Here is a 257,145-nt window from a genome sequence, read left to right as displayed (position 1 = left end):
GTTTTCTGTTTCTGCGTTAATTCTTTTAGGATCATGGCCTCCAGATGCATCCATGTTGCTGCAAAAGGCACGATAGAACACAACTGTATACAGCCACCACAACCGTTTTTACACACGCTGACAAGTGGCAAACATGAACACATCATTACTGTGACTCAGAGTTGTAGTCTCTGTAGCATATAAAAATAAGAAGCAAAACGATGTAAACATAAAATTATGCAAGAACATATCTAGGCATCCAAGAAGTATCCATTAATTAGCTCAATTTAATACGAAGTTTTAAGTTATCTACATATCATAGAAATTGTTAATAGTTTAAGGCACAAAGAAACAATTACTGTTAAATGTGAGAATGATTCAGTTTTGTTGAACAAATTGACATTTTTCAGGATCTTAAACATGTAATGTTAATATTAGCTTATCAATAGTAAACTTTTATAAATTTAGGAAGTTCAGATTAATTATTCTCTATAAGGAAACAAACTCAAGTAAAATGTACACATGTATAATACTTAACACTGAGAAAAGACATAGCTGGGATTTTTTTTAACCAAAAATTAAAATAATATTATTTGCCAAAGATTTGCCTTGATTATTTGAACCTGGATTCTTTCTGTACTAGCAATTTCTGTAAGAAGGACTGTTATAAGACCATCAGGTTCGATTGTCCATTGTGCGGTAACAGAAAGGAGTTGCAGCAGATAGAGTTCCATAATCAAGTGGCAGCCGAATGAGGAGACAAGAGGAATCCTCAAATCCACCTCCCCAAGAGATTAGAGATGGCATTTTTAAGAAGTCTAGAGGGGCAATGGGCTAAAGTGTGGGGATTTCTGATTGGTCAGGAAGTGAGAGGTGAAGTCATGGGACAGGGAGACGAAGACGCTTCATTCCAGTGTTGTTCCTTGGTGGAGGTCTTTATTTATTTATTTAAAAAAATTTTTTTTGTAAAGCCAGGTCTCACTTTGTTGCCCAGGCTAGTCTCAAACTCCTGGCTTCAGGCGATCCTCCCGCCTTGGCCTCCCAAAGTGCTAAGATTACAGGTGTGAGCCACTGTGCCCTTCCTGGTGGGGATCCCTAGACAGTTTGGCATCAGCTGTTTTGTGGGAATTCAGGATCTGAAAAATACGTTAAGCAATTCCTGGGTACAAAGAGCTAGTGTCAGAGATTCTGTGGATAGGAGCAATCAGGGAATAGGTGATCAGTGTGCTGCAAGGCTTTTGGTTAGTTAGCAGCTGCAGAGAAGTGAATTGAAGGGCACCAATGCACCCTGGTCAGTGCCTAACTAACTGCCTAAAGCCTGGCTTGTAATCTTGTTAACCCTGTGAGGATGGTTTCAGCATTTTTAAGAAATTTTGCCTGCATAAAGTTTAATTTACTTATTTTCTGGAATTTTAGAAATATTTGATTTACATGTGTTTATTTCCATAAATGAATTATAACAGAGCTCCTTTAAGACATGAAATAATCTAACTTATTAAAACTTTACAAAGGTAGTAAGATATTTTTTACTCCCACAACAAGAGGGGAAGGCCTTTGTTGATTACAGCCAGGAAAACACATAGACACATAGCATATAGCTTTGGTTCTACAACTTTGGCCACAGGTCAAAAGTAAATTCAGAAAACATAAAAATTCAGTGGACTAGATAACAAAAAGCTGTTCTCCTTCCCAGTGGGCATGGAAGTCTTAACTGATTTGAACTCATAAATAGACAAAAAGGCAAACAAACAAAAAGACTAACAAACCAGATTTTTCATCATCTCCTATCCAAAAGAGAATAGATCTCTAAAAACTATTAATTCACTTAAAGAGATCACCAAATGTTCAGAATGTAAAACCTAGTTCCTAATTTTTTTTTTTTTTTCTGAATGAGGCAATGTATTAACCCAGCATGGTTTGTTCCAATGCTTCTTGTTGGCAGCTGCCACCTGTCCGGCAATTCTGTCCAGATCTCTCTGTCCCTGTGGTGTCAGTTTGCGGCCCCCATCTTGGTCCTTTTCCACCATTTTCAGCCCCTCCAGGGCTTGGAGGACCCGGCGGAGGACACTCGTGAAGCCTCGGCTGAAGTGGCTGGGCATGACGCCGTTTCTCTGACGTCCCCATAGATCTTGGTCATGGAGCCAACCCCAGCGCCACCCCGGAGGTACAGGTGCGGCGCTGTGGAACCAGCTCGTGTGTAGAACCAGTTCTCAACGTAGGGAGCCAGCTCTTTGTGCTTGGCCAGCTTGACGGTGTCCACCCATTCGGGGACTTTCAGCTTCCCGGACTTTTTGAGAAAGGCTGCAAGAGCTCTGACGAAGTCCCGCTGGTTCACGTGGTTTACAGGAACTCCAGGCATCGTGCGGCTTCCGCGCTGCCAGCCAGGGGAAAGGGAGCGACGGGGATTCCCGCAAGTTCCTAATTGGTGTCGCCATTCATGGGGAAAAATCCGCCAGCTGTGGGCGAATCCGAAACAAAACCCAAAATCAGTAAGGAGGAGAAAGAAACCTAGGGAGAAAGTCAGCAACGCTGTAGTACTATTGCTACTTGGTATTCACTCCCGGAGCCAGGAAAAAATGTGCTTGGGCTTAGCCCCATGGGGTGTTCTTCAGTAATGTGGTTTACCTGGTTCTGTCAGGTGAATCCATTGGGATGTTGGTGAAAGCTTCAAAACTGTTAAAGTGTTTCAAAAGGTAAAATTATGGCCTTCATGCAAATATAAAATGAACATGTGCCAAAGATCTTACTTAATTCATTCATTGATTTTAATTAATCCCTACACCAGGAGGGATGTTCAAACTGGTTCTAAGAAGAATTTGATTTATAGTGACATATTCTCTATCACACAAAATTGATTTGCATTGCTGTGGACAGGAATAGTTTACATTGTTATGGGCAGGGAACATTTGCATTACTATCTTCTATAAATTAATTTCTATCTCTACAGAGTTGTAAAATAGCATACTCAAAGGCAGAGGTACATCCCTCCTACAGCAAATGACCCGGGGGATTTTTTGTTTTTGAAACAAAGTCTTGCTCTGTCGCCAGGCTGGAGTGCAGAGGCGGGATCTCAGTTCACTGCAACCTACACATCCCGGCTTCAAGCAATTCTCCTGCCTCAGCCTCCCGAGTAGCTGGGACTACAGGTGCATGCGACCATGCCTAGCTAATTTTTGTAACTTTAGTAGAGACGGGGTTTCACCACGTTGGCCAGAATGGTCTCGATCTCTTGACCTCGTGATCTGCCGCCTCGGCCTCCCAAAGTGCTGGGATTACAGGCGTGAGCCACCACTCCCCACCCCCAGAGAGTCTTAAAAATGCACAGCACTCCCTAGAAATTTCACCCAGTAACCTCTTTTGACTATTTCAAAATCTTTCATAATTTTTCTGACATATTATCATCATCTATAGCCTGAGTCTAAATTCTTTTATTTATTTTATTTTATTATTATTATTTTGAGATGGAGTCTCACTCTGTCACCCAGGCTGGAGTGCAGTGGTGCAATCTTGGCTCACTGCAACCTCTGCCCCTGGGTTCAAGCGATTCTCCTGCCTCAGTCTCATGAGTGGCTGGGATTACAGGTGCATGCCACCACACCTGGCTAATTTTTGTGTTTTTAGTAGGGTTTTCGCCATGTTGGCCAGGCTGGTGTCAAACTCCTGACCTCAGGTGATCTGCCCATCTCGGCCTCCCAAAGTGCTGGGATTACAGCTGTGAGCCACCACGCTCAGCCTAAATTCTGTATTTCTGGGTCAGACTTTTCTACCTAACATCGGATTCAAATATTCAGCAACCTGCTGGGTTCTTCAAAGCTTGTTTACTGTGCACTGGTTACCAATTCAGTTCACTGCATCTTGGGCTGTACTTCTACTACCTGCCCGAGTCTGGTGAGCCAGAACACTCACATACACAAGTTACATGAAGTGGATTTATTACTCACAGAGAAGCAGCAAGGGACAGCAGAAGCCTAGGATTCATGATGAGCTGGTCTCTCAAGACTCAGGAAAGCCACACGGTGCAGATCGAGTCTCGTCTGTGCATGCCCACTTGTACTCCAGCTGGGAAAAGCCGTAAAAGCATTGAAGGACATCTTGTTTTTAGCGGGGCTAGAACACAGCCTGGGCTGTTCTGGCTATTTCCTCCTTGTCTCAGAATATTATATTCCCAGCACATCAAAATTATTCTTCAGAACTAGGAGCAAGAAAGTAGGGAGAACTGGGCCAGTCCAAGGCCGTCTGGAGAAATGTCCTGCAGATATCACTGGGTATTCTTGCACATCTCGATCTTAATATGTCCTAAACTGAATCCATCATCCCCCTGGCTCCCAGTGAACCTTCTGCCTCTTGTACCTTGTTTCACTTGAAGATGCCATTCTTCTCCCAGTTACTGAGTCTATAAAGTAGGAAGTTATCCTTGGCTCCTCCTTATTTCTAACACTTCCACTTTGAAGGTGACACTGAATCACTTGGTCTTGTTAATTTGTTACTGTAAATATTTCTCAATTTCATCTACTTGCTTAGTTCAGGCACTCATCCTCTGGTTGGATTCCTTCAACAGTCTCTTGAATGATTGCTTTGCCCAAATTTTGCCCGATCCAAAAATCACATTGGTTGCTGAATAGATTTCTCTAAATCACATATCTGACCCTACTATTCTCTTGCTTAAAACCCTACATAATTTTCCCATCATTCACAGGATACAGTAGGGGCCCCTGTGCTACTCACGGGCCTCAATGATCTATAGACCTCAATCCTCCAGTAATGAACCACTGTCCTTCCCAGTCCACAGGTGCTGTTTGTTGTTTTGGTGCCCTTTTGCATGCCTTCCTCTCTGCCAAGAACAGCCTCTTCACCTCCCTTCCTTTCCCAGGAGCTGCCATGTGCGCTTCAAGACTTTGAAGAAGGCTTCCATTGACCTCCTTTCTCCTCAACGTGGCAAAACCAAAAATCAAACAAACAAGTAAACAAAAGCAGTGGCAGAAAGGAAAAGTAACCACAGAAGCGAGGAGAATAGGTTTAGACCATGAGTTTGAAGACTTAGAGACAAACTGCCCACAGAAAAGATCCTGACCTGAAAAGAAAAATCCAGGCAGAGGAAGATTATTCAGCAGGAGGGCCTCAGTGGAGGGTGGGTGATCCCTTTAGAAGGAGGGCCTCAGTGGAGGGTGGGTGATCCCTTTAGAAGGAGGGCCTCAGTGGAGGGTGGGTGATCCCTTTAGAAGGAGGGCCTCAGTGGAGGGTGGGTGATCCCTTTAGAAAGAGTCAAACTGTCTCAACAACTTCTTGCGAACAACTTCTTCAATATTAGCAAATGAGGTACCAAATATAAAGGTGCATTTTCCGATTTTTAAAAATTCACAAAAATGGCCAGGTGCAGTGGCTCACGCCTGTAATCCCAGCACTTTGGGAGGCTGAGACGGGTGGATCATGAGGTCAGGAGATTGAGACCATCCTGGCTAACACGGTGAAACTCCATCTCTACTAAAAAAAAAATACAAAAAAAAAAAATTAGCCGGGCATGGTGGTGGGCGCCTGTAGTCCCAGCTACTCGGGAGGCTGAGGCAGGAGAATGGCGTGAACCCGGGAGGCAGAGCTTGCAGTGAGCCAAGATCGCGCCACTGCACTCCAGCCTGGGTGACTGAGCGAGACTCCGTCTCAAAAAAACAAAAATTGACAAAAATGTTGGCTTTTAGCTTTGAAACCAAAACTATTTCTTGTGTGATAATGATAAGCTCAGAAATTGTTTGTACAAGAGATAAAAAGTAGAAAACAAAACGAATGTATGTAATTATAATCTCAATTATTATCGGGATAAACAACCTAAGATGAGAGTTAATGTCACTGCCTTTTTTCTCCTTCTAGAAGAATGAGCTAACTAAATCTTAAGAAAAGCTAGATTGCTAGATCCTTTTCAGCCCCCAGTTCCTGTTCAGGGAGTATCATTGCTTCTTGAACTAAAAACTACTAAGCAAACAACCAGTTGGTTATAGGAATGTCTCTACTTGTTTTATGTTGAAATTTTATTCCTTTTTTTTTTGAGACAGAGTCTCACTGTGTCACCCACGCTAGAGTGCAGTCGCATGATCATAGCTCACCGCAGTCTCCCATGCTCAAGCGATCATTCTACCTTAGCCTGCTGAGTACCTGGGACTACAGGTGTACACCACCATGCCTGGCTAATTTAAAAAATTTTTGAAGACATGGAGTCTTGCCATATTGCCCAGGCTAGTCTCAAACTCCTGGGCTCAAGCAAATCCTTCCGCTTTAGCCTCCCAAAATGCTGGGATTACTATTTTTAAATTTGAAAGAGCTATATTGAGGTATAATTGATGTACCTTAAGCTGCACATATTTAAAATGTACAATTTATTAAGTTTTGACACCCATCACCACAATCGAGATAATAAACATGTATCTCACCCCCAAAAGTTTCATGTCCCTTTGTTAATGGTGGAGGGTGTCCAGTTTCTTGGCGTCTTGAACAAACAATTAGACAAAATGCACAAAGAAAGGAAGGAATGAAGGGTTTCATTGAAAATGAAAGTACACTCTACATTATGGGAGCGGGCCTGAGCATAAGGGCTCAAAGTCCCCATTATAGAATTTTTGAGCATTTAAATACCCTCTACTTGGGGTACACCCTATGTAAATGAAGAGGATGAAGTAAAGTTACAAAGTCATTTAGTTGGCCTATGCCCTGTGGAGAGGTTATTTCGTCATAACTGAAGTGTGAATCGGCCTTCTGTTCCCTGCCTCCAGACCCTATTTTCCTGCCTCATCTCCCCGCTGAGAGATGTGATCCCCATAAATCTTTATGGGAGGCAGAGGGACTGATGGTCTTTTTTCTGTAACTGCATCATGCTGGCTTGGGGTGTAGTCCCTACCTACTGGTGATCATGGAACTCGCCCTGCTCTATCTAGTGGAGGCAGGGTAGTTTCTTGATGGCTAGGGGTGGTGTCTTCACCTGGAACTGGCTGGAACCTTTGTTGCATGATCATCTGAAGCTTGATGGTCTCTAGACGAGAGGAAATTAATTTGGTTAAAAGATTTAATGGGAACTTTAGGGGGTGGATACCTACGCTGTCAGAGATGTTTGTTATAGAGATCTGCAGAAAAAAAACACAAAACCTAGTATGTTCTAGAATCTATGGTTCCTTAAAGTCTTAGCACAAGCAACTCCATTTTGGTTTGGTTTGGTTTGTTGGGGCCTAATGCATGAGCTTAGTCCAAAACAATGGCCTCCCAAAATTTTGTGGAAAAAATTCTCCCTTTTTGGTCAGGTTCTCTCTTAGGTGAGAGTGTGACCAAAACTTAGGGCCTTAGTGCCACTCTCAGTTACCATCATTTTGGGTTTCGGTCTCAGCACATCGTTTATAGGTTTTGGTATTCTCATGGTTGCACATTTCTTTCAGCTTTTGTCATTCCAGTTGAAGAGAGAACATCTGACGTTCTAGAGATGACTGCGTGCAAACATTTAAAACCTTTGAGAGAATACAGCGCACCAGGGAGACTATTGTAACTATTGGGAGGATAACACCAAGAGTTTGGAGTATGCTCCTAAACCCAAGGCCCCGATAAATCAAACCTCCTAAAATCAAATAGATCAAAGAATAAGCTAGATAAAGAGTCTACTCACTTGACTAAGCAATTTCTTCATTATTAATCCTCTACCACTGAATTTCTTTTTTTTTTTTTTCCTTTTTTTTTTTTTTTTTTTGAGATGGAGTCTCGCTCTGTCACCCAGGTTGGAATGCAATGGCACAGTCTCGGTTCACTGCAACCTCTGCCTCCTGGGTTCAAGCAATTCTCCCGCCTCAGCTTCCTGAGTAACTGGGATTACAGGCACCTGCCACCACGCCCAGCTGATTTTTGTATTTTTAGTAGAGATGGGGTTTTGCCATGTTGGCCAGGCTGGTCTTGAACTCCTGACCTCAGGTGATCTGCCTGCCTCGGACTCCTAAAGTGCTGGGATTACAGGCGTGAGCCACCGCGGCCAGCCAATGAGGGATACATTTCTAATCATTGCTTCTTTTACTTCAAACCATGGTAAAAGGACCTAACAAATGATGCCTTTCTAGAAGAGTGAAGGCCTCCTGGCAATGTTTTCTTTAACCCATGATGTGGGTTAGCAGAGTGAACCAATGTTTTGTTTTTGACTGATTAGGAAGCAATGCATGTACCATTAAAGTTTCTTACCTACTTCGGGCCTTCATCTTTTATCTATCAAAGTATAAGGTTATCCATGTATAAGGCTGGCTGCAAACTCCTTCACAAATAAAAGTATGCCCCATAAGTGCACATAACAGACCCCTTTTCCACTTCTATTGTTTGTAGAGGCATAAGCAAGAAAAAGAAATATTGAAAGGTAAGAGTTTCATGATAGTAGAAGTCTTAATCTGTGAACTTGGGAAAAGCTGTTCACATCAAGGATGCCATTTTCTTCTTGGGAGAAATTTCCCAGAGTAGCTTTACCTCAAAACTTCCAATGGGTGCACAGTTCCAAAAGTGTGGAGGGACCCTTCTCAGTTGTGAGACCATGAACCCAAAGCCCAAGGTCCTGAAGTTTTGTTTTAGTGTGGATGACAAGGACAGTCTTCTCCAATGTTTCCAGAAAATTCAAACCATAAAAAGCTTTCTTTCCCGGGTGAAAATACACTGTAGCATAGTAATCTACTGTTATAACATCAGCCCTCTTGCATGGGAAAGCTTTTATACAACCAGAATGACAAATTGGAATTCAAATAACAATTGAATGAAATCCCCTTACAAAATGTTTAAACGGCCCACCGGGTGACCAAATGTACAAGAAGCTTTAATTGTCTTCCCAGGAATATGGGACTAAGCGTTGGTTATAAACTATTTTAAACAATTTCAGTATCAGCTGGTTTAATATGAAAATCTGACGAAGTATTTTCTTGGTATTTAATTAAATTTTTGTTTGTTTTACTTGGGTTAGTAGCTTTATGCAAGGAAATTTCATTCAAAGCAATGAAAAACAACAACCAGGGCTGATACTGACTACTAAAAATTGTTTTAAAATCAGAAGGAAAAATAATATGGATTTCAGGCGTTGCCAGATTATAAATGGGTTTTCTGCATGTTTGAAACCAAAAACAAACTTTCCTATAGAAATATCAGTAAATCTAGCAAAGAAATAACACACCCCAAGCATGTCATAGCCTGTCTTAAATAAGGGGAAAACATGAGAGCACTAGTAAGAGGCAAGTAAAGGGTGCTTTGCTTTACAATTGATGGAAGCTCGCAGGCTTTGTTCTTCGCTGCCCCACGCTGCCAGCGGCAGGCAGGCCAAGGAGGAAAGAGCCCGGCCTCCCCAGTCCCCGCAACTACAACTCCCAGGATGCCGCGGCGCAGGCTCCCTGCGGGTGCAGGCTGGGTTCAGCTCCGCTGGACCCGCGCTCGGGGACTCTGGCCTCGCTGCACTCATGGCTTCTCCTAGCAAGGCAGTGATTGTTCCCGGGAACGGAGGCGGGGATGTGACCACCCACGGCTGGTATGGCTGGGTGAAAAAGGAGCTGGAGAAGGTAAGCGCCCAACGCCTCGCTGCTCCGTGAAGTCAGCCTGGAGGGAGGGACGGCGGGCGAGGACTGAGGGCTGAAGTTTGAATATGCGTCTAATCCCCTCCAGCAAAGCCCTGTGTGTTTTCCTTCCTCTCCCCCTCTGCCTTCTCTTAAAGTCTGAGCTAGTGGTAGAATTTTGACTGGTAAAACTGCCTGGAAGACTTCTCTGAGGGCTCAGCCTTTAGAGTTAAAGGAACCCTTTTGAACTACCGAGGCTGAGCCCCCGAGCCCCGCCCCCCGTATCTGCTGCTGGTTCAGATTTGGGACTTCCCAGATAATTTTACATCTTCACTGCTCCCCGCTTCAGCTTTTAAAAAATTAAATATGCTACTTAATATATACAAAGGATATACGTAACATGCGTCTACATTATGAGGCATAATGTAATGAATTACCAAACTAAAATCTGGGACATTGCCTATACATCATCTTCCAAACGACCCGTATGTCTACCCATCTCAGTCCCGTGCCATCCTGAAATTTTTTCATCTGCTTCTCTTTTTAAAATTACTTTTCAACCTATGAATATACCTTTTAAACAATAGACTGTTCTATTTGGCTTCTTGGTGAGCTTTATAAAAATGGCATCTTACTGTAGGCTGCCCTGTGCCGTTTGATTTTTATTTTTTAACCCTCTTCTGTAACCAGGCGGTAAGTCGGCTCCCTGGGTTGCCGTCCTCTAGAGCGGGTCTCCAGAACAGATTGCAGGGCTGTGGCTGAAAACCCTGGTCAGAGTTACAACCCCAAAGGTCGGGGCTGGAGCTTCTGAGAGGATGCTATCTCCAAATTTCTGTATCACGTTCTTGTGCCACGTTTTACCTACTCCCTGGCACACCGTCTATTTGGCTCCAGGTCAGTCTGTCTAGAACACATTTGTTCATGCCTCTCTATAGATGCAGGCCTGTAGAGGCAAATATGGGTGTACGAATGCAGATACAGGTCTCTCTATAGAGATCAGCAGAGCTGCCTAGATACAGAACTACAGATGGAGTTAATGCGAAAGGATGGTCACTTAACCTACTTCATTTCATAACACAAGTTAATACTGAATTGGTAACAATCATATCAGGTGCCTCATTTCTTATTAGCAAAGTATTAGTTGTAATTAAGCTCTTTATTATAGCTTTTTCTCCCCCCTCATATCATAGATACCTGGTTTCCAGTGTTTGGCTAAAAACATGCCCGACCCAAGTAAGTTTTAAATTTGTTTTTAAACAGCCTCATCTTGTTGGGTTTTGATATTACCATTTTTGTGGTAGAGAACAAGAATATCGTAATGGAGAAACCAAAGATGCCTATATACCTAAGAAAGAATAAGGCAAGCAGCTTGGGGAGGAGGGTGTGAACCAAAAGCCATAGAAAATTCTAGTAAGGATCAGGAAAGCACCTGGGCATGGTAAAATTTAATTTTCAACTTTGCACCAACTAGATTTTTCCCTTCTATATGTCTACAAATATTTTCAGGCAGAATTTGTGGGTATTATACTTGAGGCATAGGTATAAAACTTTACAGCATCTATTTGAGATCCTAATGTTTAAAAATGTCATATTGCTACTTTTGTTCTGGGTATGCCTATGACTTGTCTCAGGAATCCCCTTTTTGGAAAGAATGAATAAATGTGTGTGAATTTTAGAATGTTGCAAGAGTTTTTTTGCTTTTTTTTTTTTTTTTGAGATGGAGTCTTGCTCTATCACCCAGGCCAGAGTGCTTTGGCGTGATCTCGGCTCACTGCAACCTCTGCCTCCTGGGTTCAAATGATTCTCCTGTGTCAGCCTCCCAAGTAGCTGGGATTACAGGCACGCGCCATCATGCCTGGCTAATTTTTTGTGTATTTTTAGCAGAGATGGGGTTTCACCATTTGGTCAGGCTGGTCTCGAACTCCTGACTTCAAATGATCTGTCCACCTCAGCCTCCCAAAGTGTTGGGATTACAGGTGTGAACCACTGCACCTGACCAATAGCTTTTTTTTTTCAAGTTTGAAAGTTTACATTAAAATTTCAGAGTTATATTTTATTATTTCCTTAGTAATTTCTTACAAGAACATGGTAAACAAAAAAAAAAAAGAGAGAGAAAAGAAAAACTATTTACCAAAACTGTGGACTTGGGTCTTTCAAGTAGTAATACATTAATCTTTGGCTCTGTTAACACAGTCTTGTCTCCTGCTGTGGTCCTGCAGTTTTAAAAGTTGTGAATTGCTGAATAGTTGCCTGTTTGAAAGGTGGGGCAGCATTGGATTCAGACTACCACTATCAAATGACAGACTTTTTCTTTACCCTGAACCTTAAGTTACAGCACGAGAGAGCATCTGGCTGCCCTTCATGGAGACAGAGCTGCACTGTGATGAGAAGACTATCATCATTGGCCACAGTTCTGGGGCCATCGCGGCCATGAGGTGCGATCTTTGTTAAACTGCTATCCCCTTTGTGGGCTCCAGTCATGCTTGCTTGAGAAATACCTTGTGTATATCTTAAATTTCTGTTGAAGAGGAAACAGTGCTGACCTCTAAAGTGGTAACATAATCTGTCCTAATTCCTTCCTGGTTTTGCTAGTGGATTGAAAAAAAGCAAAAAATCTGCTCTTATTGAGATGCAGTGATCGTTTTAAAGCATAAGTGGCTGCAAACCCCACTGGCTTCTCATCAGTCAGCTCTGATTCTGTCTCTACAGACTCTCTTTCTCTCCTCCCAGCCAGGTTTACTGACCTCATTGCAGTTCCTGGAACATGCCAAGTACACGCACATCTTAGCCTGCTCTCATCCTTCTACCTGGGATACTCTGGCCCTAGACATCTGCATGGCTTTCTATTCCCCTTGAAGTGTCTGCTCAAATGTCCCCTTTTGGTGAAGCCTTCTCTAATTACTCCATGTGAAACGGCTTCCTCACTCTACTGGCTCCTATCTCTTTTATATCTTATTATCTGCAGCACTTTTTACCATCTGACATCCTGTTTATTTCTTGTGTCTCCTGCCAATAGAATGTAGACTCCATGAAGGCAGGGCTTTGTTCACTCTGGCACTGAAACCCCATTGCCTAGAAGAGAGCCTGGCATATGGTAGATTGTGTCTGCAGTGTTACCCACCTGGGAATCCCCAGTCCTTAGGATTCATGGGCACATCCCTACTGCTCTCATTAGAATATTACATCTCCCCTTTTAGCCTTATAAGACCTAGCGGGTAGGGAATTAGCTAGCTGAATAAGCTAAGTTTACCCTGTAAGGGTTGAGTTTCTTTCATATTTGCTAGGCAAAATGACAAAGGATAATAGTTTTTATTTGTTCCAAGCAGTCACTTAGGATGTCACATGAATTGCATGTCAGGGAATCTTGCCAAATTTCATAACCTTTCAGCTACACTGATTAAAGTTACAAGAGTATTTCAGGATGGAGCTACAAAATTATTGTACACTCCTAGTGTAAGGATGTTTATATGCTGCCAGGCGTTGTCTGGAAAAGGAAGAGCTCCTTGTATTATTGAATTCTGTTCCAACTCAAGGCCAACTGCATTTTTCTCAAGCTATTGATTAATAAAGATGTGCCTGCTTTTAAAGATCCTTGAACTCACTGCAGGATTATTAGCAACCTTCTAAGAATTGACTTCTAAAGTTAAGGGAGGCAAGGAGAAAAATGGATGCCAAAATGATTGGGTTAAGGTTGTAGAATTTCCTATTGACAAAATCATGGAGGACTACCCTACAGATGACTCTAATCATGAAAGGGAAATCGTGCCTTTCCAATGGAGAGATCAGGTGGATATCACCTTAAGCAAATGATCAAACTTAATCTCACCAATAATAGACTGGCATCATGTGTCCCCTGATGTGGTGGCATGGGAAGGACACAGCATCACCTATGTAGTATCCTTGCCAGAAATGTTTACCTCAGTCTAGTTGGGAGGAAACAGACAATCCTATTTAGAGGATAATGTGCAAGACAACTGGCCTAAACTCTTAAACAATGTTAATGTCATTTAAAACAAAAAATTTTAAAGTGACTGAAGAGCCGTGAAAATAAAATGCAATGCATAATCCTTGACTAGATCTAGGATTGTAGAATGTTTTAAAGGACATTTTTGGTACAGTTGGGGAAAAATGAATACAAATAATATTGCAGTATCACTGTGAAATTTATTGAGTGTAATAGTGGTACCGTGGTTAAGGGAGTGGCCTTCTCAGGAGATACATGCTAAAGTATGGGTGAAATGTGACAAAATTAATGAATCTAGGTGCTTGTTCTTTTTTTTTTTTTGAGACAGAGCCTCGCTCTGTTGCCCGGGCTGGAGTGCAGTGGCACAATATCGGCTCACTGCAACCTCTGCCTCCCAGGTTCAAGCAATTCTCCTGTCTTAGCCTCCAGAGTAGCTGAGACTACAGGCGCCTGCCACCACACCTGGCTAATTTTTGTATTTTTAGTAGAGACGGGGCTTCACCATATTGGTCAGGCTGGTCTTGAACTCCTGACCTCAGGTGATCTGCCTGCTTTGGCCTCCCAAAGTGCTGGGATTACAGGTGTGAGCCACCATGCCGGGCCTAGGTGCTTGTTCTTTCAACGTTTCTGTAGGTTTGATATTTTTCAAAATAAATGGGGAAAAAAGTTTAGGCCCAAGAACAAAATACCAACCCTAACTCTTTCTTGGCACAAAGGCCTCTTGAAATTATTACTACTATGTGTCTTTCCTTATCCCAGTCTTTGCTGAGGGAGACTGCTGCCTGCAAATATAATTGTGGTTTTTGCCAATAAAGGAGCCTCCCTCTACTGGCTCCTATCCTCTTTATATCTTATTATCTGTAGTAGTTTTCACCTAGATCTAGTCAATTCTAGATCTAGTCAAGGATTATGCATTGCATCTGACATCCTGTTTATTTCTTGTCTGTCTCCTGCTTACTTTTAATGGCAAAAACTGCAATTACTTTTATACCAACCTAATAGTTAGCTGGGTGTCTACTTGCCAGGCACTGTAATGGGCACCAGGAACACAAAGATCAATAGGACTCATGCCTGCCCTTAAGGAGCTGACAATTTATTGAGAGAAATGTACATAAGACAACACAAATCAATAATATAAGGCAATGTGGAGTGTGTGGTAACAAAGGTACATTTCTGGTATTGTACAGTGTTTCTTAAAATACGGTTCACAGACCACTTGCATTAGAGTCATCTGGGTTGAAGGAGGGATCATACCTTAAAATGCAGATTCTAGGCCTTAATGCCAACTTTCTGAATCAGAGGCTCTGGGTCTGAGCCTGAGAATCTGCATGTTCACCAACCAAGTGACACTGATGCATACTAAACGTGGATGGATTACACATTTTTTGTTTATTGGGAAAGGTTTGCACAAGTTTCAACTACCTTGAAAAATGAGTAGTGGCTGGGCGTGGTGGCTCACGCCTGTAATCCCAGCACTTTAGGAGGCTGGGGTGGGTGGATTATTTGAGGTCAGGAGTTCAAGACCAGCCTGGGCAACATGGTAAAATCCCGTCTCTACTAAAAATACAAAATTAGCTGGGCGTGGTGGTGCATGTCTGTTATCCCAGCTACTCAGGAGGCTAAAACAGGAGAATTTTTTGAACCCAGGAGGTGGAGGTTGCAGTGAGCCAAGATTGTGCCACTGCACTCCAGCCTGGGTGACAGAGTGAGACTCTGTCTCAAAAAAAAAAAAAAAGAAAAATGAGTAGAAGCTCATCCAGTAGCCAGGGTTGGGCTTGTAGTTCTGCAGTTTCCTTGCCATTTTTCACATCAACCTCAACAGCAGGTAGCACGTGCTTTCTGTAGGCTACCTCAAATGAGTTTTTAAATAGTTTATTGACTTTTTGGTGATCAGAGGTAACATTATATATTAGCTGACATCATTTTTCTTTCTCCAGGTATGCAGAAACACATCGAGTATATGCTATTGTATTAGTGTCTGCGTACACATCAGACTTGGGGGATGAAAATGAGCGTGCAAGTGGTAAGTCCAAAGGTAGAAATCTGAGCAAAGCCCTTCTCTAGACATGGGGCTGTCTGCTCAGGTTGTAAAAACAGTGCTGTCTTTCAGATAGGCTAAAAAATTCTAATAGCATATGAGAAAGATTTACCACCTATCTTTGGATATAAGTTTGCACTTGGATTTCTTCCCAAGCTGTAAGTCTAGAATTGAACCCTAGAGGCCTTGTTTTAGTTGAACCATATACCACCTCTTCACGAGTAACTGTGGTATCAAGCCCTACAGATTTGAAAACAAAAGAAGTGCTTCTAACTCACACGGAGGCTCTGCTCCTTTGTGTCTCTATGTGGGTCGCCAGTAGGTATTTTAGAATATCTAGAAGGGAGATTATCCATGGGCACTGAAAGATCTTTTTTTTTTTCCCCATAGGATACTTCACCCGCCCCTGGCAGTGGGAGAAGATCAAGGCCAACTGCCCTTACATTGTGCAGTTTGGCTCTACCGACGACCTATTCCTTCCCTGGAAGGAACAACAAGAAGTGGCCGATAGGTTGGAAACCAAATTGCACAAATTCACTGACCGTGGCCACTTTCAGAACACAGAGTTTCATGAACTGATTACTGTGGTAAAGTCTTTGCTGAAAGTACCAGCATAGACTGTATGATTTCCGCTATTTTGCATCCCAATATAGGGGTAGAATAATATCTACTATCAGCTGATTACTAGACACATAGAACATCCAGTTAAGTTCCAAAAGTGCCTGAAAAACAAACACAAGTTTCAACATTCAATCTAAGTTACAAATAGCATTTCCATTTTCCATAGACTCTAAAACTCCCCAAATTACTATGAGCTACTGCAGTATTTTCCTCATTTGATAAGAAACATAAGGACAGCTTAACTACCCTTCTCTATCCAAAGTAAGTCAGAAACAGAACCCAGGTTTCCTGATTGCCACTCCTGAGTAAAATTAAATAGGTTTTATGTATGTTGCAGGTGTTGCACACTTTTCCTCTTTGAAATCAAACTTTTCTATTTCATTGGGGAAAGAAAACATGACTGAAAGTCCAGAGTGTTAGCTTAGAGCTCAAAATACTAGCTGCTGTTTCAAGCTGGCCCCGGACATTAAACTCAGACTAGGGCCTTCACCTCTGACACTTGCCCCTAAGTCCTTCAGACATGTTGAGAGAGACTGAGACAGGAGTCTTCCAGAGTCAGGCAGGAGGGAGAAGCAGAGCAATATACATACATAATATACGTACAACTGACTAGATTTGTTTGAGACAAGAGTGGTGGGATCAGAGCCATGTGGAGAGCCCATGACCTGTCTAAATTGTTGCCATGTGGAAATGGGGCAGAGTGTTGCCAATTTTCTGATTTTTTGTGTGGAAAAAAAAATCTCCAAATTGTAGTTTTTAAATTTGGGGAATGCATATATATACACACACACACACACACACACACACACACACATACAATCCATATACATGTGGAGTATGTAAGTTGGCAATAACAGTATACATCAAAAGATTTACAAACACTGCAAGACAAATAAAATCCAAGCCATCCATTTGTGACCACAGTCATAAGCATTCACTTAGCCAGGGGCTTTTAGATAATTATCTGTGAAGTCTGAGAAAAGACTAAGATAACCAAGATGAACATAATGTCAAAGGACGAAATCATGGGGACAATTTGGATTTTGTTCCAAAGACAAGTGTTTTTAAAGAGAACCTTTCCATACTTCATGTTCTGTTCTATAGAGTTCAGCCTTTTAACTTCCATGGCCCTTTAGATCTCTCTCAAGCACATTCCATTTTCTTCTGATCATACTTCCTCAGAAAACCTTTTTTTGGCTGGGTGTGGTGGCTCATGCCTGTAATCCCAGCACTGTGGGAGGCTGAGGTGGGTGTATTGCTTGAGGCCAGGTGTTTGAGGCCAGCCAGGGCAACATAGCAAGACCCCATCTCTACAGAATATTAAAAAATTAGCTAGGCATGGTGGTGCACACCTGTAGTCCTAGCTTCTTGGGAGGCTGAGGCAGGATTGCTTGAGCCCAGGAGTTTGAGCCTTCAGTGAGCTATGATCGTGCCACTGTACTCCATCCTGGGTGATGGAGCAAAGAACCTGTCTCTTAAAAGGAAAAAAAAAAAATTTAATTAAAAAAACCCACCCTTTTTCATTTCCCAACATTTTTTGGCTGTTATGATCGCTACATGTTACTTCAAATAATTTCCAGTGAATCCACACTTGATGTTGCAAAGCCTAAGTTTGCTGCAGAAATATAATTTCCTACACTTCATGCCTAAAGGAGATTCAGAGCTATTGCTTAAAACCAAAAGTCTTGGTTTTTAAATGTGCTTAGACAAAAAAAATCAGGAAAGGTACCCTAATCGTTCAACAGCAATCATCTTTGGGGAATGGGCATTTTGGTAGGTACAGTGTGGTGGATGTCCTTATTATTATTTTTGAGACAGTGTCTTGCTCTGTCTCCCAGGCTGGAGTTCAGTGGCACAAATCTCAGCTCACTCTAACCTCCGCCTCCCGGGTTCAAGTGATTCTCATCTCAGCCTCCCAAGTAGCATGAACTAAAGGCATGTGCCACCACGCCTGGCTAATTTTTGTATTTTTAGTAGAGACAGGGTTTCACCATGTTGGCCAGGCTGGTCTCGAACTCCTGGCCTCAAGTGATCCACCCACCTCAGCCGCCCAAAGTGTTGGGATTACAGGCATGAGCCACCATGCCCGGCCCCTTATTTTACTTTATCCTCCTGATTATTAGAATATGTTACACTAAACATGTATTTTATAATAAAAAATAGTTAAGATTTAAAACAATGTATTTGACTACTAAAAAACAAATTATATAAATCGGTTGAATAATAATGTTGTTGAAGAGGCTGTTTAGCACTAATTTGACCAAATCTATAGTCAAAGTTTGATTCTACTTGAATTTTTTGGAAATTTGCTGTTGTGTTACTTATTCTTTGCCTTGTTCTCTGTGAAGTCCTTTCCTAAAAAAACAAACTTATACAATTTAGTTCACAAAACTTTGTTGACCTCTTTCTCTGTAGAAATGAAAACTAAATGTATATAATTGAGAAATAATTCTGATACTCTTCATTCCTATAAAAGTAATTAAGATAGACCTATAGGATTGTTGGACTTTGCTGCCAAATATAGTAACCAGTAACCACAGCTAGCTGTAAAATTGAAAATTCAGTTCAGTCAAACTAGCCATATTTCAAGTGCTCAACAGCCACTGTTGGCTATTGGTTACCTTACTGACCAGCCAATATAGGCTATTTCCGTCATTATAGAAAGCTCTATTGGACAACATTGGTTTAGGACATACATTTTGTATTTTCCCCTCACCCACCATCCAATAATGAGTAATAGTTCAAAGTAAAAGTGACTTAATTTGAAATTACTTCTGTTTGGCTAGTTTGCTTAGCTGATCACCACCAACATCATAGGTCTATAAATTGCCCAACTAAGGGGTGTTTCATGGGAAAATCCACACAAACTATTCATTAAAAACCATAGAGCCATGGACTGTCATTTCTGATTTCTGTTTGATTGTTTGTGGTCATAATTGAATATACAGGGGCCTGTATACACTCTGGGGAGTATCTATTCTCAGGTGAGCAAAATACCAAATACTGAATGGAAATCAACTGTAAGTATTAGGACTTCATATGCAACTTGAATTTTTGGTGCTATCTGGAGTCTAGAGCCCCACAATCTGTTTTGGTTACAGTTTATCCCTGTAGGAGAAATGATCCATTTAACTATTCATCAGAGGTGCTGTATTTTTAAATTGTCTCTTGTCTCCTTCAGTTAATTTTCAGAATTAAAAACATGCCATGGGAAAAAAGCTTGAAGTTTCTCTTTATTGGTGAGGTAAGGAATACTTTTGTTTTAGCCATTGAATGTTAAGCTCTAAAAACCAATCTTTAGCTATAAAGATATAAGACAAAGTCTATATTTAAAACATATAAGCTGGTTTCTTCTCATTTCTAGCTGTCTTCCAAGTTCATATATATACATACATATATATTTTTTTACAGTCCAGAGATCTTTTATTAACACCTATTGTGCCGTGAATTCATAGCGAGTAAGTTCCAGCAGCTCAGGCTCCTTCCCATTGGTTCTCACAAAGTGTGCTTCTCTGGGTGGAGCAGGCTGGCACTTCAGTTGAACCCAGGTAACTTTCTCTGGAGACGGAATCTCGCTGTCACCAGGCTGAAGTGCAGTGGTGTGATCTCAGCTCACTGCAACCCCCGCCTCCCAGGTTCAAGTGATTCTCCTGCCTCAGCCTCCTGAATAGTTGGGACTACAGGTGTGTGCTACCACGCCCAGATAATTTTTGTATTTTTAGTAGAGACAGGGTTTCACCATGTTGGCCAGGATGGTCTCGATCTCTTCACCTCGTGATCCGCCCGCCTGAGCCTCCCAAAGTGCTGGGATTACAGGCGTGAGCCACCGTTCCTGGCAAACCCAAGTACGTTTCTCTTTGGCTTCTTTTTTTTTCTGATCGTTTTCCTCATGCATTTCAGGAAGCTATCTCGGCTCTTAGAGTGCTTAATGTGCTCAATATGCACATTAATTCTCTTGGCAAGAATCTTGCCCTTGTTTGTTTACAACAATGCCAACAGCATGCTGGGTAACATTGTAGACTCTTCCGGTTTTGCCATGGTAACACTTGTGGGGCATTCCTTTTTGAACAGTACCCATTCCCTTGATGTCTACAATATCACCTTTCTTATAGATTCGCATATACGTGAAGGAACAACTCCATGTTTTCTAAAAGTCCTAGAGAACATGTATCAGGTGCCTCTCCTCTTTCCCTTTGTGTTCATCATTTTGGCGAATTACTGGAAGATGGGGGTTCTGGCCAAAAGGCTGTATATCTTATATATGTATGTATATCCAATACTTGAAATAATTTTTGTTACAAACAGCTAGTGTCATCAAATGCTAATTCACAGAATGTGGCCTGAATTTTATTTTACTGATACCATTTATCTTAAAATAACTCTTCTGATATCCACTTAGAGCATCTCCAAACTGTATTAGAACCCAACCCTCAGTACTAGTGGAGCTTGAATTCCTTTCCATGGGTCCCATGTTTTTGGCTTGGATATAGAAACTTCTAAGTGGAGCTACAAAGTGAAAATATGAAGCTGAAATTCTAAAAAGCCCTACAGTCAACTTCTGTGCAACAATACATCAAATAACCTAGTGTTTTCTATGTGGCTGACGATAGGAACTGAAAGTGCTATTAGAACTGAGGACAATTATAATGGCTTTCTGCTTAGACACATCACACCATGATTTAGAACAGAATAAGGAAGGGAAATAAATCCAAAACAGAATAAGAAAAAAAGAATGTTATCCCCTCTCTCAAAACAAAGTGTGAATGGAGGGCATGGAGTATATTTAGTTTTAGTTAATGCTATAACAAAATACCGTAGACTGGTGGTTTATCAACAACAGAAATTTATTTCTCACAATTCTGGAGGCTGGGAAGTCCAAGATCAAGGTGCTTACAGATTTGTTTTCTGGTGAGGACCCACTTTCTGGTTCCTGGATGTTTGTCTTCTCCCTTTCACATGGCAGAAGGGGTGATGGAGTTCTCTGGGTCTCTTTATATAAGGGCACTAATCCCATTCATGAGGGCTGTTACTCTCCTGACCTATCACTTCCCAAAGGCCCCACCTCCAAATACCATCACATTGGAAATGAGATTTCAACATTAGAATTTTGGGGGCACACAAACATTCAGTCTACTGCAGACATTAAATAAGAATCTAGGGTAAATTCTAACAAAGAATACATTGGAGTTACAGAGTAAAACAGACTTTAAGAAAGAAGGAACAGTGAAAATATTCTTTAGGATGAAAATGATAATATTTATGTACTAAAAATATATCCTTGACAGTAGTCATTGGGTTTGAAGTAAGTATGGTAGCATAATCTCCTAAAAGAACATTTCTGATATAAAAAGGAATTAATATTGTGCGGAAAAGGCATGTTCCACTCTCCCCCAGTCATACCCCAAGTTTGCACTCCTTTGCTATTCCTGCCTTTAACCACTTCTAATTTCTTTTCAATGAAACCACTGAGAAAGTAGAAAACAGAAATGGTGGTAGTGAACCAGATATAAAAAAAACTTCCAATGAAGAACTTAATAAATAACTTTATAAAGAACATTTTTATACTCTAGCCATTATCATAGTACTTGGTAAATACGGGTTATGTTGGCATCTTTTTCCTTGACCCATCAGAAGTCTTGAAAGATGTGGTCCTCCGGAGTTTCAAAGTGTTTTATTTATTGAAGAGTGAATTTCACTACTAACCTTATTTCTTTCATATTCTACTGGCTGTTTTACCAATATAAATTTAGTCTTCATAAATAAAAAAATATGTTTTCATAGCAGCAAGTCTAAATCCATTATTGTGAAGTTTGCTTTCAAGGAGATTTGATGTTCCATCATGAATTAAATTATCTGCTCCCAAAGTAACTTCATTTGGAAAATGTCAATAAAGTTCATAGCTCTCTATTAAAATTCAAGCCACTCTGTCATGTAAATACAGTTAGATGGTGAAATCTCACCACCTTCATGGCAGTCATCAAAAACCTTTAAAAAAGAAAAAAAAATTATATTCAAATTAAAGTTTTAAAATATCTAAGACTCAACCACTTATTTAAAGCAAGATTAAAAACAAAACTTTCAAACTGAAAGGGACTGGGACTGTATTTAAGAACATACTATGGCTGGACACGGTGGCTCTCGCCTGTAATCCCAGCATTTTGGGAGGCCGAGGTGGGCGGATCACAAGGTCAAGAAATCAAGACCATCCTGGCTAACATGGTGAAACCCCGTCTCTACTAAGAATACAAAAATTAGCTGAGCGTGGTGGCAGGCGCCTGTAATCCCAGCTACTCGGGAGGCTGAGGCAAGAGAATTGCTTGAACCCGGGAGGCGGAGGTTGTAGTGAGCCGAGATGGCACCGCTGCACTCCAGCCTGGGCGACAGCAAGACTCCATCTCGAGGGGCGGGGAACACACTATAATAATAGGGCCTGCTTTGTGATCCTCAAGTTAGGAGTAGTAGAGAGGCTTTTTTTACTGTGGCATTAAGATGACCATGCTCACCTGTCCGCTGGGCAAAAGGCTATCACCAGGTAACACAGGAATACAGGCAGGGAGACCTATACATATGAATGACTTAATTTTGATTAACCGAATGTTTCATGTTTAGCTACGTTTTTGTGAAGGGTGCAAAATAGAATTCCTAATATGTTAGCCTTTTGTCTAGGGATTGAAACCACGGCATACAGAGCTTAGGCATACAGACAAAGGCTGGTATAATGAAATAAAACACACACAGGCTCATGACTATAAATGCCATGAGAACTGGGACAGTGTCTCTTGCTTTCTCTTGTATCCTTAGTGCCTAGAGCATAGAGTTGGCACTTACAATATTTGGGAACGAATGAAGGAGGAGTGCTGGGGCATGCTGCAGGGGAAAGACATGATCTCTGGGTTTGAATCCCGGTTACTTCTAAGCCGTATGCCCCTATGTCTTCCTAAGCCTAAGCTCCCTCACTTTTAAGGGGAAATAACACCACTAGCTTCAAGAACGTAAGGAGGATTAAATGAGACCACCTATGGAAATCATCAAGGACACATCTGGCCCAAGGTAGGTTCTCAACAAATCTCATTTTCTGCCCTATTTAGGTGAAATGATTAGCCCTCATCAAAAAGTGTCCATTTCAAGGCCAAGAGCAGAAAACGCAAATATCCTTAATGTGGTTGTTCCAAGAAAGAATGTAAAGCAGGGGGCCGGGTACAAGGGCACATGCCTGTAATCTCAGCACTTTGGGAGGCTGAGGGGATCACCTGAGGTCAGGAGTTCAAGACCAGCCTGGCCAACATGGTGAAACCCCGTCTCCACTAAAAATACAAAAAATTAGCTGGGCGTGGTGGCGGGCACCTATAATCTCAGGTACTCAAGAGGCTGAGGCAGGAGAGTTGCTTGAACCCGGGAGTTGGAGGCTGCAATGAATCAAGATCACGCCACTGCACTCCAGCCTGGGTGATAGAGTGAGACTCCGTCTCACCAAAAAAAAAAAAAAAAAAAAAAGTAAAGCAATGATGTGTTCATTAAAGGTCTGTTCATCAAGGTTTCATGGAGGTTTGAATAGCTCTTGTTCAACCCTAAGAGTCTGAGAAAACTGGGGTGTGCTTGCTCTGTTTCTTAATGTGGCACCTGCACCCGGGGTCAGTCAAGTGTAAAGTGAAGCCACTTTAACTCACCGGGCAGAGTCCACAGGGTGCCCGGACCAAACCCGTGGGAGGGATGATTGGATTGACTGCCCTGTACAGTTTCATGTGTCCATCTACACTGCCAACTGTGCCTTCTTTTGCAGCAATAATCGTCATCTCCACTTTTCCATCATAAATGAGCGTATTCAGGATGGTTTCAATGTCTTCCATGGATAACTCTACCTAAAAAAGGGATACATCAGAAAGGACACAAATAGGACAGGGAGACATCCACTTGGAGGGTGTTAAAAACAGTAAAGTGTTGCTGGGCGCGGTGGCTCACGCCTGTACTTTGGGAGGCCGAGGCGGGTGGATCACTTGAGGTCAGGAGTTCGAGACCAGCCTGGCCAACATGGCAAAACCCTGTCTCTACTAAAAATACAAAAATTAGCTGGGTATGGTGGCGGGCACTTGTAATACCACCTACTCGGGAGGCTGAGGCAGGAGAATGGCTTGAACCCGGGAGGCGGAGGTTGCAGTGAGCTGAGATCGCACTACTGTACTCCACCCTGGGCAACAAGAGCCAAACTCCATCTCAAATAAATAAATAAAACAGTAAAGGGTCATAATTCTGCTGTGAAATGGGAGAAACATTATGCTGGGGTGGAGAAATTTAAAGCACTAAGAGGAGGAACAATAGTCCAAGTTAGCACAAACCACTGAGATGCTAGGGACAGAACTCCAAGCTCATGCTGAGTTTGACACTTTCTGGTATCTTTACTTCCTAAGTAAAATCTAGAAATCATAAAAATAACATTTCTTTAGCAGGAATTTATTGGAGATTTATAAAATGCTTGAGCAGAAAGGCACTTTAGACATCAAATAGTCCAAGTTCCTAGTTTTTATGAGAAATCTGAGGCCCAGGAAATTAAAGTGATGTGTCCAAATGGTCACTTTGATTTCTTCACTGTGAAAAGCATCAGTGTCCTTAAAAAAAGAATTTCAAAAGGCTAGGTTACAGTGGCACTTTGGGAGGCCAACGCAGGAGGATCACTTGAGTCCAGTAGTTCAAAACCGGCCTGGGCAACAAAATGAGACCTATCTCCAAAAAAAAAAAAAAAAAAAAAAAAAGCACCAGTATCCCAAGCTGAGTATCAGTTCAGACAATGCCCAATGGCAGTGACTGCCTTTGCCTAAGATACAGGACAGTATTTTCCCAAAGTGGATTCTGCAGAATGTTCGTAGCTACCATCTCAAAAAAAAAACCAATCTGGGTCAAATACATGTTTGGAATACATTGTATATGACGAAGAATAAGTTTTAAAAATAAGATGAAATTCAGTTCTGACCTTACTGATTCCCAATTCACAGATATATTTCCACACTTCATGTGATGAGGCAAATGAACTATTTCTTTGTATCATTGGGTTCTGTTTGCTTTCTCGTGCTGTTTCTGCCTATAAGGATTGAAACATAAGAAATGTAAGTAAGAATATTGGTGTGTTTTCTGAATACACTTTATACTGAGTCAAACCAACAGCAGAACATATTTAGTTTAGTAAAAATTCCCAATTTCAGGTTTTTAATTCCTATAAAATATGAGAAATAGATTAAAATCCTTTGTGAAAAACTTTTTACAAGAGGGTTTGCAGTGATGTTTCCTCAATCATACCTCACCTTGGACTGTAGGAATTTAAAACACTGTTGGTTAAGCACCTCTACAAATTCAGATTCAAAATCCTGGTCACTGTACCAGGCTCCACCAGTCACAGACCGGTCTGGCTGCAGGTTATAGAGCATATACACCTTCTTTTTTGAGGCCTAGGAAAGAACATGCACAGTTCATGTGTTTATAAGATAACAATTTCCAAAAACAGAAAGAAAAACACCTATATTTTGGAACAGTTTAAGATGTACAAAATTATTGCAAAGATAGTACACAGAGCTCCTATATACTCCATGCTGTTTCCCCTATTTTTAACATCTTGGATTAGTGTGGTACACTTGTCACAATTAATGAACTAATATTGATAAATCATTACTAACTAAATGCCATACTTTATTCAGATTTCATTAGTCCTAATGTTCCTTTTCTGCTCCAGGATTCCATCCAGGACATCATACTACATTTAATCATCTCTCTCAGGCTTCTTTTAGTTGTGACAGTTTCTCAAACACCATATTTCTATCACTATGGACTCATGAGTATTTATTTTATACTTTGATTTACATTCAAATACTTCATTGTTATTCCCACACTGGAAGCTTTGGAATGCTTTGGGCATTGGAAGCTTTTCACTTGGTTCCTGTATCCCTTTGATATGCTCCCATCGTGTGTGTGTGTGTATTTTAGCACTTTTTTTTTTTTTCTTTTGGAGACAGGGTCTTGCTCTGTTGCCCAGGCTGGCGTGCAGTGGTGCAATCTTGGTTCACTGCAACCTCTGCCTCCTGGGTTCGAGTGATTCTCCTGCCTCAGCCTCCCGAGTAGCTGGGACTACAGGCACGCGCCACCATGCCCAGCTAATTTTTGTATTTTTAGTAGAGACGGGGGTGTCACCATGTTGGCCAGGATGGTCTCGATCTCTTGACCTCGTGATCCTCCCGCCTCGGCCTCTCAAAGTGCTGGGATTACAGGCATGAGTCCCCGTGTCCAGCTATTGTAGCACTTTCTTACTTTTTAGCACTACAAGATGTCAAGAGCATTTTCTTTTCTTTTTTTTTTTTTTTTTGAGACGGAGTTTCGCTCTTGTTGCCAGGCTGGAGTGCAATGGCACACGACCTCAGCTTACTGCAACCTCCACCTCCCAGGTTCAAGCGATTCTCCTGTCTCAGCCTCCCAAGTAACTGGGATTACAGGCGCCCGTCACCACGCCCAGCTAATTTTTTTGTATTTTTAGTAGAGATGGGGTTTCACCATGTTGGCCAAGCTGGTCTCTAATTGCTGATCTCAGGTGATCCACCCTCCTTGGCCTCCCATAGTGCTGGGATTACAGGCATGAGCCACCGGGCCCAGCCATCAGGAGCATTTTCTATGTGTTCATATTATTGCATGACAGCATTAGAAACCACGACTTGGGCACTAGATGTGTTCATTGCCATCGGGATGCCATCACTTCTAGGCCTTCTCAGTTGGCAGCATGAGATTTATGTGTGCATATTAACCCTTGTATATATACATAGCTATACTCAATATTTCTAAACATAACCATCTATATTATTTATATTAAATTACACAAGAGTCCATACTGATATTTTCAAGTTTAATCCATTACTACATGGATCATTCTAACTTTCCTTGTTTGTCTGTAACTGCTCACTCCAACACTGAGGAACCCAAATTTCACTGGGTTGTAAACATGAAGAATTTGGGCCAGGCATGGTGGCTTATGCCTATAATCCCAGCACTTTGGGAGGCTGAGGTGGGCAGATCTTTAAGTCTAGGAGTTCAAGACAGGCCTGGGCAACATAGTAAAACCCTGTCTCTACAAAAATACAAAAATTAGCTGAGCATGGTGGCATGTGCCTATAGTCCCAGCTACTTGGAAGGCTGTGATGGGAGGATGGCTTAAGCCCAGGAGGTTGATGCTGCAGTGAGCTGTGATCGTGCCACTGCACTCCAGTCTGGATGACAGAGCCAGACCATGTCTCAAAAAAAAAAAAAAAAAATTTGGCTAGACTTTGTCCCTTTTTCCTAGGAAGTAACTTCTACATCTTTGGAATTTCCCAATAGGCCTTGTTATTCATGGTGAATCCCTTAGACCACACCTGGGTTTATGCTAACAAGGTGACTCCTGATAGGACCCTAAATAGTTTCAGGATAGGAGCTGTCCATGCTGGAAAGACCAACCACATGATTAGAGGGTTGGGGCTGTGGGCCACGTGACATCAGTCCAATCTCTTGGGAGGAGAGAGGAGCTGGAGATTGAATTCACTCACATGACCAAGGATTCAATCAATCATGCCTGTATAATGAAACCCTAATAAAAACTTTGGACAGCAAAGCTTGGGTGGGCTTCCAAATTTGGTTAATGCTTCTGTCATACAAAATAATTTCACCACTCTAGGAATATTTCTCATGCTTCACCTATTCAACCTTCCCTACCATCCCTGCCCTCACCCCTGATCTTTTTAGTCTGTCTAATTTTGCCTTTTCCAATATGTCATATAGTTGTAATCATATAGTATGTAGCCTTTTCGGACTGGCTTCTTTTACTTAGCAATATGCATTTAAGATTTACTCATATCTTTTCATGATAGCTTATTTCTTTTTATAACTGAATACTATTCTGGTTTGTTTATCCATTCACCTATTGAAGGATACCTTGGTTGCTTCCAGTTTTTGATTATGAATAAAGCTGCTGATTACGAATAAAGCTGCTATAAATATTCATGTAGTTATGTGGACATAAGTTTTCAAATCAGTTGGGTAAATACTTAAGAGCTTGACCTTTGGATGATATGGTAAGACTCTGTTTAGTTTTGTAAAAAACTGCCCAGTTTTTTTTACCAAGGGACTGTACCATTTTGCATTCTTAGCAATGTATGAGTGTTCGTCTTGGTCTGTATCTTGTCAGCATACGGTATTACCAATTTTTAGATTTTAGCTATTCTAATAGGTGTGTAGTGGTCTCTCACTACACTAAATTTTATTTTAATTTGCAGTTCTCTAATGAAAAATAATGTAGAGCATCTTTTCATATGCTTATCTGCCATCTGTATGTCTTCTTTGGTGAGGTTCAGTCTTTTGCTCATTTTTAGTTGGATTATTTGTTTTCTTTGTTTTTTTTTTTTGAGAAGGAGTTTCGCTTTTGTTGCCCAGGCTGGAGTGCAATGGTGAATCTTGCTCACTGCAACCTCTGCCTCCCGGGTTCAAGCAATTCTCCTGCCTCAGCCTCCCAAGTAGCTGGGATTACAGACATGTGCCACCACGCCTGGATAATTTCGTATTTTTAGTAGAGACAGGGTTTCACCATGTTGGTGAGGCTGGTCTTGAACTCCTGACCTCAGGTGATCTACCCACCTTGGCCTCCCAAAGTGTTGTTTTCTTATTGCTGAATTTTAGGAGTTCTTTGTATATTTTGGAGACAAGTCCTTTATCAAATATGTGATTTGCAAATATCTTTTGGTTTGTAACTTGTCTTTTCATTCTCTTAACGTGTCTTGCAAAGCAGAGGTTTTCAAAAAATTTTGATAAACTCCAACTTATTACCATTTTCTTTCATAGACTACTATTGGAGTTGTAGTCCAAGAATTCATTAACAAAGCCAAGGTCATGTAGATTTTCTATGTTTTCTTCAAAAAGTTTTATAGTTTTGCACTTTACACCGAGATCTAAGATTATTTTAACCCTTAAAAGGACACAGAAGTTCACCAACGGATGAATGAACAAAAGATGATATACATCTATACAATGGAATTTTAATTGGCAATAAGAAGGAATGAAGCACAATATGGATAAATCTTGAAAACATCATGCTAAGTCAAAGTAGTCATACATAAAAGACTACATATTCTATTATTCCATTTATAGGAACTGTCCAGAATAGGCAAATCTATAATAAAGGCAGAAAATAAATTATTCGTTATTAGGGCCTGTGGAAAGAGAGGCTGGGAAACAAATACTAGTGGCCACATTTGGGGGTGATGAAAATGTTCTAAAATTAGGACAGCGGTGACGGTTGCACAACTCTTAGATTATAGTAAAAACCAGGGACTGTAAATCCAAAGATTTTACACTTTAAAAGGTTGAATGAATTCTCTGGTATGAATGATGAATTATATTTCAGCAAAGCTGTTATTAAACATAAAGATGTAGAAGGAAGACTGACAAAATGAGGCTACATGATAGGGATTTATTATATGATTTTTTCTACCTTTGTATATATTTGAAATTATCCATTAAACAATGTGGAAGGGAAATGCTATTCTGATAAATAAAATCACTAATAAGCATCAAATTCTTATAAGTGATGTTATAATTCTTATAATTCTTGTTTTATTCAAAAATATAAACTTGAAGCAACATATGTAAGTGGATATTTGAGGAAAGGTCTACTCACTGCCACAGACCTAACAGCTCTGAAATTATAAAATTTGAATTATAGCTGTAATTCTTATGAACTGTGTATTGAAGCAAACTTTATTCTAGGGGAATCTCAGTTCCTCTGATGTCTAAATCAGTGAGGTCAGGGGCAGATGTCCCTGAGGGAGCCAGCTCTGGAACAGGGGTGGGGCAGGATGAGGAGCAGGAAAAACACACGTGTACTAGAAGAGAAGCTCCACCAAGGCAGGGATCTTTCTACGACTTGTTCATTAATGTATCCCAAGCACTCAGAACAGTGTCTGGCACACAGCAAACACTCTTTGTTGAAGGAGAAAGCTAATATGTCAGGATAAAGTAAATTATCTTACACACCACAAAATCTAGGAAAAATGTTCACAGTTTCAAAGATTCTTCACTGAAGACAGTAAAGTAGTTTTAGATTTTTGAGTGGGTGACACACCAAGAACTAACTGTGCAGGGACAAGTCTAAGCAGTATCTCCAAACCAATCCAACATGAGCTAAAATTTTAAGTCTTTTTTGACCAGCTGTTCTAAATCATGACATAACTTCAAGAATAAAAACTTGAAGCAACATATGTAAGTGGGTATTTGAAGAAAGGACTACTCACTGCTACAGACTTAACAGCTTTGATAAGCTTTTTACTTTCCAGATTCTTCAGAATTTTGTTGATTTCTGTTAATGGCAAATTACTTTTATAGCGGATATCTCTGCTCCATATTCCTATGAGAAAGTAAAGTAAAATAAATTGAACTCTGGTTTTCATGGATTTTTAATGTTATTCCTCTAACTTGTATCTCATTCTAAAGCTAGCAGTATAAAGCTAACAGTAAAAATGAAATGACTTAGAGGTAAGAACGTTGGCTAAAGTAGCAAAAATATGCTAAACAATAAATAAGTGTAATGCTTTGTAAGACTTATTATAATGATTTGTAATTTCTAACTAGAAATTTCTTGGAATCCCAGTGTGGCAAACTTTTAAAAAATTTATGGAAAGGGCTGGGCATGGTGGCTCATGCCTGTAATCCCAGCACTTAGGGAGGCCGAGGCAGGTGGGTCACCTGAGCTCAGGAATTTGAGACCAGCCTGGCCAACATGGTGAAACTCTGTCCCTACTAAAAATACAAAAATAATTAGCCGGGCCTGGTGGCGTGCACCTGTAGTCCTAGCTACTCGGGAGGCTGAGGCATGAGATTCGTTTGAACCCAGGAGGCAGAGGTTGCACTGAGCCGAGATCACGCCACTGCACTCCAGCCTGGGCAATAGAGCAAGACTCCATCTCAAAAAAAAAGAAAAAAAAATTATGAAAAGGACGTTTTTATAATGGAAGGAAAAATCATGGATGCAATGGAATTTTATCATCTGTACCCTTATCTCTGTTTTCTGATATTTTCATTTTAGATTGTAAACGTGAAATACAAACTTAGATTTGGGTCAAGGTCAACTGCCATCCTCAAGTGGGACAAAAACACTAGATGAGTGTCTGCATGCATGTAATCCATTATTTATACAACATTGTATTTGTGAGATGGAAAAGGAAGCCTACGGTTCTTATGGCTGCTAAAAGCCTTGTGTGAGAAGCAATGATTTCTTTTTCAAAGAAGGAAATAAGTGTTATATATGGAAAGGGAATGTATGTAAATATTTTGCTTTATTTTCTTCCCAATGTAATGGCATATGAGATAGGAAGATTAAAAAAATATGCAGAATGGCTTTCTCATAGGACTATTTTTAAAAATGTTAATTTTAATAAATATAAGAATTAGTTATGTAATTTCAGATTACATCTCAATTTTTCCAGCTAATATCAATGACTCAAATAGATCCCAAATTATTTTAACTTAGGGTTGCAATTTAGATACAGTTCTTCAAGGGGGTAGAAGAGGAACTATAGCTGCTGAGGGACATCTGTTAAGACACTACTACACCACACCAGCTTTCCTTTTGGTCCTTGCAAAAACGAGAGGTGTCAGCATCCACAATTTATAGAAAAGATAAAGGAACTGAAGCTCACAAAGTTTAAGTAACTTGTCCATGGTCATATAGCTAGAAGGCACAGATTTAAAAAAAAAAGAAACTTAAATTTTATTTATTTTGAATAGATAATACATTCATGTGACTCAGAATTCAGAAGTCTTTTTCCATCCCTGGCCACAGCCCTCTAGTTCTTGTCTCTTTCAAGGCAACAATGGCCTTACTCTTGGGTGTCCTTCAAGCACATGCATGTTATATTTGTATGTTCTATTCCCTTCCTCAGTATACTCTGTCCACTGAGTTCTACCCTGGGAAGCTGAGATCTGGGTCCCTATATCTAGTTCCAAAGACAACGTTTTCTTCTGCTTCATCTTCCACATGCTTACCTTTATTTCCTGCATCCTCTATGATTTGATATACCAGTTTTTCTTGGTTATCGGATCCCTTCATTTTACTGTAGCGGAATAAAGTAAAATTAGTAAGGTAAAGACTATAGGATAATCTAATAATCTACATCACTACTTAAACAAAATTAGCAGACAAGGTCACCACAGTGACATATTTACCAAAAGAAAGGCTTACCTTAAAAAGAATGAGACAGAGCTGTGTGTACCAACATGAAAAGATGTCCAAGATACAGTAAGTGAAAAAAACAAGTTGCAAAACAGAATGGATAGCATGATTCCATTTTTGTTAAAAAAAAAAGAGAAAGATTATATATAAATATATAATCATCTATGTGTATTTATATATAGCTAGAAGAAAGGATATATACTAAATTATTAAGAGCAGTTACCTCTGGGAAATGGAATATATCATAGGAGGCAGGGATGATACACAGGACAGGTTTATGTAATTTTGTATTAGCTTTATTCCCAACACATGCTTTTGCAATAATAAACATTTTTTTAAAATTAAAAAAACAAGTACTTACCCAGCATTCTGAGAGTCCTTTATTCTATATAAAAGGCCCGTATTGCTCCTTAAGAGATCCAACTGACCCTAGTTTTTAAAACAGTAGAAAACAGGAGTCAGTTATTTTGGAGATATGTTAAATCAAATGACAAATGTTGATGCATTCTTTTAACATTCTTAATTTTTCAAAACCTGCTCTTTAATCTCAAAATTTTTCAAAATATCACTAACAACTTCCTGTAGGCTAGATCTTGGCTTGGTTATATGATCAATGCATAAAGAATTTTTAAAAAGCAGCTTGAGAATAACAATCTATATTAAAAATCAATATAAATCCAAATTACATATATAAAATAAAATATAATTTATATAAATAAAAAGTTGAAATAAAGACTAAATAGGCATATTCTCTTGCACAGTGAAAAATAAAATTTATAAAGTTAATGGCTGGGCGTGGTGGCTCACACCTGTAATCTCAGCACTTTGGGAGGACAAAGCATGTGGTCCATTTGAGGTCAAGAGTTTGAGACCAGCCTGGCTAACATGGCGAAACCCTGTCTCTACTAAAAATACAAAAATTAGCCAGGTGCAGTGGCATGCACCTGTAGTCCTGGCTACATGGGAGGCTGAGCTGAGATTGCATCACTGCACTCCAGCCTGGGTGACAGAGCAAGACTCCATCTTGAAAAGCAAAAAACAAACAAAACAAAAAACAAAAAAAGTTAATAGTGACATTTACTGAAGTCAGCCAATGAATAAAAGGACTAGAGTAGTATTGTTTTTATATAGCAAATCAAAAGTAAAATAAAGTATGTCTGTCATGCTCCTCAATTTCCTTGGGTCCGAACTTAACAGAACCCAGATAATTATACCACTAGGCTCTGGAAGTACTGGAAAGCCACAGTTGAGAGGAATGCTATTCCCTTGTTTATTTATTTATTTATTTATTTAGAGACAGAGTCTCACTCTGTCACCCAGGCTGGTGTGCTATGGCACAATCTCAGCTCACTGCAACCTCTGCCTCCCAGGTTCATGCGATTCTCGTGCCTCAGCCTCCCAAGTAGCTAGCATTACAGGTGTATGCCACCATGCCACACTGATTTTTGTATTTTAGTAGAGATAGGGTTATGCCATGTTGGCCAGGCTGATCTTGAACTCCTGGCCTCAAGTGATCCACCTACCTCGGCCTCCCAAAGTGCTGGGATTGCTAGCATGAGCCACTGTGCCCGGCCCATTCCCTTGTTTTAAAACAAGACACTCATGACTTGGAAATGGATTTACATACTGAATGAACAGTGACACACTCCTTCTGTTCCCTGACCCCACGAAGTGGCAAAGTAGGACTACAAGGCCCAATCCAGAGGCTCTGGGTCATTTATCCAGCTTATGAATATTTACTGAATACTTATACTGTGCCAGGTGTTATGATAGGTGTTTGGGGGAACAACATTAATTCTAAAAGGGAAACACACAGCTGACTTCAATACCCATCTGGTTGGCATTAAGATAGAGGTAAGTAAAGCCACCCTGAACTCCCAGATTGGGTACTCGGAGAACAGGCTGTGGCCCAACCTGGGGGGGTTCAGTGACTTTCTAGAGACAATGGCAGAGTTGAGTCCTAATGGGTTAGTCATCTGTAAAGAATAAGAAGAACCTTCTAAGCAGGGGAACAACATGAGTCCTGAGGCATGAAACAGCATGATGTGGCCGGAAACCAAAAACAATCTGCTCCTCCTGAAACCTAACTTTTGAAGTAGAGTGGTGGAGATGAGGCTGGTGAGCAATGCAGGGACTCAGTGTGGTAAACCCAGGAGTTTGAACTTGAATCTCCAGTATAAACAAATTGTAGGTGGTAGAGTGCCTTGGTCAGACCTGCATTTAAGACAGATCAGGGGCCAGGCGCAGTGGCTCATGACTGTAATCCCAAATCAGGCTGGCTTCTCTGAGACAGATGGAGTCATGGAAACCAGTTAAGATGCTACTGCAGCTGTCCAGGTAAAAGCCATGAGCCTGAACATGATGCAGTACCAGGGATAGAAATGGAGGGGGTGTGGACAGCAAATTTAAGAACTGTTTTTAAGAGCTAAAATCAGAAATATTACATGATTTATTAATAATCACTCCCTTTCTTAATATCCTTTGATAGCTCTACTACTGCCTACATACAACCTATAGCCATAGGACTCGCAGTGGGTGGGTGGTGGCAGAGGTGGTAAAAGAGAGGTGCTGAAGATGATTTTCAGTCAGAAGGAAAGAGCTGAGAGGGCGATCAGAGGAAAAAAAGAACTTTTTCCACTGCTACAACCTCCCAGAATCCCTTCCTCTGTCTTTCCTAGAGCTGAAGACCTTAACCACAGTGAAATAACCAGAAATCAGCAACATTCCTTTGTCCTTGGGCTAGAACAGGGGTGAGCAATCTGCTCCATAGCTTGTTTTTATAACCAAAGTTTTGTTGGAACATGGCTGTAGCCATTTGTTTATGTATCATCGTCCATGGCTGCTTCTTGCTAAAATGACAGAGTAGTTGTGACAGAAATCATATGGCTCACAAAGCCTAAAACATATACTGTCTGGCACTTTATAGAAAAAGTTTGCCAACTCCTGAGCTAGAAAATTGATGGGAAAGGTTTAAGAAAAGATTCATCGGACCCCAAATCTCCACATCCAGAGCCCTTGGAAATCCAACAAGGCTAGTAGACTTAAAAAACAAATCAGTCATTCAGATGAGGCCTTGGCGTAGAACTCTTTAACCTAACTGCTACTAAAGCCAAACTGAAATGCTCTTAGGAAAAGGATGTTTTGATGATGAGGGAAAGTAAGGGAGATTTAGAGCATCAGGCACCACTAGGTGGGTTTTTAGACAGTCTTGCTTGTTTGTTTCTGGACGGATGGAGAATGGCTTCACTGATAAATTCCATTGCAATGTCACTGGGGGCTAAGGCTGCACTTCCTCCACAAAGCCCAACATTCTTCATTCAACTGGACCCATTCTTGCTTCCTGAAATGCTCAGAGTGACAATGTGGAGAATGAAACCCTGATGACTGGGCTCTGTGACAACTCATAGGAAAATCAGGGGGTGGAGGGGGGTGGTATATTTTATAGGAAATGGCCCAACACCAGCAGTAGGAAGCAAACAGAAGGTGAGAACAGACTAGGCCTATGTATGGCAGTGGCAATTAATAAATACAACAGTTATACCATAATACATTTATTTCATTTGTCTTATAATGCATAATTATTTCTTCTTTTTTCAATTCAGGTAGTTTGAGCTGTTTCCTGGTTTAGAGTCTTATCAGTCAAACCTAACACACTTTCTCGTTTTATGACTGCTGTATTAGGGTTCTCCAGAGAAAAAAACCAATAGGATACATCTCCTTCTTGAAAGATTCATCAGAAGGTATTTGCTCTGTGATTATGGAGGCTGAGGAGTCCCATCATCTGCCCTCTGTAAGCTGGAGACCCAGGAAAGTTGGTTTTGGAGATCAAAGGGCTGAGAGCAGAGAGCTGATGGTGTAGATGCCAGTCCAAGTCTGAAGGTCTGAGAACCGGGAGTGCTGAGGGCACAAGATTCATAGCCCAGCTCAAGATTGAATTGAAAGAGTGAATTCAATCTTCCTCTGCCACTTTGTTCTATTTAGGCCCTGAATGGATTGGATGATGCTCACCCAACTGGACCCATATCTACTTTACTCTGTTCACCAATTCAAAATGCTAACTAACCTCTTTCAGAAACACCCACACAGACACTCCAATAAAATGTTTAACTAGATATCTAGGAATCCTGTATCTTAGTCAAGTTGACATGAAATTAACCATCACAACTACATAATAAAAACCAGTGATAATCAGCATATCAGTAATTATGCAAAATAGTTAGATTCACCTTACCATAGACAACAACCTATTGATGGCTACTGCCCGCTGCTGGGCTTCTATATGAGGCATTTCATTCTGAATTACTTGGTCTGTGATTCCATGAGGGAACTGGTGACATAATTCTATAATCCTAGAAACAAAGGTATTAATGTTATCCTTCATGGTTACCTGTTTCAAGAGACAGTGGGGGTAAAAATACAAGTAGAATAGTTTGAAATTGTGCCTTTTTCACATTTGGCAGACAATCTGGGTTTCTGTGATGGTTTTGGATCAAAGCATGTCAGGAATTGAAGAAGATGATTTCTAAATACATGTTTACAGTATTATTGTTATTTAAGAATATTTCTTTTCCTCACTAATAAGAACTTTAAATTAGAGCAAAAGTCTAATGAAATCACAGAAAAAATATTAAAGCTGAGACTTCAGTTTTCTCGGGTGTAATAAGCATGACAAGTTAAGCCATAAATCTGCAAGCAGGAGGCAAATGCAGATGTTTCTGGTGGGAAGCCAAAATTTATTATGACAATTCACCATAATGGGGCCTGTTTTTGGAATTATACCTACCAAACAAAAAAAGTCAAAATCTTCACCTAGTCAACATCAACAAATGTATTATTCCTAACAGTCTGAGAAAGTTGGGTCTTTTAAAACTACGTGATAATCTAAGAGTGGCAGTGCCTCGGTAAAGAATATAAAAGTGGGCCGGGCGCGGTGGCTCACGCCTGTGATCCCAGCACTTTGGGAGGCCGAGGCGGGCGGATCACGAGGTCAGGAGATCGAGACCATCCCAGACAACATGGTGAAACCCCGTCTCTACTAAAACACAAAAAATTAGCTGGGCGTGGTGGCGCGAGCCTGTAGTCCCAGCCACTCGGGAGGCTAAGGCAGGGGAATCGCTTGAACCCGGGAGGCGGAGATTGCAGTGAACCGAGATCGCCCACTGCACTCCAGCCTGGTGACAAAGCGAGACTCCGTCTCAAAAACAAACAAACAAACAAATAAAAATAAAAGTGGCAGAGGCTTTGGGTGTCCTAAAAGTCTTGAGTTCAATACTGCACTGAAACCACCTGGCTTAATGTTACTTCGTAATCACCAACTGCGCCCTAACTCCGCCTAAACGTTTTGTCATAGACGTTCCCTTAGTGACAAGAGCGATCCTGGATCAGAACATCCATTCACAAGTGTTCTACGGGGAAGGAAAGCCGAGGGCTCCTCTCAAAGTACTAGTGGATCGCGTCAAAGTAGGAAGGCAGCGCATCATCACAACTTCCTCAAAAGTATCAGGGCAAAGCCAGCCAGCTACACAAAGTTGCAAGCTGTCAAACCCATTTTGAACTTCTTGAGTTCTGCTCTCCCAGGATGGGAAGGAACAAGTGGGTCCAGAACCCCGCAATCGTTTTCCCGCGTGCTCACCTAACCCGCTCCGGCCACTCCCAAGGGATCCCGGAGAAGGGGTCCAGCTGCCCAAATGACTGGGCGCCTGATGGAGTGCCAAGCCGGAGCCTCACTGGTTTACCTGTTTTCTATTTCGACCGGATCCGCGTCGGGCGGCTGCACCTTCACCTTCACCTCCGCCATGAGGGCGCAGTTCCTGACGCCTGGGGGGAAAGATGCACGGAGCAGCCCGGTAGCAAGCCGGGGAACCCGGAAAACCAGTGGAAGATAGCGCTCTGCCGAGGGCGAGGGGCCTTCTTCCTCGTGTCGCAGCCGGTCCTTCCTTGCCTTTCGGCGGGAGGTGGCCAAGCCGCGCCTGCTCCAGCCCACTTACAGGCGCCGCTACAGCTTCTTATTCTTGTTTTCCAGAATGTCAATGCCCATCGGACGCACAAGCCCGGTTCCTTCATTCTGAGTTGGGAAACCAACTTTTAGCACTTGGCAACTCTGTGAAGGAATATTCTTAGATGCCTACGGGAAAGCACTGGGAAAGGAACTTCAGGCGGGTACCAGGCTCCCTGCGGAGCGGCAGGGGCCGGTCTAGTTGCTAAGAAGCTGAGTTTTCACCAATCATCTGCCCAGCTCCCAGTGGGCGGGGCGCGGCTCGTAGCGTCTGTGGTAACCCGGGCGGCTGCGAAGGAGGAGGCAAGAGGCGGTAAGAGGCCGGCGACTGGGTTGGGCGCGGCAGAGATGCATTAGGGGTCCCGATCCCGGGCCCCGCGGTTAGAGGAAGAGGAGGGCGGCTAGAGGAGGGGAAGAGCTTCCCTTACTCCAGCCGAAGGATGCAGGTGTCCTTGGCAGCCCCTGATGGGCGGGGACAACCAAACCGGGGTTCCGGATCCGGGCTGCGAGGGGGCGGTCCACGTTGGGAGAGTTGAGGGGTCTGGGGATCCTGTTGACTGCACGTTGCCATTTGGGCCTGGCGGATCTGCCTTTTTTCTTGATTCCCTTTGTGTGGGGCCCACTGGCCACCCCAGCTTCCTAAGGCCAGCTGCCAGTTGACGCTCGCGAATTACTTCCTCTCCTACATATTTTTTATTTAGAATTTTTCAACTATTTTTATTTTATCTGCCTTTCACTTGAATGGAAATGCGACTATGGGCAAGTCTCAAGTCCAGCACACTCCTGTAGGAGCTATTGTTGTGCTGTCAGTATCTGTAGTTTATATTCTTAGCCCTAGATCTGGAACTATCCAACAAGGCATTAAGTTCACCCCTTAAATTTAGGTACCCCATTTTTGAGAATACAGTCTGTGACAAAGCTCAAACTGCAGACATGTTCAGATCAGCATTATTAGAACTGCAACAGGCAAAACTAAAAAGAGACTAGAAATAGCCTAAATGCCCAGCCACAAATGGATAAATAAGTACATGGAGAACTAAATAATACAGTGAGAATGCAAGAAGTAGACTATAAAAATGGAATGAATATGTAGATTATAATTGGGCAAAATCTGTGGATTATTAATGAAATTTGAAAAGGCAATACAGAGATGTAAATGGTTGTTGTGTTAAGGTGAGCGTTTTTTCCCCCTGAAATCTTCTGTGCATTAAAAATTATGACAACCTTCTTCCCCACCCTCACCTCCAAAAAGACCAGTAAGGCTTTCATACTGTAGTTAATTATTAATACCAGGATTTATAAATACAGTAGATGGAACGGGAGGCTTGTGTTTATTGGTCACTGTTTATATTCTTGCAAACTTCCTTTCCACTGAGAAGTAGTACTCTGCAGTCCTTCTAAAGTGTCTTTGCAGCTTTCAAATACTAGAACTGCTCTGGTGATAATGGCAAGGCTGTGAACCCGGAGCTTTCCCAAAAAAGATAGCTCTAACTAACATTTTGTGGTACACACAGAATTACTTCTGTTCCCCTTATATGATGACGTGCCCTGAAGCCAAGAGAGCTGACACACACCAGAGGCAGGAAAAGGCAATAAATGATTTAGAGGGAACTCAAGTCAGAGCATTAGTGATAGTCTCTGTTTTGCCTTACTCGTTTAATTTGCCCTTTTAAAGTAACTTCTTTCCCCCATCTCATTCATTCATGCTCTTTTCGCAGAAGTGAGGTATTTAGATAATCGAAACCCCACGCAAGACCTCAACAGCAAATACAGCTGAAATGTAATTATTATTTCAATTAAAAAGGGAATAATATTTGTAGTGCCATGTTAACAGTATTCTCTCGTTTTAACTAGTTTTGCTGCATTTAAATTAAGTGCTTCTCTTCAGCTTTTGTGTACAGCTATAAGTGCACATTGGAATTCATATATATATATATATATATATGGAGAGAAAATGACTGCTGGTTCAGTGTGTGTCCCTCAGATCATACCACTACGAGTGCCTCAGCCTGGAAAAGCTAACCATGAAATTGATAACAATACGCTTTTGGAAATGAAATCAGGTAAGAATCACATATGTTTGAAATTGTTTAAAATAACATTGTCATATTTCTTGTGTTATCTGGTTGCTGGTTTATCTCTTTGCCTGCTTTCTCACTCTTTGCTCAGCTTTTTGGGAAATTTGTAAAACTTCTAAAATTTGAAACAGTGCTGTACATTGATGGTTTATAGAGTGGTATACATTTAGAATAAAATGGTTAGCTTTGACCAACCTTTCATTTGTATAGTTTCAGCAATGTCTTGACTTACCTTAGCCAAGGTAAGATGTCCCGGTGCTGGCCGGGCACGGTGGTTCACACCAGTAATCCCAGAACTTTGGCAGGCCGAGGCAGGTGGATCACTTGAGGTCAGGAGTTCAAGACCAGCCTGGCCAACATGGCAAAACTGTCTTACTAAAAATACAAAAATTAGCCAGACATGGTGGTGGGCACCTGTAATCCTAGCAACTCAGGAGGTTGAGGCAGGAGAATTGCTTGAACCCGGGCGGTGGAGGTTGCAGTGAGCCGAGATCGCGCCAGTGCACTCCAGCCTAGACAACAGAGCAAGACTCCGTCTCAAAAAAAAAAAAAAAAAAAGTCCTGGTGCTTCCCCAAACTTTTCCAATATGCTCATTATTTAGCTGGTATAATAAATTTGACCTACTAATACAGGCTTTCGAGTCAGACAGGTTGGAGACTTAATCCCTGCCTTGACAACTTCTAGTGACCTTGGGTACATTACTGAGCCTTTTTGAGTCTCAGTTTCCTCACTGTAAGACAGGGATAATAATATCTACTTCTTAGAGCCATTGTGAGGATAAATAGGTTCGTGTATGTATGAGGTGCACAGGGTTTGGCATATAGTAATGCCAAAATAAATCTCAACTGTAACTACAGAAATAAAGCAGTGAGGGCCAGGCCTGGTGGCTCATGCCTGTAATCCTAGCACTTTGGGAGGCCAAGGCAGGTGGATCACCTGAGGTCAGGAGCTCGAGACCAGCCTGACCAAAATGCTGAAACCCTGTCTCTACTAAAAATACAAGATTAGCTAGGCATGGTGGCCAATGCCTGTAATCCCAGCTACTTGGGAGGCTGAGGCAGGAGAATTGCTTGAACCCAGGAGGCAGAGGTTGCAGTGAGCCGAGATGGCGCCACTGTACTCCAGCCTGGGAGACAGAGCAAGACTCCATCTCAAAAAAAAAAAAAAAAAAAGAAAAAGAAAAAAGAAATAAAGCAGTGAATGTATATCCTGCCAATATTTATTCTTCAAAATCTTAAATATGTGTGTATATCTACACATACACATATATATACATACACAAATATAATTAACATAAGGAAGGAAAGTTTTACAGGTAAAACATATGAACAAATATATGTGTAAAAAAGACTTTGAAATTCCAATTTTTGCCTTTTTTTAACCAATTATATATTTTAATAACTGAAATGTGTACAAACTATCTGCATTTATAGTATGACCCCTGTGCTGCTTAGACCAAGAGTTCTAACTAAGCATATGTATTATTATCTGTGTTCTCCTTTAGCTTAAAAGCTGATACAATTTTTTAAACTGTCAAACCAAATTAAACATTTTAATATATGTGCCCGTAATTCTTAGGAGAAGTTGGGTGACTATTGACAAAAGATGATATGAATGGTAGGGTATCAAAATTCCCTAATATGTAAATATCAAATAAATAAATAGTTTTCACAATTCAGTAACAAAAAGAACAGTAACCCAAAAGAAAAATGGGCAAAGGATATGAAAAGATCTTTTTTTGTTTTTTCTTTTACAATTTTTATTTTAGGATCGGGGGTACCTGTGCAGGTTTCCTACCTGGGTATATTGTGTGATGCTGAGGTTTGGGGTATGATTGAGGCCATAACCCAGGTAGCGAGCATTGCTGTAGGTTTTCAGCCCTCCCCACCCTCTAGTAGTCCCCAGTGTCTATTGTTCTCATCTTTATGTCCATTTGTACCTAATGTTTAGCTCCCATTTATAAGTGAGAACACGTGGTATTTCGTTTTCTGTTCCTGTGTTAATTCGCTTACGATTATGACCTCCAACTGCATCCATTTGCTGCAAAGGACATGTTTTCATTCTTTTTTATCGCTGCATAGTATTCCATGGTGTGTAGGTACCACATTTTCTTTCTGCATTTCACCACTAGTGGGCACCTAGGTTGGTTTCATGTCTTTGCTATTGTGAATAGTGCTGTGAGGAACATATGGGTGCATGTGTCCTTTTGGTAGAACAATTTATTTTCCTTTGGGTACATACCCAGTAATGGGATTGCTAGCTTGAATGGTATTTCAACTCTTATTTCCTTTTTTTTTTTTTTTTTTTGAGACTGAGTCTTACTTTGTCACTCAGGCTGGAGTGTAGTGATGCAATCTTGGGTCACTGCAACCTCCGCCTCCCGGGTTCAAGTGATTTTCATGCCTCAGTCTTCGGAGTAGCTGGGATTACAGTTGTGTGCCACCATGCCCAGCTAATTTTTGTATTTTTAATCTGCCTGCCTGGGCCTCCCAAAGTGCTGGGATTACAGATGTGAACCACCGTGCCCGGCCTCAACTCTTGTTTCTTTGAGAAATTTCCAAGCTGCTTTCCACAGTGGCTGAATTAACTTACATTCCTGCCAGTAGTGTATAAGTGTCCCTTTTCTCTGCAACATCTGTTACTTTTTGACTTTTTAACAAAGGCCATTCTGACTGGTGTGAGATGGTGTCTCACTGTGGTTTTGATTTGCATCTCTTCGATGATTAGTGATGATGAGCATTTTTTCATGTGTGTGTTGGCCACTTGTATATCTTCTTTTGAGAAATGATGAAAAGACATTTTGTAGGAAAGGAAATATAAAGGTCTCTTAAACATATGAAAATATTTCTTCTCCTTATGCTTCTCCCTGCCCCTTCATCTACTTGCTGAGCAGAACTAATCCCTGCTTCACCTCCAAGCACTTAATCACCACCTGACAAACTACATTTCCTTGTTTGTTTACTGTTTCAGTGTCCTTCCTAAAACATAATCTCCACGAGAGCAGGGACCATTCTAGGTACAGGGGATATGCAAGGAGCCCCTCAGATATACTTTTGCATATCCCCTATACCTGGAATGATGTCTGGTACATAATAGGTATTCAGCAAACATTTGTTGTAATGAATTAGTGAGTTTTACTCAAAATGCAAGAAAGATGAATTGAAACTACAAGATAGTATTTTTTTAACCTAGGAAATTAGGAAAACTAAAAGAAAAATGGATAACACACTAGATGAGGAAGATTGTGGTCAAATAGGTGCTTTCATGCATTGCTGGTGGCAGTGTAAATTGCTTAACCATCCACGGAGGGCAGTTTGGAAATATTAATCAAGATTACAAATGCTGGCAGGGCACGGTGGCTCACAGCTGTAATCCCAGCACTTTGGGAGGCCGAGGTGGGCAGATCACCTGAGGTCAGGAGTTCGAGACCACGTTGGCCAACATGGCAAAACCCCATCTCTACTAAAAATACAAAAATTAGCTGGGCATGGTGGTGGGTGCTTGTAATCCTAGCTACTCAGGAGGTTCAGGCAGGAGAATTGCTTGAACTCGGGAGGCAGAGGTTGCAGTGAGCTGAGATCGCACCACTGCACTCCAGTCAGGACGACAAGAGTGAAACTCCGTCTCAAAAAAAAAAAAAAGATTACAAATGCATGTATCTTTTGACTCAGCAGTGACTAGTTCTACATATTTGTCTTGCCCATATATTTACAGAAATAATTCTTTACAAAATTATTTATTATAGTGCTTATAATTGCAAAAGAAACAAAGAAAAGGAAAAAAGAAGGCAGCCTAAAGATCTATGTGTAGGGAATTGGTTAAATTATTGTTCATCTATATAAGAGAATGTGGTGCAGCTACAACAAATAATGAGGAAGCTCTTTTTTTTAAAAAATTTAAATTTATTTCCTAGGAAGCTCTTTATGTACCAATATAAGACATACTGATAAATGAAAAAAGAAATGTGTGGAACAGGGTATAGTATGCCATCATTTGTGTCAAAAGAGAGGGGGAAATAAGAATATGTACATAAATGCTTGTATGGATATAAAATATTTTTGAAGGTTACTCAAGATACCATTGATAACCTCTGGGAAGCTGGTGTCATGGGTTGGGGGAGACTTTTCACTGTATACCCTTTTTGACCTTTTGAATCTTGAATCATGTTTGTATCAGTGCCCTGTTGGAGAGGCAAAAGAGCATAGTAGTTCAAGAGCAGGGGCTATGTATCCAACCTAGCAGAAGTCAAATCACAACTCCTCTATTATTTAGCAACTTTATTCATCTCTCTGGGACTCAGTTACCTCATCTATAAGATGGGTGTAAAATAGGACCTACCTCATAGGGTTGTACAGATGAAATGAGCTCATTCAGGTAAAGCACAGTGCTGGTGCAGAGAAAGAACTGCATTATTGCTATTACTATTCATTTCCATTATGTATATATAATAACCTGTAGATCAGTTATTTAAGGAGATTAACACAATCTTAAATCACAACTTTTTTTTTTTTTTTTGAGACAGAGTCTCGCTCTGTCGCCCAGGCTGGAGTGCAGTGGCGCGATCTCAGCTCACTGCAAGTTCTGCATCCCGGGTTCTGGCAATTTTCCTGCCTCAGCCTCCCGAGTAGCTGGGACTACAGGCGCCTGCCACCACCCCTGGCTAATTTTTTGTATTTTTAGTAGAGATGGGATTTCACCGTGTTAGCCAGGATGGTCTCGAACTCCTGACCTCGTGATCCGCCCGCCTCGGCCTCCCAAAGTGCTGGGATTACAGGCGTGAGCCACCGTGCCTGGCCTAAGTCACAACTTTAAATCTTAACTTAAATCACAACTTTAAATCTTAAATCACACACTTAGATCTTAAACTGACCTATAGGCATTATTCAGGGACTTGCTACTTTGGTGTTAATTATAGTTATCCTGTTTTGGATTTTTCAGACACTCCAGATGTCAACATATATTATACTCTGGATGGCAGCAAACCTGAATTTCTAAAGAGAATTGGTTATGGGGAAAATAACACATTTAAGTATATAAAACCTATTACTCTGCCTGATGGAAAAATACAAGTTAAAGCTATTGCTGTCTCTAAGTAAGTTAAGAGCATGGTGATTAATTTAATTTATGATATAATAACATTATGTTCTAATTTTATTCATTTTTTCCTATCAGAATCAGTGCTGCATTAGAAGGACACTACTGAAATGTTATTTTAATTTCAGCATACATACGTAACATTTGTATTTTACTTGCCTTTCATTGAGGCATACTGTAAGGTGCAGAAATCATAAGTATACAGCTCAGTGAAGTGTTATGTGTATTAATACTGTTTTTATTTTAAATTCCACATTGGGGTTTCAGGAAGGAAGATCCTTTCCAGGGCTGGGGGCCTCTAAAGAGCTCCATCTGGCTCTGAAGAAAATACTGTGTTCACGGAGTGGCTCTTTTATTCCCCAGGATGCAGCCTACAACCACCGCCATCATTCTCGATTTCGTTTTGTATCGACTTAATTGGCCTTCAAAGCTACTGTCATTTCAACTTGTTGGACATTAGCTACCATACTTTTTTCTTTATCCTTTTTTTTCTTAATGACTTTTTCCCGTTTTCAATATAGAAACACTATTTAATTTGGCAACCTTCACCATGTGTTGTAGGCAAAAAAAAAAAAAAAAAAAAAAAAACTCAAATCCTTGGCAATTCTGTGTGGCTGTGATATAGGAATTATTTTTCCAGCAATGCAGGTTTGGCCACATTTTGGGAACATTTAAAAGCCCCAAACCAAATACAGTACTTGGCTGGCCCAGGTACTTTAAAAGGACTCTAGCCCCACCCCCCACTGACTGAATTACTGCATGGCTTTTTGAGGAGAGCTACACATTCCACAGCAAACATGATTGCTTTGGCATCTGAAAATTATAACAAATAAAATGAAACAAAACAACCCCTTTATGCACATTATTATTGTTTTAAAGTGGGTTCTGCAAATGGAGTATATGCATGTTATTATTCTTTATAAAATGTTGTCTCACTTGCCAGGCCACTTCTATCAAGGTAAGTCATCTCAATTATTAAAAATTAAGAAGCTAAATGCTCTGGTGGCCAAATGCTGTAAAGCAGGCCTCCTTAGAAGCTGCAAGTAGTAGTAAAATGAAGAGGCAATTTAATGACTGACTATGCAGTTTGAAGGAGTTAATAAGGCTTTCAAGAGAGTAAAAAATAAGGTCATTCTTTATGCCTCTCACCGTTCTGCTCTGTGCCCACTAAGTGTCTATTCTGAAAGGTACTGTTAGTATTTCAGATGTACTCAGGTTAGGGACAATATTTATTTAAAAATGTTTGAGTTTTCAACTCAAAAGGTGAGTGCCTTAGCTGGTTCCCCAAGGAAGGGCCAGCTAGGGTGGGGGAAACAACCTGGATCTTAGGGGGTGGAATAGATGGATATGAGCCAGGCCTCTACTCATGTGACCTCATGTGGGGTTGTAAGTGTGCATTCTGGGAGCCTCATGACCATCCAGGATTCAGGTGATTCCTGGATGGAGAGGCTTGTGATGTCTGGGAAGTGTGTGTTAACAGGAAGGACAATTGGATCTTGGATGACAGGCCTGGGGCCAAAGGTGAACATGCAGACGAGATGGATGCTGAGGCGAATAAGTTAAGCAAGTGGTTCATCTAAAAGATCATCTATATCTGTAACAAGATTTATGAATCTGTTTAACATTAAACAACATAGAAGTTTTAAGCTAACTTTCTTGAAGATGGAGAAAAAAATTCTAAGAAATACACAATTCATCTAAATAGCCACTACCTATCTGTGAGTGACAGTATTTAGAAATAACATCTCAGCTTTCTGTGATCAGAAGGCACTCGCATGTTCACTGGCTGGAGTGACTCATAGGTGGCTAAATTCCCCGGTTTAAATCTCTTCTTTAAAAAAAAACAACAAAACCAGATTTACAGATTCATAAATCTTCCCCTCTAAGATCCAGGGATACTTATTTACTTAAAGGTTCAAAAATTTTAAGAAATATGAAAGTTGAGCATGTAAGAAATCTGAGCAGTTGCTGAAGAAATGCTAATGAACCAGACAATATGTATTAAAGATCATATGAAAATCAGTAAGGGCAAAGCAGACAAAGAACACTGAAGAAAGAAGATAATTGGAAATATAAAAAGTATTAAGAGTCTGGCCAGGTCAAATAGAAACACTGGCTGTGGTAACCAGTGAGCCATAATCACATGGAAAGGACAGCATAGGAAAGGTGAGCTTTCAATGCATATGAGGAGGGGTGAGAGTTAAACACATCAAATAAATTCGCCAAGTGTGGTCATGATGACGTGGCAGAGGCTGCTGGATGTCCCCCAATATCTGTTTTTCCCTTTAATAATAGGGCCCATGATTTTTAGCCAGGCACATGGTTGCCTAGAAGATATTTCCCGATCCCCATTGCAGCTAGTTAGAGATGTGTACCAGGCTGTGGCCAGTGGATACATGTAGAAGTGATGTGTTCAACTTTAAGATTGTACCTTTAAAGAGAAAGGGTGGGCTTTGCTTCCAATTGGCTGGAATGTAGATGTGGTTGGCCAGTCAGGCTGGGCCATGAGGATAAATGCAATGTCGTAGAAATGATGGAGTAACCAAGTAGAAACTTGCTATTGTGCTCCTGTCACCATGACACCCCTATACCTACCTCTAGACTGTTTGTGCCCTATTAATTCTGTCTTGTTTAAGCCTGTATTTGTTTGTTTATTTGCTTGCTTGTTCATTTGTTTTTTGAGACAGGGTGTCGCTGTGTCACCCAGACTGGAGTGTAGTGGTGTGATCTTGGGTCACTGCAACCTCCGCCTCCTGGGTTCAAGCAATTCTTGTGCCTCAGCCTCCTGAGTAGCTGGGATTACAGGTGTGCACCACCACAACCCAGCTAATTTTTTGTACTTTTGGTAGAGATGGGGTTTTGCTATGTTGGCTAGGCTGGTCCTGAACTCCTGGCCTCAAGTGATTCGCCTGCCTTGGCCTCCCAAAGTGCTGGGATTACAGGAGTGAGCCACCGTGCCCTGCCATAAAGCCACTATTGTTTTGATTCTGTGTTACAACAGCCTAGCCTATATCTTGATAGACAAGGGACAAGTATCAAGCAAATACCTACAGAGAACATGATCAAGAGTACAGGTCATCAACAAAGCTGACAATATGAAGTGTCAGCAAGTATGTGGAGAAGCTGGATCCCTCAGCTAATGCTGGTGGGAATGTAAAATGGAACAGCCACAGTTTGGCAGTTTCTGAAAATTAAACACATACCTGCCATATGACCCAACAATTCCACTCCTCAGTATCTATTGAAGAGAAATGAAAACGTGTCCACATAAAGACTTATACATGAATGTTCATAGCAGCATTATACATAATAGCCCAAACCCAGAAATAATCCAAATGACCATCAACTGGGGAATGGACATAAAAATTGTGGTATATCCATAAAATGGAATACTACTCAACAATAACAATGAACGAGTTACAACAACATAGATGAGTCTCAAAAAAAAAGAAATAAATAAAAAATCCAGACACGTAAGGTGACCACATATGTATAATTACATTTATCTTAAATTTCTAGAAAAGACAAAACTATAGAGATAGGAAACAGATCAGTGGTTGCCTAGGAGGTTGGATAGGAGTGAGTGAACACAGGCACGAGGGAATTATTTTGGGTGATGGAAATGTCCTAAACATTTCCACTGTGGTGATACTCACAAAATTGTGTACATTACATTGACTGAATTCCATTGAACCAGATACTTAAAATAGATGAATTTTATGTCATGTAAATTATACCTCAATAAAGCTGTTAAAAAATAGAGTATAGGTGAGCTACTGGTACTGAAATAAAATAACCACTAGTTTTTAGTCATGGGCACTGCTACATTGTCTTCTTATGAAACTCTTATTGTATCAGAGAACAAGATGAATTGTGAAATATTATGAATGAGTGGAAAACATGACAGTATTTGAGTTACAGAATCTACCAGAGCAGCATATATTACACTGTCTACAGCTGAGACAGGGAAAATGCTCTTGATTCATGTGGAATGACCTAGGTAACACATTTTTTGTTTTAAAATAGTTTGAGGCTTATGGTCTGATATCTTTATGATGAATGTGGTAGATAGTCTTCAAAAATGGCCCCCAATGAACTACGCCTCCCAGAATTTATGCCCTTTTGTAGCCTTTCTGCTGGTGTTGTGACTTACTTTTGACCAATAGAATGTTTCAGAAATGATGCCAAGGACTTCTGAGATCACAAGAAGTATTGTAGTTTCTGCTTTGGTTTCTTGGGACAAAAACACTGGCAGGGGGTTGGGGTAGTCAGATACTATGGAGGAAGTCTGACTACTTGAGGCTTCCATACTGTGAGGAAGCCCAAGCTAATCACATGAGAGAGAGAGGGAGGGACAGAGGGCTGGAGATTGAGTGAGAGTGATGAGTGGCGAGCCCCTAGCTGTTCCAGTTACCCCAGCACAGGCTTTGCATATTTGAGAGAAGTCATTTTGGACATCCAGCCCAGTTGAGCCTTCAGTTGACTCCAGCCCTTGCTGATGTTTGATGGCAGCCACATGGAAGAGCTCAAATGAGACCTACCCAGTGGGGACCGTGAATCCACAGATTCATATTTTAAGGTACTACCTTTGGGGTGGTTTGTTACATAGCAGTAAATAGCCCAAAAGGAAGGAGGTCAGGAAAGACTATAGAAATTACATTTGATTTCTTCAGTTTGAAATACAATAAATTTAGTAACTAGACTAAGGCACTTTAATAAAATCATCTTGTTAGCCACTTTTTAAAAAATCTTTGTGTAACACAGACTTTTTCCTTTTTTAATAATAATTTTCAGAGACTGCAGACAGAGTGGCATTGTGACAAAGGTGTTTCAGGTAGACTATGAACCACCAAATATAGTCTCTCCTGAAGACAATGTTGAAAATGTTCTCAAAGATTCTTCAAGGCAGGCAAGTAATGAAACTATAATCCATTCAGATTGTCACTGTATTTTGGTTCCTTCTTTCTCAGTGAGCAGATCTTGCCTTTTATTACCTTACCTCTGCTCACAGTCAGGTCCTTATAATTGAAGTCATTATCAACCATTGCAAAGCATCTTTACTGATTTCTCAGCCTTTCGTCAGTCTCCTATCCACCCTGAAGATGAGAATTCCTGCTGAGCATTGGGGTCCATGCTCCAGTGTCTTCAGTGGCTCTCTCTTACCTACTGAAAAAACCAGAAACCTTTAGCCTTCCATCCAAGTCATCAGTTTCTGCCCTTGGTCAGCTTTTCCTGGTCTGTGAACCCCCTACATATACTCCAACCAAACTGAACTGTGTTTTTTATGCCCTATTACTGCTATCCTGGCACCCAGGCCTTCTTTTATAAATTGCTTTGAGCATGTGATTACTTTGTTCCTTGTTTATCTTGCCTATGCATTATAAGCTCCAAGGTGGCATGGTTGCTATACTCATTGCCTTGCACAGGAGCAGGCAGGAGAGGGTGGTGAGTGTGTATTTGTTGAATAGATGCATTAAGTAGAAGTCCTCAGTAGGCATAGAATTCTTTTATGTTGAAATCTTTATTCCCAAATATCTGCAAAGCCTCCCCACTGTGAAGAGTTAATTAGATCCATCTGAGAAGGATGTGTGAAGCTTCAGGCACTGGGTGTGAGCATCGATAAGAAAGATTCAAGCAGCTAGGCCAGAGGATGGGCTAGCCTACAGTAAGGCGGCCAACCCAGAGGTCTTGGTCACAGGGATGTTGTTGGGATTGACAGAGGAAGTTTATAGGGGTTTCACTTAAGCTTGACCATGAACCTGATGCTAGAGAGGAGGTTGGTAGATGCAGGCATGGGTGGGATTCAAGTATGATCAAGGCAAGGATCTACACTGGGCAGGGGCTGCCTGCGGGGGCTAAGCCCACATATATCAGCAAGTGCTTAGGCTTGAATCAGGCGTGAGGGACCAAGTCCATGGAGAAAGTCCAGAGAGAAGAGTGTTTAAGGACTGTGTGTGGGCAGGTGGTGTGCAGAAGTCTGATTTTGGTCTGACCCTACCATGCCTTTGCCCTCTGGACTTGGTGGTCCCTCTGTTGTTACCCAGACTCCCACAGTTGTAACATCCTGCCTGCATGTGCTGCTCCCTGCCTCTTGCCTTGGCCGCTTCACCTGGTGAGGCCTACATCCAGATGTGCTGCCAGCTGAGCAGCCCAGTCCAGATACAAAGCTGCATGTTTCCAGAATAAAGTGAAACCTTGTAAAAATGACCGTTAACTCTTTCAAATAAGAAATGCACACCATGACACTTTCTCTGTCATGCAGCTTTAATTCTCACATGGGAATAACCAAGCGATTGATATGCAACTCTTCATTCCTAGGAATTCAAAAATGGATTTGTTGGATCAAAACTAAAGAAGAAATATAAGAACTCTGAAAATCGACGCAGCTGGAATGTTAACCTTAGAAAGTTTCCAGGTATGATGTGACAGAACAAAGACAAGGTTTTGTATTCTGAACCCACCGAAGAGGTTCATGGCATGTTCGTTGCATGTTTTCTTGTCTGGAGAAGTGTTGGAATAAGAAACTCTGGGGCAGGAAAGTATGCTGTACTTTGAATTTTAATGACATCCTTGCTAACAGCTTAAGATCATGAAGGAGGATCAAGCAGTCCAACCAAGTCAGATTTCTTGACCCACTGCCGGGAGCCATGGGGGCATCTCACCAAACAGAGGAAATGCTGGAGTTGTAGGGTTTGGGGGAAGGGTGGAGTTTGGGTGAAATATAAATGAAAGCAGAGTTTTGATAGTCTCAAAGCAAAGCTGGTCTGGGTGTGAAGGGATCAGCATCAGGTATGGACTGGGAAGGGGACCCAGGGTTCTGTTGCCTTGGAAACTACAAAGATACATGGGAAATACTGTGTTCAGAAACGATTATCTCTGCACCAGGGTTGGACATTGAAGCTGCTTCTCTATGTCAAAGTGGCCTAGATTCCCCAGGCAATAGTTGGATGTTTCATTCTTACTGAGAATTTCAAACAGCAAAGTTTCTGATAATCTGTGATTTTAGAGAACAGGGTTTCTCAGTGAGTAAGAAAGACTAGGCATGCAAAGAGGGGGCCGTTAACGACATTTTACAGCTGCAGTGTGTTCTTGGGAGATATAATATTTCCTGCTAACTTTGCAACTGGATTGATCTGTCTGTTTTCCCAGCCTAATGTGGAATATTGTAGAATGCAGCGGGGAAGATGATCTCAGTCTGGGCTTGTTTTTTCTTTCTCACTTCTAATGCATTGAGTGTGTGGCGGGAGCTCTTTATATAATTGTTACTTCTAGGGAAGCAATGTGGTGACAGTGGTTCTTTATTAAAAGGTCTCCCACTGTGAAGATATCTTTGTATGATTATGTATAATTACAGATGATCAAAGAATAATGTTTTTAATATCATTGTAGACCTCCAGGTAGGTGAAAGAACTGACCCTAAAACTTTGAAAGATCTTCGCTTTTCAGAGAGTCCACTGGAAATCCCAGCTTATGATGGAGGATCAGGTTCTAGACCACCCACCTGCCAGTCCCAGGTAACTTCTAAGGACAATCTTTAGGGTACTCAAATACCTCCTATATTTTTAATGCTTCCCATGAAATACTTTAAGACTGCACCTCCCCCACTTTTGACCATGTGCCAGGCACTGCTCTAGTGCTGGGAATACTGTGTTGGACAAGAAAATTCCCTGTATTCATGGAGCTTAGCTTTTATTGGGCTTGGGGGCAGACAGATAATTTTAAGTAAATAAACAGAAAATTTAAAATGGTGGTAAGTGTCATGAAGAAGATAAAATGGTAATGAGGTAGAGCAGTGGTTCTCAGAGGTGATCCCCAGACCTGCAGCATCAGCATCGCATGCTAACTTATTTAAAATGCACGTTCTCAGGCCTGATGAGCAAGGTGGGAGATGAGGCAGAAGGTGGTTGGGGCCAGAGTGTCTAGAGCTGTGGTTCTCAAACATGGTTGCACGTTAGAATCACCAGAAGAGCTTCAAACCAATCCCCAAGGTTTAGCGTCAGAAATTCTGATTTAATTGGTCTGATGAGGGGTTTGAGCATCGTTAAAAAAAAAAAAAAAAAAAAACCACCCCTAAATGATTCTAATGGTCAGGTATGGTTGAGAGTCATAGATACTAGTCTGACGGTAAGAAGTTTGAATTCTATTCTAATTGTAAAGGGTATCTGTTTGGCAGGCAAGACACAGTCCCATTTACATTTAAAAGTTTTCTGTTTGGCCACAGTATGGAGATTAGACCATGCAAGAGGAAAGGGAGAACATTATTTAGGAGGCTTTTGTTCCAGGTGAGAAATGATGGTGACTTGGACCAAGGTTGTAGAGGTGGTCAGGATGGGAGGTGGGCTTTGCTGAGGGATCCGACAGATGGGAGGGAAGGGGAGGAGCCAAGGCTGCCTCTCAGGGTTTGTCCTGAGTATCTGGAGATGATGGTGCCATTGACAAAGCTGGAAAAGATGAGAGAGGAGCAGGTGTCCAAGGGCACATTAGACATCCAAGTGGAGGTGTTGAGTAGACTGTTGGATGTGCAAGTTCACATATGGGAGAGGTCAGAGCTGGAGATATGTACTTAGAAATATGGAAATATTCAATATGTTGATGGTATTTGAAGCTTAGGTCTGAATGAGATCACTAGTCAAGGCTGAACAGAAAATGAAGAGAAGGAAAATGAAGAAAGTCCTCAACTTAGAGGTTGAGCAGGGGAGGAGGAGCCTGAAAGTAGAAAGAAAGCCAAAAGAATATGTTGCCATGGAAACCAAGAGATGGAAGAATTTCAAGGAGAAGATCATCTATGTCATGTGTTACTGAAGGTTCTAATTAGATAAAGACAGACAATTGGAAATTCACATTGGCTTTGACAAGATAGAGGTGACTTATGACCTTAATAAAAGGCATATTGTCTGGGCAAGGTGGCTCACGCCTGTAATCCCAACACTTTGGGAGGCTGAGGCAGGCAGATCACGAGGTCAGGAGTTCGAGACCAGCCGGGCCAATGTGGTGAAACCCCATCTCTACTAAAAATACAAAAATTAGCCAGGCATAGTGGCGCGCACCTGTAGTCCCAGCTACTCAGGAGGCTGAGGCAGAAGAATCGCTTGAACTGGGGAGGCGGAGGTTGCAGTGAGCCAAGATTGCGCCATTGCACTCTAGCCTTGGCAACAAAGTGAGACTCCATCTCAAAAATGAAAATAAAAATAAAAATAAAAACAAAAAAGGCATATCAGTGCATTCTTACTACTATAACACAAGAAAGATACTCTTACACTGGTTGCCTACTATACTATTATAGTGCTTTGATTTTTCAATGTTTATAAAATCCAATTTGGACTTTTGGCATCTAAGGGCAACCCAGGAGCCCTTGTTCTGTTCCTCCTATTTGAGTCCCAAGTTTAATGTACCTGGAGTCACATTTTCTGTGTAACCACAACTCCTTCTTGTGTGCCCATGATTCCATGGCTGCTCACACTTACCATCAAGTATAAAGGAGGAGAAAAGCATGGGTTCCAAACCCAGTTGCATATCAGAATCACCCAGGGACTGAAGGCTCAGTGTTGCTACATCCAGTGAGTTTGCATGAGAAGGCAGAAACCTACATCTTTATGTGTAATAACATAATTTAAAGTTTTGACTATTAGTTCAAATTTTGAAACACTATGGGAGCCAATGCCAAATAAAACTCAATGGCAGGCCAGATTTGGCTAATAGACCACCACTTTGAGACTTCTGGTCTAGGTCATGTTATGTTTTTATCTATTTGTTTTTCTTTTTGTAGAGATGGGGATTCACTATGTTGCCCAGACTATTTTTGAACTCCTGGCCTCAAGCAATCCTCCTGCCTCAGCCTCCCAAAGTATTGGGATTACAAATGTGAGCCACTACACCCAGCCTAGGCCATGTTAGATGTGGCACAAAAGCAATGAGAAACCTCTGACTGCTCCCTATTGCCTGCATGATAGAGCCTGAAGTCCTAAGTTCAGACCTTTGAGTTTCCTAGAGATACAGTTTTTGAGAAAAATAGATACTAAAGTTTATTTATTTATTTATTTATTTGAGACGGAGTTTCACTCTATTGCCCAGGCTGGAGTGCAATGGCATGATCTTGGCTCACCACAACCTCTGCCTCCCGGGTTCAAGCGATTCTCCTGCCTCAGCCTCCTGAGTAACTGGGATTATAGGCATGCACCACCATACCCTGCTAATTTTGTATTTTTAGTAGAAATGGGGTTTCTCTATGTTGGTCAGGCTGGTCTCGAACTCCCGACCTCAGGTGATCTGCTCACCTCTGCCTCCCAAAGTGCTGGGATTGCAGGCATGAGCCACTGTGCCCAGCCGAGTTTATTTATTTATTTTTACTATTTTTTTTTTTTTTTTTTTTGAGACAGAGTCTCACTCTCACCCAGGCTGGAGTGCAGTGGTGCAATCTCGGCTCGCCACAACTTCCGCCTCCTTGGTTCAAGCGATTCTCCTGCTTCAGCCTCCCGAGTAGCTGGGATTACAGACACCAGCTAATTTTTTTTTGTATTTTTAGTAGAGATGGGGCTTCGCCATGTTGGCCAGGCTGGGATACTAAAGTTTTTAAATCCTAAAATCTGGTCTGTCTCATGGTAGATTCAGGTATCTTTTATTGTAAACTCTCATTTTTAATGAAATATAGATATATGATTGTGAATAGCACTTTAAATAATTTAGAAATGTTAGATACTAGACTAATAATTACTTTACTCATAATGATTTTTTATTTTTATTATTTTTTATTTTTATGGGTTCGGGGGTGCAGGTTTGTTACATGTATTGTATAATGGTGAGGTTTGGGCTTCTAGGGTACCCTTCACCCAAATAATGAACACTGCACCCAATAGGTAGTTTTTCAGCCCTCACCTTTTCCCACCCTTCCCACTTTTAGAGTCTATAGTGTCTATTATTCCTCTTTGTGTGTCTATGTGTATTCACCCATAATGATTTTTAATGGAATTTTACTATATCATAGCCATTACCATGTTATTTTGACTATATGACTCTGTCTATATACCTATATTCTTAATTTTAGTCCCCCGGTTTTGCACACGTAAGCGGTCAGAAGTGTTTGACAAGCACGGAGATAATGAGAATTCAAAGGGAGACAGACTTTCTCAAGTAAGTATCACATTCTCTTTACTCTGTCTTAAATCCTACAAAGATACATCATGGTCAAAGAGAATTTAAAGATACGACATTTTTCCCCACCTCCAACTTTTTTTTTTTTTTTTTTGAGACAGAGTCTCGCTCTGTCACCCCGGCTGGAGTGCGGTGGTGCAGTCTCGGCTCACTGCAACCTCCGCCTCCCAGGTTCAAGCGATTCTCCTGCCTCAGCCTCCCAAGTAGCTGAGATTACAGGCATGCGCCACCACGCCCAGCTAATTTTTGTATTTTTAGTAGAGACGGGGTTTCACCATGTTGGCCAGGATGGTCTTGATCTCTTGACCTTGTGATCGGCATGCCCGCCTCAGCCTCCCAAAGTGCTGAGATTACAGGTGTGAGCTGCCACACCCAGCCCCAACTTTTTAAATTAAATATTTACAGCCTGTTAAAAAGTATAATTGACATACAGTAACTGCATATGTATTTAGAGTTCATTTGACTCTGTATGTATGTATGTATGTATGTAACCATGACACTGTCACAATCAAGAAAATGAGTAAGTTCATCCCTGCCAAAAATTTCCTACATTGTACCCTATTTGGTAACCCCTTCCTTTTACCCCCGCTCATCACAGGCAATTATTGATCTGTTTCTTGTCACTATAGTTTAACTTGCATGTGATTCAATATGTCAATGAAGTGACTTAGTGTGTACTCTTTTCTGCTGGACTTCTTTCACTCAGCATAACTATTTTGAGATTCATCCATGTTGTTCCTTGTAACAAACATCCATTTCTTTTTATTGCTGAATAACAGCCCATTGTATGGATATACCACAGTTTGTTTATCCATTCACTTATTGATGGGAATTTGTGTTATATCCAATTTTGGGCTATTACAGATAAAGTTGCTATGAACATTTGTACAAAAGTTACTGTATATACAAAAGTGATCCAGTCTCATACCTGGTCTCTAAATAAATAAATAAATTGATAAAAATTAACAGATACAATAAAATAATTTTTAAAACCCCAAAGTCATTATGTATACACGTTTTCATTTCCCTTGGGGCAAATACCTTGAAGAGGAATATGATAGGTATATATTTTTTTTAAGAAACTGCCAATCTGCTTTCCAAAGTGATTGTTCCATTTTACATTCTCACCAACAGTAGAGGAGAATTCTCTGTATCCTTACTAACTTTTATTTTTATTTTTTTGATCATTCTAATGAGATTGTAACAGTATCTCATTGTGGTTTTTATTTGCATTTCCCTAGTGACTAATGATATTGAGCCTCTTTTCATGTGCTTATTTCCATCCACACATCTTCTTTGGTAAAGTGTCCTTTCAAACTTTTTGCCTTTAAAAAAATGCATTATAGGCCGGGCGCAGTGGCTCACACCTGTAATCACAGCACTTTGGGAGGCTGAGGTGGGCGGATCACCTGAGGTCAGGAGTTCAAGACCAGCCTGGCCAACATGGTGAAACCCCGTCTCTACTAAAAATACAAAAAATTAGTTGTGCGTGGTGGTGGGCACCTGTAATCCCAGCTACTTGGGAGGCTGAGGCAGGAGAATCGCTTGAACCCGGGAGGCGGAGGTTGCAGTGAGCCAAGATCGTGCCACTGCACTCCAGCCTGGATGACAGAGGCATGCGCCACTACACCCAGCTAATTTTTGTATTTTTTAAAGTAGAGATGGGGTTTCACCATGTTGGCCAGGCTAGTCTCGAACTTCTGACCTCGGGTGATCTGCCCACCTCAGCCTCCCAAAGTGGTGGGATTATAGGCGTGAGCCACCACGCCCAGCCAAGTTGAGGAATTTTTTACCTGTTTCCAATTTGCTTAGAGTTTCTTTTTTAAAATCAGGAATAGATGTTGGATTTTGTCCAAAGCATTTTTTCTATTTATTGAGAGGATAATTTAGTTTTTCTTTTTCTGTTTATGTGGTGAATTACAATGATTGGTTTTCAAATGTTAAGTCAACCTTACATTCCTGAAATATATCTACCTGAAGTGTTATCTATTTTATATAATGTTGAATTTGATTTGCTAAAAGGTTTTAAAGAATTTTTTTTGCCAGCATTTGCATAAGGGATATTGGGGGATTTTCTTTTCTTGTTAATGTCTTTGTCTGGTTTTAGTATCGGTATAATTCTAGATTCATAGAATAAGTTAGGAAGTGTTTTCGCTCCTTCAACTTCTGAAAAAGTTTATGTAAAATTGGTGTTATTTCTTCCTTACATATTTGGTAGAAATTCACAAGTGAAATGATTAGATCTGGAATTTTCCTTCAGGAAGATTTTTTTTCAGGAAGATTTTTAACTACACGTTAGATTTCTTTAATATATGTAAGTACATTTATATTTATTAATATTTTGGAGTAAATTTTAGATTTCATTTGTTCTTTTTTTAGTTTCTTTAATGGGAATATGAAGTTACTGATTTGAAGCCTTTGTTCTTTTCTAGCATAGGCATTTAGAACTATACATTTCCCCTGAATACTGTTTTACTTGCAGTCTCTGAATTTTGATATGTTGTGTTTTCATCTTCATTCAGTTAAAACAGTTTCTAATTAACCTTGTTATTTTGTGGGGAGGACAATGGGTTAGTTAGAAGTGTTTTATTAAATTTCCAAATACTGGAGGATTTTCCTTGTATCTTTTGGGCCTGTCTGCCTTCTTTCTTTCCTTCCTTCCTGCCTTCCCACCCTCTCTCCCTTCCTTCTTTCCTTCCTTCCTTTCGTCCTTTCTTCTTTCTTTCTTAGGGTCTCACTCTGTCACCCAGGCCGAAGCACAGAGGCCCAATCATAGCTCACTGCAGCCTCAAACTTCTGGATTCAAGACATCCTCCTGCCTCAGCCTCCCAAGTATCTGGGACTATAGGCATGTGCCACTACACCCAGCTAATTAAAAAACTTTTCTTTTTTTTTTTTTTGGCTGGGCGTGGTGGCCCCTGCCTATAATCCCAGCACTTTGGGAAGCTGAGGTGGGAGGATCACTTGAGGCCAGGAGTTTGAGACCAGCCTGGCCAACATGGCAAAACCCCGTCTCTACTAAAAATATACACACACAAAAAAAATTAGGTATGGTGGTGCACGCCTGTAATCCCAGCTACTCGGGAGGCTGAGGCACAATAATCACTTGAAGCCAGGAGGTGGAGGCTGCAGTGAGCCGAGATCATGCCACTGCACTCCAGCCTGGGTGACAGAGCAAGACTATGTCTCAAAACAAAACAAAAAGCCTTATATCTGTATATTTTTTTTTTTTGTGGCGGGGGTGGTGTTCTCACAAAGTTGCCCAGGCTGGTCTTGAACTCCTGGCCTCAAGTGATCCTCCCACCTCAGTCTCCCAAATTGTTGGGATTATAGGTATGAGCCAGTACACCTGGCCTTGTGCTTATGTCAAATTTATTTACTTTTGGTCAGAAAAGATATGTGATTTGATTGGTAAATGTTCTATGTACACTTTAAAAGAATGTGTATTCTGCCAGAATCAATTAGGTTGAGTTAGTTGATGGTATTGTTTAAGTCTTCTCTATCTTTACTGATTTTCTGTGTATCATGTAATCAGTTATGGAAAAAGCAGTATTGAAATATATGACTGGAATTATGAATTTGCCTATTTATTCTTGCATTTCATTTCTATTGGTTTTTCTTCATGTACTTTGATACTCTGCTATTAAGTACATAAACATTTTGGATTCTTTTGTCCTCTTGCTGAGTTGACCCTTTTATCATTATGAAATAAACTTCTTTAACTCTGTTAATATTCTTTGCTCAAAAGCCTACTTGTTCTGATGTTAATGTTGTCACTCCTGCTTTCTTTTGATGTGTGTGTACCTCCCTTTATTGAATCTATTTATGTCTCTATTTAAAGTTGGTTTCTGGCCGGGCGCGGTGGCTCACGCCTGTAATCCCAGCACTTTGGGAGGCTGAGGCGGGCGGATCACGAGGTCAGGAGATCGAGATAATCCTGGCTAACACAGTGAAACCCCATCTCTACTAAAACTAAAAAAAAAAATTAGCCGGGCATGGTTGCAGGCACCTGTAGTCCCAGCTACTCTGGAGGCTGAGGCAGGAGAATGGCATGGACCCGGGAGGCGGAGCTTGCAGTGAGCCGAGATCATGCCACTGCACTCCAGCCTGGGCGACAGAGTGAGACTCCGTCTCAAAATAAATAAATAAATAAAAATAAATAAATAAATAAAAATAAAGTTGGTTTCTTTTGAGCAGCGTATAGTTAGGCCTAGCTTTTTAAAAAACCATACCTGACAACTCCTATGTTCTAATTGGAGTATTTAGAGTATATATAGAGTATTCTAACTGATACCTCAGTAAATATGAATTTTTTCCACTTTGGCTGGTGTAAGCATGAGCTTCCCAGCCCTGTGTGAATCCTGAAGATTGTTTCCCAGCCCTGTGTGAAACCCCTTTGGTATTTACTTTCTAACCTTGAGTGGTTTCTTCCATCACATGCACTCATCAGTAGTACCCAGGTGAAGACTTGAGGGTGACCCTCTGCAAAATTCTGAAGCTCTCCCTGCAGCTCTTCTCTGGTTTTCTTTCCTAAAAGCTCCAGTTACCTTGACCTTCTGAGACTCCCAGCTCTATGCCCTCAATTCAAATCAGAGGAATGAGATAGTCAGATTACACTTCATGAGCTTTGGGCATAGAAAAGAGGGAACTGTTGTTGCTCTGGCGGGTGGGCCCATGCCAGAGACATGGTGAAACCTTGGTGCCATGGTACAGTAATGAAGGACTAAATAGGATAAGATTGTGGGAATGAGCTCAGCTCCAACGTGGAGACTAGTGCGGGCAACCAGGCAATCCAGTGCACAGTATCCAAGCCTTCTAGTTGCTGAGGAGCTGTTCAGATCGATAGGTCACAGGATCAGGAGCCAACTTGTCTGGAAAGGCATGGCAGTAGCAGGAAAGGAATTAGGGCAGCCTAATTCCAAGAATGCTCTCACTTTGGCGGATAGCCAGAACCCATTTAGATGAGTGGGAGCTACACGATAGGTCCAGCTGCCTAAGAAATGGGGCCAGATGCTGCTGGGCAGGGCCTGAGGACTCTAAGCTAAAGTGGGCTAAGAGAAAGGATGGGTTTGAGGCACAGGCAAGAAGTCCTGTCCCTCAGACTGGCCTCAATGGCAGAAAGTCAGAAAAGCATAATGTAAAAATTCCTGGAATTCCCAGGGCTCACCCTCATAAACATCAAATCCAATGTGACAGGACAAGCCAGAGCTCGAGCAAGAAGTGGGGTCAAGGCTGCTGATCAACTTCTTGCCATGATCAAGAAGTGAAATGGACTTGGCTTACGCGGAAAGGGCACCAGAGGGTCCAGCTGCAAGGCCACTATTCCACTAAAATAACCTAGAGAAGTATTTCCTGTCTTGAACTTGTTCCATAGCCCTTGAGAGCAGTCTGCTTTTGTTTTGTGTTTAAAACTGTTTGAACGCTTTTAGATTTTGATCAGTCTTCTTAATGTGGACCCACCAGAACATGGCCAATCGGGAACCTGTTTTGTTGTAGGTGTGCCCACTGCCTTGCCCCCCGGCCATCAGATCCCTTTGCTCGCTTCTGTCAAGAATGTGGCTCTCCTGTCCCACCCATATTTGGCTGTCGTCTCCCACCCCCAGAAGGAGCTCAGGTGAGCAGCAGAGTTCTTAAAAACATCTTTCATTGGTTGATCTGATCTTTATTTGCAGCAGTAACACAGTGCTTGTTACACATGAACCGCACATATAAATACTTGTTGAAGAATTACTGGCTGATTGAACTCTTACACACTCCTACTTAAGCATGGAAAAACTTACTTGCAGTGCTGTGTCTTTTGTGTGGCCCGCCAGAAGCACGGGCTTAAAAAAGATCGAAATCTTATTGTTTTAATGGGGCATGCATGGATAAATAAATGTTTACTACTAATTTGATAGCTCTGTTCATATCCTGGGTATAATAAGGAAATATATTCTAGAAATAAAGAGAAGTACCAATTACTTTATGTCTCTGTATATCTATATATCCATAAGATGCATCATTCTGAACAAAGAATCTATAGATTGATCTGTGTATTTAAATTTAAAAGGTTTGGCTGATTTAGGATAGATAATAATTGATATCTCACTACTAATTTTGTAGATAGTTAAAAAACATATTTGGCTTGCTAAAAATTAAAACCTTCACCAAAATGTGTTCATCTTTTAATTCATCTTGATATTTTGGGGATTTTTTTTTGGACTGGGAATAAAGGGATGAAAATGAAATAAAGGGATCTGTGATATTGAGTGAAAAATTACAATTTTTAAGAAGATGGCTACTAAGAAAAAGTCACTAATTGAGTGAGTTCCAAGTCCAGAGTTTTAGATTCAAGTTATGCCTCAAGCAAGGGGTCGGGTATTAAATGGCTGTTTTAATATTTTTCTAATATATTGCTCAAGATTTTTGTAGAAGTTAATTTAATTTACTTCAATGATACATTTTAAACTCCTTAAACATTTTGCTAATATATAATGGCAGAATCTTAGGGAATAAGGGTGGGAGTCAATTTTAAATAAAAACAGACTATAACACCAAATTGGGCCAAATTCACTGATATGTGTGCAGCTTGTAGAGATTCTGGACTAAATGTGTTAGCAAAAGAAGACGATACAGAAAACAAAATATGAACAAGTCCCATTGGTTGATTTTTCTCTGTTTATACTAGTTGGTGCAATACCAAAATTATTTTCTACTTGCCTGGAAAGGGATTTTCACAACTAACTTCATTTTTACAGGGAGGAATGGTTATCAGCAATTATAAATATTTAACATTATGAACTTTAAAACACCTAGATTGCCCCCCAATTATATTTCTATTAGTGCAACAATAGACTATAATGTATAACAGCTTTGTAATTTAAGCTAACAACCATTTATCGAGTACTTCTGTGTCCTGCTCTGAGCTGGGCTTCTAGGATTCAAAGGGGGCAGGATCCTACTTAGACCCACGACTCTCGGAGAGTCTCAGTGAAGAGATGCAGAGGTGTGTGCTCTCCTGTCTCTTTGCTCTTGCCATGTGAGCTAACCTGTAGGACACCTGGTTGTGCTGAACCCTGTGAATTTCAGTGTTGTCCCGTGGACGCTTCTCAGTGAGTTCCACTGGCACCCCAGCCAGCTTCCCAGATAGTCTTTGGGGCATCCCAGTAGCAACTTTCCAGCAAGTTCCAGCCGCATCTCTGTATCTGACTTCCCAACATGTTCTGCCAGTTCCCTAGATGAGGAATTCCCAATGAGTTTCATTGGATCCCAGTGGGCGGCTTTTTCCTTGCCGGCTCTGATCTGTGTCACCTTAGTGAACTTCTCTGCCATCCAGTGGGTGACAACCACACTCAATTCAATGAAGTCTGATTTCAGCCTTGGGTGTGGGGCAAAGTAAGTGCCTCTTCCAAATTTGATCCTCCTTCGGCTCTCTGTCTCAGCCACAGAAGTAGGGGATCCTCCCTATGTTTGGAATTTCTGTATATGTAGAATCTGCTTTACCCATTAGTAGTTAATCCCTGGATACCAGTTAATAACTATTTATATGAACTTTTCCTGTTCAAATTACTTGTGGTTTCTATGTCCTGATTGGACTCTGACTGATACAGAATTGGTACTGGGATTGTTCCCAGGAAATAAACCTGCAAATGGGATTTTGGAAGTGGTTTGGTCTTGTCCTTTGCCTGGGAACAGTGCCGAGCTCCTTGCCAATGGGAAATGGGACACTGGTGATCTGTAGCATGAGGGGGCATCACAGTTAATCAGGCTGTCACCTGTGGCTGATTGTGATGAAGTGCCAATTGAAGCAAGTGTCTTGAGTGGCCAAGTAGCTGCTGCACTTGACTCTATGGCAGTGAAAATGACTACAAAAACTGTGGTGGAGGATGTATTCTCCTGAGTCCATAGGAGCATTCACAGAAAGAAAACGACAAGCTCAGGACCTTTAAGTCATGGTACAGGAACCAGAGAGCTCCTATGACAGCCCAAAATAATATATTTCTTGTAGCTCCAGGGTTATATTGATGAAAATCAAACAAAAATTATATTGTATACGTTGGGGACTTATAATGTCTGTTAACTTCACCTGATCACCAGATTTCATATGTGAAAGTTAGGCCATTAATTGAGAAAGGATGGGATCCTGAAACTCAGAGATGGCAGATGGGACCCAGATGAAACTGACAGTCTTGTACGCTTGTCACTCTGTGCCTCACGCCCAATGGATGTAGTTTGCCCTTATGTCTGAGGATGCCCTTCTGTCTGAGGATACCAGCCTTCATTTGCTTGAAATGTTTATGATAACCTCACCTGGGCAGATGGCTTGAAAGGGCATGTTTATTCTCCTCACAGGTGGTTGTGGGTGGTTTAAACCCATCACAACCACCTGTTGCATTCTAGGGACCCAACCCAGCATGCTACAGGAGGACAGGTGCATGCTGTGATCCAGGAGGAAATAACTTACACACACAAAGAAGAGGAAGATTTTACTAATATATAGTGGCAGAGTCTTGGGGAATAAGTGTGGGACTAGATTTTAAATGAAGACAATATGACTTGAAATTGGTACAAATTCATTGATATGTGCACACCTTATAGAGATTCTGGGTTTAGTGTGTTAGATAATGCAGCTGCAGTGGCTATAACAGCTTGCTTGGTTGGCTGCTTAAAGCTTGGCCTCAGTAGTGGCCTGTGTTTAATGAGATTGGGATACCAGAACTTTCCCAGGTATATTAGTTTGCTAAGGTTGCCACAGCAAAACCCCACAGACTGTGTGGCTTAAAGAACAGACATTTATTTTCTCATAGTTCTGCAGGCTGGAAGTTTAAGATCAAGGCGCCAGCAGGTTTGGTTTCTGGTGAGGCCTCTCTCCTCGGCTTTCAGACGGCTGCCTTCCTGATGTGTCCTTACTTGGCCTTTCCTCTGGGCACACATCCCTGATATCTCTTCCTCTTCTTATAAAGACATCAGTCATACTGGATCAAAGTCCCACTGTAATGACCTCATTTAACCTTAATTACCTCCCTAAAGGACCTATCTCCAAATACAATCACATTGGGAGCTGGGGCTTCAATATAATGAATTCTGGGGGGCACAGTTTAGTCCCTAACACCCAGCATCATGTGGAGCAGGGAATACAGAGACTTAGGCAAATAGGAAAGTTGGAGTGGGGTTGATACATGTGTCCTGCATCCCTAACTCTTACCTACATTTCACAAGAAGGCCCAGAAGACACTTCAATCACTAAGATATCAAGGAATACATTAGTGAGAGGAGCAGCTGCATCCTTAAAAAGTTCTGTGGCTGCTTTCCTTTGTAGGCCAGATATGATCGTGGGGGATGCTGCTATTTAGATGAGCTCCCTGATCTCATTGGAGCTAGTGAGATCCCAGAGTGGCAGAAGTCAAGTGGCAGCACTTAACTGCCAAAGACAAGGACAGTAATGATGTTTCAGTAAGAGGAATCTGACATGGCATTCCTAGGAATGATAGATGGGCAGCCTCCTAGTGCATCACCTGGTCTCTATAATTGAAAAATGCTAGGTCATGTAGCTAAAAACTGACTTGAGCCGCTGCTTTGGAGAACCAAGTTTCTTACCCAGTTTCCAGACATAAATCAGTTCACAAATTCAGTCTCTTGATTTAAGGGGAGACTGGATCTCCTTAGGGAAGGACCCTGGAGCTTTGCAAGTACATATCATAAGTCTTCCTTGAACACTTTCTCAAGGGGACTTGTTGCTTTCAATTGAGTGACTGTGCACTGGGGAAAAGGAAATGCCCAAATCTTTGGGGGATTTCTAGATACTGGCTCTAAATTCATGCTAATTCTTGGAGATTCAGAACACCACTGTGGTCCCCCAGTAAAGCTGGGACTTTAGGTGCTCAGGTGATAGATGGAGTCTTAACCTCAAATCTGACTTGTAGTTTTTGCTTCATGTATTTTGGGGGTTTGTTGTTATGTCCGTGCTATGGATTGAATCTTTGTGTCTTGGCCAAAATTCATATGTTGAAATCCCGACCCCCAAGGTGATGGTGTTAGAAGGTTGGGTCTTTGAGAGGTAATTAGGTCGTGATGATGAACCCCTTATGAATGGGATTAGTGCCCTTATAAGAGAGGCTCAAAGGAGCTTGTTTGCTTTCCACCATGTGAAGACACAGAAGGTAACATCTGTGAAGCAGAGGGCAAGCCCTCACCTGATACTGAATTTGCTGGCACCCTGATCTTGGACTTCTCAGGCTCCAAAACTCTGAGAAATAAATTTCTGTTGTTTACAAGCCACCCACTTTATGGTGTTTTGTTATCATAGCCTGAACAGACTAATACATTCATATACACTTATAATTGTTCTATCTTCCTGACTATTGACCTTCTTATCATCACAAAATGTCTCTTTGTCTATGCTAATATTTCTTGTCTTAAAGTCCTTTATTCTCTGATATTTATGTAGCTACTCTAGCTCTTTTATGGTTACTGTTTGCATTGTAAGGCCTTTTCTATGCTTTACTTTCAATCTATTTGTCTTTGAATTTAAGGTGTGTTTCTAGTAGACAGCATGTAGTTGGATCTTGCTTTTTTATCCATTCTGAATAACCTTGCCTTTTGAATGTGATATTTAGTCAATTCCTATTTAATGTCATTATTGATGTGGTTAAATTTACATATGCCATTTTGCTATTTGCTATTTGTATCATGGCTTTTTTGTTCCTTTTTCCTTCCTTTACTGCTTTCTTTTGTGGGTTTTTTTTTTGTTTTTTTTTTTTTTTTTTTTTTGAGACAGAGTCTTGCTCTGTCACCCAGGCTGGAGTGCAGTGACGCAATCTCAGCTCACTGCAAGCTCCACCTCCCAGGTTCACGCCATTCCCCTGCCTCAGCCTCCCGAGTAGCTGGGACTAGAAGCACCCGCCACCATGCCTGGCCAATTTTTTTGTATTTTTAGTAGAGACGGGGTTTCACCATGTTAGCCAGGATGGTCTCGATCTCCTGACCTCATGATCCACCCGCCTCAGCCTCCAAAAGTGCTGGGATTACAGGCGTGAGCCACAGCACCCAGCCTTTTGTGTTATTTCTTTTGTGTTACTTTTAGTGTGCCATTTTAATGCTTCTGTTAACTTTTTTATTATTTTTAAAGTTATCTTAAGCTCTAGAGATTACAATATAGACTTCAATTTATTACATTCTATTTTATTTAATTTTGATTTTTAATTTTTCTGGATACATAGTGTATATATTTGTGGGTACATGAGATGTTTTGATATAGGCATGTAATACATAATAACCACATCATGGAAGATGGGGTGTATCACAGTCCATTTTAGAATAATTTAACTCAATTCTACTAAAATATAGAAATTTCACTCCTTTCCTCTTTCTTTCTTTTTCTTTTCTTTCTTTTCTTTTCTTTGAGACACAGTCTCCCTCTGTCATCCAGGCTGGAGTGAGTGCAGTGGCACAATCTCAGCTCACTGCAACCTCTGTCTCCTGGGTTCAAGTGATTCTCCTGTCTCAGCCTCCTGAGTTGCTGGGATTACAGGTGTGCACCACCATGCCCAGCTAATTTTTGTATTTTTCATAGAGATGGGGCTTCACCATATTGGCCAGGCTGGTCTTGAACTCCTGACCTCAAGTGATCTGCCCGCCTTGGCCTCCCAAAGTGCTGGAATTACAAGTGTGAGCCATCGCACCCGGCCCCTTTCTTTCTTTTTCATAACACTGCTTAAGTATTGTCTTCCTTTCTTTATCTTTTATGTAATAACCATAAATATTGCATCTATATATGTTATAAACTGAAAAATGCAGTGTTATACAATCTTATGTCATTTAAAGAAGTTGAGATAAAAGTTCTATGGAGTCATTTGTATCTGCCCTCATATTTATTATATCTGGTCTTCTTACTTCTTCCTGTGAACTCAAGTGATCATCTAGTGTCATTTCCTTTCAGCCTGAAGAACTTCCTTCAGTTTTTCTTGTAAGGCATGTCTGATAGCCATTTCTCTCTGTCTTCGTGTATGTCAGAATGTTTATTTTGCTTTCATTTTTGAAGGATGGTTTGCTGCAGATGTAATTCTGGTTTAGCAATTATTTTCTCTTTCAGCCCTTTGAATTTGTCATTCTACTGCCTTCTGCTCTCCATTGTTTTTGATGCGTCGTTTTTTCTCTTGCTACTTTCAGTATTTTCTCTTTGTCTTGGACCTTCAACAGTCTGATTATAATGTGTTTAAGTGTGGGTCTCTTTGTGTTTGTCTTTCTTGGGATTGATTGAGCTTATTGGATCTGCTGAGTATTGGTTTTCCTCCAATGTGGGAAATATTGGCCATTGTTTCTTCCATTCTTTTTCTGTTCCTTTCTCTCTCTCCCGTACTTGTTGCTGTGCTTGATTTTGCCCCATAGGTTTTTGATGTTCTGCTTATTTTCTTCAGTCTTTTCTCTCTGTTCTTCAGAATAGATAATTTCTGTTGAGCTATTTGTTCAAGTTCACTGATTCTTTCTTCTGTTATCCGATCTGCTGTTGAGTCCCTCTGGCGTTTTTTGTTTGTTTGTTTGTTTGTTTGTTTGAGATGGAGTCTTATCTCGGCTCACTGCAAGCTCCGCCTCCTGGGTTCACGCCATTCTCCTGCCTCAGCCTCCCAAGTAGCTGGGACTACAGGCGCCCGCCTCTGGTGGTTTTTAAAATTTCAGTTACTTTACTTTTCAACTGCAGGCTTTGACTGAATTCTTTTTTTAAAAAAATAATTTCTGTTTCTCTACTGTCCTTCCCTACCAGTCAGATCATTGTCATCATACTTTAATTTTTATCAAATGTGGTTTCCTTTAGTTCTTTGAACATTTTTTAAAAATAGCTGCTTTGAAATCTTTGTCTACTAAATCCAGCATGTAAAGGCACTCAGAGATAATTTCTGTGGACTATTGACTATTTTTCCTCTGAGTGTAGGTCACTTTATTTTTCGCATGTCTCATAATTTTTTTCTTGACTGCGTCAGGTAGTATATTCTAGCAACGCTGGATTCTGACTTTTTTCCCCGAGGGTTGTTGTTTTGTGTTTTGTTTACTTGGATTAAATCTTTAATGTCTGCCTCCCCTGCAAGGCATGGCCACTAGTGTCAGGCTTTTTATTTTTTTTTAAATTTTTTTTCTTAATTAGAGAAGTAAGGAAACAAAAGAATGGCTACTCCATAGACAGAGCAGCAGCTTTTTTTTTTTTTTAATTATTCTTTTAAGTTCTGGGATACATGTGCAGAACATGCAGGTTTGTTACATAGGTGTACATGTGCCATGGCGGTTTGCTGCACCCATCAAGCCGTCATCTAGGTTTTAAGCCCCACATGCATTAGGTATTTGTCCTAATGCTTTTCCTCCTCTTGCCCCCCACCCCCCAACAGACCCCAGTGTGTGATGTTCCCCTCCCTGTGTCCATGTGTTCTCATTGTTCAGCTCCCACTTATGAGTGAGAACATGCAGTGTTTGGTTTTCTGTTCCTGTGTTAGTTTGCTGAGAACGATGCCTTCCAGCTTCATCCATGTCCCTGCAAAGGACATGAACTCGTTCTTTTTTGTGGCTGCACAGTATTCCATGGTGCATATGTGCCACATTTTCTTTATCCAGTCTATCATTGATGGGCATTTGGGTTGGTTCCAAGACTTTGCTATTGTAAATAGTAGAGCAGCAGCTTTTTCTTTCTCTTATATTTAAGCCTGACGTTACCTTTGCGTCAGCATATCTTAGTGTTCAGTTGGCCAGAGATTGTACACAGGCAGCTCCATCCAGGAAGGCCTCCACTCCCTGCTGATGGATCTGTGTGTTGGCTGGGTAACAGTCAAATTCAAGGCTGTTTTCCAGCCCCAGCTTTTACTCTATGACGAGCTCTCTTGCAGTTCTCTACGTGCAGTTCCCATCAGCCGGGGCTGTGTGGGTGGCTTGGGCCTACTCGGGTTTATATTGCTTATGTGCATAGCCTCCAGTCAACTAAGGCTATGTGGAGAGCTATCAAGCCCCTATCATTGAATTACCTTCTGGAACTCCATGTTAAATCCTTGGCCAGTTTGCCAGTCAGTGCATCGATTACCCCTAACAGGCTCATTATCTCAGACTAGGGGACCACTGGTCTTCCTTGTTTGCTTGCCACCAAAATTGTCACCTTAACAGTGCTCCAAATCAAGTGATCCCTGCCCATCAGCAGCCACAAAACTTCTAGTTTTCACAGCCTGCCCTGCCCTGGTGGAGCTACCAAACTGACAGAGTTAGGGGAGGAGGGGGCAGCCCAGGCAACAACCACCCAGAGCTTAGTGTTCTTTTCTGCAGTTCAGTCATTTTTAGGAACTTCTCAGTTTGTTATCTGCCTTTCAATGACTTTCAGGGTGCTGAAGTGGTTGCTTTTTGACAGCAGTATCTGACTGTATGATTGCTTTTTGTTTTTTTGAGCAGGAGTCTCGCTCTTGTCACCCAGGCTGGAGTGCAGTGACGCGGTCTCGGCTCACTGCAACCTCTGCCTCCTGGCTTCAAGTGATTCTCTTGCCTTAGCCTCCCAAGTAGCTGGGATTGTAGGTGCCCACCACTACGCCCAGCTAATGTTTGTATTTTTAGTAGAGCTGGGGTTTCACTATGTTGACCAGGCTGGTCTTGAACTCCTGACCTTAGATGATCCACCCACCTCAGCCTACCAAAGTGTTGGGATTACAGGCATGAGCCACTGCACCCGGCCTGTGATTCATTTTTGGGAAGAGGATTTATAGACCTCCTCATTCCATCATGCTACAATTTCCTATGGATATTTTTCTCTTTTTTTTGAACATCTGTCTTTTCTACAATGAACATGTTTTTACTCTTAATAGGAATAAAATAATAAATGTAATTATTGTTATTTTATTTTATATTATTTACTTTTTAATTGACACATAGTAATGGTACATATTTATGGGGTGCATAGTGTTATTTGATACAAATAATGTGTAGTGGTCAAATCAGAGTAATTAGCATATCCATCATAAAGGTAATTATTTTAAAAATTGTTTTACAAAAACAAATCAAACTTTACATTCTTCCACCAAGTACTAACCAAGCCCGACCTGCCTAGGTTTTGAGATCAGATGAGATCGGGAATGTTCAGGGTGGTATGGCCATAGACCAAACCTTACATTCTAAGATCTATTCATACCTTCAGTTTTTATGTGCAAGATAAACCAGACCTTTTCCTTGTGCAGATGGGCTTGTGTGCAGAATGCAGAAGCTTGGTACCCATGAACACTCCCATCTGCGTAGTGTGTGAGGCCCCTCTTGCTCTACAGCTGCAGCCACAGGCAAGCCTCCACTTGAAGGTAATGAAATGTGATTCTGTAAAAACATGAATGAAATACATAGTAATGTTTGAACAGGTGTGTGTCCTTTTTCAGCTGGTGGGATGGGGTAACAATTTTTTTTTTTTGAGACAGAATCTTGTTCTGTCACACAGGCTGGAGTGCAGTAGTGCGATCTCAGCTCACTGCAACCTCCACCTCCTCGGTTCAAGTGATTCTCCTGCCTCAGCCTCCCGAGTAGCTGGGACTACAGGCATGCACCACCACACATGGCTAATTTTTATATTTTTAGTAGACATGGGTTTTTATCATCTTGGCCAAGCTGGTCTCAAACTCATGACCTCAGGTGATCCGCCCACCTCAGCCTCCCAAAGTGCTGGATTATAGGCATAAGCCACCATGCCCGCCAGGATGGGGTAACAATTGATAAGCTAATATACATGAGCAAAATCCATTCTCATTTTTAGTAAGGTATGCTGTCCAAGAGTTTAATTTGCCAATAGGATCTATAATATTAAGAGGGATATGTAGGATTGTATTCCCTGAACATGGATTTGGAGGGCAAATTGCACTACAGCTGACGAAGACAATTTTACTTCATATATTTAAACTCCAACATTGCAATTAGTATTGATTTATAATTTTGTCCTTAAAGTAGCTTCATACTTTTGTTTGCCTTATTTGATTATAGGTTCTTATTATGGAGAAAAAGAATGACTAGAACTAGTCACATGGAAGAAAAAGTTGTGTATCATCACTTACATCCAAAAAACTTTGCTCAAAAAATATCATACTGTGAACATTTTTTTGATAGAATTTTTAAACATACAATTAAATATTTTCTCCATTCTTCAATTTACAGTCCCATTTACTTCCTCTTTAATCCCAAGTAAAGGTCACTAGAGGATAAAATAGATTTAATAGAGGGAATTTGGGGGATTAAAAAACCAAGAATTTTTAGCAATAAGGGAAATACATGGCATTATGTACAGGCCATAACACTCCTAAAATGGCCTTGTGGGTTGTATATGGGCAAAATATATTCAGAGAAAAGATAAATTCACTTTTTCTTTCACTTTCAAGCTCCCCTTAGCATGAAGAGTTCACAAGTGTACAAGGCTGTGTGAGCCTTCAGAAATGAGATTTTGAATAACTGGCCAGGCCAAAGTCAGGTAGAGGAAAATTTACTAATCTTTTTGTTCAATGACTATTTTAAATCTTAAGATGCTTAAAAAGCCACTGCAGGAAGCCACTATACAGTCCTGGAAGTCTGTCTCCAGACTTCTTATATATTGGAGAGAGAAATCTATTCTTCTCTTATTTAAGCCTGTGTTATTTTGGGTGCTCTGTCAATCACAGCGTATCTATTCTTATTAATACATTTATTCAGGATGTTTGAAGATAATATCACTGCAAACTCTTTGGACTATTCAGAACAGGAAGAATAGGGGTAAGTGTTAGTTGTGACCCAAACTCAATATATATAATATCATCTTCAGTATTTGAAATCTAGAGTTCTTCCCATTTTATGGGAAGGCAGAGAGACACAAGGGTACGTGTAAGTAATTTTTCCCTTCAATTTGTTGTAAATCCTATATTGAGAATAAACACAGGACTTCTACAGTGATAAGCAGCATTAAATCCAGGAATGGCCTCTTTCTTGCAGGGCAATTTTTATAAGAGACATTTTTATAACTTATAATAAGTTATAATAGGAATAATTTTATAACTTATTTCTACTCCATAGGTGAGACAAAGTTAGAACATATAATGAGGAAATCAATAATGAATTCAAAGATGAGATTTAGAAAATTTGCCTCAAAACTTTGCAAGGAGTTTGGTTTTGCTGGGCTGCAACAATGCTGGGGTGCTGTGGGTTATGGGAGATGGCACCTTCTCTACCAGACTTTGTAGCTCAGATTTTTCCCTGTGGGCCCTGAGGGTTGAATGTGGGGACAGGTTTTAACCAGACTTGATTTGTAGAGAGACTTTTATCATCATAACCTCTGATCCTGGAGAGAAGTGTGTGACTTTTTATGCCAGACAATCACTATTACTGCTTCTACTCACAGAAGGACATCTGTTTGGAAACCCTGGCCTGACGATCTTCATTCCAGTGCCTCTTCCAGATGTCATAAGGGTGACAGGTTTTGAGATAACATTCTCACCCAGCCACCTCTGAAGTTGGTGGGAATACTCATGTGAACTACTCAGGGAAGTCAGCAAGCTTTACCTCCCGGCAGGTGGCAGCATGCCACTGACAGCTCCCGTCCCCTTTCTGCGTTGGTCTCTAGCTCACTCCACCGAGTGCAAAAGCACCATCTGCGCTCTTCCTTCTATGATGAAGACAGATTCCATGGTAGTTGCAGTCTTGTGTGGATTTAAGGCACTGTTAATGCTGAGGAATTTTGCTCTATCAGATTTTTTTTTTTTCCTGCCGGAATTAGAAGATCCAGCAGAAGTTTCTGTATTTGACCTCTGGCAAAGATACCTATTTCAGAATAAGAGAGGATTTTACAACTTATTTATTTAAAATAATTAATACCCAATTTTTGGTAACAAATGAAATAATCCAAAGATATACCAAAAAGTGTATAATTTCTTCACTCTACCTCCATTTCTATTTCTCTGAAATAACCAGTGTTAGCAGCTTAGAGTGTCCTTTTATATATTTTTCTAGATTCACAGAAACATATTTATGTATATTCATACATTTAGATTTGGTTTGGTTTGGTTTTTTAAACAAAATGAAATCATGTTATATACTTTTCCTCGCAACTTATTTGTTTCACTTAACAAATGCATCTATTGGCCATTTCTTTTTTTATTTTTATTATTAATTTTTTTTGAGACAGGATCTCACTCTATCGCCTAGGCTGGAGTGCAGTGGCACGATCATGGCTCATTGCAGCCTGAACTCCCGGGATCAAGTGATCCTCCTACCTCAGGCCCCCAAGTAGCTGGGACCACAGGCATATGCCACCACGCCAGGCTAATTTTTCTGTTTTTTGTAGAGATGGGGTTTTACCTTGTTGCCTAGGCTGGTCTGGAACTCCTGGGCTCACATGATCCTCCCACCTTGGCCTCCCAAAGTTCTGGGATTACAGGCGTGAGCCACCGCACCTGGCCTCCATTGGCCATTTTCTAAAGTTGAAAACTAATTTTTAGCATCCCTGTTTACCAGAAGATGTTAACTCAACACATTTATCAAGAAGAGCTACTACAGTTTCCTTTGGGATTTTACGAGCAGCATGCAGTATACCTCCAGGACTTCAGTCATGTTTGTGGTTCTTAGAATTTGTGAGGCTTAGGTCTGGGATACTCCTGAAAAGAGCTGATAATTCCTGTGCCTGAGGCACAGGTGCCTTCAGTGAGTCCCAGCCTCTCACACCGTGATTTGGGGTTAAGGCCAGTGTAACCGTAACTGCACATCAAGCAGAACTTTATCTTAGTCAGTTTTGAGATTAAGTTTGCAATGACCTACTAGTTTGTTTTCAATGTTCTTCCTTTTTAATTGTGTCACTTAAAGCTTATCACTTGGGAGTTTGAAAATTGTTCTCCTCTTTCAACTATTTTAAAAGGAAAAGTTTCATCCCAGTGACTAAGTAGCTCTGTTAAATAGCTTAGAATCATTCAACTAGACAGTATGTTGCAAAGGCTGTGGATGAAATACCAAATGAGGATATTGACTTTTTAAAAGTTCTCATCATAGGTGTTTGCCATCCCCATTAAGGCCATCTGATGGTGGCCTCAATTCCAAATCACCTCCACAGACATCTGTGAATTTATGAGTGTAGTGGATTGTGATATAAAATGATTTCTAACTGTGGGTTGTGGTCACTGCTCTAGAAAGAAGTGAGCCACGGCATGGTGTCAAAAGTCTCCACAAATAAAAACATAGAAAAACCCGTCAACCAAGAAAACTATGTTTAATAGAACTGATGCAGTAAGGTAGACCATCACTTAGACAAGTTCATAGTAGTATCTCAGAAGAAGGAAGGCAGGGAAAGATATTTAAAGGGAGTTAGTGCTGGACTGTAATGTAAACCATGGGCTGTGGTGATCATGATGTGTCAGTGATGTTCATTGGTTGTGACAAATGTACCACTTGGGTGTGGGATGTCCATAGTGTGGGGGAGGCCGTGTCTGTGGCATGGGACAGGGTATATGAGAATCTTCTGTAATTTCCACTCAATTTTGCTGTGAACCTTAAACTGCTCTAAAAATAAAGTTTAAAGTTTATTAATTAAAATAAAAAAAAAACAGGGTTTTGTAAGGCAGGGCAGGTATTGGGCAGAGTATGCACTGGGCAAAGTTATGAGAAGTGGTTTTGGATTATGAGCCCTGCAAGGTGAGGTCTTGAAGGAAGCCGTTGGATTTGAGAAGTAAGCAATTTTAGTTGTTCTCCAGTTTTCTCTTCCTAGAGGAAGTATTTTCTGTGGCACCCAGCAAGATTACTTTTATTTGATCTCAGTATTTTTTAACATGGAGACAGGAAATTTGTCTCATTTCTCAGTGGGTTTCACCAGCTCTTTTCTGAGGCAACATCTTCAGGAAAGTCACGGCCCTAAATCTCATAGATAAATGCTGGCCAATTGCTGATTATGCTGTGGCAACTTTAAGTAACTTTGAAGAATGTTGGCCCCCAGGGAGTGTCAGGAACCATTGAGAGCAAGAGTGTGATTCTTTGCCATTTTTAATAGCTGTCAGTTAGCCTCTGCCCTTTAGGAGTTGTTTAGATTGGCAACTGTGATGCGTTGGCTCAGTGCCTAGGAAAACTTTGGAATCTTCCACTAAAATGGAGTTAACCAGACTTTGAAAGGCTGGGACTCCCTAGAGCTACCTGGTGGTGGTGGAAATAAAACCCTGGGAGTTGGGCTTTCTTTTTCATGATCATCCACTTTACCTGTACCAGCTTCTGAACACACTGTTTGATATATTAGTTTCAGGACACCTAGGGACCACAGTGCTGGACTAGAAAGGAACACTTGAGCACCACTGGTCATTATCAATGGGAAAAGATTGTATCCTGAGAGAATAGTGGTCAGTAACTAAACGTGTTAGAAAACCTCTGATAGCTGAACTCCAGACTATTTTTACCATCATTTCTTTGTCTTTTGTTTTTCTCTGTGTTGCAATGTAACCCCAGGGTCCTGACTTAGAAAGTTGTACTTACGTCCGGGCGCAGTGGCTTACGCCTATAATCCTAGCGCTTTGGGAGGCTGAGGTGGGCAGATCACGAGGCCAGGAGTTTGAGACCAGCCTGACCAATATGGTGAAACCTTGTCTCTACTAAAAATACAAAAATTAGCCAGGCATGGTGGCATGCGCCTCTAGTCCCAGCTACTCAGGAGGCTGAGGCAGAAGAATCGCTTGAACCCGGGAGGCAGAGGTTGCAGTGAGCTGAGATCTTGCCACTGCACGCCAGCCTGGGCGACAGAGGGAGATTCCATCTCAAAAAAAAAAAAAAAAAAAATTTAGTTGTACTTACCACTCTCTTTCTTTTTTTTTTTTTTTTTTTGAGATGGAGTCTTGCTCTGTCACCCAGGCTGGTATGCAGTGGCGCAATCTCGGCTAACTGCAAGCTCCGCCTCCCGGGTTCACGCCATTCTCCTACCTCAGCCTCCCCAGCAGCTGGGACTACAGGCGCCCGCCACCACGCCCGGCTAATTTTTTTGTATTTTTAGTGGAGACGGGGTTTCACCGTGTTAGCCAGAATGGTCTCAATCTCCTGACCTTGTGATCCGCCCGCCTCAGCCTCCCAAAGTGCTGGGATTATGGGCGTGAGCCACTGCACCTGGCCACCACTCTCTTTCTTTGCCAGTCTTTTCACTTCTTCTATTTCTAAGTAAAAACTACAGAGCAAACCTAAATTCATATTTAACATGAAGCCCCAGAGGGCAAACCCCAGTCCAAGAACCAGATTACTTGTAAACACACAGATAATCCCTTGCTGGTCTAGGGTCTTTCTGTTTACTGTTTAAGCCGTGAAATGGAACGTCTACTCAGTGTGATGGTTTTCACACTGGAGAAACACACACACACACAACCTTACACATAACCAGTGCAGAATTTCCAACTTACCTTTTGAAAACCAAACAAATACTCTTTTCAGTGGGTTTGTTTGTTTGTGGTTTTGTTTCTTTTAAAACTACATTCAGGCTGGGCATGGTGGCTCACACCTATAATTCCAACACTTTAGGGGGCTGAAGTGGGAGGATCACTTGAGGCCAGGAGCTGGACACCAGACTGGGCAACACAGTCGGATCCCATCTCTACAAAAACAAATGGAAAAAAAACAAACCAAAAAAACCTACAGATATTTGTCTGACACTATTTACAGTAACTCCTAAACCAATCCAGTCTTCAGAGCCTGGGTGCAATAATAGGGCCTGTAGCTGAATGACTGACAGAAAAGACTGGTTGATGATTTCTTTGCACAGTTGTTTGCTCAGAGGAACATGTATTTCTTATTTTTTGTTGTTAAGGAGAAGGTAATTTGCCGGGCCTGTGGTACAGGAAATCCTGCTCACCTGAGATACTGTGTCACCTGTGAGGGGGCCCTGCCTTCATCACAAGAGGTAGGTTGATTGCATGTGCCAATCCTATGTAGTGGCTACACTGTCAATGTTAATAGAGAAACAGAATCTGCCGAGGGGGTTGGGGAGAGAGACCAAAAAAAGCTTCTCGTGGTAAACTGAAAGCAAGATTTCCATATGTGGGGAGAACTTTATATCAATACAAATTGTTTTCAAAGTCTTAACTTCAAGAGGATTCAGTAAAATCAATAATTTCTTATGATTTTGTTTAATAACTTTGCATGGGAGGCTGGCATTAGCCTGTGGGGAAGTGAACTTGTTCACATTTCATTTACAGACAGGTATGTCTTTGTCGTCCCCTCCACCTTCCCACACCCCATAGTCCATTGTCTTCGTTGACTCTGTATGCACACTGCTTTTTGAAATTGAGAACATTGTAGCCACCTATTTCTTGGGTTTCCTGCCAGCCTATTTTGAATGTTGAAGTGAAGGATTAGGAGTATATGCACTTTAAATACAGTGATGATCTATTTTATGTTTATAAAACATTTCTGATGAAAATTAAAATTACTTCCAGGTGACTCTTGCTTTGTACCGGAAGAAGCTGGCACTTAACTAGCCAACTTGCTTCTTTTGGGTTGCTGTGTATGCTTCTGATTGTTTGTGGGGTTTGTTCTCATCTCAGACAGATTCCTCATGAAACTGGACAATGTGGTTAGTATGGTCTACAGCAGCGGTCCCCAGGCTTTTTGGCACAAGGGACCAGTTTTGTAGAAGACAATTTTTCCACGGACCTGGTTGGGGCATGGATTCAGGATGAAACTGCTCCTCCTCAGATCATCAAGTCATGAGTTAGATTCTTATAAGGAACGCGCAACCTAGATCCCTCACATGCACAGTTCACAATAGGGTTTGCGCTCCTATGAGAATCGAATGCTGCTGCTGATCTGATAGGAGGTGGAGCACTCACCTCCTGCTGTGCGGCCGACTTCCTAACAAGCCAGGGATGAGTACAGTCCATGGCCCAGGGGTTGGGGACCCCTGATCTACCTGATTGGTATCAAATGGGTATGTACTAGTTTCCTAAGCACCATCAACTAGGTGGCTAACAACGACAGAAATCTATTGTCTTACAGCTCTGGAGACTAGAAGTCTAAAATCAAGGTGTTGGCAGGGCCACACTCCCTCTGAAGGTGCTAGGGAATGAACTGTTTCATCTTCTCTCCCAGCTTCTGGTAGCCTCAAGCTTCCCTTGGCTTCTAGATGCAGCACTCCAGTCTCTGCCTTTGCCATTCCGTGGAGCTCTCCCTCTGTGTCTGCCTGTGTGTGTATGCCACTGTGTCCAGATTTCCCTTTTTCATAAGGACACCAGTCACACTGGATTAGGGCCCACCCTAATGACCACATTTTAACTTGATTACTTCTGTACAGACCTTTTTCCAAATAAGGTCCCATTCTGAGGTACTGGGAGTTAGGACTTCAATATATCTTTTTCTGGGTAGACAGAATTCAACCTATAGCCGTGGAGTTGGACAAGATACCTTTTTTTTTTTTTTTTTTTTGAGATGGAGTCTCACTCTGTCACCCAGGCTGGGGTGCAGTGGTGCAGTCTTGGTTCACTGCAACCTCCGCCTCCCTGGTTCAAGCGATTCAACTGCCTCAGCCTCCTGAGTAGCTGAGATTACAGGCACATGCCATCACGCCTGGCTAATTTTTGTATTTTTAGTAGAAACGGGGTTTCACCATGTTGGCCAGGCTAGTCTCAAACGCCTGACCTCGTGATCCGCCCAACTCGGCCCCCCAAAGTGCTGGGATTACAGGCTTGAGCCACTGCGCCCTCTGACAAGATACCTTTTAATGTCGTCTAATCATGGACAGTCTAAGAGTAGTTGATTTGAGGGAACTCCTTTTGTTTCCAGCTTTATTGAGATATAATTTATATGCAATAAAATTCACCTATTTTAATTGTACAGTTTGATGAATGTTGGTAATTATATACAGCCATTTTAACCACTACCACAATGAAGATATTTAACAGTTCTATTTACCCTGAAAAGTTTTCTCATTCTTCTTACTAGTTGAGCCACTTCCCTGGTTACCAGACCCAAAAAATACAGATCTGTTTTGACACTATGATTTTGTCTTTTATGGAAGTATGTAGTTTTTTGTGAGTGCTTCATTTCCTTCACTTAGCAGAATGTTTTTGAGGTTCGTTCATGTTGTTGCATGTATTGTTTTTTTTTTTTCATTTTGATTGTTGAGTACTATTCCTCAGTATGGATTTACTGGTTGATTCATCCACAGGTACTCATGCTGTTTCCAGTGCTGGCACACTATGAATAATGCTGCATTACATGCAAATCTCTGTGTGGGCATAGTTTTCATTTTCCTTAGGTAAATACCTAGGAGTAGGATTGCTGGGTCCTATTTAAGCACATGTTTAATTTTATAAGATACTGCCCTATATGAAACTGGAACCTTCATATATTGCTGATAGGAACACAAGTGGTATACATTCATATCTTGCTGGCATAGCACTTGTGTTTCTACTAGCAATATATAAAAGTTCCAGTTTCTCTACATTATCTGCAACACTTGATATCACCTGTCATTTTTTTCTTTTCTTTCTTTCTTTTTTTTTTTTTTTGGTTGTTGTTATTGAGACGGAGTCTTGCTCTGTCGCCCAGGCTGGAGTGCAGTGGCACAATCTCGGGTCACTGCAACCTTCACCTTCTGGGTTCAAGCCATTCTCCTGCTTCAGCTTCCCAAGTAGCTGGGACTACAGGCGCCTGCCACCATGCCTGGCTAATTTTTTTGTTGTATTTTTAGTAGAGATGGGGTTTCACCGTATTGGCCAGGCTGGTTTTGAACTCCTGACCTCAGGTGATCTGCCCGCCTTGGCCTCCCAAAGTGCTGGGATTACAGGCATGAGCCACCGCGCCCGGCCGGTATCACCAATCATTTTAATCATGATATTCCCTTTTTACCATTTTAATGTATGTAGGATCTATTCCCCTCTTTCATGCCTGATACTCGTAATATGTGTGTTCTTTCTTTGTCATTCCTTCTCTCTCTGTCTGGCTTGTAAATTTTACTGATCTTTTCAAAGAACTAGCTTCTGGTTCATTCATTTGCTCTATTTTTTTGAATCCTATTTTTTTTATTTTGCTCTTTATTACTGTATTCCCTTTTCTTTGGGTTTAATCTGATTTTCTTTTTCTAATTTTTAAGGTGAGAACTCAAATTATTCATTTCAAATTTTTCTTATTTTCTAACACAAACTATAAATTTCTAAGAACTTCTTTAGCAGCATCCCTATGTATTTTCGTTATAATTCAGTTTAAAACATTTTCTCATTTATCAATGATTTCTTCTTTGACCTATGACTTACTTATTTGATTCCAAAACATATGAGCTTTCTCTGTTTATTTTACTCTTATTGAGGTCAAATTTAATTCCATTAATGGTCAGAGAGCACACTCTGTATAATTTCAGTTATTTTAAATTAATGAGGTTTATTTTATGGCCCAGCATCTAACTTGGAAAACATACCAGGTGCATTTGAAAAGAATGTGTGTTCTGTCATTGTTGAGTTGAGTATTCTATAAATATCAATTAAATCAATGTGGAATGTTGCACAGATATTATATATCTTTGCTTATTTTTGTCTAGTTTTTCTAGCAAATAATGAAAACGGGGTATTGGAAAGCTCCAACTATAGGAAGTGAAAGACTTGTACATTAAAAACTATAAAACATTGATGAAGGAAATTGAAGAACACACAAATACAGTCATGCATCACTTAATGACAGGGAAACATTCTGAGAAATGCATTGTTAGGTTGTTTCATTGTTGTGTTAGCATCATGGCATGTACAGTACTTTCACAAACCTAGATGGTATAGCCTACTGCATACCTAGGCTATCTGGTGTAGCCTATTCCTCCTAGGTTGCAAACTTTACTCAGTGTTCTAGACACTTGTAATACAAATTACAAGGTGATAGAGGTTTTTGGCTTCTATAAAATATGATGGGGCCCACTGTCATATGTGGAGTTCATCATTGACCAAAATATCATTATGTGGTACATGACTATAAATGGAAAGATATCCCATGTTCATGGACTGGAGGAATTAATATTGTTAAAAAGTCCATAATACCTAAAGAGAGATCTACAGGTTGAATGCAATCCCTATCAAAATTTTGCTGACATTTTTCACAGAAATAGAAAAAAATCTTAAAATTTGTATGGAACCACAAAAGACCCTGAATAGCCAAAGCAATTTTGAGAAAAAAAAAAAAAAAAAGAACAAAGCCAGAGATATCACACTTCCTGAGCTACTATAAAGCTATTCGGGCTGAGTATCAGTTATCTGAAATGATTGGGACCAGAAGTATTTGGATTTTAGGTTTTCTGGACTTTGGAATATTTATGTATTTATAATAAGATATCTTGATGATGGGACCCAAGTCTAAACATGAAATTCTTTATGTTTCTTATACACGTTATACAAATGGCCTGAAGGTAATTTTATATAATATTTTAAATAATATATATAGTGCATGAAACAAAGTTTTGACTGCATTTCAACTGTGACCCATCACATAGGTCAGTTTGGATTTAGGAGCATTTTAGATTTTAGGTTTTAAGATTAGAGATGTTCAGCATATAGTAATCAGAACAGCATGGTACTAGCATAAAAACAGGCATGTAGATCAATGGACAAGAATAGAGAGCCCAGAAATAAATTCATGCATCTGCCATCAATTGATTTTCAACAAAGGTGCCAAGAACACACAATGGGGAAAGGATAGTCTCTTCAATAAGTGGTTTTGGGAAAACTGGATATTTACATGCAGAAGAATGAAATTAGATCCTTATCTCACACTATATACTAAAATCAATACAAAATGGATTAAACTGAAAAACTTCCATCAGAAAACATAGGGAAAAAGCTCATGACATTAGTCTGGGCAATGATTTTTTTTGGATATGAACCCCAAAGCACCGGCAACAACAGCAAAAAATAGACAAATAGAACTACATCAAACTAAAAAGCTTCTGCACAGCAAAGGAAACAATGAACAGAGTTAAGAGACAACCTACAGAATGGAAGAAAATATGTTCAAACCATACATCTGATAAGGGATTAATATCCAGTACGTATAAGGAACTCAAACAACTCAATAGTAAGTAAACAAATAACCTTATTTAAAAATGGGCAAAGGGAGCAGTCCTGCATGGTTTCTGCTAGCAGAAGCTGCATGGTAGGGCAACCTCCTGTGCTCTGGGGCCAGATGATGCTCCAGGGTGGACGAGGCACCTGCAAATTCAGCTGAGCATTGCAGGCCACCCAGGGAGAGATTTTTTCGAAAGCCTATGGGACATACCATTATTCCTGGATGCGTAGTACATTTAAGATGCCTGACAGCATGAAAAGTACTTGGAATAAGTGCAGGATGTCACCTGGAATCAGAGTCCTAAGTGATCTGGACTTTCCTTAATTCTAAATATGGCATTCTTCATTTCAAGATGCCTTTGCGCTTCTGATAAATGCAAACTGACAACCCTCAAGGCCACAATGGAGGGGAAATAGTTGGTACTTAAAGCCTAGAAGACTGCCCTTAACAAAGTAAAGTCCCTGATTGGCATTTGAAATGCTGAGACAGTTGCTGTGGAGGAGACATTTTTCTTATCCCACCAAATACCACTTTGTGGTTCTTATTTTTTCCCTAGTCACCTCTGTTTTAAGGATTCATCGAAAGCCCAAATCTGTAAGCGTCACATACGTGGAGCTTGTTGGAGAGAATCCTAGTAGTCATATTAATTGCACCAAAGTTTTACAGGGGGATGTAGATGAAATCCAAAAGGTAAAACTTGAGATGCTAACAGTGAAATTTACAAAGTGCCCTTGATGTATACCTGATGACTTTATAAACATGACCAGTTATGTACTTCTTCATGTACTTCTTTCAGCAAGAGATGCAGATATATTGTAGAACCCCTTAAGAAGGAAGAGGTGAGGTTTCCAATAGCATATTCTGTACTGGTTCATTATAAAATTGAAATGCTTGACAGGCTCCGGAGAGCCATCTACATGCCTCAGAATTTCTATTGCATTCATGTGGACAAAAAAATCAGCAGATTCCTTTTTAGCTGCAGTGATGGGCATTGTGTCATTTCAGTAACATCTCTGTGGCCTGTCAGTTGGAGAGTCTGGTTTATGCCTTGTGGAATCGGGTTCTGGCTGACCTCAGCTGCGTGAGGGACTTCTGCACAGTGAGTGCAGACTGGAAGTACTTAATACATGTTTGTAGTATGGATTTTCCTGTTAAAACCAACCTAAAATTGTCAGGAAGCTCAAGTTGTTAATGGGTGAAGACAATCTCAAAGCCAAGAGGATGCCATCCAATAAAGAAGAAAGGTGGAAAAAGTGGTATGCAGATATTAATGGAAAGCTGACACACATGGGGACTGTCAAAGGGCATCCTCCGCTGGAAGCACCCATTTTTTCAGGCAGTGCCTATTTTGTGGTCAGTAGGGAGTATGTGGGGCATGTGCTAGAGGATGAAAAAACCCAAAAGTTTATGGAGTGGGTGCGAGGCACAGACAGCCCAGATAAGTATCTCTAGGCCATCATCCAAAAGATCGCTGAAGTCCCTGGCTCATTCGCCGTAAACCATAAGTACAAGTTGTCTGGAATGCATGCTGTTGCTAGGTTTATCAAGTGGCAGTACTCTGAGGATGATGTTTTCAAGGGTGCTCCCTACCCACCGTGCAGTGGGGTCTCCATGCACTCAGCATGCATTTTCAGAGCCAGCAACTTGAACTGGATGCTGTGTAAACACCTATGGGTGCAAGCCCATACGTTTGACATGGATGTTGACCTCCTTGCCACCTAGTGTTTGGATGAGCATCTGAGGCATAAAGCTTTGGAAACTTTAAAACACTGACCGTTATTAGCAATTTTGGGAATAAGAAGAAGGATGCACAAAATGCCCGCTATCTCATTCCTCTTCCTTGTCAATAAGCATCAGAAAAGTTGTTTGGGGTCCTGTTTGGGGCAGGGACTTTAAGTCTTCATGTCAGAGAAGCTGCATGTTTTCTGCAGAGTACAATTGGCTAGAAAGGTGTTATAATTTATACTTTAAACAATTATAAGGGCTTGTAAGGGAATTAAGAGGAAAAAAACAAAAAGATAAAGCTGTTGTTTTTTTTTTGTATTTACACCAATGTTTATTTTTACCATTTCTGATGTTCTTTACTCTTCTCTGTGGACCTGAGTTTCTGTCTGGTATCATATCCCTTCACACAGAAGAACTCACTTTATCACTTCTTAGAGTGCAGTTCTGCTGGCAGTGATTTCTCTTGGTTCTCTTTTACCTGAAAATGTCTTTATTTCAACTTCATTCTCAAAGAGTATTTTTGATGGATGTATAATTCTGGGCTGACAGTTATTTTCTTTCCGAACTTTAAAGCTGTTCCACACTCTTCTGACCTCCATGCTTTCTGCTCAAAAGTCAAATGTAAATCAAGTTGACATTTTCACGTACGGGATGTGTCATTTTTCTCTTGCTGCTTTTAAGATTTGCTCTTTATTGTTGGTTTTCAGCAGTTTGGCTATAATGTGCTTTAGTGTGAAGTTATTCTGGTTGGTGTTCATTTAGAATCTTGTAGCTGTAAATTTCTGTCTTTCATCAGATTTGGGAATTGTTTGGCCATGATTTCTTTATTTTCCTACTCCACTCATTTTCTACTCTCCATCTGGAAGTCCATGTACACGCCTGTTGAATTGTTTGATATTATCTAATAAGTCTCTGAGGTTCTGTTCATTTTTTTTTTTTTGAGATGGAGTCTCGCTCTGTCATCCAGGCTGGAGTGCAGTGGCACAATCTCAGCTCACTGCAACCTCTGCCTCCCAGGTTCAAGCGATTCTCCTGCCTCAGCCTCCCGAGTAGCTGGAATTACAGGTGTGCACCACCAAGCCTGGCTAATTTTTGTATTTTCAGTAGAAACGAGGTTTTACCATGTTGGCCAGGCTGGTTTCATACTCCTGACCTCAAGCGATCCACCTGTCTTGGCCTCCCAAAGTGCTGAGATTACAGGCATGAGCCACCGTGCCAGGCCTGTTCATTTTTTAAAAATCTTTTTTTCTCTTCACATTATATGATTTCTGTTGATCTATCCTCCAGTTCACTTACACTTTCCTTTACCATCTCCTTTAGCTATTCAGTCCATCTAGTAAATATTTTATTTTAAATATTATCTTTTTCTATTCCAGAATTCTCACTTGTTTCTCTTTTTATTGTTTCTATTTCTTTGCTGAGATTTCCTCTTTTTATTCATTGTGGACAGAATATGTTTTAAATTTCTAGTTTGCTTCTTTCAACATCTGATTCATCTTAGGATCAATTTTGTGTGTGAAGCACTAGTTCTAGTTCGTTTCAGGTAACACATTCCCCAAAAGCAAGCATATGTATCATTGCCTACTGAAACAAAGCAAACAAACAACAACAAAATCCCCAGAGTAACAGAATCTAGAAAGTACCACAGCTGAACATTCATAATGCTAGGGTACAATTTAAAATTCCTCAACATACTGAATACCAAGAAAAAAATTTGAGGGGAGGAGGGACAGAAAGTTTGGTCTCCATTCAGATATTTTGTCTTTAGCTGAACTGCTTCAAGCCTATTCTGTACATATGTTGTTCAAGGATTGGTAAGAGATCTGAATACACAGAGAAGATCTCCTCTCTCTCTTGTTTCTTTCTGGGAGCTCCCTGCCTCTTCAGCAGCCAAATATTCCCCAGCTTCAGTTTTCTGGTTCTCTTGGCCAGAAATACTGCCTTGTGCCCACCACTCCACATGTGCTATGTAGACTACCCTTAGCTCCAGGCAGGCTGAAAACTGTGACGATGGGAACTGACTTTGTATAACTGCCCTCCTGCTTATATGTACTTGCTGCAACTCTACCTGCTTCTGTTCGTTCTCCACTGCCTTCATGTATTATCAGCAGATTTTTTTTTTTTTTTTTTTTTTTTTTGAGACAGAGTCATGCTCTGTCACCCAGGCTGGAGTACAGTGGCATGATCTCGGCTCACTGCAACCTCTGCCTCCTGGGTTCAAGTGATTCTCCTGCCTCAGCTTCCCAAGTAGCTGGGATTACAGGCGTGTGCCACCACGCCCGGCTAATGTTTGTATTTTTAGTAGAGATGGTGTTTCACCATGTTGGCCAGGCTGGTCTCGAACTCCTGACCTCCAGTGACCCACTCGCCTCGGCCTCCCAGAGTGCTGGGATTACAGGTGTGAGCCACCGCACCTGGCCTATTATCAGCAGATTTTATAGTTGTTTTTTGTGTGGGAGTCATTTATTATGGTCTTACGCTATCATTACCAAAAGGAAAAATCTGTAGTTTTTTTTTTAAAAAAAGATGATTTCTGTTACATACGATGTGTTTCTTTTTCAGAACTGAGACTAAAAACAAACTAATGAGGTGTTGAATTTCATCAGAAAACACATCTATTTCCACATCAAAGCTGATGTAATTTTAGGGTTGTCTTTTGTTGAGAGTTGTTTATTAATATGGTTTTAGACTTGATATCACTCTCTCATAAAATGACACTCTATAATTTTTTCCAAGGCACCAGAGAGAGTAATAGTGAGATTGGGAAAGCATAAAAATAGAAAACAGTGCAACTTCTGGAATTCTTGAAATATTCTTACAGATAGATTTCAGTAAATTGCCAGCAAAAGATTTTCTCAGACATCCTTTCCTCAGGCATTCAGGACTTCTTATGTAAATAATAAAACCATTTAAATTGATTTTATTAACTGTCAGTGATGTAACTGTTTCTGGGTCTCATCTATCAACAAAACTATTTTCAGAACAATCCTAAAATTGAATTTGTTCTAAAAATTGTATTTCTATCTGAATGGTATATCAGAGCTTAGATGCCACAAGATAATACTTATCTCTATAGTCCATAGAAGTAACAATGCATGTTCATTCTGATAGCTTTATGTCTTTTCTTTGTTTAGCAGCATTAATATGATGGGGTAAGATAACTTTTCTTTCTCTTCTTTTTTTTTTTTTGTTTTTTTATCAGTAAGACTACCAGAAAGATAACTTTTCTTTTTTAAAGCAATGTTATATTTAAAAGCCACTTGAACAGTCATTACATTTCAATGAAAAGTCTGAAGGCTTTGTATTTAGAAACCAAGGTCAGCAACCTTTATGCCAAAATCCTGTTTTAAGAATAGGATAATTGAAATGTAAGTTCTGAAGCAAAAGTTTGCAGAGAATTTCTCTTTGATTTACCTGAAGGAGTTTCCCTCTAATTGCACAGAAATGAAGGCAAGCGCACACAAAGAGGCCCTCTGTTCTCGGCTGTCTGTGAATGCTGGGGGCTGATGTGGCCTCTCTTGGGTAGGTTTCTATTCTAGATAACAGAGCAGTCCCTGAAGCAAAACAGGATAGAGCTGGGCAGATAGAGTGAACTAAAATGTGTGTCTTTAGGGAAAAGTGCCCTTAGCAAATGTTTTCCCTGGTGTGCGAGTTCTTAGTATTGTGCCTGACATATGTGGTAATACACATTCAGTTACCAATTGAATCAGTCATTCACTGACTCAGTAAAACCTTTTGAATGACTCCCATATGCCAAGGTACCAGGACTGTCCTAGTGGGGGGAATAAAAGTGAAATTATAGTCCTTTCTCCTGAAGAAATCAGGGTCTAGTGGAAAGCAAGGTGGGACCGGAAGGAAGCTGGCTGGTGGAGCTTGGCCCTGTGCTAAGCATTCCTATCCACTTAACTGTGATAATCGTCTGAAACCCCCTACAGACCTGGGAGGAAGCTATTGTATTGAAGGGGCTCTATGGAGTCAGGGAGAGAAGCCAGGCTTTAGAGTCAGATAGCTCTAATCGTGCGTCTCACCCTCTCTGTGTCCCCGTGCTCTCCCTCTGTAAGATGGGGACAGTGACGGCACCCACCTTCCAGGTCTGCAGTGGGACTGACACAAAGGTGCAGGGCAGTGTGGGACTGGAGCCTGCACATGGTGGGTAGTCAGGTCGCAGCCACTGTGCTGTCACTCTCATTTGGGAAGTGAGCAAGTCTCTTACCAGGCAATAGTGAGGAAGCAGCAGGAACAGATTCGAATCTAGATTTACCTAACATAATCCCAGGAATTCTCATGAAACAGTTCTGCCTCTGTCCCCAATATAAATAATTGTTCTCATGTGTCAAGAATGGGAAATAAAGTCACATTTTTCTATGGAAACCAGAACTCCAAAGGATAGAAGATAAGCCTCAATCATGACCCCTCGGGTAGCTTAGCTCTCTTCTTCCTTCATTAATATTGTTCTGTTAAATCAACAGTAGGGCTTGCTATCCCTGATATTAAAGATATTGAAAGATATTAAGATGTGCAAGGCACCAGTTTCATTGACTTTCTGTTATCTCCATGAAGGAATGTGTGCTGTATGTACTAATTTATTAATTGGTGAAACCCATCATAGCTGTACTCCTTTGGGCAAAAAAAAACCAAAACCAAAAACAAAAAAACCCCTGTATTTCCAGGGCTCATCTTGTCTGGGAATTTTTTATCTTTTTTGAATTGGGAGGGGGATTAGAGAATATAGTACTGATCCTGCCTTTAAATGCCATTTCATTCACCAGTCGATGTGCAGTGGGGATAAAGCCCCTCCTCCGCCCACTCAGAAAGGGGGGACCATTTCCTGCTCCAGATGTGGTCGCTGGAATCTCTGGGAGGCATCCTTCTGCGGCTGGTGTGGAGCCATGGTGGGTATTTTAAAACTGAGAATCTATATACTGAGCACCTCACCACTGGCCTGGAGAGAGCCAGGCACTTCTTCCATGGCCTTGCAGAAATTACTTCTTGTGATTTCGCTACTGGTACCTATAACCTAAGAATCTGGAGATAGAGATAATTAATTATCTTACACTGAGAACCATCTCTGATGACTGTTTTGATTTGCATTTCTTTGAGGTTAAACCTTTTCATTCATTTATTGACTACTGGCATTTTTTAAAATGAATTCCTTCTGCCTGCCTTTATAATAAAACACTCAAGACTATGTATTTATTTATTTAAGTATCGCATGCAAATAATAAAAATGTTTAGAGTGAAGGGTTAGTCTCCTTTCTCTCTAAGTCCCACAGTTCTCCTGTCAGAAGCAATTGCTCATATCCAGTTCTTGAGATGTTCTTTCAGCTATTCAATGCATGTATAAGTAAACTGGTGCCATGATCTCTGACCCAATTATTTTCACCTAGCAATTTGTCTTGTTAGTAACCTCCTCATTCTTTTCAGTGGCTTCATAATCCATTGTTTGTATGTATGTACTGTGTTATATTTAGACTATCCCTATTGCTGGACATGTGTGTTGTTTTCAGTGATTTCTTTTAAAACCACAGTGCTTTAGGGGTTGACCTGGAGTATACTTCTTTCTGTACTTGTCCATCTGTAGGATAAATTCTGGAAGGTAGAATGGCTGGGTCAGAGAGTCTGGGCATATATTAATTTGTATGGTATGGGAATAATTTACATGAGGAAATTATAACTCTAATATTCATCAAGATATTTTCTATCCTCTAGCTTGGCATTCCTGCTGGCTGCTCTGTTTGCCCTAAATGTGGGGCCAGCAATCACCTGTCTGCCCGATTCTGTGGCTCCTGTGGTATTTGTGTGAAGTCCCTGGTGAAACATAGCTTGGACAGAAGCCTGGCTCTAGCTGCTGAGGAAGCTCGCCCTTTTTCTGAGGTGAGGCCTCCCCCGTAGTAAGAACTGGTACCCAGGAAGAGGCTGTAACTCTGAATGTGTATGCTCCACCCTGTGAATCAACCCAGGGAAGAGACCCAAAACTTTTAGAACTTTCACATGGAATTTCAACTAGGTGTGTAAATAAATGCAGTCTTAGATTTTAAACACTCGAATGATTTCTTCAGAAATCAAAGATCTAAATGGGCGTATTTGTGTGTAGTAAATTGAGGTCTATGCCATTGCATTTGCAAGGCCGTAGACATAATGCCACTTTAGTGGCTTTAAAATACATGAGATGGAATGCACTTCTCTTGAATTTCTTATGTAGCATTCTGAGAACTTTTCCTTCCCCTTTTTTATATTTTAGAAAGCTTAGGGTATATAAGATTGCTTTTGTAATTTATAACAGCTGGGCATAGTTTGAGGACAATCTCACCGGGTTATTTTCAGAAGTACTTAAGCTCTAACAACTGGCTTTGTGTTAGATTTTTATAATTTTATAAATTTCTCTAAGCTGGATAAAGACTTCTCAGTTTCTTCTTATCTCTTTATTATACGAAGTTAAAGACTGATAATTATTAGAAGATGCACTCAGCACTTTGTATGCAGTTTTAGGGAGTTCATGACCTTTTTTTTTGAGATGGAGTCTCACTCTGTTGCTCAGGCTGGAGTGCAACGGTGCAATTTTGGCTCACTGCAACCTCTGCCTCAGTCTCCTGAGTAGCTAGGATTACAGGCATGTGCCACCATGCCCGGCTAATTTTTGTATTTTTAGTAGAGATGGGGTTTCACCATGTTGGTTGGGCTGATCTCGAACTCCTTACCTCGTGATCCACCCACCTTGGCCTTCCAAAGTGCTGAGATTACAGGCATGAGCCACCACGCCCAGCTGTTCATGGCTTTCTTAACCCAGTTTGAAAGATTTAAGTCCTAGACTGCCACTAGCCCGTATTCCTTTGTGCAAATGAAACAAAGGTGTTCTTTTCTCAAGACACTTGACTGCCATCTATTGGAAATTGCTTGTAATATGCTGGTTTCTCTACTAGAAAAATTACCCTAATACATATGCAAATATATGATGTTCACCATGTGAATGGTACTACTTCGAATGCAGTGATGTTGTGCAATGCACAACCTTTCATGGTGGTCCTCTCAGGTCACCAGGTTTAGATGCAGGAAAGTATGTTAGAGAAAATGTTGGTGACCAGTGGCTGAGTGTGGATGAGTAGTGAAGTCTATGCTCTATTGGATTATAGAGCTGAAAAGGATAGATATCTTCCAGGCATCAAGCAGGCTGGCAAACACCCCTTGATTTGCTGAATTTTAGATAATAAATGGCTAATCATGGATCGGGCTGGAAGTTGCTGGGAAAGACAGGAGCAAGGAAGATGAGGCAAAGGCTGGAAAACCCTATTAGTTCAAAGTATACTTTTCTTGAGATACTTTTTATTCTGATTAGAGTTGTTTTCTATAAGTAAAATGCAAGATTGATTAAATTATATTCTAATTTAAAAAATGTCTTCTGCCTCACTCATAGCACCGATGTGCCTGGCAGTCCCTGAATATTCCTTTGCCCAGGTCTGATGCTGGGACTAAGAGGGACATAGGAACACAGACTGTTGGCCTGTTCTACCCATCCGGCAAGCTGCTAGCAAAAAAGGAACTGGAAATAGCCTCTCAAAAGCAGAGGCAGGAGAAAATGAGTGACCATAAACCCCTCCTCACAGCCATCAGCCCAGGAAGAGGTAAGGGGGAGGATGCCCTTTCTTCTGATCGGGAGGGAATTCACTCTTTCTCTGAAAGAACATTTCATTTTCTCTTCCTTTTAGATTTATTTGTATGTGTAAGAAGTAAGTTTCTTTCTTTTCCTCTTTTTCAAGTAATTTTCTTTGTATTGGAAAAAGAAGCTCTTCCTGTAAGCTCTTCCTTAAACTTTCAGTATTCTGATGTTTTAGCTCATAGTCCTGTTGTCTAGTTCCTCAGTCACATGGCGCATGTGGGTTTCTTTGTCGTGATAGGCATGTTGTTAGTGCGCAGTGCTATTGCTATCTGCCATTATCCCTTTTTTTAATTGTAAAATTTAAATAACATAAAATTCACCATTTTGACTATTTTTAAGTCTATAATTTGGGCCAGTTGTGGTGACTCATGCCTGCAATCCCAGCACTTTGGGAGGCCAAGGCTGGAGGATCTCTTGAGTCTAGGAGTTTGAGACCAGTCTGGGCAACAAACTGAGACCCTGTCTCTACAATTTTTTTTTTTTAAAGCAGTCATTTGTGGTGGTGCATGCCTGTGGTCCCAGCTAGGTGCTTCAAATTTCATTTTGAAATTTAATCTCTATTGTGGTGGTATTAAGTGGCGGGACCTTTTGGAAATTGATCATGAGGATGGAGCCCTCATGAATAGATCAGTGCCTTATGAAAGGGCTGGAGGGAATGAGCTAAGGCCCCTTTTTGTCCTTTGGCCCTTCCTCCATGTGAGGACACAGCGTTCCCCTCTTTTGGAGGATGCAGCAACGAGGCACCATCTTGGAAGCAGAGAGACCAGGCCCTCCCCAGACACCTAACCTGCAGGGACCTTTATTTTGGACTTCTAGCTTCCAGAACTGTGAGAAATAAATTCCTGTTCTTTATAAATTACCCAGTCTCAAGTATTTTGTTTATAGCAGCACAAATGGGCTAAGACAGTTTGCTAGTATTTTCCTGAAGACTTTTGTGTCTATATTTATAAGAGATATTAGTCTGCAGTTTTCTTCTTTCCTCCTATTGTCTGTCTGATTTTGGTATCAGGATAATGGTAGCCTTATAGAAACACTTCTCTTTTTTGAAGTGGTTATGAAGAATTGGTATTAACTATTATTTAAATTTTGGTAAATTACCTGTGAAGCTATCTGGATCTGCTGTTTGTCTAGTGGGCAAATCTGATTACTCTTTACTTTTTATAGGTCTGTTCAGATTCTCTGTTTCTTGTTGAATCAGTTTTGGTAGTTTGTGTTTTTCTAGATATTTATCTATTTCATCTGATTAATTTATTAGCATACAGTTGTTTGTGATACTCTTTTATAATCTTTTTTATTTCAATAAAGTTGGTGATAACATCTCCTATTTCATTTCTAATTCTAGTAACTTGAGATTTCATTTTTTTTGGTCAATCTTACTAAAGGTTTGTCAATTTCATTGATCTTTTCCAAGAACCAACTTCTGGTTTTATTGATTTTCTGTTATTTTTATATTCTATATTTCATTAAATTCCACTCTAATCATGATTTCCTTCTTTCTTCTTACTTTAAGTTGACTTTGCTCTTCTTTTCCTGGTTTAAGGCCAAAGATTAGGGCGATGACTTCGAGATCTTTCTTCAGAATGTGAACATTTGCTGCTATAAATTTCTGTTTGAGCTTTGCTTTCACTGCGTCCCATAAGTTTGGTGTACCTTCGTTTTCTTTCTTTTTTTTTGAGATAGGGTCTCACTTTGTCGCCCAGGCTGGAGTGCAGTGGCACAGTCATGGCACACTGCAGCCTTGACCTCCTGGGCTCAAGTGATCCTCTTCCCTCAGTCTACTGAGTAGCTGGGAGCACAGGCACAAGCCACCACGCCTGGATAATTTTTAAACGTTTTTGTAGAGATGGGGTGTCACTGTGTTGCTGGTGTTGCTGGTCTCTTGGGGTCAAGGAAGCCTCCCACCTTAGCCTCCCAGAGTGCTAGGATTACAGGCATAAACCACTGTGTCTAGCACCATGAATCAGGGTTTTTTGTCCATTCTGACAATCCCCGTTTGTTTGTTTTTTTAATTGGATTGTTTCATCCATCTACATTTAATGTTATTATTGATAAAGTTGGACTTACCATTTTGCTTTTTGTTTTCCAAATGTTTCTAAATGCCTTTTTTGTTCCTCTATTGCTCCTTTACTGCTTTCTTTTGCATTGCATATTTTCCAGTGTAACATTTTGATTTATTTAATGACTTTTTCACTGTATACTTTGAGTTATTTCCTTAGTGGTTACTATAGGGTTTTCCTCATACATCTTAACAGACTATACTTCAGGTTTATACTAACTTAATTCCAATGAAATATAGAAATTCTACCCCTATAATTCAATTCCCTCTTCCCAACTTTTGTGGCATTATTTTCTAATATAACATTATGTTTATGTTTACATATATGTTATAAACTCTCAAAACACTGTTATAATTATTAGTTATAATGTGATGTCTTTTAAAAAAAGAACTATTATTTATGGCTTTTGTTATATTAGCCTTCTTTTCCCCCAGTTATAGTTCTCTTAATTTAGTCCTTTGGATTCATTTCCTAAGCCCAATGAAGCTTTGCTCTTACTCTTACTCACCTCCGTTTTTTGTTTTTTTTTTTTTTGTTTTTTTTTTTTGAGACAGAGTCTCACTCTGCCTCCTTGGCTGGAGTGCAGTGACGTGATCTCGGCTCACTGCAACCTCCGCCTCCTGGGTTCAAGTGATTCTCCTGCCTCAGCCTCTCGGATAATTTTTTGTGTTTTTAGTAGAGACGGGGTTTCACTGTGTTAGCCAGAATAGTCTTGATCTCCTGACCTCGTGATCCACCCGCTTTGGCCTCCCGAAGTGCTGGGATTACAGGCATGAGCCACCGCTCCTGGCCTCACCCACTTTCTTTGTGTTGTTATTGGTCAATGTATCTTATTTCTATATGTTATAGGCCAAACTTTATAATTATATTCATATTGTTTTACTAATCTCTTTTTGAATCTGTTGAGAAGAAGGGAAAAGAAATATGCATTTATAATGTCTTTTATAATTACATAATTACCTTTACTGGTGGTGGGGTGTGTGTGTGTGTGTGTGTGTGAGTGTGTATGTGTGTATGTATTCATATTACTCTCTAGGGTCATTTGCTTTCAGCCTAAAGAACTTCGTAAGTATTCTTATAAGGTGGATTTGCTAGCAATGAATTCTCTGTTTTTGTTAAACTCTACTAGCTATGAGATTCTTGCTTTACAGTTGTTTTCTTTGAACACTTTGAATACGTTGATCTACTGTCTTCTGGCCTCTGTTATTTCTGATGAGAGTTCTGCTGTTAATATATTGGGGATCCCTTGAACCTTAGGAACCACTTCTCTCTTGCTTCTTTCAAGATTCTCTTCTTGTCATATTCTTTCAACAGTTTGATAATGTGTCTCGCTGTGGATCTCTTTGAGTTTATCCTACTTGAAACTTGTTGAGCTTCTTTTTAAAAATTTTTAAATTTTTTTTCTAATTTTATTTAAAAAATTGTTGTGGGTACATAGTAGGTGTATATATTTATGGGGTACGTGAGATATTTTGGTAGAGCCATGCAATGCATAATAGTAACACTGATTGCATAAACAAACAAACTTGCAAAATGGAAACTAATAAAAACTCTAGATTTAATGCCCCCCTGCTTTTTAACTTTTTGTTTTTTCTCTTTAGTCTTATTGTACTGTCTTAAAAAGTTGTAGTTATTATTTTTGATTGGTTCATAATTTAGTCTTTCTATTTAAGTCAAGAGAAGTTCACACACCACAATGACAGTGTTATGCTATTCTGTGTTTCTCTGTGTGCTTACTATTACCCGTGAATTTTGTACCTTTGGATAATTTCTTCTTGCTCATTAACATCCTTTTCTTTCAGATTGAATAACTCCCTTTAGCATTTCTTGTAGGACAGTCTGGTATTGATGAAATTCCTTAGCTTTTATTTGGGAAGATCTTTGTTTCTCCTTCATGTTTAAAAGAGATTTTTGCCAGACATACTATTCTAGGGTAAAACTTTTTTTTTTTTTTAGCATTTTAAATATGTCATGCCACTCTCTCCTGGCCTATAGGATTTCTGCTGAAAAGCCTGCTGCTGAACTTATTGGAGCTCCATTGGATGTTATTTGTTTCTCTTCTCTTGCTGCTTTTAGGATACTTTCTTTATTCTTGACCTTTTAGAGTTTAATTATGAAATGTCTTGGGGTAGTCTTCTTTGGATTAAATCTGCTTGGTGTTCTATAACTTTATTGTACTTGAATGTTGATAGTTTTCTCTAGGTTGGGGAAGTTCTCTGATACTATCCATTTGGTTTTTTTGTTTGTTTGTTTGTTTAAGACGGAGTCTCACTCTGTCCCCCAGGTTGAAATGCAGTGGTGTGATCTCAGCTCACTGCAACCTCTACCTCCTGGGTTGAAGCGATTCTCCTGCCTCAGCCTCCCAAGTAGCTGGGATAGCAGGTGTAAGCCACTGTGCCTGGAAAATTTTTATATTTATAGTAGAGATGGGATTTCACCCTGTTGGCCAGGCTGGTCTCGAGCTCCTGACCTCAAATGATTCACCCACCTTGGCCTCCCAAAGTGCTGGGATTACAGGTGTGAGCCACCACATCCGGCCTGATAGTATCCCTTTGAAGAAACTTTCTACTCCTATTTCTTTCTCTACCTCCTCTTTAAGGCCAAATACTCTTAGATTTGCCCTTTTGAGGCTATTTTCTAGATCTTATAGGTGTGCTTTGTTGTTTTTTATTATGTTTTCTTTTGTCTCCTCTGAATGTGTATTTTTGAATAGCCTGTCATCAAGCTCACTTTAATTCTTTCTTTTGCTTAATCAGTTCTGCTATTTAGAGACTCTGATGCATATTTTAGCATGTCAGTTCTATTTTCCAACTCTAGAATTTCTACTTGATTCTTTTTAATTATTGCAAACTCTCTTAAATTTATCTGACAGAATTCTGAATTCCTTTTCTGTGTTATCTTGAATTTCTTTGAGTTTCCTTACAACAGCTATTTTGAACTTTCTGTCTGAAAGGTCATATATCTCTGTTTCTCCAGGATTGGTCTATGGTGTCCTATTTATTTCATTTGGTGAGGTCCATGTTCTCCTGGATGCTGATGATGCTTGTAGATGCTCTTCAGTGTCTGAGCCTTGAAAAGTTAGGTATTTATTGAGGTCTTCACAGTCTGGACTTGTTTGTGCCTATTGTTCTTGGGAAGGGTTTCCAGGTATTCGAAGGGACTTGGACCCCAAGCCCCATAACACTGTGATTTTTGCAGACTTGTAGAGGTACTGCTTTGGTGGTCTTAGATAAGATCCAGAAGAATTATCTGGACTACGAGGAAGAGATTCTTGTTCTTTTCCCTTCTTTTTCCCAGACAGACAAAGTCTCTCTTTCTGTGCTGAGCCACCTGGAACTAGTGGTATGGTGATGCAAGCACTCCTGTGGCCACCACTATTGGGACTGAGTTGGGTCATACCTGAAGCCAGTATAGCACTGGGCCTTGCCCAAGGTCCTTCCCTTCCAGGTGGTGAGTTCTACCAGGCCTTGAGCATGTCCAGAGATGCTGTCGGGAGCCAAGGGTTAGAGTAAAAAAACATAATTATTTACTTGATGTTCTATTATATTGCAGCTAAGCAATCAAATCATAATAGAAAGTCTTTCCTGCTCTTCCCTCCCCTTCCACAGGCAGAGGAACCTCTCCCTGTGGCCACCACCACTACTGGTCCACAGGTCCACAGGGGATTCTGCCAGGCCACTGCCAATGTTTGCTTGAAGCCCAAGGGCTCTTCTGTTAACTTGTGGTGAATGCTTCCAGGCCTGGGACTCACCCTTCAGGGCAGTGGACTCCCCTCTGTCCCAGGGCAGATCCAGAAATCCTGTCCAAGGCCCTAGGCCTAGACTCGGGGACCCCAAGAACCTGCTTGTTGCTCTACCCCACTGTGCTCAAGCTGGTACCTAGGGTGCAAGATGAAGTCCCCTTTACTTTTCCCTCTGCTTTTCTCAAACAGAATGAGTCTTGCACCATAGCCACTACAACTTGGAATGTGCTGGGTCTTCCCTGAAGTTAGCACGTATCAGAGCACAAGGCCCACAGCATACTCCCTGGGTATTGCTGATGGTTATTTGGGCCCAGGGGCCCTTTAGTCAAGCAGATGATGAATCCTGCCAGGACTGAGGCCTTCCATTCAAGGCAGTGAGTTCCCTTCTGGCCCAGGATGTGTCTAGAAATGTCAGCTGGGAGCTAGGGCCTAGAAGGGGGGCCATATGACTCTGCCTTGTGCCCTGTCCTACTGTGGCTGAGCTGGTATCCAAGATACAAGACAAAGTCCTCTTTACTCTGCTCTCCTCTCCTTAAGTAGAAAGGAGTCGCTTTTGTTGCCATGAGCTGCACTGTCTGGAGTTGGAGAAGGGATATTACAAGCCCTCCTTAAACCATACCAGCTGGTGTCTCCCTAGGTCACGTGCCACCCTAGTTTACTGCCTCTGAGCCTAGCCTAGCACTAGGAGTTGCCTAGGAATTTCAGTCATTGTGTCCTAGACTGCCTTTCAAGTTTACCTATGATCCCAGAGCACCTCGGCCACCAGTGGCGAGGCTTGCTGAGAAATTCAAGTTCAGACCACTAGGATGAGCAATTTCCCTCTGGCTAGGGTTGGTCCAAATGCTCCCTCCATGTGCGGGCACTGGCTGAGCCCAGCACAGCTTTATTCTCAGCTGTGACAGGGCAGTACTGAGTTCAGTGTAAAGTCCCCCAGTCACTGTGCTCTCCCTCCCCAAAGTGCACACATTCTCTTTCCATGCTGTATCGCTGCTGCTGGGGGATGTGGAAGGATGGTATCAGTGATTCAAGACTGTGTCTCCTGCCCTTCTCAATGCCTCTTTCCACAATATGAAGTTAAAACCAGGTATTGTGATTGCTCACCTGATTTTTGGTTCATGTAATGGTGCTTTTCTGAGTGCAGATAGTTGTTAAAATTTGGTGTTAACAACTGGATGTTAAAATACATCCAGCAGAGGGGATGAATGATGTAGGCTTTTTCTGCCATCTTGCTCCAACTCCAGCTTGTTGAGCTTCTTGGATGTATAAATTCATGTCTTTTATCAAATTTGGGAAGCGTTTGGCAATCATCTCTTCAAACATTTTTTCTGTCCCATTTCTCTGTTTACTCTCCTTCTGGGATTCTCATGTAGATGTTGGCATGCTTGATAGCTTCCCATGGGTCTCTTAGGCTCTGTTCATTTTTCTTCATTCCTTTTTCTCTCTTTTTTTACATTGTATAATATCTATTGACCTATTTTTCAGTTTGCTAATTCTTTTTTATCTTACTTCACATTTACTGTTGAGCACCTCTTGTGAATTATCTATTTTAGTTATTGTACTTTTCTGCTACATATTCTTATTTGGTTTTCCTTTCAAATGTTTATTTATATTCTCTTATTTCAAGAAGAATTCTTCCTTCTTTTTTTATTTTTATTTTTTATAGGCAGAGTCTTGCTCTGTTACCGAGGCTGGAGTGCAATGATACAAATCACAGCTCACTGCAATCTCAAACTCCTGGGCTTGAGCAATGCTCCTGCCTCAGTCTCCCAAGCAACTGGGACTAGTGGCGCACACCATCATGCTTGGCTAATTCAAAAAAAATTTTTGTAGAGATGGGGTCTCACTATGTTGCCCAGGCTGGTCTCAAACGCCTGGCCTCAAGCAATCCTCCCACCTCAGCCTCCTGGAATGCATCATAATTTCTTCTATTTTTTTTTTTTTCCTAAGAGTCGGGGTCTTGCTCTGTCACCCAGGCTGGAGTGCAGTGGTGCAATTATAGCTGACTGCAGCCTCCAGATCTTGGGCTCAAGAGATCTTTTCACCTCAGCCTCTCGAGTTGCAGGGACTACATGTACATTCCACTACTCCTGGCTCTTGTTTTACTGCTTTTAAGCATGATTTTCTTTCGTTCCTTGAGCGTATTTATAATGGCTGCATTGAAGTCTTCAATCTTCAGCATCTAGTTGCTATCACAGGCAGTTTCTGTTGCATATTTTTTCCCCTGTGTTTGGGTCAGAGTTTCCTGTTTCTTTGCATGTCTCATGATTTTTTTGTTGGAAACTGGACGTGTTAGATAATATATCGTATCAACTCTGGGTACTGACCTATCTTCCAGGCTTGTTATTGTTATTTGTTTGTCTGTCTGTCTCTTCATTTTAGTGAATTCTATTTCACCCCCGCAGTATGAAGCTTCTGATGTGACTCCACGGAGAGTGTAGCCTTGGCATGCACCCTGTCACCATAGGATGATGATGGTTTGGCAGGGCTCTCTTTGTCTCTTTCCTGACCACACCTAGCCATTAAGCTCTACTTACTGTTGGATGATTCCTCTATTGTTTTCAACCATGACCTGGGGCATAAATTGCTTCCCGGACTGGTTTAATTAAATTTGGCATCCTTTACAGCAGGGGTGTCCAATCTTTTGGTTTCCCTGGGCCACACTGGAAGAATTGTCTTGGGCCACACACAAAATACACTAATGCTAATGGTAGCTGATGAGCTAAAAAAAAAAAAAAATCTCATAATGTTCTAAGAAAGTTTACGAATCTGTGGCCCAGTGCGGTGGCTCACGCCTGTAATCCCAGCACTTTGGGAGGCTGAGGTGGGCGGATCACCTGAGGTCAGGAGTTTGAGACCAGCCTCGCCAACGTGGCAAAACCCCGCCTCTACTAAAAATACAAAAATTAGCTGGGCATGGTGGCAGGCATCTATAATCCCAGCTACTTGGGAGTCTGAGGCAAAAGAATCATTCGAACCCGGGAGGCAGAGGTTGCAGTGAGCCGAGATCATGCCACTGCACTCCTGCCTGGGCAACAGAGTGAGAATCCATCTCAAAAAAAAAAAAAGAAGAAAGTTAATTTATGAATCTGTGTTGGGTTCCATTCAAAGTCATCCTGGGCCACATGTGGCCCATGGGCTGTGGGCTGGACAACCTGGCTTTACAGGGATTGTTTTTTAGGTCAGTGTTTGAATATTTTTCTTACCTCAGGAGGGCTCTTCTTAGTTGTTTATTTCTCTGATCCTCTGAGGTAAACTGGCCGGCCTATTTAGCTCATATCTCTAGTGAATCTTCTAGTCTTTTAACTGCTTTTTAACACAACCTCCATTGTTTTGAAAGCAGCCTTAGGCTTGAACTTTCCCACACTTTGTTGCAAATGAAGTCTGTTTCTTTGGGGAGAGATTCTGAACTCTGTTTTTTGACCTGCCTCTTCCCCTGGGCAAAATCTCTGAGCCAATGCTCTGGATGGAGACAATGGCATGTTTTTTCAATGTGGTACCATTGCTTTAGGGGCTGGGTAAGCAGCAGAGCAGATGCAGCTGTAGCCTTTGTTCTTCATGACTTGCTTCTCCCAACATTGGACTTGTGCTGAATGAGCCAGGAATAGGTGGTCTGGACCCCAGTATTCCCAGTGTTCCAGATCAAAGGTAGAACATCCATCCCATGAGTGGTAACTGGGCAGAGAAAGGGAGCCCCCATCTCTTCACCACACTTGGCCAAAACTTAGCCTGTGCAAAGGGCAATTGGGACAGGATGAGAAATACTGAAGTCCCTGACCTTCCTCGGAAGATACTACACCCCTTTGGGAACTCTGAGGAGAGGGAGCCCTGTGTACTCAGCTGCACCTATGTGGAGTGGAGCTGAGAAGGAGTGGAAGGGAGTGGCCCATGGTTCAAACACCACAGATTCTCATGATTCTGAGTTTTGGTATTTTCATTAAATGTTTATTTTCTGTATGGCTTTAGAACCATTTCTAGATGGCTCTAAAATACTTGTGATGGATTTTGCTGTTTTTTAAAATAGTTTTGTTAGCAGTGGCGAATTCATACAGGTCTGCAGCAACCTCAGTTCTTGCTTCCAAGGAGGAAAGAATTTGGCCGAGAGGCATAAGGCAGAGTAAGAGACTGAGGCAAGTTTTAGAGCAGGAGTGAAAGTTTATTGAAAAGTTTTAGAGCAGGAATGAAAGGAAGTACACTTTGAAGAAGGCCAAGTGGGTGACTTGAGAGATTCATGTGTGCTGTTCAGCCCTTGATGTGGGGCTTATACATTGGCATAGTTCCAGAGTTTGTATTACTTCTCCCCTGATTCTTCTTGGTGGGCTGTCCCCACGTACAGTGGCCTGCCAGTACTTGGGAGGGACCACATGCACCATATGTTTACGGAAATTGTGTGCATGCTCACTTGAGACATTCCCTTATCCATTGAGTGTCCCTGGAGAAAGGTCATGTACCAGTTAAACTCTGCCATTTTTCTTCTTAGTGCACATGCCTGAGCCCACTCGTCCAACTCCTGAGATCTCATCAGGAAGCCGCTGATCACCAGCTTCAGGTGTCTTCTATCTATTGGGAGACTGCTGTCCCCTGGCACCAGCTGCAGCCAATTGTTATTTTAGAGAAAGTTTAACAACTGCCTGACCATCACCTGATGGTCACCTGACATTTCTGGGGGTGGGGAGAGCCTTTCCTGCCCTGCTCATGTCTCCCTAGCTACCTACTCTAATAATTTTACTGGGGAGTAGGTCCACTCAAATCCCCAGGCTTCCACACCAGAATTTGGTCATTCCCAGCTCTTCTTTGCCCTCTGGATGTCCTTAGTGGGAGTCAAAACCCAGCCCACAGTCTGACTGAAGTCTTCCAGATATAAATGTGGTATCAGACCTGTGGTAGATTGTCTGCAGAGATGACCAGAATCACTCCTCACATCCCTCCTGTCCTTAGGAGGAAGAGGCTGTTTCTCTTCCTTTGGAATCTGGACTGACCTTGTGACTTGCTTTGACATAGAGAGCGATAGAAGAGACACTGTGATAGTCTGGGCCTAGGCCTTGTGAGAGCTGAAAACTTCCACTTAACTCTCTAGGAAGTCAGTACTGTGTAAAGAAGTTCAGTATAGATTACTGAATTAGAAGAGATGCCACGTGAAGAAGAACAGAGCACCTGAGCCAGCACCCAACCCAAAGACTACAGACATTTGAATGAGTGCAGGTGAAGGCTGAGCCATCCCAAACAGCTCCCAGTAGTTTGTGCCATCTTTGCTGAGGCCTTAGCCTTGTGAATGAAATAATCTTGGATCCCATAGCCCTATTTGAGATGGCTCAACTGACACCATGTGGAGCAGAGATGAGCCATTCCTGCAGAGCACTGACCATATTCTTGACCCACAGAAGTATGGGCAGTAAAGTGGTTGATGTTTTAAACCACTAAGTTTTGGGGTGTTTTGTTTGGTAGCAGTGGATAATAGAAATAGGTTTTCAGTTTCCTGTAGTAGAAACTAGTCCCTTCGAATCCCCTCGTTCAGCCTGAGCTAGAAGGGAACAGACCTCACCTCTCCATGGGGACTCACAGTCTTACAATGACCCTTTCCAAAGGACTTCCTCACAACGTCCTTACTCAGTGCTTTTTTGAGAGTTGAGATTTCATTTTAGAAATATACATCTAAGCCAGGTGTGGTGGCTCATGCCTGTAATCAGAATGCTTTGGGAGGCTGAGGCAGGGAGATCACCTGAGGTCAGGAGTTCGAGACCAGTCTGGCCAACATAGCAAAACCCCGTCTCTACTAAAAGTACAAAAATTAGCCAGGCGTGGTGGGAGGTGCCTGTAATCCCAGCTACTCAGGAGGCTGAGGCAGGAGAATGGTTTGAACCCGGGAGGCGGAGATTGCAGTGAGCCGAGATCATGCCACTGCACTCCAGCCTGGGTGACAAGAGCAAGACTCCGTCTAAAAAAAAAAAAAAAAAAAAGTATAGATCTATTGTATTGTAGCTTCTCAGTCAGAACCTCATTTTTAACATACTCCTACATACGTATTTATTTATTTTCATATTATCTGTCCACTAAGAATATAAGATCCTTGAGGGCAAGAACTCTGTTCACTTCTGTATCCTAGCCCTAGAATAGTACATGACCAATAGTAGGTGCCCAGTAAATATTTGTGGGATAAATGGCTGCTTTGTGTCAAACAGTGCACTAGGCTTAGTATGATCTCTAGTGTTGTCTCGATTACTCATAGTGGGCTCTCCAGATGCCCCGAGCCAGATCTCAGCCTGCTTGTTTTCAGTGCAGCTGTGGTGGATGGTTTCACCCATCATTGCTACCATGCCTCATCAAATGTGCCCCATTCTCTCTCTTGCTGTTTTATTTAAATAATTTTATCTCTCTTAACTTTGCTGCCTCCAACTACAGAGCGGGAGAAGGCTGCCTATCCGTGCACAGGTGCAACCCTGAAGCACTGGGAGTTAATACTACTTGGGCTGCCCTCACTCATGGGCAAGGGAGCCGGGGAGCAGATCCCCTAGCTTCTCTGTCCTTCAGCAGACAACTGTGAGACATGTTCTCCATGGTCCCTCATATCCCCAGCAAGATTGGGCCCCAGTTGCCCAGGGTATTAACCAGTTTTTAACACATTCGTTCTTCCTTCCCTTCCTTGTCCTGCTCTTTATACTCCATCACTTGCATGTCCCACGGTCACCTTCCAAAGAAACCACCTGTCCAAAGTCTTTATCTCAGGTTCTGCTTTCAGGGGAACCCAACTAAGAACACTTAGGTTCTCTTGTTTAGTGTCACAGTAACACATGAGGTAGAGGATATTAGTCCCATTTTATTAGGTGAGAAAAGTAAGGCTTAGGGAGATGTAAGTGTCTGGCTCAACATCACTAAGCTAATAAATGCTAGATTTAGGATTTAAATGCAGGCTTGTCTGAACTCCAAATTATGTGCTCTTTCCACTGAACCATGCTGCATGACTTTGGAAAATCCCTCTGATTGCTTTCAGCTTAGTGTCTTCATTTGGTAGGTGGGATCCAATGTGGGTTTGCAGAGTCAAGTGGCCACAGGGCACAGCAGGGGCTGTGGCCGGCTGGAGAGCCTGTGCCCTGTCCAAAGCAGCCAGCTGCTCCTTGGCCTCAGATGGTCAGCCTGCGTGGGAAGGTGACCCCAGTGCCCCTGCATCTTCCGCCTGCATATGAGAAACCAGGCATCAGACTCACGTGAAATCTCTCAAGTTTTAAATGGTGGCAGCTAATTCAAATGTGTCTTAAACCCTATGCAGACTGGAAAGGGACCCAAGAGAACTTTTTAGAGTTATGGAAATGTTTTATATATTGATTGGGGTGTACACGTTTGGCAAGCCCCAAATGGTACATTTAAAATATTGTGTAAGGGCTGGGTGCGGTGGCTCACACCTATAATCCTAGCACTTTGGGAGGCTGAAGCAAGCAGATCACTTGAGCCCAGGAGTTTGTGACCAGCCTGGGCAGCATGGTGAAACTCCATCTCTATAAAAAATACAAACACTAGCCAGGCATTGTGATGCATGCTTGAATTCCCAGCTACGTGGGCGGCTGAGGTGGGAGGATCATCTGAGCCCAGGGAGGTCAAGGCTGTGGTAAGCCATGATCACACCACTGTACTCTAGCCTGGGCAACAGAGTGAGATTCCATCTCAAAATAAATAAAATAAAATATTAGGTAAGTTATTGTAGGTGGGATAGAATCATAGAAAAAGAAAAGACCCCATGTGTGGCAATCAAAATATGTTCTTTTGAGATTTTTTTTTTTGAGATGTAGTCTTGCTCTGTTGCCCAGGCTGGAGTGCAGTGGTGCAATCTGAGCTCATTGCAACCTCCGCCTCCCGTGTTCAAGCGATTCTCCTGCCCCAGCCTCCTGAGTAGCTGGGACTACAGGTGCATGCCGCCATGCTCGGCTAATTTTTGTATTATTAGTAGAAGCAGGGTTTCACCATGTTGGCCAGGCTGGTCTCGAACTTTTGACCTCAAGTGATCCACCTGCCTCGGCCTCCCAAAGTGTTGGATTACAGGCGTGAGCCACCACGCTTGGCCTCTTTTGAGATTCTATAATAGTCTGTGATTAATCACATATAACAAGCAGTTATGGAGGCAAATGGAACTTGTTCTAGAGCATAGTTGAGGTTCACTAAGGAAAGTCCATCACAAAGTTTGACAAAGGAAATTAACCTCTCTGAGAACATATGTTCCATGCTATCATTTTTCTTTCTTAGCCTCAGGAGAATCATCCAGATGACGGGGTTTCTTTTCTTTCTTAGGGTACTGGAGAAGACAGCTGGATCACATCTCTGCTCACCTCAGGTGTTATGCTCAGAACAACCCTGAATTCCGGGCCTTGATTGCAGAACCCAGGATGGGAAAGGTGGGTGAGATGAAATTTCCACTCCACAAGTGTCCACGGGATCAGGCTGAAGGAACCCTCCACGGACTTTGCCTGAAACTGCATCTTGCCTGGCTCCTTTCCCTTTCCTGCTCTGCTTTCTACACCTTCTTACTCTTCTGCCTTGTGAGCTCTGCTCTAATAAATCACTTGCACATGAAGATTGTCTCAGAGTCTGCTTCTGGGGCACCTGATATAAGACAATAAGATTCTGAACATCTCATGCTCAGATGTCACATTGGAAATTCTAACAGTCAGAATGAAAGGTCCCAGAACAATTTAATCCATCCAGATTGTGCACTTAAATCATACGCTGTTAATATATAGCAATAGTAACATAACGGCTGCCATTTTACAGTGCACCCAGCATCAGCATTGTATTCATCATTCTCACCTTCACAGCAAACCTGCAAGGGAGCTGTATTACCTTTGTGATCACTTTTAAAAAAAAAACCACAAATTCCTTGACTGTCTTCCCCTCAAATGGTAGAATCTGTGTCCCCTCACCTTGAATCTGGGTGGGTCTGTGACTGTTTGACTAACGGACTATGGTGGAAGTGATGCCATGAGACTTCCAGGGCTTGGCCACATAAGGTCATGTGGCTTTCTCTTGCTTGGCACACTCACCTCCAACACTTGTTGGAGCTCAGCCACCCTGCTATGAGAAGCCCAAGCTACATGGAGTGGCCGCATGTAGGTGCGCCAGCTGACCCAGTCCTCGAGTCACCTCTGCTTATGAGCCACATGAGTGACCAGACTCTAGATGATTCCAGCCCCCAGACATCCAACCACCTCTAGCCATTTGAGTCTTCCAGCTGAGGCCTCAGACATGTGGAGCAAAGACAAGCTATCTCTGCTATGCCCTCTCTGAATCCATAGCATAATAAAGTGGTGGTGGTTTAATGCCACTAAGTTTGGGGTGGTTTTTCACACCACAGTTGATAATCAGAAGAAGCCTTATTTGACACCCAGGAATTTTGAAGCTCAGAGAGGTTTGGTGACCTGCCCAAGACTACACTGCTGGGTCTCATGGGGTTCAAGATTTGAAGCAGATCTGTCAGACCCTGTCAGAGTCCCATGTCCTTTCTTTGATACTACATTGCCATTATAAAAAGACAGCTCTGTGAGAGGACCTTTCCTCTGTTTGTCGCAAGACTAGAAGGAACTTTATGAAATAGACTGTGTACTCTTCTGCTGCCAAATAGGCCAACATCGAGATGATCTCATTTTCAAGTATTGCCCAATTTCCTTTGATAATCTATTTTGGTAGTTTATGAATTCTTCAGCCTAATCCAGAGATCTGCAAACTGTGGCGGTTGAGACAAATCTGGCCCACTGCCCAGTTTTATAAATAAAATTTTATTGGATCACAGCTGCACCCATTCCTTTACTTATGTGGCTGCTTTGTGTTATGACAGTAAAGTATTCACAATACAGAACATACGGTCCACAAGACCTAAAATATTTACTATCTGACCCTTCATGAAAACATTTCTTGTCCCTTGGCTTAATCTAAATTCCTGTTGCTACTTACAGAGAAACCTGCTCAACTGTGATACTTGTCCCTTAATTACCAAGCCCTGTCCCCACCCCCACCAGGATACCTTTTCCAAGGTGATAACATCTAGTCATGTAGTTTGATTAGAGTGCATCTCTTGAAGAACGTATAGATTTGGATCTTGCCTTTTTATTCAATTTGGCAGTCTCTTCTCTTTAGAGTAGTTTATTTATAATTAGTAGAGTTTAGATATGGTTGGATTTGGATCTGCCATTTTGTTCTTTGTTTTCTATTTATCTCATCTAGTTTTTGTTGCTCTGTTTTTCTTTTCCTACTTTCTTCTGTGTTAATTAAATATTTGGTTAAATTTAGAGTTTAACATCTCAGAATTTGTACACTGTTACTTAAGGCAATGAGTCCCACACCCACAGTTATGAATTCTCTCTACAACTCTTTTAAAAGCTTATCTCTGCTACTGTCCATGAAGATGGTTGTGAAGTTAGCATCAGACTGAATTATAGTCAAGTCTCAAACAAGGTGAGTAAGCCTCCAGAAGTTATTCATTTGAGAACTGACTGATTAATAAATTGAGACAATTTATAGAAATGCTTCTGTGTAATCCATAGAAAGGAAAAGTTTCAAATATTATGAAATGCTACTAGAGGCAAGCAATTTCATAGAATTAGACAAACAAGTTAAACCTCAGACAGGCACATGAAGATATAGTGAGAACAGGAGTTGTTCTGTAGTTCTCAGGCTTATTCAGACTCACTGCAGTCCGATGGCATGTCTGTGATATAATTGATTTGGGGAAAGACTAACAAAAATATTTGCTGATATGCCCTTTGACATATTTTCTTCTATAAAATAAACCAAACTTTGTGGCCATGTGTCCTTGATCTTCCCTTTTATATGGTGATGGGGGCATTGCCACAGAGCCTGTGTGTTTCAAACATTGATTGACATTAGCAGCTTTAGTTTCATTGGACAAGAAGCCAGAATAATTAATCAATCAATTGAGAAGCCAGGGAAAAGGAGGGAAATTAACATTTATTAGGCCCTGGCAAGGTGCTAATGGTGTTGTTGAAATTGGGATAGAAACATGGGCCCTGTCTAACTCATGGGGAGGCTGGGAGTATTTAACGAGCTAATGCACGTGAATATGCTTTGAAACCAAATAAAGCACTAACTGCTCTTTTTAATTGTAGCTAGAGCAGAGCTTGGGTCAGAGAGGAACTTCAGGGGAAGGGAAGTGAGAGAAGCAGGTCAAGGAAGGGGATGGGACTGAATGAGCAGGTAGAAAAAAGCAAAGTTGAGCTTTAGCCTGATCCAAAGGGAACTCTGGAGAATGAATTAAACCACAAAGTTGTCCCCAGTTGAGGCAAGGAGGAGAGGGAGCATAACCTCTAGGGCAAAGCAGCATCCACCTACTGAGGGCACTTTGCTGGGGAAGGAGGTCCAGCAGTAAGCTCTTAGCAGCTACACAACAGCTGGGGTGAGTAACCTGGCCAGCTAGTGGGAATGGGGCGGGCCACCAGCAGCACCTCCAATGTGCTAGCTATCTCACAAGTAGAATTGGAGTAACTGTTCCCAGGTCATTGTTTTGTTTTGTTTTTGTTTTGTTTTGTTTTGTTTTGTTTTGAGGCAGATTCTTGCTCCGTCAACCAGGCTGGAGTGCAGTAGCACAATCTTGGCTCACTGCAACCTCCATCTCCTGGGTTCCAGCAATTCTCGTTCCTCAGCTGCCTGTGTAGCTGGGATTACAGTGTCACACCACCACACCCAGCTAAAGTTTTGTATTTTTAGTAGAGATGGAATTTCACCATGTTGGCCAGGCTGGTCTCGAACTCCTGGCCTCAAGTGATCCACCTGCCTCAGCCTCCCAAAGTGCTGGGAATACAGAAGTGAGCCACTGCACCTGGGCCCTAGGTTTAATAAATCTTTTCTTAGCCTGCATGTTCTAGTGTTCAGGAAGTAGCAGGCTCTTCCCTGGGACAGGAGCAGGCAGCCACGTGAGGGTGCAGGGGGATCAGTCCGGGTGCACACAGACTTCTGTGTCTGGCCTCATTATATAGACGCCCATTTTACTGCATTTTGCTTTCACGACATGCCATTGAGGTAGGTCATATTTATTTCCACTTTCCAGGTGAGGAAAGTGAGGCTCAGAGAAGTTAAGCAACCTGCTTCTTCTAAGGGCACTAAGTTAGTAAGTGGCAGACCCAGGATTCACACGTGGCAGCCTGAGACCTTCCCATCATGATACCCTAATTCCAAGACATTGAAGGACTTTAAGCAGAGAAATGACACAATCACTTATAAAGGATATAAAGGTGACTGGGACAGCCACACGCAGGGAGGCTGGCAGACCCCTGTTGAAGGGCTATTGTGATGGTCCCAATGTGAGACAAGGGGGCTGGGGCTTCAGGGAGGGAGAGGAGGAGGGGCCAGACTGAGTGGAGGGTAAGCGGCAGAATGGACAAAGAATCCTGGGGAGGTGAGGAGGAGTCAGGAAGGACATCCAGGTCTCAGGCTCCACTCTCTGGGTAGGTAGAGCTGTACTTAATAAGGAGGAGCAGGTTAGCAGGGAGATCCTTCTTTCTAGTGGGACAAAGCAGCCTCATCATTCATGGTGTTTGAATGTTTTCATTGGCCAGAACCTTTACCTGAACAAGGCAGTGAATTTCAGCGATCACCTTCTGAGCAGTGCTGCCGAGGGTGATGGGGGGATGTGCGGCAGCAGGTCCAGCTGGGGTGAGTTATTCCCTTCTGGCAATTTTAAAGCAACTGACCAGGACTTGGCAGGGATAGCAGAGAATTGCTAAGAGTTTGACAGCCCATTCACAGATCTTGCAGTTATGTTCCAGTCGTTTTATTTCTCTGGCTTCTCTGAAGTCAGAGGTGAGACTTTTGAAGTCCTTTACGGGGCTTGGGGAAATTCATTTGTGGGGTGCACTTTTGGACCTAAAAACTGAAGTCCCTCTTTTCCTCTCCTTCCCACCCTTCCTCTGGTTGCTGGACAGGGGAGTGGCTCCAGGAGTCTCTCCTGCCAGGTTTAATCAAATAGAAATTTCTATGAAAGCCATTTTATCCTCTGACTTTTGAGGGACATGGAAGTAAGAAATAACTTTGTGTGGGGAGTTGGGGGAGGGGCATCATTTTTTTCCCCAACTGTGTCATTTCAGTGAGTGACTACAGCCAGAGTACCTCAGATACTATTGAAAAAATCAAAAAGATAAGGAATTTCAAGACCAACACTTTTCAAGAAAAGAAGGAGCAGCTTATAGTAAGTGTCTTTTTTGGTCTTTGTGGATGTTGTCTTCAGCCTGTGATTTTCAGGTTTTATTTTGACTTTTTTAAAATGGAAGAATAATTTCTCATTTTCTGTTCCTTTTTTATAAGAGCTTTTAGTTTATAAAGGTAGACTTCTTTAAAATATCTCAAGATTATGAATTAGAGTTATTTCAAAGTTCCCATCAGTTTCCTGAATCATCTCTGTGTTTCCTCTAGGGTCAGTTCTGTCTGCCTATCTTTCTCTTTCTTGTCTTTGGTTTGCCTCAAATATGGAACCTTGGTTGTCTGGTCATTTGACAAATGAAGACTAGTTGGGTAGTGCAGATGCTGGCATGGTGCCCAGCATGAGGATGGGCCCTGAAGTCTCTGTGTGAGTGGATGGGCATGTTGTGGACAGACGTCCCTGGAGGGTGTGTGGGCAGGGAGCAGGAGAAAGCCTTCAGATCCCCGGTGTTGCTGGTGGAAAAGGTCTTCCTCTGGTGGTGAGGGTGTTGGTGGTGTGAAGCACTCTCACGGGTTTCAGCTTGGGATGAAGCTTTTTTCCTTTCCTTCTACACCCTCCCCTATGTCTGTCATGGAGATCTAGGCTCTGCCCTTCTTTCTTGGGCCCCAGTGCACCAAGTAGAAGCCTTTGCTGGGCAAATCTTACACTTTCTGCAAAATAGTTATCAGGGCAAAGAGCACAAGCCTCCTGCCCTTCTTACATGGGGAAGAAGGGGTAAGGCACTAGCGATCTCAGCTATTCAACACAGGGCCCTTAATAATCTACTCTTGCATTCAGGCTGCACCCAACACCTAACCTCCATATTGATTAGTTTAAGCTTCTGCAGGGCTCCCCTGGAAAGAAAACACTGCTACCTCTGGTGTCTTCAGCTGGATTTTTGTTTGTTTTGGTTTGGTTTCCCTGTCAGATTTCATCTACTTTCAGTCTTCTTGGAATTTCTCAAAATTACTAATTCACCGATGATCAGTACTGTTTCAGAGTTTCCCACATCTTTTAGAGTTTTGTGTTTTAAAAATATATGCCAAGAATAATTCTAAAAGGAGCTTTGGAGAAAAGAGCAGTGGATGCCACCTCCTCCATCCCCAACTTGGCTTTTAATTGGTCCTCTTTGGCTGCAATACAAAGAACAGATGTGATTAGCAGCAAGCCCCAAGGCCTGGGCCCAGGTTGTAGCTGGACACTTGCATGATGCTGTGTGCTTCCTCCATGTGTGGTTCCAAGGCCAGGCCCTCAATGCCGCCTTGTCAGTGCACCAGCTGCCCAGCTTGCACCCTGATTCCTCTGGAGGCAGGGACTCTGTTCTTTATCTTTTTTTTTTTCTTCCCACCACATGCTTTGTATGTAACAAACACCAGTACATTTGGAAAGAATATGTTAGAATTGTTTTAACTTCTATTGTTTAGGATTTCTTGTACTCACCACCTTCTCCCAGTTTGAAATATTGTTATTGAGTATAAAAGCATAGAGTTCCATAAACTGAACAGCTTACAATTTGGGAGACTCTACCTATTTACTCTGTGTATAACCTGAATCTTCCACTGTATATGGCTTTTTTTTTTTTCTCATTTGCACTTGGGGGATAAGTATCAGAAGCTGTAACATTTGTTCACTCATTCAGTGATTATTTTTGAGCACACATGTACCAGGCACTGTTCTACATGTTGAAAATAAAACCTGAACAAAAGACATAAAGGTCTCACACCTCCTGAAGCTGACATGCTACTGCATTCTAGTACACTTTTCCATGAGGAATGGAAATCAGTGTAAACAAGTTCTCCCCAAGACCCCTGCTGGGGGTTTACTGATTAGAGTACTTGGTTCCAAGCTATTCATCAGTAAGATGGGGACAGCGAGAAAGGAGGCGGCACCACCTGGACCAGGCATCATCTTCTGAAAGGCTCAGAGGCCTTGACCAGTGTCCTCATGGCCATGGCTTCACAGAAGCAAGGACAGGGAAGGTATTATTTCCACTTTACAAATGGAAATGGTGGTCCTGTGACCACCCCACAGCCATGCCCAGGATCCAGAGGCAGAAACATACTAAAAGCAATGTCTCTTGCTTTCTAAACAGCTTCCTTCAGTCTTTCAGCATTTGAAATTCTTTATATATAAAGACGAATGTATGGCATTTAAAAATATAAAAAGATAAGTTACTCAGCCGGGCCCAGTGACTCACGCCTGTAATCCCAGCACTTAGGGAGACCGAGGCAGGCGGATCATGAGGTCAGGAGATCGAGACCATCCTGGCTAACACGGTGAAACCCCATCTCTATTAAAAATACATAAAATTAGCCAGGCATGGTGGCATGTGCCTGTAGTCCCAGCTACTCGGGAGGCAGAGACAGGAGAATTGCTTAAACCTGTGAGACGGAGGTTGCAGTGAGCCAGGATCATGCCACTGCACTCCAGCCTGGGCGACAGAGCAAGATTCCATCTCAGAGAGAAAAAAAAAAAAAAAGATCTTGAAATTGCTGAGAGCTTTTCTTTCTTTGTTTTGTTTTGTTTTGTTTTGTTTTTTGAGACAGAGTCCCACTGTGTTGCCCAGGCTGGAGTGTAGTTGTATGATCTCTGCTCACTGCAACCTCTGCTTCCTGGGATTCTCCAGCCTTAGCCTCCCAAGTAGCTGGGATTATAGGCAGCTAATACGCCTGGCTAATTTTTATATTTTTAGTAGAGACATGGTTTCACCATGTTGGCCAGGCTGGTCTCGGACTCCTGACCTCAAATGATCTGCATGCTTTGGCCTCCCAAAGTGCTGGGATTACAGGTGTGAGCTACTATGCCCCACCTTTTTTCCTAAAGAAGAAGTCAATTTATTGGCTCATTCATTCCTCAGGGGAGTACATTTTCTGAACTGTCATACTTCGGCTGACCTTGAACACTTTATAAAGTATGCAAAATAAATTTTAGGATTCACTTGATTGCTTTTCCTAGAGCTAGTCATAATAAAACTAGTGTGGAGTTTCTGGGTTTTGTGAGGTTTCTCATGGCATCCTTGTCCTTAATATAAAACAGTGTCCATGCAGTAACCTTGCCTGAAGCAAGGTTTTGGAGCAGCAAGATTGATATTAGATGTGGATATTTGTGCTGTGGGCTATTAAAGACCACACACACTCACACATGCACACACTCATAGTCACCTGTCCTTGTGACTTAGAATTCAACGTTGGAAAGAAAGTGTTTGCCTTGAGTGAATATTTTGAAGCGGGGGAAGTGACCACATTCTGTAATCCTGCAGCCTGAAAACAGACTCCTGCTGAAGGAAGTCGGACCCACGGGGGAAGGAAGAGTCTCTGTGATTGAACAGCTGCTGGATGAGGTAAGTGTCGCCAAAGGAGCCAGTCTCTCTGAAGAGTTCAGCCTGGCATTCCACCTCTGTCTCCTTCAGATGAAAGTTTTGTTCAATACTGTGAAAATTACACTGCCCTTTGATTAAAAACCCGGGATGCAGTGAATGGCTAGTCAAAAGCTTTATATTAATTGTTCCCTGTTGCTAGTTTTTATATCAGAGAAAATAGGCAGAGAAGCACAGATGAGACCAAGGAACATGCATGAAGCTGGATAGAATCTCTGGCCCGTGACCCCATATTACCTTTATGCTGGGTTTCCTGAAGAAGCAACGTTGTCAGGGTGCCTGCCCTCCCCTCCCTGCCCTTGTGGGGAACAGAAGTTTTATCACCTGGGTAACTTTGTAGCTCTGTTCATTGTAGGTCAGGTCTTGAGGTTCCTGATTCTCCTCTCCTTTGATCTGAAAGCACTTTAGTTCCATCAGCTCTGTAAAGGACATCTGTTATACTTCATAGGATGGCGACTGGATGCTGTTGAGTGCAGGGTTTTTTGGCAAGTTTGTCCTTTTCCATTTGCTGCAGGGAGCAGACCCCAACTGCTGTGATGAAGACAATCGACCCGTCTTAACCGTGGCTGTTATGAATAAGCACCATGAAGCGATTCCGGTTCTCGTGCAGAGAGGAGCAGACATCGACCAGCAGTGGGGGCCGTAAGTGAAACGCATTGAAAGGAGAGCTAAGGTGGCAGCAGACTAACTGTTTGGAGCTCCACTGCGGCAGAAGCGGTCTACACACACACCCTGTTCAGTTTCAGCCACTTTAACCATTTTAACCTATTTCAGCTTTAATAAGAGGCTTAACGCCTTCTGTTTTCCATAGCTGGGTAAAGTGAAATTTTAAAAATGGACTATTGGGTTGCCTAATTTAGTGGCTTTTATAAATGATGATACATTTTGTTAATTCATAAACTTATACTGTGTGGGGCCAGTAAATCCTTAGCCCTTGGGATGTTAATCAATATTTTCATCATGAATCATGAAAACACCAAGGGAAGACAGACCTCAGTGTATTCCCCATGAAAATATCCCCATGAAGTTAATGCAGAAAGAAAATATCATACGGTTGTCTCCAGATCTCACACCACTGCAGAGGAGACTGGTACATCTGAGGTCACCACGTGGTCTCCTGCTCCCTTGCTTTCCCACCCGTGATACAAAACAGAAAGGTACCAAGTCCTGTTACTTACTGTCCCAGTCTTGGTCCACTCCTGTCCCATCACCTTCTCTTCTAGCCATATGCTTCTATTGTTCTCTCAAAAATTACTTTGAAAATGTGGGGTGAAAATTCCTTGAGCATGAGTCATTCATGTTAACTGCTCATATCTTGCCGACCACGTTGTTGAAATGAGTCTTCTAGGGACATCATAGGCATCTAACACTTCTGCCTCCTGAAGGCTTACTAAGGCAAGGTCAAGGTCTGTGTCAGTGGAACATTCTGCTGTGTACTTCATGCTACCGCGGAGGCCAAAATTTCAGTAGCTTTGCTTCTGTTATTCTCTGTTTCAAAATTGTCTCTAGTGTTAGTGTTCAAAATATAATCCTGTTAATTTTTCTATATGCATTTTACTAATGTCTGCATTTTAATAGTTTCTACCCCCCTTTTTTTAGTTTTATTTTTCAGCAGAATGTTTGGTGTGTTGGTGTAAAGCTTTGATGCTTGGAATTTATTTTCTCAAGTTTTCTTAGGGTTTACTGTATCAACTTCTTTATTTATCCCACACTGTTGTATTATTGTCATTATTAATAAAATGGTGCTACCTTGTTTTGTGTTAAGACATATTTTATATTTTTATAATTCAGAAAAGCTTTTTTAATAGCATTTAAGTATGTTTGTGGTTGATACAGAAATTACTTGAGCGCATTTTGAATTGAAGTGTAAGCAGCGTGAGTCCTGGCTTTATGAAGAGTCCAGCTAAGAGGAGGAAAGTGCCCTGAGCATTGAACACATTGCCTTTTTATTTTGCTCTGCCTCAGCTTCCATGTTTGCTTCATCACCATTCTACAAATTGGCATTTATCCACATGTGATCTCATTGCATGTCTGTAAAGTCTGACACTGCGGTTATACCTGTCTATCTGAATGGTGTGTAATAGCCTTTGTCACCCCCCTGCAGGATCATGGTGACTGTGGGCAGTATGTAGCTCACATGGTTGTGGGGAAGAAAGCTAGAGGGTTGACCCTTTCTCAAATAGAGCACAGGGATCTCTTCTTCCTTTCCAGTGCATGCCGGTAGAGGAAAGTAGCATTTCCCACTGAGAGCCACATTCTGCCAACTCTGGTTTATATCTGTTAGTTTCAAGAGTTTGGGCCTGGATCAGCCCAGCCTCTGCCCTGTAGCTGGACCTCTGTAGACCCAGGAACATGACCTCAAAGTTCCATCCATTCTATTGCTTTTAGGCATAAGTCATCCAGAGATCTGGTTTTACTGTAAAAGAGGCTCAAAGAGTTGTTCCTTAGCAAACAAGAATTAAAATGCTGTCTCCCATCTGAACATGTTTGGCTAGTGGAGCCTAGGTGATCTCTTCACCAGATAACTTCCATTAAGTAGCTTGGCAGGTGGCAGAAAGCTCTTTCCTAATTTCCTAGTTCCATGTTTGTATCATTCCTACCAGAATGAACTCATATTCAACAAAAGGGAATGGCTAGGAGAAATTCACATCCTCCACCAAAGCTCATTCCTCTTACTAGCAGATTTCAGAAACACAGATTCAGGATCTCACTAGGTGAGAGGCCCAGAGAAATGCTGTTTGTTTTTGGACAAGAGCTGCCCTTCCTCACTGCATTGGCGATTCCAAACATGCCATCCCCTGGCTCTGCCCCAGTAGCCAGGTGAGGAAGACGCAAGCATCCGTCTACTTCTTAGAGGTTCAGCTGTAGACATTTATTCCATTAGGTAATTTAAGGAGAGAATGTACATTAATCTACCACGATACTTAGATTTGAGTAAATAGTTTGAATTGTTTGTATATGAATAGTAGTTTCTTTAAAATACAAATTCCATGGCAGAGTCGCCATTCAGCATTTTCCAAAACTGAACTGTGGATACATAGGAAATAGCCAGCACAGAAAATCTAACCACCAGCAAACCCCCCATGCAATACATAGAATGAACCCTCTGCCCTCAATATGGGGAGAATTGTGAAGAAAGAAGATCGTAAGTCTACTTAGGAGATGTGGCAACCCTGTGAATATATCCCAGTTCAAATGGTGAATGCCTTATAAAGGCCCAAGGAACCATAGGGGTGAAGTGACAGACAGTTAAGCTCTATGCCACCAGTGAGGAAGAAAGGATGAAAGATAAGGAGGAAATGGAGTCTTTTCCAGACTAATTCCAGTTAAACCTCTTTCTTTTGTAAACTGCCCAATCTTGGGTATGTCTTTATCAGCAGTGTGAAAATGGACTAATACACTGGCACACAGCACAGCCCATGAACATTCTATGGCAAATTCATCATTTGTGACCTGTTTGTTCTTTCTGAAAGCATTTATCCTTGATGTTCTGAAATTCCACAAGGGTATTTTTAGATGTGCTGTTTTTGATTCACCCAGTTGGCCTTTTCATTTTAAAAGTCTTATCTTTCTTTAGGTTAGGAAAAGTTTGTTCTATTATCTCTTTGGCGTTTTCTCCCCTCCATTTTTCTATTCTCTTTCTAGAACTGTTAGTTGGACGGTGGACCGCTTGAATTGATTCCCTATGTCTGTCTGTCTTTTTTGTTTTTCCGTAGTTTCATCTATCTTTTTCTCTTCTATCTTTCGAGAGATTTTCCTAACTTTGTTGTCCATTCTTCCTATTGAATAATCGTTATTCTTTCTAGGAGCTGCTTTTGTTCTGATTGTTTCTTTTTCATAGTCTCATATTTTTGTGCAATATTGTCTTGAATCATTCTGCAGATACCAGTTAGATTTTTGTCTTGTTTTAAATTCCTTCTGTTTGTGTATCTTGGTTTTCTCTTTGATTCTTCAGTTTTTTCTCAGATGTCTGTGAGCCTTTGTTGTCCATTCACATTTGAGAATGGAGTTGGGGCTACATGACTGGTAACTCTGTGTATGAAAGAAGGGCTTTGTCAACCAAGAGGCTTTCTGGGTAGATGGAGCTACTCCCAGTCTGGGACCCCTGCGTGCCAGAAAGTGAAAGGCTTCCCTCTGATTCTCACCAGAGGTTCTCTTTATCTCCCTCAGAGAAGAAGCCACTCTCCTTTTTCTCCCTAGGGATAAATGCATGGCTGCAGGTACATCTGCAGGTGTGGGGGATGAGGGTGATGGCGTCAAAGGAAGGAGCAGGGGGCAGAGAGAGTTCAGACCATCAATGCTTATTTCATTTCTACTTCCAGTCATGACTCCTGCCCTCCTTCACTCCCACCATCTCTGCATAGGAGCCTTTCAGGAGTCCTGGCACCACCCCAGCCTCCATTTCAGTTGCTCACTCCTCCCTCACTAGGTCAAACCTGACCAGGAAATACAGAGAGAAACCCTGGCATTGCAGCAAAATATGCTGTGTCTGACCTCTCAGGCCTGCCCCCTGGTTTCTAAGATTGGTGTTTATTTTCATATCATGTAAGCCCAACTCACTGGAGCCAAGGTCATTTTCCCCACACAAAAATAGGAGCTTCAGCCCTGAGAAGCTACTATCGTGCCCAAGAGGTCCAAGCCAAAGTTAAGACTGTGTCCTCCTAGCACTTCAGGACGCCGAGGCAGGTGGATCACGAGGTTAGGAGATCGAGACCATCCTGGCTAACACAGTGAAACCCCGTCTCTATTAAAAATACAAAAAAATTAGCCAGGCATGGTGGCATGTGCCTGTAATCCCAGCTACTTGGGAGGCTGACGCAGGAGAATCGCTTGAACCCGGAAGTCAGAGGTTGCAGTGAGCCGAGATCGCACCACTGCACTCTACCCTGGGTGACAGAGCAAGACTCCGTCTCAAAAAAAAAAGACTATATCCAATATGTTGCATAAACTCCTGCAGGCAATTTAGAACAATGGTATTTATTAGCATTTATTAAATCAGCTACCAACCATATCCTTGTAGGTTTCTCGCATTAAAAAATGAATGTGTTTATAACCTTTTCACTATCTAGTATCAAAGCTTACCCTCCATCACAGTATTCCTCCAAGAGAAAGGCAGAGAGAGGAGACTCAAGAGATTTTCTTAGGTTAGTTAAGTAGGTCGGTGAGCAAAACCAGGACCTTGGGTCACATGCATCCTCTCCAGTTTCCTGATGATGCTAACTAAGGATTTATCCAGGATTTTTTCCCCCTCATTAGGCTCAGAAATACAGCTCTTCATGAAGCAACTCTGCTTGGCCTTGCAGGAAGAGAGAGCATCGCCACTTTACTGGGGTATGTCCCCTGGCCTCTGATGGATACTTCTGAGGGCCACAGGGATCTCCCTAATGGCCTGTGATGATTTTAAGAGGGGCCTTGGTTCCTGAACTGCTGTCCCTGTCCATGGGGACCACCATCCCACCATGGCTCCCCGGGCACTGAGGGCTTTTCAACCCTCATTGAAAGGGTTGAAAGGGTTTCAGCCCTCATTTCAAAGGGCTTTTCAACAATGAAAATGTTGCCCCTATTACACACACTCGGTTGTAGGACTTTAATGCAATGGGAACCAATGGCCAGGATTAGCAATTGGACATTTTGAAATCACAGAGCCTCTTTAAAGGTTTCAGGGTAGAGCCACCTCTGAGAACTGAAGTCACTGTGACCTCTTGGGGACAGATTTGGGGAGGTGGGACCAGGAGGGACCCAGCCTGGCCTCCATGGCAGGGAAGAGTCAAGCTCTTAGGGTCACATGCTCAAGTCCTTCAGTGCACCTCCATTTCTACATTTCCTTTGCAGATGCAATGCAAGCATCCGAAAGAAGAATGCAGGAGGCCAGACAGCATACGACCTGGCTCTGAACACTGGAGATGACCTCGTCACCTCACTCTTTGCTGCCAAGTTTGGCCAAGGGCTCAAGGACCAACTCGCTCAAACTAGGAGCCTCAGCCTGGATGACTGTTAGACCTGAGGCCTCCACGGGACTTCATTTAAGAATATGTGCAGTGGCTGGCACAGTGGCTCACGCCTGTAATCCCAGTGCTTTGGGAGGCTGAGGCTGGCGGATCACCTGAGGTCGGGAGTTCAAGACCAGCCTGACCAACATGGAGAAACCCCATCTCTACTAAAAATACGAAATTAGTCGGGTGTGGTGGCACATGCCTGTAATCCCAGCTACTCGGGAGGCTGAGGCAGGAGAATTGCTTGAACCCGGGAGGTGGCAGTTGCGGTGAGCCAAGATCACGCCATTGCACTCCAGCCTGGGCAACAAGAGCAAAACTCCGTCTCAAAAAAAAAAAAGAATATGTGCAGCTCTGGCTATTCTTTTATCATGTCTTTCTGAAATGTGTATTTGAGATTAGAAATTGAGGTTGAGAGGAACTCAGGAGATTTTTTTTTAAATCATATGACAGTATAAGCCATCAGTACTAAATAGACAGCTCCCAGTATACTGTGGACTGTGATAAACTGAATGTATGTTTTTTAATGATTTATTGCTGCAGGTTTTTTGTGTGTTTGATTTTTAGTTTTTAACTTATTTTTCAATAGATAATAATTGCAAATGGTTCAAAGCTAAAAGTTATGAAGTATTATGGAGGGATGTGTCCCTCCCATCCTGTCCCACAGCCACCACCTCTCTCCTCAGCCACCAATGACATCAGCGTCGACTTGCCTTTCCCGGGGTTGTGCAGAGTTAGATATGCACATACATGTGGTATAAGCACATGTACATAAGAGTACACATAGAATATAAACGTGTCTGTAGCACATATCTATTCTTTACCCTCTTAAAACAAATGGTAGCAAACCAACCACACAATGTTCTGCATCTTGCTCTGTTTGCTTGATACATCTTGTAGGTGGCTCCTAATTAGTATGTAAAGATTGACCTTATTTAAATTTTTTTATGTTGAAATCATCAATATTCCCATCATTATGGTTTGTTCTTTGATTGATAAATCAGCTCTCAATAAACCACTTACAAGAATGTGTAATTTTGACTCATTCCTTTCTTCACGTCATTATTTTAATCTTTGGGTGGTAATGCTGCAGATGTGAAGTCCCTAACTAGTTTGTGTTAACATAGGTAAATAGAATATTTATTAATTTGCTATAATTAATTCAGCACAATAAGTAATGGGCCTTGCTGAGGTGGTTACTGTTATCACCACCTGCTGGGTGGTGATACTACCCCAGACTGGGCAGCTGTCTGTGGGAGGACAGAGGGTGCAAAGTCGCGGGAACACAGGCCCCTGGGTAGGCGCCGGCACTGCTCCTACCCCTGTCAGCCCCTTAGCCACTCATGTAAGGGAGGCTGCTGCATGGTGGCCAGTGTCCAGGGAGACTGGGGAGTGTGATCATCTGGTTTGGGGCCTGTGGTGGTTTGCCCTGCGTCAGCTTGGCTGGGACTACTTTGCCCAGAATTCTCTTCCCTTACGGTTCTCTTCAGGGTTGGCCCCAAGAAAAACTGCATGAGATTCAGAAGATAGAAGAAAAGCAACAGCAGTCATGCTTGGATGGTGGCTATAGGGCACCAGGTGCCTCTGCCACTCACATCCTGTGTGAAGGAAGGGATGGAAGTGCTTGCCACCGCCGAGCAGCAAGCCCTGCCTTTGGGATGGAAGAGGATGGATGTTTATTGGGATCAACACTTGTGAAAAGATGTGCAGAGGGAGAAATCAAGTTGGGGGTAATGGGGTTCAAGGCCATTTTCCCCAGACCTCAGGGAGCAGAGAGGGCCTCATGGACCCATGGGTTCTAGAAACAATCACCTTGGGGTTCTTGGTGGGGAACTTTTGTGCCCTGAGTGCAAGAACCATGCTTTTAAGGCCTCTTAGGTTTTCCACACTCCCTCTTGGAGGATTCTACCTTCTGAAACCAAGAGGCCCTTCCAGTGCCGGCTGGCCAGACTCAGGGATCTGTAAATCACGCATCTGACGTCTCATGCTAGGGTCCTTTCCTTTCTCTAAAGCTCACAGAGTACATTCATCACCCTTGAATTTCACTCTTTCAGAATCAAACCTCAGTTAAAATAGGACTAAAAAGTGAAAAGGCAGCCTAATATTTAACACTTTCTGATGAAATCCTACAGGGTCACATAAAATGTTCTATTAATATTAAAGTATATATTTTCAGGAAAATTAAACACATTTTAAGGCAGAACATTTCCGATGTCAAAAATCATGTTGTTTTTTGTCCTTTCTAAAGCTCTCTTTTTCTTTTCCTAATGACAGGGCTTGTTGAGGGAACAGAGCCACTTTAAGTGAAAGGGAATGAGATTTTTTAAATTTTTTATTTTTTAGAGACACGGTATCTCTCTGTCACCCAGGCTGGAATGTAATGGTGTGATCATGGCTCACTGCAGCATCAAACTCCTGGGCTCACGCGATACTCTCACCTCAGCCTCTGGAGTATCTGGGAATTACAGGCACACACCACTGCCCTCAGCTAATTTATTTTATTAAAAACTTTTTTTTTTTTTTGGTAGAGACAGGGTCTCCCTATGTTGCCCAGGCTGGTCTCGAACTTCTGGGCTCAAGTGATCCTCCCACCTCAGCCTCCCAAAGTGCTTGGATTACAGGCGTGAGTCACCATGCCCAGCCTGGAACAAGGAATTTATTAAAGGAGTTAGACTCTTAAGTGCTTGAGCTGGTTAGTTTGATGGTGGGCCTGAAGTTGCTGTACCTCAGCAGGGCTACATTCAGGAAGTACAGGTGAGCGTGAAGGGGACGAGCAAGGACAAACTGGAACCCATGGGGACACATCTCCCTCCTCCATCCTCATGGTCACAGGCAACTTACAGGAGACGTGCCCTTTCCCATGAAACTTGCCCCAGGCTGGGCTCTCTAGAAGCAGATGCCAAGACAGTTTGGGATGGAAGAGGATGGGTGTTTATTGGGATTAACCCTTGTGAAAAGATGGTGGAGAGGGCAAAGTCAACTGCTATGTGGCCCAACAATGCCTCAGCCACCAGGTGGTGCTCCCATGAGCCAGAATTGCCCATCGTGGTGTCCACTGTGCTTTTGTAGCCCTCTGGCAGATGGGAGCTTCCCCAGAAGGGACGGGACCTCAGGCAAGGCAGTTCTCTGAAGTTGCTGATAGCTGGAGGCCACCTGCTGCTGCACTCACTACGGCCAGGGCAGCAAGCCCTGCCTGGAAAGGGGATGTGGGTGGTGCATCTCTGCCTGCCATAAAGCTGCCTAGGTGACCCGGGCTGCAGGACAGCTGAAGGCAGAGATCGGGGGGAGCTGGTGAAGCCACGGGCCTGGCTGTTTCCCACACCTGCCAGATGAGCCAGGGGTTAGTGACTGTGTCTTCCCTGGATCTGGTCCTAAGGCCATGTCCTCTCAAGGCCTGGTTGCTCTTCCTGGAGGGGCTGTCTCTGCTTTGTGGCCTTGTCCTGTGTCCCCAGTGGGCTTCAGTGGGCTGGTTTGCCATTCCCTCCTTTCCACTGAGGTGAGTGAGTTCCCATGCACTCATTGCCCATTTGGGTTTCTTCTATTTTTCTTTTTTTTTTTAATTAATTAATTAATTTATTATTATTATACTTTAGGTTTTAGGGTACATGTGCGCAATATGCAGGTTAGTTACATGTGTATACATGTGCCATGCTGGTGCGCTGCACCCACTAACTCGTCATCTAGCATTAGGTATATCTCCCAATGCGATCCCTCCCCCCTCCCCCTACCCCACAACAGTCCCCAGAGTGTGATGTTCCCCTTCCTGTGTCCGTGTGTTCTCATTGTTCAATTCCCACCTATGAGGGTTTCTTCTATTTTTCTTATTGGCTTAGAGAATTTCTTTACATCCTCTTGAATCAGAGCATCTTCTAGAGTCCAGACAGTGCTGTCCAATAGAAATACAATCTGAGCCACATAATCATAAATTTTCTAGTAGCCATACTTCCAAAAGTACAGAGAAACAAGCAAAATTAATTTTACTGGGATACATGGACAGACACTTTTCAAAAGAAGACATACATGTGAGCAGAAAGCATATGAAAAAAAGAAAAAGCTCAGTATCACTAATCATTAGAGAAATGCATATCAAAACCACAATGAGATACCATCTAACACCGATCAGAATGGCTATTTTTAAAAAGTCAAAAAATAACATACTGGCGAGATTGTGAAAAAAAGGGGATGATTATACACTGTTGGTGGGAGTGTAAATTAGTTTAACCGTTGTGGAAAACAGTATGGTGATTCCCGAAAGAGCTAAAAATAGGAATACCATTCAACCCAGCAATCTCATTATTAGGTATACACCCAAAGGAATATAAATCATTCTGCCATAAAGACCCATGCATGTATGTTCATTGCAGCACTAGTCACAACAGAAAAGACATGGAAACAACCTAAATGCCCATCAATGACAGATTGGATAAAGAAAATGTGGTACATATACACCATGAAATAGACTATGCAGCCATAAGAAAGAACGAGAACATGTCTGTTGTGGGAACATGGATGGAGCTAGAGGCCATTATCCTTAGCAAACTAACACAGGAACAGAAAACCAAATATCACATGTTCTCACTTATACGTGGGAGCTGGCCAGGCACGGTGGTTCACGCCTGTAATCTCAGCACTTTGGGAGACCAAGGTAGGCAGATCACCTGAGGTCAGGAGTTGGAGACTAGCCTGGCCAACATAGTGAAACTTTGTCTCTACTAAAAATACAAAAATTAGCCGGGCCTGGTGGTGGGTGCCTGTAGTCCCAGCTACTTGGGAGGCTGAGGCAGAATTGCTTGAACCCAGGAGGCAGAGGTTGCAGTGAGCCAAGATCTTGCCATTGCACTCCAGCCTGGGTGACAAGAGTGAAACTCCATGTCCAAAAAAAAAAAAAAAAAAAGTGGGAGCTAAATGATGAGAACAAATGGACACAAAAGACACAAAAAGAGGGACAACACCAGCCAGGCACGGTGGCTCACGCCTGTAATCCCAGCACTTTGGGAGGCCGAGGCGGGCAGATCATGAAGTCAGGAGATCGAGACCATCCTGGCTAACACGGTGAAACTCCGTGTCTACTAAAAAAAATACAAAAAATTAGCCAGGTGTGGTGGCGGGCACCTGTAGTCCCAGCTACTCGGGAGGCTGAGGCAGGAGAATGACGTGAACCTGGGAGGTGGAGCTTGCAGTGAGCTGAGATCGCCACTGCACTCCAGCCTGGGCGACAGAGTGAGACTCTGTCTCAAAAAAAAAAAAAAAAAAGGTGGGGGGACAACACCCACTGGGGCCTCTCAGAAGGTAGAGGCTGGGAGGAGGGAGAGGATCAGAAAAAATAACAATTGGGTACTAGGCTTAGTACCTGGGTAACAAAATAATCTGTACAATAAACCCCCATGATATGAGTTTACCTATATAACAAACTCTGAACTGAAAATAAAAGTTTTAAAAATGTTTTACTAGAATAAATATTATTTCAACTTATAATTCATCTAAATTGTTAGTGTAATATTCTTTATATTTTGTTATTTTTTCACACCAAGTCATTGAAATCTGGTGTGCATTTTACCCTTACAGCACATCTTAATTCAATTCACCACATTTTAAATGCCCCTACCTGCACATGGGGGTTGTCTACAGCATAGTTCTAGAACCTTCTACCTATGTAATAACACACATCAAGGTCATTGCATTCTGATTCCCACCCTGCTAGGATACTAGCAGCACAGATACACTCATTTGAAGCTTGCATCTCTGTGGTTGGTGGGTTTTCCACGTGTAATCCAGGAAGAGTTCCTCCCCATCACCTGTGCAAGGCCGCAGCTCCAGGTGCACTGGTCAAGGTGCCCAGTAGCGTAAAGAAAATTTACAGGGTCATTTATTTCTGTTGTCTACAAGACATCTCTTCGGAGGACCTCAAGAACGCACATCACTTGCTTCTTTTCCAACTTCTATTTCTGACTGCTTCGGAGCCAGGTTTTTGCTTTTTCCTGGCCAAACAGAAAATAAAGAGCATCTCTTGGATTCTCATCCACCTTCCCGTTCTTCAAGTAATTGCAAACCTAGCCTCCCTTTGTGGTTTTCTAAGGGTACGGCCTTGTGGGAACATAGAACAGACAAGGTAAAGTGACTCACTCTCTACTCTCCCCTCCTTTTCATTGTAGATCCCAAAAAGAGAGCTAAAAGGCCACATATACCTTTGTCCCTCAATGAACAGGAAATGAAGTGTGTTACCTTCTCAAACGCACACACGGATGCAGTTAACTGCTGTGTGTTTTTCTGAATGGAAGGAAGAGGGGCCTGGGCCCACAGAGCCATCTGGGAGCAGCTTCTGTGATGGAGAGGAGTGCCCAGGTGGCTGCTGCTTCTGCCTCTCCTCACTGCTGCTTCTGGTCCTGCTGCTGGAGGCCAGATCTGGGTGAACTGAGTGCTGGGAATTCAACCCGGAATCTAGATTTAGACTGCTAAGTATGTCCACAGAGTTCCCGAAATACATCAGCACCTGCTTCTGGAAGGCAGAGCATTTGGACATTCCGTGGGAACGCTCCTGAGATGTCTTGGTTCTTACTTGAATTGCCAACAAAAACACAGTTCCATCTCTCAACTCTTCCCTCTCCTTCCCCCATCTCCTTCTTCATCCCCTCTCCCTCAACTGGTTTTTCTACCCATTTCCCCCAAATCCTTACCTGACCCTCAAAACTCCCTCCACGTACAATCCCTTTCCTTCCGCCAGGCCCCTGCTTTCCTGTCCACATCGTCTCTTGGCCTTTCTTTCTCTCTTGGGAAGTGATGGAAATGCATGGTATTATTTACCTAAATTAATTGACTCAAAATTTCCCTTTCACTTTCAATGAACCCTACTCTTTTAATGAAATAGTGACATTTTCTGTTTACCTAGACTACATAAATTTTACTTGTTGTATTTCTGTTAGTAAGGATATAAATCCCCTCGCTTTAATAGAACGTTGTAATTATAAATAAAATACTAGTTATTTTTAAATCTTTATGCATAAAACTAGAATAAAATTTTTATAGTGAAAATTAAGAATAACCTTTTGAATATTATACAAAAAATGGAAGTCCTATTTCCGTGGCCGTCATAATCCCCAGCAGTAACCACTGTTAGTGGATGTGCTGGCCGGGCGCGGTGGCTCACGCCTGTAATCCTAGCACTTTGGGAGGCTGAGGCCGGCGGGTTGCATGAGCCCAGGAGTTCGAGACCAGCCTGGACAACATGTCGAAACCCCATCTCTAAAATAAAAATAAAAATAAAAAACAGCGTATGTGCAGGCTTTGGAAACCTTTATCTTTCTCTGCAATTTAACCCCATATAAAATATATAGTTTTCTTAAAGTTTGAATGCAATGTAATTATTCTGTAATTGGTTTTATTCATTTATACATCTTGGGGACCTTTCCATTATTTGTGAATGGACTAAATTCTTTTTAAGTGTTTTTTTAAAAAATATAAAACATATACACCATTATTATTTTAACAGATTAACAGAGCTAACCAACATTTCTAGTCATGTGTCAGTATTTTGTGAAGACAGAAGAAAGTAAAATCACTGGATTTAAGACTATGCATATTTTGTTTTGAAAGATATTGCCAAAATTTCCCTCATAAGAGTTGACAGTCCCACCAAAGTATGCGTTTCTCCACACCTCCCCAGTTTCGCAGATCAAACACACATCATTGACATTAGTTAGTTTATTTATTTATTTATTTTTTGCCTGTTCCTGATTTCTTATTAAGACTATCTCTTCCTGGATTAAGCATTGGTAGGTACTTCCATGACTCACTCATCCATGTGCTTCGCTATTTTTTACTGGATAATTTCTCACGGGATAATTTGTATTGGATAGTTTCTCATTGCTATAATGTCAGATTTCTTTACATATTCCTTACTTATTCTGGATAATACAGGTGTCTTGTCCTTCTCGCCTTTTCTTTATGTATATTGTATACCGTCTAATAAATGCTTTATAGATTTGTTTTGTCAAATATGTTAGTATTTTTTAGGACTTCTGAGCTCTTTGACTTGCTGAAGTTCTTCACTATTCCAAAATCAAAACATTTTCATCTTATATTTTCTTCTAATATGTAAATACTTGTCTGCTTTATTTGGCTTTTTAGTTTATTTCCATTTATATTTCTAAAGGGTACACGGACTGAAGTTTACTTTTCCCAAGTGAGCAACCATCCCTTGTGCCAATACAGTTTTGGGGTCACTCATCTTTTCCACACTGGTTGAAAGGCCATCTTTATTTAGCATACCCTGAATTTAGCATACCCTGAATTATCTTGTGTACAAAGGTCTGGCTTGATTATTGTAAAATGCTCTATAAATACCTTTAAAGTAGTCACTCCTATTGTCCTGCTTCAAAAAATTCTTTACTATTCATAGATTTTCTCCTCTCCACAAACTCGAATTAGTCTATTAAAACTCTTACAATTCTTCTTTAGATTTAATTGGGAATATCATGGAATTTAGACATATATTTGAGGGAGAATTGAGACTTTATTAATCAAAAACCATGGTAATCTTTCTATTTATTCTTGACTTCTTTAATATTCTCAGTAAAAATCTTAATTTTCTTCCTGTAAACACTATGTGTTTTTTTGTTCAGTTAACTTTTAGGCTCTTAATATTTTTGTTGTTTTAAATAGTATTTCCCTTAGTGATGTTTTCTTTTTTTTAATTTTTAATTTAGTTTTTTTAAATTTAACTTTTATTTTAAGGTCAGGGTACATGTGCAGGTTTGTTGTATAGGTACACTTGCGTCATGGAGGTTAGTGTACAGATTATTTCATCACCCAGGTATTAAGCCTAGTATTCAACAGTTATTTTTCCTGATCCTCTCCCTCCTTCCATCCTTCACCCTCCAATAGGCCCCAGTGGGTGTTGTTCCCATCTATGTGTCCATGTGTTCTCATCATTTAGCTCCCACTTATAAGTGAGAACATGTGGTATTTGGTTTTCTGTTCCTGCATTAGTCTGCTAAGGATAATGGCCTCCAGCTCCATCCATGTCCCTGCAAAGGACATGATCTCATTCTTTTTTATGGCTGTGTGGTATTCCATTGTGTGTATGTAGCACATTTTCTTTATCCAGTCTACCATTGATTGGCATTTAGGTTGATTCCATGTCTTTGCTATTGTGAATAGTGCTGCAATGAACATATGCATACATGTGTCTTTATAATAGAATGATTTATATTCCTTTGGGTATATGCCCAGTAATGGGATTGCTGGGTTGAATGGTTTTTTTTGTTTTGGAATCTTGCCTGGACTGGAGTGCCGTGGCACGATCTCAGCTAACTGCAACCTCCACCACCTGGGTTCAAGCGATTCTCCTGCCTTAGCCCCCAAGTAGCTGGAATTACAGGTGTGTGCTACCATGCCCGACTAATTTTTGTATTTTTAGTAGAGATGGAGTTTCACCACATTGGCCAGGCTGGCCTCGAATTCCTGGCCTCAGGTGATCCACCCGCCTTGGCCTGGGATTACAGACGTGAGCCACCGCGCCTGGCCTGGTAGTTCTGTTTTTAGGTCTTTGAGGAATTGTAACACTGTCTTCCACAACAGTTGAACTAATTTACACTAATTTACACTCCCACCAACAGGGTATAAGCATCATCTTTTTTCTGCAAACTTGCCAGCAGGTTTTTTTTTTTTTTTTGACTTTTTAAAAGTAGCCATTCTGATTGGTGTTAGATGGTATCTCATTGTGGTTTTGATTTGCATTTCTCTAATGATCATTGATGTTGAGCTTTTTTTCACAGGATTGTTGGCCACATGTATGAAAAGTGTCTGTTCATGCCCTTTGCCCACATGGGATTGTTTTTTCTTCTTGTAAATTTATTTAAGATCTTTATAGATGCTGGATTTTAGACTTTTGTCAGATGAGTAGTTTGCAAAAATTTACTCCCGTTCTGTAGGTTGTCTGTTCACTTTGTTGGTAGTTTTCTTTGCTGTGCAGAAGTGCTTTAGTTTAACTAGATCCCATTTGTCAACTTTTGCTTTTGTTGCAATTGCTTTTGGTGTCTTCATCATAAAATCTTTGCCTATTCTATGTCCAGAATGGTATTGCCTAGATTGTCTTCCAGGGTTTTTATAGTTTTGGGTTTTACATTTAAGTTTGTAATCCATCTTGAGTTCATTTTTGTATATGGTGTAAGGTAGGGATCCAGTTTCAATCTTCTGCATGTGGCTAGCCCATTAAGCACCATTTATTGACTAAGGAGTCCTTTCCCCATTGTTTGTTTTTGTTAGGTTTGTCAAACTCAAATACTATCAAGTTTTGACTCTATTTTCTCATCTGGCTTCTTGCTGAAAACTCTTTTTTGGTGCTAACAATTTTCTGAACTTTCATAATTACTGAGAAAGTAAAAATTAATTCAGGCTGAGAAAGTAAAAATCAGTCTGGACTTTTGTCAAGCTGGGATAACAGACACAGATAAAGTCAGCTGCAAATTTAGAGGAGACAACTTGTCTTCTGTGAACAAGCCACAGCTGTGAAATGCCATGAACAACCCTCTCTTTGAGTGACTACTGGTTTCTTACTATGGAGGAACTTTGTTCTCAAAAATTATAGACTGCCAGGAGCTTTGCTATTTGAAATTAAATCGGTATGAATGAAACATCCCACTCTTGCCTGGGGGATCGAAGTCACTTTGACACAGAGAAGCAGCCTCAATTTCCAACCCTGGTGCAGAGCTTCAGCACAGAGGTTTATAGACACAATTTTTACACCTGTTTTAACTTTGTAGTTTCCAAGAACATAAAACCCTGGGCCCACTTTCCAGTCCAAACGTGGTGATGACCTTTTACACATAGCTCTGCTTTATTCTGAGCCTATCAAAAACCTGGGTGTTTAAATTTTGACTAAATTTCATCATTCTTCAGAGTCCTAGAATTACTAAATCTTTTCCTTTGTTTTTCCTGTGAATGGACTCCTTGTTGCAATGAATCAAATAAACCTGACTTTGCGAGACTACTGGTTAGGCTGGGACACTGCTTTAACTTTGTTCATAAATCATCTGAAAAAATGAAAAAAAATGCATACATGTTGACTCTTGTCCATTTTAATATCATGCCTTTCATTTATCTGTAATCCTGGAAGCACTACAGCTTCTAGTACATCACTAAATAGAAATAATGGGCATCTTTTAACTAACTCTTAAATTGTATTATAAATATTTCTAAAGTTACTTTAATATTTAGTAGAATGTTATTCAAAAATTCTAGTAAATACTTTTTTTATTATTATTATTGAGACAGAGTCTTGCTCTGTTGCCCAGGCTGGAGTGCAGTGGAGTGATCTTGGCTCACTGCAACATCCACCGCCTGTATTCAAGCGATTCTCATGCCTCAGCCTCCCAAGTAGCTGGGACTACAGGCACATGCCACCACACCCAGCTAATGTTTTTGTATTTTTAGTAGAGATGGGGTTTCGCCATGTTGGCCAGGCTGGTCTTGAACTCCTGACCTCAGGTGATCCGCCTGCCTTGGCCTCCCAAAGTGCTGGGATTATACTTTCTATTAAATTTAATTTCCACTTATTCCAAACTACCTGTTGGGAATGAAAACCGTATGTTAAAAGTGATTTTCAGGATCTATTAAAATAATTTTTTTACCATTCGTGTGTTACACTGATAGTATATATGCTTTTGAATCAAGCTTCCATTGCCAGGATAAAAACAACTTGGTACAAAATATTCTTATTGAATTCTACTGCTACAATTTATTTGGTAACAATCCATTGAAGGTTATTATGTCTTTTTAATAAAATTGATCTATACTTATATATTTGATATTTTATGGAACTAGAGTAATGCCAGACCTGCAATGTTAGAAAGTTTTAGTTTTTCCAATATTCTGGAGTGCTTTAAAAACATAGGAAGTTAAACATTTTGTGCAGATTTGGTAGAAGGTTTTCATTATAACTCAAAGCTCAATGATTTTTAGGCATGTTGGCCTCTGTGTCAGTCAGGACTGCTGGGAGATGTCAAGAGATAAAATTGAAACAAATTTAGTTACACCTCCAGTGGCCTTTTATTCATGATTCATAAATCTCTCCCACTGGTGCAATGGCAGAATCCACAGGGGAATGGCCAGTGGGTTCTGTGAGGTGGGAACAAGGAAACAGAGCAATAGAAAAAGCGCTCTTTGTTTAACATTAGGTTACTTGTAAGTTAAAGCACAGGGAACCTCCTGATTACACTGACTGAGTTAGGCTGAACTCTTTCTGATGGGTTGTGTGAATCTTTTTTTCAGGAAAATCTGGTTGGCTTGGGGATCTATCTGCTTTCTTAAAGTTTCCATTTGATTATGTGACACTTAGCATGAATCACTCCATTTTGGTTTGGTCTGGTCTGTTGAGCAGGAGCTCAATCCTCCCATAGTTTTAGTTTAACAGATATATAGCAACAGATCTATTCCTAGGTGCAGGCTGGAACACCATAGGCACAGGCTGAAGCTGCTACTCATGTGTGAAATTTCTTCAGGGAAGTTTCAGTTCTACATTTAAGGCCTTTCAACTGATTGAATCAGGCCCACCCAAAATTACTTAAGATAATATGACTTACTTAAAGTCAGCTGTTCATGAACTGTAGTTATACTTACAAAATCCATTCAAAGCAACACCGGTAAGTGTTTGATGGAATAACAGGGGACTGTCACCTACTCAAGTAGGCACATCAAAATACCACCACAGTTTCTATTACAATATTACTGCTTGTTAATTTATTCCTTTTTCTATTAACACTTGAATAAAATTAGTACTGTGCACATATATACATTTTCCCCTGATTTCTATAAGGCTATAACATTTTTTCTGCATATAACTTTTGCCCAATGCATAGGTTTTTGGTTCATATGCTTCTCATTAACTTCCTTTCATTGGATGATTAGGTTAGAATTTGATTTTTTTTTTTTTTTTTTTTTTGAGACGGAGTTTACTCTTGTTGCCCAGGCTGGAGTGCAATGGCACGATCTTGGTTCACTGCAACCTCTGCCTACCAGGTTCAAGTGATTCTCCTGCCTCAACCTCCTGAGTAGCTGGGATTACAGGCGTGCACCACCATGCCCGACTAATTTTTGTATTTTTAGTAGAGATGGGGTTTCGCCATGTTGGCCAGGCAGGTCTCGAACTCCTGACCTCAGGGGATCCGCCTGCCTCAGCCTCCCAAAGTGCTGGGATTACAGGTGTGAGCCACCGTGCCCAACCAGAATTTGATTTTTAACCTCTCATGTGGCCACTACTTTTGATATGCTTGGAAGTGGAGCTGGAGGGTCGTAAGTCCCTCACCCCTGCAAATGCCAAAAGAATCTGGGTGGTAAAAAATTGTATTGTTCTCTCAGGCAAAGCTGAATTTCTTCCAAAACATGATATTTCCACCCAAAACATGTCCTGTGAGGGGGACCAGAGTGACCTAAAATTCATCTGTGTATCACTATCAGACTACTAACTCCCCAATAAGACCCCTCTCAGGGTAGGAAGTTACTTTAAGTTTTGTTTTATTTTTAATTAACAAATAATAGTTGTATATATTTATGGGACACAATGTAATGTATACATTGTGGAATGATCAAATCAGGTCAATTAACATTTATCACCTCAAGTACCTATCGCTTTGTTTGTTTGTTTTTGAGACAGAGTCTTGCTTTGTTGCCCAGGCTGGAGTGCAGTTGTGCCATCTCAGCAAACTGCAAGCTGATTTTTGTATTTTTAGTAGGGACGGGGTTTCATTATGTTGGCCAGGCTGGTCTTGAATTCCTAACGTCAGGTGATCCATCCACCTAGGCCTCCCAAAGTGCTGGGATTACAGGTGTGAGCCATCGCACCCAGCCTCAAGTACCTATAATTTTGTTGTGGTAGGAACATCTAAAGTCCACTCCTCTAGCAATTTTGAAATATACATGACTATTAACTATAGTTGCCATCTGTGCAATTAATCACCAGAACCTATTCCTCTTATCTACCTGAAACTCTGTAATCTTGATCCAAAGTCTCCCTTTTCCCCATTCACCTCTGCAACCTCATACCCTGGTAACCACCATTTTACTTTATTCTTCTATGAGTTCGACTTTTTTTTTTTTTTTTTGAGATGGAGTTTTGCTCTTGTTGCCAAGGCTGGAATGCAATGGTGCAATCTCAGCTCACTGCAACCTCTGCGACCTGGGTTCAAGCGATTCTCCTGTCTCAGCCTCCCGAGTAGCTGGGATTACAGGTGTGCGCCACCATGCCCTGCAAGTTCAACTTTTTAAGATTCTACATATAAGTGAAATCACGCAGTATTTGTCTTTCTGGGCCTTGCTTAAGGAAATTATTATTTTTTGTGTGTAAATTTAAGGGATACAAGTGCAGTCTTGTTACGTGGTTATATCATGTAGCAATGAAGTCTGGATTTTTAGTGTAACCATCACCCAGATATGAACATTATACCCACTAAGTAAGTTCTCATCTCTCATTCCTCTCCCATCCTCCCACCCTTCTAAGTCTCCAGTGTCTATTATTCCACTCTCTATGTCCACATGTACTCATTATTTAGTGTCCATTTAGAAGTGAGAACATGAGGTATTTGACTGTGTCTGAGTTGTTTCACTTAAGATAATGGCCTCCCATTCCATCCATGTTGTTGAAGAAAACATGATTTCATTCTTTTTTTATGGCTGAAGACTATTCCACCGTGTGTGTGTGTGTGTGTGTGTATGTGTATATATATATACACATACATATATATGTATATATATATACACATACATATATATGTATATATATATACACATACATATATATGTATATATATATACACATACATATATATATCTCACATTTTCCTTATCCAGTTATCCATTGAAGAACACTTAGATTGATTCCATATCTTTACAATTGTGAATAGTGCTATGATAAGCATATGAGTTCTGGTGTCTTTTTGATAACAATGATTTATTTTCTTTTGGGTAGATACCCAGTAGTGTGATCCCAGGATCAAGTGATAGCTGTATTTTTAATCATTTGAGAAATCTCCATACTATTTTCCATAGAGGTTGTACTAATTTATGTTCCCACCAACAATGTCTAAGAGTCCCTTTTTCTCTGCATCCTTGCCAACATTGGTTATTGTTTGACTTTAACCGATAGCCATTCTAAGTGGTGTAAGGTAATATCTTATTATGGTTTTAATTTGATGATTAGTGATCTTGAGCATTTGTCCATATACTTTTTGGCTATTTGGATGTCTTCTTTTGAAAAAATGTCTATTCATATTCTTTGCCCACTTTTTTTTTAATATTTGACACATGTGTACTTTATTTTACACCAATTCTACCTCAATAACACTGCTTTTTTTTTAAGATATGGGAGAACCTTAAATATATATTGCTAAATCAAAGAAGCCTATCTGAAATGGTTACATACTGTATAATTACAACTATAGGACATTTTGGAAAAGGCAAAACTATAAGGACAATTAAAAGATCAGTGATTAACAGGGGTTCAAGGGGAAGAAGAAAGGGAAGAATATGTGGATTACAGGGGATTTTTAGGGCAGTCAAATTAGTGTATGATATTGTCACAGTTGACACTTTTTTTCTATTATACTTTAAGTTTTAGGGTACATGTGCACAACGTGCAGGTTTGTTTCATATGTATACATGTGCCATGTTGGTGTGCTGCACCCATTAACTCGTCATTTAACATTAGGTGCATCTCCTCATGCTATCCCTCCCCCCTCCCCCCACCCCACAACAGGCCCTGGTGTGTGATGTTCCCCTTCCTGTGTCCATGTGTTCTCATTGTTCAGTTCCCACCTATGAGTGAGAACATGCGGTGTTTGTTTTTTTGTCCTTGCGATAGTTTGCTGAGAATGATGGTTTCCAGCTTCATCCATGTCCCTACAAAGGACATGAACTCATCATTTTTTATGGCTGCATAGTATTCCAAAACAATAGCAAAGACTTGGAACCAACCCAAATGTCCAATAATGATAGACTGGATTAAGAAAATGTGGCAAAATCTTTGCCCACTTTTTAATAGAGTTGTGAGGTTTTTGTTGAGTTGTTTGAGCCTCTTGTAAATTCTGGATATTACTCTCCTATTGGATGTATAGTGTGCAAATATTTTCTCTTGTTCTGCAGGTTGTTTGTTCACTCTGTTGATTATTTCTTTTGCTGTGCAAAAACTTCTTAGTTTAATTAAGTTTAATTTGTCAATTTTTGTTTTTGTTTCCTGTGCTTTTGATGTCTTAGTCAGGAATTCTTTGCCTTGACCAGAAAAGTTTTCCCTAGTAATTCTTATAATTTTTTTAGTTTCTGCTCTTATATTTAAGTCTTTAATCCACCTTGAGTTTTATTTTTTTATTTTTGAGGCAGGGTTTTGCTCTGTCATTCAAGCTGGAGTACGGTGGCAGGATCATGGCTCACTGCCTTCTCAACCTCCTGCCTCAGACTCCTGATTAGCTGGGACTATAGGCTTGAATTTATTTTTGTATATGGTGAGTATTAGGGAGTCCAGTTTCATTCTTCTGCATGTGACAATCCAGTTTTCCCAGCCCCATTTATTGAAAAGGGTGTCTTTCCCCCCAGTGTATGTTTTTGTCAGCTTTGTCAAAGGTCAGCTGGCTTTAGATATGTGGCTTTATTTCTTGGCTCCTATTCTATTCCATTGATCTGTATATCTATTTTTATACCAGACCATGCTGTTTTGGTTAGTGTAGCCTTGTAGTATAACTCAGGTAATGTGATGCCTCTAGCTTTGTTCTTTTTGCTTAGGTTTGCTTTGAATTCAGGCTCATTTTTGGTTCTATATGAATTTTTAAATTGTTTTTCTATGTTTGTGAAAAATGACATTGGCATTTTGATAGGGATTGCATTTAATCTATAGATTTCTTTGGGTAGTATGGTCATTTTAACAATATTAATTCTTTTGATCCATGAGTATAGGATGTTTTTCCATTTGTTTGTGTCATCTACAATTTCTTTCATCAGTATTTTGTAATTTTCCTTGTAGAGATCTTTCACCTCCTTGGTTAAATATATTCCTAGATATCTTTTATTTGTAGCTTTTGTAAATGGGATTGACTTCTTGATTTGATTCTCAACTTGTTAGTGGTGTGTAGAAATACTACTGATTTTTGTATTTGATTTTGTATCCTGAAACTTCACTGAATACATTTATAAAATCTAAGAGGCTTCTGGGGGGGAATTTTTAGGGTTTTCTAGGTATAAAATTATATCATCAGTGAACAGAGATAATTTGACTTCCTCTTTTCCAATTTGGATGCCTTTTATTTTTTTCTCTTGTCTGATTGCTCTGGCTAGGACTTTCAGTACTGTGTTGAATAGGAGTGATGAAAGTGGGCATCCTTGTCTTGTTCCCATGCTTGGGGGAATGCGTTAGACGTTTCCCATTCAGTATGATGTTGGCTGTGGGACTGTCATATATGGCCTTTATTATTTTGAGGTGTGTTCCTTCTATGCCTAGAACATACCTAGTTTGTTGAGGGTTTTTATCTTGATGGGATGCTGAATTTTGTTAAATGCTTTTTCTGCATCTATTGAGATGATTGTATGGTTTTTGCTTTTACTTCTATTTATGTGATAAATCACATTTGTTGATTTGTGTATCTTGAACCACCATTGCTTCCTGGAATACAGTTCACTTGATCATGGTTTATTATCTTTTTGATGTGATGTTGGATTTAGTTTGCTAGTATTTTGTTGAGTTTTGAATCTACATTTATTAGGGATATTGGTCTGTAGTTTTCTTTTATTATTGTATCCTTATCTGGCTTTGATATCAAGGTGACAGCAGCTTTATAGAATGAGTTAAGGAGGATTTCCTCCTCCTAGATTTGTTTGGAACAGTTTCTGGATGATTGGTACCAGTTCTTTTTTGTAGGTTTGGTAGAATTCTGCTGTGAATCCCTCCGGTCCTGGGATTTTGTTTTGTTTTGGGGAGATTTTTAATTACTGAGTCAATTTTACTGCTCATTATTGGTCTTTTCAGAATTTCTATTTCTTCTTGGTTCAAGGTTCTATGTTTTCAGAAAGTTTTCCATTTCCTCTAGGTTTTCTAGCTTGTGAGTGTAGAGTTGTTCATAGTAGTCTCTGATGATTCTTTGTTTTTCTGTGATATCAATTGTAACATCTTCTTTTTCGTTTCTGATTATGTTTATTTGGATCTTCTCTCTCCTTTGTTAGTCTAGCTAGTGATTTATCTATTTGGTTTATATTTTTAAGGAAACACAAAAATAAAAGTCAATATTTGCCATTATAAAAACACATTAAAGTATAAAACTCACAGGTCTTATAAAACAATTACACAAAGGAGGAAGAGAAAGAAATCAAATAGCAACATGACAGGACTCAACCAGTCCACAAAGACAAGCAGAGTAAGAAAAAAAAAACCCACAAAAAATACTAGATAACAGTTAACATTATGTCAGGAATGAAACCTCACATATCAATATTAATGTTGAATGTAAATGGGCCAAGTGCTCCACTTAAAAGATATAGATGGGTAAAATGGATAAGAAAAGCGTGCACCAACTATATGCTGCTTACAAGAAATTAACCTTACTGATAAAGATACTTATAAACTGAAGGTAAAGAGATGGAAAAAATATTCCAAGCAAATGGAAATCAGAGGTGAACAGGAGTAGCTATACTTGTGTCAGATGAAATGGACTTTAAATAAAAAACAGAATAAAAAAAGACAAAGAAGGTCTTATATAATGATAAAAGGATCACTTCAACAAGGGGATAACAATCCTAAATATATATGCATCTAACACTGGAGCACTCAGAATCATAAAACAAATATTACTAGACCTAAAGAAAGAGATAGACAGCAATAAATCATAAGTTGTGGGGAGGGGACTTCAATACCCCACTCACAACACTAGATGGATTATCAAAACAGAAAATTAACAAAGAAACACTGGACTTAAGTTGGACTTTAGATGGACCTAATAAACATTTACAGAACCTTCTACCTAATAATTGCAGAACATAAATTCTTCTCATCAGCACATGGTACATGCTCCAAGATAGACCATATGTTAGTTCATCAAACAAGTCTCAATAAATTTTTTAAAAAGAAATACCTAACGTAGATGATGGGTTGATGGGTGCAGCAAACCACCATGGCACATGTATGCCTATGTAGCAAACCTGCATATTCTGCACATGTATCCCAGAACTTAAAGTATAGTTTAAAAAATTGAAATCGTATCAAGTATCTTCTCAGACCATAGCAGAATATAACTGGAAATCAATACCAAGAGGAACTTGTGAAACTACACAAATACCTGAAAAGTAAACAATACATTTCTAAATGATCTTTGAATTAATAATTAAATTAAGATGGAAATTTTAAAATGTTTTGAAACAAAGGAAAATGGAGACACAACATAGTAAAACCTCTGGAATACAGCAAAAGCAGTGCTAAGAGGAAAATTTATAGCATTAAATTCCTACTTCAAAAAAATAGTTCACTCTGTAATCCCAGCATTTTGGGAGGCCAAGGCAGGGGGATTGCTTGAGCCCAGGAGTTTCAGATCAGCCTGGGCAACATAGCAAGACCCTGTCTCTAAAAAAAAAAAAAAAATCACGAATTAACAACCTAGTGTCACATCTCAAGGAACTAAAAAAGCACGAACAAAGCAATCCCAAAGCTAACAGAAGAAACAAAATAACAAAGATCAGAGCAGAACTAAATGAAATTGAAACCAAGGAAATTATTCAGAAGTAGAGAGGTCATTCATTAATTACCTTGATTTAAAAAAAGTTTAGCAGACATTAATTCAATATTTATTTAATTTTTATGAGTGTCAGTTCCCAGGCCCCTGATTTGATGGGTGGTGATAAATGGCTCAGTTCTTAAATTAATCCTTGCCAATGTAGTGAGAGCCTCAGAAATTTTACTACTGATCCAAACAATACTAGCAATTTTTTTCCTCTCCACCCTCAGCCTCCCCTTTCTCCCCTTTATCTTGCCTCTCCTCAGCAGAAACTTCCTCCCTGCAACCCCACCAAACAGAGAAGAGAAAAAGGGGAAATATGGGATTTGGGGAAACCGTTCCCAAACATGATTAAATCTCCAGCAGGGAGAGGCATTCTTGAACTTGATTTTATATAAATCAAGCTTGATTCACACTCAAGCTTGATCCACAATCCCACTGCCAGCTGTTGTGGTGCTTTAATTGTTTCTTTTTGCTAGTTCCACCCTCAAATGTTTCTTCCCTTTTTCTCAAAGCATGAAAAAAGAAACTGATGAAATCTGGGCACTTATTCTTTCCTTTTCTGAGTAATGCCAAAGACTCTCCTTGACTAAACTTTAGTTAGGCTCATCTAAGCCCTCCAGGCCTCAACCTTGGCTTTCGTCCTTCTTGGGCCTGCATTGCTGAGTTTTTTTTTTTTTCTTTTATTATTATTATTATTATTATACTTTAGGTTTTATGGTACATGTGCGCAATGTGCAAGTAAGTTACATATGTATACATGTGCCTTGCTGGTGCGCTGCACCCACCAACTCGTCATCTAGCATTAGGTATATCTCCCAATGCTATCCCTCCCCCCTCCCCCCACCCCACAACAGTCCCCGAAGTGTGATGTTCCCCTTCCTGTGTCCATGTGTTCTCATTGTTCAATTCCCATCTATGAGTGAGAATATGCGGTGTTTGGTTTTTTGTTCTTGCGATAGTTTACTGAGAATGATGATTTCCAATTTCATCCATGTCCCTACAAAGGACACGAACTCATCATTTTTTATGGCTGCATAATGGCAATCATTAAAAAGTCAGGAAACAACAGGTGCTGGAGAGGATGTGGAGAAATAGGAACACTTTTACACTGTTGGTGGGACTGTAAACTAGTTCAACCATTGTGGAAGTCAGTGTGGCGATTCCTCAGGGATCTAGAACTAGAAATTCCATTCGACCCAGCCATCCCATTACTGGGTATATACCCAAAGGACTATAAATCATGCTCCTATAAAGACACATGCACACGTATGTTTATTGCGGCATTATTCACAATAGCAAAGACTTGGAACCAACCCAAATGTCCAACAATGATAGACTGGATTAAGAAAATGTGGCACATATACACCATGGAATACTATGCATTGCTGAGTTTTAGTGAGAATCTTGCTAAGTCAGTTTAGAGAGATATTCCCCACCCCTCATACCTGATCACTCTCAATAGCCAATCAAATTCCTCACCCTCCAGCATCCCCCAAATAATATGTGATTATCCTGGCCTGCCTTCAGCAAGAATCCTGTTGAATCTGTTTAACCAGGAGGCCCCTTTCCTCTGATGTCTTCTTAGTAATTTCCCATCCACTAACCTCCACCCTGCTCCTGGCTTATTCCCACTTATCCTCACTGTGTTCAGAATTGAGCCCAGTTCTATAGTGCGATCTGTCTTTCCTTGTTGCAGTCCTGAAGAAAATCTGTTTTTACCGCTTTAACTACTGTCCAGCTTTGGTTTGCTTTGCCGGTATGTAGTTGTTAGGGAGGAGTCACCATTAGAGAGACATTCATGTAGTTTGTTTTAGCAAGTGTATTCCCTCCCTCAGTTGTTTTCCCTTAAAATTTGGGGAAGTATTAGAGATTTTTAGAATTTGGCCTTTCACATTCTTCCCCTAGGCTGCTTTGATGAGGGATGTGACGTGTTAGCCTCATGGAGTATGAGACATATAATTTCTAAAAATGTCTGTTTGCCTCTGAACACCTCCTGCTCTAACGTTTGAATAGAGTGGACTTTTTTTTTGAAATAAAATTGTATTAGATTTAGTGGGTGGGGGGGAGGGGTTGGTCTAAGCTGGTTTGATGCCACCGTCTTACCCCAGCAGCCCTATATACTCAGAACATCTAGACTCTTCTCTCACTGCTCCAGCTGACATTTCCACCACAGCCTCCACAGCTCACCCAAAGACACTCCACTTCAGAGACGCTATACCAGCAGGGAAGTTGCCATCTCTGTTCTTTCTCTATCCAGACCCAGGCCTGGCAAACAATAGAAGGTCAGTATATATTTAAGCATTTATTGCTGCCTAACAAATTACTCTAAAATTTAGTTGCCTAAATTATAAAAAACCATTATCTCAGTTTCTGTGAATGAGAAATTCAGAAGCTGCTGAATTGAGTTGTTCTGGTTTGGAGTCTTTCATAAGTTTCAGTCAAGATGTTGGCCAGGGCTTTGGTCATCTGAATGCTTGGCCAAGGCTAGAAGATACGTTTCCAAGAGGACTTGCTCACGTGGTGCTGGTTACTGTCAGGAGGGCTCAGTCCCTCCCAGTGTTGACCTCTGCATGGGCTACTTGAGTGGCGTCACAACATGGCGGCCTGCTTCCCCTCAAGTGAGCCATCCTAGAGAGAGCAAGACAGAAGCCTCTTGTGTTTTATCACTTTACCTTGGAAATCATCAACCATCGTTTCCACCACATCCTATTGTGGTCATCTCTATTCAGCTGAGAGGCAACCACGTGAGGGCACACATGCCAGGAAGTAAGGATCACAGGGAGCCATTTTGGAAGCTGGCTACCACGGTGAGCAAATAAATAGAATGAGTAAATTGGAGTCAATTAGTAGATTATCTAGAGAATAAAGGTTTTGCATCCCATGGTAATTATCAATAAGCTTCAGAAAACGTGGTTTTAACTTTTTCATAGTCGACTACCTGAAACAGAAAGTTATTATGTAGATAAATATAAAAATATAAAACACACATAACAATAAAATGTATAAGTCTGTGTCTCTCCCAGCACTGTCATACTTCACACATGGCAGAGAGAGTGGGGTAGGAATTAGATGAGATCTGAGAATATCGGCCAAGGCTCTACAGACATGCACAGAGAAATGAAGCTTCACATGCAGTTTCCTATTTTCCTCATCCTAGACCTTCCAGCACCTCACCCCAGGCACCACACCCCTCTTTTAAGAAGCTGCTTTAATTTCTTGTTTTTTCTTTGCTATTCCAGCCATATGTGCCCTCTCTTATTTTTCCTTCAAACTGGGTATACAAAGTGGTAAATCCCAGATACGGCTGGCAGAATTTGAAGATGCCTTTCAATGAGTCACACTCATACATATCCCTTCTCCCATTCCTTCTTTTCCATGAGGGGCCTGTGAATATGAGATGTCATACCTGTGAGTAGGTTATGTTATATGGCAAAGGAGAAGGGATTTGGGGTATAAAGTGAGTCCATAATCAATGTACTTTAAGTTAATCAAAAGCGAGATTTTCTTGGGTGGGCCTGACCTAATCAGGTGAGCCCTTTAAAAGGGCATCTAAGGATTGGAGACTCAAAATGCTGAGATTATCTTCTGTTCATCTTGAAGAAGCAAACTACCATGAGTGCAGAGGACTATGTTGCAGCAACTGCCATGCAGCCTCTAGGAGTTGGAGGCCTCCATTCTATAACCGCCAGGAACTGAATTCTGCCAACAACCTGGAAAAAAATCTCGAGCTCAAATGGGATCACAGCCCCAGCCAGCACCTTGATTGCAGCCTGGTCAAACCTTAAGCAGAGGACTCTGCTAAGCCATGCCCAGACTCCTGACCCGCAGAACCTATGAGATAATAAGTGTGGGTTGTTTTAAGCAGCTAAGTTTGTGGTAATATGTTATACAACAATAGGAAACCAATATACCATGGCTCTTCAAAAGGAGGTCTGTGTAATGTGTTTTGTCAATAAACTAGATTCCATGTCAAAAAGTTGAAAATCTTGCTTTAGAATGTGGAACAACCAAGTCACAAGCACATGCTTTAGTCTTGTTGACTTTGCAACAAAACTTTCATGATCAAGGAAGTAGAGAGAAGGTTCTGCCAAGAGCAAGAGGTCCATGTGGCCTCTCCTCTTGCAGGCCATGGTGGAGAGGGGGCTGTGGTTGGTGTATGTTCCCTTGGACCCCCTCCTGCCTGAGGGTAAAAAGTCCTGCTCAAACTGCCTCAACCAGTCACTAGTGTTCACTCCCTGCATGATGAGATAAGCATCTCTCTCTCTGCAGCATCATCCTGCACCTCCAGGCTCAGTCCTGCCAGAAATCCTTGCATGCTTTCAACCTAGCTGAGGAGCTGCTTCCTCTGCTGAAGTTATTCCTCCAGCCCTAAGTCCTGTCGCCTTCCCTGTGGCCAGGGTTGCAGCATGTGAGAGTTATTGGGTTAGATCATGGGTCCCCAATCCTTGGGCCATGGAGTGGTCTGTGGCCTGTTAAGAGCCAGGCTGCACAGCAGAAGGTGAGCAGTGGGCAAGTGAGTGAAGCTTCACCTGTATTTACAGCTGCTCTCCATTGCTTGCATTACTGCCAGAGCTCCGCCTCGTGTCAGATCAGTGGTGGCATTAGGTTCTCATAGAAGCGTGAATCCTATTGTGAACGGCGCACATGAGGGATCTAGGTTGTGCACTCCTTATTAAAATCTAATCCCTGATGATCTGTCACTGTCTCTTCTCACCCCCAGATGGGACCGTCTACTTGCAGGAAAACAAGCTCAGGTCTCCCATTGATTCAACATTAAGGTAAGTTGTATAATTATTTCATTATATATTGCAATGTAGTAATAATAGAAATAAAGTACACAATAAATGTACTGCACTTGAATCATCCCAAAACCATCTCCCCACAAGCCCCTACACCTGGTCAGTGGAAAAATGTCTTTCATGAAACCGATTCCTGGTGCCCAAAAAGTTGGGGACTGCTGGCTTAGATGGCTTCCACCTCTAGGCGTGGATCAACACTGCACAGTTCCTATCCTTAGGGTGAGTTAGTGTATAAATCAGTGAACTTATCACTTTTACTTCTTATGTTGTATTCTCTTGCCTAATAACTTTTGCTCCTACCTTGGTAGGCTTTCATTTAACTTTGCTCTACTCTCCACGAGCTCTGCTCTCATTCAGATGCTGGCCTCAGGGACATCCAGCCCTTCTCTCTTGTGCCTCCAGCTGCCCCAGTGGACTTCCCCACCATGCCCCAGCTGAATGCCTGAGCTCTAAGAACCTGACCACTATCTTTGTAACTCCTGACCCTGTACCTGCTCAGGCTCCCATCTGCCCTCACCGGTCTCAGCCGGGTCCTGCACTTGGTGGGCATGAGCCTCCTTCTTCATGTCCTCGTGCCCTGTGTTCTGCCCTTCTCTGGGTGGCCCGCGATGTCTTCCTGAGAAATCCAAACACCCTTCCCTACTTGGCTGGCGACTCCGTGGTCCCCCATGTCCCAGCCGTCACTCCCCATGGTGACTGTACCTGGGTACAAAAAAGTTCCCCAGGGATGTGCTCTTTACCCTGACTCATGTGAACATGGCTGCCTCTGCCTGTTTCTCTCCACCACCCTGCCCCGAAGACCAGGTGAGGGCTTTGCCTCTGTGTGCCCCAAACCACCTCTAGTTCTCCGTCCAGCAGAAACCATCAGTCCAGGTAGTTCTTGCCTGATCAGATGCCATCTTCCCAGAAGACTGAAAATATGTTGGTGTGGAGTCTTATGTCAAATTCCAGTTCCTGGCACAAAGTAGATTATCAGGAAATAATTATTGAGAAAATATACTGTGTTTTTGGTATGGGCAAAAGATTTTCTAGCCAAAAATCAGGCTTTGCAGCAGGGATGTCTTGGCTGTTAAGCATGAAAAAAACATGAAAACAAATCTGATAGTTCTGATGTAAGATTGTAGATAAAAATAAAAATACTTATGCCAGTTAAATTAGGAAATATTTGGGTATCAACTGTTTATAACTTAAATTTCAAAATAAATATTTAAAAATTCAAATCATATCCTGGTTATGTGGGCTTTTGTGTTGTAAGGTGAGTAACATTGCAGGATGTGTTGCCTCTTGGACACATTTGTAGTCACGAAAACATTTAGCCTTCATTAAATTTTGACTGACTAAATGATTTAATATTTCTCCTATTGAAATAATTTGTATAAAACATTACATGTTTATTGTAAGAAATTAAAACAATGCAGAAAATTCAAATCAAGAAAATTGCTGAAATATTGTCCATACATTATCAGTTTATTAAAGGTCTCTGCACAGATTATTTTACATAAAGACTTTACAGGAAATCTATTATTTAAAAAATCCTGATTTTAATCCATGTACCAAGAAACATGTTACCTGCTGTGAAAGTAGGAAGCTTATTTGACCTCCTTCTCCTACTCTCTTCTTAAATTCCTTAAAATCAGGAACAGCATTAAATGGAAATTATGCAATCTAAAGGTATTTAGTGTGTGTCTATTCCTTTGGAGGTAAAAGAATAAAATGTGACCTCTGTGCATGAGGATTTGCCGTGACATTGAGAGACAGAAGGAATTAAGTGCACACACCTGTCAATCAGTATTTGTCTTCTGCCTAGTGGATCGTGAATTGGATCATCCCTAGGGGAAGGATACCCAGATTAAAATTATAGCTAAGATCAGGTACCTTTGTCCTTTCAGGCTTTTGGTATTGCATGTGGTTTTGACCCTCCCTCCCTTTGTTTGAATCCTTAAAATATTCTTTCTTAGTCTGTTTTGGCTGCAAAATACTTTAGACTGCATAATTTACAAATAACATTATTGCTCACAGTTCTGGAGGCTAGGAAGTCCGAGATCAAGGAAATGGCAGATTTGGTGTCTGGTGAAGGCCCATTCCTCATAGTTGACATCTTCTACCTGTGTCCTCACCTGATGGAAGAGGCAAATAAGCTCCCTTAGGCCTCTTTTAGGAAAGCATTAATCCCATCCATGAGGGTGGAGTGTTATGATTTAATCACCTCCCAAGGGCCCCACCTCTTAATACCACCACATTAGGGATTAGGTTTCAACGTATGAATTTGGGGGGCTGTGATCACAAACGTTCAGGCCATAGTAAATATCTTTTTAAATATAAGACCTGGGCAAATAGGCACCCAAATGTAAGATTATTTGCACAATGGACAGCCCTCTCTGTGAGGTCTAACAAAAGCTGGAAATTCTTTCTCGAGTTTCTCCTTATGTGTCTTATATTTTACATTTAAAAGTTCTGCCTCTCCCTCTCCCTCTCCCTCTCCCTCTCCCTCTCCCTCTCCTCTTCGGTCTCCCTCTCCTTTTTTCGGTCTCCCTCTCCTTCTTTTTTCGGTCTCCCTCTCCTTCTTTTTTCGGTCTCCCTCTCCTTCTTTTTTCGGTCTCCCTCTCCTTCTTTTTTCGGTCTCCCTCTCCTTCTTTTTTCGGTCTCCCTCTCCTTTTTTCGGTCTCCCTCTCCTTCTTTTTTCGGTCTCCCTCTCCTTCTTTTTTCGGTCTCCCTCTCCTTCTTTTTTCGGTCTCCCTCTCCTTCTTTTTTCGGTCTCCCTCTCCTTCTTTTTTCGGTCTCCCTCTCCTTCTTTTTTCGGTCTCCCTCTCCTTCTTTTTTCAGTCTCCCTCTGTTGCCAAAGCTGGACTGTACTGCCGTGATCTCGGCTCACTGCAACCTCCCTGCCTCGGGCTCCTGTGATTCTCCTGCCTCGGCCTGCCGAGTGCCTGGGATTGCAGGCGCACGCCGCCACGCCTGACTGGTTTTTGTGTTTTTGGTGGAGACGGGGTTTGGCCGTGTTGACCGGGCTGGTCTCCAGCTCCCGGCCCCGAGTGATCTGCCCGCCTCGGCCTCCGGAGTTGCTGGGATTGCAGACGGAGTCCCGCTCACTCAGTGCTCAATGTTGCTCAGGCTGGAGTGCAGTGGCGTGATCTCGGCTCGCTACAACCTCCACCTCCCAGCCGCCTGCCTTGTCCTCCTAAAGTGCTAAGATTACAGCGTCTGCCCCGCCGCCACCCCGTCTAGGAAGTGAGGAGCGTCTCTGCCTGGCTGCCCACCGTCTGGGAGGTGAGGAGCGCCTCTGCCCGGCCGCCACCCCGTCTGGGAGGAAGTGAGGAGCGCCTCTGCCCGGCTGCCGTGTCTGGGAGGTGAGGAGCGCCTCTGCCTGGCAGCCCTATCTGGGAAGTGAGGAGCGCCTCTGCCCCGCCACCCCGTCTGGGAGGTGAGGAGCGCCTCTGCCCGGCCGCCCTGTCTGGGAGGTGAGGAGTGCCTCTGCCCGGCCGCCACCCCGTCTGGGAGGTGAGGAGCGCCTCTGCCTGGCTGCCACCCCGTCTGGGAGGAAGTGAGGAGCGCCTCTGCCTGGCTGCCACCCCATCTGGGAGGAAGTGAGGAGCGCCTCTGCCCGGCCGCCCTGTCTGGGGAGTGAGGAGCGCCTCTGCCCGGCCGCCCTCTCTGGGAGGTGAGGAGCACCTCTGCCTGGCTGCCACCCCGTCTGGGAGGAAGTGAGGAGCGCCTCTGCCGGGCCGCCCTGTCTGGGAGGTGAGGAGTGCCTCTGCCTGGCTGCCACCCCGTCTGGGAGGTGAGGAGCGCCTCTGCCTGGCTGCCACCCCGTCTGGGAGGAAGTGAGGAGCGCCTCTGCCTGGCTGCCACCCCATCTGGGAGGAAGTGAGGAGCGCCTCTGCCTGGCTGCCACCCCATCTGGGAGGAAGTGAGGAGCGCCTCTGCCCGGCCGCCCTGTCTGGGGAGTGAGGAGCGCCTCTGCCCGGCCGCCCTGTCTGGGAGGTGAGGAGCACCTCTGCCTGGCTGCCACCCCGTCTGGAGGAAGTGAGGAGCGCCTCTGCCGGGCCGCCCTGTCTGGGAGGTGAGGAGCGCCTCTGCCCGGCCGCCCCGTCTGGGAAGTGAGGAGCGCCTCTACCCGGCCACCCATCGTCTGGGATGTGAGGAGCGCCTCTGCCCGGACGCCCCATCTGGGAAGTGAGGAGCGCCTCTGCCCGGCAGCCCCGTCTGGGAGGTGAGGAGCGCCTCTGCCCGTCCGCCCCGTCGGGGAAGTGAGGAGCGCCTCTGCCCGGCCACCCCGTCTGGGAAGTGAGGAGCGCCTCTGCCCGGCCGCCCCGTCTGGGAAGTGAGGAGCGCCTCTGCCCGGCCGTCCTGTCTGGGAGGTGAGGAGCGCCTCTGCCCGGCCGCCCTGTCTGGGAGGTGTACCCAACAGCTCCAAAGAGACAGCGACCATCAGGAGCGGGCCATGAGGACGGTGGCGGTTTTGTTGAAAAGAAGGGGGGGAAGTGTGGGGAAAGGAAGGAGAGATCAGATTGTTGCTGTGTCTGTGTAGAAAGAGGTGGGCATAGGAGACTCCATTTTGTTCTGACTAGGAGAAATTCTTCTGCCTTGGGATGCTGTTGATCTATGGCCTTTCCCCCAGCCCCCTGCTCTCTGAAACATGTGCTGTGTCAACTCAGAGTAAAATGGATTAAGGGTGGTGCAAGATGTGCTTTGTTAAACAGATGCTTGAAGGCAACATGCTCTTTAAGAGTCATCACCACTCCCTAATCTCAAGTACCCAGGGACACAAACACTGCAGAAGGCCGCAGGGACCTCTGCCTAGGAAAACCAGAGACCTTTGTTCATGTGTTTATCTCCTGACTTTCTCTCCACTATTATCCTATGACCCTGCCATATCCCCCTCTCCGAGAAACACCCAAGAACGATCAATAAATACTTAATTAAAAAAAAAAATGTTCTGAAAGAGGAGCACACAATAACTTTGCATTTAATTGAAGTGTGCATTATGCCCAGTGGTGCTCGCCTTTGAGCCATGTTGCTGATCTGCTTAGGTGATAGCACATCCAACATTATTTTTCCATGCTTTTCCTTTCTCTAGGGAAGAGAGCAAGTAGCACCATGGAATTTTACTGTTTTGGTATTTATTATGCTCTGAAATCGTTGCAGCCTTGTATAAGCAAGTGTGTGACTTTTTCCTCCAGGGAGGTCACTCAGAGGCGATGGCAAAGGGAGGCTCTGGGGCCCAGCACACTTCCTGCCTGGCTGCCTGAGTTCATCCCCTCAGCGTCCTCTGCTATACTGTGTCAGCAGGTGAGCTCTAGTCCTGAGGCCCTGCCCTGTCACCTCTTCTCTGACTCAGCTGGTCTCACCCAACATGCCCAAGGATCCTCCCTGACAGTCAGCCCAGCTCTCCCTCCTCCTCCCATTCACATCCAGTGCCCAGCCCTGTGGGTTGCATCTCCTCGATTTTTCCTGGATCCTTTTCCTCTTCTTTATTCCTACAACGGCCACCTTAGACCAAGGTCATCTCTTGCAGGTTTGATAAAATCACCACCCTACAGATCTCCCCAACCCTGTCCTTGCATTCCTCAACACCATCCTTTCAGAGCTTCCAGAGTGGCCTGCACGGAGGAGACCATGACAGTGACGGCTTAGAAAGTTTCTGTGGCCTCCCTCCACTTGTCAAGAAAGACAAGCCCCTCCAAAGGCCTGCCTGGGCTTCACTCAGGCTTCTTGTCTTCCCTTTGCCCCAGGATCCTGTAGGGGCTCACACTCAGCAAAGCTGGAGACGTGTCTCCCCATAAATACCAAGCAGAAGCTGGAGGCCTGTGTGCAAGATGTGAGTTTACCCAACTCCAATCCAACAGCTGGTCACAAGCTAGTGAGAAGAGGAAAAGAAAGCAGATCTATGACAAATTCAAGGCTTCATTTCTCAGCTCTGTTAGAAATCATATTTATTTCCTGGTTTCCAGAAGCTGGGAGTCGCTATGTCAGTGGAGTCGTTTACTTACCTATCCAAGCCCTGGAGGAGAAGCCTGAGGCTGGGCAAGCTGGTGGCAGTGTGGCTGCAGCTCATCAGACAAGCCACCAGGTGCCATTCAAACAGAGTTGGGGTGGCTGAGGATGGAGGTCTTTATGTGTCAGATTTACTATAAATGTAAAAAAACCCACTAATGTAAAGTATTAACTTATTAGATGTTCCAAAAATATGCATGCTAAGCATTAGATTTTTTTGTGTGTGGAATGACTATTGGAGTTCCAGGTTTTCACAGTGGTTGGCACAGTATTCATTCTGGGAAGACAAGCTGCTAGCCCTGTTCTGCCTTTCTGTGCTTGTTCTTGGGATTTAGACATCCATTCACTTTTCAAAATAATAACACATTTATAGAGCACACGCTGAAAGTGATGTACCATATTAAGATATTTCCAAATAGTTTTATTGAGGATTTAGGGTGTTATGTGATGAATAATAAATGGAGAAAAGGTATTTTGACATTATGCTACAGTGACAGAAAACCAAGCTGCCTGGGTTAAGTTAGATCATCACTGGAGAGGCTTTTTCTCTAAAAACTGTTCTAGTGAGTTGCCAAAAATGGCATGAGGATATTAGGTAGAAAACATTGTTTAAGGACTTCTGCAAAGTAAGATGCTTCAAGTCATCTGTAACTGAGAACATTTTTACTTAAAATGGTGCTCACTGTGGTTGGTTTCCAGAACAGCCACAGATGTCTACTTCTCCCATGGGTCACCTGTGCTTATGTGTTCTAGAACCTCCTGTTTTAAGTCATAATATACCTAGAAGTCCCTGCATTCTGAGTTCCGTGCAACTAGGGTACTAGGAGCACAAATGCTCCAGTGTGAAATTGACTTCTTCTGGGGATGGTAGGGCTTCCTCTGTGGTCCAGTAATGGTGACGTCCCTAACTGGCAGCCTGGGCCCCAGCGTCAGGAGTTGGGCTCATGGTGACACAAAGGTAAGTCTCTCCCTTGCTGGAGTGCATCCTTGTCTCATCTTTCTCCAATTTACCACTGCAGGGAGTCCCAGGAACTCACCCCAGTTGCATTTTTCCATTGTCTATTTTTAAATGCCTGAGAACCAGGTTTCTGCTCTTCCTTGGCCATCTACAAAATTGAAGTTTTTTGGTTCTCCCCAACATGCCAGCACCTCAAAAACATTCATAACAACTTCCTGAAGGTTTCTTTTACATAAAAGACACGGACGAGCCATCCCTTCTCTGCTCATCTGTCTTCATTTAGCCTGAAGTGATAGACAAAAGCATACAGATATTTTCAGGCTTTCCTTAGACAAAGAATAGACAGTCTTCTGCCTTTCCAGGAAAGAATTCAACCCCAGAAACTGATGGTTGTTTTGTCCCAGGAAAGAACAGGTCTCTCGGGAGCGGTGCTGGGGCCACGGAGCAGCATCCCAAGGAGAGGAAGGAGGGACCATGTGCTCTCTCCCTCCACCTGTGCCCCATGCTTCTTTCCTCTTCCTCCTTTCCTCCTAGGTTGAAGACTGTTTCTTGGTGAATTGGGAACAGGGAATTTGCTGGTAGTGAGAGATGGTAGCTTGGGGGTGGCACAGGACTGTCGTTACCCATGGTTGGGCAGACTGTGTGTTTCTTCAAGGACAGCTCTGAAATACCTTGAGCATCTAAAGACAAAGGAAGCCTAGAATTGAACACATTTCTTAAAACATACATAAATTTATCAAGCTTTTTATTAGGATACACACCCAGACTGACATGCTTTGGCTAGGGCCTAATAAACATCTCCATGGAATTCACTAAATATTTCAGACTCTGCTTTGCCTCCATGTGCCCTAAATTTCCCTTTGCAATCTCCTACCCAACCCTCCTTCCTCTAGACTACCTTCATCCTCTTGTTCATCCTCTGGTCTCCGGTCTCCATGTCCTAACCTTCACTCCCTCTTCCTCCCCCAGCCATCACCTCCTTTTCCTCTCCTATACCCCTCCCTCACCCTCTTTTCCTCTCCATCTTTCTTTTTTAAGAAAAGAGCATTGCTATTTAATAAAGGGACTAATTGCCTTAATTTGTCCGTATCTCTTTTTAAGTAAAGACTTCATATCAATGTTTCATGGAAAGATCTCTTGTTTATTTAGGGAGTATGAATTTGAACTGGCATGCTCAGTTCATGTGGATATAAACTTGCTAGATTTAACAGAAAATATATGTAGATTATCCTATTTGTTATCTTCATTTCTATTTTCACACAATATAAAGATCCACAGTAATGAAATATATAAAAGTGTATGGTGCATAGTTTTATGCCTGGAACTCTCACTAATCTCCCCCATCCACTCCCCAAAGGTAACGACTGGAAAGTTTTTAATTTTCTTAAACCACATGGACATAATTAAATATATGCGTATGTGGCTGCCAGATGTGATGTGCTCACTAATATGTCTGTTATAGGTAATATGACTGATTTTGCTCAGTGGCTGGTGGGCCTTTGTGCATAATCAGTATTATTAGTAAGTCGATGGCTAGGAAGCAGGAGATTGTTAAGTACAGACACTTAATCCTTGGGTTAGGCTGTTCTTGTGTTGCTAAAAAGGAATACCTGAGGCTGTTTATAAGGAAGGAGGTTTAATTGGCTCACAGTTCTGCAAGCTGTGCAGGAAGCATGGCAGAGACATCTGCTCTCTTTCTGGTGAGGCCTCAGGAAGCTTTTACTCATGGCATAAGGCAAACGGGGAGCTGGTGTATCCTATGGCAAGAGCAGGAGTAAGAGATAGTGGGGAGGCACCACACAGTTTAAACAACCAGATCTCTGAGAACTCACTCACCCTCATGAGGACAGCACCAAGCCATTCATGAGAGATCCACCCCCATGATCCAAACACTTCCCACCAGGCCCCACCTTTACCACTGGGAATCACATTTCAACATAAGATTTGGACAGGACAAACATTCATACTATATCACCCCATTCTCAGTGACACTGCTTTGGCTAAGGGGACTTGGGGGTTATTTCTCAGGCTTTGTTCTAAGAAGGATGATATGGAGCAGGTGGGCAGGTTATTATTTCCCCATGCCTTGCAATGGAGTGGGTAAAGGAATTTACCCTATTTCCACTAGGGTGAAGCCAACTTCCTTACTGTTGTTCTGTCCACATACTTTGAGGTGGCCTAGAGTGTCTTGGTGTTTCCCTGTATGCCTCTGAAGCCCTTATATCCACACTAAACTTTTTAAAAAATCACTAATCAATCTCTTGTTATAGGTCTATTCATATTTTCCATTTCTTCTTTTTTCCAATTTGTAAAATTGTAGTAAAAGACATACAACATAAAAGTTACCACCTTAACCATTTTAAGTGTACAATTTAGTGGCATTAAATACATTTATAAAGTTGTGCAACCATTACTACTAGCAATCTCTAGAACTCTTTCATCTTGTAAAACTGAAACTATGCACCCATCGAACATTAACTTCCATTCTCCCAGCCCCCAGCAACCACCATTCTACTTTCTATAATTTTGACTACTCTAAATACTTCATATAAGTGAAATCATACAGTATTTGTCTTTTGTGATTGATTGACTTTTTAAATATAACCCTCATCTCACATACATATGTAATATATGTATGTATATATATGCATATGTGTATATGTATATATTATTGTTGTTTAATTCTTATTTGAAAAATAGAATTATGATACATATATACCTCCCAAATATAATATTTTACATAAAGAACAGAGACTTTGATAGAAAAGGGTAATTTCAATTTCTTTTTGTTTTTACTTTTATTTTAAGTTCAGGGTTACATGTGCAGGTTTGTTATATAGGTAAACTCGTGTCATGAGGGTTTGTCATACAGATTATTTTTTCACCCAGGTACTCAGCCTGGTATTCAATAGTTATTTTTTTCTGACCCTTTCCCTCTTTTCACCTGGCTTTTTTCACTTAGCATAGTGTCCTCAAGTTTAATCCACATTGTATCATATATCAGAATTTACTTCTTTTAAGCTGAATAATATCCCATTATATGTATATACTGCATTTTGCTTGTCAATTTTTTCTGGCAATGGACACTCGGGTTGCATTCATGTTTTAGCTATTGTGAATGATGCTGCTATGAACATACATGTACAAATATCTATGTGAGACTCTGCTTGAAATTCTTTAGGGTTTTATAGTGTTGTTCAGTTTCCTGTTTCCTTGATGATGTACTAATTGTTTTATCCACTATTAAAAGTGGAATATTGAAGTCTCTGATGACTATTGTTGAATTAGTTCTCCCTTTAATTCTATCAGTTTTTGCTTCATGTATTTTGAGACTCTATTGTTAGGTGCATACATGTTTACAATTGATATATCTTTCTGAATAATTGGCCATTTTATTATTACAAAATGTCCTTCTTTGTCTCTAATGACATTTTTTTTTCTTTTTTTATTATTATTATACTTTAGATTTTATAGTACATGTGCGCAATGTGCAGGTTAGTTACATATGTATACATGTGCCATGCTGGTGCGCTGCACCCACTAACTCGTCATCTAGCATTAGGTATATCTCCCAATGCTATCCCTCCCCCCTCCCCCCACCCCACAACAGTCCCCGAAGTGTGATGTTCCCCTTCCTGTGTCCATGTGTTCTCATTGTTCAGTTCCTACCTATGAGTGAGAATATGCAGTGTTTGGTTTTTTGTTCTTGCGATAGTTTACTGAGAATGATGATTTCCAATTTCATCCATGTCCCTACAAAGGACATGAACTCATCATTTTTTATGGCTGCATAGTATTCCATGGTGTATATGTGCCACATTTTCTTAATCCAGTCTATCATTGTTGGACATTTGGGTTGGTTCCAAGTCTTTGCTATTGTGAATAATGCCGCAATAAACATACGTGTGCATGTGTCTTTATAGCAGCATGATTTATAGTCCTTTGGGTATATACCCAGTAATGGGATGGCTGGGTCAAATGGAATTTCTAGTTCTAGATCCCTGAGGAATCGCCACACTGACTTCCACAAGGGTTGAACTAGTTTACAGTCCCACCAAGAGTGTAAAAGTGTTCCTATTTCTCCACATCCTCTCCAGCACCTGTTGTTTCCTGACTTTTTAATGATTGCCATTCTAATTGGTGTGAGATGATATCCCACTGTGGTTTTGATTTGCATTTCTCTGATGGCCAGTGATGGTGAGCATTTTTTCATGTGTTTTTTGGCTGCATAAATGTCTTCTTTTGAGAAGTGTCTGTTCATGTCCTTCGCCCACTTTTTGATGGGGTTGTTTGTTTTTTTCTTGTAAATTTGTTTGTGTTCATTGTAGATTCTGGATATTAGCCCTTTGTCAGATGAGTAGGTTGCGAAAATTTTCTCCCATTTTGTAGAAATGTAGAAATGTTTTGTAACTTAGTCCTTTTTTTTTTCTGATATTGGAATAGCCACTCTATCTTTCTTTTGGATACTGTTATAGTTATAAATAGTTTCTATACATTCTGCCAATCTCTAAAATTTAATTGGAGAGTAATCTATTTACATTTAATGTAGTTATTGATAAGGTAGGATCCATGTCTGCCATTTTAATATTTGTTTTCTGAATTTTTCATGTTCCTCTATTTCTCAGTTACTGTCTTTTATGTTAGACTTTTCCTAATGTATCACTTAATTCTCTTTTTGTTTCTTGTAGAGTCAGTCTATTAGCAATAAACTTATTTTTTGTTTATGTGGAAATATCTTACTTTCTCCTTCATTTTAAAAGAATAACTTTGTTGGATACATAATTCTTGGTTGACATGTTTTTTTCTTTCAGCATTTTGAATATGTCAACTCATTGCCTTCTGACTTCCATTGTTTCTGATGAGAAATCCATTGTTTTTCTTATTACAGATCCCTTGTATATGATGATTTGCTTCTCTGTCTGATTTCAAGATTCTCTCATAGTCTTTATCTTTTTGACAGTTTATTTTGTGTCTACATGTTGATCTCTTTGAATTTATCCTACTTGGAGTATTTTGAGCTTCTTGAATATATAGATTCATGCATTTCATCAAATTTGGGGAATTTTTGGCCATTACTTTTTCAACTATTCCTTCTATTCCTCTATTACTCCTTTTCTGGGACTCCTATTATGCATGTTGGTCCACCTGGTGGTGTTTCTTAGGCTCTGTTCACTCTTATTCATTCTTTTTTTGTTGTTGTTCCTCGTACTATGTAGTCTGAATCTGTATTCATGCCCATCAGTTCTTCTGCCTGCGCAAATCTACTATTTAACACCTCTAGTACATTTTTAATTTCAGTTATTATAATTCTTAACCAAATAATTTATTTGGGGTTCCACTTAATAGTTTTTATCTCATTAATATTTTCTATTTGGTGGGACATCATTCTCATCCTGTCTTTTAGATCCTTTTTATAAGCAGAAAAAAATTTGTTTCTACCAAATCAAAAAGTATGAATAAATCTTCAAGCAAGATAATCAAAATGATCAATAATACAATTAATAGGATAATATATACAGATCACACTGCAGGTTTAGATACTTTGCATTAAAGCACATATACCAAAATGAAGAGAACCAGCAACTGTTGCACTGAGGAAAAGTACTCTGCCTCATGGTACATGCATGACCTCTGGGAAACTTTAGCTGACATTTAACAGGACAGTAAACAAAGAGACAGGTCATCATTGGGTTATAGAGCTGATCTGAGCTTGACAGGGATCACAGTGAAATGCCATTGTAACTCAACAATTTCCCCAGAGATCCATTTATCTCAAAAACAGGAATATACAAAAATCAGTAGTACAAATTCTCATAAAACTAGAAAAGCCCTCTAAGCCCTACTATCCTTGGAGTTTACATAAAGACTGAGTATTCATTTTTCTTCCCTTTACTCTTCTCTAAATACAAAATAGTTTATTTTTATTTAGTACACTTTTAACTTTATAGCAAAGGCTTAAAATGAAGAATGGCTTAATAAAATTAATTATACACAGACCAAACCTAAGGAGAATCTCCAACATGGTCTGCTCCTTTGAAAAGTTTTAAACAGGAAATCTTTTATTTAAAGAATGACATTGTGCTTCCTGGAACAACCTAATTATTACCAGAGGAAGGAATTCATATCTATGCCATATAAGAATTTCCACTTTTTTTTTTTTTGAGATGCAGTTTTGCTCTTGTTGCCCAGGCTGGAGTGCAATGGCACGATCTTGGCTCACCGCAACCTCTGCTTCCCAGGTTCAAGCGATTCTCCTGTCTCAGCCCCCTGAGTAGTTGGGATTACAGGCATGCACCACCACGCCCAGCTGATTTTGTATTTTTAGTAGAGATGGGATTTCTCCATGTTGGTCAGGCTGGTCTCAAACTCCCGACCTCAGGTGATCTGCCCGCCTCAGCCTCCCAAAGTGCTGGGATTACAGGCGTGAGCCACTGCGCCCAGCCAAGAACTTTCACTTGTTGGGAAATGTTTTACTAAATCTTTTTCAAAACACACACACACACACACACACACACACACAAAATGATCAAACTGAGGTATACAGATAATGGCAAGGGTAATGGCATCGTGTGCTTCAGAGACACAACACAATGGACATCGAAAGGGAAGGCGAGGAACATGAGCTTGCCTCCTCCACAGATGAGCCTGGACCCAAGCCCAGCTGACTTTACAGCCTTTTATTTCTATTATAAATGGGGACTTAGGGAGGAGGATTAAGGGCTCAGACTCTCCACTAGTGCTTCCTTTGCTTAAGACAAGGAAAAAAACAACAACAGTGTCACACAGAGGTGAACATCACTTTGGTGAGCTCTGCTATTCTTCATGTGAGGTCACAAGCAGAACCAAGCTGACTGAGAACTCCGGGTTGTTTGGGACAGGACACAAGTAGTTAACATCCTCCTGGATGTTCAGTCTTCTGAGTTGGGAAAGCCTGGGCTGGAGTCCCAGCTCCACTGTTCACTGGCAGCAGAAGGCTAGCCAAGATGCTTCACATCCCCAAGCTTTCCTTCTTCGTTTATAAGTGTGGGATCATGCCTCTCTCATAGAATGCTAGGAAGATTAAATGAGATGTTTGTAAAGGTCCTAAAACTACACATTTTACTCATTTGGCCTTCAGTAATTGGTACCTATCATAAGTTTCTGTCAGTGTTGCAGGGTGTTAAATAGCATTTCCAGGTTCTAAATAAGTGGAAGCCTGTTAGGATAATGGAAGCAAACTGAATTAAGAGCTGGGTAGAATGGCAGAATGTGAGATCAGGTTGAAATTTTAGAGACTATCGAAACCACTCTCTTTGCTTAAAGGTGAAAGTACTGCACATGGGGCTGTAGAAGGAAAACCAAGAAAAGATGTCCCTTTAATTTTACTTTTTGTCAAAATATTTTTAAGATTACTAATTTTTACAAAAAATTAGTTTGTTGAAGAAAACCAGGAAGGGGATTTTTTTTAAGCCACTGACCATGAAATAAGCATCGTCTTTCAAAGACCATGGAAAAGGGCCAGGCGCAGTGGCTCACACCTGTAATCCCAGAACTTTGGGAGGCCTAGGCAGGTGGATCACCTGAGGTCAGGAGTTCAAGACCAGCTTGGCCAACATGGCGAAACCCCATCTCTACTAAAAATACAAAAGTTAGCAGGGTATGGTGGTGCATGCCTGTAATCCCAACTACTTGGGAGGCTGAGGCAGGAGAATTGCTTGAACCTGGGAGGTGGAGCTTGCAGTGAGCCGAGATCGTGCAACTGCACTCCAGTCTGGGTGACAGAGCGAGACTCTGTCTAAAAAAAAAAAAAAAAAGACCATGGAAAAGGTGTTTGTCTCCTATTGGTCTCACCTAGCAAAGGACCCTCAACTGCTGAGCAATCTCAGCAAAAGTAAATGCTGTTGAGACTTATTGAGTGACTCATTGATGGGTAGAATTGTCTATCTGGAAGGGAAGGATGGAGGGGGAATAAAGTACGGAATCAGGGATCAGGCCATTTCTTATACCTCACCCAAACTCCAAAGGCAAAGATCACATTGGAGGGTCTGCTAAACACAAAAGGAAGAAAGAAGTTTGAATATTTTTCTGCTTCTGAAAAAGTACACACTTTCCTCTTTTGAATTATCCACATAATAACTTCAGCTCTACTTTTCCTAGTTTGCAGAAATCACTTACATGGCAGTACTACTCTAAATTGTGCAATTTTCCTCATATCAGACTTGTTTTTCTCTATACCTGGTTCCCCAGGAAACCTGAACTTTATCTACCTGTCTGATATGCACCCTATCTCCATCAGCTGGCATTCAATGGCAGCTCTAAATTCTGAAGTGTTCAGAGTCAATGCAATGCACTGATGTTTCATTGACCTGAACTGGGCATTTTCATCCCATAAACGTAAAAAGTAAACAATCTTATTTTGTTGTAATTGAGAGGATAAGGAGGAGACAGATCTATAGTTCCACTAAGGTAGCCGAAGAACACTCACATGAAAGGACAAAGGGAGAGGAACCGGCAAGAGTCTGGGCAGTATTTATAAGGAAGACACACTCGTTATGGAACAGGATATATGTGGCAGTGAATTGATGGGGGACTCGCTGGGACATCTTCAGAAAGTAAAGCATGGGTTTCAGCACCACTAACAGGATGAAATAGGCTTCCTTTTTCTCACCAGTGTGAAGGATTAGAAGTCACTCCTAGGAATAGAAAAGGACATTCTCTGGGGATAGTCATGATGTATGATTTTTAAGGCAGGAATAAATTCCATTGTTCTTCCCAGAAGACAGCAAGAATTATTCAAGGTGGCCACCAAGTCAGGAAACCAGGCAAATCTTTTAAATGGTTTACTAATATTGCATTACAATGAATGACAAAACATTAGCATCTAATTCTAGACTTTATGGCCACCTCATAGAATGAATCTTTGGAATAGAAAATAATTTTGTTTTCCCTTAATCATGAAGCTGTTACACTCAGTCGAGAAACAGCTAGTGCAACATTTGTTCAACCTCAAAGGCTCCATTCCCTTTACCAATTATTTATAATATTCTTGGGTCACTCACAGGAGAAAAACACTATCAGCATTGAGAGATAGCAGCATTTTCAAAATGCGCTTTGTTGTCTTAAACAAAATGCTTAACTATGTTACTAGTCCAGTAATTCCATATGGTCTTATCACTTTTATTCATAAGATATAATCTGGCTGGGCGCAGTGGCTCACGCCTGTAATCCCAGCACTTTGAGAGGCCGAGGAGGGTGGATCGCCTGAGATCAGGAGTTCGAGACCAGCCTGGCCAACATAGTGAAACCCTGTCTCCACTAAAAATACAAAAAATTAGCTGGGCATGGTGGTGGGCACCTGTAATCTCAGCTACTAAGGAGGCTGAGGCGGGAGAATCGCTTGAACCCATGAGGCAGAGGTTGCTGTGAGCCAAGATCACGCCATTGCACTCCAGCCTGGGCAACAAGAGCAAAACTCTGTCTAAAAAAAAAAACAGATATAATCTTTCAACACTTATGTAGGTGAATACTTCTTATGTTTTTTGAGAAGTCCCAAAAGACTTTGAGAGTTCCCAAAAGACTTTTGGGAGTTTAATTTTTTCACAATAAAAGAAAGGAGCAATGTCAATCTATGAAAGTCAGACCAGCCGTTTAAAGAAGACCCTCTTCATAGCTGAGTTACCGGTGCATGAAGAGATTCAATACAATCAATACAGTCCCCTTGCTCTCAGTTATTAGAAAGAAGGATTTGAGAGGGATAGGAGCATTAACTATCCGCATTATTTGATAGCTTATATTTAATAGCCTAAGAAGAGAGAAAACAGATGTCAAAAAATACGATCTAAAAAAAGGGCCGGGAGCAGTGGCTCACACCTGTAATCCAAGCACTTTGGGAGGCCGAGTGGGTGGATCATCTGAGGTCAAGAGTTCAAGACCAGCCTGGCCAACATGGTCAGGCTCTACTAAAAATACAAAAATTAGCCAGGTGTGGTGGCAGACACCTGTAATCCTGGCTATTTGGGAGGCTGAGGCAGGAGAATCGCTTGAACCCAGGAGGCAGAGGTGGCAGTGAGCTGAGATCATGCCATTGCACTCCAGCCTGGGTAACAGAGTAAGACTCTGTCTTAAAATAAATAAATAAATAATAAATAAATTAAAATTAAAATTAAAAAAATAGAAGCCAAATCCTTTCATCCCAGGATGTCTGAAAAGGAGAGATTCTGTGAAGCACAGATGCAGAAAAGGAGTTATACCTATCAGAAAAAATGAATTGTGGACACAGTCACTCAAGACCAGGGAAACAATTGCCTGATTCCTCAAGGGTTACCTATTCACTTTATTCGTCATTGTTATTTTTGCCAATGTTTTCATATGTATTCAGTGACCTGGAAAACTTTTTGGTGAACTTTTATTTATTTTTAAAGAATAAGATTGTTAATTGATTAGTATAAATAAATGTTGTTTGTTTTCTCTGCAATCATTTAGACAAGGCTTATCCCAACCTCAGCTCTATTGACATTTTGGGCCCACAAATTCTTCACTTGAGGGGCCTTGTACTGTGCATTGTAGGGTGTTTAGCAGCATCTTGGGCCTCTACCATGACAATAGAAACCCCTTACCCTCCCCAAGTTTTGACAAAAAATGTCTCCACACTTTGCCAAAAGTCCGCTAAAGGCTGAAATTGCCCCTGGTTGAGAATCACTGGTGTAGACCTATTTCCCAAAAACCCTCTTCCCCAAGTAGGAGGGCTGACTGTGAGGCCTGTGTAAGTGGGTGGGGTGTGACAACCATCACACATCACTATTGAAAATGATTCCATGTCATTCCTCTGGGATGCCTCACTGTCCATTCAGTCATTTCCTTCCAAGTTTGATGGAGTACTTAAGTATTTTGTCCATTCACAATATTTTCCTCATAGTGCTCTCATAGGGTGGAAATGGCCTTGGAAGTAGGAGCCAAACAATTCCTGGAAACTTCTGTCCCTCTGTAACCGTTATTTACATATTTTAACTAAGATGTTTAAATGGTACTGATAAATATGTATACTTTTTCAATTTTGCTTAATTTTATTAGATGTAGAGAAAGAGGATTCGTAAATTCTGCCATCTTATCCTAGAAATACCCTTTATCCACAGAATAAAGTTGAAATTTCTTATTCTGATATGTAATACTCTGCATAGGTTGGTACTTGTTTTCTTTTTTCAAACTCAGTGTTCAGAACTTACCCACACATATCCAAAAAATGTCCATACTCTTTGAAGCATGCAATTTGTATTCATCAAAGACAGCTCATTCTATCCCCTAGAAGCATCCACTGCTGTTGACATCTCACTGTTTGGGTCTCTTGCCAGGAAATTTACTAGGAGGCACCAACATATACTGTTAGATAATAGCAATTATTATTATCTAATAGCAGTCTTATAGAAAGCTCTGTAATAGTAATCTTATAGAAAGCAGATGATATTCCAGTGAGCAACCAGGTGAAGGTAGCATAAGCAAGTGTTCCTTTGGAGCTGTAGGTGTCTTAATCTCTTAACATTTTAAGAAACAGAACAAATAGCTGTCATAATCATGACACTTCCAGGACATCCTTCATTATCAGATTTTAATTAATAATTAGTTCCAGAATATTTTGGTTCTCATATTTTCCTACAATTGTATTATTAGAGTAGTCATTCAAATAACTTCCCATCCTCTGGCTTTATTCCAGTAAATCCATTTTTCCATAGCCCCAGAGTGACCTCTCTAAAACATATCTACTATTTGAAGCTTTAAATGGTTTCCCAATGCCTATTAATTAAAAAGAAAACTAACATGGCTGGTAAGATCTCTCACCATCTGTCTTGTCACTTGGCACTCTAGCTGAATGTAACGTCACTATTATCTTATACAAGTCAGCAGCATAGCACTGCATGGTTTCCGTTACCCTTCAAGACAAACCTGCAGCAGGGAAGTGGCAAGAGGTGGCCTCAATTCTGATTGAGGACTGAATACAATTTCTATTCTAATAAGACTGATATTAATCATGGTCTCCCATTTTTACTTTTTTGTAGCTATTTTCTCTACATGATTTATTATAACTTTATTTCAACAAGTCCTACAGAACACATGGAGTTCACAAACTTGTATGGAAACTGGAGTCTTAAATGTTTGGGGGAATTCATAAAAAGAGCAAAGAAACTTCCTGCTATGCTGCATTTACAGAAAGAGCTGTCTGGGGCAAGTTCATTTAATTTTCTCGGAAAAGTTTCATTGAAAATGCCTATAATTATTGTATATCATTTATAGACAATGATATAAATTAAAAACTCAGGAATATTGGGTAGAAATAAATCTTCAAGGGTGCCAGTCCAGAATATTAACTATTAGTTATTAACTCGAATATTAGTTATTAACTTGAGTTAATATAGATCATTTGTAAGTGAGATTGTCTCTTAGGAATCATATTCATGGTGGTTGTTCTCCAGAGCAGCTCACAGTTGCCTCCTTACTGCCTTACTCATAGTGTTCCAGAATGTTCTTCCATGAGGTACATGTATTCTGTGTTCCAGGCTCCTTGGATGCAGGAGCACAAACACCTCAGTGTGAAGGTTTCCTCTGGAGAAGGAGGTAGGAGTTTTTTCAGCTGTGATCCGGTAGCAGTGACAAGGGTTCACTCAGGGTTCCTGACAGTAACTTGGGGCAAAGGTTCTGGCATCGTGTGTCCTGGCGGGCTTGTCCTTCCAGGGTAAACTTCTAGAGGCATAGCTCATTGACCTCTCAGACTTCCCTTTAGCAGAAATCTATTTACTACCTGTAGTAGCTGCTAAGAACCTACCCTTCCAGAATTGAAGTTAGGGAGTACTATAAAGTGGGCAACCTAACTTACCTTTTGCAAAGGATAAATATAGCTTGTAACAACACTTTAAAAGTCGTTCATTTTCACTCCCTCTTTGAAATGCAGTATTTGTCATTAACTCAAGGCCCATATGTATAGGAGTCTATCTTAATTATTATGGCTTACAGTACAACTCTGAAATCTTTTAAAGGAAGTCTCCTATTCTTTTTTCTTTTTATGTCTCTTTTTTTTTCAAGTTCATGTCGGAAGGGTAATGTGACGACATCATAACAAGGTTCAAGGGTGGCACATCTCACACATGCGTGTGAACACCCCATCGTCACATGAACTACAAAAGGATCTCCCATTGTTCTTTAACAAAATTTTATTTGCTCTTCTCAGAAATTTTATCTTGTAAATGAACTTTGGTATCCAAATCCACTAAAAATCTCAAGTTAAAAAAAGTTATTGCATTTATAGATCAATATGCATGTAAGAAAAAGGAGGAATTAACATCTTTAAAGTATTGAATCTTTTATAGAAATCATGTTTGCATTTTTTTAAATTATACATGCTTTTAGAAATATTCTCATTAAAGTTTTATAATTTTCTTCTTGTAAATCTTAGATATTTTTTCATAGGTTAGTTGCTAGGTACTTAAAGTGTTTCTTGATGTCTAAATGACGTATTTTTAATGATGTTGTGTCACTGGCATTTGCAGATATATAAGAATGTTTTCTTTCTTTCTTATATAGTTTTCTTACCCAAACTCTCTTTTTAAAAATGACTATTTTTAGAGCAATTTTTCAATTTACAGAAAATTTGGGCAAAAAAGGAATTCCTATAACCCCTTCTTCCTTCAGTACAGTTTCTCCTTTTATTAACATTTTATATTAATGTGAAACATTTGTTACAATTGATGAACCACTATTGAAACCTTATTAACTAAAGTTCATAGTTTACATTAGTGTTCTTTCTTTGTGTTGTAAAGTTCTGTTTTTTGTTTGTTTTGTTTTTGAGACAGAGTCTCACTTTGTCACCCAGGCTGGAGTGAAGGGATGCAATTACAGCTCACTGCAGCCTCAGCCTTCTGGGCTCAAGGGGTCCTTCCGCCTCAGCCTCCTGAGTAGTTGGGACTCCAGGCATGCACCACCACACCTGGCTAATTTTCATATTTTTTTGTAGAGTTGGGTTGCCCATGCTGGTCTCAAACTCCCAGGCTCAAGCAATACCACCCCTTGGCCTCCCAAAATGCTGGGATTACAGGAGTGAGCCATTACGCCGGGGAAAGATCCACGGGTTTTGACAAATGCATAATGTCATGTACCTGCCATTGCAGTACCATCCAGAAGAGTTCTGCTGCCTTGAAAATCCCATATGCTCCTCCTGTTCATCCTTCCCTTCCTCCTCCTGAGTCTCTGGCAACCACTGATCATTTTATTGTCTCTACAGTTTTGCCTTTCCCAGAACGCTGTATAGTTGGAATCATAATGTATGCACCCTTTTCAGATTGGCATCTTTCACTTAGGTTTTCAGTTTGTTTCATCACATATTTTGGAAGATAACATTTGCAATTGCTGAGGGTTTTGTTTTATTTATAACTTTATATAACTTCATTATAACATAATTGTAAACCTTATTTCTTTGTTCTAATGGTCTGAGTTGGGACCATAATAGTGGACATCTGAAGAATTTTTAATTTTCTCATTCATTCTAGCATTTTACTATCCAATAAAATGTTTATTCCAGGATTTTGGTTGATTTCGTTAATCAGGTAAATATCTTCTCTCTTCCAGTATTTCTTAAATTTCTCTGGTCAGGTATGGCATTATTTTGTAAGGGATAATTTTACACTATCTACTAAAATGTTATTTTCTTTTTAAAAGTCAATTCCTTTAGGAAACTACAGTGATAGGTTTTTCTAATGTTGAACTGTCCTTACACTTCTTGGTAAACCCTAATTGGCTGTGTCAGTCTTTTTACATTGCAGGATTTGTTTCTCTGCTATTTTAGTATATTTATCGTTATGCTAATAAGTAGGATTTAGTTGTTTAGTTGTTTTAGTTGTTCTTGTTGTTTTTAACTAAACAAATGCTTTGCTAACTTTCCACCTTTTCGTCTATTTCTGGACCCATTGACTAAACATTGGGATTACAGAGCAAATTAATTTTGGTAAAAATTTTAATAATACCTCAAAGGTATGGTGTCTTTGAGATAATTTTTTGTCTAACTTTTCAATTGTCGTGATTTTGGTTTCTTTTTATTTTTTAACTTGCTTTGTTTAAATTTTGATCAGCTATATTTTCCTAAACATCTATTTTATCTAGATTTTCAAATCTAGAAATATTTGTGTATTTGTGTTTGTGTATGTATATACAATTTTGTAAACATGGAACATATGTTTTTTAAATCTTTTGCAGTGTAATATTTATTTTTCCTGAAATTAATGACTTTTAACTTAATCTGAACTACAAATGATTGTCTGCCTCAGCAATATTGTGGATATTACTGATTAGGCCTACATTTTTATTATACCAATTTGTGTAACACTTTGTCTTTTTTCTTAGGTTTATTTGGCTGATTTTTTCCTAGGTTCTTGATTTGCACACATACTTTTAAAATTTTAGCCTTTCTTGTTCCCATTTAAGGCTAAGAATTATTTTTTGAGGACACTTTGGCTAAGAAGTATTTTCAATTTATAGTCTTACCAATATCTTTAATTTTGAAATCTAATTTCAGATGTGACTTATTATTAACCCAAGAGATCATGAGAAATTATTAAATTTGTGTGCAGGCAACAAAAACAAAAATAGACAAATGGAACTTAATTAAATTAAAAAGCTTCTGTACACCAAAAAAAAAAAAAAAAAAATCAACAGAGTAAAATGACAACCTGCAGAATGGGAGAAAATATGTGCAAACTATATATCCAACAGGGGATGAATATCCAAACTATATATCCAACAGGGGATGAATATCCAAACTATATATCCAACAGGGGATGAATATCCAGAATTTATAAGAAACTCAGACTACTAACAACAGCAAAAATCATCTCATCAAAAACTGGGCTAAGGATATCTATAGACATTTTTCCAAAGATGGCAAACAGGCCGGGCACAGTGGCTCAGGCCCATAATCCCAGCACTTTGGGGGGCTGAGGCAGGTGGATCACCTGAGGTCAGGAATTGGAGACCAGCTTGGCCAACATATAGTGAAACCTTGTCTCTACTAAAAAAATACAAAAATTAGCTGGGCATGGTGGCACAGGCCTGTAGTCCCAGCTACTTGGGAAACTGAGGCAGGAGAATAGCTTGAACCCGGGAGGTGGAGGTTGCAGTGAGCCAAGATCGCACCACTCTACTCCAGTCTGGGCAACAGAGCGAGACTCCATCTCTCAAAAAAGAAAAAAAAAATAGAGCTACCATATGATCCAGCTGGGTATCTACTCAAAGGAAAAATAATTAAATCAAAAAGATACCTGCACATAGATGTTTATTACAGCACTATTCACAATAGCAAAGATATGGAATCAACCTAAGTTTCCATCAACCCATGATTGGATAAGAATATGTGGTATATATATATGAATACTCTTCAGCCATAAAAAAGAATGAAATCATGTCTTTTGCAGCAACATAGATGAAACTGGAGGCTATTTTCTTAAGTGAAAGAATTCAGACACAGAAAGACAAATACCCCATGTTCTCACTTCTAAGTGGGTGTTAAATAATGTGTACACATGGAAGTAGAGTGTGGAATGATAGACAATGGAGACTTAGAAGAGTTGGTGGGGTGGTGAGAAGAGGGTTGGCTGAGGACGATGAGAAAGCACTTAATGGTACAATGTACATTACTCCAGTGATGGATATACTAAAAACACTGACTGCTCTATACAATTTATCTATAACCAAATTATACTTGTACCCCATACATTTATACAAATAAAAAATAAATTTAAAAATTTGTGTATGGATAGATTTTTTTCTTGATACTGATTTCCAATTTATTACAGTTTTCTCAGTGAATATGGCTGAAACCGTTTGTTTTAGAAAATCTGAAGCAGAAATGTGGATTTATAAATTTTCTTGAGTACAGAAGGCAGGAGAGCCTTGATATTTACACTAACTTAAATACAGGCAGCTTTACCACATACTGTTAAAATATCTAGACACTGCCAAGTGTGGTGGCTTACGCCTGTAATGCAGGTACTTTGGGAGGCCAAGGCAGGTGGATCACCTGAGGTCAGGAGTTTGAGACTAGCCTGGACAACATGGTGAAACCCTGTCTCTACTAAAAATACAAACATTAGCTGGGTGTGGTGGTGGGTGCCTGTAGTCCCAGCTACTTGGGAGGCTGAGAAAGGAGAGTTGCTTGAACCCGGGAGGTGGAGGTTGCAGTGAGTTGAGATCACGCCACTGTACTCCAGCTTCGTGACAGAGCAAGACTCCATCTAAAAAAAAAAAAAAGATGGGGTCTCTCCTTGTTACCCAGGCTAGTCTTCAACTCTAGGTCTCAAGGGATCCTCCTGCCTCAGCTTCCCAAAGTGCTGGGATTACAGGAGTGAGCCACTGCGCCTGGCTTGTGTATTATCTTTTTCTCTGTTGAAAACAATTGAAAGGCCATTGCTAACATTTTAGGATTTACCAAATGCGTGTAAGTTTTATTTTACATTGATAATTTTAGACCTCAAATATTTTTGTGGCACCAAAAAAAAGTAAACGCACAGCTCTAGATTGTTTTGTTTTGGTTCTGTTATTCGATCGCCCTATTTACAAGATTTAGATGGCTACATTTTTTTTAATTGAGGTAAAGTTAATATAGAATTTATCATTTTAAAGTATACAAGTCAGTGGCTTATATACTTTAAAGTGTACATGGCAGTGACAATCACAATGTTCTGCAGCCATCATTGCTATCCAGATCTAGAACATTTTTGCACCCCAAAAAGCGACCCTATACCCATTAAGCAGTCACTCCCTATTTCCCCTTTCCTCCTGGCCCCTGGCAACCACTAATCTGATGTCTGTCTCTGTGGATTATTCTATTCTGAATATTTCATATAAATGGAATGTAGTTTGTTCTCTTCATTCTAATAATGTGGTATACTACATTAATTTTCTTACATTGAATCAGGAACTCACTTGGCTGTGCTGTATAATCCTTTGTACTCCTGGGTTTGGTTTCCTAGTATTTTATTGAGGATTTTTTCATCTATATCCATAAGGGATATTGGCCTCTATTTTTCTTTCCTTGTGATATGTTTGCCAAAGTTTGCTCTCAGGGTAATTACCGGCCTCATAGAATGAGTTAGGTATTGTTCCCTCCTTTTCTATCTTTTGGAAGAGTTTAAGGAGGATTGCTGTTAATTTTTCTTTAAATGTTTGGTAGAATTCACCATTGAAGCCATGTGGTTTTGAGGTTTTCTTCTTTATTAGGAGATTTTTCATTACCGACTCAATCTCCTTGCTAGTTATAGCTCTGTTCAGATTTTCTATTTACTCCTGATTAAGTTTTGTTAGTTTGTACGTGTCTAGCAATTTGTCCATCTCATCTATGTTATCTAATTTCCTGACATACAATTATTCATAATATGCTCTTATAATCTTATTTCTGTAAGGTCTGCAGTAGTGGCCCCACTTTAATTTCTGATTTTCTGGCCCAGCACAGTGGCTCACGCCTGTAATCCCAGCGCTATGGGAGGCTGAGGCAGAAGGATCACCTCAGGTCAGGAGTTCAAGACCACCCTGGCCAACATGGTGAAACCCCGTCTCTACTAAAAAAAAAATACAAAAATTAGCTGGGTGTGGTCGTGGGTGCCTATCTCAGCTACTTGGGAGGCTGAGGCAGGAGAATCACTTGAACCCAGGAGAAGGAGGTTGCAGTGAGCCAAGATTGCACCACTACACTCCAGCCTGGGTGACAGAGTGACACTCTGTCTCAAAAAAAAAAAAAAAAAAAGAAAAAAAAGAAAAAATTCTGATTTTCATCTCCTCTCTTTTTAATCTTGGTCAATTGAGCTGAAGATTTGTCAACTTTGTTGATTTTTGCAAAGAAGGAATTTTGGTTTTATTGATTTCTCTATGGTTTTCTATTGTCTATTTCTATAATTTCCACTCTCATCTTTCTTCTTTCTTTCCTTCTTGCTCTAGGTGGAGTTTGCTTTTTCTTTTTCTAGTTTCCCAAGATCAAAGGTTAAATTATTAATTTGAACTCCTTCGTTTTCTTGTAGGCATTTATAGCTACAAATTTTTTGAGCATTGTTTTTGCTGCATCCCATAAGTTTTGGTATATTGTGTTTTTGTTTCATTCATCTCAAAGCATTTATTGTTCATTTTTATTTTTATTAAAGAATCATTCATTTGTAGCCAGGTGTGGTGGCTTACGCCTGTAATCCCAGTGTTTTGGGAGGCCAAGGCAGGCAGATCACTGGAGACCAGGAGTTTAAGACAAGCCTGGCTAACATGGTGAAACCCTGTCTCTACTAAAACTACAAAAATTAGCCAGGTGTGGTGGCCCATGCCTGTAATTCCAGCTACTCGTGAGGCTGATGTATGAATGAGAATGGCTTGAACCTGGGAGGTGGAGGTTGCAGTGAGCCGAGATTGTGCCACTGCACTCCAGCCCGGGCAACAGAGTGAGACCCTGTTTCCAAAAGAAAAAAATACAACCATTAATTTGCTTTTAATCTAAAATAGTTTTGATATTTATGCTTCTAAAGTAGAATCAACCAGAAGGCAAGGGCATGAGGGAAACCATTTTCCACTTCTAACATAAACTCAAATTTCAGATTCCTTTTTCTTTTTTGAGTAAAACCAGTTCTTTGCTGTTTATAAGGTTATTTCTGAGTTGCAAAAATTACCTGCCCTCTCCATGTTTGTGTAATTTCTATATTGCTGCATTCAGTCTTGGCTGTCATAATCAGACAGAAAGCATAAAGCTTTTTTCTTGCATCTGTAGTAGGGACCTTAGCAGCAGACAGTGACTCCAGTCAAAGCATTTTTAAATTTCCCTTGTTTTCTTCTTTTATCCACTGGTTGTTTATGAGTGTGTTAATTTCCACATATTTGTGAAATTTCCAGTTTTCCTTCTGTTATTGACTTCTGCTTTTATTTCATCGTGGCCAAAGAAGATGCTTTGTGTTATTTCAGCCTTTTTATACTTATTGAAGATTATTTTGCAGCCTAAGAATATTTGAAGAATATTTCATGTGCACTTGAGAAGCATGTGTAATCTGCTGTTGTTGGGTGAAGTGTTCTACATATGCCTGTTAGGTCTAGTTGGTTTACAGTGATACTTAACTCCTCTATTTCCTTATTAATCTTCTATCTAGTTGCTCTATAGCTCAGTAATCCATTAGTGAAAATGGGGTATTGAAGTCTTCAAGTATTATTATAAAATGGCCTGTTTCTCTTTTTAATTTTGTTAATTTTTGTTTCATATATATTATGGGGCTCACACTGTTATGTATCTATGTTTATAATTGTTCTAACTTCTTGATGGATTGACTTTTTCATAACATACAACATAACATAAACATATAATATCATTCTTTGTCCCTTGTAACAATTTTTGACTTAAATCTATTTTGTCAGATAGTAGGACAGTCACCCCAGCTCTGTCTTGGTTACTATTTCCATGTAATATATGTTTCCTGTCTATTCATTGTCTACCTCTTATGCCTTTGGATCTAAAGTGAGTCTCTTGTAGATAGTTCACAGTTGGTTCATATTTAAAAAATTCATTCTACTGATTTCTCCCTTTTAATTAAATAATTTAATACATTTACACTTAAAATAATTACTGATAAGGAAGCATTTACTTCTGCCATTTTAAGATTTGTTTTCTATATGGATTATATATCTTTCATTTTTCAATTCCTGCAATACTGCCTTCTTTTGTGTTTAATTGATGTTTTCAAGTGTATCATTTTGTATAAAAATTAGCCAAACATGGTGGCACATGCCTATAATCCCAGCTTCTTGGGAGGCTGAAGCAGGAGAATCGCTTGAACCTGGGAGGTGGAGTTTGCAGTGAGCTGAGATTGTGGCTACTGCACTCCAGCCTGGGCAACAGAGTCAGACTCTGTCTCAAAAAAAAAAAAATTGTATCAATTTGATTTCTTCTCTTTTCTTTTTCTCATTATCTTTTTAGTTATTTTCTTCATTGTTACTCTGGGAATTATAATTGTCATCTTAAATTTGTAGCACTCTAGTTTAAATTTATACCAACTTACTTTCAATAGTATATAAAAATTCTGCTCCTATACAGCTTTGTCCCCTCCTTATATTGTTACTGCCACAAATTACATCTTCATATATTGTGTGCCAATTAACATTGGTTTATAATGATTATTTATACATTTATCTTTTAAATCATATAGAAAAATACAGGAGTTACAAGCCAAAAATACAATAATACTTTATATTTACATATGTAGCCACCATGTCTGGCTAATTTTTCTATTTTTTGTAGAGATTAGGTCTTGCCATGTTGCCTGGGCTCAAGTGATCTGCCCACATCAGCCTCCCAAAGTGTTGGGATTACAGGCATGAGCCACCACATCCAGCTAGGTTTTTTTTTTTTTCTCTTTCAGCACCTTAAATATTTATTCTACTGTCTTTTTGGCATCCACAGTATCTGAAGAAAAACCAACTGCTAATCTTATTAAGAATCTCTTGTAAGTGATGAGCCTCTTCTCTCTTCTTGCTTTCAAGATTCTCTTTGTGACTTTTGACAATTTGAATACAATGCATCTCAGTGTGAATCTCTTTGCATTTACCCTACTCGTGTAAGGTTGGTGCAAAAGTAATTGTAGTTTTTGTTATTGAAAGTAATGGCAAAACTGCAATTACTTTTGCACCAGCCTATATCATTCACTTAGCTTCTTGAATGTGTAGATTCATGTCTTTCATCAAATTGGGAGAGTTTTTAACCATTATTTCTTCAAATATATGTTCTGGCCCTTTCTTTCTTCTCCTTCTGGGACTCCCATTCTATGTATGTTGGTATGCTTGATGCTGTCCCATAGTTCTCTGAGGATTGGTTCATTTTTTTTAAACAGCTTTATTGAGACATCATTGACATATAAAAATTATATATATTTAAAGTGTACAATTTGATGTCTTGATATGTGTACATTGTGAAATGATCACAACCAAACTAATAAACATATCCAGTACCTCTACATAGTTACCATTGTACGTGTGTGTAATTAGATTTAAAATTTATCCTCTTAACGAATTATCACTATACAATGTTGTTAACTGTCATTACCATGTTGTACATTGAATCTCCAGGAATTATTTATCTTTGTTAATTCTTCTTTATTCTTCTTTTTGCTTCATACAATAGATAATCTCAATTAACCTTCCTTAAAGTTTGCTTATTCTTTGTTCTGCTGTTGAACCACTCTAATTAATTTTCATTGCAGTAATTGTACTTTTCAGCTTCAGAATTTCTATTAGGTTGTTCCTTATATTTTCTATAGCTTTATTGATATTCTCTATATGGTGACACATCATTCTTCTGATTTCCTTTAGTTCTTTGTCCATGGTTCCCTTTTAACTCTTTGAACATATGTTAAGACAGTTGATTTAAAGTCTTTGTCTGGTAAGTCCAGTGTCTGGGCTTCTTCAGGGACTGTTTCTATACATTTCTTATTTTCCTGTGAGTGGGCCATAATTTCTTGCTTCTTTACATGTGTCATAACATTTTGTGGAGAAGCGGAGATTTTGAATAATAGGACAATTTTGGAAATCAGATTCTCCTCCTTCTCCAGAGTTTGTTGTTGCTGCTTGTTGTAGTTTGTTGTTGTTTAACACTTTAATGGTTTAGACACTTCTCTAAACCATTTTTGTTGAAGCTATATTCCTTATGGTTGGCCACCGAAGTTTTGTTATTTTAGCTTAGTGGTCAGCTAGTGATTTGAAGAGATTTCCTGAAATACTGAGAGCCAAAAGTATAAAATACTCTCCCAGTCTTTGCAGGTTGGCTTTGCATGGGGAACTCCTTCAATGCTTGGCCAGGTTGTTTAAAATTCTGCCTTAACCTTCACTCCCTCCTTCTGTGGAGCCTAAAAGTTAGATAGATGTTAAAGCTTAGAGTCTTTTCAGGTGTCTCTGGGCATATGTCCAGCCTAGGCATGTATGTGACCATCTGGATTTCTTCATATATACAGAAGCTTTTCAAAGTCATCATTTCTCCAAGTATCTCCATGTGTACTCTCTTTCTTCCCAGACTTTTCTTGCTGCTTGTTGCTTGCTCCAACTGTCATCCTTTGTTTCAGGTGGCTAAGGCTAATACATTTGCTTTTACACGCTTTCAACAAACACCACCTGGAAACTGCTTATGCCTTGGAGAAAGTTTGAGTCAGGTAAAAGAAAAGCAAGCCCTTGTGCCAACCCTTCAGGGAGCCCAGACAGATCAAAACACACCACCATGATTCCTTGAAAATAAGTCCATATTTCTCCCTCTGATGCCAGCAACCTGCATCTGGAATGTGAGCTGCTATCTTAGCTGCTACCAAGCTGATGATGGGGCATGGTAAGCAGGTAAGTTACAAAGCCACAGCACTTTTACCAAAATTCAGCAGTGTCTTTCTTCAGTAAGCATTCCCCTGCTTGTTATTGTTGTTTTTTAATAGATTCCCAGAGTTCCAAAAAATTTGATTCTGACAGTTTTTGTCAGATTGTTCATTGCTTTTGTGGAGAGACAGGATTTTAGAGTTCCCTACTCTGCTATTTTCAGTAAAATTACTCCTGGATGACTAAGTTTAACTTGTTTATAGCTATTAGAAGTGAATCATTTCCTTTAAAAAAAAATGTTGACTAGGTGCAGTGGCTCACGCCTGTAATCCCAGCACTTTGGGAGGCCAAGGCGGGTGGATTACCTGAGGTCAGGAATTCGAGACCAGCCTGGACAACATGGTGAAACCTTGTCTCTACTAAAAACACAAAAATTAGCTGGGCGTGGTGGCGCCTGTAATCTCAGCTACTTGGGAGGCTGAGGCAGAAGAAATGCTTGAACCTGGGTGGGGGAGGTTGCAGTTAGCTGAGATCGCACCACTGCACTCCAGCCGGGGCAACAAGAGCAAAAATCCATCCAAAAAGAAAAAAGTCATAAAAAAATAAAAAGCTCAGAACCAGAGACACTCTTAGGTAATTTTTAGTATATAAGTCCTTGCATAAACTAGGTGTTCAATACTGTCAAAGAAATTTAAGAATATAAGAAACAATACCATGTCCTAGAAAGAGCAAGTATGAACAAAAAAGTATCTGATAAAGATCTCAATCAATTTAGAAGTTTATTTTGCCAAGATGAATGATGTGCCTGGCAAACAAGTCTGTGCCTTTCTCCAAAGATGATTTTCAGGGCTTCAATATTTAAAGGAGAAAAGTGGGATAGAGAGGAAAGAGGGAGAGTATGGTAATCCACATATTGCAAGAGAAAAGGAGCAAGCAAGGGAATAGTCAATTATGTATTGGTCTCACACTCAGTAAATTGACACGTTACATAAGATAAGATGAAAATAAAGTAGCTACCTGTGGAAATATTTAACCTTTTATCTGTAGCTATCTACTTAGGAACAAAAGGAAAGGTAGTTGCTTGCATGACTCAGCTTTCAGCTTAATATTTTCCCTTTGGCATAGTAAATTTATTTTCTTTTCACAATTCTCACTGCCACTTTTTAAAAAGCCAGTCAAATTTAGCAGTGGGGGGGTCATATACCAACTTTAGTGACACTAGTGTTAATAAGTTCTGATAACCCACTACCATTGGACCAACCTCCCTATTTTTTCTTTTAAACTGTTTCAGAAAATGCATTTTAGAAGAAAATGAGTCTCTGATCTCAGGTTTTGTCTGATCTCTCACGACTGGGATGGCCTATTCCTAGAGGGGTAAGGTCCCACATTGTTAGGAAAACTCATTTTTAGCCAGTTATGAAGTCTTATATTCTACAAAGAAAAAATAGGTGAAGGACAGAGAAAGGAAGCAGAGGAAAGATGAGGAAATAACAAATATTTTTTAAAAAGGGAGAACAATCCTGGAAAACTGATATAGGCCATATTACTCCGAAGTCCATACATCAGTAGGTAGGTATAAAATTTGTTTATATATAGAGATATATAAGTTTATGTTGTCTAGCTTCAGTATTTAAAATCAGGAAAAATTGCAGAAAAAGGAAAGGAGAGAAGAAAAAAATGAAAACATTATTTTGGAAACTTGTAGTCAGGAAATATTTTAGAATTCAGTCCAAATTGTAGAATATAATAAAAGTTGAAAAACACTTGACAAGGTTAGAATCCAATAACACTGTACTAGAGTTTATTTTGAAACATGATTTTTCATGTAAAGACAAAATCATAGTAGGACCACTTTATTTGTAAAGTAAGTTTTAGTCTTATTATTGGCTTGATTATTTACACAAAGTGCAGCAAAAATAATCATTTGCCATATAGGCTCTCTTTTTTAAAAGTTTGGCTTTGCTGGAAGCTTTTCCATAAGGAATCTGAGATTAGGCCTTTTCTAAAGCCATGAGGCCAGTCAAGGATTTATCTGTGCCTGCAGATACCTGTGTAAATGGACTAAATTCCTCTCTTTTTGAGGTCTCCAAAAAACCTTGGGGTTCCTAGGTATGTCTGAAAGTGACATTCTTTATTCACCACAGGCCAGGACCCTGTAAATAACAAGGTATGAGGCCAATCTTTCCAAGGGGTTTTCAGTGGCTCTAAAAGTTAGCCTTATTTTCTCAGGGCAGTCTGAATATATGTCATTCCAGTCAAAGCGTTAGTAAACTAACCAGTATCTCCAATTACATCCTGTTATAAAAGAAAACAGATTCTTATTCAGCTTATATAAATAACTATATTGCCATAAATTAAGAATACTTACAAATAATTTCCAAATTTTGGGGAAATGAGGTAGAGAGAAATTATGTTTTAAATTTTGCTCACTAGAGTATAATTTACTCAATTGTTAAAAGCTGTACATAGCTTAAAAGAAGAGAAACTTTTCTTAAATCTGAAAAATAAGACAAAAAGAATTGGCAAATTTTTAAATAAAAAGCCATAAAGGATTATTGTAATTATTTCAATCTTCTATTAGTTCAGTCCATGCAATTAACTCCTGTTCTTCTCAATAGTCGATCAACAACCCTCATGAATACACCAACTTTCCATGAGAGTTCTGGAAGTTTTTCTCTTTATTCCAATTGCACAGTCTCTAATATTATCAGAAACTCATATTTAAGAGTAATCCTCAGAGTTCTATAGCTGATTATAAACCACTCTATAAACAGACCAAAGTAAAACCACAATTGTGGATAATGAAAGTCTTAGAATAGTCATGGTTAAAGACACAATTTACAAGGAAATTTGGTTACTCCTGTGGCATACAACAATTTGACATAATAATCATAATTACTACTGATAACATATACTAAGATATATCAGAACCACAGGAATCTCATATAATTTTGGAACACATACTAATAACACATTTATATAAATATAATCCAAAGAAGGTTAAACACCATATCATATTTGATGATGCTTCTTGTATGGTTTTATTATACCAAATAAGCAAAATATGTCTCTTTTGGACTTCAGGGGACCTAATATCAAAAAATTAAAAGGTCAAAAGGACTGAATTTACAACTTGATTTTGGAAAGTTTGTCAAATATAAAAAAAAGTTTAAAACACTTGATATCATAAATGGGATCACAGGAAATTGTAAAATAAGTCACTCATTCAGCCAAAGTGATAACTCAAATATTTTTTTAAAGGCAAAAGCCTTATTCTTTGAGAGAGGCGACTTAATTTCCCAAACAATAAGTACTAATAAAGACAGCATGAGGCCAATTAAATCTGCCTCAAGTCTTATAAACAAATCTATTAAATTTTAATCATCTTGACCATAAGATTTAATTTCTCTAAACCTTTTTATAACTTTTTCTAATTTTTTAAAGAGTAGGTTAATGCTCCAAGAAAAACCTTGTCAATCTGACACAGGGGCCCAGATGCTGGTCTTGCATGGGTGTTTCTTTGATTATTAATGTTTAATCTATAGAGAAACTCTGATATAATTTTCTCTCTCAAAATTGGCCTTTACAATCTCACACACTCACCTTTTCTTCAATAGTCCCTGGGCCTAGAGGGGTTGAATAGTTTTAATTTCTGGCTCTGTGTTTCATGAATGCAGTTTATTTTTATTGTTATCATCTCCTAAGTCTGAAGATGAGCCTTTAACTGCTGTCAGTGTTTAAGATTCAGCAGAACTTGGTCCTTTTTGCATCCAGGAGTCAAAATCCTGTAACTCAATAGCACAAGGATTTTAAAAGTAATACAGAAAGTTACATGGAGGTAATAGCCTTAATTAAAAACAAAATTAATCTCAGTTTTCCTAAGCAAATCAAAACTTAATAATGATGTAGGAATTATTTCAATAAAACATAAAATCTGTTTGTTAGTCCAGTTACCAAATGGTAAAAACCCCAAAAATAAACCCTTTTGCAGTGTGACTGCTGTTCCCTGTGGGGAGTCCATTTAGATAACCTGCAAGTCAAAACTAATGAAAAATGGGTATTTGAATTAATTAGACATAGGAAGAGTGTGTCCTAAGTGAAGGTTTTCTTTTTCTTTTTCTTTTTTTGAGATGGAGTCTCATTCTTTTGCTCAGGCTGGAGTGCAGAGGTGCAATCTCGGCTCATTGCAGCCTTCGCCTCCTGGGTTCAAGTGATTCTCCTGCCTCAGCCTCCCAAGTAGCTGGGATTATAGGTGCACACCACTATGACTGGCTAATTTTTTGTATTTTAACTAGAGATAGGGTTTTGCTATGTTGGCCAGGCTGGTCTAGAATCCCTGGCCTCAGGTGATCCGTCCACCTCGGCCTCCCAAAGTGCTGGGATTACAGGCATGAGCCACGGCACCCAGCCAGGTTTTCAATTTTGTAAACCAATTTAGACATATTAAGAAAAGCTAAGAGCACAGAATGTTATATTGGAAGAAAACATTTCCCTTAAACCTTTAAGATAAGACATTTTTAGCATTAGGTCACAACAGCATTTAGAAACTAAGGATAAAAAGTTAGAGGAGCCGATGAAAAAGTTGGAGTGAATTATTATCTCAGGCCTTCTCAAAAGGGAGAGAAAACTGAAAACAGCAAGACACAAAGTTAAATTTTGGGGTTAACAAAAATCTCTTGTAATTTTATTACGAGCAAATCAATACCTTAAGAAAATTTTGTTGTTCTAACCAATTCTTTAGAGTATTAGGGTATTTTAATATCAAAGCCTAATCTCTACAGAGACTTTTATAAATAATTTTCTTTTAAATATAGCCAACTTGATCACATAAAGTTTTTAATATAAATTCTCCTTTTACAAAGTTTATTATGACTTACACAAACCATTTATGATATATGCCTATGTTCCTAGACCAAACTGAGGGTCGGGCTGCTATTTCTCGTGGCCCAATAACAAGATGCAGATGAACTTGGGAGGAAGAGAGTTTTTATTTCTGTAACCGGTTACAGGGAGAAGACCTGGAAGACACTGCTAGACCAACTCAAAATTACAAAGTTTTCCAGAGCTTATATGTCTTCTAAGCCATATGTCTATGTGTAAGTATGCATTCATCTAAAGACATAAGTGATTAACTTCTTTTAATCTATAACTAAGATCTGAGTTCTGAAGACCTTCCTCTGGAGCCTGAGTAAATTTACTTAACCTAAATGGGTCCAGGTTCTGGGGTGATTACCCTTATCTTGTCTCCTGCTAAATCATGGAGGATTGGGAAGTTCCTTCAGACCCCAGTAAACTTGTTTGTGGAGGCCTGGGGAGTTTCTTCAGACCCCCAATAAAACTTGCTTAATCCTAAACATATCCTGTTAAGAATTTCTTCATTATCTTGTCATGTTTCAGGGCCAGGAAAGGCCTAGGCAAAACTCTTGGTGGGCTTTTGTTACAGCCCAGCCTTTGCATAAGGTCACTGGCCCTTTCAGCTTTTAATATTTAACTTAATCACTCAGTCAGTTTTGAAACAGTCGTTATGAAGGCCTGAATTAGTGAGACCTGGCCTGCCACACTTGGACTTCCTGTTTTATCTTAAATATCCCTCTTTCTTAAATAACCAGTCATTTTATTTTGGGACAAAAAATTTACCATACAAATTCTTTCTCATATAAAATTATTTTCCTTTTAACCTTTATTATCTTTTGCCTTGTTTCATAAATAACCTTTGAATTAAAAATTATTTCCCTTTAATAAGAACATTTTTTAAAGAAAAATGTTTGCGTGCTATAACATAATTTTAAAAAATCAGGTAACAATACAAAAGCAAGCAGTTTAAGATCAGAAAGGAACCTGTCTGTTTATATTCCTGGGGTTCCATATGGAAGAACAGAGATTTCTCCACAGAAAGGAGTCTGGTGCCTTCTCTCTTTTCTTTAAGGAATCCCAGGCTGTTAGAAATTATTTAGATCCTTCATGCAGCAGAGGGTGGCAAGAGGAAGGAGAGATAGGCCAAAGTAATTTGAGGAAACAGAACTCAGTCAACTGAGAAGCAAAAAACTTTTTCTCAAAAAACAAGATCCTAGGACAGAGAAAAAGCATAAAGGCCTTATATTCATACACACACATCTTGGACATTAGCTTTTAATTAAGCTGACTTTTAACCACTGAGCTCTTAAAAATCCTTTTAAATCTCTTTTAACCATATTTTAGCTGGGACAACCTACTGATATTTCAAAAGTATTAATAACACAAAATTTAAGCCAGAAAGGACCTGATTTAGGAACCAAACCCAGGCTGCTGTGGTGAAAACAGGCAGAACCTTAGCTACTGAACTACATTGTGGGGCAGCCACCATAGTTCTTTCAGTTTGGGCTTGGCTAGCAAAAGATGGCCTTGTTATGCAAATAAAGCCCCTCAGGTAGTCAAAATCTTTCTTTTCTTCCTTTTGCTGGCTTTTTTATTCTTTTTTCCAGCTGCAGGAATGTAGACAATTCAGAGGCTTTGTTCCCTATAATTTGGAACTTTCCTTCAGATTTGACCAAGTCGGGTAGAGATGATCAAACTTAATGGGAAAAAGACTGAAACAACAAAAACAGAAACAAACAAACAAACAAACAAAACCAGGTAAGCAAAACAAAAAAATGGTCACACAATTAATACAATTACTTAGTGCTCTAATGGTAAGAAGAAATTAAGACCAGCTGATTGTTAATCTTAACTTTTAGTCATTAAGGAGAATTTCCAAGATAAAACCCCAATTCAACTACAGTTCAAGACAGTTGTTTGCATGACCCAGCTTTCAGCTTCATTTTTTTCCTTTTGGCATAGTGAATTTATTTTCCTTTCACAAAAGAAACTCTAGCCCCAAACCATAACAAGACACTCATTGGAACAGAAGGTGTTCAGTCTCACACATATTTAGAAATATTAACTCCCTTAATAAAGCCATTTTCAGATACTGACAACTACTTATATTTGGGATATATGTGAGAACTAAACTCTGATTTTTTTTATCTTGCCCAAATTCTTATCTAATGCGTCTGGGGAGTCATGCCCTACAAATCATAAATTCTCATCAGATGGGTTTTATTTAACCCTGTATATCGTGACTTATTTTCCAACCCGACTCTGGCATAACATTATGAGACAAGGAAGAAAATAAAAATATTTTACCCCAAAACATGTTTCTTTGTCATATTTGAAATGGCCCTGCAAAGCTATTCTTTGTGGGGAAAAATGTGCATCTGTAAAGAATCTCTATTAACATAGCTAGATATTTTTCTTCCAGACCCCCTGAATCCTAAAGAGATTAACTAAGATCTGAATAGGAAACATTTGTCATCTATTGTCCCTAAGGGCAGCCACCATAAGACTTCCAGAGAACTTTGGTCTCCACATCTTTTATCTTAACCCGAACATTCCTTTTCTATCAATCCCAGGTCTTTAGGCAAACTCAACCAATTGTCAATCAGAAAATGTTTAAATTCACCTATAACCTGGAAGCACACCCCACCCTATCCCGTTTTTTAGTTGTCCCACCTTTCTGGACCAAACCAATGTATTTCTTAAATGTATTTGATTGATGTCTCATGCTTCTCTAGTATACAACCAAGCCGTGCCCCGACCACCTGGGGCACATGTTCTCAGGATCTCCTGAGGGCTGTGTCACAGGCCACAGTCACTCGGCTCAGAATAAATCTCTTCAAATATGTAAGAGTTCAACTCTTTTTGTCGACATATGGTATGGATTTGTGTGTATACTTCTTCCCCAGTAATTCACTAGTGACACAGTATCCTGATCTAAACAGTAATTCACTATGCCAGGACTTGAAAACAAGTGAACTACAACAGAAACAGCAGAAATCTATGATTTGGGTGAAAAAAAAAAACCATATTTCCAGGCCATTTTAGAATAATCTGGCATGGATTTATTTCCAAACTAACCTATAGTCTGAGCCAATTTGAATGAAAGATGTTTCTGGGCCATTCTAGGGGAGAAAAACTGCTTTAAGCCTTATGTTAAAAAAAAAAAACAAACAAACTAAAAAAACTCCACAATTTGAATGAATATGGATAAATAAGCTGCATGTCTGTGTCACACTGGGAAAAAATTATGGTGAGGACTTCATGTCTACTGCCTGCCCCAACCCAAGACTTAGCAGATTTGGATTAAATATTTTTTACACCATTTTAGAAGAAAAATATGGCATGCAATTATGTCCAAAATTACATTTCTGGCAAGTCTGAATGAAAAAAATCATCTTTCTGAATCATTTTGGAAAAACATTTTTTGCATCGGACTTATATCCAAAAACCTTCCACTTTTTGGAAGAAAAGCTGGCCTAGGGCTGATGTGCCAAAAAACTGGAGTAAATTTGGATTTTTTGAAAAAAACATGTTTGGGGCCATTTTGAAAGAAAGTCTGGGACAGGACTTATGTCTAATAAACCTCACAATGTTAGTAAATTTTAAGAAAAAATAATATTTCCCAGCCATTTACAAAGAACAATCTGGAATACAGCTTACCCCAAAAATCATAATTTAAGGAAATTTTGATAAAATATCACATTTTTAGGTTACTCTGGAAGAAAATTCTGTCATATAAATTATTTCCAAAAAACTTCATTATTTGAGCCAATTTGATTGAAAAATCACATTTCCAGGCCATTTAGAAGAAAAGTCTTAAACATGATTTAGATCCAAAGATCCTAAGACTTCAGTGAATTTGGATAAGAAATGACATTTTCTGCATATTTTAGAAGGAAAATCTGGTGTAGGACTTAAGTTCCAATAAGCCTCCAAATTTGAGCAGATTTGGATGAAAATATCACATTTCCAGGGGGATATGAGGAGAAATATCCAGCATATGACTTAATTCCCAAAAACCCACTATTTATATAAATTTGGATTTTTAAAACTCATGTTTCTTATTCATTTGGGGAGAAATTTGACAAAGAATTTGTGTACCCTAAAACCCATGATTTGAATGAATTTGAATGAAAAGTGTATTTATTTCTGGGCAACTTTGTAAAGTAATGTAGCATAGAATTTATGACCACATGTCCTAAAAACTTGAACAAATTTAGATGAAAAGTTACATTTCTGGGTCATTTTAGAAAAGCCTGGCATAAGAATTATTTCTAAAAACCCATAAGACTTAGTGAATTTGGATGAAAAATAATCCTGCTTTCAAGACCATTTTGGAAGAAAAATATAGTATGGTATTACATCTAGAAAACTCTACTTATGCAAATTTGAATGCAAATTGTCATTGTGGGCCATTTTAGAAGAAAATTCTGCTGGGGCTCCTATTTTAAAAAAAACTCTACTGGTTATTTGACTACTGGAGCTATATAGTAAGTTTTAAGTTCTCCAACTTTGTTCTTTTAAAAATATGTTTTTTGATTGCCTCTTTTTAACCTAAAACTTAGCACACTGGACACAGTGTTCTCAGACTGTTTGTCCCATCCCTCCTCCCACTGATTAATCTTGGTGATTCTTTCATATAAGTACATAGTGATGTTTCTCATTCTGTTATGACAGCATATTGTCCGTTTGTGCATGATTTATATTTAATCAGTTCTACTGAACATGTTTTTCTTTGCTAAAATTTGAAATTACTCATGACTGCATTGAATAACTTATCTAAATCATTTTGCACATAAACATACACAGCTATTGGATAAATTCATTAAATGAGATTTCGGGCTCAAAGGGAATATGAATTTTAAATTTTGAGAGATATTACCAAGTTGTCCACCAGAAGACTTGCGGCAATTTGTATTCCCAAGACTAATGTAGAAGTGTGCCTGTTTCCACCGTCTACAATACTATGTTCAAATTTTGTAGTCTTTGCTAATCTGGCAGGTGCACATATCTCTGTGTGGCTTTCATTTGTATCTTTACTGATGTCAAGGATATTTTCAAATGAAAGAAGACTTCTCTTCCTATGCTGTGATCTGTCCTTGTATTTTTTAGTATCTTCGACTGTGTTTTTGATTTTTAAAACTTCATTTCTAATGGTATTATGCAGATAGGAAGGACAGCATCTCTATCAAGTTTGTCTTTTGTTTTGGCCGTAAGTGTGAATTGCCTTGCAGAATTTATTTTTGTATAGACAAATCTGACCTTTTTCATTATGACTTCGAGATTTTGAATCAATTAGGAAGGAAGTCAGTCCAAGGTTATGTGTTCCAATGATCTATTCCTGTATAACAGACAATCCTAAAATTTGAGTCTTAAAACAACTACTATCATCATGCCTCAGTTCTATAGGTTGACTGAGCTCAGCTGAATGGTTCTCACTTGAGGTCGCTCACTTGGTTGCAGATGTCACCTAGGGTTTCAGTCATCTGAAAGGCCTGACAAGGCAGGCCTCCAAAATAGCTCTCCCATGTGACTGCAGTTGAGGCTCACTGTTGGCTAGCTCAGCTATGGCTTATTACCAGAGTACCTCTATTAGGCCTCTCCGTGTGACTAGAAGTTTTCACAGCATGGCAGCAGGGTTCAAAATGTAGAAGCTGTAAGGCTTCTTATGAACTAGTCTCAGAAGTCCCATAATATCATTTCTGCTACACCCTCTTGATGAAGCAAGTCACTAAGACCAGCCCAGATACATGGGGAAGGTAACAGGTCACTCCCCTTCACCCCATCTCATAATACAGATATAGAGAGGGACGAATTGATTACATCCATCTTGGAGATGATTTTCACACATCCATTCCATGTGAAATATATACTCATCCCTCCTAAGATGCCCCCAAAGTCTTATCCCACTGTGGCATTGGCTCAAAGATTGGGATCTCATTCTCTAAATCAGGTCAAGGTGTAGATGATGCTTTATCTGAGGACCTGGGAACCAAAGCAGCATATCTAACATCCAGTGTAGATTCAGGGATAACCATCCCTGAAAAAGTGCTTCCATCAAAAAATGGGGAAATAGCAGGTACTGGTTCATAGAAATTCAGCAGTTCAGCTGGGCACATGCCACCAGTTACCTTAGTAGCACAGTACTGCCCCTGAGAGTGATTCTCCATGATGTCTGCAGTCCAAGTTATTCCTCCTTTTCCATGAGAAATGGCCTGTGCTTGCAGCTTAGTAGGTTTCTCACCCTGCCTCCCTGCCCATAGAAAGAGATGGGGTCTTTTCTGTCCTTTTCAGAGCAAGCTGGTGTTCCTATTACAAATGTTAAGGGTATGCCTCTTATTGAAGCTCATTCCATTAGACAAAACCCATATCCACAAAGCTCTTCAGGACAAGCCCCTCATTTGGGTTGAGTGTCAAGGTGCTATGGGATGATTCCCTTAAAATTTAGAACGATTTTGTGTATAGTCAAGGAGCCACACACTTAAATTTCTGAAGTCTTAAAAAGAGGTCTTACAGTTGCACCCTTGAGATGACCTTTACCTTGAAGGACATTTATTTTGAGCAAAACCAGACACTGGAGGAGGTATAGTTAATAATATTTACATAGGGTTAAATACCTTAAGCCCTGAGGTAGGATAACTATTGAGACTGTGTGGCTTAAAGACCTTAGATCAGTTACCTGATAACTGACATGGGGACTGGGTCCTGGGATAGAGGAGCATGATTCAAAGTCCTAAACACTGGTATTACAGGACTGATTGGGGAATGTGGCTTCAAGGGTTTAATCTCTATTATTGGAGGGCTGAGGAAGACACATGGTTAAAGATTGTCATATACAGTCAAGTGTTGCTTAACAAGGATATGTTCTGAGAAATCATTAGGTAATTTAGTCATTTTGCAAACACTATAGACTGTACTTACCAAACCTAGATGGCATAGCCTACTATATACCTGGGCTATATGGTATAGCCTATTGCTCCTAGGCTACAAACCTGTGCAGCAGGTTACACTGAGTACTGTAGGCACTGAGTACTGTGGGCAACTGTAACACAATGGTAAGTTATTTGTGCATCTAAACATGGAAAAAGTAAGGTAAAATACAGCATAAAAGACCAAAAAAATGGTACACCTGTACAGGGCACTTACCATAAATGGTAAGTTGCAGAACTGGAAGTTGCTCTGGGTGAGTCTGTGCATCTAAACATAGAAAAAATAAGATAAAATACAACATAAAAGGCAAAAAAAAAAAAAAAATGGTACACCTGTATAGGACACTTACCATAAATGGCAAGTTGCAGAACTGGAAGTTGCTCTGGGCGAGTCAGTGAGTGGTGAGTGAGTGTGAAGGCCTGGGACATTACTATACACTACTACTGACATACATACTGTACCCTTAGGCTACACTCAATTTATTTTTAAATTTTTCTTTCTTCAATAATAAATTAGCCTTAGCTTACTGTAGCTTTTAACTTTGTAAGCTTTAAATTTTTTTACTTTTTGACTCTCTTATAACTTAGCTTAAAACAAAAACACACTGTACAGCTGTACAAAAATATTTTTTGTTTTACCTTTATCCTATATGCTTTTTTCTATTTTAAAAATTTTAAATTTTTGTTGTTGTTGTTGTTGTTAAAAACTAAGACACAAGCACACACATTAGCCTAGGTCTATACAGGGTCAGGATCCATATCACTGTCTTATCCATCTCTGTATCTTGTCCCACTGGGAGGTCTACAATGTCACTAGGTAACAGGAATTTTTCAGCTCCACTATAATCTTACCAGCACACCACTGTATATGCAGTCCGTCGCAGACAAACATTATGCAGTGCCTGACTGTAGTTATGGAGGTGCTGATGAGGTGGTATAGCTGGGGGTGGTTGGAGATTATCCATTTTCTTGGTGGTCTGATATGGGTGTAACTGAGATCCAAGGCTCTGCTTGGTCACAGCTGCAAGACCAGGCCCTGGGACTGGAGTGCTGGGGACAATGTATTGGTGAGAGGGCCCCCGATGGAAGGACCAGGGACTAAAAAAGTCTGAGAAACACAACAAAAGTAGTCAGGGGCAAAGGCAACAACAGAGATGTTTGAAAGCTGGGAGGAGAGAAGCAGGAAAGGGGGCTGTCAGAGCCAAGGGATGGGGGTAGCTGCAGATGGAGCCAGACTAGAGGAAGCTACATTTTCTGGAAGATCCCCTCCACTCCCGTGAAATCTCTTTATAAAGTTCCTAGATTCTCTCCCCATACAAAGGACCAGTCTTTCCAATAAATCTACAAATGATTTGGCTCTTGTTTTCCGAGGAAATGAATTCCTGTGGAATAGTGGACTTAAGGGTTTCAGATGTCTGTATCATTCCTTATCCCTGTTATAGATGAGTGAATGAGGGACACAGGCACAGTTACAGATGTATAAAGAAGCCAAGTTTATTACAACCGAAGGCCACAAAACATGGAGAAGACTTAGTGTGGAGAAAGTAAACAGTCAAATGTCCTTTGACCACTTACAGAATGCATTTCTCTACCCCATTTCATCAAAGTGTCAACATTCTGACTCTTAGTCCTTGTCCCTATCTTTGCCTTCAGAGACAGTATAAGGAATTGGAAGGGTGCCCCGCACACGGCTCAGGGTCGGGCTGCAGTGGCAGTCTGTGGTGGACAGACTTGGTCTTCCTGTGTCTGCTGAGGTGAGACTTGAGGCTGAAGCCCTGCCCACACGTCTTGCACACATACGGCTTCTCCCCCTTATGTGTCATTTGATGTAAGGTGAGGTGTGACTTTTGGAGAAAGCCTTGGCCACACTCTCTGCACACACAAGGCTTCTCTTCCGGGTGAGCCCGCTTGTGTGTGATTAGAGCTGACTTATTGCCAAAGCCCAGTCCACACTGCCTGCACATGTAGGGCTTCTCCCTCGAGTGCTTGCGCTTGTGCCTGATGAGACCGGCCTGGTGGCTAAAGCCTCGCCCACACTCCCGGCACACATACGGCCTCTCCCCTGAGTGCGTCCTCTGGTGTGCAACAAGGTTTGACTTCTGGCTGAAGCCTCGCCCGCACTCCCCACACACCATGGGCTTCTCCCCTGAGTGCGTCCTCTGGTGTCTGATGAGGTTGGATTGCTGGCTGAAGCCCCGGCCACAGTCCTTGCACACAATGGGCTTCTCCCCTGAGTGTATGTTCTGGTGTCTGTTGAGGTGTGACTTGAGACTAAAGCCTCGCCCACACACGCCACACACATACGGCTTCTCCCCAGTGTGCGTCCGCCTGTGAGAGATGAGGGTTGAATTCTGGCTGAAGCTGTGCCCACACACCCCGCACACATAGGGCTTCTCCTTTGAGTGTGTCCTCTGGTGGTTGACAAGGGTGGTCCTCTGCCTGAAGCATCGCCCACACTCCTTGCAGGCGTAGGGCTTCTCCCCAGAGTGTGTCCTCTGGTGGGAGATGAGGTTTGACCTGTCGCTGAAGCCCAGGCCACAGTCACTGCACACGATGGTCTTTTCCTCCAAGTGTGTCCTCTGGTGTCTCACGACAGCTGACTTCTGGCTGAAGCCTTTGCCGCATTCCCGGCACACATAAGGCTTTTCCCCCGAGTGTGTCCTCTGGTGTATGATGAGGTTTGACTTCTGGCTGAAGCCTCGCCCACACTCACTGCACATGTAAGGTTTCTCACCAGAGTGTGTCCGCTCGTGTATGATTAGCGTTGACTTCCGGTTAAAGCCTCGTCCACACTCCCTGCACACAATCGGCTTCTCCCCCGAGTGTGCCTTCTGGTGTCTGGCGAGGCTCTTCTTTAGGCTGAAGCCCTTCTCACATACTCCGCACACGTAGGGCTTCTCCCCTGAGTGTATCCGCTGGTGACTGAGCAGGTTTGTCATCTTGCTAAAGCTCAGTCCACACTCTCCACAGTTGACTGTTCCAAATCCTAAGACTTCTATCCTCTTCAACAATTTGTCCGTTTCCTCAGGGTTCCCTGTCTGAGCTGGGCTGGCTTCTAACTCCACCCCTCTGAGGCCATTCCGAGAGCTGACTGGCTGCCTCTGGGGTGGCCTGGAGAACGCTCCCAGAGTCCTTTTCTTTGTTCTTCCAAACAAAGGTATGGCACCTTCTCCCTCGGGACCTTCTGCTTGATCACTCCAGGGTCTCCCCTCAGAGGCTTGTGGCTGCTTCTCCTGGTCCCCTGGGCCCGGATCCCCAGGCTGGATGTTACCTTCTGCACACAAGCATGTGAAGATCCAGGGGGGATGATTACACAGCACATGCTGCATGGGGAATTTCTGACTGGAGAAACCCGGAGGGCAGAAAGGATCGAGGTAGAGCTCTGGCTCTGGATCTGCTGCAGAGAGAAAAGTGTGAGTCACAACTGAGTCCTCAGTGGGCAGCCTGAGCAATCAGCTTAGTCAGATCCCCTAGGCTTCAAAACACTTAGGCCTTCAGTGCCATCCAACCGGGACTTCCTTTACATGGCCTACTCTCCAGCCTACCACTACTTCTTTTTTTTCTGAGACAGAGTCTTGCTCTGTCACCCAGGCTGGAGTGCAGTGGTGCAATCTCGGCTCACTGCAACCTCCGCCTCCCAGGTTCAAGCAATTCTCCTGCCTCAGCCTCCTGAGTAACTGAGATTACAGGCGCCTGCCACCACGCCCAGCTAATTTTTTTGTATTTTTAGTAGAGACGGGGTTTCACCATGTTGGTCAGGCTGGTCTCGAACCCCTGACCTCGTGTTCCACCCGCCTCGGACTCCCAAAGTGCTGGGATTATAGGCGTGAGCCACCACGCCCGGCCATTATCACTACTTCTTATGTCTAGCATTACAATCTAGAAAACCCATTCGTTAAGACTTGCTCTACATATAAGACTATACAAGCATCCCTGGCATTTTTGGGTGTGTAAATAGGGCCAGTATGGAACAGTTCCCCCTCACCTTCAATATAATTAATTACCTTCTAACTCACAACCATGCACACTGAGATAAATCATGTCCACAAGTACTTTCTTCTTTGATGGAAAGATGTCTAACCCTAGGACTCATGTGGAAATGTCCTTCCTTATTTCCCTATGAGGACAAGGGGATGGATTGAGAAAGCAGTTATTTGGAGTGAACAGAGAAGCCCTGGTGTAGGGAGGAGCATGAGAGGGTAGTGAAACAGTATGTGACACACCTGAACTGCTGTCTCCCCACTCAACAAAGATTGTTAGATTACTCTATGCCAGAATTTCTAGGAGGCAGTAGGCTTTCAGCAATGGACAACATAGAGCCCAGGTCCCCAATGACTTTAAAGGATGCTCCCTCCTGGTACTCCCAACCTATTTCCATAATTAGTGTAAATAAAATTTTCCCCAAAAATCAGTGTAAAAGAAGAAATTTCTACTTATAGTGCCTCTTGTGTAGGAGATGTCAACATTGAGTATATTGTTTTATCACAACTGGGTCTAGTCAGCTGAAGGCAATCAATGACCAGGCAATATGAGTAACCAGGTAGAGATCTTGATGGATCTACCCGAATGCTCTTTTCTTGACCAATGAACAATCAAGCTTATTAAAAGTGTACACATCCACATTCCAGAATTATTCCATGCTACATGAAATGCTACTTTTTAATCCTAATTACAATGAGCAGAACCACTTTTCCTAACACTTAAAAATTCCTGACTCTTCCTACTCAGCAAACTGCCTAAGTGAATGTCTTCCCTTCTGTGTTTCATTGCCTGGCCAGTAAATAAGCTCAACTTTTCTCCTTTCAGTAGCTCTGGTGGCCTTTACCTCAGGCTTTGATGACAGACGGAGGAACCAACAATCTAACCTGATGCCGGCCTCTCCCCACGCCAGTGCTGAGGAGCTCCTGCAGAGAAAGCCTGCTCTTCCAGCCCTTGTACTCAGGACAGGTGCCTGGTGGTCCCTCAAGACCCTTTCTCAGCAGTAAATCCTAGCTGCTTTCACTGAGTTCTCACTAAGTTTATTTGGTTTAATCTAGGTTGTCTGAGGTTCCACAACTCATAACTGATTTTGTGTTCTATTTCTGGCCAGCAACTTCCTTGAGATTATGGAAACTTGAGTTGGGTGGAGTTGTCAGATTTGATTTATTGGCTATTTTGTTTCTCTTGAATATGACAGGAGAAGGGAAGCAACTGCTCATATCTCCTTGGCTTACCTTCATACATATTACGGCATAGTCATGTAAGTAGGTCTTTCAGCAGTAAGTAGGTCTTTCAGCAGTAAAAGGAACTCCTGTGTCTGTCCTGAGTTAAGTACAGTGACTATGATTTTGACACAGGTAATACCTCCCATCCACCCTTATAAGAACCAAGGCTTCTGATATGTAGGCATATTACAGCCCTAGCTGCTCTGCCTATATGTAAAGTGGCAGGCTTTTATTTACACTAAATGTATTTCAGAATTATAGAAGCGCCTTCAGAGAAATCTTAATTCAACATGGTTTTAACATTTATATGGAGTGACAGAAGAAAAACAAAACTTTAATTCTCCATTAGTCAATTTTTTCAGTTGGCCACCAAATCTGGCTTTCTGTGTATACACTAGGAATATTTAGTCTGAAAAGAAATTTTAACACAAAATATTACCAGGTTAATGAATTTATTTATAAAGTATTTTAAATCTAAGGTGCTCCTGCACTGATAGGTTTATAGAGACTAATGGGCACTGACACAAATTTAAAATTTAAAAACTCGAGAATAACAAAATTAAAAAAAAAATCAGGCCAGGCCTGGTGGCTCATGCCTGTAATCCCAGCACTTTGGGAGGTTGAGTTGAGTGGATCAGTTGAGGTCAGGAGTTTGAGACCAGCCTGGCCAACATGGTGAAACCCTGTCTCTACTAAAAATATAAAAACTAGCTGGGTGTGGTGGTGTGCAGCTGTAATTTCAGCTACCCAGGAGGCTGAGGCAGGTGCCTGAACCTGCGTGGCAGAGGTTGCAGTGAGCTGAGATTGCGCCACTGCATTCCTGCCTGGGCAACAGAGCAAGATTCTGTCTCAAAAAAATAAAAAAAAAAAAATTGAAAATTGAACTCCTAATGATTCAAATATGCCAGTTTCTGAAGGAAATCTTTCTTGCTGCAGCTGAAGCTCTGGCTCTGAAGAAAAAAATTTAGCTGTGAAATAAGCCAGGAGCCTTGCTTATTAGGTTGCACGATAAGAAAGAAATGTGAGGCACTCAGAGCTTATTTACTACAATATGTAAACCTTACTAGCTGGTATGTAATTAAAGGGTGGAATCAATATTTCAAAATAAGATAAAGCCTGCAAATAAGGCAGAAGCAATGTCTTTTCCCTTATTTTATCAGTGTAAATATAACATTAGCATAATATTCTAGTGATATAAAACTTGGTTCTGATATATAGGCTTTCTCAAAGAAAGTTTAACTAATCTAAACTCCCAAGACTAATATATAGGTTCAGCATCCCTAATCTGCAAAGTTCCAAAATCTGAAAATCTTTAAGCACCAACATGCAGCCACAAGCAGAAAATTCCACAGCTGATCTCATGTGACAGGTCACAGTCAAAACACAGGCACATAAAACTCAGTTTATTCAGCATCCTCAAAGGAAAAATATAATTACCTTCAGGCCAAGTGTACAAGGTGTACACAAAACATAAATGAAATTCCTGTTTAGACTAGGGTCCTATATCCAAGATATCTCATTATGTTTATGGTAATATTCCAAAATGCAAACCAACCAACCAGCCAACCAAACAAACCCAAAATCTGAAACACTTATGGTCCTAAGCATTTTGGATAAGGGATACTCAACCTATACTGATTTTAAAAATCAGATAGGCTAATATTGCATTCATAAATATGTAAGATTAGGCACACGTAGATATACATGTCCAACTAGTATCTTATAATTTACAGACAGTGCCAGAAATTATGTGAATCTACAATTATTTTACTCAAAGTAAATACCAGAAATGGCATATTTTTCAGGCAGTTTTTAACTTAAGACTGATTATGTTGTTTTTCAATTTCTAAGATCTCTGTTAGGAAATCATTATAAGAGTAAATATTTTTGTTAAAAAATTCAAAAACAAAACTATACAAAGTGTTCCCATGCAATAATTTTACTTGTATTTTTGCCTAAACTAATGAGATCAGCCTTATGTTAATTATTTGAGACTGAAACTTAAAACTTTAAATACCATCCATCAACACTATATATGCTTAAAAACATGTACAATTATTTAGCTTGCCAATAAACAGAAAAAAGCTTAAACTTGACAATAATACTGGTAACTAAAAAAGAATTATAACTTGGTGTATTTCTATCCTCCATATGAAAAATAACTCATTTTTGTCTTTTGTATACTCAACTTAGAAATAAAAGCTCTATTTTTACCTCACCAGATTTCCAATTTCTCATTCTTTATTTTTTAAATTTTTTACAGATAGGATCTCACTCTGCGGCCCAGGCTGAAGTGCAGTGGTACAATCATAGATCACGTAGCCCAAATTCCTGGGCTCAAGCAATCCTCCCTCCTCAGCTTCCTAAGTAGCTGGGACTACAGGCACACAACACCTCACCATGGCTAATTATAAAAAATTTTTTAGAGACAGAGTCTTGCTATGTTGCCCAGGCTGGTCTTGAATTCCTGGCCTCAAGTGATCCTCCTGCCTTGGTCTCCCTCAGCCTCCTGAGTAGCTAGGAATACAGGTGCAAGCTACAGCACCTGGCTTTAGTTCTCATTCTTATGCTTCTGTGTTACCTCTTACCAGGCTTCTTAGTCAATATAAATAACAAGGATTATTCACTTCAGGAGGGCATATAATTCTTCATAATTATGGTAACTCCTGTTACTTTTAAAAAACTGATTAATTTTTAAATTGACAAAAAATGTATATATTCATTGTGTACATTTTGAAATATATATACATTGTGACATGGCTAAATTGAGCTAATTAACATATTGCATCACCTCACATACCTATCATTTTTTGTGATGAGAACACCTAAAATCTACTCTTAGTGATTTTCAAGAATACAATATATTGTTATTAACTGTAGTCATCATGTTATACAATAGATCTCTTGAACTTATTCTTTCTATGTGAAAATCCTTTGACCAACATCTTCCCCAACCACCCCCATCCCCTAGTAACCACCATTCTATTCTCTGCCTGTATGAGTCCAACCTTTTTAGACTGCACATGTAAGTAAGATTGTGTGGTATTTGTCTTTCTGTGACTGGCTTATTTCACTTAACATAACATCCTCCAGGTTCATCTGTGTTGTTGCAAATGATTCTGTTACATTTATTGAATTAGCATTCTGATCAATGAAACAGCCAAGAAAATTAAATACTTTTCTTGTAACTAGGCTATTTTGAGGATTCTGATATTGCCCGTCTTAAATCCAAGTCCCAAATATAGAATAATGAAACTGTTAAGATGTATTTTATACCTAGAACAGTCTTCCTCCCGTTACACATATATTTTGGGTTTCCAAGACAGCTTCCTGGGCAACCACAATGACTTGCTCCTTGGATTGTACAGCATTCTTTTTAATGTGCTCAACATCATTGTGAGAGCTGCTGTTTTTCTTTAAATTAAAACAAGGATTAAAAACAAGAGACAAAAAAGATACGTTTCGCTTTAAGACAATGATAGGTAAGCTGCTTGTTATTAATATAAATGTTTTGATAATTCTATACTTTTCAGGTTGAGAAAACACGTATTTGTGTAAATGTACAAAGGTCAGGGTGTATAGCATTTTCCCAGCCTCCACCTGCCAATTCTAGAATGAACACACAGGTCAGATAATGCCCCTACATCCTCTCCTTCTCTGTCCAACACTCCTTCCATGTCCTTGGCTAGACCTACCTCTGTTGTTCCTTGAGAGGAAGATTTTTGTAAGATTCGCTCAAGTAGATAGACAGCTTCTTCCTTTCATATCGCAAGCATTACAGAGTGGGATGAATGTCCTTGTTTTGTAATGTGGCTTCCACACCATTACCTACCATACTTCTTTTAGGACCATCCACAGGCCTCCTGGTTTCACACACTGCCCTGATTATTTGATCACCTACCAGCCTCACATCCTCTCCACACCAATACCTGTCAGCACTCTCAGGGTGCTCCACAGGGCTGAGCCTCTGGCTAAGACTCCAGCTTCTCAGCAACACTGACCTCACCTGCACTGTGAACACTGTTCACAGACACTGCACAATCTTCACATTCTCTCCTGTGCACATTCCCTTCTCTGACACAGCCTTTTCTTCTACCTTCTGACTCACTTTGCTCAAGCACCATGGGCATATTGGTTCCTGACCTTATTTGAGGCTCCAATCCATGACCTTTCAGCTTATACACCAGTCCCTCATCTTTACTCCTTCATACAACTGAGATCCAATGGACTTATATATCCAACTGACCTTTTATGGAACTATATATTTGGCGGAGAGTCTATGAAACCACTATGGTGCTCTCACAACGATGCTGTTATGGACTGAGTTGTGCTCCCCCCAAATTCTTATGTTGAAGCTGTAACCCCTAATGTGACTGTATTTGGAGACAGGGCCATTAAAGAGGTAATTAAGGTTAAATGAGGTCGTAAGGGTGGGCCCTAATCCAATGGGGCTGGTGTCCTTTTAAGAGGAGGAAGAGACGACAAAGATGTGTGAGCATTGAGAAAGGGCCGTGTGAAAATACAGGGGGAAGGTGGCCATCTGTAAGTTCAAGAGTGAGGCCTCAGAGCAACCAAACCTGCTGACAACTTGATCTTGAACTTCTGGCTTATAGAACTATAACTAAATGAATTTCTGTTGTTTAAGCCAGCTAGTCCACAGTATTTTGTCATGGCGGCCCAACGTGACTAATACAGATGCTTTACTTCCTTTGCCCTGACCTTCCTTCTTTCCTATCGCTGTAGTAAAACACCTACTCATCTGCCTCAGTCAACCCCTGAGCAAGTCTCATGAAATTTATCAGTTATTAAGTAAACATGAAAGGTCAAAATCACTATTAAAAGTTAACACCACTTGGTTTGACGGCAAATGCAACACCAGCTACATGCTGCTGCTTAAAAGCAAAACACCCAAATGACATTGTTTTTATTTTAAAATAAAAGGATGAACAATAAAATACTGAAAAGATGAACAAGAACGTACGGTGCTAAGACTAAAAAGAAATAAAGAGGAAGTTAAAGGAAAGAACAGCTCATGGAACTAAGAGAATTTCAGTATTAAAAACTTCATTAATGAGTAAGATAAAAATATCCTGAATCTTTATATACCTAATAGAACAATAAAGTGAAATATAACACAAAAACTTAGAAATAAATGGAGAAGTTGATATAAATTACAATGACTGTGGAGAGCTTTAGGATTCCTTCTAACAGATGAACAGTAAGGTTATAAGCAAGTTGAAAAACAGCAACAATTTATATTATGTATGCTATGGTCCCTCAATTTGAAGACAGAATTAATCAATTTAATAAAAACAAGACAAGAAAATTTCTTACCCAGAAAAAGAAAATATATACTTCGGTGCAAACATTTATAAAATTGTCAAAAGAATTTTAAAAATTAAAGCACATATATAATTTCTGAAAGTTATCTATGCATCTGTGATTTAAAAATAATGCAAAGTAGGATGAAAAATTCTCAGCAGCCCCTTGTCCAACCCTCCCCAATTCTATTCCCACAGAGGTAACCACTAGTAATGGTAAATAACAACAGACTTCTATGTTCACATAAACATATGGATATATACTCTTTCATACACTTCTCTTTATTTAACAACAAACTCAACTGCATAATATACAAAATCCTATATATTTCACTTAATAAGTTATCCATTTAGTGTCTGATTTAAAGAAGATAAAGTAAAATTTAATTATAATTAGTGAACAGATAGGAAATCTCACCACAAAGAAAAGTGTAGTAAAAGTGAATGGAAATTGCAGAACTGAAAAATAAGTGAAATGAAGGATTCACTGGCCAGAGCTGAGCACATTGGAAATGACAAATGAGACAGTAAACTTGAAGACAGACCAACAGAAATCATCCAGTCTAAAGAATAGAGAGAAAAAAAAGATTTAAAAATATGGAAAGAATCTATAACCTGTGGGATTATATAAAAAGGACTAATATACATATGCCTATAGTCCCAAAAGGGGACAGAGAGAATCAGGCAGATAAAAACATGTAAAGGAAGAATGTACTTAAGGCAGTCATACCACAGTGAAACTGCTGAATACCAAAAGTACGGAGAAAAGTAGCCAAAGGAAATAAAGCTAAATTATGTTCATGGTGACTTCTCCATCAGAAACAATGGCAGGCAGAACAATGGAATGTTATTTTTAACGTGCTGAAAAAATAACCAATGTAGAATTCTACATCGAACGATGATACATTTCAAGAATGAAGGTAAAATAAAGACACTTTCAGAAGCAATAGAGAATACACTGCCACCTGTACCATAAGAAACGCCAAATGAAGTCCTTAAGATTCAAGAAAAATAATACCAAAGGTAAACTCAGATTTTCAAACAAACAAACAAAAAGAATAGAAAATGATAAATTATCTGGATGAGTTAAAGACTATTTTTTCTCTTAATTAAAAAAATACATGGTAGAAAACAAATCCAGATGCGTATTTAAAACAAACATTTTAACATTGTAATAAGGAGTGTATAACACAAATGACAACTATAGCACAAAGGATGTTGGGAGGAGGGGGTGACTGGAACTGTGTAATTGCAATGCTCTTACATTTTATATTTTACCCAGATTAAGTATTAATAGAATATAAAAAGTTAAGGCTATGTATTGTACTCCCTTAGAGCACGGGCCAGCAAACTTTTTCTTAAAGACAGTAAATAGTTCAGGCTTTGATGGTTAAGAGGCAAAATTAAAGATATTATATAGATATTTATATAACATTATAAAATGTAAAAGCCATTCTTGAATAGCTCACAGTTTTTTTAGAATTCCATTTCAAATTCTCTATTGGCTTTTTAAGATTTCTTCCTCCCACTGGGCTTGCCTTCTTTCTTTAGGTCACAGTTGTTTCCATATTCTTGATGATCTTTTTAAAAAACAGTAACAAGAGAAAGAAGCCCATAAATATGAAAGAGAATTGAGTGAGCTAGAGAGGAGAAACCCACTGAGAGGAAAAAAGGCTTCCTAGTGGAGGAAGGAGACGAGACACCAGGAAAGCCCCGTCCATACTCGAATGAAGATGGAGATCTGGAAGGGAGGCCGTGTCAGGCAATCTAAACAGCAGCCCAGGAGGTCAGGGGAACAGCTTCCCTCCCCAGCACCTGAGCAATGCCTCCTCTCCCCCAGTCCTCTGAGCTGCTGAGCTCATGTCTCATTTGCCCAGTGTTTTCCCACTCACCTGGACAGGTTGCCGGTGAACATTTTTTCTCCTCTCTCCAGGTCTCTTTCCCTTGCTCCAGCTGGGTGATGAGTTCTGGTTTAGAAAATGAAATTCCTGCTCACAGGAAAAGAAAATAAGTAACTAGGTTATGGGCTTGAGAGCCCATTCAAGAATTCAAAGCTAAACAGCCTAGGAAACTTCAAAGGTAGTACAAAGCCCTGAGTTGGAAGGGGTGAGTGGGGCTCTCAGAAATGGAAGGCATGAGTGGGCAGCGAACTCAGATGAGAGTACACTGATTCTATTCCATGCTGAGTAGATGAACACCCCTCTCATTTAAAATAAGTTAACATAGGATGAGAACTCCAGCCTGAGAAAAAAGGCGTAGAAATGCAGAGCAGCACACACAATACACATATGCACAACACACAACAAATCTACCCATTTTCGACTCTGCAAAATCAGACCCTCCCTGGTGAAACACGAATAAAATGTCGTTGCTTTTTGGTCCAACCCAAAAGTCAAGTAACAAAGCAAGATGGCTGCTTCAAGCATAGCCTAAAATTCCCAGCAATAAGAATGGGAATCCTAACAGATATCAGGCTTACCCAGTGAGACCAGGTTGCTGTAGTTCTCCAGCATCACCTCTCTGTACAGAGTCCTTTGAGCAGGGCTCAGCAGCCTCCACTCATCCTGGGTGAAATCCACAGCCACATCCCTGAATGCCATGTGTGCCTGTAACACAAAACTGAGCCCTGCTCACTCAGAAGCCAGCCTTGCCCATGGCAGGGTGAGGGGCACGGAGAAGGCTGCCCTGGGGGAGGCAGGTGAGATATCAAGATCCCTCCCTGCCTTTGACAGTGACCCTGGTGCCATGTGTTCCAAGACTTTTAAATCCCTGTCTCTATCCAGCCAGTGGCATTTGTGAACCCATACAGTCAAGGTCCTGGGGGGCCATACAGGGTATATATGCACAAAATGGAGTCCCTACATTTTGGGAACTTTAGGCAGACAGAAGAGCAATCAACATATAAAATGTAAGCAACAATAAAGGATAGCAGATTTTCTGAGTTTTAAGAATTTAAAAGATCAAATAGTCCACTATAACTCAGTAATTCCTCAAAATCCTGCGGCTTGGCTTTCTCGGGCCTGATGGTCACAAGCAGAGAGTAGTGAAGCCCTGGAATCATGGTGCCTGAGTTTCAGACCCACCTCTGCCACCAACTAGTATCCCAGTTTTCTTACCTGTGAAATGTAGAAAACAGTTCATTAAACTTCCAGCTTTAGACTGTGAAGCTTTAGACTGTGGAGCTTCTTGGCCACTCAGTCCAAAAATTCATCTTTGCATCCTATTGTCATGACCCTGCCCAGTTTTATTCTTTTAATTTTCTTAGCACTATTTCCAAATGGAGGACACACTGGAACAGAGATTAGAAAGGATTTTCTAAGACAGGGCGTGGCAACTTGGTCTTGGAGAATGGGTTGGAATCAAGGGAAGAAGAAAGTGCTAGGAACTACAGATGAGGCATGTGGGGAGCAGGGACAAGGACATTATGAGCAAAGGAAGACAAAGCCAAAATGTAGGCAGGGAGGGCCCCCTAGGAGGAATAAAAGCCACCTACTGGTAGAATCCAGAACTTTTTCATCATCCCACACTGAAACACTGTAACTATTAAACAATAACTTCCCATTCTTTCCTCCTGCTAGATCCTGGTAGTGACCATTTTGCTTTCTGTCTCCATTATATATGTGGTTATTCTATGTAGCTACAATAAGTGGAATCATATATGTCCTTTTGTGTCTGACTTATTTCGCTTAGCATGTCTTCGAGATTTAGCCATGTAGAAGCATGCACTCAGAATTTACTTCCTTGTTAAGGCTAAATAATACTCCATTGTGTGTATATACTACATTTTGTTTACGCACCTGTTAATAGACATTTGGTTTGTTTCTAGCTTCTGGCTATTCTTCCATGCACATGGTAGTATAAATATTTGTTGGAGTCCCTTCAGCTCTTTTGGGTATACACTCAAAAGTGGAATTACTGGATCAAACAGCAATTCTATAGGAACCACCACACTGTTTTCCACAGCAGCTGTACCATTTTGCATTCCCACCAGCAATGCACAAGGGTTCTGTTTTCTCCACAACCTTGTCAACACTTACTGCTTTCTAGTTTTGGGGTTTTTTAAAGTAATAGCCATACTAATTGGTATAAGGTGGTATCTCATTGTGGTCTTCATTTGTATTTTCCTAATGTGAGTGATAGTGAACATCTTTTCAGGTGCTTATTGGCCACATGTATATCTTTGCAAAAATGACTATTCAAATACTTTGTCCATTTTTAAGCTGGGGTGTTCTTCTATTGTTGTTAAGCTGTAGGAGTTCTTTATATATTCTAAATATTAATCCCTTATCAGATATGTGACTTACAAATATATTCCCTTCCTTTGATGAATGAAAGTTTTAAATTTTGATGAAGTCCAAGTTCACTATTCTTTTCTTTTATTGCCTATGTTTTGGTGTCATTTCCAAGAAATCATCACCAAATCCAATGTTATAAAGATGTTCGCCTAGGTTTTCATCTACAAATTTTATAGTTTTCACATTTATGTTTAGGTCTTCGATCCATTTTCAGTTAATTTGCATATATGGTGTTAGGTAAGGGTTCAACTTCATTCTTCAGCATATAAATATACAGTTTGCCCAATAGCGTTTGTTGAGTATAGTCTTTTTCATATTGAATGGTCTTGGCACTCTTGTCAAAAATCATCTGACCATATATGCAAGGGTTTATTTCTGGGATCTCTTCTGTTCTATTAGTCTGTAAGTCTGTTTTTATGCCAGTACCACAGTTTGGGTTACTGTTCCTTTGTAGTAAATTCTGAAATAAGGAACTGTAAGTCCTCCAACTTGGTTCTCTTTCATGATTGTTTTAGGTATTCAGTGTCCCTTGAGATTCCATATCAAGTTTAATATGAATTTTTCTATTTCTTAAAAAAATTGTTATTTTTATAGGGATTACATTGACTCTGTAGATTGGTTTGAGTAGTATTACTATTTTAACATTATTAAGTTTTCTGGCCAGGTGCGGTGGCTCACACCTGTAACCCTAGCACTTCGGGAGGCCGAGGCAGGTGGATCACCTGAGGTCAGGAGTTCAAGACCAGCCTGGCCAACGTGGTGAAACCCCATTTCTATTTAAAAATACAAAAATTAGCCAGGTGTGGTGGCAGCACCTATAATCCCAGCTACTTGGGAGGCTGAGGCAGGAGAATCGCTTGAACCTGGGGGGTGGAGGTTGCAGCGAGCCAAGATCATGCCACTGCACTCCAGCCTGGGCAAAAGAGCAAAACTCCATCTCAAAAAAAAAAAAAAAAAAAAGTTTTCCAGTCTACAAACATGTGATGTCTTTCCATTTATTTACATCTTTCTTTCAGCAGTATTTTGTAGTTTTCAGTGTATGTCTTTGATCTCCTTGGTTAATTCCTAAGCATTTTTTTCTTTTTGATGCTATTTTAAATGAAATTGTTTTCCTCATTTTCTATTAGGATTGTTCACTGTTAGTGTATAGATATGCAACTGATTTTTGTGTGTTGACTTCATATACTAGTTCTAATAGGTTTGTGTGTGTTTAGTCTTTAGGGTCTTCCACATCTAAGATCATGCCACCTGCAAACTCAGATAACTTCGCTTTTTCCCATTCAGATGGCATTTGTTTCTTTTTCTTGCTTATTTTCTCTGGCTAATACTTCCAATACTCTGTTGGCTATAAGTGGCAAAAGTGGGCATTGCTGCCTTATTGCTGATGTTGGAGCTTTCAGTCTTTCACCATGGAGTATGTTAGCTGTGAGATTTTCGCATATGGCCTTATTATATAGTGGTTTCCTTCTATTTCTAGTTATTTTCTATAAAAGGGTGCTAAATTCTGTCAAATACTTTTCTGCATTGAGATGATTATGTGTTTTTTTCTTTCATCCGTTAATGTGATATTTTATATGCATTGATTTTTTTTTTTTTTTTTTTTTTTTTGAGACAGAGTTTTTGCTCTTGTCGCCCAGGCTGGAGTGCAGAGGCACGATGTTGGCTCACTGCAAGCTCTGCTTCCTGGGTCGAAGCAATTCTGCCTCAGCCTCCGGAGTAGCTGGGATTACAGGCATGTGCCACCATGCCTGGCTAATTTTTTTGTATTTTCAGTAGGGGTGTGGTTTCACCATGCTGGCCAGGCTGGTCTCAAACTCCTGACCTCAGGTGAGCCACCTACCTCGGCCCCCCAAAGTGCTGGGATTACAGGCATGAGCCACCGTGCCCAGCCATATACCCATTTATTTTTGTATGTTGAACAATCCTGCATTTCAGGAATAAATTCCACTTGGTCATGGTGTATAATTCTTTTCAAATGCTTGTTGAATTCAGTTTGCTAGTATTTTGTTGAAATTTTTTGCAACAGTGTTATAAACGATGTAATTTTCTTGTAGTGTCTTTGTCTGGTTTTGGTATCAGAGTAATGCTGGCCTCACAGAATGAGTCAGGCGGTATTCCTTCCTCTTCAATATTTTTGGAGAAGTTTGAGAAGAACTAGTGTTAGTTCTTCTCTAAATGTGTGGCAGAATTCACCAGTAAAGTCATCAGGTCCAGGAGGACCTGATTCTTTATCAGGACGGTTTTGATTACTGATTCAATCTCCTCACTAGTTATACACTTATTCAAAATTTCGATTTCCTCATGATTCAGTCTTGATAGGTTCTGCATTCTAAGAATTTGCCCACTTCATCTAGGGCATCCGATTTGTTGGCACACAATTCATAGTTCTCTTGTACAATCCTTTTTACTTCTGTAGAAACAATAGTAATGTCCTCACTTTCATTTCTGATTTTAGTAATTTGAGTTTTCTTATTTTCTTAGTCAATAAAGCTAAAGGTCTGGCAATTTACTTAATCCTTTCAAAGAACCAACTTTAAGTTTTGTTGCTTTCTGCTATTATCCTTCTATTCTCTATTTTATTTGACTCTGCTCCAGTGTTTATTATTTCCTTCCTTCTGCTAGCTTTAGGTTTAGTATGTTCTTCTTTTTCTAGTTCCCTAAGTTGGAAATTAGGTTGTTCCTTGGAGATTTTGCTTTCTAATGTATTTCATCTAAAAATTTCCCTCCTAGCACTTTACTTCATCTCATAAGTTTTCCTATGTTGTGTTTCTTTTTCCCTTGACTCTAAGTATGGTCTAATTTCCCTTGTAGTTTATTCCTCTACCTACTGGTTTAAGAGTATATTCTTTAATTTTCACGTATTTGTGAATTTTTAAATTTTCTTTCAGTTATTGGTTTCAAGCTTCATCTTCTTGTGGTAGAAGATACTTCTTATGATATCAGTCTTAATTTGTGGCCTAACCAGTAGTCTATCCTGCAAAATGTCCCATGTGTACTTGGGAAGAACGTGTATTCTATTTTTGTTTGGTACAATGTTTGGAATATGTCTATTATATCTATTTGATTTACACCTTGCTCAAGTCTTCTATTTCTTTACTTATTGTCTTTCTTATTGTTCTATCCATTATTTAGAGTGGGGTACTGAAATCTCCAATTATTATTATAAAACTCTACTTCTCCCTATAATGCTGCCCATTTTTCTTTATATATTTTATGGGTCTGTTATGAGGTATATGTGTATAATTTTTATATCTTCTTGCTGTAGTAAACCTTTTGTATTAATGTCTTCCTTATCTCTGGTAACTTTTTTCAATTTAAAGTCTATTTTTTCTGGTATTAATGTAGCCACTCCTACTCTCTTTGGTTTCTATTTGCATGAAACGTCTTTTTCCATTCTTTTACTTTGAAACTATTTGTGCCTTTGGATATAAAGTGAGTTTCTTGTAGACAGCATATAGTTAGATCATTTTTTAAAAAATCCACTATGCCAAATTGTTTTAGAGTTTAAAGCATTTACATATAAAATAATTACTGACAAGGAGGGACTGATTTCTGCTATTTTGCTTTTTGTTTTCTACATGTCTTACAGATTTTTATTCTTAATTTCCTGTATTACTGTCCTTTGTCTTTGGTTGATTTTTTTAATGCAACTTTTAAATTCCCATCTCATTTGCTTTTCTCTACATCCTACAGCTATTTTCTTTGTGGTAACCAAGGGGATTACACTGAATGTCCTAAACTTTAAAAACTCGAATTTGAACTCATCAGCTTAACTTCAATAGCATGTAAAAACTGTGTTCCTATACAGCTCCATCTCCAACTCATTACTGATGTCACAAAATTACATCTTTACGCACTGTGTGGTCAAAAACATAGACTATTTTTTTTAAATGCAGTAGTCTCCTAAGTCTCATATACAGAACAAAAAGTGAAGTTACAAAGCACAGTTACAGTAATACTAGCTTATATTACTACCTGTGTATTAACCTTTAATGGAGAACTTAATTTTTTTATATGGCTTCATGTAACTGTCTAAAGTCCTTTTATTTCAACCTGAAAGATTCTTGTTAATATTTCTTGTAGGGTAGGTCTAGTGGTTGTAATCTCCACCAACTTATCTGAGAATGTCTTAATTTCTGCCTCAGTAATGAAGGGCAGTTTTGCCAGATACAGAATTCTTGGTTGGCAGGCTTTTTTGTTTGTTTGTTTGTTTTTAGCACTTTGAATACATCAACCCACTGACTTCTGGCCCAAGAGGTTTTTCACAAGAAATTTGCTAATAATCTTATTGAGGATCCCTTGTATGTAGCGCTGCTTTTCTCTTGCTGCTTTCAAAAATCCCTGTCACCTTTGGCTTCTGATGCTTTGATTACATTGTTTCTCAGTGTGAGTCCTTTTGAGGTTTTCCTACTTGTAGTTCATTGAGCTGCTTGGATGTTTAATATTGAAGTCTTTCATCAAACTTGGGAAGTTGTCAGCCATTATTTCTTCAAACAATCTCTCTGTCCCTTTTTCCTCTTCTCCTGGGAATCCCATAAGGCATAGTTGATCCACTTGATAGTATCCCATAGTTCTCTTAGGCTCTGTTCACTTTTTTTAAATCTTTTTGTCTGTGTCCCTCAGACTTGATAATTGTCCTATCTCCTGGTTTGCTGATTCTTCTGTCTGCTCAAATCCACTTCTGAATCCCTCTAATGAACTTTTCTCTTCAGTTGTACTTTTTAAATCCAAAATTTATTTTTGGTTTATTTTTATGTTTTCTGTCTGTTTATTGATATTTCCATTTTGTTCTTACATTGTTTTCTTGACTTTCTCCACATCTTCCTTTAATTCTTTAAGTTGGCTGTTTTAAAGTCTTTGTTAAGTAAGTACACTATCTGGCCTTTGTCAGGGATGTTTTCAGTTTATTCATTTTTTCCCCCTTTGAATGGGTCATATTTTCCTCATTCTTTGTATGCCTTATGATTTTTGTCAAAAACTGGACATTTAAATCTTATAAAGCAGCAACTCTGTTAGAGTCTCCCTTTTGTTTGTATTTTTGTTTTTGTTTTGTTTTTTTATATTGATGTAGGGTATCTCTATGCTAGGAATCAGCCTGAGGTGTAAGCTTAAGGTCTTCTCAGGTGTTTTCTGAGCCTGTGCCTTTCCATGGGTATACCTTCTACATTCCCCCCTACACAGTTGCTTTTCAATATACTAGTCCTCAAATATTTGGCTCTCAAAGGGGAAAAAGAGAACTTCAGTAGGGGAAAACAGACTCTGGCTCCTTAAATCCCCTAAAAGCCACTTTAGCCAGTGGGAGGTTGCAATTGGCTGAAATAGCTTTCAGGGGATTTAAGTGGACCACCTCTGTGATCAGAAACAGCAATTAACAATCAGAACACAGATCCTCAATATTTGGAGTAAGGGGTCCTTATTGTCCACCATGTCTCCCACAAGCCATGTACAAGCTGATCTAGGAATATAGGACAGCTACCTGCCATAGGGCTGGCAGGGTGGATGACAGGTAGCTGCTACTATACTAAGAGCTAAAATTAGCTGTGACTTACCCTCTATGCTTCCTTCCCCCTGGGAACTGGAGGCCTTCAACTAGACTCCAGAGTTCCAAAATAGGTACACCTGACAGATTCTGCCAGTATAATCGTTGTCTAGGTGGGGACACAGATTCCAGAATCTTCCCATTCCATTACTGTGATGTTACTCTCAGGCAGTAGAACTTTTGAAGCTGAACAAAGAAATGCAGACTCTATCTCAAACTGTAGAATTGTGTGTTGTTCAGTTAACTACTAGGTGAATAACTGTGTCATGTGTTGTACAGAAAGTGATGCTGAGGCAGGGGAGCAAGTAAGAGGAATTGGAGCTGAACTCTACTAGGCACCAATAAGGCAGTCAGGGTAAGAGAAGGGAATGTGTCCATCCTGTTACAGCCAGTAATGGAGACAGGAAACACTCACCATTCCCCTGGCTCTCCGGGACCCTGTGGCTTTTTTTCCTTGTCTCCCTAAAGAAGGATGATATCTCAGAAGGTAGATCTGGGTAAGGAAAACAGAAACGAGAGGATGTCAGGTGGAAATGCTCTCCCCACGAGTGAAGCAGGGCCTGCTCTTTAACCCCACAACTGGGGGAGCAGTGGCATAATGGGGAATGTATAAAGCAAGGAAAAGATACTGCTTGGAAACAGCAAAGGAAAAGGAAAAACAAGCAAGAGAGAGTAATCCAGGGTCTTGCGAAACAAAAGAGAAAAACAAAACAACAACAACAAAAAAACCCCAAAGGACGCACCACCTCTCCTTCCCCTGCAATCCAGTATACTTTGCTACACTGACAGAAGCATTTTCCTGAACTATGGAAATCTCAAAAACACTAGAATCTGACAGTTCTGTTTACAGAAATGCAGACATGCAAACAGTTGTAGTCTATTAAAAAAAAAATGAAAATGAGAATCCAAACAATTCAGCTAAAGAAAATTCCACCAAAAAAAAATGGTGAGACAGAAAAAAAATTAACAAAACCATAACATTAAGCTAAATTAAATATCTTCAAACAAACATTTTGGGATATGAGATATATCCCAAATATATGAGATCATAAATTAAAAATTCAAAAACTAAGAATAGAAACGGACAAAAAAAGTAAAGAAACAAAAAGATTTCAACAAACTTCTGAAAGAAATCAAAGAAAAAGACAATATTATATGATAAATGAAGACGAACTTATAAGACACTCAAGGAGGAATAGATTGAAATGAAAACATGATGAGCACTTAGTAATAGCCAGAAAACAAGAGAATGAAGTGAAATAAGAAGTAAAAAGGATCAGAGAGAAATAAGCTGGAAAGGAAAACAGACAAAGTAATATTCATACAATTAGTTCCTAGATACCAAAACAATGGAAATATTTAAAAGTATAATGTAAGAAAACATTTTAAAAATAATTACCTGAATCTAAATATGAAAGGGCCTACAGGATATGAGGGAAAAGTTGACTCATAACCACCAACTCTAAGACATGCACTAGAAAAACTATTAGACCTTAAAGAACAACAACAGGAATCCAAAGTGACTCTAAGCAAAAAACATGAGTTCTACCAGAGTTTTTGAAATTATTATTCAACCACTGCATACTGCTGGTGGGAATGTAAAATGTGGTATACCCACAAACCAGTATGGTGGTTTCTCAAAAAATTTAAAATACAATTATTATGTGATGCACCAATTCAACTTCTGGCTATATACGCAAAAGAACTGAAGGGAAGAACTCAAACAGATACTTGTATGCTCATGTTTATACCAGCATTGTTCACAATAGCCAAAAGGTGTAAGCAACCCAAGTGTCCACCAATGGATGAATGAATAACAAAGTGATAAGTACATACAATGGAATAGTATTCAGACTTAAAATGGAAGGAAATTGACACATGCTACAACACGAACCTAGAAGACATTGTGCTAAGTGAAATAAGCCAGAAGTAAAAGGACAGTAAGATTCCATTTATATGAGGTACCTAGAATAGTCAAATGGTGGTTGAGGAGAGGTGGTTGGGGTAAGGGAGAATGGGGAGGTATTGTTTAACAGGTATGGAGTTTCAGTTTGGGAAGATGAAAATATTTCTGGAGATAGATAGTGGTGATGGTTGTACAACAATATGAATGTACTTCATGCCATTGACTCAAACATGTTAAAATGGTAAATTTTATGTTATGCATATTTACCACCAAAAAAAAGGTCTGGCCAAAAATCATCATTCAAAGCAAGACATGACAGGGGAAATTTAGCAAAAAAACTGATGATGAGCATTTAATATACATAATTGTAAACTTAGCACTAAAAGGGGGAGAAGAGAGAGAAAGAAAACATACGCTAATGTTATAGGGCATTGTGTCCTGATAAGGTAGAAATGCCACTCAAATAGAAGACACAGGGGAAGAAGTAGAAAAAGGTTGCTGATCATATCATAGGCAATAGGCGGGAATTAAAGGGAATACACAAAATGAAATTATAGAACCGCTTAAAAATAATGGTAATAAAAAACATACGTATATACAGGATTTATTTAAAACAGTGAGGTAAGGGAAACGATAGCCTTAAGTACTTTTACAAATAAAAAGGAAAGAAAAGAATCCAGCCTGGGCAATATGGTGAGACCTCATCTCTACAAAAAAATTTTAAAAAAAATAGCCAGACTTGGTGCATACACACACCCGTATGGTCCCAGCTACTCAGGAGGCTGAGGAGGGAGCATCACTTGAACCTGGGAGGTTGAGGCTGCAGCGAGCCCGATTGTATCACTGCACTCCAGTCTAGGTGACAGAGTGAGACCCTGCCTCAATAAATAAATAAATTAATTAATTAATTAAATTCCAAGCTCAAAAAGCTAATAAAATAAAGTAACCCAAAAGAAAGCACAAAGACAGGAAATAATAAAGATGAAAGCATAAATTAATGAACAGAAAGCAGTAGATCTAATGAGCCAAATCCTACTTTGTCAAAAAAAGTAGACAAATACTAGCTAACTGAAAGAGAGAAAGCATAAATATTCAACTAACAAGTGACATGGATGTGAGGGCGATCTGGCTGTGACATCTGTCACCACATTGATCACCAGTGTTGATCCAGCTGATCTGGCTGGCTAGGTGGGTGTCCCCTTCCTCCCTCACTGCTCCATGTGCATCCCTCTGGAAGCTGCACACTCGGTCAAGGAGGATGACCATCCCTCATAGAGGAGGACCAGTCTTCGGTCAAGGGTATACGAGTAGCTGTGCTCCCCTGCTAGAACCTCCCAACAAGCTCTCAAAATAAGAAATAAGAAAGGGAAAGTCACCAAAAAACATCTTCTTAAAAGTCATGTAAGACTACTCTGCAGACCTTTATATAAATAAATGTGTAGACCTAGATGAAGTGAATAACTCCCAAAATTAACTCCAGATGGTCACAAGGAAATTGTATCAAACCTTCAAACCAGGTAGTCCTTATGCTCCAAATACTGTCCCAAAGCATTGAAAACTAAAGGGAAAAGTTCTCATTCATTTTATAAAGCAAGGATACCATAAGGACCTTAACCTGATGACAGTTCAAAAACAGAAAATTATAGACTAATTGTCACTTACAAATATTGAAGCAAAATTCTAATTAAAATGTTAGCAAAAAGACTCCAACATCACAAAAACAAAATATTTCACCATGGCAAAGAAAAATTTACCCAGGATTGCAAAACTGGTTCAATTTTAGGGGATCTTTTATTATAATACACCATAATAATAGATTTAAGGAGAAATCACGATTGCCTCTCTACATGTAAGATACTCTTTACCAAAACTCAATAGCCCTTCTTCAAAAAACAAAACAAAAACTCAAGAATATAGAATTGATGGATTTTTAAAACTTTTTATTTTGTACTAATTTTAGGCTTACAAGGAAGTTGCACAAATATCAATTCCCATACCTTCCACCCAGCTTTCTCTAATGTTAACATCTTAGAAAACCATAGTACAATCATCAAAAGCAGGAAATTAACATTGACGCAATACTATAAACTACAGACTTTAATTAAATTTTGCCAGTTTTTCCACGAATGTACTTTTTCTGGTGTCCAGGATCCAACTGAGGTTTCCACATTGCCTTTAGTTGTCATGGATCTTTAACTTCCTCCAATCTGTGACAGATCCTCTGTCTTTTCTCATCTTTCATGAACTTGGCGCTTTTGAAGGGTATCCCCCAGTTTTGGTTTGTCCGATGTTTTTCATGATTAGAACGAGTTTTTCATTTCTGGTTAGAATACCTCAGATGTGATGCTGTGTCCTTCAGCATATCAATGAGTTCATGATATTGTTATGTCTTTTTACTGGCGATGTTAATCTTAATCTTGATCACTTGGTTAAGGGGGTGTCTTCTGAGCTTCTCCACTGTAAAGTCACTACATTTCCCTTTATAATTAATAAATATCTTGAGGGAGATACTTTGAGATTATACAAATATCCTATTTCTCTTCAAACTTTCAGCCACTAATTTTAGCATATATCTGTGGAACCTATCTGCAATAGTTATTACTGTGCTGTTTACCAAATGACAATGTTCTTTTTCCCCGTTTCATTCTAAATCCATTAATTAGAATTCTTCTGTCAGAGCTGTTCTGTCTCCCCATTTATTTGTATCCAGTTATTTATTTATATCAATATGGATTTATATCTTATCCTATGGGTTATAATACAATATTATCACTGTTTATTTTGCTGTTAAAATTATTCCAGCTTTTTCCCCCTTTCATTCTAAATCCATTAATTAGAATTCTTCTGTCAGAGCTGTTCTGTCTCCCCATTTATTATATTCAGTTATTTACTTATATCAGTATGGATTTATATCTTATCCTATGGGTTATAATACAATATTATCACGGTTATAATTATTCCAGCTTTAAACATTGGGAGCTCTTTCATTTTGGCCTTGTTCCTGCTTTAACCAATAAATTTGACACAAGTGACACTGTGCCAGTTACAGGCTTAAGTCCTAAGAAGGCCAGACAGCTTTCACTCTTGGGAGCTCTAACATACCACGTAACAAGTTCAACCCTGCTGGAAGCCCTTACGCTACCTGGAGAGAGTAAGGCCTGTTGTCCCAGCTGACCCCAGCCTTCCAGCCAACCCACAAAAATATGTGATGGAACCCATGAAAATATATCAAATGTGTGATGGAACCATCTTGCATGTTCCAACCCAAATGAGTCCCCAAATGACTGCAGCCATAGCAAGATGCATCACTCACATCTCAGCTGATCACATCCGCTTTGGGTAAACCCAAAGAACTGTGGGAGATTAAAACATAGTTGCTGTCCTAAGCCACTCAGTTTTAGAGTGGTTTGTTGTGTAGCAGTCAATAACCAGAACCCTTGCTGGTTATTGACACACTGCGCCCTCTCTCTTTCAGCTCACCTAATAACAGAAGCATCTTCCTGTCATCCATGGCACTTACTCAGTCCCATGACTACTTCTCTCTACCTTCCATATCAAACCAATTATCAAGGCAAATGGATTCCACCTCTGCCAACTCTCTCAATTTCTCCCCACCCCTACACCAGTTGGAGCACCAGGACAATGGCAAAAGCCTCCTGCCAGTCTCTGTAGACCATTTCCCAACATCCTAGTCTGCCTCATCCATTACTCCTATGGATTATTCCTTCGTTTGGCAAGTATTTATTAAGCTCCTACTGTGTGATAGGCACTATTTTAAACCCTGGGGATACAGAAGTGAACAAAGACAAAAACCTACCCTCACTGACATGAAAGTCTAGGGGAGGAAGATGGGCCAATTACATGAATAAATAAAATACACAATGTATCAGAAAGTGATGAGTGGCATGAAGAGAAATAAAGCAGGGAAGGAGAAAGAATAGTCACAGAAGTGGGGTGAGGTTTTAGAATTTTAGACAGGGTGATTTGGGAAGGCAACTCTGAGGTGACTGAGTAAAAATCTCAAGGATGTGAAGAGCCAAGGGAGTAACTTTGAAAAGAACATCTAGGGCAAGAGAACAGCCAGGGCAAAGGCCCTGATGCAAGGAAGAATCAGGCTGGCATGGCCAAGGGACAGACAGTTCACTGTGGCTAGTGTGGAGTGACTGAGATAGTGTGGTGCAGATGAAGTCCAAGAGTAAATGTGGGGACATCAGACCTAGCTTTGTAGGATACTGGTTTTGACTTTGGTTAGGATGAGAAGCCATTGGAAGGTTTTGAGCAAACGCATGACATGATTCAATTTACATTTAAAATATCCTTCTAGTCGCTCCACTGATTCATGTACCTTAGCGGGACACAGGCAGAAACAAAGAGATCACTCAAAGGCTATGATCATCCAGATGAGACGGTGGCCTGGACCATGGTGGAAACAGCAGGGTATGGAAACTGTCGGAGTCCAGATTTCCGCAGTGTGGATGAGGGTACAAGAGCAAGAAAGGATCAAGAATGACTCCTTGATGACTCCAAGCAATCTGAAGGAAAGAGCTGAAATGCCTCTGCTCCAAGATAAACTCTTGAAAGAAAGGTCTATATACCACTGGGGTGGAACATGTTCAGGGAAGGTGATCAGCGTTTCTTGTTGCACACATTAGTTCTGGGATGCCCATAAGATATCCAAGTGGGGTGGCACACACCTGTAGTCCCAGATACTCAGGAGGCTGAGGCATGAGAATCACTTGAAGATGGGCAGCGGAGGTTGCAGTAAGCCGAGATTGCGCCACTGCACTCCAGCCTGGGCGATAGAGCGAAACTCCTGTCTCACTTAAAAAAAAAAAAAAAATCCAACTGGAAATGTGAAGAAGGAGACAGTAGGGGACCAGGATATGAGTTGCACACAGAGCTCTAGGCTGAGCCTCAGACAGATGGCATTTAAAGCCTTGAGAATGAACGGGAGAACCAAGGAGAGGGTATAGCTGAAGAAGACAGGAGGTCTAAGAACTGAAGCAGGGCCTTTTCCACGGTGGAAATTTGGGAGGGAAGGAAGAGCCAGTAAAGGAGACAGAGGAGGAGCAGCCTATGAGTTAGGACGAAAACCAGGAAGACCTAGTACCAAGAGCAACTATGTGAACGGATATATTAAGAAGGAGGATGTAAACAACTACATCAAATGTTGCTGAGAACTGATTGTGGCCTTTAGACAAGGAGAACATTGGTAACCCTGACAAGAATATTTTTTGGTGTCACTTGAAAAAGCCTTACTAAAATATTTGAAAGATAACAGAAGGATAGCAATGGAGACAACAAACATAGATAATTCTTTCAAGGAGTTCAGCTCTAAATGGGAGGAAAGACAAGGCAAGAAGGTGAAGAAGAGACAGGAAGCTAGGGCAGTGCAGAAATGGAGACAAAGGGAAAGAAAGGGAATCGAGAAAAATGCACAGGTGGAATGGGAGGATACAACTTTTGTTTTGTTTTGTTTTGTTTTGAGGTGGAGTCTCGCTCTGTTGCCCAGGCGACAGATTCTCCTGCCTCAGCCTCCTGAATAGCTGGGATTATTGGTGTGTGCCACCATGCCTGGCTAATTTTTGTATTTTTAGTAGAGATGGGGTTTCACCATGTTGGCCAGGCTGGTCTTGAACTCCTGACCTCAGGTGATCCACCCGCTCTGGCCTCCCAAAGTGCTGGGATTACAGGTATGAGCCCGGCCAGGAGGACGCAACTTCTAATGGGAAGTAAGTCTGGAAACAAGGATGCAAGGAAAACTCAGAGGTCCAGCTTATATCAAGTTATAAGGCTGTCAACACAGATCAGCAAGATCAGAAGAAGTAGGAGGAGAAATGAGGCAGAGATAGGGAAAACTGGGATGCTGTTTCCACATACTTTTCCCTCTCCTGCCTCTGACCAGGGCTGTTCTGACTGGTGGAAAAAAAAGATTTTTTTTTTTTTAACAATGGGGAAAACAATATGAGCTAGATATTAAATGATATTAATAAGTTATTAATTTTGTTGGCTATAACAAAATATAATTGTAACAATGTAACTGTATAACAATGAAATTGTGGTTATGTTAAAAAAAAAAAAGTCCTTATGTATTAGAGATGCCTCCTGAAGTATTCCCAGGTGAAATGATATAACTGGGATTTGCTGCCAACATTCTAGCAGGGAAAAGAGTAAGTGAGAGTATTGGAAGACAGAAGAACAGAATATTGACAACTTCACAGCACCTGACAAGCCCTGGGAATGAGCAGTCTGAACAAATACTGAAAGAAGGAATGTAGGGGAAGAATATAGGTGTAATGAATGAGAGCATTAGCTCTGAAAAATATTCCCTGTGAAAATGATCACTCTTAAAACAAGCCTAGTTTCCTGAAGGAACCAGCTGGGGCCCCGATCCCTGGATGGGACACTGTAGAACACAGATGTCAAAGCTGAGCAAAGGAAACCCACTCATGGTTCGAAATGCAAAAGGTAAGTGGCACCCACCTGAAGCTGGGCCGTCAGGAGCTCAGGAGTACCCCCTTTCCCCAGCAGGCAGTCCTCTCTGGGCAGACAGGAGCCACAGGGAGGCAGAACAAGAACAAAAAGCGTTCAAGAAAATCAAGGGAAATCCTCAAACTCCAGCAGGGCAGTACCTCCTCTTCCTTAACGGCATCAGGAATGAACCTGCCACAGAAGAAAAGGAGAAAAGAATTGTGGGCAGCTTCCTGGGAACACAGCTGGGATACAGGTTGAAAGCACAACCTGCCCTGATATGCTGTTGATGCTGAGCATGAAGTGACCTTCTCTGTGCCTGTTATTAATGAAAGGTAATATTTACTGAGCACTTAGTATACACCAGAGACTGTTACAGCCACTGTAGGAGTTTCACCTCATTCTATCCTTTCAACAACCCAATGCGATAGATGCTATTATCCTCTTTAGGATAAAATCGAGGAAATTGAGGTACAGTGAAGTCAGTCTCTTGCCCAAGGTGGCACAGCTATAAAGTGACAGAGCCTAGAGGAAATGTGGCTGTGGAGACCATGCTCTTACACAAGAAGGGCAGTGACGGTGAACTCTGGATTGCAAGGATTCTCTGTGTCCATTCTGAGATGAATCAAGATTGGTCATAAGGTGTTAAGTGTTGAATCTGGGTGATAGAGATCTGGTCTATAGAGTTCTATCTACTTCTGGCTGTTTGAAATTTCTACGCAATAAAAACTTAAATGGAATGTAAAATCCCAAAGCCTGGCCACACCAGGTGCCTGGGAATCCGTAATTCTTGCGATCAATGATGGTCCCTGGGACCTTTGGAAAAAACCTGTCCCGTGGGTCCCAGCCAGACTTTCTCCTCCAAGGCCTGAACCCGGAGGTGACCAACCAAAGTGAAACCCTAAGATCGCGGCAAAATGGCCACCCCAGATCCAGTCTAGCCCTGGCTTGTTTGGTCAAGCCAGACCGCTCCTCATTCCACTCCAGCAAAGCCGAAGACTAGTGGGGCCCCAAGAGACTAGCCCTCAACCGACCAATGCCTCGGGGACACATGGCCCCAGGGATGGTTCCCATTCCACCATCTGGGAAATACCAATCCCCCAAAAAGCTTATTTATTCAACTCCCCCAAAACCGGGGACTTAAGGCATCAGCGACCCCCTTTCCCAATACCCGATTTCAGCCAATGCCGAACCTGTCCCCACCCACAAGAACCCTAGGAGAGATAGCCCGATCCCCCACCCATCACCATCCAGTTTCACGGATGGGCTTCACCCAACTCCCCTGGAGATGCACGCCCACACCCCCAAAATAAGACATCTGGGAGAGGACGGCCTGCGCCACGCCAGCGCGTTCCCACCACAGTCACCACCCCCGCGCCACCCGCACGGTCCCCAAATTCAGCTCATAGTCCAGCCTTTCGGGACCTTCCTTTTCGCTCAGAAAAGGGTACGGCTGCGGCAAGGGTCCCGCGGGAGCCTCACTCACCAGCGCCACCAAAGAACAAGGGTTCGCTCCAGCCACCAGCTGGGGAGCTCCTCCAGCGGGGCGCCAGGACTACACTACCCCGAATCCTCGGCACCGCGCCCGGACCACACCTCCCAGGATGCTCGGCGCCACCAGGCCCGCCCTGAAGGCCGGCAGCGGCCATTGGTCTCTGACGGATCCGTTTCTGAGGAACACGCTCCGGTCACTGGAGAATGGCCACTGTGGCACCTGAATTCTCCCTCTTTTTTCTTAACCACGTGCATAAAACACGTAGAAGCTCCCGAGAAGAGTGCCTGGCCCTACTGTGACTCTCCCTCTCAGCGCCTCTGTCTCGAAAACTACACTTCCCAGTGACCCCTGGAGCGACTTCCGCACCCGGTACCGGCCCCGCCCCTTGGCGCGCGGAAATGACGTTTCGGGGCGCATCTGTTAGGCTTTTGGGGTTGGCAGAGGTGTACGGCTGGCTGACCGAGCTTTTTCAGGTGCTGGTTGGTGTTGCAGCGGCCTCTGGTCTCCCTGGCTCCAGCCGCCCGCTTAGAAAGTCACGCCCTGTATTTCTAAGCACCGGGCGAACGTCATCTCGTATACCCTTTAGCTCCATTTAAAGCTTTGAAAAGGCCGAGCAGTCTTCCCGAAGTCTCACATCCCGTACGAGGTAGCCCCGATTCTGAGCCCACGCCCTAAACCCGAATACACCTTTTCCGGTGCCCTGAGACCTTTTTCTTCTTTTTGAAATCCACGAAGTTATGGTTAAACTCTCATCTCCTAAGAAGCAGAAGCCTCATTCTCAGGCCAGAGCTTGGCCTGCCGTCGGCTTGAATCTCTAGGTCTTTGTCCGGGATCCTGGTTGAGAACAAGGTTACGCTGGTGCCATCTGGGACGCCCCAACTGGGGAACTCGAGGGGAAGACCCACTTCACTCTTGAGAGGGCTTTTCCACCCGTGCACCCTCTCACTGCCCTTCACCTTCCTCAGATAGGCTTTCTGAAACTTTGTCATTCTCTTGGAAGACCAGGAAAATGACCGCTGTCTGAAGGGCCAGGGAGATGAGAATTTCCTAAAATTCTTTTTTAGCTCTCAGAGGATGAATCCATTCCCTTCTCGTACCCCGAGGCTACATTATTTATTGTGAATTCAGTTCAGTCCTGGCTCCGGAGACATGTCCAGTGTCAATTGGATTCATCCCTCAACATCATTCTCTGCCTCATGAGTTAGTTATCACCAAGAAATTAGTTGTTAATACACATAAAGGTTCAGAACAACAATGCAGGGATGCCCGTGTTCAAGTGTTCACTTGTGCTGGCTGTACGATAAAGACACAGATGGCTGACATCTCTTAAGCCTGGAAATGAAGACTTACAGGATGAGGTGCTGCCTGAGGAATTAGGCAAGATGAGGAGTTGGAAGAATACAGACGAGTAAGGAAGAGTGTAGGAAGTGTGAACAGAATCTCAGGGTCTGAGCCACTGGGTGGACTGTTGTGACCACAGTGAGATTTTCAGCAGCGCGTGGTCTTGCATCCAGCTGATTTGCGTATAGACAGGGATGCTAGATGTCCACCGTCTAGATGCACACCTCTGTCATACAGATATTTGGTGTGTCCAGCCTCCAGTTTCATCTTTGAAAGACCTCAGCATTTAATAATTAGGAGTTTCCATCTAGAAATCTGGATTGCCTGCTTTCTAAAACACTCTTTGCTGCCGTGTCCTCTTTTTCTCCTGGCACTTCCCACCCACTCCATGCCATACCTCATCAGGAATACCCTTAGCTCCTCTGAATCCATCCGGTCCTTCAAGACCAAATACCTAGCTCTCTTTCATGAAACCTTCCCTGATCACTATCCTATAGTGACTTCTTGAGACTCTTGTAACCCTGGCTGTACTTGGGAGCTTTTAAAAATACAATGCCTGAACACCACCCCAAGAAATGAGTTTGCAATGGAGCCTGGGCATCCATTATTCATAACAGAGCTGCTTTCCTCTTGAGAAGGGAAGATATTGTGGAATAATGTAGAAGAGAGATCTTGTTTTGGAAAGTCAGAAGTTTAGTTATTGGTTAGTTGTTGCTATTTCTGAACCATATACCTCGGTAGATCATTTAACCCAGCGCTCTCAAAAACATGCATACATGTCACCTGGGATTTTGTAAGCAGCAAATTCTGAGTCAGCATGCCTGATGGGGCCCAAGCATCAGCATTTCTAATAAGCTTCCAGATGATGCTGGTACTGCTTGTCTTCGGACCAGATCAGGTAACCAGGCTTTAAACCAATCAGGGGCTCAGATCCTTAAATTGAATATAAGCAGCTAGATTAAAGAATCTCCAAATTCCTCAATCTCAGAAAGACCATGATTCTATACTTATGTTTTGTTTTAATATGTTGTCTATTAAATGTAAAGCACCTCAAGGTTAGGAATTGTGTTTTCATTTGTAAAGCCTATAATAGCCAGACTAGGATCTCAACAAATGATGTTGGTTGGATAGTGAACAGGGTTAATGGTCTTGGAATCCAAGCTCCAGAGTTACAGTCAAAAGCAGGACCTAGATATTCTACCTATCTTCCCCAAGGCAGCCCTCTTGCTCCCTTGTTTTCAACGTGAGCACACGTGTCAACAGAGTGAGCGGAGCTGTGTTTGGCATAATGGTTTTTCATGGTATTCAAGGTTGTGGCTATGGATTTCATCTAAGAGGTATGAAGGCTGTGGAGTCCTGCTCAGAAGGACCTGTTCTGGGAGATGGTGCTGGAAAACTATAACAGTCTGGTCTCACTGGGTGATAATGGCTTCTCTTCCAGCTTAAAATCTGACCCACTGAGCAGATTAAATCCCTCATGCTGGAAAGGCAGCGCATGGAGCAGCTGCCAGATATAGCTGACTTTTGCCTTTTGAACTTGAAAACAAAGACAGGTTATTCATGTTTCCCCAGGGAAGGTCAGGTTTTTTTGTTTGTTTGTTTGTTTTGGTATAGTTGAGAATGGGTAGATAGGGGTGTGTGTGTGTGTGTGTGTGTGTGTGTGCACGGGTGCACACACACTGCTCTTGAGAATTTGCTTTGTCTTTGGTTCTCAGCAGTTTGACATTCATGTGTCTAAATCATTTGTTGTTGTTTGGAATTAATCCAGTTTGAGGTTTATTGAGATTCTCTAATCTGTTAGCCAATGTTTTTCATTAAATTTAGGAACTTTAGCTGTCATTATCTTTAAATAATTCTCAGTTTCTTCTCATTTTGGATAATTCTTTCTCAATTTTAACATTTAATTCTTTCTCAATTTCTTCTCCTTTTGAGTCTCCACTTATACATATGTTAGACCATTTGATATTGTTCCTGAAGCTCTATCCAATTTTCTTCAGTATGTTTTTCTGTTTGCCAGATTAGTTTCTGTTGACCTGTCTTCAGGTTCACTGAACCTTCCTTTTGCCATCTTCAATCTTTTAAGCCCATCTAGCAAATTTTAAATTTTTATTTATTACATTTTTAGTTCTAGAATTCCCACTTGTTTCTTTCTAAAATAATTTCCACTGAGATTTCCACCCCCATTTGTTTCTTTGTGATGTATGTATTTTTCTTTAATATGTTTATACTAGTTTCTGTAAAGTCTGTGTGCTGAAACCTCTGGACCATCTCGGGATCTATTTCTGTGACTGCCTTTTTTTCTTAACAGTGGGTCACACTTCCTGTTTTTTTCTGCATGACTAGTAATTTTAAAGTTTTTTATGCAGGACATTTTTTATGGCATATTCTAAATTCTCTTATGTTCGTCTGAAAGTCCTTTTTATACCTGTAGGCAGTTTAATTACTGGATGAATGTTTTCAACTTGTGCAGGCTTCATTTTATTCTTTGTTAGGATAGATCTTTGAAAGGTCAAAGTGTTTACCAGGCTTCTCTAACTTGCAGGACTCAAACTCCAAGTTCTTTGACCCATGCAGATATTTTTAAGTCCTTAATTTAGTTCCAGTTAGAGCGTATCTAGAGAAGACCTTACTATAAGATGTGGTCCTTATTTTATGGCATGGCCTCTCTGGTTTCTCAGCTGAATGAAGTGTTAATGAGGTTTGTTTATTCTGATTGGGCTGGAATGCCTACACTCACCAGCCCTGCTAAACTTCTAATATTTCCATTCTTCTCTCAAGCAGCTGTTTTCTGGTAATCATTGCATATTTGCCCTCCACAAGCAAAGCTCAACTTCAGCTGAGATGGGCTTTCCCCCCTTTGCACAGCTGCCTCCTTTCTGAGACCTACCCTACCAGTGTCATCTGCTTCACCATCCCCAAAGTCTTTTTTGCCTCCTCATCTCAGTGAGACCAGTGTGCCTTGCCCCCACCATCCTGTATCATGGTCAGGAAATTGTCCCCAAGCAGTTAGCCAGGGCAAATCTAGAACTCACTTTCTGAATTTACCATCTCTCAGGGATCACAATTTTGTGCAACCTACAGTCCAGGGCCTGAAAATAGTTGCTTTATACTTTCCCCAGTGTTATGGTTATTTATAATGGGAGTGATCATCTGATACCAGTTATTCCATCATGGCCAGCAGAACAAATTAATTTGATAACTACTGTAAGTCACAAAATTTATATTTATTTCTCTGGCTATCCTAGATCTAGGACAAATCCTCACATAGGCAGCTAATTTGTTATAATCAATAAGACCATAGTTACATAAGGAACTTTAACTGGTTGTTGGGTTTGTAGCCCTTTCTCTGAAATACTAGTGAGGTACCTTTTATTAGAATATCAACAAAAAAATCAGCTGCAAGTTTAATAAGATTCACCCATTTAAAAAGTCAATTTATGTTTCTGCTTAACTCACAGAAATATACCTCAAAGGTTAATGATACTCAGTAACCAGTTTTGAAGTAAAATAAAATTAGTTTAAAGGGTTAAAAAATTTTAAGATATGTGATTGGTATAACTATTCTTGGAAATACAACATGAATATTTCAACTACAAGGTCTTTTACCTTTTCTGTAAAGACATTGTTCTGATGATTATGGGACATAACTAATTATACTCTTTATATTCAATTAGTTAGTCGGTGTCCTTGTGCTGGTTGAATTAATTACACTTTTAAATTGTAACTGCAGGCATATTTTGTTACCTCAGCCCCCTGCCATCTGAGAAATACACTTAAAGAATGTACCAAATTTACTCTGGTTGTACCCTTCCTGGCTTGAGGTATTCATGCCAAGGTATGATTACCACACAATGTCAGTCTTGGAAAGAAGAAGGAGTCTGCCCCCGAGAAATAGTTTTATGTCAAGATTTGATTTAGTGTATCTACACTCCCTAGTGAGATCTCAGATGACTTAATTCTTTCTCATCAATGTGCCTGTTGAAGTGCAGACTTCTCAGGAGTAGTTGGAGATACTGATTTTTATTGTTTTGTGTGCGAGTTTCTCTCTTGGTTTTGAGTGCCTGAATTTAGTAAGATACACTTACTTGAAGCCTGTCCATTACAATGGCAATTACTGCATGTGTAATCTGCGTCTACTATACAAACTTAGCAGAAGAGCTTTACGCCATTTGCTGCAAAGGTGTTATACAAAGGCATTGCCTTGGGATATTTATGGACCAAACAAGGTGGCATTTGTGTGCTGGCTGTCACTTCTGATTGTATTTGAATACATGCTTCTGAATAATAAAGTTCAGAAAACAGGCCAATTTGTTGTCCCAGAAAGGATACATTCAGCTGTTAGATTTTCTTTGTAGCTTGGTTTGGCCAAATAGGAAGTTTGTTTAAGGAGTCTCCGCAAATGTTAGTTATACTATTTTTGTCTTTGTTCCTAATTGTTGCTGCTGTCAAGTATGTTGTTAACAGGGTATTAATACTTTGGCAGAGATACCACCTCATCAGTTCTAACCACAGATGATTCTGTATCAAAAAGAAATTGAAGTGACTCTGATAGAAACAAATCATGTGAGAATGATAACAAAAAACAACATGGAGGTGTAGAACTGGAAACCTGATAACTTGGCTAATATTTGTGTGGTCATCCAATCATTTCAGGGAAAGAAAAGAGCAAAAGAAGAGACAGTAAAGGAAAAGATTCCATTTATAGCAGCACCTGCTTAGAAAATAATAAAACGATGCCATCTCCCCTCAGCTATATCTGTTAAGAACTCTAAACTTTGAATGATCCTAGTAGGGCAAAACTACTTGGCTGTAACTCAATAATTTTTCCTGACCTCTGAAAAATAGAACCTTTTAAACCAATTATGTAACAGTACTATGGGTTCATTCTGACCTATCCAGAGTGCTAGTTTTTAATCCATAATGAACACAGCCACAGTGAAACTCTACCTCCTAACATTTAAAAACACTGAAATTTCCCCCTCAGTGAACAACTTGTGAAACTTTTTCAGTGGTGTGTGTAGTAACTCAACCTTTTCACTTCTTTTCTTAAGCCTTGGTAGTTTTTGTTTTACATTAGAAACAAAACAAGAATACTATATGTGAAAACCAAAATTCTGATCATAGCAAATCCATTGTATTTAATGACTTTATCATTGAAATAAAAAATTTAAGAGGTAAGGAAACAAAGTCTTCAACCCAAGCTTGAAAAAATATAGCAAAAAGAAACACAAAGGCATAAATGAATACACTGGAAAACAGTGAAACTGATAATACTTGTGAAGCGATTTGGGGCTCAGTACCTGTTAGACAGGATTCATTATTGCTGCTTCCTTATTCTCCTCCAGTGTATGTTCCATCTCACCTTGTTCCTGGCAGCTTCTCACAAGCTCTATTGCAGTTGTTTTCTTTTTTTTTGAGACAGAGTTTTGCTCTTATTGCCCAGGCTGGAGTGCAATGGCACGATCTCGGCTCACTGCAACCTCTGCCACCCAGGTTCAAGCAATTCTCCTGCCTCAGCCTCCTGAGTAGCTGGGATTACAGGCACCTACCACCAAGCCTGGCTAAATTGTTTTGTGTTTTTAGTAGAGACGGAGTTTCACCATGTTGGCGAGGCTGGTCTCAAACTCCTGACCTCAGGTGATCCACCCAGCTCAGCCTCCCAAAGTGCTGGGATTACAGGTGTGAGCCACCGCACCCGGCTGCTCTATTGCACTTTTTCTTTACTGATAGCGTGATTTACCTGTTTAAAGAAACATGCCTTTGGGTAGGTTATTTTTATATTTAAATATATTTTTATTTTTATATATTGAAATGGTTATTTTTTAACTTAGAAAGATACTTTTTTGTAAATTTTAAACCTTTTGTTTGAAAATAATTTCAAACATAACAAAGTTGCAGGTGCAGTAAATGTAACACTGATGCAGTATTTTTAATAACCTACCATCGGTATTCTAATTTGACAACTGACTTGATAATGTGTTTTATAACTTTTTTGTGTGTGTTCTAGTATGGGATCCAGCCTAGGATTAGGTTTAGTTTTCATGATTCTAGTATCCTTTGACCTGGAATATTTTTCTTAGGGTTTGTTTTTCTGTCTTTTAAGAACAGGGTCCTCCTTTTTGGTAGCTGAATGTTTTATTTGGGGGTTGTGTGAGGGGTATCACATTTGGTAGTGCCTGATTTCTGCCTTGTACAGTTACCATTTTTTCGTTTCTAAGACCATCTCTGAGGAGACAATTTAAGACCGTGCATCCATTAATGATTCTTGCCTAGACTAGTTTTTACCCTAATAGTTACAAAGCTGTAATTTCCAATGCCAACACTCCCTCCATATTTTCCAGTCAGCACTAGGCATTCAGGTAGGATGTTATTTTATGAAAGAAAATACAGTATTCAGGTAGCAGTGAGAGAAGGAAAGGCAAATCACTGATCCTAGTGTCACCAGAGCTATTCAGAGGTGCAGAGAGCTGTGAGAGCTTGGAGAAGGGAATATGGGGTGCAGAGTGGCAGAAGGCAAGGTTGGGGCTACATAAGCTTCCTCACCTGCCTGGCCAAGGAGTCTTGACTCGATTCTGCATGTGGCTGAGCTTATAAAATCATAACAACACAAAACCTACCAGCTGCGAAAAGAAACCTTATCAATTTTTTAAAATTTAAATATGGTAGTTCCCCTCCCCTGCCATCCATGGGGGGTACATTCAAGACTGGTTGCCTGAAACCTTGGATAGTACCAAATCCCATATACTGTACATATGTTTTTTGCTATACAAAAAAACTGAAGATACGGTTTAATTTATAAATTAGGCACAGTAAGAGGTTCATAACTAATAATAAAGTAGAACAACTATAACAATATACTGTAACGAAAGTTATGTGGATGTCGTCTCTCAAAATATCTTATTGTACTATACTCACCTATTTTCAGACTGTGGTTGTCCCTGGGTAACTGAAACCTCAGAAAGTGGAACTGTGAATAAGGAGGACTACAGTGCTGCATCCACATGTCCATATATTTAGTATTTTTAGAATAGATTGTCCCTTCATAAGTTAATTTTTTTCCATATTCATAATTGAGCAAGTCTGAGCATTGCATTAATATTTTTTAATGACAATAAAACCAGTAGCAGTGAGGGCAGATCCTAAAGAATGAAGAAATTAAGGGCAATAAGGAAGACGAAGAGAGCCAGGGATGACTTGTAGATCTGGTAAAGACGAAAGAGATTTATTATCAGTGGCAACAGGGAGCTGTTAGAAAACCATCTAATGTAGACCAGAGCTTCTCAAACTTCAGTATTCTGGGGATCTTGTTATGATGCAGACTCTGATTCAGGGGCCCTGAGCTTTCCAGTAAGAGGATGCTCCTGCCCCAGGACAATGTTTGGAGATGTTGGTCCCCAGGATGTACATTGCAAGTGACAGGTCAGGTGTGGATAAAGCAAACCAAGACAGCAGCTGAAGGAGGTTTGTCCTAGAAATGGGTTGACATGATACCTCAGTCTTGATGAAATGAAATAGCCATCATCTAGTGATTCCTTTGGGAATTTGTCCTCCAGTAGTTCTGTTAGGGCCCAAAGATCCTGGTCTGCCTCAGTCTCAGGCACAGCCTACTATTTTTGAAGTTCTTTTCAGGAGCCAGATACAGTGCTTTAGTCACATCACCTCACTGAGCCCTCCAGACAGCCAAATGGAGATGACTTCCTTTTTACGGACAGGATATGGAAGCTCTGTGTTAGTGAATACTTTGCCTAAGGTCATGCAGCCAGTAAGTTGCAGAACTCAAATCTGAACCCTTCTGACTCAGAAACTCTGCTCTTACCACATCTTAATTGAGTGCCCACCACAAACACATGGCTCATGAAATGAATGCCTCATGCTCCCTGCCCTCCAGCAGCTCAGAGTCTAAAGGGAAGGATGCGTCGCAGGTAATTACCATCCAGCCATGTTGGTGGAGAAGAGTACCACCAAGGTATTAGCTTTTCGCTCTGCAGGCTTCTTTGGTTAGAACTGTTAAAAATGCCCTTGTACAAAGCAGAACTTTGAACGTTGAATAAGTTGGCATAACATGTTTAAAGGTAATAAATAATTACATCTACCTTAATTCTTTTCATTCCAACATATTGTGACAATTTTCTAATATAAAAGTTGAGAGAATCATACAGTGAATATCCAGATGCCCGCCATAGTTATTTTTTACTATATATCTTTTGTTATACTTTCTGTCATCCCTCTATCCATCCATCAGTTCATCCACTTTTTTGATGCATTTCAAAGTTGCAGACATCAGTCCACCCCTAAATCGTTCAGCATACATTAGAGTTCAGTATTTATTTATGGTTTTTTTAAATTTAAAACATACAACAAAATGCACAGATCTTAAGTGTACTATTCGATGAATCTTGACAAATGCAGACACCCATGAAACCCAAACGCTTCTCGAGATGAGAATATCCCCGCCATTCTGGAAGGTTTCCTCATGCCCTTTCCCAGTCAAACTCAATTCTGTTGCCTCAAAGGCAGTCACCAAATTAGTGATTCTTGTTCTAGAACATCACATAAATGGAATTAGCTTTTTTTTTTTTTTCCTTTTAGAAGCCTTTTTTTTTTTTTCCTTTGTGTTCTTAGCAAAGAGTTGCAAACGTTCAACACATCCTTACTAGGCTCCAGCTATCTATCTGTAAGAATTTGTTTATAGGATATGTTTGTTTCAGTGGAGTAGCAAGAAGGCTTGAAGTACTGCCAAGGGCACACCCTTCATGCCAAGGCACCCACATCAACGCACTAGATGAAAGAGCATCACAATCCCATGTAAGGGCAGAGTGAGCCCCCCACCCCAGGCTGGGAGATTAATGGGTTACAGCGGTTGGCCCCAACCTAGGGATCTTTGGCTTCCAGATATCCCCAGAATTACCTTTGAACTCCACTATTATTTTTAGTATTTCAAAATATCAAATTGAAATGATACATAAATCTTCCATAGGGCTGCACAGACTAACAAAAGTACTTTTTTTCTTTCTACTGTTGATTGTTATTGTAGAATTATAATAGCGAACATTTCTGGCATATTTATAATGTATCAATCACTGTTTCAAGCATTTCACATTTTAAATTTCATTTGATAATATCAGTAGCGTAACATCTCATACATGGTCATTGTTTCTGTACTTTTTAAAATGAGAAAATGCATTTTTACTCTAAAAGTGTGATTTGCTTGGTAGACTAAAAGCCTTCAAATATGAGGCCTGTGGAGAAAAATAATGAAATGAATGGCTGGACTAAATAGAGGCAAGTCGGCTGGGCGCAGTGGCTCACTCCTGTAATCTCAGCACTTTGGGAGGCCGAGGCGGGAAGATCACAAGGTCGAGAGATCGAGACCAGCCTGGCCAACATGGTGAAACCCCGTCTCTATTAAGTATAAAAATTAGCTGGGCGTGGTGGCGGGCGCCTGTAGTCCCAGCTACTCGGGAGGCTGAGGCAGGGAAAATCGCTTGAACCCGGGAGGTGGAGGTTGCAGTGAGCTGAGATCATGCCATTGCACTCCAGCCTGGGTGACAGAGCGAGACGCCGTCTCAAAAAAAAAAAAAAAAGAAAAGAAAAGAAAAAAAAATAGAGGCAAGCCTCTCTGATTCTTAAGGAAATCTATGCTTGGGGAACCTTTGTTAACATGTATTGAAAATGTGAATAGTGACATTACAGGAAGTTGAAGGTATAAATCATAAGAAATTGGCACTATAGATTTGTGATTAATTGTTCTTGATTTTTACAAAGGCATAAGAGACTGGAGTTACGAGTTCATTTTCCTCTCGTTACTGAGGGGTCTGGGCCAGGGAGTCTGGTTTCTTCCTCTTTCGAGATTTAACCAATTGTGTGACCGTGGATGAGGCATTTGACGTCTTTGGGCCTCAGTTTCCCATGTGTAATGTGTGGTTTGAACTAGTCGTCTCTAAAGCCCGTTTCAGGAATGAAAAGTCTGTGGTTCTCTGATGTTTGCTTCAAGATGCTCATCCGCTGAAAGCCTTGCCCTGGCTCCACGGGCTTCAGCCCTTTGAACAGAAGAGGGCGCCCTAAACATGGTGATTCCTTCCTTTCCCTGCGGGCCCTTTTGGCAATTCAGGTAGAGGACCGGTGCAAGTGTTCTCTACAGTCAGGATTCAGTTGTCCAGAGGCCAGCATTTTCCCTGGACAGTGGGTAGCTAAGGCCTCAGAGGAAGCCACTGATTTTGCATCTTTCCTAATCTTGTGAGGTTGAAACTTTTAATTATATTTTAACTATGGATATAATTGAAGAAGATGGAAAAAAGACACTATTATAATTCCATAGTCAGTTACTGCTCTAAAATAAAATGCAGATAAGTAATATAGCCATTCTCGTTCTTTTTGACTGGAGGGGGTGGGGTATGGACGTGTCACATATTGTCTCAGGGCCCTCAGGGCATGGCTTCATTCATTCATTCCGTATTTTCTGAGGGTCTACTTGGTGCCAACTACTGTTTGTTTATAGCATCAACCAAACAAAGCCCTTGTCCCCATTGAAGCTAATATTGTATGAGCATTTTCAAAATGGTGGGCTGAAATAGATCTTCAGGCCTCGAAATGCATGCATGCAGCCATATTTGAGCTAACCAAGGGTGTGAAGCTTCCAAACACCAAGTAGTTTCCAAAGGAAATTGCCCAGGGACAGAACATCTGCTTATCAGGAGTTTTGCCACTAGCAAAATGGAGTAATTGGGAAAATGACTGTTGAACAAGTTAAATGTACAGGTACAACTTTTCTTTTCTTTTCTTTTCCTTTATTTTCTTTTTCTGAGACAGACAGTCTTGCTCCATCGGCCAGGATGGAGTGCAGTGGCGCAATCTCCGCTCACTGCAACCTCTGCCTCCCGGGTTCAAGTGATTCTTCTGCCTCCACCTTCCAAGTAGCTGGGACTACAGGCGCATGCCACCATGCCCGGCTAATTTTTGTATTTTTAGTAGAGACGGGGTTTGGCCATGTTGGCCAGGCTGTTCTTAAACTCTTGACCTCAGGTGATCCACCCACCTCGACCTCCCAAAGTGTTGGGATTACAGGCGTGAGCCACCGCGCCTGGCTCAACATTCTTGAAAGAAGGACAAGAAAGCTACGTGCGTTTGTCCACACTGCTCAGTCTCAAGGTAATAATAGGGAGTGGAAGGCTATTAGCATTCAGGCAAACGCAACAGCTAAAGCACCTGTTATGGGCAACAGCACAGGCTGTAGAGTGAGGCTGCCCAAGTTTCAATGCAAGCTCTGCCACTCACCCTCTGGCTGAACTGGGGGAAATTTCTTAACCTGCATGAGGTTCTGTGGGTCATGTGGGGATTCAATGGGTCCACATATTTAAGCCACCAGAACAGTGGCCTCACACACAGTAATTGCTCAGTAAATTTTCACCATACTTATTAATGTGTTTATCAGTATAACCTTAAATTGGTCCCGTTCCTGATTTCTTTTCGTTCTGACTAAATTCTTTTAAATCTTAGATTAAAAGGCTAAATAAATTTGCTTAGCCAGAACAAGAGAAAGGTTTGTTGAGCATCTGCTATTCTGCTGTTCTAGGAACAAGGATTTGGCAATAAATGAGATAGAGCCTCTGTCTTCTCAGGAGCTTACAGCAGACAATAAATACATTAAAAAGCAAACAAGCAAGTTCAGATAGAATGGATTTGAGTAGTATTTCTCTCTTTGGAATGAATTATAACCACATTAAAATCTTACTTGTGATGTTCTTGATGTTACACATTCATGTAAGAGAACATCTTCCACTAAAGGAATTGATGTATGAATCCTAGCAAAAAACTGAGTAAGTCAGGATATCTTCTGGCTTTCTTTTCCAGTTTCACAGGACATAAGCAGAAACTGGAGATGCTACACATTCTCTTTTGGTAGAAGAGTGTTGCACTTGACTACAACAAGATTTTAAGCCTGATTATTATATCTTGAATTGTGTTTGTTCACAATTCAAACTGGCTAAAGGCTGAATTCCAGGCTGATATTCTTAGTGTGGTTCCAGCAACTGGAAAATGGATTGTGTTTCCTTTCAGCCTTCTAATTCCTGGGTGAAATGAATAATACGGTCATGTACCACGTAATGACATTTCCTGACTGCATATATGACGGTGGTCCCATAAGATTACAAATACCGTATTTTCACTCTACCTTTTCTATGTTTAGGTATGTTTAGAAACATGAATGCTGTGTTTCGATATGTTTAGACAAACAATTACTTAGTATTATGTTACAGTTGCCTACAGTTTTCAGTAGTAACAAGCTGTACAGGTTTGTAGCCTAGGAGCAATAGGCTTTACCATACAGCCTGGGTGTGTAGTAGGCTATGCCATCTGGGTTTGTGTAAGTCACTCTATGATGCCATCTAGGTTTGTGTAAGTCACTCTATGATGTTCGCACAATAAAGTTGCCTAACGATACTTTTCTCAGAATGTTTCCCCATCATTAAGCAATACATGACTGTGTGTTACTGCTGTTATGTTTCATAGCAGCCAGCCATCTTCAGCAGAAAGGGAGTTTCTAGCAGCCCAGACAGTATCTTTGTGCAAATTAGAAAAAGATGCTCCCTTCCTTAAGGCATTTTTCTGCCATCTACCTGAAATTTTTTGTAATAAATATTCATTTCTACAAATATTCAGTGCACACCCATTCAACCATATCAAACAGCTCCCCTAATAGGTCTAATGAAGTCCTTCGAAGGGAGAAGCAGAAGAACAATTTATACTATAACTTTATTTTTAATTGCCTTCTTTTTACCCTTTCGCCTTGTAACCAGTGTGACAAAACACATTCTTGTCACCTCCAGGCAGACAAAAAGATGCATACCAGTGATTAGTAAATCTATACCAGATCCTAGGAATTGAGTACATCCTTGGGAGCGGAAGGAGACAGTCAGTTAATATCTAGATGACCACCACAAACAAGCAAGGAAATAAAATTGCAACGCCCTCCAAAACCCAAAGAATCCCCAAAAACAAAACCAAAAAATGTCTCAGTCTGACCTGGCACTGGGCCATCTTTTTCAGCTGCCAGATTAGCTTTCCTGCTTTTATCCATCAATAGAAGGAGTGTTGCTCCATTGTTTTGCAATTACAATGGCTCTGTGATCTCTTGAATCAAAATTGAACTTTGTCTTCTTGTGTGAGAGAATACAAGATCCATCCCATATCAGTTTTCTGGAGCTCCAGATCCATTCTCTAATGCTAGGCAGACGTCTCTGCTAGACTGACCATTAGGCACTTTAAGCTCAGCATGCCTCAAACTCACCCCATCCTTTTCCCTCCCGAACCTCTTTCTCCTCCTGTAGTCCCCACATCTCCATTGACTTCCTGACTCTTCTCTCCGTTTCACAAATGATTAAGTACCTTCTTAGCGTTCCTTTCCCTTCACCTGACACACATCAGTTTCCACCACCTGCTGCGTGCTCTGCATGTGGACATCTGTCGGGATCTCTCTGTTCCCATTGCCTCAGCATTGGATGAAGTCTTGGGCCCTTGTCATTTCTCCCTGGGACTAATGCAGTGGCTTCTCAGCTAGTGTTTTAGCCATTCCCAAGTCTCCTCACCTCTTTTCAATTTTCTGCTCCCCTGTTATCTGAACAGAACTGGGACCATTTACCTGCACTGCTTATAAACCTCTAGTGGCTGCCTGCTGCCTTCAGGATCAAATCTCCACTCTGTTCCAGTCCACCCCAACCTGCCACTAGTTTTAACCACTATTCGCTGCTCTCCTGTCTGCTTCTCCTCCCTATCCCATGATATTCCCTGCCACTTTTCACTACTTAAAATTTTAGAATTCCCTCAAAATGATGGGAATCAAGCCTCCTGTACTTCATGGATTGAATACCACCACCTTCTTCCTCTGGCAAACTTTTTTTAAAATTTATTTTATTTTATTTATTTATTTATTTTTGACATAGGGCTGTCTCTGTTGGCCAAGATGGAGTACAGTAGCTCAATCTTGGCTCACTGCAGTCTCAACCTGCTGGGCTCAAGCATTCCTCCCACCTCAGCCTCCCAGAATGCTGAGATTACAGATGTGAGCCACCGCGCCCGTCCCCTCTGGCAGCTCTTATTCATCCTTCAGGTCCAGCACAAGTTGTCGTTGCTTCTCTGGAGTTTTCCCATCCCCATTCTCTTCCTTTGATTTTCCTAGCACATTTTATAAACTTCTGTCTTGATATTTTTGTCATGATGTGCTGCAACATGTTTCCCCTCCCAGGGGAGATGCCCGGTCTCACTTCTTTCCCTAAGGCACTCAGGGCTGACTCAGTCAGGACTGTACTCAAGGGTTGGTTGAAACCTTGAAATGGAAAGATAAGGACAATGAGACAGGCAGGTGGTTGTGTGGGCTGTTGAGCAACTCTTGATGAGCTTCAGGGACACAAGTGAGGAGACTGCGGGTGCCCTGGTGGCCACTAGTTGTTTGGACAGCTGGAAAACAGATTGTTAAAAATAAAAATTTTCATCAGAATGTTTTCTTCTTTTGTACACACGACATTCTGCGCTTCTAATGAAACTGGGCCTTTACAAAATGAAATAAAAGGATCTGTGCTATTATTGACTATAAAGTGATCATCTTTAAAAAGACAGACACTAAGAAAAAAATTACTAATTCAGTGAATTGAAAGTCCAGAGTTCTAGAATTGATTTATGGGTTCCAGCAAGGATCAGATATTAAATGATTAGGTTTTTTTTATCATCTTCCAACTTCTTGTTCAAAATTGTTACAAAATGAATTCAGGCCGGGCACAGTGGCTCACACCTGTAATCCCAGCACTTTGGGAGGCCAAGGAGGGTAGATCACCTGAGGTCAGGAGTTTGAGACCAGCCTGACCAACATGGTGAAACCCCATCTCTACTAAAAATAATAACTAAAAAAATTAGCTGGGCATGGTGGCACATGACTGTAATCCTAGCTACTCAGGAGGCTGAGGCAGGAGAATTGCTTGAACCTGGGAGGTGGAGTTTGCGGTGAGCCGAGATCGCGCCGCTGCACTCCAGCCTGAGTGACAGAGCAAGACTCTGTCTCAAAAAAAAAAGTGAATTCAGTCTTGCTTATATATTTTGAGTTCCTTGGAGTTCAACATTCTACTGAAAATATAAGATGAATGGGTTTCATTATCTTGCCTGCTTAAATTTATTAATGCAGGGGTAGAAGCAGGAAAAGAAAAATAAGAAGAAAAACAATTAATTGATGCGCAAGTTTGTGGGGTTTTTGCCAGGGAACAGATTTTTTTCAGAACTGTGTCTTTTTGTGTTTTTTTAAGAAACAAGAAGTTTATCTTGGATTATGACTAATTAGATTAATTTTAAAAACAAAATATGTATTAATTATAAATATATTCATTTATATAAGAAATATATTTATATATTTATAAATACATTCATTTATATAAGAAATATATTTATATATTTATAAATACATTATGTTATATTAGTGTGACAACATGCTATAATGTATATAGACAGCTAACAGCCATTTATCAGGGGCTTACGGTGTCCTGCTCAGGTGAGCCCCTGGGATTCAAAGGGGAGGGACCCTGCTCCTGGACCCAAGATGCTCATAGTCTCATTGGGGAAATGACGAGGTAGAAAAAAATAATCACAGGGCAATGTTGTAAGTGTAAAAAGGCCTTTAACATTCTGTTGGCGCACAAAGTTCAATCAGATATTCTCTGCTGATACAGAGGCACATGTCACAAAGGGGGACACAAGCTGGCTCCAGGTATGGCCAAAAAAGTGTGCAGTGATGTTCTCTAGTCTATTTTTTTTTCCTTTCTCTCTGTTCTGGCTTCTCAATATGATGTCTAGTCTAATCAAGCAAATTCACTTATAAGCAGGTGAAAGTTCAAGAAAGGGGCCTCAGAAGTCTTCTGGTTTGGCCCATTCCTTTGTGATGAAGGTTCTAGGCATAGGGACTGGGGTTTGTGTGAGGTCACCCAGGTGGTTGCACAGTGCCAGCCCTCAAAGCCAGGTCTAGGGCTCTATCCCACTTCCCAAGATGCCCTGAAGTCTTGAGGCGTCTACTAGGAAAGCGTTGCCTTACTGGGCCAGGTGGAAACCAAACTCTAAAATCAATGCTGTAGAGAGATGCTTTCAATTTTATTTTAAAACTGTGTTTTGATTATATTTGTCATTAACTTTTCTGACTTAGGAAAGAAGTTTCATATTACAACAGGCTGACATGTTTTTAGCTCAAGAGTAGAGACTTCTGTCAATCATGTGGGATCATGAGTGCCTCAAGGGTTGGAGGTCCATGCGTTGACCAACAACTCCAGCTGCTTCAGATTGCTTGATTGTCACTGAAAAGTACACCCAATATGAAGAAGATTGCAGTTAACCGGAGATTAAAATTAGATGTCTTAATAAGGCAAATCATTTCAACGTATTTCTTCCCTTTCTTTGATTTCCTCTCATGTGTATTATAACACCTCTTACTAGAGGGCTCCAGAAGGAACTGCTCTCACCCTTACCTGCACTGTTTTGTTGAAAAGGAATGTTTCTGATTTTATCTCCTCATTTTTACTACTTCTTCTTATCTTTTTTTTAAATTTTATTTTCATGGTATGACACGTGAAAGACCTCAGGGCTTTTGGCATGTGTGTTAGCCAGAGATATTCTACAGTTTCCTTAGTGATATTAGACAATCTTCTTTTCTTTTTCTTCTTTTGGAGAGTGTTTCAAGCACCGAAGGCTTAATATTGCCATTTTCACATTTGGATGGCATTTTTCCAAATGTCTTGTGAGTCTTGCCAGTGGTGGCAAGCTGTAATCGGTCAAAAATGAAAGTGAAAACTTAATGAAAACTAAGTTTCCAGTCTCATCTTTATGGCCAATTTCCCAGGTAACCTTGAGACAGTCCTCATTGCATGAGGCATAGTGGGAATGATAATAGCCCACCTATGGATAGGCTTGTTGTATGGCTAAATGAAGTCACAACTGCAAATGATCTCAACTTCTTAGAAAAGGATGGTATTATGGAGCCATGATGATTACAGCAGCCAAGGCTCTGATTGTTTGTAGTGATATCTGCTCTGGTGTACTTTGTCTTGTCTGTTTCATTATAACCAGCAGCTTTTTAAGGAAAGTCACAATGGGGTGCAATGATGCACTTTCCTTACAACTATTCTTTAACATCCTGGTCCTGTCATGTCCTGGTAGGTTCATTCCTGTATTCCACAGTGAAACCCTCTGCTTCAGAGGGTGCCTCATGACATAGCCTAGGACACTGGTCTAGGTTGATGCATATTTTTAATGTCTTAGAAAATGGAAGACAGGATAAGTAAACATGGGCCACAGAAACCACATTGTTTGCCCATTTCACTCTAGGAGATTTTGACTTCAACAACCTGAGCAATCCTGAGGATTCTGGACAGTTAGTTGGTTTCAGAATCCCCACTATGCTTCTGGACCATTCTAGGGCAAAGGGGTTCAGGCTGCTGCTTCTTCTCCTTCTTCTTCTTCCTTCAGACAGAGTCTCTCTCTTGTTGCCCAGGCTGGAGTGCAATGGCGCGATTTCAGCTCACTCCCGGGGTTTCAAGCGATTCTCCTCGCTCAGCCTCCCAAGTAGCTGGGATTACAGGCACCTGCCGCCATGCCCAGGTAATTATTTTTTTTGATATTTTTAGTAGAGATGGGGTTTCGCCATATTGGCCAGGCTGATCTCGAACTCCTGACTTCAGGTGATCCACCTGCCTCGGCCTCCCAAAGTGCTGGGATTACAGGCGTGAGCCACAGTGCCTGGCTAGACTCAGACTTCTTTAAAGGGACCACGTGACAACTGCATGAGGAAGGGACTTTCGTTGACTGTGCCCTCGACTCCTAGGATTTCCCAGTATTTTTCTGCCAAGACTTCTCCCTGGAGCTTCACCGCCTGGCCTGTGCCTCCAGCACTCAGCCTTAGGTCCACAGTGGCAGCACCGCATGAAGGTCATTCCCCATAGAGGCCCCTCTCCGGTGGCAGAGCCACACACTGCAATGTATGGCCTGGACTTTCGGGAACACCGCTGCAGGGAGAACACTGTGACACCATCAAAGATGTGTTGTGGGCATGTGTGCAAGCATCTTTAACCTCCCCCAGTGTGCCGTGTGTCCCTAAGAGAATGACATGAGCATGAACTTGAATTCATCACTAAGCAGACTAGTGACCACGAACTAATCCCCACCGTGTGCCAGGCTCTGTCTTCACTCCTCACAACCATCCTTGAAGTGAGGCGTGTTATCCCTTTTTACTGATGAGAACACTGAGACCTAGGTGAAGGAAATAAATAAAACAAGGACTCTTACGAGAGAGAAGAAAAACCAATGTGTTTTTTCCTCCACGCTGATGCACACGTCACTCAACACAACATTTCTGACACCTGGGGTTGGGGGTGGGTTTCCACACACACGAACCAGTTCTCTGTGGACTCCAGCTGGGCGTCCTATAATTCAATTCTGACACTATTCACCTGGAGAATCAGATCCCACAGGTGGAGGGCTTGGTCCCACAAGATTGCCCCCACTTCAGGTGCCAGTTGCACATAGTAAGTTTTCACCTCTACCTCCACTGGCCAGCTCAGAGTTGGATTTGGGGCTCCCACGACGTCCTCCTTGGGTTTGATTAATTTGCTAGAGCAGCTCACAGAACTCAGGGAAACACTTTACTTGCATTCACCCATTTTTTATAAGGCTCTGGCAAGGATACAGTTGAGTGGCCAGATGAAGAGATGTGTGGGGTGAGGTGTGTGGGAAGGCGCACGAAGCTTCCCTGCCCTCCGCACACCACCCTCCAGAACCCCCAAGTGTTCAGCTCTCTGGAAGCTCCCCAAACCCAGTCCTTTGGGTTTAGGGAAGCATCATTACCTAGCCATGACTGATTAAATCATTGGCCATGGGTGATCAACTCAGCCTTCAGCCTCTCCTGGCTCCCTGGAGGTCGGGGTGGGGCTGAAAGTTTCAACCTTCTAATCACAAGGTTGGTTCCCCTGGCAACCAGCCCCCATTATGAGGCCATCCAGGAGCAAACCACGCGTTGGGTCATGAGAACAAAAGATGCTCCTGTCACCCAGGAAATTCCAAGGAATTTAGAACTCTGTGTCAGACGCTATCACTGAGGAAATTACAAAGGCCTTAAGGAGCTCTGTGTTAGGAACCAGGGGTCAAACACCAAATATTACAACAATAGATTCTCATCATGTAGAACAATGGATTCTACATACATTTGTGTGTATTATACATATCTTTCTCTCTCACTCTCAATATATCACTACATCATATTCTTCTCTAACAAAAATTGGCGTATTTTCCAGAGAAAGTCAAGGTTCCTCCTATATTGGGTCCCCTTCTTCCACCTATCCCCAGGGAACAGATCTTAATAAATAATAGCATAGGAAATCCACACCAGCCTCAACATCCTTTACATACATTTGTTAAGGAAGGGGCCAAAGGTGGTAAGCTAGCAGTTGGAACTGAGCTTCATTTAAATGCCATTCTCTGTGTAAACGTCACCCTTGTAGCTGCATCTTTTTGCTTCCCCAACTAAAATTCTAAGATGAGAGTGAAATCTTTAATTGGAAGCTTGAAACCTAATTATTTGGATATTTAACTTGATTTCATTTTAATTTATCCCTAGTTTTATTAAGGTATAATAGACAAATAAAAATTGTGTATATTTATGGTGTACAATGTGATGTTTAGATATATGTATATATACACTGTGAAATGATTAAATCAAACTAATTAACATATTTGTCACCTCACATATTTACCATTTTTTGCTGTCAGAACATTTAGATCTACTGTCTTGGCAATTTCCAAGTATACACTATTATTAGTTATAGTCACCATGCTATACAATAAATCCTTTATACACTTCGATCAATATCTCCCCATCCCTGTCCCCAGCTCCTGACAACCACCATTCCATTCTCTGCTTCTTTAAGTTCAACTGCTAAAAATTCCACATGTAAGTGAGATCATGCAGTATTTGGCTTTCTGTGCCTGGCTTATTTTACTTAGCATAATTTCCTTTATTTGGGTATTTTATATCTTGCATTGTTATCTATCTTTTATCTTTTATCATGCCCTGAGGAAGATATTCTGCCCTAATAGTCATTACGTAGAAAAAGAAACTAAGGGATAAAGAATATAATTACTTTAATGTTTTTAATTAAGCCTTTTAATAGGCACTCAGAAATACTAACATAGCACAATGAGATCACTTACTCTAATTATGCGGAAGGATAAGGGCCAAACTTGTGTGAGGATTTAGGCTTTTTGGTACCTACATACTAATCATTTCTCTTCTCTATTCTACTTTTATATAGTAGAAATGAGAAGTATATAAATATCTGTTAAATGAGTAATCTTATCTGAAATTAAATCCCTGTGTTTGCAATTTATTACATGAAGAAAAGGAAGATACAGGTACATAGGGAAAAACACTGGGAAATAACTCTGTAACCTGAAAGAGTATGGGAAGAGATTACAAGAAATGTTACAAGATACCTGCACTACCAATGAACCAGTATAGTATCCTCTGAAAGTAAACTGACATTAGTTGTAAATGCAAACTCAAGGGTAGTCACTGTAATTTTTTTTTTTTTAACAAAATCAGTATAATTGGTATGGGAAGAGAAAAAATAAAATAAAAATAAAATATAAGGGTGGGTGCAGTGGCTCACACCAGTAATCCCAGCACTTTGAGAGGCTGAGGTGGGCGATTACTTGAGGTCAGGAGTTTCAGGCCAGCCTGGCCAACATGGTGAAATCCCGTCTCTACTAAAAATTCAAAAATTAGCCAGGCCGGGCACGGTGGCTCACGCCTGTAATCCCAGCTCTTTGAGAGGCCAAGGCGGGTGGATCACCTGAGGTCAGGAGTTCGAGACCAGCCTGGCCAACATGGTGAAACTCCCTCTCTACTAAAAATACAAAAATTAGCCGGGCATGGTGGCGGGCGCCTGTAATCCCAAATACTCGGGAGGCTGAGGCAGGAGAATGATTTTGCTGCCTCAGCAATCATTACATGTGATGGGTCACATGATGGATCACATTACATGTGATAGGTCACAATGTAAGTGTAAGAAAATGACTGCTTATTGACAGCACAGACATTCACAGTCAGGAATGATGGTGATGCCAGGGAACCACAGATTATTCCACATGGGTGGCTGAGAGAGTGGCATCTTTGCTTCTGATGGTTCAATGCACACAAACTCTATTTTATGCAAAAGTTATTAAAATATTGTATAAAATTACCTTCAGGCTATATGTATAAGGTGTGTCTGAAACATAAGCGAATTTTATGTTTAGGCTTGGGTTTGATCTCCAAGATATCTCATCATGTATATGCAATATTCCAAAACTCAAAAAAATCTGAATCCAAAGCACTTCTGGTCCCAAGCATTTCTGATAAAAGGATATTCAACCTGCATCAGTTTTCCTGTTTGTTTCCTTTGACTTCTCTCCCACGCTGCTGGTTTCATCATATGTCTGGTGAGTCCTCCCTGTCTGTTATGGAAAGGATTCTGTGATTGGTGTGGATTTCCTATGCTTCTGTGTAGGAAGGCCTGTTTCCTGGGGATAGGTGGAAGAAGGGGGTTTGTCCAGGGCTTACAGATAAGATTTCACTCTAGATCACTTCTTGGCCTTTTGGTTAAGATCAAGTGTAGAATCTGTTCTTAACAGTTTAATATGCTGATATGTCCTTTATCTGAGGACAACATAGTAAATGGATATTTTGAGCAGGGAGATGGAATAGGAGCTTGCTCCATCCACCCCACACATGGACCTGGTATTGCAGTACCTCCAGGAATGTTCAACCCTCGGGGGATATTTAAAAAAAAAGATTTCAATCTAGAGGCTACAGGCTGCAGATGCTGCGGGTACTCAAATGAGAGAGCTCTGCTGCAGGGAACGATATGTGAGAAGCCTTGGCTTTCTCCAGCTGCTCACTCAACTTTTTGTTAGAGAAGAATTCTCTGGTTTATCTGCACTTTTTTCCTCTACCTGGGAATAAATGAGGCTGTGCACTGTTTCTTCACAAGGGCATAGAACTAGGACTGAGCTGTCAGGGGGGTTCCATATGTAGAATTTTAATTCGGTTTCCCCAGTTTTCAGCATAATTTTTCACTCTTGCTTTCCACTTTACGTGCCAGGGTCAGACACAGACTTTTTTTTTTTTTTTTTTTTTTTTTTTGAGATGGGGTCTCACTCTGTCGAGCAGGCTGGAGTGCAGTGACACAATCTTGGGTCACCGCAACCTCTGTCTCCCACGTTCAAGCGATTCTCCTGCCTCAGCCTCCTGGGTGGCTGGGATTACAGGCATGCGACACCATGCCCAACTAATTTTTGTATTTTTAGTAGAGACAGGGTTTTGCCATGTTGGCCAGGCTGGTGTCTTAACTCTGGGCCTCAAGTGATCCGCCTCCCTCGGCCTCCCAAAGTCCTGGGATTATAGGTGTGAGCCACCATGCCTGACCTAAATTACATATTTGATAAGGAATTAATATCCAAAATACATGGAGAACTCCTAAAACTCAACATCATAATATACAACCCAATTCAAAACTAAGCAAACGACATTTCTTGGAAGAAGATATACAAATGGCAAATAAGCATTTGAAAAGATACTCAACATCATTAATCATTAGGGAAAAGCAAATCAAAACCACAATGAGACTCTAGTCTGGCCATATTTTAAAAAATTAAAAGGAAAATAATAAATATTGGTGAGGAAGTGGAGAAATTGGAACTCTTGGATAGTGCTGGTGGGAATATAAAATGATGAAGCTGGTGTGGGAAACAGTTTGGCAATTTGGCAGGGAGGAAAACTTGGGATTACCACATTATCTGACAATTTCACTCATAGTTATATACCCAATAGAATTAAACACAGCTACATAAATATCTGTACACAAATGTTCATAGCAGCACTATTCACAATAGCCAAAAGATAGAACCAACCCAAATGTACATCAACTGATGAATGGATATAAAAAATGTGGCATATGCACACAATGGAATATTATTCAGCTATGAAAAGGAATGAAGTACTGATACCTGCTACAATGTAGATAAGCCTCAAAAACAGTATGCTAAGTGACAAAGGTCAGACATAGAAGGTCACATATTATGTAATTCTATTTATATAAAATATCCAGAATGGGTAAATTCATGAAGACGGATTGATGGTTGCCAGGGGCTAGAGGGAGGGGAGAATGGGGAGTGACTGTTTAATGGGCATGGTTTTGCTTTTGAGAGGAGAGTCATGAAAATGTTTTGGAACTTGAAAGGAGTGGTGGTTGCATAACATTGTAATGTGCTAAATGCCACTAAATTATGTACTTTTAAAAAATGGTTGATTTATGTTATATGCATTTCACCTCAACAAAATAATAAAGGAGCTTAAAAGAAAAAAAACATGTCAACCAGGGCTGCAGTAGTCTGATGCATTGCTTGGGCCTGGAGGATGCAGTTTCAGGACGGTTCACTCACATGGCGCTTGGCAGGAGGCTTCAGTTCCTTGCTGGGTGTTGGCAGGAGGCTCAGTTCATTGCCATGTCTGCCTCTCCATAGGATGCAGGGCTGTGTGAGTGGACTGATTACACATTAGCTGGCTTTCCCCACAGATAATAAGGAAAAAAGAGAAGGAGCAAAGAGAAAGCCACAATGCCTTTTGTGACCTACCCTTGGGATCCTAACACTGCCAGTTCCACTGCATTCTTTTCATTAGAGGTAAGCCACTAAATTCAGCCCACAATCAAGAGGACAGTCAGGATTCATAGTTTAAAGGGAGCATAGTATCAAAGTATTTGTGGCTATTAGTGAAAACCACCACAATTTCTTTTTATATGTTCTTGGGTTTCATTTGTTAATATTTTGTTAAGGATTTTGCATTTTTGTTCATGAGAGCTATTTGTTCAGTCTTTTCTTTTTTTTGAGACAGAGTCTCGCTCTGTCATCCAGGCTGGAGTGCAGAGGCGTGCTCTCAGCTCACTGCAACCTCCGCTTCCCAAGTTCAACATGATTCTCATGCCTCAGCCTCCCAAGTAGCTGGGATTACAGGCATGTACCACCACGCCCAGCTGATTTTTTTTATTTTTTTATTTTTGATTTTTAGTAGAGATGAGACATGGTTTTGCCATGTTGGCCAGATTGGTTTCAAACTTCTCTCGCCTCAAGTGATCCACTCACCTTGGCCTCCCAAAGTCCTGTGATTACAGGCATGAGACACTGCACCTGGCCCATAGTCTTCTTTTCTTATGATGTCTTTAGCTTTGGTGTCAGGGTAATACTGGCTTAATAAAATGAGTTGGAAATTGTTCTTTACCTTTCTATAATACTTATTTATAGAATTTGTGTTGGATTGTACTAGCCTGTTCATTTTCGTTAAATGTTTGATAGAATTTACAAGGGACTTCATCAAAGGAATTCTGGGGAAACAATCTGGGCCTGGGATTTCCTTGTGAGAAGATTTTAAATTACTAATCTTAATGGATAAAATTACTAACTATAACTGATGTTAACATATTCCGATTTTATGTTATTTTGAGTCAGTTTTAGTAGTTTCCTGGCTAGGAATTTGGTTCATCTAACTTGTTTAATTTATTGACATAAAGTTGTAATAGTTCCTTTGAATTCTTATGATTTCTGTTGGGCATGCAGTGATGTATCCTCCTTCATCTTGATTATTTTGGAAGTTTATATCTTCATTCTCTTTTTCTTGTCAGTCTAGCTAAACATTTATCAATTTCGTTGACTTTTCAAATAACCAACTTTTTATGTTTCATTGATTTTTCTATTGTTTTTATTTTCTGTTTTATTGATTTTGGCTCTGGCGCAATCTCGGCTCACTGCAACCTCCGCCTCCAGGGCTCAAGTGATTCTCCTGCCTCAGCCACCCAAGGAGCTGGGACTACAGGCGTGTACCACCGTGCCCAGCTAATTTTTGTATTTTTAGTAGAGACGGGGTTTCACTATATTGGCCAGGATGGTCTTGATCTCTTGACATCATGATCCGCCTGCCATGGCCTCCCAAAGTGCTGGAATTACAGGCGTGAGCCACTGTGCCCAGCTGCTCTGATCTTTACTAGTTTCTCTTTCCATTTAGTGTGGATTCGATTTGTTCTTCTTTTTCTGGGTTCCTGAAGTGGAAGCATAGGTAATTGATTTGAAACATTTTTCTTTTAAAATATAGGTGTTTAGTGCTATAAGCATTCCTCTAAGTATTATTTTAGAGGCATTCCATCTGTTTTGACATGTTGTGTTTTAATTTTCATTCAGTTTCAATATTTTTCTAATTTCCGTGATTTCTTCTTTGATCTATGGATTATTTAGAAGTGTGTTATTTAATTTCCAAACCTTTGGATATTTCCAAGATTTCCCTATGTTATTGATTTCTACTACATTGTGATTGGAAGAAGTAAGTTTACTAAAACCATCCAATTTAAAATAATGTAAATAAATTGAACTGGTGTTTCCTAAAGTTTTTTTTTTAACTTTTATTTTAGGTTTAGGGGTACGTGTGAAGGTTACATAGGTAAACACGTGTCATGGGGGTTTGTTGTGCATATTATTTCATCACCCAGGTATTAAGCCCAGTACCCAATAGTTATCTTTTCTGCTGCTCTCCCTCCTTCCACCTTCCCCAGTCAAGTAGACCCGTGTCTGTTGTTTCCTCCTTTGTGTTCGTAAGTTCTTATCATTTAGTTCCCATCCTAAAGTTTAATGTGCACATAAACACCTGGGCATCTTGTTAAAATGCAGATGTTGATTCAGCAAGTCTGAGATGAGGCCCGAGAATCTGCGTTTCTTCTTTTTTTTTTTTTGAGACAGAGTTTCGCTCTTGTTGCCCGGGCTGGAGTGCAATGGCGCAATCTCGGCTCATCTCACAAGCTCTCACTGCTACTGGTCCTGGGGCCATACTGAGTAGCAAGATTTAAAGATGATAATAATTTTCAAAATACATAGTATTTAATTTCTTAACTCCATTTGTCTTGTGATCATTTCCAATTTATTATTTTTAGTAATTATTACTACACATAAGAGTGTCTATTATTGGCCGGGCGCGGTGGCTTATGCCTGTAATCCCAGCACTTTGTGAGGCCGAGGCGGGCGGATCACCTGAGGTTGGGAGTTCGAGATCAGCCTGACCAACAATGGAGAAACCCTGTCTCTACTAAAAATGCAAAAAAATTAGTCGGGCATGGTGGTACATGCCTGTAATTCCAGCTACTTGGGAGGCTGAGGCAGGAGAATCACTTGAATCCGGGAGGTGGAGGTTGCGGTGAGACGAGATCGTGCCATTGCACTCCAGCCTGGGCAACAAGAGCAAAACTCTGTCTTAAAAAAAAAAAAAAAGTGTCCATTATTATAGTGCATTATAGTTCTGAGAGATATTTTTTACACTTTATCCCGCTCATTTTTCACAACTGTTAAGTAGGGAAGGCATGCATTGGCCAGGTGCGGTGGCTCACACCTGTAATCCCAGCACTTTGGAAGGCCGAGGCGGGTGGATCAAGAGATCAGGAGCTTGAGACCAGCCTGGCCAACATGGTGAAACCTCATCTCTACTAAAAATACAAAACTCTGCTGGGCGTGGTGGCAGGCACATGTAATCCTAGCTACTCCAGAGACTGAGGCAGGAGAATTGCTTGAACCCAGAAGGCGGAGGTTGCAGTGAGCCGAGATCACCCACTGGGCAACAGAGCCTGGGCAACAGAGCAAGACTCCATCTCTGAAGGAAAAAAAAAAAAAAGGCATGCATTTATTTTATTACCTTTCCAGGGCAAGGAAACTGAGCCTCGGAGAGGTTGAGACTGGCTTGACATATTTCACATTTCATTATTAGACCATGCTCCTTCCTTTTAATGATATTATATATTTGCGAAGCTGACTTTCCAGTGTTTGCTGTGACAAAAAAAAGAGTACCGTTGAAGGTCCGTGATGGTGCAGGCAGTGAAGGTGTCAGTTCCAACCAGACTCCGGATTTGAGAAGTTGTGGAGTGCCCAGTAGGCACATTCATATTTAACTTATTTAAGGATGTTTATTTTAGGAGGAAGTAAATTTTTTAGGAGTTATGTGTATTTTTTCAGTGGCTACTAAATTCTTGTGTTGTATGAACCTAATAATGGAAGTTTGGGGTATTCTTGTTGGCCCAGGGGGTGCTGTGAAAAATTACTGAGATGCTCAGGGCACAGTGAGCTGAGAAAGTTTGGGGAATTCTACTATAAATAAAAAATCCCTCCGTATATATGGATCCATATATATGTTACATGTAGATATCTTTATTTTTGCATGTAAATATAATATATTTATTATATTACATATCTTTAGCCAGATTTCACTTTGGAGTTCATAATTTTCTCTGTTTGCTCACATATATTACTCTATGAATTAATGCGTTGTCTTGGAATTGAAGCATGTTAGGGGAGGGGTATGTGTCTTTTCTAGGTTTTGCAAGTACTTGCTGTAGAGTCTCATATTTTTGTGGGTGTTGTCCTCAGGGATATGGTGCCTTTTGCTAATTACACTGATGCGGAAACAGAAGAAATTGCTAAAAGCCACAGGGGAGCGGGCAGCTGAACCAAGGAGCACATGAAAAGCAGGTTTCTCCAGACTCTGCCACACCCTTTGGGAAACTTATTAGGGGGAAAAATCCTCTAAGTCCTTTTTTTTTTTTTTTTGAGTCAGAGTCTTGCTCTATTGCCCAGGCTGCTGGAGTGCAGTGGCACAATTTTGGCTCACTGCAACCTCCGCCTCCTGGGTTCAAGCAATTCCCCTGCCTCAGCCTCCCGAGTAGCTGGGATTACAGGTGTGCACCACCATGCCTGGCTAATTTTTTTGGTATTTTTAGTAGAGACAGGGTTTCACCATGTTGGCCAGGCTGGTCTCGAACTCCTGACCTCATGATACACCTGCCTTGGTGTTCCAAAGTGCTAGGATTACAGGTGTGAGCCACCACGCCCAGCCAAAAATCCTCTAAGTCCTTGTAAAGCTTGATTTATGGCTTACTTTGGGGCAGGGAGAAGATGAAACAAAATTTGTCGTGAGAATTTAAGATGTCAACCTAATTAATTTATCAGGGCTTTCAGCTGCAGCAGAAGGAATAACAACTAGCCCTTCAAATGCTTGATAATGTGCCTAAGTTCAAATCAAGATGGAATCTTCTTGGATATCAATTTTTTCAACTTGAAGCTTCCCTATACTTATAAATCTTGATTGTTTTGTCTGAACATGAACAAGACTTTTGAGCATTGATTTAGTATAATGTGTGAATAAAATTCGGTAATGAAAGCTAGCGTTTTTTTTTAGTTTTATCTATAATTGACACATAATTGTACCTATTTATGGGCTACAGTATGATGTTTTAATACATGGTACATTGTATAATAATCATATTAGCATAATTAGCACATTTATCACTTTAAGCATTTATTATTTCTTTGTGGTGATAACATTCAAAATCCTCTCTTCTAGCTATCTTGAAATATATAATACATTATTATTATTAATAGTTATAGTCATTCTATTGTATAATAGAACACCAGAACTTATTCTTCTTAACTGTAACTTTGCACTGGTTGACCAACCCTCCCCTCCCCAGGATCTGGTAACCACTATTGTCTCTGCTTCTATGATCAACTTTCTTAGATTCCACATGTTGCTGGGTGCAGTGGCACATGCCTGTGGTCCCAGCTTCTTGGGAGCCTGAGGCAGGAGGATTGCTTGAGGCTGGGAGTTCTGGGTTGTAGTGTGCAATGCTGATTGGGTGTCTGCACTAAGTTCGGCATCAATATGGTGACCTCCTGGGAACAGGGGACTACCAGGTTGCCTAAGGAGGGGTGAACCAGTGCAGGTTGGAAATGGAGCAGGTCAAAACTCCCTTGCTGTTTGGAGTGGGATTGGGTCTGTGACTAGCCACTGTACTCAAGCCTGGGCAACAAGCAAGACCCCATCTCTAAAAAAGGAAATTTAAAATTTTTTGTATAAACTAATATTTTTAATAAAATAAAATTTTTAAAAAGGAAAAAATTTAATTAAAAAGCTAAAAAATTGATTCTACATGTGAATGAGATTACTCAGTATTTGCCTGAAAGCTAATGATTTTAAAAGTCCAGAAAAATGGTGCCTGCTGTTCTCACGATGGCATTTTCTGCCAGGGCGTAAGCTAACATCTGGCAGACAGTGCCCTCTAGAGCTGTTCCGAGAATGATAACATAAATACAGATCCCCGAGCTCTGCCCCTCTCAAACTGAATCAAAAGCGCTGGGCATGCAGCCCAGGTTTAAGTATTTTAAAAGGGCCCCCAGATGTTTTAATGCACATCCAAGATTGAGAACCACTGACATAAAGCCCTTTGGTGTTTAATACATTGAGTTTCTCATATTTCTAAATTTTCTCTTGAAATCACACTTCAGAGGACCTTGATAAGAGGCCTTGACTTTTTAAAGTTTTTAATTTGGATTATTGGTTAATACACACTTGAGTCAACAGGTTGAAGGTTAATCCTACCCCAAGGAAAAAAGTAAAACTTTTTTGGTTCAAGAAGCCCAGCTCTTATCTTACAGGAGAACATGGAGAGAAATGGCATCGGCCTATTCAGAACTCTTCTGCCCACCGAGCTGGAATCAGCAATTTAGCATGCAATCATAGCCATAGTTCACGTCTATGAATCGGTCAGCACCTGGGGGGCTATATCTTTGTCTTAGGTATCCATATTGCCCTCTGCAAACCTCTGTATTGCACTTGGTGAGCAGAGCGCAGAGTGGACCCTACAGCTCTCACCCCCATGCCTGGCGCCTTTGGGAAGTGCCCGCCCTGCCCAACCTTACCCTGCCATTCTCCTAGGCCCAATAAGATCTCAATTAATATTCATGCATGCACTAATGTATTCAACACATATTTGCTGTCTTTTGAAGAAGTGGGGCCAACCCGATTATATTTTCTGCATTATAAACACCTTCCAAGGCTCACCTTCTCTCTCTACCCCTCCATTTCTGGTCCTAGTTGAGGTCCTGTCATCTCTTACCTGGGCACCTGCAGTGACTCCCTAATCAGACTTGCTCCTTTTAGTCTCATCCCCTTCAAACCCAGCCCACACACTGGCCAGAACCATCTATTTAAAACTCAGATCTGGGGAGTGGGGAGGGATGACATTAGGAGATATAACTAATGTAAATGACGAGTTAATGGGTGCAACACACCAACATGGCACATGTATACATATGTAACAAACCTGAACATTGTGCACATGTACCCTAGAACTTAAAGTAAAATAAACAAATAAATAAAATAAAAAAACCAACAACTTAGATCTGGCCTGGGCTAACCCCTGCTCGACACCCCCCAGGGGCTCCCGCCACTGTGATCTGCAGTGGCTGGTTAAAAGGGACTAAAACTTTCAGGGGCTGGTCTCTGACCACTTCCTTAGCAGCCATCCTGTTGCTCCCAACCTCAGTGGATCCTTGAGCAATGCTGATTGATGGCTTTGCACACAGATCCCTTACGGGGATTGTTTTAATCACCTCCTATTCATCCTGCTGGTGAGAAAGAGATTCCTGTCCCGGGGTTATGGGGATGGCCAAACACAGGACACCTCACACTGGACGGATGAGATGACGGCAGTTTATAACTCACATTCTGGATCAGAACACAGCATAGCATGCAGGGCCACAGGGGCTGCACTTGGGAACAGAGTAAACAGCCAGGGTCTGGAGTCAGGCTTTGTGCTATCAAAAGGGTGGGGTGATTCCTGGTTCCCTGCAGGAGAACATGATGGGCTTGTTTGAATAATTTCTCAGGCTGACAGGGAACTGACTGACACCCACTGCTCAGAGATAAGCAGGAACTGCATCGTGTTTGGCTAGGGGACCTTACCCAAGAGAACAGAAGGGAGGGGAATTTGTGGTTAGAGCATTCTAGGCTCTCTCAGTTTGACCAGATGTCAAAGCAGCACTTAATATTGAACCAAATTCTAAGCCTTACATCACGGGCACACAGGTGAGCTCTACCTCTGTGGGCTCCTCCATCTCCCCACTCCCACGTACTCTGGCTAACTCTGGGTCAGCCTTATTTTTCAACTCTGATCTCTCCAGCAGGCCACTTCCTTGGCCTCTCCTGTCTAGCTGAGTTGCTTACCTATCCTAGGTACTCTTAGTGCCTTTTTTTTTTCTTTTTTTTGAGACGGAGTCTCACTCTGTCTCCCAGGCTAGAGTGTAGTGGCACTATCTCGGCTGCAAACTCTGTCTCTTGGGTTCAAGTGATTCTCCTGCCTCAGCCTCCTGAGTAGCTGAGATTACAGGCATGCACCACCACACCCAGCTAATTTTTGTATTTTTAGTAGAGACAGGGTTTCACCATGTTGGCCAGGCAGATCTCGAACTCCTGACCTCAGGTGATCCAACTGCCTCGCCTCCCAAAGTGCTAGGATTACAGGCATGAGCCACCGTGCCCGGCGGGGTACTCTTGTTGCACCCTCTTGCTCATGTCATAGTCTAATAAAAATGTAGAGATGAGTCTCTAAATTTAACGTTTTATTTGTGATACGAGAATTGCAATTTGGGGCGCACACATAGACTAGGTACTCTTTGATGTGTCTGAAGAACAAAGAGAAAGTTGGGGGTTTTATTTTTAAAAAGAAATGTTGCCTATGGTCTTGAAAAAAAGTTCATGGGTATTAGTAAAGTTGTGGGGAGCTGGAAAGCTCCAGTTGGTGAGCCACAGGCCTGGGTAAAATTAGCCTTTGAGCTGTAGCAGCTATTGGGTAAAGCTGGTCCAAGGCTGGTCTTGTTTCAGCAGCTATTGGGTAAAGCTGGTCTTAGGTTACCACAGGCAGCTTTAGCTGCTGGACTTGGAGAAAATTAAATTTTTGGAGCAATGCTATATGCCCCAAGTGCTTTTCCCTTCTGGCTTCTCAACTCTGTTTTTGTTGGGTATGACAAGAATGACCCAATTTGTGTAATCAACTTTCACACTCAGAAGTTAGCAAACTACACTTAACCACACTCTATCTTCTCCTCTACAATGTCGGCTCCTTGCGGACAGGGGCCTGGCACAGTTTATTTGTTTTCAAATCTCTAGTACCTGTCCAAGGAAAGGTGGTAAATTGTAAGAATACAACTCAAACATTCTAATTTACTTTTGCTACATTTTGTACAGTAAGAAAAAGCAAGTCCATTGGACTCCCTCAGACAAAACAGACAACAACAAAACTTTCAAACTCTACAGGGAAATTGTGGGGGAAATTACATTATTTAAAAAATGGCTGGGTGTGTTTGCTCACACCTTAAATCCCAACACTTTGGGAGGCCAAAGCAGGAGGATTACTTCAGGCCAGGAGTTCAAGACCAGCCTGAGCAACATAGTGAGACCCTACCTCTATAATCTGTATATATTTTAAAATTAGCCAGGCATGGTAGCACACGCCTATAGTCTTAGCTACTCGGGAGGCTGAGGTGGGAGGATGGCTGGAGCCCAGGAATTCGAGGCTGCAGTGAGCCATGACTGCACCATCACACTCCACCCTGGTAACAGAGTCTTACTCTGTCTCTTAAAAAAAAATTGTTTTGTGAATATGTCCTCTCCCTTCTCCTTTTCTTCACAGTGTTTGGCTGGGTGCACGTGAACACTTGCTCTCAGCATACCTTGGCGATTTTGCTGCCCTCCTCTTAAAATGTTAAGCATGAGGTCAAAGAGAGTTTATAGTTCTGAAGTACCACTTCAAATCAGTGCGCTGGGAACTCGTCCTCACAGCCAGGAGCTGAGCTCCGCTTTAGTTTCACAAAGAGTTTATTCACAGTGGCAATGGATGCTCTGTCCAGGTTCGTGAATCTAGTGGATTTGTTTCCTTCAGAGCCTTCTGGTAGGAAACAAATATTCTCAGAGACAAAGCTTTTATAATCCCAGACCCATTGGTAGAGAAGAATTCAGCATCTCATGACTACTAAGGAGCAGAGCCAGGATTCAAACCTAGGTGTGTCCAGCCCCCAAGACTACGCAGAGTGGAGTTAGGCCAGAACATGGAATGGCCCATTGGCTCTCGCAGAAGACCAGTAGGGCAGAGGGACAAGCTAGCAGACTCGGGCCCCACAGGATCCAAAGACAAATTTTGTTTGAATTGTGCTGTACTTATAATTTTGTTCCCATTTTTTTTTATTGTGGTAAAATACACATAACATAGAATTTACCATTTTATCCATTTTAAGTGTATAGTTGAGTGGCATTAAATACATTCATAATGTTGTACAACCATCTCCAGAGCTCTTTTTATCTTGCAAAACAGAAACTGTATCCATTAAATGCTAATTCTCCATTCTCTTCTCTCCCAGCTCCCAGCAACCACCGTTCTATTTTCTGTCTCTTTGACTTTGACAATTCTGGGTGCCTCATAGAAGTGGAATCATGCAGCATTAGTCTTCTTGTGACTGGCTTACATCACTTAGCATGATGTCTTCAAGACCCATCCACGTTGTAACACTGTCAGAATTTCCTTCCTTTTTAAGGCTAAATAATGTCTCATTGTATACACTCATATATATCACATTTTGCTAATCCATTCACCTACTGATGGACACTTGGGTTCCTGGTACAGTTTGGCTATTATGAATAATGCTGCTACAAACAGAGGTGTATAAATGTCGGTTAGTATCCCTGCTTTCAGTTCTTTTGGAAGTATACCCAGAAGTGGAAATGCTGGATCATATGGTAGTTCTATTTTTAATTTTTTGCAGAACTGCCATACTGTTTTTCACAGTGGCTATACCGTTTTACATTCTTACTGACAGGGCACAAGGGTTTCAGCTTCTCCACATTCTCACCAACATTTTTTATTTTGTTTTTTTTAAAAAATAACGGCCATCCTAATGGATGTGAGGTGGTATTTCGTTGTAGTTTTGGTGTGTTTTTCCCTAATGATTACCGATGTTGAGCATCTTTCCATGTGTGTATATAATTTTTAAAAAATTAGTTGTCAACACGAAATACCTGTAAATTTCACAATAACTCCAAATTCCTGGCTCCTCTTGACAAAACAAGAGATCCGGCTCAGCTGGGCACTTATTTCCACAAGGCAGCAGTCAGCTACTGGGGAGGGCGGCTGCTCTCTAGAGAGCATTCTCTGGTTTACCGCAGTCCCCACCACTCCCTGTTGCCTGACCCCAGGTGGCGCAAAAGTTTGGGACTCCCTAGGGGATGTTAGCAGTACCTCGACTTGTCTATGTCTTCAGATCTTCCGGCCAACAACTCACCCCGGCCTCATGCACCCCTACCCTGCCCCTGGGCCTTGTGAAAACTGCCAGAACAGCTCCAGAGACCACATCTGACTTCTCCGCGTGCTTCTTGCGATCACCTCTGAACAGGAGCCAAAAAGTATTTGCCAAGTGAATAAGAGAATGGAGCCTTTCTCCATAAATCTTAACAAATCAGTTAAGAATCTAGGTGTGACCAGGGAATGACATCTTGAGCCCAGATGATTTCAGGAGAGGCTGCCAGAGGCCTTTTTGAATGAAGAGCAGCCCAAGCATGGCTAAGCCGGGCACGCAGCCACGTTTCTGGCATTGTGATTTCATGGCAAAGGTTTGATGAAGCTTTCTTGAGGTGACAGAGTGAGGAGACCAAAGTTGCTGGGGCATAACCCTTCTATTGTTGCATTAACTGGGCAAATACATGGAGGGCTTTTCTAGGTGACTAAGGCCCTAGCAATGTCCTATGGGGTGGAGCTGGTGGGTGTTCCCCTGTCCCATGGGTGGCAGCCAGTACCCAGGAACTTTGGCTGGGGACGCCAAGACTCAGAAAACAAAACCTGGGACTTTGCATGACTGAGAAGATAGGCAGGATCCTCCATGCCTCCTCCCAGACTGAACCTGGTGAGTCACCCAGCGTATCCCACTATCAGGAAGGCAGGCGCTGAAGTGTCTGTGGCAAACCCAGAGAGAAGAGAAATTGTCCAGGCTGCCTTCCTGGGACCTCCCAGTCTTACCCTTTAAGCGAGGACTTAACAACATCAACAGAGTGGAAAGCAGCCTCTCCTTACTACCACCTTGAGGATGAGTACCCATTTCACAGGACAGGAGGATGGAGGTTTGTGTCCCAGTGACACGTGACCCTGGACGTGAACTATAAAAGCACTGAACTATTAAAGGTCTAGTTGGTCATCTTGAAATTCCAACTTTCTGGCTAAGTTAGTTAGGCGCAGTCTGAATCAATTACGGTTTTAGCAGAAAGATGCTGTAGCTCTCTGGGGCAGCAACTCATCATTTTGCAGACATAGGCCTGGCTCCAGAAATACTTACGGGGTCCATGGGACACCAGAGTAAACAACCAGCTGCTTTATTATATTAGTAGTAATCACAAAGTTGATTGTGCACCTGCCTTAAGTGCATCCTACAAGCCAATCACTCTTCTGCACCTTTGCCACATATTGATACTTTTGATTATCACCACAGGGCTTTGAGGTCTGATTGAATTCCAGGATGAAGACGTCGTTGGGGCACCAACAGACAGCGCCTATGGCAAAGAGTGCCCAAGACAGACAGCTCCCAAGGGTCAGTGCTGGGAGCCATCCTAAAAGCTTGTTCTTTCAGCTCCTACAGTATTAGGGTTGTGTGTGGTTCCCATAAAAATAGCTACCTGCTTTCCCTGCCCTCAGAGCACTATTCTACAAGCAAATCTCTGCCCCATGCCCCTCTTTTTTCCCAAATGAATCAAGAGCACCTATGTCCATTATGATATTTACTCCTCACAACACAGTAAAATGGGTGTTGCTCTAATGCCATCATGAGCTCCACTGTTCAGAGCAGAAAACAGACCCAGAGAGATTTGGTGGTATGGTCAGTGGCATAGGCAGGGAGGCCGAGGAGGGCACTGCCTAGGTCTCCCTGCCTGGGCCGGGATTTCTGATGCTCTGCCCCCAGTGGGTTACCAGCAAATTCATGGTGGATAAATAAGCTTATTGATAACTTCTAGATGGGCAACTTCAGATAATTGACAATATCATTCCCTAGTCGTATCATGTAGCAAAATCTTAAATAACATTTTGGATTGACATTATTGTAAAATATGTTACTATATTTCCTGCATTTTTTCTTACTTTTATCCTTCCTCAATTGCCATATTTTATTTTAGCAATTTTGATGGAAATTTTTCTAAAATAGATTACACAATTTTTTATATCTTTTTTTAAGAGTAGCTTTTAAAAATAACTTTACCATGGAAAGTTTTGAAGATACACAGAAATGGTTCAGAGTTGAGTGAATCCACAGCACCCATTGCCCAGCCTCAATTGCCATCAGTGGTGACTGGTCCTGCTCCGCACATCCCACTCAGTGACATCCCCCTCCACCCATAGAACTGAAGCAAATCCTAGACATTGTATCATTTCACTTCTAGATATTTAGACATGTATCTCCAAAAGATACAATTATTTTTATCATAATTACCCTACTCTTTTTCTTTTTTTTCTTGAGACGGAGTCTCACTCTGTCGCCAGCTCAGAGTGCAGTGATGCGATCTCAGCTCACTGCAACCTCTGCCTCCCGGGTTCAAGCGATTTTCCTGTCTCAGCCTCCCGAGTAGCTGGGACTACAGGTGCATGCCACCACGCCTGGCTAATTTTTGTATTTTTAGAAGAGATGAGGTTTCACCATGTTGGCCAGGGTGATCTCGATTTCTTGACCTTGTGATCCACTGCCTCAGTCTCCCAAAGTGCTGGGATTACAGGCGTGAGCCACCGTGCCTGACCACCCTACTCTTTTTACATATGAAAATTAATAAAAATTTCTTTCTTTTTTTTTTTTTTTTAAAAGAGACAGAGTCTCACCATGTTGCATGGGTTGGTCTCGAACTCCTAATCTCAAGTGATCTGCCCACCTTGGCCTCCCAAAGTGCTGGGATTATAGGTGTGAGCCACCGTGCCTGGCCAAAATTTCTTAATATTTAATATATTCAGTTGTGTTCAAATATTCAATTGTATCCTACATTTGTACATTTTTAGCAGAATGTTTTTTTCTTTAAAAAAAACCCTTTATTTTAGGTTCAAAGGTCCGTGTGGAGGTTTATTACATAGGTAAACCCATGTCATGGGGGTTTCTTGGACAGAAGATTTCATCACTCAGGTATTAAACCCAGTACCCAATAGTTATCTTTTCTGCTCTTCTCCCTTCTCCCACCCTCCACCCTCAAATAGACCCCAGTGCACCCTGGAGGTTGTCTCCAGAATCCAATGTACGACCCCAGCATGCTGTTAATTAGGTAATAGTTTAATACAGGGAAGACAGATTCAAGAATGCTGGCTTCCATTATTCTCTGTGTCTTTGTGAGAATCATTTCTCTTTTACTATTAGCAAGGGGAACAAATTACACTCCTTTAATAGCATTTTACAATTCTCTGTTGAAAATGAGGATGGTTCAGATTGTTACAAGCCATACCAGGCCTCCTTTGAATTATGCAAATCCCAGAGTTATTTCAATATGAAAGAAATGTTTCTAGTTTTTAAATATGACTAACTCCAGGCAGAAGTGGAAACTGGTACAACTACCTTGGAAACCCAATTGGCACAGTTTCCTAAATCTGAACACATCCATATCTTTGGATATAGCAG

General features: G+C 40.8%; 4 protein-coding genes, 3 long non-coding RNA genes, 2 other non-coding genes and 3 pseudogenes across 42 annotated transcripts; 6 read left to right on the top strand and 6 right to left on the bottom strand.

The window, feature by feature from the left end:
* Positions 1-1,823: 1,823 nt before the first annotated feature.
* Positions 1,824-2,353, bottom strand: LOC100458881 (small ribosomal subunit protein eS19-like; annotated as a pseudogene).
* A 6,984-nt stretch (positions 2,354-9,337) lies between these two features.
* Positions 9,338-19,356, top strand: RBBP9 (RB binding protein 9, serine hydrolase). Its single transcript, XM_002829997.5, has 5 exons — positions 9,338-9,521; positions 10,706-10,748; positions 11,845-11,950; positions 15,417-15,502; positions 15,908-19,356. Exons 1-5 carry the CDS (start codon positions 9,423-9,425, stop codon positions 16,132-16,134), a joined length of 561 nt encoding a protein of 186 aa, XP_002830043.3. The 5' UTR covers positions 9,338-9,422; the 3' UTR covers positions 16,135-19,356.
* A 1,608-nt stretch (positions 19,357-20,964) lies between these two features.
* Positions 20,965-38,559, bottom strand: POLR3F (RNA polymerase III subunit F). Its single transcript, XM_009233350.4, has 9 exons — positions 38,099-38,559; positions 36,595-36,712; positions 32,725-32,792; positions 32,177-32,244; positions 30,427-30,539; positions 25,432-25,575; positions 25,104-25,211; positions 23,806-23,997; positions 20,965-22,123 (listed from the first exon to the last, which is right to left on the bottom strand). The coding sequence occupies exons 1-9, from the start codon at positions 38,158-38,160 to the stop codon at positions 22,046-22,048; spliced, it is 951 nt and encodes a 316-aa protein (XP_009231625.1). The 5' UTR covers positions 38,161-38,559; the 3' UTR covers positions 20,965-22,045.
* A 20-nt stretch (positions 38,560-38,579) lies between these two features.
* DZANK1 (double zinc ribbon and ankyrin repeat domains 1) lies at positions 38,580-122,414 on the top strand. Of its 9 annotated transcripts, none has more exons than XM_054541616.2 (21): positions 38,580-38,671; positions 40,343-40,421; positions 45,376-45,529; positions 50,326-50,440; positions 51,850-51,946; positions 52,978-53,045; positions 56,573-56,658; positions 62,176-62,293; positions 71,853-71,966; positions 78,434-78,526; positions 90,159-90,281; positions 91,099-91,263; positions 92,801-93,008; positions 107,117-107,220; positions 109,199-109,273; positions 111,391-111,487; positions 111,919-112,019; positions 115,270-115,350; positions 115,901-116,028; positions 120,643-120,717; positions 121,219-122,414. In XM_054541616.2, exons 2-21 carry the CDS (start codon positions 40,412-40,414, stop codon positions 121,382-121,384), a joined length of 2,178 nt encoding a protein of 725 aa, XP_054397591.2. In that variant the 5' UTR covers positions 38,580-38,671; positions 40,343-40,411; the 3' UTR covers positions 121,385-122,414. The 9 variants fall into 9 exon arrangements, with proteins under 9 accessions (XP_054397591.2, XP_024094950.2, XP_054397590.2 ...); XM_024239182.3 differs by having other exon boundaries at positions 38,586-38,671; positions 52,921-53,045; XM_054541615.2 differs by having other exon boundaries at positions 38,591-38,671; positions 40,329-40,421.
* LOC129052078 (beta-1,3-galactosyl-O-glycosyl-glycoprotein beta-1,6-N-acetylglucosaminyltransferase-like) lies at positions 78,537-90,150 on the top strand (annotated as a pseudogene).
* Positions 118,840-127,864, bottom strand: LOC134760778 (uncharacterized). Its single transcript, XR_010138741.1, has 3 exons — positions 127,602-127,864; positions 126,985-127,357; positions 118,840-119,418 (listed from the first exon to the last, which is right to left on the bottom strand). It is a non-coding gene; the product is annotated as an uncharacterized LOC134760778 (long non-coding RNA).
* LOC129052302 (uncharacterized) lies at positions 124,217-124,899 on the bottom strand (annotated as a pseudogene).
* Positions 127,083-152,689, top strand: LOC129052080 (uncharacterized). Of its 2 annotated transcripts, XR_008516823.2 has the most exons (4): positions 127,083-127,488; positions 145,839-145,896; positions 151,098-151,206; positions 151,433-152,689. It is a non-coding gene; the product is annotated as an uncharacterized LOC129052080 (long non-coding RNA). The 2 variants fall into 2 exon arrangements; XR_008516821.2 differs by lacking the exons at positions 127,083-127,488; positions 145,839-145,896 and adding an exon at positions 150,150-150,275.
* A 16-nt stretch (positions 152,690-152,705) lies between these two features.
* LOC129052079 (uncharacterized) lies at positions 152,706-192,975 on the top strand. 2 transcript variants are annotated; one of them, XR_010138740.1, is made up of 7 exons: positions 152,720-152,869; positions 164,899-165,454; positions 176,147-176,215; positions 177,480-177,562; positions 181,198-181,284; positions 182,650-182,800; positions 192,778-192,975. It is a non-coding gene; the product is annotated as an uncharacterized LOC129052079 (long non-coding RNA). The 2 variants fall into 2 exon arrangements; XR_008516819.2 differs by lacking the exon at positions 176,147-176,215 and having other exon boundaries at positions 152,706-152,869.
* LOC112130419 (small nucleolar RNA U13) lies at positions 165,924-166,023 on the bottom strand. The gene has a single exon (XR_002912690.2). It is a non-coding gene; the product is annotated as a small nucleolar RNA U13 (small nucleolar RNA).
* ZNF133 (zinc finger protein 133) lies at positions 189,441-218,540 on the bottom strand. 24 transcript variants are annotated; one of them, XM_054541437.2, is made up of 7 exons: positions 218,194-218,540; positions 216,720-216,899; positions 208,341-208,823; positions 201,613-201,785; positions 200,976-201,102; positions 200,389-200,484; positions 189,441-191,368 (listed from the first exon to the last, which is right to left on the bottom strand). In XM_054541437.2, the coding sequence occupies exons 5-7, from the start codon at positions 201,094-201,096 to the stop codon at positions 189,621-189,623; spliced, it is 1,965 nt and encodes a 654-aa protein (XP_054397412.1). In that variant the 5' UTR covers positions 201,097-201,102; positions 201,613-201,785; positions 208,341-208,823; positions 216,720-216,899; positions 218,194-218,540; the 3' UTR covers positions 189,441-189,620.
* A 22,641-nt stretch (positions 218,541-241,181) lies between these two features.
* Positions 241,182-241,372, top strand: LOC112130430 (U2 spliceosomal RNA). Its single transcript, XR_002912697.2, has one exon. It is a non-coding gene; the product is annotated as a U2 spliceosomal RNA (small nuclear RNA).
* Positions 241,373-257,145: the final 15,773 nt, after the last annotated feature.

Source organism: Pongo abelii, chromosome 21, assembly GCF_028885655.2.
Source record: "Pongo abelii isolate AG06213 chromosome 21, NHGRI_mPonAbe1-v2.0_pri, whole genome shotgun sequence".
Lineage (NCBI taxonomy): Eukaryota > Metazoa > Chordata > Mammalia > Primates > Hominidae > Pongo > Pongo abelii.
This window is presented reverse-complemented; position numbering and strand designations above follow the sequence as displayed.

What these genes read in the sequence shown, in the direction of transcription:
- RBBP9 (XM_002829997.5), top strand. Translation starts at nt 9,423, where the DNA reads ATGGCTTCTCCTAGCAAGGCAGTGATTGTTCCCGGGAACGGAGGCGGG. An exon ending in TAAAAACATGCCCGACCCAA is followed by an intron (nt 10,749 to 11,844) that starts GTAAGTTTTAAA and finishes CTGAACCTTAAG; the next exon opens with TTACAGCACGAGAGAGCATC. An exon ending in GGGGCCATCGCGGCCATGAG is followed by an intron (nt 11,951 to 15,416) that starts GTGCGATCTTTG and finishes TTCTTTCTCCAG; the next exon opens with GTATGCAGAAACACATCGAG.
- POLR3F (XM_009233350.4), bottom strand. Translation starts at nt 38,160, where the DNA reads ATGGCGGAGGTGAAGGTGAAGGTGCAGCCGCCCGACGCGGATCCGGTC. An exon ending in AAGGACTCTCAGAATGCTGG is followed by an intron (nt 32,245 to 32,724) that starts GTAAGTACTTGT and finishes ATTCCGCTACAG; the next exon opens with TAAAATGAAGGGATCCGATA. An exon ending in GTGAATTGGGAATCAGTAAG is followed by an intron (nt 23,998 to 25,103) that starts GTCAGAACTGAA and finishes TCCCTTTTTTAG; the next exon opens with GTAGAGTTATCCATGGAAGA.
- DZANK1 (XM_024239180.3), top strand. Translation starts at nt 40,313, where the DNA reads ATGACTGCTGGTTCAGTGTGTGTCCCTCAGATCATACCACTACGAGTG. An exon ending in GCGGCTGGTGTGGAGCCATG is followed by an intron (nt 90,282 to 91,098) that starts GTGGGTATTTTA and finishes TCTATCCTCTAG; the next exon opens with CTTGGCATTCCTGCTGGCTG. An exon ending in ATCGACCAGCAGTGGGGGCC is followed by an intron (nt 116,029 to 120,642) that starts GTAAGTGAAACG and finishes CCCCCTCATTAG; the next exon opens with GCTCAGAAATACAGCTCTTC.
- ZNF133 (XM_054541443.2), bottom strand. An exon ending in CAGCAACCTGGTCTCACTGG is followed by an intron (nt 200,485 to 200,975) that starts GTAAGCCTGATA and finishes TCCTGTGAGCAG; the next exon opens with GAATTTCATTTTCTAAACCA. An exon ending in TTCACCGGCAACCTGTCCAG is followed by an intron (nt 200,077 to 200,388) that starts GTGAGTGGGAAA and finishes TTTTTTAAAAAG; the next exon opens with ATCATCAAGAATATGGAAAC.